The sequence below is a fragment of the Malus sylvestris genome, chromosome 13, assembly GCF_916048215.2.
Source record: "Malus sylvestris chromosome 13, drMalSylv7.2, whole genome shotgun sequence".
Taxonomy (NCBI): domain Eukaryota; kingdom Viridiplantae; phylum Streptophyta; class Magnoliopsida; order Rosales; family Rosaceae; genus Malus; species Malus sylvestris.
The window spans coordinates 6,873,791-7,157,175 of NC_062272.1; the positions used below are offsets into that span (position 1 = coordinate 6,873,791).

At 39.6% G+C, this 283,385-nt stretch overlaps 28 protein-coding genes, 2 long non-coding RNA genes and 2 pseudogenes across 45 annotated transcripts in view; 17 read left to right on the forward strand and 15 right to left on the reverse strand.

The window, feature by feature from the left end:
• LOC126597604 (protein DETOXIFICATION 29-like) overlaps positions 1-4,984 on the reverse strand; it is a 9,635-nt gene extending 4,651 nt beyond the window's left edge. Inside the window, exons 1-3 of the mRNA XM_050264400.1 lie at positions 4,513-4,984; positions 3,819-4,360; positions 952-1,038 (exon numbers count right to left, since the gene is read on the reverse strand). Of these exons, the coding sequence (XP_050120357.1) occupies positions 952-1,038; positions 3,819-4,360; positions 4,513-4,872 (989 nt within the window). The 5' untranslated portion in view covers positions 4,873-4,984. The remainder of the gene's footprint in view (positions 1-951; positions 1,039-3,818; positions 4,361-4,512) is intronic.
• Positions 4,985-34,663: 29,679 nt separating this feature from the next.
• On the reverse strand, positions 34,664-36,599 carry LOC126597631 (uncharacterized). 2 transcript variants are annotated; one of them, XR_007614291.1, is made up of 3 exons: positions 36,480-36,599; positions 36,203-36,373; positions 34,664-35,007 (listed from the first exon to the last, which is right to left on the reverse strand). It is a non-coding gene; the product is annotated as an uncharacterized LOC126597631 (long non-coding RNA). The 2 variants fall into 2 exon arrangements; XR_007614290.1 differs by having other exon boundaries at positions 36,203-36,330; positions 36,422-36,599.
• Positions 36,600-50,893: 14,294 nt separating this feature from the next.
• On the forward strand, positions 50,894-56,323 carry LOC126597606 (amine oxidase [copper-containing] zeta, peroxisomal-like). Of its 4 annotated transcripts, none has more exons than XM_050264402.1 (12): positions 50,894-51,347; positions 51,812-51,921; positions 52,055-52,360; positions 52,460-52,572; positions 52,661-53,009; positions 53,101-53,316; positions 53,404-53,640; positions 53,934-54,119; positions 54,838-54,978; positions 55,085-55,353; positions 55,596-55,677; positions 55,808-56,323. In XM_050264402.1, the coding sequence occupies exons 1-12, from the start codon at positions 51,134-51,136 to the stop codon at positions 55,940-55,942; spliced, it is 2,358 nt and encodes a 785-aa protein (XP_050120359.1). In that variant the 5' UTR covers positions 50,894-51,133; the 3' UTR covers positions 55,943-56,323. The 4 variants fall into 4 exon arrangements, with proteins under 4 accessions (XP_050120359.1, XP_050120360.1, XP_050120361.1 ...); XM_050264403.1 differs by having other exon boundaries at positions 50,895-51,347; positions 55,926-56,323; XM_050264404.1 differs by having other exon boundaries at positions 50,895-51,347; positions 52,679-53,009.
• Positions 56,324-58,333: 2,010 nt separating this feature from the next.
• On the forward strand, positions 58,334-60,822 carry LOC126597611 (uncharacterized). The gene has a single exon (XM_050264410.1). It carries the CDS (start codon positions 58,449-58,451, stop codon positions 60,324-60,326), a length of 1,878 nt encoding a protein of 625 aa, XP_050120367.1. The 5' UTR covers positions 58,334-58,448; the 3' UTR covers positions 60,327-60,822.
• Positions 60,823-64,328: 3,506 nt separating this feature from the next.
• Positions 64,329-66,370, reverse strand: LOC126597623 (F-box protein At1g70590). The gene is made up of 4 exons (XM_050264431.1): positions 65,785-66,370; positions 65,488-65,621; positions 65,143-65,325; positions 64,329-64,838 (listed from the first exon to the last, which is right to left on the reverse strand). Exons 1-4 carry the CDS (start codon positions 66,305-66,307, stop codon positions 64,671-64,673), a joined length of 1,008 nt encoding a protein of 335 aa, XP_050120388.1. The 5' UTR covers positions 66,308-66,370; the 3' UTR covers positions 64,329-64,670.
• Positions 66,371-72,209: 5,839 nt separating this feature from the next.
• On the reverse strand, positions 72,210-73,154 carry LOC126597627 (cyclin-dependent protein kinase inhibitor SMR6-like). The gene has a single exon (XM_050264436.1). The coding sequence runs from the start codon at positions 72,726-72,728 to the stop codon at positions 72,399-72,401; it is 330 nt and encodes a 109-aa protein (XP_050120393.1). The 5' UTR covers positions 72,729-73,154; the 3' UTR covers positions 72,210-72,398.
• A 3,232-nt stretch (positions 73,155-76,386) lies between these two features.
• LOC126597621 (glutamate--glyoxylate aminotransferase 2-like) lies at positions 76,387-82,100 on the reverse strand. Its single transcript, XM_050264428.1, has 14 exons — positions 81,776-82,100; positions 80,682-80,880; positions 80,407-80,472; positions 80,170-80,287; positions 79,503-79,584; positions 79,289-79,376; positions 79,011-79,169; positions 78,480-78,653; positions 78,250-78,381; positions 77,769-77,834; positions 77,601-77,665; positions 77,178-77,269; positions 76,915-77,071; positions 76,387-76,736 (listed from the first exon to the last, which is right to left on the reverse strand). The coding sequence occupies exons 2-14, from the start codon at positions 80,796-80,798 to the stop codon at positions 76,607-76,609; spliced, it is 1,446 nt and encodes a 481-aa protein (XP_050120385.1). The 5' UTR covers positions 80,799-80,880; positions 81,776-82,100; the 3' UTR covers positions 76,387-76,606.
• Positions 82,101-106,281: 24,181 nt separating this feature from the next.
• Positions 106,282-110,705, forward strand: LOC126597608 (coilin-like). 2 transcript variants are annotated; one of them, XM_050264407.1, is made up of 13 exons: positions 106,282-106,568; positions 106,651-106,715; positions 106,802-107,083; positions 107,414-107,650; positions 107,849-107,918; positions 108,027-108,104; positions 108,292-108,556; positions 108,688-108,728; positions 108,903-109,097; positions 109,394-109,465; positions 109,547-109,693; positions 109,932-110,073; positions 110,206-110,705. In XM_050264407.1, exons 1-13 carry the CDS (start codon positions 106,368-106,370, stop codon positions 110,379-110,381), a joined length of 1,971 nt encoding a protein of 656 aa, XP_050120364.1. In that variant the 5' UTR covers positions 106,282-106,367; the 3' UTR covers positions 110,382-110,705. The 2 variants fall into 2 exon arrangements, with proteins under 2 accessions (XP_050120364.1, XP_050120365.1); XM_050264408.1 differs by having other exon boundaries at positions 106,283-106,568; positions 108,307-108,556.
• LOC126596815 (coilin-like) lies at positions 106,368-110,381 on the forward strand. Its single transcript, XM_050263471.1, has 13 exons — positions 106,368-106,568; positions 106,651-106,715; positions 106,802-107,083; positions 107,414-107,650; positions 107,849-107,918; positions 108,027-108,104; positions 108,307-108,556; positions 108,688-108,728; positions 108,903-109,097; positions 109,394-109,465; positions 109,547-109,693; positions 109,932-110,073; positions 110,206-110,381. The coding sequence occupies exons 1-13, from the start codon at positions 106,368-106,370 to the stop codon at positions 110,379-110,381; spliced, it is 1,956 nt and encodes a 651-aa protein (XP_050119428.1).
• On the reverse strand, positions 110,659-114,151 carry LOC126597605 (protein-tyrosine-phosphatase MKP1-like). The gene is made up of 2 exons (XM_050264401.1): positions 111,151-114,151; positions 110,659-111,025 (listed from the first exon to the last, which is right to left on the reverse strand). Exons 1-2 carry the CDS (start codon positions 113,629-113,631, stop codon positions 110,954-110,956), a joined length of 2,553 nt encoding a protein of 850 aa, XP_050120358.1. The 5' UTR covers positions 113,632-114,151; the 3' UTR covers positions 110,659-110,953.
• A 2,670-nt stretch (positions 114,152-116,821) lies between these two features.
• LOC126597616 (pentatricopeptide repeat-containing protein At1g13040, mitochondrial-like) lies at positions 116,822-120,769 on the forward strand. 3 transcript variants are annotated; one of them, XM_050264420.1, is made up of 4 exons: positions 116,822-118,954; positions 119,186-119,703; positions 120,054-120,155; positions 120,267-120,769. In XM_050264420.1, the coding sequence occupies exon 1, from the start codon at positions 117,395-117,397 to the stop codon at positions 118,940-118,942; it is 1,548 nt and encodes a 515-aa protein (XP_050120377.1). In that variant the 5' UTR covers positions 116,822-117,394; the 3' UTR covers positions 118,943-118,954; positions 119,186-119,703; positions 120,054-120,155; positions 120,267-120,769. The 3 variants fall into 3 exon arrangements, with proteins under 3 accessions (XP_050120377.1, XP_050120376.1, XP_050120375.1); XM_050264419.1 differs by having other exon boundaries at positions 119,186-119,284; XM_050264418.1 differs by having other exon boundaries at positions 119,186-120,155.
• On the forward strand, positions 117,395-118,942 carry LOC126596833 (pentatricopeptide repeat-containing protein At1g13040, mitochondrial-like). The gene has a single exon (XM_050263488.1). It carries the CDS (start codon positions 117,395-117,397, stop codon positions 118,940-118,942), a length of 1,548 nt encoding a protein of 515 aa, XP_050119445.1.
• Positions 120,770-120,850: 81 nt separating the features above from the next.
• On the forward strand, positions 120,851-121,987 carry LOC126596835 (NDR1/HIN1-like protein 13). Its single transcript, XM_050263491.1, has one exon. The coding sequence runs from the start codon at positions 120,851-120,853 to the stop codon at positions 121,985-121,987; it is 1,137 nt and encodes a 378-aa protein (XP_050119448.1).
• Positions 121,988-122,116: 129 nt separating this feature from the next.
• LOC126597620 (serine/threonine-protein kinase AFC1-like) lies at positions 122,117-126,239 on the reverse strand. 5 transcript variants are annotated; one of them, XM_050264422.1, is made up of 12 exons: positions 125,898-126,239; positions 125,074-125,260; positions 124,605-124,631; positions 124,360-124,513; positions 124,215-124,263; positions 124,007-124,121; positions 123,669-123,760; positions 123,349-123,505; positions 123,181-123,245; positions 122,981-123,078; positions 122,764-122,866; positions 122,117-122,660 (listed from the first exon to the last, which is right to left on the reverse strand). In XM_050264422.1, exons 1-12 carry the CDS (start codon positions 126,222-126,224, stop codon positions 122,511-122,513), a joined length of 1,524 nt encoding a protein of 507 aa, XP_050120379.1. In that variant the 5' UTR covers positions 126,225-126,239; the 3' UTR covers positions 122,117-122,510. The 5 variants fall into 5 exon arrangements, with proteins under 5 accessions (XP_050120379.1, XP_050120380.1, XP_050120383.1 ...); XM_050264423.1 differs by lacking the exon at positions 125,074-125,260 and having other exon boundaries at positions 125,898-126,046; XM_050264426.1 differs by lacking the exons at positions 124,605-124,631; positions 125,074-125,260 and having other exon boundaries at positions 125,898-126,037.
• A 481-nt stretch (positions 126,240-126,720) lies between these two features.
• LOC126597625 (uncharacterized) lies at positions 126,721-130,913 on the reverse strand. 2 transcript variants are annotated; one of them, XM_050264435.1, is made up of 2 exons: positions 130,662-130,913; positions 126,721-130,226 (listed from the first exon to the last, which is right to left on the reverse strand). In XM_050264435.1, the coding sequence occupies exon 2, from the start codon at positions 129,477-129,479 to the stop codon at positions 128,805-128,807; it is 675 nt and encodes a 224-aa protein (XP_050120392.1). In that variant the 5' UTR covers positions 129,480-130,226; positions 130,662-130,913; the 3' UTR covers positions 126,721-128,804. The 2 variants fall into 2 exon arrangements, with proteins under 2 accessions (XP_050120392.1, XP_050120391.1); XM_050264434.1 differs by having other exon boundaries at positions 130,445-130,913.
• A 6,928-nt stretch (positions 130,914-137,841) lies between these two features.
• On the forward strand, positions 137,842-199,686 carry LOC126597614 (cytochrome P450 71B26-like). 2 transcript variants are annotated; one of them, XM_050264416.1, is made up of 3 exons: positions 137,842-138,822; positions 139,450-140,103; positions 199,520-199,686. In XM_050264416.1, exons 1-2 carry the CDS (start codon positions 137,893-137,895, stop codon positions 140,065-140,067), a joined length of 1,548 nt encoding a protein of 515 aa, XP_050120373.1. In that variant the 5' UTR covers positions 137,842-137,892; the 3' UTR covers positions 140,068-140,103; positions 199,520-199,686. The 2 variants fall into 2 exon arrangements, with proteins under 2 accessions (XP_050120373.1, XP_050120372.1); XM_050264415.1 differs by lacking the exon at positions 199,520-199,686 and having other exon boundaries at positions 139,450-140,284.
• On the forward strand, positions 137,893-140,067 carry LOC126596836 (cytochrome P450 71B26-like). Its single transcript, XM_050263492.1, has 2 exons — positions 137,893-138,822; positions 139,450-140,067. The coding sequence occupies exons 1-2, from the start codon at positions 137,893-137,895 to the stop codon at positions 140,065-140,067; spliced, it is 1,548 nt and encodes a 515-aa protein (XP_050119449.1).
• Positions 160,866-163,916, forward strand: LOC126597618 (cytochrome P450 71B26-like; annotated as a pseudogene).
• LOC126597628 (uncharacterized) lies at positions 161,338-162,018 on the reverse strand. The gene is made up of 2 exons (XM_050264437.1): positions 161,839-162,018; positions 161,338-161,540 (listed from the first exon to the last, which is right to left on the reverse strand). Exons 1-2 carry the CDS (start codon positions 161,939-161,941, stop codon positions 161,338-161,340), a joined length of 306 nt encoding a protein of 101 aa, XP_050120394.1. The 5' UTR covers positions 161,942-162,018.
• Positions 165,479-166,299, reverse strand: LOC126596837 (serine/threonine-protein kinase AFC1-like). Its single transcript, XM_050263493.1, has 4 exons — positions 166,296-166,299; positions 165,933-166,136; positions 165,765-165,829; positions 165,479-165,662 (listed from the first exon to the last, which is right to left on the reverse strand). The coding sequence occupies exons 1-4, from the start codon at positions 166,297-166,299 to the stop codon at positions 165,561-165,563; spliced, it is 375 nt and encodes a 124-aa protein (XP_050119450.1). The 3' UTR covers positions 165,479-165,560.
• LOC126597619 (cytochrome P450 71B26-like) lies at positions 197,267-199,686 on the forward strand. The gene is made up of 2 exons (XM_050264421.1): positions 197,267-198,255; positions 198,864-199,686. Exons 1-2 carry the CDS (start codon positions 197,329-197,331, stop codon positions 199,479-199,481), a joined length of 1,545 nt encoding a protein of 514 aa, XP_050120378.1. The 5' UTR covers positions 197,267-197,328; the 3' UTR covers positions 199,482-199,686.
• A 317-nt stretch (positions 199,687-200,003) lies between these two features.
• Positions 200,004-201,524, forward strand: LOC126597629 (uncharacterized). The gene has a single exon (XM_050264438.1). It carries the CDS (start codon positions 200,369-200,371, stop codon positions 200,987-200,989), a length of 621 nt encoding a protein of 206 aa, XP_050120395.1. The 5' UTR covers positions 200,004-200,368; the 3' UTR covers positions 200,990-201,524.
• Positions 201,525-207,856: 6,332 nt separating this feature from the next.
• LOC126597607 (uncharacterized) lies at positions 207,857-211,549 on the reverse strand. Its single transcript, XM_050264406.1, has 5 exons — positions 209,659-211,549; positions 209,482-209,558; positions 209,201-209,312; positions 208,985-209,101; positions 207,857-208,314 (listed from the first exon to the last, which is right to left on the reverse strand). The coding sequence occupies exons 1-5, from the start codon at positions 211,057-211,059 to the stop codon at positions 207,958-207,960; spliced, it is 2,064 nt and encodes a 687-aa protein (XP_050120363.1). The 5' UTR covers positions 211,060-211,549; the 3' UTR covers positions 207,857-207,957.
• A 646-nt stretch (positions 211,550-212,195) lies between these two features.
• Positions 212,196-212,926, forward strand: LOC126597632 (uncharacterized). The gene is made up of 3 exons (XR_007614292.1): positions 212,196-212,359; positions 212,631-212,693; positions 212,820-212,926. It is a non-coding gene; the product is annotated as an uncharacterized LOC126597632 (long non-coding RNA).
• A 4,522-nt stretch (positions 212,927-217,448) lies between these two features.
• Positions 217,449-220,996, forward strand: LOC126597622 (E3 ubiquitin-protein ligase RGLG5-like). 2 transcript variants are annotated; one of them, XM_050264430.1, is made up of 12 exons: positions 217,449-217,564; positions 217,908-218,262; positions 218,427-218,511; positions 218,620-218,760; positions 218,842-218,955; positions 219,053-219,150; positions 219,275-219,354; positions 219,445-219,550; positions 219,655-219,782; positions 219,871-220,096; positions 220,333-220,389; positions 220,511-220,996. In XM_050264430.1, exons 2-12 carry the CDS (start codon positions 218,005-218,007, stop codon positions 220,589-220,591), a joined length of 1,374 nt encoding a protein of 457 aa, XP_050120387.1. In that variant the 5' UTR covers positions 217,449-217,564; positions 217,908-218,004; the 3' UTR covers positions 220,592-220,996. The 2 variants fall into 2 exon arrangements, with proteins under 2 accessions (XP_050120387.1, XP_050120386.1); XM_050264429.1 differs by lacking the exon at positions 217,449-217,564 and adding an exon at positions 217,636-217,811.
• A 564-nt stretch (positions 220,997-221,560) lies between these two features.
• On the reverse strand, positions 221,561-235,928 carry LOC126597610 (mRNA export factor GLE1). Its single transcript, XM_050264409.1, has 15 exons — positions 235,685-235,928; positions 235,429-235,596; positions 235,158-235,322; positions 234,831-234,951; positions 234,401-234,549; positions 234,028-234,199; positions 225,047-225,263; positions 224,812-224,918; positions 224,335-224,405; positions 223,727-223,808; positions 223,367-223,441; positions 223,147-223,224; positions 222,300-222,431; positions 222,100-222,222; positions 221,561-222,014 (listed from the first exon to the last, which is right to left on the reverse strand). Coding segments are annotated over exons 1-15 (1,935 nt in total). The 5' UTR covers positions 235,687-235,928; the 3' UTR covers positions 221,561-221,741.
• Positions 232,785-233,681, reverse strand: LOC126597624 (uncharacterized). The gene has a single exon (XM_050264433.1). The coding sequence runs from the start codon at positions 233,573-233,575 to the stop codon at positions 232,868-232,870; it is 708 nt and encodes a 235-aa protein (XP_050120390.1). The 5' UTR covers positions 233,576-233,681; the 3' UTR covers positions 232,785-232,867.
• Positions 235,929-241,234: 5,306 nt separating the features above from the next.
• LOC126597612 (glycosyl hydrolase 5 family protein-like) lies at positions 241,235-245,485 on the forward strand. The gene is made up of 4 exons (XM_050264413.1): positions 241,235-241,691; positions 243,401-243,648; positions 243,938-244,458; positions 244,722-245,485. The coding sequence occupies exons 1-4, from the start codon at positions 241,287-241,289 to the stop codon at positions 245,204-245,206; spliced, it is 1,659 nt and encodes a 552-aa protein (XP_050120370.1). The 5' UTR covers positions 241,235-241,286; the 3' UTR covers positions 245,207-245,485.
• Positions 245,486-248,869: 3,384 nt separating this feature from the next.
• LOC126597626 (uncharacterized) lies at positions 248,870-249,569 on the reverse strand (annotated as a pseudogene).
• Positions 249,570-251,941: 2,372 nt separating this feature from the next.
• Positions 251,942-255,570, forward strand: LOC126597613 (glycosyl hydrolase 5 family protein-like). Its single transcript, XM_050264414.1, has 4 exons — positions 251,942-252,366; positions 253,766-254,013; positions 254,189-254,709; positions 254,975-255,570. Exons 1-4 carry the CDS (start codon positions 251,974-251,976, stop codon positions 255,448-255,450), a joined length of 1,638 nt encoding a protein of 545 aa, XP_050120371.1. The 5' UTR covers positions 251,942-251,973; the 3' UTR covers positions 255,451-255,570.
• Positions 255,571-256,087: 517 nt separating this feature from the next.
• Positions 256,088-257,868, reverse strand: LOC126597615 (cytochrome P450 86B1-like). The gene has a single exon (XM_050264417.1). The coding sequence runs from the start codon at positions 257,790-257,792 to the stop codon at positions 256,227-256,229; it is 1,566 nt and encodes a 521-aa protein (XP_050120374.1). The 5' UTR covers positions 257,793-257,868; the 3' UTR covers positions 256,088-256,226.
• Positions 257,869-265,027: 7,159 nt separating this feature from the next.
• Positions 265,028-269,085, forward strand: LOC126597760 (protein SIEVE ELEMENT OCCLUSION B-like). 2 transcript variants are annotated; one of them, XM_050264591.1, is made up of 8 exons: positions 265,028-265,392; positions 265,426-265,794; positions 265,932-266,057; positions 266,328-266,779; positions 266,912-267,012; positions 267,103-267,242; positions 267,573-268,064; positions 268,206-269,085. In XM_050264591.1, exons 1-8 carry the CDS (start codon positions 265,231-265,233, stop codon positions 268,860-268,862), a joined length of 2,499 nt encoding a protein of 832 aa, XP_050120548.1. In that variant the 5' UTR covers positions 265,028-265,230; the 3' UTR covers positions 268,863-269,085. The 2 variants fall into 2 exon arrangements, with proteins under 2 accessions (XP_050120548.1, XP_050120546.1); XM_050264589.1 differs by having other exon boundaries at positions 265,028-265,794.
• Positions 269,086-283,385: the final 14,300 nt, after the last annotated feature.

Below are 283,385 nucleotides of genomic sequence, written 5' to 3' on the forward strand. Positions count from 1 at the left end.
TTTTTTTTCAAAAAATGGAGACTTAGTGTAGGGCCCACTTTACATCAAATTTCAACGATCCGAACCGTCTAGTTTGTAAGTCTCGATTCATAGATTATTCTTGCAAAAATTCAATTCAATCCAAAATCATTTGTCTATTTAATTATCAAGATAAAATTTCATTGTTTCTTATATAATAAACTATTCGTTAATTTTGTCTTAAATATTTCCAATTTGGCTAATATTTGCAAGGATGATCTATAAGGTGCAACTTGAAAAATAGATGGTTCGGATTGTTAAAATTCGATGTCATGTGGACCTCACAACTAATCCCCATTTTTATGAAAAATGAAGGTTCCCTTCCCTTCCCTTAAAGGCTTCATATATATATATATATATATCTATTGTTATTAGTACTTCAAAAATCTCATCAGCCATTCCAAACTTTCTATAATTAAGGTGATGGTTTCATAATCATATCATTTCTTTGTTTAATTAATTTATAGATTTCATGTTTTTTTTTTTTTAACAAACGATATTATCTACATTAAAGGCGTGAGGGAACGGGCTAAACCTCATAATGGGTTAGCAATAATATGGTTCAAATTCGCCTTTGGCGATAATCAAACTTAAGACCTCTCACTTACCAGTGAAAAGAAATACCACTAGACCGTAGTACTGAGTGGCAAAATTCATGTTTAATATGAAGTGTGGTCTATGCTAAAAAAGAAAAAAAAAGTGTGGTCCAATTCCTTATTTGTTAGGTTAGATGTTAGATTAGGAAACCGGCGGAGTTCAAACTCATGCCGTGGTGCAAGAGCAATACTCTTCTCTATTACTGTGATAGAGGGCAGGTTGCTCCGTGAGACATTTTTTCACACGCTTAGAAGATGAATTAGGCTTGACAATGTCTCCAAAATATACCTACATATTAAAATGTAATCAGCAGAGATGAAGAGATTAAGTACTCACCATATGGATAGGCCATCCACAGAAACTTCTGCATTCTTGAGATACCCAGCAAAGAGAATCAGTGCCATGAAGTACCATACTTCCAAACTGCACAAGATTTATAAAATAAAATAAAATGAGCTTGTTCTGGAAATTCGTTTGATCATTTGGGTTCTCTATTAAACCAATAGATATAATATAAAATTCCAATTAAACAGAATCTATAATATTATAAATAGTTGTTATTCGCACTCCACAAAACTAATTTAGAACTTGTTTGATAATTTCTTTATTAAGTTTTTAAAATTTGACTTGATTTCAATTTTTCGTAGTTACCAATCTATAAAAGTTACCAAAAATAAAAAACTTTTTTTATTAGCACTCCACAAAATGTTGAATGCATCATACTTTAAAATTTAATATTAAATGACTTATGTACCTTATTATGTAATGACAATTTCGACTTTATTAGGGTTTTTTTTAAAATAAGAAATTTCTGAAAACACCCTAAATCACTTTTAATGTATTATTTACCTTTTTCAATTATCAAAACCCCTCACCCTCTATTGTTGAACAAAACCATAACCAAGCTATGTGCATTGTTTAAGCTATATGCGTTATTTATTCCCTGATTTTGATTTCAAAGGGAATTAGTCCCAAATATTTGCTTGTGATTTCCCAAGAAACTATACTACCCAAGCCTTATTATTGATTGATTTAAGCCTAATATTTATTTACAATTCCCCGAAAATCATATTACCTAAATGCTTCTCTCTCAGGAACTTCTCTAATAATATGCATTTTTTTTTCTTTGTGCTATCAAGTTTAACCTCTAACCATATAACAATCCTTCGGTCCTTTTAGTAATTGATGATTCACTATTTTCAATGGTGAATTACTGCAATATAACTCATTCAATTTAATGGTGAATTACTGCAATAACCCATTCCATTCAATTGGCGCCTCTCAAGTGTCTATTTTCTTCTCTCCACATCAAGCACGGGGGATGTTAGGGTTTTTCCCTTAAAAAAAAGATTTGAAGAATGTGGGATGTAGAGGAAATGTAAGATGTATGTTTAGAATGTGAGGTGTGAAGATATTGTGAGGAAGTATATGGGGTGTACTATGTTAATTTTTAATTAAAAAAATAAATATAGAATGTATTAAGTATGTAAAATTTATTTAACAATATACAAGTGTTAATGTAATAAGACAAATAAAATAGCTATTAAACGGCCACTAGTACTACGGTTTAGTGGTATTCCTCCTCACTGATTAGTGAGAGGTCTTATGTTCAACTCTCGCCAAAGGTGACACCCCCTCCCCTTAGTGTAGATAATATCGATTTGTTCAAAAAAAAAAAGCTATTAAACGAGCCTAAATTAGTTAAGTTTGCAAGTGTAGCGTGGCGTGAGCTACTTGTTAGCAAAAGCTAAAAAGCATAAGACTAGGTAGTATAAGGGCTGGTTTGGTATTGCTGTGCTTTGAAAAAAAGCTGTTGTGAGAATAAGCGGCTGTGCTGTGAAAATAAGCAGCTGTGAAATAAATCAGCAAAGTGTTTGGTAAACTTTTTTGTAAAAGTGCTTTTGGAAAAAAAAAAGCAGTCTGATAGTGGGTCTTTTCATTAAAGGAGCACTGTAGCTCCATGTGCTTTGAAAAAAAGCCATTTTTCCAAAGCTGCAAATAGCAGCTTCAACTTTTTCCTTTGATTTCAGCTTATTCTCACAGCAGCTTCCAAAATAAGCCTTTTTTTTCTGTTTACCAAACACCTAAAACCCTCACAGTTTTTTTTCATGGGTGCTTTTTTTTAAGCACCTCACTCCCAAACCACCCCTAAATCATATGTTAGGTAGCAAAAGGCAGATGATTAGAAGAAAAGGAATTATAAATCATATTAAAGAATAAAGGCACAAAGCTTTCCGCCGATCCGACCTATGTTTTTCTATATCTACAGATAAAGGCACGACTGTGCTTATTAGTTACTGTTATTTGTCAAGTTGTTTTTCTACTTGTATTGAAAGATGAGAGCATTTTGCTTGTTTAATATTCTAGTTTATAGGATGTTAGTTTTTTTTATCCATACATCATGAGTTATAAATTTTATCATAACTTAAATTATTGTAATAGTTTCAAACTTTAGTTATTCTTCTAATAATAGTAAATGTTAAATAAATAAATAAATAAAAGAAGAGATCATTTTCAGTATGTACTTTGATTTATCTTCGTGTCCCAATCTTTCATTTGTCATGACCTAAAGGTATAGTTGCATGTAAAAGTTGTAAAGTTGAATCCACTACTATAAATTTGACATGTGTACGAAGCAATGATATGTTTTTCGCTGTGGATTGTTTGGTAGAGCCATTTTTGGATATTTATAATATGGTATAATTTTCATTCACTCTTGTTATATCACGTAAAATAGTACATTATGTGTTTTGTGTTTCCAATACTTATAAACATTTTTTTGTGGTATTATCATTTTGTTCATGTTATTGTACTTTGTTTATTTACTAAGACTACCATAAGTTTGCAACACATTGGCTATATCATCCATATTATTGTAAGAATAATGCTAGGGAGATCAAAAATTTAAAATAAATTTACAAACCAAATGATATGTCACTAATAAGAAATAAACACGTTAATCAATATTTGAGTAATAATTCAATCATCATAAACCATATCATTTCATTTGTAAAATTTGGTATTAAAATTATTCTCCCTAATATTACTCATTAAGTAATTGAATTAGAAGTAATACGTGTCAATGTGACCACAGAAAGCTACTTATTGTAGCATTTACAAATTTTATTTAATTATTTCAATAAAAGAATTCAAAGGGATAGAAAAGAAAACAGATAAAGATGGGTGGAGGGGGTTTTAATTACCAGAGCATGACTGCGGAAGCGAGAGACAACTTAACAAAAGCCCAAAGATTCTGAAACGCCTTCCATGAGAATCCAACCCAAGCTTGACCACATGTCCCAGAAAATATATAACCCAGCTGAGCTAAAACAATGAGCCACCAGGACGCGTTGAGCACGACGGCGGCACCCACCAGTCCCCACCCGACCTTCAACATCAAAAGCCAGCTGAACAACGTATGCAGGACCAAAACCACCACTGATATCACCGCCATGACCATCATCTTGCTCTGCGACTGCAAGAACTTGGCTATAGGGAAATTCATGGCGTACGCGAACAACTGCGGTATCATCCATATCGCGAACACTCCTGCCGCCTTCGATATGTCGGCGGTCTGCCCTATCGCTTTGAGAAGTTGCTGAGCGAAGATGTAGAGAAAGGAGAGGAGTACGGCAGTGGAGTTGAGGATCACCCACGACCTCTGCATGTAGATTCCTAACATGTCCAGCTGCCCTGCTCCAACTGCTTGCCCACATAGCGTCTCGAGAGCACTCCCCATTCCAAGCTTCACACGTATCAATTACTATGTGAGATTCAAACTCAGGACATCTTTGTCACAGTTCTTGTATTGAGCGTACAGCGTGGAGCAGAGTCCACATATGGATATTCATATTTATATTTGACTGAAGGGTATGGGAGAGGAGGAGATATACGTACCATAACGCCGAAGGAGAAGCCGGCGATGACAGAGTTTTCAATGGAGACGGCAGCAAGGTCTAAGGTACCGAATTGGCCGGCGAAGACTTGAGTGATTGCGCCGAGGGAATACTGGCATAAGGAGGTGAAGATGGCGGGGCCGGCGAGAAACCATAGCTTTTTGGCTTCTTTGAAGAACTCGCGGAAGAAGTCGCGGACGCTGACGATGGGAGAGATGTCGTCGGCATCGGGAGTGAAGGAGGCGGTGGAAGTAAAAGAAGGGTGTGCCGGCGGAGGGAGGGACTCTAGGTGGTCGTGCAGGTGCTGACGATGATCAAACTCGTCTGTCGGCGGCAGAAGCGGCTGCTTGTTTTCCGCCATATATTAAAGAGAGGGAGAGAGTTTGCGATTGCGTTTGCGTAGGTGTCGAGAAATTTACAACTGAAACGTGCGTGTGGAAGCCAAGTGTGGAAAAGGCGTCTGCATCCAGTGGTACATATATGCTCAGCGGTCCATTTTGTAGTTTCATTTAGTACTATAATAATAAACAAAATGTTTTTGTCGTCGGGGAAAAAATACACTTGACGAGGTAAAGTCGCGTTTTGATTCCAAAGTTTGCACTGTAAATCGGCACCTAAATGTCAATGGCACACCTTAGTAATAATTTGTCAAATTAATTATAATTACTTATTGGCCATCTTTGTTTCTTCCTGCATTTAACGAGTTAAATAGGTATTAACAAAAGCTGGCTAATCATTAATTCTAATTCCAAACACAACCATATAACATTGCTATTTATTCAAATTATCACATATGTGCATGGCTTGTGTTCTAAAAAAAAATTATAAAATGAAGTGTTAGGGAGATCATTTTAGGCCATATTAGTAGAGCACATGATGGGGCGGTTGATGTTGATTTTCTTTTTTAGTGATTTAAAAAGAAGAAATATAACTATCAACTGGCACATTATGTGGTCATACATGATCTAAAAAGAAAATATCCCTAACATTACTCTATTAAAAAATTTCTGGCATTTAAGAATATCTTTTTAAAATGGAAAGTTCCATACGTAATTTATGACGAATCAGCCACAAGGAAACCTAGTTGAGCTGCATAAATGGGATGTCAACAAATGTATTCAGAACTCTATCCCAAGAACACAAACTAGATATTTTACTCATGTTTTTCATATCCATCTGATTAATACTTGCGTTGCGTCTCCCTATAAGTTATAAGTACAATGCGAACTTTCGGAAATATTGCAGGCTATGCCCAATCCAGGAGCATGGGTTCGCAACCAAACGGACAAATAGCATTATAAATGCGTGATCATAGTACGTGTATGGTTGTGATCATCATGCCCTTTGTTTGGTATACCTCACATTCTTCCTTTTTCTCAGTGAGGAAGGGAAGACACACTTCCAGTAAAAGATAAATTATTACAGTTCAGTCAAGTTTTCTATGTATTACCCATGCAGTAAAATAATTAGCATATTTGACCATAAATTAAGGAGATATAAAAAATGACCTTGTCGGAAGAATATTTGCTTGCACGAAGAAGTGATATACATAGATATTATTAATTTTGTTAGAGCTGACAACATGCGGCAGCAGTACTCGTATTGAAATCTACACCAATTTTGGCATTGCTGACTTCATTTTTTGGGATGTTCAGGCGATGATGATATATACGTCCAAGAAGATAAGTGTCGATCCACGTACATATATATTGTAGATGTAAATTTTCTTTTTTTTGATCTTGGACAAAATTGTACCTATAAAACAACTAACACTTTTGGTTAAGGCCAAAAGCCTCATATGCCCACGATGAATGGAGAGGCTTTGGCTGAAGAACCTCCAATGCCAAAGTTAGAATTTAGAGAGAAAAGTGTTTAGAGAGTTTTTAGGAGTTTTGCAAGAGTATTGGAACTAGGTTTTTAGAGAAAATGGGGCTCAATATATAGAGCATGGCTGGTCCCCTTTGGAGAAAAGGTGGCCGGCCCTTTGGGGTATTTTTGTGTGAGATGGGTGATTTAATTGGCAATTAATGGATTAATTAGGTAATAAATCCATTAATTAGCCAATTAACTCAATTTATATGGAATGTTTTGAAGGTTATGAAATAAATACCTTATGGAGAATATAGGATGAGGATGGATGAAATAATTTTGAATTTGTTAGCTATTTTGGGCACTTTTGGCTTGATTGAAGAATGATTGTCCACTGCTCGCACGTAAGAAATCTGATGTGCCTCGAGGGTAATTTTGTCCTTTTTACCAAATATCCACGTGTCGCCTTGTGATTATTTTTGGCTCCACAAATGCTTCCACACCTGCTGGGCTGCTTGCTTGTAGGAAAGGGCAGCAGGTGTAGAGATCTTCTTGTTCTAGGAAACTTAGGATTGCTTCCTATTTTGATATAGATTCTCTCTTTAATAGGAAATTAGATCCTTCTAGGAAAGGAAAATAAATTTCTCTCAAAGCCTATTTAAGTCCATCTTAAGTGGGTTATTAAATCAACTTTGGAGAGCGATTTATTCTACCCTACAAAAGAGAGAGAGAGCTTAGAGGATATTTGTTCCCCCTCCTCTAGCAATTTTCTACATCTTGCTCGTGCAAAGGATTGTCTTTCGTTACTTTCTTTGTCTTGCCGTACTGAGGTAAGAAAAGATTAATTTTCCTTGTCCTCTTCTTGGATAGTGCTGTTGCGGGGCAGCCGTCGGGGTGGTGTGGCATGTCGGCTGGCAGGGGCCACGAGTCGGCTCGACATGGGCTAATGAGGTGTTGTGGTAGGGATCATTGCTTGAGCTGCTTGGCTTGGCTAGAGCCAAAGGTAGCTTGCATGGTTGGGGTCGCAGATTGAGGCGCTGGGGCATAGTGCTAGGTGAGCCGCATGCCTTATGTCCTTTGGGTTCTTGGACCTGACAAAGGCCATGCCGGTGATTAAAAGAGATGTGGAGGTCGTGGGCCTCATGGGCTGCTAGAATGATGGGCATGCAGGCCTCCTGCCTACTGGTTTGAGAGAAAAAATGAGGGAAAAGCCAATATGGGTTGAGCTCCCCTGTTGAGTATCGTGAATTGTGTTAGCTGCTTAGTTCTTTTCGCTAGGAGAAAGGTGGGCTGCTCCCGAGAGAGAAGGTAAAGAGGATCGAGGCAGATGTATTAGCTCGTCTAAACGCTGTCGTGAAGCCTATTAAGAATGAAGGTGGAAAGAAGAAATCTTCCCCGCCTGCTGCCTAGAGTTCTGTGATTGACATGACTTCTTCCAATGGGAAAAAAAATGAGGGGCTGCTAGATCTGACCATGTGGCGCCTGCCATGTCGAGAATGGCATGTACGATTGTTGATAGTATTGCTCAGTGTAGAAGTCTTGTCATGTCCCCAGTGCCGAAGTCTATGCTAAGACGTCCGTTTGAAGCAAAGTCTGGTTCTTCTTCGGAAAGGTTTGTTATTATGAAGAGCAATAAGGTGGACTCTGCTACTAACGTGGTGCTAAGGCCCACTCATTCTGCTGCTGAGATTGATTCGCCTGTTGGGAATGAGGAGATTGCTCGCGTAGGCAGCTGTAAGAAATCCATTAAGCCTGCTTCTAAGGAGGCTCTGCTTAAAGACATGGATGCTTGTGCCAAGTTTGGTGATGGCATTTAGAAAGGTTTGTTTGCCCAAGTTCCTTTGCGAAGCATACGACCTAATATAAAACGACTGCGTTGTTTGCTTTAATGCAGATATAGCAAGGTTGCCAAGGAGGTGGCGAAGACTATGGCAGCTGAAGCTATTCCTCGACTGAAGAGATCAAGAGGTTGGATTCTGAGCTCGTTGTTTTAAAGGGGTCTAATATTTCTGCCTCCACTTCTCTGCAGCTTGAAACTGTTCGCCAAGATATTGTTGACTTGAAGACTAAGCTTGACGCGATCCAAGTTAAGTATGAAAGTGTAGAGAATGAGATTGGATGTTACATACCTCAGATTCAAGATCTTGAGTTTGCAGTTTCTGAGCTTCGTTTCACTGTTTATGCAAAGGATGAAGAGTTGATTGCTTCTTATAATCAAGTGATCCACTTCAAGAGAATCGTTGATAGGCTTGAAGCCAAAGTGTTGGAACTTTAAGGTGTACTGAAGATCAACGAAAGTCTGAAGAAGGAAGTGAATGAGTTGCAACGCGTCCGTGTTGGTCTGCTCGAGGAGGATGAGCAGCTGAAAGATGAGAAAGATGCGCTCGAGGTTTCGAGACCTTCTCTATTTCTCCGAAAGACTTGCTTGCTTTTACTTTTGAGGCTTCCATTGGTTAAGTAGTTGGAAAAGTTGGTGCCCAGGTTGGGGCAGCCGGGTGTGAAACGCTGGATGATGCCACTGCTAAGAGCGTCGTGGTTGCTGAAGGTGTGGCGACCGAGTAGTCGTAGGATGTTCAAGTTGCTGAAATGTAGTCTTCTATGTAGCCTTTAGGATTTTCTTTGTTTTTCCTTATAGCTCTTGTTTTGCTTGAACTCCTTCAGCCTTTGCTAGTTGTTTATAAGCATGCTCCATTCGCTTTTCTTCATCTTCATTTCTTTTGTTTATGCCTTAACCTCTAGACTTTATATACCAGTGGCAAACGTGCTACTTTTCTATAAGTAGACAGGCCCGCGTAGCCTATGCAGTCGTAGGTGTTGGTGTAGAACTTTGAAAAGTTGTTAGCCATAGGGTTGGCAGCCGGATGCCTTTACTTACAAAAGTAGACAAGTCTGTGTAACCACTAGGCAGTTAACCTTGGCTTTCTCCAATTCCGTAGGTTGCGTAACAAGTATCACAACACTTTAGGACTTGGTGTAGGTTGTTCTGCACTTGGCAGAGGTGAAGCTTATCGACTATGTAGCATGTTGGCAGTGGATAAAGCTTCGTATATGCACGCTAGCTTGTTTAACCTTTTACAAGAATGTGCGGTTGTATAAGTCTAGCATGGTTTTACTGCTCAAAGGGCAAGTCGTAGGTAGTTTTCCGGAAACCATAGGCTACCTTAGTGCACTTGATAGCAGCTTTAGGGTTCCAGGACAGCCGTATGTAGAGCATATTGCGTAATGTGCCCTCTCTGTCTCTAGGGCCCGGTTCCTCGCGGATTAGGCTAAGAGACCCAAAACCCTTCAATTAGCTAAGCCTTGAAAAAGACCATTATGGCTACTTCTAGGAATCTCTGTGCAAGCTATAGTGCATATAGTTATACTAGAGCAGCCAGGCTCATCCACGTCTGGATATTCGGATTGTAGAGTTTATCCACCCGTCTTGGAGAGCTGACCTATGTGGGTGTCGGAGAATTGGTTTACCCTCTCGCACTAGAGAGTAATTAGTTTACTTTTTCGCACTGGAGAGCAATTAGTTTACCATCTCGCACTAGAGAGCATGGTTGGTCCTTCGGGCGACGCAATTCCTGCGATGAGTCCCTAAGAATGGCACAATATTCTTTTGAAGTGCAAAAGTGATCAATTGTTGTAAACATGCAGCCGAGCCAAGTTGTGATTACTTCTAAATTCCTCATTGAAAAACGAGTTAAACGAATGAGAATTTAGTTGTAAGGTAGGAACTGCATAACAACTGGATAGTCCTTGGCTTGTGAGGTGGTGCCCGTCGAGCTGCTTGAGTTTTCAGGCTTTGATGTAGTGGAAGGTCATACATGGTACCTCCTCAGATTATAGGCTCTTCACTGCTTTTCGATCTTTTTATCGTTTCATGGTGGCGATGGTGTAATTACTCTTGCAGCCTACTCTACTAATCTTGTACAGATCTTCCCATATGAGATCCATCTTTTTGAAACCTTCTCTGTAGGTAATGATGAATGTTTTTCTTAAGACTAGATCTTCAGGTTGGAACTGCCGGATCTTAGCCCTTTTTTTATAGTTGGAAATGAGTTGTTGCAGGTAGACTACGATGCAGGTGATGGTCTGATCGCGCTTATCCTCTACCAGATCTAAGCTTGTGGCCATCTCCTTAGTGTTCTGCTCAATGCTTAGTAGTAGAGTGGTGATACTAGGCTTGATGACATTGGGATGAATAATTGCTTGAGCCAAATGCCAAAGAGAAATGAGTATCACCGGTTGCTCGTCTTTTAATGATGCGATATGCCCATAGAGATCTGGGGAGTTCGTCTAGCCATTTTCCCTTCTTGTTGGTGAGGGATTTCTTGAGGCAATTAAGGATCATCTTGTTGGATGTTTCGACCTGCCACTACCTTGAGGATATCTTGGCATAGATATGTGCTGCTTGATGTCATACTTTTGGAAAAACTTCGCCACATCTTGGCCCACCATTGCCTTGAGGATATTTTGTCGATGACGATGGACTGAGGGATGCCAAATTAACAAATGATGTTCCTCCATATGAAGTGCTCTATGTCCTTCTGAGTCATGGTCGTCTTGGGTTCTTCTTCTACCCAATTGGTGAAGTAGTCGATTACCACGATCATCATGCATCTACCCCTAGTAGCATGCGACATAGGTTCTACCAGGTTGATTGCCCATTGCATGAACGGCTAAGGACTCGTCTGCGGATGTAACTCGCTGGCAGACAGTGCTGGTATCGGCTTGTAGCGTTGGCAACAGTCGTACTTTTGTACTAGCTTCTTAGCGTCTTGGTACATGATAGGCCAATAGTAGCCTGCATTAAAAGCCTTCTGTGCTAAAGATCAACTTCCGGAGTGATTTCCATAAACGCATTCGTGGATTGAGCTTAAAACTTTTAAGTCATCGGGAGGCACTGGGTAGCGGAGATGTGGTCAAGTGTAGGATTTTCAGATGAGAATGCCGTTCCACATGTAGTAGCGTGTTGCCTTGATTTGGAGCTTCCTAGTCCAATCTTTTCGTGGGGAATGTGCCATTGACCAGGTAGTCTACGATGGAATCTTGTCAGTTTGGAGTTGTACTAACCTGTGACACATTGGCTGCTAGCTTCACCCCTATGCTTAGCTCGTATAGATACTCCATCGGAATAGAGCGTTTGAGCTGATGGTCAAGGGTGGAGCCTAGGCCGGCTGGTGCATCCACGCGAGCGTTGTCTGCTTGTGGAACTTGAGTGAATGTGTAAGTCTGAAACGCCTCAAGCAATTTGGCTAGTGATTAGCTGTGAATCAGAATGAATTGCGAGCTTTTTCACTGCCACGTCTTTTGCCATTCGAAAGCTTGCTAGTAAGGTCTCGTATTTTGATTCGTTGTTGGATACTTTGAAACCTAGGCATTGAACCGTCTGGATGACAAGGATTACGTCTACTCTTGAACCTTTATAATTGGATGCACTGTGGACATGCAAATGCCAGAAGTCTTCATCGGGTGGAGCATGCGTGGCTAGGGCACGCTCGGCTACCTCCGGGGAGTCGTTAGGCCACTCTGTTGCGTCATAAATGCATGGTAGAGAGCCATGGAGCTGGGGCCATGTTACACGCAGCAGGAGATGCTCAACTGCTGGTATTAAACCACTCTAGAGTTGAATTATGGAGCAAGGGTCGGCTGGGATCATGTGACACGTTGCAGGAAGTGGTGCTGAACTGCCGATACATGTTGCTCTATGTAGAATCTTTTGGGGCGACAAAGACAAAACTTACTTTCGAGTGTGTCCTTCCAATGTTTGTCTGCCCTTGGCGTGTCTTTTGGGCCGAGTTATTGCATTCGTCAGGGTCTTACGCCTTTATCATCGCGTGTCTGGATTGGGCAGAATAGTACGTCATGAGGATGACTACATACGTTTGAAGGCAAAACTTGAGCTTCCGGGTTATAACAATTATCGCCAAAGTTAGCTTTTTAATTTTTAATAGCATCGAGGAAAGCTTTTGAATTGTAGAATACAGGTAGTCGGGCCCTCAGCTCTTTTCGCATGATGGTAGAGCTTATTGATGCTTTAGATACCGTCAAACATGCGAATAAGTCATCCGCTGCTTCCAGTTTGGATAGTAAGAAGGTGATGTCGAGTACTTCTTCAAGTTCTTGAATGTGCATTGGCGAGCCTCGTCCCAAAGTGCATGCTTCCCTGCCAAAGCGAAAGAGTCTGCCAAAGTTAGATCTTCTTTCATGATCAATTTTCCGAATAACAGGTGGTTTGCTGAAAGTTCTTTTTAGAATGCTGCTCTAGCTATCGAGTCGTTGCATCCGACTATCTTTGCCTTCTCTGCTTTGAACCTCCTCACATAGTCGCAAAACGACTCATTTGGGTTCTTCTTGACGTTGAACAAATGGTCGGACTTCTTTTTTATTGAGCAATATGATGAATATTCTTTGGTGAAAACCAAAGAAAGTTCGTCGAAACTCTGGATGGATTGTGGCGACAGGGTGTATAACCAATATTACGTCTCGCCTTGTAGAGTAGTGGTGAATATCTTGCACATGAGATCATCGTTGTTTTGATAGAGGATCATTGTGCTTCGATAGTGCTTTAAGTGTCTCATCGGGTCTTCATCCCTTTTGAAAGATGTGAAATATGGCATGCTGAACTCCCGTGGAGACTCTGCATGCTCGATCTAGTCCGTGAAGGGTGATCTGCTTATGTTGGTCATGTTCCGTCATAGTGCCTCGTCGGTGACCTCATTGCGTTGGAAATTACGCAATCGCTTAGTCAAGAGTCTCTCTACTTCTTCCTTAATTTACCTTTGTTGGGTAGCAGAGCTCTCGGCTGCCCCTAGTCGTGACTTGCTGGTCTAGGCTGCTCTTTCATATGTTTGGCTCGTCTATGCGTGGATGTGGTGCGTGTGGTGTGTTCCTAGCAGTCGAGCGAGTTCTTCGCAGGCTGCCTGTTGAACTTAGGCTGGATTGAGTGACTGATTCTCTCCGTCTGTTGTGTTGCCTACTCCGATGTGAGGTGGATGATGCTCCTTACGGGCTTAGCCGCGAATGAACACTTCATCTGGAAGGTTACTCATGTTGACTATCAGAGCATGACCCCAACCATGAATGTATGCTCGTCCGTGGGCCTAGTCGATAGTGCACGCTCCTCTGCGCGTTAAGATAGGAGTATACTCTATCTCGGGGGCCCAATCGGGAGTGTACATTGCCCGAATGGTTGATCGAATGGCTGTTTGTCGGGACACTGCTGGAGAGGTTCTTTGTCTGCCATTGTCCTACTTCGGGACACATCGTCTAAGGCATGTTGCATCTTGGTGCACTGCAAGAACTAGTTCACTAAGGTCGTCTGTTGTGCGAGGGTACTTGTCAACTCTATGACTTGTCGAGACAAGTGTTGTTCTCCATTTGGGTTGGAATAGCTTGGAAGGAATGTATCTCCTTGAGCAGTGGAAGTGTGGTAGACTCCGGGTGCGAGATTTGAGTTGAAAAATGTCAAATCCGCAGAAAAATATGGTGAAAATGCTCTCGGTTCGATCAGCGGTCCGAAAATTTGAAGCCGGGACGATTGAACTAATCTTGGATCGATTTGGGATGCTTAGAAGGCCACAAGAGCAAGCTGGGCCACGAGAGTGGGCTGCTCAAAGTGTGATGCACAAAGGTACTCGGCTTGGGCTCGGCTTGGCAACGCGTTGAGTTCGCGTTGGTATTGGAGTGACATGACTTAGGTCGTAGCCTTGAATAGCACGGCTCGGGCCGTGGTGGTGACACCATGGACCTTACTGCGGATGGCTACCGTGGTGGCCATCGCGGTGGTTGCCATGGTGGAGCTTTGTGGTGGTGGTGCCACTCCACTTATTGTCACATTTAGCCTTGTGGATCGCCACGGTCCCATCTCTTCAATATTGGAATTTTCACTTGTTGAATTTTCTAAATTTCTAGCCATTGTACTTCTCTTTTACGTTTTATCAAATAATTTTTGGAAATAAAAAAAGTCTAAAAATAAAAACGTACGAAAAATCTACAAATGGATAAGAAAATAGAAAACCTTGGATGCAAGAGTCTTCTACAAGTGTAGGACTCAACTCTTAATGAAAGCACCAATTTGTGAATGCACATTTCTTCCTCCTTGATATTGGACAAAATTGCACCTACAAAACAATTAACAACTTTGGTTAAGGCCAAAAGCCTCACGCGCCTACGATGAATTTAGAAAGAAAAGTGTTTAGAGAGTTTTTAAGAGTTTTGCAAGAGTGTTGAAACTAGGTTTTTAGAGAAAATGGGGTTCAATATATAGAGCATGGCCGGTCCGCTTTGGAGAAAAGGTGGCCGGCCCTTTGGGGTATTTTTGTGTGAGATGGATGATTTAATTGGCAATTAATGGATTAATTAGGTAATAAATCCATTAATTAGCCAATTAACTCAATTTATATGGAATGTTTTAAAGGTTATGGAATAAATAGCTTACGGAGAATATATGATGAGGATGGATGAAATAATTATGAATTTGTTACCTATTTTGGGTACTTTTGGCTTGATTGAAGAATGATTGTCTACTGCTCGCGTGTAGGAAATCCGGTGTGCCTCGAGGGTAATTTTGTCTTTTTAACCAAAAATCCACATATTGCCTTATGATTATTTTTTGCTCCACATATATCAATATATGCATGAAGATCGCTGTTTTCTTGGGAGGTGGTGCATGTTGTCTTCTCCACGTTTTGTATGCAGTCCCACACCGTATGTATTTTTAGATGCTCTGCCTTTCTATTTAACTGTTATATCTTTTAAGACAATATTTGGACGAGGGACTTTAAAATCTTAAATATGAAGTCAAGTTAGTAATAAGAATTGAATTGCAAAATACAGATAGAATTTCACTATATATGAGTATTAAAAAGACATGCAAGAGAGAGTCATAGACCGTAATTGGAATAAATCTTTAACAAATCTCTTATACGTACATGTTTTTGTGTGTGATTATATAATGTATATCTAATTTATTTTCTAATATATTTCTTCTTCAGTTATTTGCCTGTACGAAAGAACTGAAATTCACTGTTTATATAAATATATATTTTCTTTCTTGTTTTTTATCCATATATTTTATCCATATACAATATGAAGTTTTTTTTTCTTTTGCATAGGATATGAGTTTGTGAAAAGATGTTAACAATAAAACTTTTGTTAGGTTTCAGATGCAATCCTCATTTTGGCACATGATTAAATACACAATTGTTTTCAATCTTTTAATTGTTTACATTAAACCTTTGTTAGGTTATTGTTTTTGTGGGTCCTCCCACACATAAATTCCCGGCTCCTCTCCTTCCTTGAACTTGAAAACTCTCGCTTAAATATAGCCCCGATGGTCACAGTAAGATAAAATCAACAACCACAATCAACTAGATTCAGTTAAGACTAAATTTTACATTGATAATAGAAGAGACTTTGCATATGCTTATAAGTAGTTGGACTATTTCTCATATTGCCAATTGGTTTTATGGTAGAATCTCAACTTCTTCAGATTCTAGTCAAGTCATGTACAAATTTTAATTTTAATTTTAATTTTTAATTTTTGAAACCAACGGCATCATTCATTAGAACTACAGGATTTGGAACAACAGGAAGTAGGATTTTTTTTTTAATTTTTTTTTTAACAAAACAGGATGTAGGATTTGGAACAAGAAGTTATCGCTAGATCGGCCAATGTGACAGACATGCATGCTGTATGCTGCTGGAGAATCACATCCTGTGTCAGTTCTATGTGCATTGAAAATAAACTGATTATATATTCAATTAAATAATTAGTTGTTCTCCTTATATACACACACACACACACGCGTACGGGACCATCTTCAAATGACTCCAAGATTGTATCATCAATTTATCAACCATTCTATATGCATTTGTGGAGCACTTAGTGCAGAAGGTCAGATGCTCTACTGAAAATGTATCAATGCCATGTGTTTTTTCAAACAAACAATCCATTTGTTTGTATGACCACCAAAAATTTCCCAACTTCCTCGATTTTCCTGCAGCCAATCAGAAGTATGAGATTGATAATATCCACCTGAATTATATGGTGCTTAACATTTTCCTTCAAATTAACCAACATTCATTCAATTAGTATCCAAAAGAACAAAATTATCAGTCGGAATGACACAGCTAATACTAAATATTATGAATGACTCGTTGTAGTATGTACGGTTTTGTCAAAACCTCCTGCCTATGAGTGTAAATATATTAGCATTATATTAAAAAAAAAAAAAAAAAAACTTAGCAACTAACGATTTCAATTTGTTAGTGCACCAAAACAAATAATTTTTATGAGAGTTGATCTTCAAACTCTTTTCTAACTTTACATACTTTTTATTTATTTAATAATTAGATTAAAATAATCAAGAATCAAAGTTGAGGAAGAGTATGCAGAAAATTAAAAAATCACTCCCCCATTTCGAAATTTCAGCTCTCAAAGACCGTTAGGTAATGTATTTTGACTGGTTAAAATATGAATGTGCCTGCAGTTGGTCTTTTTGTTTTTGTCCCAACAAACTAATTTAGAATTAAGTGAGTAAGACAACAAGGAGATAATTCAACAGCTTTCTATTCCTTTGGTTTAATTAATTTGGCTGCTTTCGAAAAGTGATTTAACTTGTAAAGCACTATCTGCCAGTTTCTTCATCGACAAATAAACTTTTTTCAACGGCACTTTCCCATGACCTACTATATTTGTTAGTCAATTAGAATATATTTCATCCACCGGTCAACCGGTATGTGGTTGCTCTCGGTACTTTTCAAGAACGGCAGTTGCCAATCTTATCTCAGAAGACTTGTTCGTCACCTCCTACGTCAAAAGTGAATTTCCTAAATGAAAAATGTTCATCGTGATTCATGGTGTTCTAATAGGAAGGGGAATGGTAAGGTCCGGATAGGAGGTTTCGCAAAACTACTTATTATTGTTCCAAACAACAAAACGAAAGCATCAAAGGCGGAGTCATGGGGTCACATAATTATCGTGCAAAATTCTCATTAAGTTATTGTGGGAGAAGGTTTCTGATTGATGAAAATAGATAGATATAAATTTTCTTTTCACATAATATTGTACTATTAGCTGTAAACTCATTCAATTTAAGTTAATTTTGTCGCGAATAGTGATATGGGAGGATTTTTATGATATGAGCACACCGATATTAAGACATCCGATTTTGAGAATATGATTGTATACATAAGATTTCTTTACATAACATTATATAATATATCGTAACTGTAACGATGTATCAGTAATATATAAACTCGTTTGGCAAATCAAAAGCCAAATTTGGTACGCATGTTGAAAGTAGTAAAGGCTAATTAGGCCAGTTTGTGACAAAACCTTCTGTTGAACCACTTCTTTGTTTGTTTGTTTTCACCATCCTTATGTGCGATCTCAATTGGACTCATGCACCATTGTGGGTGGATCGTCTCTCTTTTCATATCCATCCATATATCTATATATATACACACACACAAATAGAGCTTTACCTCCTTTTGCCTGTCCATTCTTTCTCGTCTTATTCCTCAAGGAGAATATCAGACCCACAGCTCTTTACCCCCAATCATTATCCGATTAAAAATTCAGAATAATATGCATACATAGATATACTACAAAACACATATATATTATAATAATTGCCCCCAAATGATTAACCTATTAAAATTCAGAATAATAAAATGTGATCATGATAGATTTATACATATTGCAAAGGGGGCGGCAATCCAGTAGTTAAGAGCAATTTCAGTGCGTAAAGGTTCCCCATCAATTGGCAATTGAATCCTTTTCACTGAATGATAACTGTCTTGAATGAACAGTAATTACATTTTACATCTCTACCTCTAAATAAATAATCATGGTAATAAGCAATCAATATTAATATTTTTTTATTTTATAAAATAATTAAAAAATAATTTTATTTAATTTCGGTTAAGATTTTTAACCGTCTCAATTACAAAACCTTCTGTTGAACCACTTCCTTGTTTGTTTGTTTTCACCATCCTTATGTGCGATCTCAATTGGATTCATGCACCATATACTTGTGGGTGGATCGTCTCTCTTTTCATATCCATCCATCTATATATATATATATATATATATATATATATATATATATATATATCCATACACAAAATGTGATCATGATAGATTTATACATATTGCAAAGGGAGCGGTAATCCAGTGCATAAGGGCTACCTATGACAATTGGCAATTGAATCCCTCTACTGAATAATAATTGCCTTTAATGAACAGTAATTGCATTTTGCATCTCCACACCAAATTGAATAGTCATGGCAATAGGCAATAAAATATTATATTTTTTATTTTATAAAATAATAAAAATAATTTTATTTAATTTTGGATAGGATTTTTAACCGGTCTCGTTACGTTACGTGTCATTATCCGAAAGTACAATTTTTGGTGGTAAATTTTGATAAGATTTTTATCCACTTTCGTCGCACCACGTATCGTTACCTTTTTTAAAATCATTAAGGATAGATTTCTGATAAGATTTTTAACTAATCTCGTCGCGCCACATGTCACAATCTATTTAGAATCTTTGATGACAGATTTCGATAAGATTTTTAACGAATTACGGCATGCCATGTGGCATTATCTATAACCTAATCCTTTTTTTTTCTCCATATAACCCACCATCCATCCTAAGAAATCACACACCAAAATCAAAATCTCACAAAATCTCTATCCTTATTCATAGTTTCTTCTTCCTTCTTACTATGTCTTCTTCAAGGATGTTGTGGGAAATTGATAAGCAAGAGAAAGAATTGTTTAAGTAAGGGGAAAAATGTTCAATATCCAAGAAGGAGAAAATGAGATAGAAGAGGATGAGGATGAGGATGAGGAGCGTAGAAGGATAGATAACGAAGCAAGCAGCCAAAGAGCCTCACATTCCCGTCGAGTCATCCAAGATGTGGCTTAGATCTCCAGTCATACGCGTTCTGCAAACATTGATAGAAGCAGACAACAACGAGGTAAGGATCTCTCTTGGACGATTATTTTGACCATAACAGTGCATTCCCTAATGCGTAATTTAGACGTCGTTTTAGAATACAACAACATTTGATCAATAAAATCATGATTGTTGTTTGCAACCATGATTCTTACTTTGTGCAAAAGAATGATGTTTTTGGTGTCATGGGTCTCATTCTTGAGCAAAAAATTAATGCCGCCTTGCAGATGCATGCATATAGAGCATCTGCGGACCAAGTGGATGAGATAACGAAGATGGGGAAATCAACCATTATTGAGTCCTTGATGAGGTTTTGCTCCGCAATTGAATCTGTCTACACCAAAAAGTACCTCCAGATACCTACGACAATGGACTTGAAAAGGCTTATGAATAAGGGTGAGATGCAAGGTTTTCGTGGCATGATTGGAAGCGTCGACTGTATGCTCTGGACCTGGAAAAATTGTCCAAGTGCATGGCAAGGAGCTTATCGGGACAGAAAATGAGCAATAAATATCATTTTGGAGGTGGTGTCATCATTTGATATATGGATTTAACATGCTTTTTTGGGTTTTCCAAGAGCTCAAAATGACCATAATGTCCTTGCCCAATCTTCAGTTTTCAACGAGGTGCTACAAGGAAAAACATCGAAAGTCATTTATTTGGTCAATGGACATAAGTACGACAGAACATACTACCTAGCAGACGACATTTACTCAAGGTGGACATCGTTTGTCAAAACAATACCATGTCCGTGAAGTGAAAAGGAAAAACACTTTGCAAGATGTGAAGAGGGGTGTATGAAGGATATGGAGCGTTGTTTCGGTATCCTCCAAGCTTGTTGGACGATTGTCAGGGGTGTTGCCAAATTGTTTGATTTAGAGTCGCTTCGATCCATCATGATGACGTGTATCATTCTTCACAACATGATTATTGAAGATAAGTATGATTATGATGCCATTGATGAATTTGAGCCAGACACGATGAACAATTCTAAAACACAAATATATTGTGCTCATGATGCCACCGAATAACTCGTGCAACCTGAGCCATTAGAAAGGGATGGAATTTACAATGAAAAGCTCATTCAACGATATACTTCACTCTAATCCTTATACTATCATAAAGCCCGGCAAAGTGACTTGATAGAGCACCTGTGGGGATTGAAACAAGCTCAAGAAAATTAAAACCAAGCTTGTGGTGGAAGAAGAATGCTCTTAGTTTGTTTGGTGTGTTTTTTAAGTTCATTTAATGTGTTTTTTTATTTGGTGTGTTTATGTTCTTTGAATAAAGATTCCCTTAGTTTAAATAAAGTACCAAATTAAATAAAGATACTCTTAGTTTAAATAAAGTATATAAAAACTTTGAGAGAAAGATTGGGATGTGGATGAAAGTATTTGAGAAAATATGAAAGTGTGGTGTAAGCTAGAAAAATAAAATAAAATTTTTAATTTTTTTTTAAAACATTCGGATTTTTATTAATTTGTAACATTTTTTCAAATTTTTATTAACTTAATTAATTTATACCGTTGGATTACAGAAAATTTGAAATTCAACCATCCAGATTGTGACAAGTGGCATAACGGTAACATATCATTTTTTTTCTTTTTTTTTTTTATAATTTTTAAAGCTGAAAAACGTGGATCGTTGAATTGGAATCGAACTACTCAAATTGTACCACGTCATCTAGCCATCAGGAGAGTTTTAAATTTTTTTTTACCGTTGGAAATTGCACGGTCCAGAAAAAAGAGTCGTTGAAATCCAACAGGCGAGAAGGTGCCACGTTGCACCCAACAGCGGCTACAGACAGCCTGTCCAGCGCAGGCCTTATCACCTACAAATTCTGTCAGTGATGCGCCCCCACGCACACTTGTTAGCCACGCGCCTGATGTAAATTTTTTTAGGGTAAATTACATAAAACTGCCTCAACTATTGAATCAGTCACAATTTCATACTCCATCTTTAAAAAATGTCAATGTCATACCTCATCTTACGAATTTGTGACAATTTCATACATTCCGTCAGTTTGTCTATCAATTCTTCCATTAAATAGTGATGTGGCTTAAAAAAATAAATTAAATATTAAAAACTAAAAAAATAAAATCTTTTTTTTTTGCATGGGGACCCATCCCTTATCCCCTCACCCTTTCCTCCTCCTCCCGTCTTCCCCCAACCCAAAACCAAAACCACCCCAAACCCAGATCCCACCCACCCCAACATCTCCTTCCCCCCACCACCGTCATTTGCTGCACCAGCTCCTACAACACCTGCTGCTGCACCCAAACTCACCACCCCTACTCGCCACCGCCACCAGCCATAAACCCACTTCTCCAAGCTCTCGTTATAGAGCTCTGCCTCAGCGCCTCGCTCGATCGGGTCTCCTCAATCCAACTTGTCGCGACCCACCCGTTTCGAACTCGTTCATGGTCGCCATCAAACGGTCACAAGCCAACGCATCAGTCCTCAATCTCTGCCATTAAAGTGGAGCTCCAGCACCTAATTCTATCGATTCTCGATGACACGGTCGTTAGTTGAGTCTTCACCTAAGCAGGTTTTCGAAGCTCCGAAATAAAGCTCACAATTTTGTGCATTTTTCCTCAAATTCTCAGATACCCACGCTCCAGAGGCCATCATCCTCTCTTTCTCTACAACTTAGCCGATTGCTCGGACACCGGTCGTCCGACCTGAATCATTTTCACTGACAAGGATGAAAATTCGAGGAGAATATGAGAGGTTCTTGGGAGAAACAAAGACGAAACTTATGGCGATGTTGGTGGTGACGGGTTAGGGTAGTGGGTTTGGGTGCTGCAGCAAGTGGTGGGGGGGAAGGACATGTTGGGGCGGGTGGGATCTGGGTTTGGGGTTGTTCTAGTTTTAGGTTGGGGAAGACGGGAAGGGGAAGAAGGGGTGGGTCCCCATGCAAAAAAAATTAAATAAATGATTTTATTTTTTTAGTTTTTAATATTTAATTACTTTTTTAATATTTTTTTAAGCTACGTCACTATTTAACGGAAGAATTGACAGACAAATTGACGAAAGGTATGAAATTGTCACAAATTCGTAAGATGAGATATAATATTGACATTTTTTAAAGATGAGGTATAAAACTGTGACTGACACAATAGTTGAGGTAGTTTTATGTAATTTACCTATTTTTTTATAATGTGGCTGACGTTAGCCTTGCATCACTTTCCCCTCAGGTGCTCGGGCCTTGGGTTTGTGCTTGAGCTATCCATCGGGTTCCCCATCAGCCCAATAGCCCGAATGGGCTGGAATCACTTTGGCAGACAATTAGGTCGCTGGAATAGCCTGTCTAAAGGGCTAATGCCCACGATGGAAGTGTTCTAAAAAAGCAATAATCTTTTCACAAGTGCATTATCCAACTCGATAGATGTATAGACAAACACACATGTAATGCTTCAATAACCTTCGTGGAATGTGGAATAAAATGGATGTCTTCGAGTTTAGGATTTAGGGTCAGTTTAGGATTGCTGTAGTTTTTTTTTTATAAAGGAAAATACTTATGTTGTGTTTTAAGAATAATCAGTTGCAAAATAAAGCAGTTGAGAGTTTGATAAACTGTATTTTTAAAAGTGTTGTGAGTATGAAAAATAGTGTAAAAGCGTTTGGTAAATTTTAATGCAAAAGTGATACAATTGTATATAATGACAAAAATGAACATGATAGTGTGGGTGATGATGACAACAAGGGCAATGGTTATGATGATGCTGGTGCCAATTAAGAAGTGTGGTGGTTGGGCTGCAAAGGTTACAATGGTGGTAAGGGTGGCAATGATGGTGGTTGTACGTAGTTGTGGTGATGGTTATGTTTATGGTAGTGGTGGTGGTGGCAACGATGGTAGTGGTAATTGTGGTTGTGGTGGTAGTGGTAGCAGGTGCGGTGGTGGTGGTGGTTGTAGTGGTGGTGTTGGTGGCACGATTGTAGTGTGATGTTGGTAATGGCAATGGTGGTATAAGAGGTTAATGTTTGTAGTGGTAGGTGTTGGTGATCACTTGGTTATCTAAGGATGTTGGTGATCACTTGGTTCTCCAAGGATAAAATGTGTCTAAAAAGATAAAGAATATCATTTTTAAAGAAAAATTGATGAGTGTATTACAAGAATTAAAATTATTCATTAAAGGCTCAACACTATTTTTTATTAAAACAGCTTTTAAAAACAAATTACATGCTGCTTTTAAAAACTGTTGTGACATGCCCCGATCCCGATATTCCCCGAATATCAGGATAGACACGTGCTGGCCGACACCCGAGGGTGACGAAAGCCATTTATTGAGTGCAAATGCTGAGAATAAGGAATAAATAAGACTTATAAATATAAGAGAATAAAGAATATGCATTTAAGGAACGTGTTCAGAGCATACAACTAACTAGAACACTAAAAGAGATAATATAAAATTTAATGAAACAAAGGATGGATCCTACACCGAGAAGACTCGAAGATGCCGATGCGGAAGTGCCTAGACGCTGAGATTTTATGCCTCGATTCTAAGTCCTGAAGGGGACGCAAAACAAACATGAGTGGACCAAGTTGCTATATATATAATAAAATAGTTATCAACATACTAACCCCCAGGTTTTATGAAAACACATATATAATGATAAACATAGATTTTCCGAAACCTACCATGCCGTGCAATGTCTCAAATCATAACTTGTATATATAATAATCACTAGTGAATTGTCCAATAACCCCCAGGCCCCATGCCGACTCCTCGTCTCTGAGTAAACAGTCAGAGGAAAATACACTTCAGGCCCCATGCCGGCTCCCCATCCCTATGCTAATAGCCAGAGGAAACACACTTCAGGCCATATACCAACACCAAACCGTCGCCCGGAATGGACCATAATCTATCCCTACGTCCCGTAGCGGAAAGGACCACTAGGTAAGTACAATACCACTGAACATATATATATATATTGAAAAGCAACTTCATAATATAAAGTCATCCATCATCTATACTATAAAGAGGTGTTCTAAACATGTTCTAAATATCATATCGTCATCCATCAAATATTCTATAAGAATACGGGTTATAGGAAAAATAGCAATAATTCAAACTAGCCCCAATAAGCATGTTATCTCAAAGCGTCTCATAAAACATAATTGTTAAATCATGTTTTTCATGTATGCATTTCTACTATCAAAACATGCATTTTAGAAGGGGTTCACTCACAGTACTTCGCCGCTAAAGAGCCACGCAATAGCGAAGATGGAAACGCCATAATTAATTGCCGTTAAGCACATAAAGGGTCCAATTAATAAAACTCTATTATAACAATTGAATTTGGGAAACGGACGTCGGAAACGGATTCAAGACGTCGAATTACCCTAATAAGGGTCCCGGATAAATTTCGTAAAAGTCAATAGAATATTTCTAGAATATTCCCTAATGGAATATTCCCCATAAAGGGTTTGAGCCGGTTAGGGTTTAAGGTTTGAAAGGTCAAAGGGTTTAGGCTTAGACTTTTAGATGGGTTGGGTTTAGGTTTTTAAACTAAAAGGGTTTAGGGCTTAAACATACCCCATGCCGGCTCCCCGTCTATGAGTAGACAGTCAGAGAAAAATACACTCAGACCCCATGTCGGCTCCCCATCCCTGTGCTAATAGCCAAAGGAAACACACTCCAAGCCATATGCCAACACCAAACAGTCGCCCAGGATAGACCGGAATCTATCCCTACGTCCCGTAGCGGAAAGGACTAATAGGTAAGTACAAAACCACTGAATATATATTGAAAAGCAACTTCATAGTATAAAGTCATCCATCATCTATACTATAAAGAGGTGTTCTAAACATATTCTAAATATCATATCGTCATCCATAAAATATTCTATAAGAATACGGGTTATAGGAAAAATAGTAATAATTCAAACTAGCCTCAATAAGCATGGGTTATAGGAAAAATAGTAATAATTCAAACTAGCCTCAATAAGCATGTTATCTCAAAGCATCTCATAAAATATAATTGTAAATCATGTTTTTTATGTATGCATTTCTACTATCAAAACATGCATTTTAGAAGGGGTCCACTCATAGTACTTCGCCGCCGAAAAGCCACTCAATAGCGAAGACGGAAACGCCATAATTAATTGCCCCTAAGCACATAAAGGGTCCAATTAATACAACTCTATTATAACAATTGAATTTGAGAAAACCGACGTCGAAAACGGATTTAGGACGTCGAATTACCCTAATAAGGGTCCCGGATAAATTTCGTAAAAGTCAATAGAATATTTCTAGAATATTCCCTTATAGAATATTCCCCATAAAGGGTTTGGGCCAGTTAGGGTTTAGGGTTTGAAAGTTCAAAGGGTTTAGGCTTAGACTTTTAGATGGGTTGGGTTTAGGTTTTTAAACTAAAAGGGTTTAGGGCTTAAACATACCCCATGCCGGCTCCCCGTCTCTGAGCAGACAATCAGAGGAAAATACATTTCACGCCCCATGCCGGCTCCTTGTCCCTGTGCTAATAGCCAGAGGAAACACACTCTGAGGCATATGCCAACACCAAACCGTCGCCCCCGGGACGGACCAGAATCTATCCATACGTCCTGTAGTGGAAAGGACCACTAGGTAAGTACAAAACCACTGAACATATATATATATATATTGAAAAGCAACTTCATAGTATAAAGTCATCCATCATCTATACTATAAAGAGGTGTTCTAAACATGTTCTAAATATCATATCGTCATCCATCAGATATTCTATAAGAACACGGGTTGTAGAAAAATAGTAATAATTCAAACTAGCCTCAATAAGCATGTTATCTCAAAGCGTCTAATAAAACATAATAGTTAAATCATGCTTTTCATGTATGCATTTCTACTATCAAAATATGCATTTTAGAAGGGGTCCACTCACAGTACTTCGCCGCTAAAAAGCCACACAATAGCAAAGACGGAAATGCCATAATTAATTGCCCCTAAGCACATAAAGGGTCCAATTAATAAAACTCTATTATAACAATTGAATTTGGGAAAATGAACGTCGGAAACGGATTCAGGACGTCGAATTACCTTAAGAAGGATCCCGGATAAATTTCATAAAAGTCAATAGAATATTTCTAGAATATTCCCTTACTGAATATTCTCTAATGGAATATTCCCCCAAAAAGGGTTTGGGCCGGTTAGGGTTTAGGGTTTGAAAGGTCAAAGGGTTTAGGCTTAGACTTTTAGATGGGTTGGATTTAGGTTTTTAAACTAAAATGGTTTAGGGCTTTAAACATATAAGGCCCAAATGCCTTTAAAATCAAAATAAATAAAACAGAAAAATAAAAAGGGGCTTGGGCTTAAAACAACGGGCCTAAAGCCCTGGGTTTGGCACGGCCTAAAGGGTCTGGTGGTTGCTGCTCGCCGGAGCTAAACGGAAGGGAAAGCCGAATTTCGGCCGGAAAGTTATACAAACTTTAAACGCTCATAACTTTGTCAATACTTAACGAAATTGAGTAATTCAAAAACGAAAATCATAGTTCTCGATGAGATAAAGAGAATGGTACCTCGTACAATATCTAACTTGTCGTGTTTTGGCCGGAAAATGCCTCGAAAACCACTTAGGTCGCCGGAAACTGGGTAAGATTCAAATGGATATAACTTCTTCAATACTCAACGAAATTGGGTGAAACAAAAAGGAAAGTTGTAGTACTCAGCAATACAAAGAGATTGATACCTTGCATGTTGGCCAACTCGTCGTGGTTTGGCCGGAAAAAGCCTCGAAAGTGACGGTGCTTGCTGGAAAATTTGGAAAAGCTACTCCGAGCTATTTTCTGTGATTCAATCGTATACATAACTTAAAACAAGCTTCGATCTAACCCTAAAACACATCCCAAGGGTTTTTAGAAGCTTACCAATGTTGGAAAATCATGAAACTCATCGGGGAAGAAGATGAACAGTACCGGCCGAATGGAAGAGAGGGGTTTGGAGTGTTCTTTGCTCGTTTTTTAGAACACAAAGGTGATGGTGATGGTGATGGTGATGGTGATGATGTTTTGTTGTTGTGGTGTTGATGATGAAGGAGATGAGGGTGTTGATGTGTGTGTGTGTGTTGATTCTTGGGAAGGAATGAGAGAGTTGCAGAGAAAGAGATAGAGAGGATTCACGGGTCCAAAGGAAAAGAGAAGAAAGAAAGGAGAAGGAAAGGGAATTGGGGACACAAATAAAGCGGTGGGCCTATTGGGCTCACCAATTAATACAAAAAAAAAAAAACCATTTTTTAATTATAAAACGGAGGTGGGTGTAACATGTTGTCTGGTGGTCATTAGTTTTAAATAAACAGAATAGTTTTTTTACCAAACACTTCTTTGTTGCTTACCTTTAAAGTGGGGCAGCTTTTGATGAAAAAAAAAATTACCAAACTAGATCTTAAACGTGTGCAAATTTCACTTCCCTATTGTTGAGATCTAAAAATGTCACGTGCAAACCCAGTAAAGTCTCAAAACCCAACTGTCATATAAGCCTTGAGTCAAGTGATGAGTAGATTTTATATTATATATTTTACCCTAATCTCAGTATATTTTGGTTAATATATTGGAAGAATTTTGATACTTTGAATTATATTTTCAATATAGGATTTTCGACTTCCTCTGGAGAAAAACAGGACCAAATGAACGATTTTTGGAGTAATTCCAGTTGGAGGACGTTCGTTAGTCACTTAGCTTGATCGTATAAAAATTTGGGATTTTTCCACCAAGTGGTTATTTTCTGACGATAAAATAAAGAAGCAGTACGCAGTGCTGAAAAATGACGTTTTTGGGCTTAAATTGCGTTTTTGGAGCCCAAGATGACCTCGAATGGGTTCGTGGCCTTCTGGAGAAGTGTTCAGAATATTTCAAACATCAAACCCAGCTATATTGGGCCAGTTTTGGAGCATCTTATGGGTCCAAAACGTGGCTGTTCAGATTTTAGGCGAATTTTACCATTTAATTTAGGGTGATGTTTCCTATTTTATTGGTTTTTTTATTAATTTTAGTTTCCGAGGGTTTGTGTGGGGGCTTAGCAGATATATTGTTTGGCCGTCTAAAGTTTTTGGGGTACGCTTTCTTTTATGCTATTTCGGAGACAGAGAGAATTGTTAGGGTTTTGGAGACTTTTTACTTGAAGGTGCTTTTAATCATTTTCTTGAATATATTTTCTATGATTTCAATTATGAATATGCGGAACTAATTCCTTTTGCTAGGGCGAAGCCTTGAGCCTTAGCATAAATATGTGATTTTTATTTAATCGCTTATGATTGATTGCATGTATACTTTGAATTGTTAATCACCGGGATAAAAACTATCTAATTGTCTTAATGCCTGATCACCATTAGGATTTTTAGAAAAGTAATTTGATGCACTTTTGGTCGGAAGGTTCCCTGAAATTGACGTTGGCTTCTTGTGATTAATAATTGTAATTTCACTTAGGATGAATATCACGTCTTAAGGATTGCATGGTTTTTCAAAGGATTTTCATAAAGCATAATGAGTCTTTCATGTTCAGATTTGATCCGAACGTCCGGACGGGTTGCATGTTAGATATACGTTCTATGTTGCAGGTTCCAAGTAGAATATGAATTACGAAAATCTAACCTTCAAAGTGGCGTGTGTAGATCATAAGTAATTGGTAAAAGTTCATAAGATTGCTAGGTGATGGTGAAACCCTAGTGCTTTCTTAATTTGATTCTCCCAAAACTGTTTTCTTTTTCCCCAGTTCTAATATTGCAGATTGTTTATTTTAATTCATTAATTTCGTTTTTATTTTAATTAGGTTATAAAATCAATCACCTAAACTTCTACTTTACAATAATTAAATGGAATCTGATTAGTTTCGAATTATTTAATAATCCATGTGGAGACGACCTTGCGAGATCCGTTTATACTACAATAACCTTGTGATGCTTGCAAGTAAAATAGGAGATTTAAGCCCGTTCACATGAGTAGTAAAAATCCTATCATCAAGCCCAAATACATGCAAATATGCAGAATTGAGAATGAGGTATGTTCGTAATCATGCCATGCTGCGTCAATCAAGCCACACATTTGTATAAATCACGCCATACTTGTGAGAACCTTTGCTTGATCAGGCCAAGTTTTATCACGCTAATAACTATTCATGATAAGATAAGCCCAAGTCATATGTCTGGGGCTTGTCAAGTGAATTGTGGTGTGGATGGTTACGAAAGTTCATTGGGCCAACGTAGAGTCAAAATTGTGGAAGACTTTAAGTTGCTTGGGAGCCCAAAAGTCCAAGCCCATAACCTTTATATTCCATATGCGTAAGTTTAAGAGAGAATCAGCCTGGTTTCCCCTAGTAACCTAACCAACTTAGTTAGGGAGGAACCAAGCCCTAAACGTTAAAGTCATATGAAAGCCCAACCATCATGCATTTAATAAAGAAATAAGCAAACTTTCCCTTCCTAACTCACGCAGAATTCCAACATATGAAAGCCATGAGGCACGCTACCAAAACTAGAGACTATGGAACATGTGGAAAGCTGACCCGAAAAACCGACGCCTCGGGGAAGAAAACACGATGCAGGTTTAGAGCCTAGCCTCCTTACACCAAAGTAGAGGGTATCAGGAAAACAAGGGAGAAATGGGAGGGAGAAGTAAACCCTAACTAGATCCTTGGGATAAATCATTCAACTATAATATAGGTCAAGAACCTTAAAGATAAGATCCCCAGCTATCCAGCATAACACAAAGAGCCAAAGAAACCTAAAAAGCATCATTCTACAACCTTAGTATTTTCCACCATGACCTCCCTCTGAGTATTCCAGTCATTGTAAGCCTTGCTACCACCTTAAGAAACCCATATTATCCAACAGAAAGCACCATACAATCACCCAAACTCTCTCTCAACATGCTAGACTAATGAATTTCTAGCTTCCACACCATGACTCACTTAAGCAAGCCATTATTTGCTTAATCATGCTATTTTCGAATCATTGATCCAACCAGGATATTTTCAAAAACGTGTTAATTCTTTCGAGATATTCCAAGACCTGGTACAAAACCGAACCAAGAGAGACAAGATGATGTTCTCAAAACCCAAATCTACCTTGACCTAAAGTTACCAACACCTTTTACAACCAAATCTTTTAAAATTGCAAAGTTGCAGCCCAAACTCAGCAAGGAGCAAAGCTTGGACTTCATCTTTAACTAACGTGTGCTCATGGGCCCGACCCGTTTAGTTCATTTATGAGAGGCCATTAGTAGGCTTGTCCTACAAATGTAACAAACTGACCTGATATAATTTTGTTGGGCCTTACCGATTCCATTTAGAAGGTCGCTTGGACATTTGGACGCATAATATCTTTCCATCTTCCCAAATGGGGCAAACAAGCCCCAGAAATTAGTTGAAATAGGCGTAGGATTCTCTCCTGATAGGAGCATATTTATGTGACTTAGTTAGCTTGTTCTTGTGCATTTATGTTGTTATTTCTTAGTCAATTATGTATTTTAAGCTATTTTCGTGTGTTTGTAGGTTCAAATAACAAAGTTAGCAACAAAGTGCTATTTGGAGCATTTTGGAGCATTTTTGGGCCAAGATTGGATAGTGCAAGCATGGAGACATGAGGATGGACGTTTTTGAAGATTTGAAGGCTAGAAATCAGCATGTATGTGTGCAAGTGTGTTGACCTACAACTCCGAATATCCATCCACTACACCCATTACATCCACTCATTACCAAACATCTATCCACTACACCCATTACATCCACTCATTACCAAACATCCACCCACTACACCCATTACATCCACTCATTACCAAACATCCATCCACTACACCCATTACATCCACTCATTACCAAACATCCATCCACTACACCCATTACATCCACTCATTACCACAACATACACCACTACCACCTTAATTAGATGGTGGTCCTCTCCCTAGCCTATAAATACATCAAAACTTCACCATAACAAGGGAGATGAGAAAAGATCCATCAAAAGACACTACATTCACAACTCCATACACTTACACTTTCATTCCTTGGCCGGGAGAACACAATTCACCCATCCACCCATCACCATAACTCACCTATATCCATCCACCACCATAATTTACCACTCATCCATCAAACCACACCTTGTGCTGCAACAAAGAGAAGAATGAGGACCTTTGGACGTGCTTGCCATTCAAGTTGGATTGTTGGAGCGTTTTTAGGTGTTTTCATTCTTTTGTTTTCAATGTCTAAATTTGTTTATCTTTGCTTTGTGAGTATGAGGAACTAAACCCCCCCTTAGCTAGGGGGAATTCGAAACCATGTTCACGCTTGCAATATGATTTGATTACTTCAATTGTGATTTCATAAGTTGTGAATTCAATTTGTTTAACTGCTTGATTGATAACTTATTCGTGTATGTTTATTAAGAGTGCACACTTAGTTTGCATGCATGAATATGTTGTTAGAGTATAAGGGAGTTTCACCTAATAGTTACAAACTTATATTCACAAGTAGTGGAGGTCGCTTATAAACGATCGCGTTAAATAAATTTTTGGCAGGAGTTTCATGCTCATCAGACTAACGAATGCCTCGTCAATACTTATAGTTTTCATAATGCTTAATGATCTTTGATTGTATCTTTATTGTGCTGTTCACATAAAAGAACTTTTGAAGAATGCTTGAATTGTTGTATGCGTTTTCCCATCCAATTCAATAACTTAAGGAGAACTTGAAGGTTAATTTAAGCGGACTTAATTAACCTGGGGTGTTGAGTTTCATGATTGATCGAAAGAACAACTGAAAATTGGTTTATGTGCAAGTATGTCATGTGTGGAGAATAACCTCCTAGCTAGCCTTCCATCCATTCAATTTACTCAAATTCGTGCAGATTTCATTAGTTCTTTAATTTACTTGTTTTGTTTTCAAATTCGTCAAAACCAAAACCCCCTTTACTTTAAAGTGTTTTATTAGTCAAAATCTGTTTTGATTTATGTTTTTAGGTGTCCCAAAAGTGTGTTAGAGTCCAAATTTGCCCAGTTTGTGTCTTTAAGCAGATTTGAGCATTTTTAGCTTGTTTTGAGTTCTTTGAGTTTGTTTTAAGTTCTTTGAGTCTAATTTAGTATTTTTAACTTTGTTTATATGTTTTTAAGTCAGTTTAGAGGTTTTAGCAAGCCCTCCTAATCCCCGATTTAGAATGATCCCTACTTGAATTTATACTACAATTTGACAACAAGAGGGTTTAATTTGTGTGTTAAGTTAATTTTCGCATCATCTCCCTCTTATTCTTTTTACTTTCTCTCCCTTTCTCTTACATTTTCTATTTTGCCTTTCGTTCTATATAAAAAAATTAATATAAAATTTTGACGTGTTTTAATTGTGACCATTCAAATATAAGGGGAAGGAAAGGGAGAGAAAAAAAAAGAGAATCCTATTCCGTTGAAATGATTCATTCTCAATCGGTAAAGTCATAAATTAACGATATATTAATTAAATACCAAAATTATCAGTAGAACTTAGATTTGAAATTCAATTTTGGGAAAATTATGCATGCAAAAATTGAAATTGTACCCCCATCTTTCTTATTTAATAGTTTAGACTTTGAAGTAAGATGAGATTCTACCGTAAAATAAATTTGTTGTAGGAGGTGTAGCTCAACACCTTACAAGACATGCAAAATTTCTAAATTTTCCTATGTGGGATTCACACTCGTAACACACCCCCATCAAGCATGGCACCGTTTAAGTTTAATACATGAGCAACACATTTTACGTGACGTGGGAACAAGCTTGTCGATGGATCCCGCGTTAATTCATAATAAAAAAATGTTGAAATTCATCTACAAAATCAATGAAATGTATGAAGAATAACTAAACACTTTATAAACACATGCAAATGCTCGTTATTTTTTCTATGTGTGATTCATACTTTCAACAAGCTATTAATTTATCCAAAAAGGAAAATATGGTAGTTGTGGACACTAGGTATATTACATACCATTTAGGATGAATACCAACCACTTGGATTTTAAAACTTATCAACCCAATAATACCAAATAAAGCAACCCTAACTACCTAATGCTTAATCTCAAGTAGTCATCTGTACAATTGACCTATTAACGTACGGGTGTGCCTATAAAGAAATGCTTGAATCTGAACGTTCATATGCGTGCACTGGGCACAAAGAGGGGGTGGGATCAAAATACAAGAAGTCTAGTGTTTTTGAACACATACACGAGGTCATGTCGTCCTCACCTAAAATTTGTCCAGTTTGTGAACGCGAAGTGCGTCTAAAAATCTAAATGTACAATAATTGTGACGTCTATAAATTTTGTGAGTCTGATAGTAATCAGGTTAAGCTGGAAATGCTCATGTCCTTGTAATAATTACAAACAATGACAAAATTAGATTAGGTAAATAAGAGCATCTCTAAAGGAGATGTCAAAATGTCTACATAAGGTATAACAGTAAAAAAAGACCACACTAATGTTCTTCAACCGAAATGTCAAATCATATATGACGATGACATGGATTGGCAGCAAGAGAGTTGCTGTCAAATTTGACAGCAGCTTCAAAATTAATTATTAATGCTTTTGATTAATTTTTTATTGGTTTAATCATCATTGCAATTAAGGTTGTTGTTGACCCGTTTCCATTTTGTTCAATTGAGGTAAGTGAACGGTCCCCTCTTGTTAAAAAGAAATGGAGAACAGTCCAGATTTCATAATTATTAAATGCTTTTTATTAAGTTTTTATTAATTTGATCATTTATTTTATAATATAATATAATAATAATTTAATTTAACATATTGGGTGGACAATGAAACTTTAAAAGATGTCAAAATGTCACATAGGCTATCAAATTTAAATTTTATGTTCAAATTTTGACATCTCCTTTGAAGATACTCTAAGAGAACAGACTATTCGTCACTTTCTCAATTATTTAGATTCATTCGAGCATTTAGCAAGGCACGCTAGTGAACGTAAAAATGGGCCCAGTCCAGATACTTCATCTAAAAAAGGCCAAAAGCCCATTTCACTATTCAGCTTAATCAAATCAAAATAACATAAAGCAACGGCAGCTCACCTTCATACCTATAATTTAATTTTGCCACTTTTATGTGTCAGAAGAGAAGAAGGATAGGTATATTGATTCTTTTTGGTCAATTATAAGTATATTGATTCGGTATACTCTAAAGACATCATGGGTATCACTATTGAAGTTCCCACTTAAATTTAATCTCAGTGAGTTTTTTGCGTTAGGTTCTTTTATCAAATGATTTGTTAGCTGATGACAAGAATGAGCTTTTGTCTTACTTGAACATGTCATCAATTAATAGGAAAATTAACGAGCAAGCTAATGGAAGTATGAAATGGGTAGAAAAAACCAATGTACAAAAATGGTAGAAAAAAACCAAAGTTTGAGTATAAAAGTGAGGCGAAAGGCACTATGATACAAAAAGTTGAAAATTAAAAATGACACACCCCGACCGGATTCGAGGCATGCTGGCCGTCACCCGAAGGTGACGTAACCAAAAGTGCAGGTGATGTAAAAATGTGAATAAATTAAAACCAAAACTAGAACTAATTTAAACTAATAAAGTGAGTGCGCAGTAGTGGGTAGAACCCATAAAATACAAATGTTCAGAGCATAGATAACATAAAAGTAAAGCAGTCGGGACTAGAAAAGTGCATACACAAACCGAAAAAGTTCCTACGTTAAATAAAGATATATCAGAATCGCTGGATATTCCTCGAATGCCACAGAGAATTCAGCTGACTAAGACCTGGAAGGGCGAAAAACAGAAGGGTGAGTGGACACAAAAATAAAGGTTTATAAAATTCATTTATTTTCTGAACATACTAACCACTCGCTGTAAAACTTGTATAGTTTCCAGAAAATCATATTACGTATGGGTATGAAATCAAATGCAAATCAGCAGTAAGTCCATAAGTATGCCAAATCACGATATCACGACAGTAGCATAAGTATAATCAATTGCTTAACAATCTATGCTAGTACACAAGTCGGAGTCGCTTAATGCGACCTGTATGACTGACCTAATTGCTCATCAATCTATGCTAACACACGAGTTAAAGTCGCCTAATGTGACATGTACGACAGGATTGGGTGTAATCATAATATACGCTCTAGTACTACGATCATGTGAAGACTGGCATTATGCGCGATTACCTACGAGTCAGAGTCGCCTAATGCGACTTGTACGACAGGACTGGCACCTACTTAGATCGAAGGCGAGTGTGCGGTGTGGAGGTGAACATACACGTGAAGGACTAGCCCTGGCCAGGGGCGAGCACTAACATCGAGGTGCAGCAATGATGAGCAGACTACATGAATATAAGCATGCCATGATGATTCAATAATTCCAATTAACATAATAAACTTACCTGAACTTACTTGCGCATCCCGTAGGATTATTTTAGCATTTAACAACAGTACAACATTGATGAGTAGGTAAAATGTATATGAATATGTCATAACCATATATAAATCTCAACCACATAACAACATTTTTAAAATTAAAATAAAATATGGCATAATATGCATAAATCAATTTAAAAGCATTTTTGGAAACTATAAAGTTTATATATATATATATATATGCACGAAAACAAAATGCCCACTCATTGATACGTCGATGGATCGTAGCCCCCTAACCTTGCTTGTCCTTGAACGTCCTCGGGTCAAGTCTCCCCTATATGCTAAACAACTAATAATAATTAATTAAATAACACATATACGAAAAAGTTAGGAAAAAATCCTCATAGCTTGCTCAAATGAAAGGTTTAAATATACGAAAATGTTCTACTCGACGTCACGGACCCCCACATGTCAAGCACTTGCCAGCCAGAGGCCGGACGCGCCCTCACACGCCAGCTAACCCACGGCCACACGCGCAGGCTAGTGACTGACAGAAGTTAGGAATATTCCGTTAGAATTGACGGAAGTAATGACGTTACCTGACGTCGTTAGAATATTCCGTCAACTTTGACGGAATATTCCTCGTCATCTCCGGTGATTCTCGACGTCCGCCATCGCTACTGTTGCTATCTGGTTTCGCCGGAAACTGGAAAAAAGTCGCTGGTTTCTGGAAAATTTCATAACTTCTTCATTTCTCCACCACTTTTTACCTATTTTATATGGAAATGAAGCTCTTGAGGAGAAGAACAAGATTATACCTTTAAAAGGCCAAAAAATAGACGGAAAATGGCTTTAAAAAGCCTTGAAAGTCTTGACCTAAAATCGACTCCTTGAAATCGTGCTTCTCGACGTTGTCTTCACTCCAAACTTAGCCTAGGGACTCTACGGAGTTGTGTGGAAGCTTCCCCACGTCCTAAAACCTTGTAACTCGGCCTGAAACTCTGATAGGAGCATATTTATGCCACTTAGTTAGCTTGTTCTTGTGCATTTACGTTGTATTTCCTTAGTTATTTTAGTGTTTAAAGTTATTTTTGTGTGTTTTCAGACTCTAAGTACAAAGTATGCAAGAAGATGCATTTTGGAGGCCTTTGGAGCATGTTTCGGGCTTGGAATGGATAGCAAATGCATGGGCCAAAGTGGATGGACGAATTTGAGAACTAAAGAGGCCAAGAATATGAAGAATTATGGTCCAAAAGATGAAGAAAACAGCCCAAAAATCTGTCACCCCAACTTGCATTCCTTGCCATGCAAACCACATAAAATTCCCTTTGGATTCCATGCCATGCTTGATCACTCTTGTCCCCTACATAATTTCTAATTTCATGCTTCAATTCATTTAATTATTACACTCAATTGCTTGATACCTCTTGTTCCCTTCACTCATTAGATTTTAGACAACATTTACATTCATTACATGCACCAATTGATGCTCCATCATTCACATTTGGAATCCAATGCCATGTGCAACACATGTTGTTGCACCTTTGACCCATTTGTTGACACATTTCACCTCCCTTTCCATCTCTATGCAATGTACACAATCATTCATGCTCCCTAGCTACAACACCACTCCATTTTACCCTTCACACTTTGCATCATTACTTCATTTTCACCCTTGGACCATTGCACACCACACACACAAATTGCCATGCATTTCATCCTTAACCTAACCTGATTTTCTAAGGTTTTTGGGGCCTATAAATACATGTTTACACCCCTTGGCCAAAGGACAATCCCCCATATTCATCATTTTATCACAAAAATTCGTCCATACACACCCTAGGAAGCAAAACACCCAAAAAACACCATTCTAGTGCCTAGAAAACATAACAGCCACTCCACCTTCTTCCACCCTCTTTGCCTAGTTCTCCACCACCCTCCAACCATCAAACACTCCTCCACACTCACCCTAAACCCTTCCATACCATTCCCCATCCATTCTACATCATAAAACTACCCAAAATCTATCCATAACCCAATCTGCCGCAAGCAAGGGAAAGGAGGAATCTTGGATGCACTTGCTACCAAGTTGGAGCATTTTAGGTGTTTTCTTTCCTTTGATTTTAATGTCTAATTTTATGTATCTTTGCTTTGTGAGTATGAGGAACTAAACCCCTCTTAGTTAGGGGGTGATTCGAAACTATGTTCATACTTGCAATATGATTTGATTACATCCAGTTGTGATTCATAAGTTGTGAATTCAATTTACTTATCCGTTCATATAAAAACTAATTTGTGTATGTTGGTTAAGAGTGCACGCTTAATTTTCATGCATGAATTTGACGCTAGAATATAAGGGAGTTTCACCTAATCGTTATAAACTTATATTCACAAGTAGTGAAGGTTGCTAGTCACAATCACGTTAAGTAAACTCTTGGCATAAGTTTCATGCAAATCATAGTAACGAGTGTCTCGTCAATGCTTATGTTTTTCATAGAACTTAATGATTCTTGCTTGTTTCTCTATTATGCAATTCATGTAGGGAACTTGTAGGGAATGTTTTGGGTTGTCGTATGCAATCATCCAACCTAATAACTTGTGGAAAAAACTGAGGGTTAATTAGTGCAATTCACGGTTAATTTGGGGCGTTGAGTATTCATAGCTTATCGAAAAGCAACTGGAAATCGTTTTGTATGCAAGTGTGACATATGTGGAGAAGAACCTCCTAGCTAATCTTCCATCCATAAGTTTCATTCAAATTCACTTACAATCTGTTTTGTTTTACAAAGTTTGTTTTGTTTTCAAATTCATTAAAACCAAAATCCCCCTTTTACTTTAGTGTTTCAAAGTGTTTAATTTCTGTTTTGGTTGTGTGTTAGAGTGTTTTGATTCACCCAAATTTGTCTAAGAATTTGTTTACTTTGTTCTTGTCTTAATTTAATTATTTTCGTCGAAAATCAACCCCATCTTATTTCTTTGAGTCATATTAATTAGAACTTGTCTTAGATTATGTTTTTAAGTGTTTTAGTTCATTAGAAAACCAAAATTTGTCCAAGTTTGTGTGAGAGTCCCAAAATTGCCCTGATTGTGTTTTTAAGGTAGTTTTGAGTGTTTAGTGGCTGTTTTGAGTCTTTTGGTTTGTTTTAGTGTTTTAAAGTATAGTTTTGCATTCTTTGAGTCTAGTTAGTGTTTTAAACTTTGTTTTCACGTTTTCAAGTCAGTTTCCAAGTGATTTAGCAATCCCTCCTAATCCCCGGCCTAGAACGATCCCTACTTACATACTTTACTACAATTGATAAAAAGAGGGTTTAATTTTGTGTGTTTAGTTATTGTGAACACGGAAAATTCCTGAAACGAAAGAGACAAGAACAACGCGCACAAACAAATATTTGTATTTGATGATTTTGGGTTACAATCTCTCTTTATTTTGATCCTCTGATTCGATCTCCGTAAGGTGTTGATTAGTGGATGTGCTATTGATCCAAGGGCCGTCGAGGCTTGATCTTGGATGAACGTTCTTTAAGGGTCGTGGGCTTGATCTTAAATAGTGGATTTGAGCGGATCTTCAAGGAGCCGTTGGGGCTTGATCTTGAGGATGAGTGTTTCTTCAAGGGCCGCTAAGGCTTGATCTTGAATAACGGTGATGAACGGATCTTCAAGGGTTTTTGGGCTTAATCTTGAAGAACGGTTTGGATGTGTGGATTTGTCGACGTTTGTTGATCCAAATGGCCGTTGGGGCTTGATCTTAGGATGAACGGATGAACGGATGAACGAAGAACAAAGAACACTTTCTTCAAAGGCCGTCGGGGCTTGATCTTGAATTAGTGGATGATTGTTGATCCAAAGGGTCGTTGGGGCTTGATCTTAAGGATAAGCGTTTCTTCAAGGGCTTTTGGGCTTGATCTTGAAGGTTGATGGATGAACGGATCTTCAAGGGCTTTTGGGCTTGATCTTGAAGAACGGTTGGATGTGTGGATTTGTTGATGTTGTTGATCCAAGGGCCGTCGGGGCTTGATCTTGGAAGAACGATGAACGAAGAACGAAGAAGGCTTTCTTGATTCTTCGGGAACTTGGATGCTTGAGAGCTTCGGAGTTTCAGAGCTTCAGAGCTTCCAGGTGTAATATGAATTCCCCTTTAAATGAATGAAATGGGCTTGTATTTATAGAATTTTCCAATGCCTAATTTTGAATATAACATCCCAGATGAAATAAGTCGTTTCTGCCAGGTGTTGACACGTGTCCTATTTGATGACTTTTCCAACTCATTTCAATTTTCGTTGAGTCACACGCTACATGTAAAATTTATGTAATACATGAGCGTTGACACTTTGATTTATCGGTCAACATTTATTTACGAAATTTCGATGTCTACAAATGCCCCCACTTCAAGACACGTCGTATACATGTGCTTGTCACGTGTAGGAGATGCGTTTTGAAGTCCCTTACTGTAGATGTCGATCCAAGGGCCGTCGAGGCTTGATCTTGAATTGGGCTGGAGATTTCTTCAAGGGCCGTTGAAGCTTGATCTTGAATTGGGCTTGAGATTTCTTCAAGGGCCGTTGAGGCTTGATCTTGAATTGTTGTTTGAAATTTCTTCAAGGGTCGTCGAGGCTTGATCTTGAAGGTTGAAATTGGACCACAAGGAGCTTCATGTGGTAGATGATCTTTGGCTTTGGTAGTGGGTGAATCGACACGTATTTTGTTGCGCTTTGTTGACTTTCCACAGCTTTGATCTTGAACTGGGTTGAAGGATTTTCTAGATTCCTCCAATTGTTGATTTTCCACAGCTTATTCTTGAACTAGGTTTTGATTCAAGGGTGGTAGACACTTAATCTTGAATCGGACTTGTGATTTCTTCCAGGGCCGTCGAACCTTGATTTTGAATTTGGCTGGAAGCTTCTTCAAGGGCCGTTGAGGCTTGATTCTTGAAGGCTGCCTCGAACACACGGCAAGCAGGCACGAGGTGAAGGTGACGACTTGTTGCTTTGTTCAATCTTTCTAATTCACACCTGAGTAGTTTGGTCAACGGTATGATCTTCGAGATTGATGGACTCCTCTTCCAATTGGTGACTTGGTCTTTAAAGATTTGATTCAAGGGTGGTGAATCGGCACGTGCAGCCCACAACGCCTAGTAAGTCGACCCAAGAATTTGAGGGTCAAAACGAGTTCACCGTCCTCTGGCAGATGCGGCATCTTCTCGAGTTCTTCATCTCAGACTCTTTCTGCTGAGTTGACTGTGCATGCTGCATTCTTCTCTGCTTGTTTCTTTAGGCAGATGTGGCAGCTTCTCGAGTTCCTCAGTTCGGACTCCTTCTGCTGAGTTGATAGTGCAGACCGCATTCTTCTCTGCTTGTTCCTTCTGCACCTTGTCTCCACATGCTGCAAGGTATCATTTTCACTTGCCTTATCTGTCCTCCAAGCAGATGTGGCAGCTTCTTTGAAAGTACAGCAGCAGTGGAAGGCGAGTACTCGAGAGCAGTGCTAGGTAGGCAATCAGGGAAGGGTTCCAAGCAGTCGGTTCCTTACCCGAGTTTGAGTGGAAGTTCCGGCATATTGTTTTCTTTATCCTTGTCTTTGTAGGTAGGAACAAGGACAAAGGAAAGGACAGGGAGAATGCATGATATGAGATACTCTTGCTTTCTACCCTGGTGATATGAGATACTTTTGCTTTGGAGTCATTGGCTTGCAGAGGTACTCCAAGGAATAAGGAACACTGAATGACTCGAGAGGTTTCGTTGGGAAAACATTTTTTTTGAGATGAAGAGAGGCTCTGTGTGTCTGCCTTGCTATGGAAGGTGAAGGTGGACAGTTATAGGAAATTCGTTAGTACCTGTAGAGGTACTATTCTTTTACTCGTGTCGGTAACCAATGCGTGATTGATCAGTATGGCTTCACGTGCTTTCTTCTTTATCAGAATTTTTCGACAAATTGTCCGTAATTTTCATCAAGCTGAGTGTGCGTGTGATAGGTGTTGACGAGGCTGAAAAAGACTGGCGCTTTTTCGATATCTGGGATCGGCGCTTCGACAAATTGCCCGTGATTTCCGCAAAGCTGAGTTTGCGCGTGACGGGTGCTGACGAGGCTGAAAAGACTGGCGCCTCTTCGATATCTGGGATTGGCGCTTCGACAAATTGCGCGTGATTTTCGCAAAGCTGAGTTTGCGTGTGATGGGTGCCGACGCGTCTGGAAAAGCAAGATGCTTCTCCGATTTCTGAGCTTGCCTCTTCGATTTTTGAATCGGCATTTTCGAACTCTGAGCTCACCTCTTCGATCTCTGAAATCCCGTCGAGTGCCGATTTTTTTTATAGAGGCACGCAGTTCGTTTCAAAGCACACTTGAATTTTCGCTTGTAGAAACTCCCTTCTTGCACTTCTAAGGTCTTGATTTGTCCGACCTCTTCTTTCTCCAACACCTTTGAAAATGTCTGGACCCTCCAATCGTCATTTTGATTTGAACCTTGATGAAGAGGTAGTCCCGTCTTCTCCAGATAACATATGGCGCCCATCCTTCATATCCCCTACTGGTCCTCTCACCATTGGGGATTCGGTGATGAAGAATGATATGACCGCTGCGGTGGTGGCCCGGAACCTTGTCACCCCCAAAGATAACATACTACTTTCCAGGCGGTCTGATGAGTTGGCTGTTAAGGAGTCTCTGGCTCTTAGTGTGCAGTGTGCGGGTTCTGTGTCCAACATGGCCCAACGCCTATTTGCTCGAACCCGTCAAGTTGAATCGTTGGCGGCTGAAGTGATGAGTCTCAAACAGGATATTAGGGGGCTCAAGCATGAGAATAAACAGTTGCACAAGCTCGCACACAACTATGCCACAAACATGAAGAGGAAAATTGACTAGATGCAGGAATCTGATTGTCAGATTTTACTTGATCATCGGAGGTTTGTGGGTTTGTTCCAGCAGCATTTACCTTCGTCTTCTGGGGCTGTACCGACTGCTGAGGCTTCAAACGGCCAACCTTCGACGCCTTCTCTTCCTGGAGCTTCGCCGAGTTGTGAGGCGGCACCTGATCGTCCTTGAATATCCCCTCTTGTAAATTTGATTTGATTTGATGATTTTTTTTTTTTTTAAATTTATGTATAATGCAAATTTATGTAAAATTCCCAGAAAAATAAATAAAATGGACCTTATATTTCTCTCTATGCATTTTTTTTTTTTTTTTTGGGTGCTGGATGCACCAAGTTCCATCGTTTTTTTTATTATTTTATTATTTTATTATTTTTTACAACAATTTTTTTTCTTTCTGCACATGGTGCCCATGCACCACCAGAAACTTTTGATCTGCCATGGGCTGTACCCCATCTTTGATCCACCATTCCTCTTTTTCACGTGGTGCCAGATGCACCACCACCTTTTTTTTTTTTTTTTTAATTGTATTTCTTTTTGTATAAATTTGGGTGGTGGGTAGAGGAATTTGCAGGGAGTGGACGAAGACGGACGGAGAGTTGAAGTTTGAGGAAGCGCTTCTCGGCCGGCTAGTCGTTTGACAGCGGTCTTTGAAGTTGTTTGGCAGCTGCGAGGCAAGAGACGGAGGAGGCCTTTGGGTGTGTGTTGACAAACTTTGTTTTTGTCAATCTCATTCAAAGGCGGCAACCATGGCGGAGGTGCAGAGGAAGAAGCTCCACCACTACCTTTACTGCCATATCCTTCTGACTGACCAATTTTGCTTATTGCGTATTACCTTAATTGAGGAAACCTGTCCAGTGTGCGCAAAGCATCCGTGTAGGTAAGTCTCGCCCATCCAATGATGAAGGTCGCCAACCCACATGTGCTTGCATGCATCCTGATCAATATCAGTCTCCCGCATGAACGCCTCTGCCGTTGACAGCTACACCTCCGCGCTAGCTGACGTGGCGAAGAATGTGAGGATCAAGACGGAGATTGATCCGAGCCTGGTGGCGGGGTTCACAGTAAGGTACGGGCAGAACATCACAGCTGGGAACGAATAATAACAACAGTACTGCACAAACGCCGTTTAGATTCCATCCCACAGCGGGAAATGGCGATCCAGTTTTGGCGTGGAAATTGAAGATCGGAGTGATGCAGCTAGTCAGATCTCGGCAGAAAGCGCAGACGGAGGGCGGAAACGAGGTCTCCAGAATGGAGAGGGAGTGGGCCTGGACGTTCCGAAGAAAAAGCTTGGACCTTTCTTGTTTGTTTCTTGTTGCTTCTGCACTTTGTGGTACTCGAACCCAAATTGCCCGCGTTGTTGCGAGGCTTGAGGTCCATCCTTGACAAGAGATTGAACCCGTGATACGTCAGGCTCATCACCATTTGTTGGCATCATGGATGAAGCTGTTGGGGAACTGCTCCGATGGAATTCAATTCCCTTGTTCGATTCCCAGATGCAGAAAAGGGCGATGCAGGAGATAAGCCTTTGCTCCAGCTAGATGGGGAACCAGACATCTCGTCAATCAAGCGTTGCTGCCTTCGACGATCTCTCTCCAGGCTAAGCATCTCGATCTCAAAATCCATATCTCTAGCACTCAGAGTAGATTTCAATCTGCTACCTGGAAGCTGCAAAGTGGGGGGTGCGAAGTTTGGAGTGTTCTGCCACATGTTTCCACCCATAGGAGAATAAGGTCCTGAAGCGGCAACTGCAAAGCTTCGAGCTTCGGGAAGCACATGTCGTTGAAGACGTCGCTGCGGCACCACCGGCACATGGGGTTGCGGGAGCACTGCAATTCCGACGACATGTCGTTGCAATTCTGGATCTAACTCTGATTGCCGCCGTTGTTCCTCCTTTGGCTGCCCAACAGCTTGCGACCCGGACGGATCTGAGACTGGTCTCCGTGGCACGAGCTGTACAGAGTAGCTAAGAGGACCAGGACCAGGATAAAGGTCGCGGCTTTAGAACTCGGACTGCGAGACTCAGTTGCCATAGATGGTGAGTCGCTGCCTCGGACTCTCGAATGGTACTTTCGCTGGAGCGACTTCGAAGGCTGAGACGGTCCAGGAGCGGGAGAGGAACTCCATGGGCTCGCGGGGAGTCTCTGGTGACCAGAACATTTCAGCCTGGCCCGGGTCCATTTGAGTTGGGGTGTGAGTTGCTGGTGACGAGAATGAAACGCTTGCGATTGGAGGAGGAGGCTATGATGGAGAGCTTTGGAAATAAGGGTCTTTTGGGCTGCTCATTTTCATGGATTTGGGCTCCGGATTTGTAGTTGGTGGACTTGGGTCTTCTTCTTCACGTTCTGGGTTTCCATGAATTCAGAAAGCTGCTTCATGTACCCAGGCCAATTTCTGCAGAAGCCCAGGCTGAAGGTGCGCCGGCGCGTCCCAATCTCGAGTTCTCTGGAGCATGTGAGTACTTTGGAAGCTTCATCTTCTTCCCGAGCTCCACCTGATCATCCATGAACATATTCAACCTCTGCAATTCTAGCTCATTGTCGAACTCCACTCTCTGCTTCTCCAGCTCCATCATCTGCTTCCTATTCGAAATCTCAATCCTCTCGTACATCTCCCCAAATCTCGAAATTACCCTTGCCAATTCCCTGCACGTCGCCCCACCTGATAACCCCGCCGCCTCATCACCACCGTCGTCGCGGCGAGACCCTTTGAGGGGATAAGGACTTGGGTCGGGGGATTTGCCAGTGAGAGCAAGGATTGGGGGTTTTGATTCGGTAGATACGGTGGCGTTTGAGGGAGTTGAAGGGCCCATATTTGGCCTTGAATTCGCGCATAATAAGCTCGGGTCAGGAGGACAGAGAGCATGAGCTGCTGGGCCGCGTTGTGGGCCGAGGAGAAATGGAGACGATTGGAGATAGCAGCTTTTGGAAAATGGGCCTGGGCCTGAACGGAACCTGGAGTCTTGGTGGTCAGCCTGAGCCTGTGAAATGAAGGAAGCCTGATTTGTAGCTGGGCCAAGACATACAAATATATATATATATATGTTTCTTTTTCTTTTCTTTCATTTTTTTTTTAATATATGTATTTATTATTATTTTTTTTTTTTTTTAAATACATAGTAATCACTTATGTATTCTTTTTTTCTTGTAATGAAATTGAATCTCATTAATAAAACATTTATTTTTATTTTGATGTGACTGAACTCGAAATTGAATATTCAAGCTGCCTACGTACCCTTCCAAAGAAGAGATCAAGTCTTAACGTAGTTCGAATACATACATATATTTTTTTTTGGTTTTTTTTTTTTTTTTTTGTGCCGTTTGCAGTTTCAGCTCATGCAGGCAAGGAGCGCTTAGTGCCGTTTGCAGTTTCAGCTCGTGCAGGCAAGGAGCATTTGGTTCGTGCAGTTTAGGCTCGTGCGGACAAGGAGCATTGGTGTTGCCTTTTATGCTCGTGCAGACCAGGAGCTTTGATGTTGCCTTTTATGCTCGTGCAGACTAGGAGCTTTGATGTTGCCTTTTATGCTCGTGCAGACCAGGAGCGTTGGTTCGTGCAGTTTAGGCTCGTGCGAACAAGGAGCATTGTGCCATGCAGTTTAGGCTCATGCGGGCGAGGAGAATTTGTGAATTTTGTCAAGCAATCCGGGAGAGGCGTTCCTCACAATTTTCATAGCAAGGAGCTTTGACCGCGTGATTGAAGAAGTCTTCGGGCAAGAAGTCGCGCATCGTGATGGGGACGGACGATCTTCGTGTCGAAGTTTCATCATCTTCAACACGTTCATGTTGCTTTGAAGGTTGACAAGAGCTGCTTTGCCCCCTTTCCGATTGGCGGACTTGTGGAGGAGACGTATGCTTCTTGTGCAATTTCTTAGGAGTGACTTGAGTCCATCCTTCAACTTTGCTTGTCTTGGAGGATGCCCCCAGCAGTTGAGGTGAAAACTTTGAGTCGAAAGAGCTAGAAGTGAAGGTGGTATAGTTTGACTTCGCCACATCGTCAAGATCTAGCTCGATGATTCCTTTCTGAGCCAACTTCATGATGAGATCTTTCAGCACGAAACATTTTTCTGTCGGATGACTGATGAAGCGGTGGAATTTACAGTACCTTGGACTGTCGGTGCGATTCATCTCTTATGGCCGTTTGCACTCAGGCAAACCAATCACCTTCTTTTCCAGCAAGTCTTCTAACATGGCAACCACATCAGAGTCGGGGAATGGATAAGTCTTCTCCTCAAGCTCCTTCAAAGTGCGTCTACGCATCTCTTGATCACGAAAAGTTTCGGTTTGAATCGCCTTGCCTCGTGTGGATATTTTGACGGGAGATGTGTTGACCGTCATCGCTTCCTTGGTGGGTTTCCATACAGCCTTTTCCACCTTTGTCCCAAGAACTTTGTCGTTCTTGTAGTCGGCGATCGGTTCTTTCTTCCCATGATGGGCGATGCTCAACTCCATGTCATGGGCGCGAGTGGCCAATTCCTCGAAAGTCCGTGGTTTAATGCCTTGAAGGATGTATTGCAAACCCCATTGCATGCCTTGGATGCACATCTCGATTGAAGAGGTTTCCGAGAGCCTGTCTTTACAGTCGAGGCTTAGAGTGCGCCATCTGTTGATGTAGTCAATAACTGGCTCATCATTCCACTGTTTTGTGCTCGTTAGCTCTAGCATGCTCACAGTGCGGCGGGTGCTATAGAAGCGGTTGAGGAATTCCCGCTCTAATTGCTCCCAACTGTTGATGGACTCAGGCTCCAGATCCGTGTACCACTCAAAGGCGTTTCCTTTCAGCGAGTGCACAAACTGCTTGGCGAGGTAATCCCCTTCGGTTCCTGCGTTGTTGCAGGTTTCAACGAAGTGGGCAACGTGCTGTTTTGGGTTTCCCTTTCCATCAAATTGCATGAACTTTGGTGGTTGATAACCCCTCGGCATCCTTAAGGCGTCGATCTTCTTTGAATACGGCTTTGAGTACAACCCGGAGGTATTTGAGCTCCCTTCGTACTGTGCCTTGATGGTGTTGGTGATCATCTCCTGCAGCTGTTGGATAGAAAGAGATCCCATGAGTGCCGCTACTTGGTCCGGCTCCGGCTTCCCATCGATTTTCTTCACCGGGGGTTCTTCGTCTCCGCCAGCTCCTCCCTTTAGTGGATCATCCTCTGGGTCGGGTTTATCGCCATCCTGCGTCTCCAGTCGGTTGACTAGTGCTGCAATTTGCAAGTCTTTTTCTTCCACAGTTCGGGTTAGCCTTGCGATTGCTTCATTCATTTGAGCCAGCTGCTCATCGATTGAAGTTGCTCCAATGGTCATGACTTGCATGGCTAAACTGTCGCTTGAATCGGCATCGGAGAGCATGGATTCGGAGTATTTCCTTGGGCTTTCCCCCCTTGGTGCCCTTAGTGAGGCTAAGGTGATCAAAGGCTCGTGCCTTGGGTGCTTTTGTTCCCTTGGCAGAGTTGATGCAGAGGTGAAAGAGGCGGCAGAAGTAGCTCTTGCCATGCTTCGAGTCGTGATGCCCAAAGTGACACCAGTTGCGACGAGGACGCTTTTGTTCTTTGCGCCGGTTGCGGGAACAGTTTGAGCCTTCCTTGATGCCATTAATTTTGGAAGTGCGCTTGAATTTCTTGAACGAAGAAAGAGATGAGAGGCAGAGATTGTCCCACTGGGCGTGCCAATTTGTGAACACGGAAAATTCCTGAAACGAAAGAGACAAGAACAACGCGCACAAACAAATATTTGTATTTGATGATTTTGGGTTACAATCTCTCTTTATTTTGATCCTCTGATTCGATCTCCGTAAGGTGTTGATTGGTGGATGTGCTATTGATCAAAGGGCCGTCGAGGCTTGATCTTGGATGAACGTTCTTTAAGGGTCGTGGGCTTGATCTTAAATAGTGGATTTGAGCGGATCTTCAAGGAGCCGTTGGGGCTTGATCTTGAGGATGAGTGTTTCTTCAAGGGCCGCTAAGGCTTGATCTTGAATAACAGTGATGAACGGATCTTCAAGGGCTTTTGGGCTTAATCTTGAAGAACGGTTTGGATGTGTGGATTTGTCGACGTTTGTTGATCCAAAGGGCCGTTGGGGCTTGATCTTAGGATGAACGGATGAACGGATGAACGAAGAACAAAGAACACTTTCTTCAAGGGTCGTCGGGGCTTGATCTTGAATTAGTGGATGATTGTTGATCCAAAGGGTCGTTGGGGCTTGATCTTAAGGATAAGCGTTTCTTCAAGGGCTTTTGGGCTTGATCTTGAAGGTTGATGGATGAACGGATCTTCAAGGGCTTTTGGGCTTGATCTTGAAGAACGGTTGGATGTGTGGATTTGTTGATGTTGTTGATCCAAGGGCCGTCGGGGCTTGATCTTGGAAGAACGATGAACGAAGAACGAAGAAGGCTTTCTTGATTCTTCGGGAACTTGGATGCTTGAGAGCTTCGGAGTTTCAGAGCTTCAGAGCTTCCAGGTGTAATATGAATTCCCCTTTAAATGAATGAAATGGGCTTGTATTTATAGAATTTTCCAATGCCTAATTTTGAATATAACATCCCAGATGAAATAAGTTGTTTCTGCCAGGTGTTGACACGTGTCCTATTTGATGACTTTTCCAACTCATTTCAATTTTCGTTGAGTCACACGCTACGTGTAAAATTTATGTAATACATGAGCGTTGACACTTTGATTTATCGGTCAACATTTATTTACGACATTTCGATGTCTACAGTTATTTTTCACATCAAACTCGTCTGAGGAAAACTCACCGAGTTGGATCCTCCAAGTTAACGGGTCAAAACTCGATCATTTGAGAATCAGTTAGTATGGCTGGGTTCATGAGGATGAGAATGTCACAATGGTGGTGTTTTTAAGTTCGATATGTGAGTGTTTGATGAAAGTCCTTGTAGTTGCAAAGAAGAGGGAGGTACGGGTGAGAGAGAGAGAGAGAGAGAGAGAGAGAGAGAGAGAGAGAGAGAGAAAGAAGATGAGAGAGAATGATAGCTTTTCTGATTAGTGGAAAAGTGAGGGAAATTGTGGTGAGAGAATTGAGGAGTGAAATTGATTGGTGGTAAGGGATTTCAGGGCATGGGTCCAATTTTAAAGAAGAAAAAAGATAGGGTTTGTACAATCGTAATCAGACGAAATCTAACATACCCTATCTAAAATAGTAGTTTCCAGTACTAAATAATTAACGCATGCGTGTACAACTATGCCCGTTGTTAACGTAACGTAACTTTTTCGTTACAAATCTGATTCGGGTCTAATTTGCGCTCACACGATCGTAACAACGAGTACAATTTAATTGTGATAGCGGGGAAAATAATTTAAACATGCATAATCACGTCCACGTCACTTTGCCAACAAGGGCATAAATGTTAATTTACACACTCGAAGAGAAATTACATAGAAAATTAGGGACGGATCATCATAAAAAAACTTAAAGATAATAATATGAAAATTGCCCTTTTTTGTTTTTGTTTTTATATACATACTTCCACTGCTTTATTCAAGGAAAATTTTTATTTTCTTTTTCTATCCATGTTAACAAAAAATAAAAGTTATGTAAAAGAATATGAAAGTCATTAAACACGCATTTAAATCTTTTCTCGAAAACAATTTAATCTTATGAATGATAAGTTGATAACAAAAACTTGTGCAGAAAATAAACCTAAAATTACAATAAGTCTTGTTAAAAAAAAAAAAAATACAATGTCATTTCTTATTAACCACAAATCATCTTAAAAATTAGAATATATAATAATTATTCACGTCATCAATATAATTTATAGGAAAACTAATGAAAAGGGCTTGAAAACTTTGAGTTTTAATGATAAGGACAAAATAAAGGGTAAAGTGAATAGTACCAGGATTGACTTTTTAGTGTAAAAATGTGATTTTTCGTTAAAGTGAACAATACCAGATGTTTTTCGTTAAAGTTCGCTATATTTATTGAATACGTGATAACTATCTAAGAAACAAATAATATATTATTTAATACATAATAATCATTCATGTCACCAAAAACAGTACATTAATTGCCAACTTGCAACTTGCAGAACTTCTCTCTCATGATGTTCTTGTTGATAATAGGTTCCAAATCAATCCACCCCTTTGATTAATTAAAGGAGAGAGAAAATGAAAATGATCACACAAGGGTATGTAACGTAATATTTAACTTTGATAGATTTTTCGATGAGACAAAAATACACTTCGATATATTAAATATCATAAAATAAATGGTATAAGCGGTAGGATACCAAACTATATCGGTCGCATTGAAAAATTTCTCATTTAATTTTAAGTGTTACCAAATTATATCGATCGTACTGAAAAATTTCTCAATTAATTTTGAGTGTTACAGAGTTGGACAGGAGGAGGAATGACGTGGCAGTAAAGGACCCCACCCCAGCCCACAGATTTGAGATATCAGCAGAACGACGTTTCTTACAAGTGCAACCTCCTATCGCTCCACTCCATACCCTTCTTTGTCCTTATTGTAACCTCTGTTCCCCTCCCCCACCGGCCTTTTATTTTCCCGGAAAAATCAACTGGCTGCGAGAAAGTTTCGTTTCGTTTCAATCTCTGTGCCTGTGGGGTTGCTGAGAGTGAGACGACGCAGTGCTGTATGTCAGTGGAATACTACTCCAGTGACTGTTACTACGGCGGATTCGGCGAGCTCGATAACCCTTCCCAATGGCCACAACTCAGGAAAAAGCGACGCCTCGTGACGCTGCATCCGCCGAATCCTCGGCTCTGCTCCGCAAGGCCGGCGAGCCGGTTCGAGATTGGACCGGTTCGGCCTCCGATCTGGACTCGGATCCGATCCGCACCAGAGCGTCCGTGCCGACCTTGATCCGGCCCATGGAGTCCCTTCCTGCTCCTTCTACTAACACCGCTGCCACCAAAGGTGCTCAGAAACTTACTCTTCTGTTTATTATTTACTGCTTGTATTTGCTGATCGTGATTTTGACTTTATAAGACAAGGAAGTGATTATTTTTGGTGTTTGGTTGCTGAGAATGTGAAGGAAAGTAAAAGAAAATGTTGAGCTGCTTTTGAGTTTCTACGTGTACTGGTTGGTCTAATGAATTTCACCTTTCCAGTCTTCTGGGGTCCAAAATCTTACACGCAGGAAAATTTTGTTTCCTTTTTTTTTTTTTTTTTTTTCAAAATGTTTCCTTTTCTTTTCCCAGCGCTTTAAAATAAAAAAGTTACCTTTAGATTTAACTGCTCTTTGCTTTCTCGAATTGCTGAAGAGGAAAAGGAAAAGCAAGAATTTTTCTTTCAGATTTTGAAAACTGAATGCTACCCATTTGGGCCGGAATAGGATCGGAGATAAGTTTCTTATGATTCTTGTTTATTTGTTGAAATAGGCATTCCAGTAATGTTGAGGGCTCAGAGCAGCCACCCTTTGGAGCCTTTATCTGCTGCTGAAATCTCAGTGGCAGTGGCCACTGTCAGGGCAGCTGGAGCAACTCCTGAGGTTAGTTACAATTCGATTATCGATTATGTTTTAGCTGAAAATATGGGTTGGATTCTGTTTACCCAGAATTCAGTTTGGATGATTGATTTGATCATTTAAGGATCATAGGAATTGATTTTATTGTTTTCTGCAGGTGAGAGATAGCATGCGCTTTGTTGAAGTGGCTTTGGTAGAACCAGATAAACGTGTCGTGGCACTCGCAGATGCGTATTTCTTCCCACCCTTCCAGCCGTCATTGCTTCCCAGAACCAAGGGTGGACCTATGATTCCTAGTAAACTTCCTCCAAGGCAAGCGAGACTTGTGGTTTATAATAAAAAATCAAATGAGACGAGCATCTGGATTGTTGAACTATCGGAGGTGCATGCGGCAACTCGAGGTGGTCACCATAGGGGTAAAGTCATTTCATCCGAAGTTGTTCCAGATGTTCAGCCCCCCATGGTATATAAACCCAGCTATGAATTGTAGTTTCTCAATTGTTTTTTATCTGTTTTCTATTAAATAAAAAAGAGAATTTCATCATTGTTACTGAAAATACAGGATGCTGTTGAATATGCTGAATGTGAAGCTGTTGTGAAGAACTTTCCTCCATTTAAGGAAGCAATGAAGAAGCGGGGTATTGAGGATATGGACCTTGTGATGGTGGATCCCTGGTAAGTTTCTAAATTTAGATTCTCTCAAATAAATACGCTGGGAGAAATGATTTCACTCTATGTTACTTATCTGTATAATGTTGCGGAGTGTGTCTCTTCTTATCAGGTGTACTGGATATCACAGTGGTGCTGATGCTCCTAGCCGCAGGCTTGCTAAACCTCTCATCTTCTGTCGAACTGAGAGTGACTGCCCTCTGGAAAATGGTTATGCTCGTCCAGTTGAAGGAATCCGTGTGCTAGTGGATATGCAAAATATGGTGGTTCTTGAGTTTGAAGACCGTAAACTTGTTCCCCTGCCTCCTGCTGATCCACTGAGAAATTATACTCCAGGTGAAACACGAGGAGGTGTTGATCGAAGTGATGTGAAACCCCTACAGATAATTCAGCCTGAAGGACCAAGTTTTCGTGTTAATGGGCACTTTGTTGAATGGCAGAAGGTTCTTGATTATTTTATGGAACTGTACGATTGGGTTGTCTCACTTCAGCATGTATTGATTCTTATTCTCTTTTTATTTTTCTGGTTGGCAGTGGAATTTCCGCATTGGTTTTACCTCCAAGGAAGGCTTGGTTATCTATTCTGTAGCATATATTGATGGTAGTCGAGGCCGGAGGCCTGTGGCTCATAGGTTAAGTTTTGTTGAGATGGTTGTTCCTTACGGAGATCCAAATGATCCACACTACAGGAAGAATGCATTTGATGCAGGGGAAGATGGGCTGGGTAAAAATGCGCATTCTCTTAAAAAGGTCGGGATACTTTCGTACCCTTTTCCACTTCATATCTCTTTGTTTTTTGTATTAAGTACACTTTTTGATGTGGTTTTGTTGTTGCAGGGTTGTGATTGTTTAGGCTATATCAAGTACTTTGATGCGAACTTTACAAATTTCACCGGGGGTGTTGAAACAATTGAAAATTGTGTTTGCTTGCATGAGGAGGATCATGGAATCTTATGGAAGCATCAGGATTGGAGGACAGGTTTAGCAGAAGTTAGACGATCTAGAAGGTTGACAGTGTCTTTTATTTGCACTGTCGCCAACTATGAGTACGGATTTCACTGGCATTTTTATCAGGCAAGCTGTCATCAGCCTTAATTTCACTGGGGGTTTAATTTTCTTGTGTTTCCTTGATAACAACCAGCTGCTCCATCATGTTCACCAATTACTTCTTACAAGTTACAAATGGCCAGTACTGTAATGGGGCAGGGCTACCATCTTGTTGGCATCATTTGAATTCACTTACCATAATATCTGTGTGCTTCTTATCCATTTGACCTACCCTGCTCCCTTTCTTTGGGGTATGATTTTGTTGTTTGAGGTGAGCAATTAAAGTGACGGTGACGCTTATCAACTTTCGCTTTTTGTAGGATGGGCATATTGAAGCTGAGGTGAAACTTACAGGAATACTAAGCTTAGGTGCACTGCAACCAGGAGAAACCCGAAAGTATGGTACAACTATTGCACCTGGACTATATGCACCTGTGCATCAGCACTTCTTTGTAGCTCGTATGGACATGGCAGTTGATAGTAAGCCTGGTGAAACTTTCAATCAGGTCATACCAGTGTTCTTGGGATCCTTTCTTTGATATACTACGGTAGTTTGTTATATTAGGTTTTAAAAATAAAAGTAACATCCAAGTTCATTTTCACAAGTCAAGTCTTTGTATCGATAGCCATTGCAAGTCATTTGAAGAACCAAGTAGCCTTGTCTTGCTGTGATTTGATGTCCAGTGTTTGTTCTCCTAAGACTTCTACGATTATGATTCATTATTCATGTCCTGTATTGGTTTGTTGTTCAAGTGTTTCATGGGTCAATTGATTTATTGACTCAATAAAGCTGAGCTTCCATTGGGTATTGATGTTGCCTTATCTAAGAAAACGTTAGCTTTGCCCCCTCCAAAAATCAATTGTGGGAAAAATCTACTCATGCATATGAAATCTGAAAGCTAGCCCAAACCCCAGTAATTAGGAGCCTATATGAACCCATATGAAGTTCTTGGGATAAACTTTTATGATGTTGATGCTATATGTGAGATTCTGAAGCTTGGTTTTCTGTTATCCCGTGGTTATTAGGTTCCTAGATTTTCTGAAATTGATGCCGGTGCTTTATGAAATGATGGGAAAATTAGTTTCGTGTCATTCATGATTTAAAATTTCAAGAGTAGAATTCTAATTCGCATTGGTTACCTCATTATTGCCTCTGAGTAGAATTCTAATTTCAAGGGTATAAACAGCCCTATTTATTTCCCTTTGTGTGCTGTTTTCCCTCAGGTGGTTGAAGTAAATGTCAAAGTTGATGAGCCAGGAAAGAATAATGTTCATAACAATGCATTTTATGCCGAGGAGAAATTGCTGAAATCAGAACTGCAAGCAATGCGCGATTGTAATCCTCTATCTGCTCGCCATTGGATTGTAAGACGACATTCCTTGATTGCTTCAGAAATGAGTTAATCATTTTCTTTACAACTGAAGTAAGTATGTTATTGCTTAAATGCCACATGCTATTTTGTTATTTTAGGTCAGAAACACCAGAAACGTCAACCGCACTGGGCAGCTGACAGGTTACAAGCTAGTACCTGGCTCAAATTGTTTACCATTAGCTGGTTCTGAGGCAAAATTTCTGAGAAGAGCTGCTTTTTTAAAGCATAATCTTTGGGTCACATCTTATGCACGTGATGAAATGTATCCTGGAGGAGAATTTCCTAATCAAAACCCACGTATTGGGGAGGGATTGGCCACTTGGGTTCAGAAAAATCGGTCGCTGGAAGAAGCTGACATTGTTCTTTGGTGAGTGGACTTGCATTATCTAATACACCAAGTTGTTACTGTGCGTGTGCGCAGTTGTGCACGTAGTCACATTAAAAATTGGATACATCCTAAACTCTGACCATTACTAGGCTGGGAACAGTAATCGTAATTTTTAGGGTACGATGTTAGAACTAGGAGGGTATAAATGGTCTCCGAAAACTAACTGTAAGTGAATACTGAATAAAGAGGTTCAAAATCTGATCGATGTCCGATTGTTACAGGTATGTATTTGGAGTGACACACATTCCTCGACTGGAAGACTGGCCGGTTATGCCTGTGGAACGTATTGGTTTTACGCTCATGGTACGCAACATATTGTTCAACTTCTTCGTAAATGTTCACTTGTCTATAAGATTTGTTAGGACAGTTATATTCAACCTGTGATGCTATCGACACGTGTAAAATTTGAAATCAGTACTTCATGTGATCATAGGCATATAGATTTACACGAACTTGCACCTCTGGTACCTGTGAGCTGCTACCTCCCAAGTGCACACAGAGATTTGATAAAAGCTTCATGATACTGATTCACCTTATTATTTGTAACGCAGCCGCACGGGTTCTTTAATTGCTCACCGGCGGTGGACGTCCCTCCGAGCACATGCGAGTTGGACCTCAAGGACAACGGGATGGCTGCAAAACCTATTCAGAGCGGGTTACTCGCCAAGCTCTGAAAGGATGACGTACCTACGTACGAATCACAGGGAGAGATTGTACGTACCCATCTGTATTTAAATAATGCGGCGTGCTTATGAGCTCCTAATTATTTTTAAAGGTAGACGATGAACTGCTAACCATGTTATAAAACATCTGGTGCTCAAACGTCTCTGTCGAGCCCTTTGAATACACAATGACAATGTGATGCTCCGAATGGGGGTGGCTTTATTTTATTTTATTTTTTAATTTATGATGTATTGTAAAATCTGAAATAAATGGACATCATTTTAAACATTGTTGTTAATATTTGTTATTATATAATTCTTCCGCCCACTATGGCTGTCTTAATCCTGGGTTCATTTGTTAATTAATAATATATATTTTATTAGGTTAAATTATAAACGTCAACTTTTGAAAACAAAGACAGTAATCACAGTAAGTAAACTCGGTTTTGTTCCCAGAGAAGCTGATAGTGTTGTGCATGGGAATAGGATAGGCTTTGCTCACTTTGCCTTTCTTTTGTTTTGTTAAGAGGTTTAATTAACAGAAAACTAGATTTTAATTCTTAACTAAGATCAAATTTAGATTAATGTACGTACAAGATTTTTTTTTTTTTTTTAAAACATTATTATTTACACTAATGAGAAGGGAGATGGGCTTAGATGAGTTTAGTTTCACAATAAGCTAGCAATATTGTGATTCAAATTATCCTTTGACGAGAATTGAACTTAAAATTTCTCACTTACAAGTGAAAAGTAATACCACAAAACCGTATTACTAAATAACAATGTACGTACAAGATTTAAAATTTTATTTCTTTCTTTTTTTGTGTAATTTCATGATTTTTTTTTTAAAATTTACACTAATTCATTATAATATTTTTTGGTACATTAACGTAGTTCGTTATAAATCGAAATTTTTAACCAAAAACAATTGTATTCTGAAAATGATGGTGTTAAACAGAGTACAATTATTTTTTGTTTAACACCACTATTTTCAGAATACAATTGGTCCTTTTGGCAAATTGAGAAATGGAAATTTCCGATCAACAGTTGGTCCTTTTGGCGACGAGCATATTTTGCTTGTGCACTAATTTCCAGGCAAGGACCAAGAAACAGAGTATTTATTTGTTTCAGAAAAATCGCCTCATCCACGCTCCAATTCCGAGTTTACTAAAAACTCCCACTCCAACTGGACCCCACTCCCTTCCTTAAAAACGTCGAAAAACGGTTACAGAGAAGACTAATTGGCTCGTCTCCCCACTAATTTCCGAGTAATTATAGTATAGTAATGTAGTACCACGTCAGCCGTGGTACTTCCTTTCAAAAATTTTATTCATGTGTCATTATTTTTATACAGCTGGAATTTAATATTATTTTTACTTTTTAAATAAATCTAAAAAATGAAAAAACAAAATGTAGGAGATCGTATTCCTTACCATGATTTCGATCTCTCTCTCTCCCTCCTATGTGTCTCTCAAAGACGCAAGAACAGAGTCATAGAGAACATCGTATTACTCCTCTGGATCTCTCAAAGATTGTGTCTTTCTGCACAACATGACCCAAACTTCAGTTTGGCAAACAATTATCCTCCTCTGGGCTTTCCCCTGACCTCTTTTCTTGCCCATAATTGGTAAAAAAAAAATAAAAAAAAACCACGTACCCCAATTCCAGAAACCACCTATCACAACAAAATAACTAAAAAAAAAAAAACAACCAACAATTTAAATTTCGTTATGATATAGAAAGTTGTTTATTTTGATTTATGAATAACTAGCCTCTTATCACACCGCTACGCTTTTGATAATCGATTATTTTTTATTGTTTTACTTTTTTTTAAATTTTGCTTATGTTAGATATATTGTTTTTTTTTATGGAAATAGATTTTGAAAAACAATGAACGTAATCACTCACACTTTCACTCCATGCGTATTATGAAAACAAAGGTGGTTACTGGTGGGTTTATCTTGTTTAAATTTCATTTCATTTGGGATAGGTGGTTTCTGGAATTGGGGTTGGAGTGGGATAGGTGGTTTCTGGAATTGGGAAAGGTTTTATTGGGTTTTCGCAATTTTTAAATTTTAATTATTTAAATTAAAAAAGTAAAACCAGTTCATTTCTAACCGTACAAAATAGAAGCACATGTCAGATTTTAAGTAGGAGTACGACAAGTGACGTGGTATTAGCGTACCACACTATAATTTATCCTAATTTCCAATCCACGCGCCCTTCCCGGGAGTGACTTTAAATTTTAGATTCCCCACCAGCCGTCACCTGACACCCACGCAAACATATGGACGAGTATTAAACTGAAAAAGTACCATTCCCTTGTTCTTCCCCCGCATTTTTAACTCGGCCGCTGACTCAATTGACTCGCCCTCTGCAAAACAAAACACACAGTAGAAATTCCAGCGGGCGATGGCTTCGGAGGATAGCCGAATAGAGGACGAACTGTCGCACCCGATTCTGCTGGCGGAGCGGGTCCGGACCGCCGTCGACGAGGCGGAGTCGTTCAAGCTGGAGTGCTCCGAGGTGGGGAAGCAGGTGGATCGTCTCTCGCAGAAGCTCCGAACCGTGGTCCGGTTGGCCACGGCGGCCCCGGTTCTGTACGAGCGCCCGATTCGGCGCATCGTCGCCGAGGTGTCGAAGAATCTGGAGCGGGCCCTGACCCTGGTCCGTAAGTGCAAGCGCCAGAGCATCCTACGACGTGTCGTAACCATCACGAGCGCCGCCGACTTCCGGAAGCTCTTCAACTTCCTCGAGTCCTCCGTCGGCGACATGAAGTGGCTGCTCAGCTTATTCGACCCGGACACCGCTGGCAATAACGGAATTGAACTCTCCCTCGCCCCGATTGCCAGTAACGACCCGATTCTCTCTTGGGTCTGGTCATTCATCGCCACCGTCCAAATGGGTCAGCTGCCGCATCGTATCGAGGCCGCCAATGAGCTCGCCTCACTGGCGCAGGACAACGACCGGAACAAGAAGATTATTGTCGACGAAGGCGGAGTCTCGCCGCTACTGAAATTGTTGAAGGAGGGCTCGTCGCCTGATGCCCAAATTGCGGCGGCGACGGCGCTCCATAATCTGGCGGGCGATCAGGAGAAGGTGAAGGCTATTGTGAATGAGGTTGGGGTGCCTATTATTGTGCAGGTTCTGGGCGACTCGCCGATGAGGGTTCAGAGCCATGTGGCGACCCTGGTGGCTCGGATGGCAGAGCATGACAGCATTTCCCAGGAGGATTTCGCCAGGGAGAATGTGATCAGGCCGCTGGTGACGCTACTGTCGTTCGAGATGTTTGGGGAGGATCAGAGTAATGATCAGTTGGGTAAGCAAAGCATTCACTCTCTGATTCAGATTAATAGGGAAATAGAGAAGAGCACATTAGCAAAACCGCAATCGAGAGGCAGTAGCAGTAGCAGCGACAGTATTTATAGACCTCATTCGAATACGTATTCAAGTTCTTCGTATTCTTATTATTCGGAGGGTAGTAGCCGAGGCGGGCATCATAGGAAGGAGAGGGAGAATGAGAAGCCTCATGTTAAGCTTCAGCTGAAAATTAGTTGCGCCGCGGCGTTGTGGATGCTTGCCAGGGGCAGTGTTTTGAATGGTAGGAGGATAACTGAGACCAAAGGTTTGCTTTGTTTGGCTAAGTTGGTGGAGAAGGAACAGGGTGAGTTGCAATTCAACTGTTTGATGACTATAATGGAGATAACGGCTGCGGCTGAATCCAATGCTGAACTTAGACGAGCCGCGTTTAAGACCAATTCTCCGGCTGCCAAGGCGGTTGTGGATCAGCTCTTGAGACTGATCAAAGAGGTGGACAGCCCGATACTGCAAATTCCTGCTGTAAAATCGATTGGCTCGCTTGCCAGGGCATTCCCTGCTAGAGAGACGCGGGTCATTGGTCCGCTAGTGACTCAACTTAGCCACAAAGATCTTGACATGGGAACTGAAGCGGCAATTGCACTGGGGAAGTTTGCCTGTCCGGATAATTTTCTCTGTATGGAGCATTCGAAGAGGATAATTGAGTCCAACGCTATACCGCCTCTGATGAAACTGCTAAGAGGAAACGAACACTCGTGGCTGCACGGATTGATTCTTCTTTGCTACCTTGCATTGCACTCTGGGAATACCAACTCTTTGGAACCGACCAGGGTGTTGACAGTCCTTGAAGGGGCTGACCGCAGTGCACTCCCCCAACATCCCGAGTTGAGAGACTTGGTGTCCAAGGCGATATATCACCTCAATCTGTACCACACTGGAGGTCATTCGCAAAGGATGGCATTTGTGCCGTGAATACAAATTCTCGAAGGTAGAAGATCGAAACGGTTTTGCGGGTACGATCGTGCTGTGCGGTAGTACTAGGATCATCAGTTTGATACTTTTTGAATGGAAGGAAACAGGGATCGTCGAAAGATAGTTGATTAATAAGATAAAAGTGCAAACAGTTGCATTTCGTTTTAATCTTTTGAGCTTTGGTCGTTGAAAACCCTGTGATTTGGTCGCGCGGCGCCCAAATCACAACTCCATGTTGATTTGGTCGTTGAAAACCCTGCAACTCGCGCCCGACTCCATGTTGATCACAGCAAGAGCAAGCATGAGAGTTGTCCTAGCCAAAGTCTCTCGTGAACAGTTGAATTGTTTGGTGGTAGGATTCCAAAATTAGTGAATCAGCAGAGGTCGGACCTACTCCAGTTGTAGAGGCTCTCTTGTGCACTCATTATCGGCCTCATGGCCTGTCGTCCCTGTAACAAACTAGCATGATAATCAAAGAACAACTATACATTGTTTACGATTTGTTCACGAAAACTAAAATCAACTTGCACGGGAAAGTTCGAAACTGAGAACAGTAACACCTGGATGCCATGCGTCCACCATGGCGAGCAATTATACAAGTTTTCTTATACAAACAAAAATCTCAACTAGCTGAGTTTCCAAAACATGCCTAAGTCACAGTAAAGACATCATAAAAAATCTCCCACAAACGGCGCCAAATTTTAATGCACAAAACCGGAGGATCTTAGAACAACGTAAATCCAACCGTGAATCTGCAAGAAAGTAAAGAACACAAGATGTATCGTGGTTCACCCCAATGTTTGGGCTACGTCCACACTGATGTTGATTGTATTTCTCTCTAATTGTATGTATGGGTTACAGAGGTGAGGGGGAGTCCCCTAGAGAAAGAGAGAGTTTGGGAGAGTTTGTGAGGGCATCGCCCTCTGTTGGGTTCACCGAGTCCGATTTGTGAAGGGGGGGAGGAGTCCCCTTTTATAGAATAAGGGGCTCCTCATTTTACATAATTATGGGTTGGGTGATGAAGCCTAAATGTTGAGGCCCAATGTGTCAAAGTCTGAGGCCCAATATGTGTGGTACCAACAGTAGTCCCCCAAGTCTTCAGTCAAGAGAGTCTTTTGGCTGGAGACTTCAAATCCAATCCATGTACGGGCCGAAGTGACTAAATGTCTTGAATCAGTACTCAACCCAAGGTAATGCTCAACATAAAGCAATACTCGGCTAGAGGTATCACACGTTACGAGACTGCTTGGCTAGATGCGATGCTCGTTGCGAGGCTGCTCGGCTAGAGACTATGCTTGCGGCGAGGCGTTTGCTCAGCTGGAGGCGATGCTTGTTGCGAGGCGGCTCGGTTAGAGGCTATGCTTGTTGCGAGGCGACTCGGCTCATGGTATTCCTCATTGCAAGTATCTACCTTATGTCGACATCCACTCAGTATGAGTTGATTCTCGACATGACTCGGGTTTGCTTGTCGGGTTCGCATATTGGGTCTATGTGTCAGATCCGCGGATCAGGTCCGCAAGTCGGGTCTTTGAGTCGAGGCCATACGTAGGGTCATCGAGTTGGGGCTATCTGTAGGGTCACCGAGTTAGGTCCAAGCACATAGGTGTCCCAATAAGCGAATGTCCGAGCAAGTGGGTGTCCGGTCAGACAAGAGATTATCATGAGCACGTGGTTCATCAGTCTATAAGTTGGTAGACTTTTTTAATTAGCAACAATGTTGATCAGTGGATCTAGTTGCTCAATAATTCCTGACAATAAATGACAGTATAAGTACGACCGTATAATGAATAAATCAAATTGACAAAGTTTGTCAAGGCAAAATATTGTATTGTGTGCCTTCTGTGAATAAATGATTTATTCTGTTGTGTGATAAATGACATGTTGCATAAATCAACAATATATATTAGGTATTGCCTAAATGTGTGTGTATATATATATATATAATCATGAATAAATGATTTATTCAGTTGTTTGATAAATGACATGCTGCATAAATCAACAATATATTAGGTATTGCCTAAATGTGTGTATATATATAATCATGAATAAATAATTTATTCAGTTGTTTGATAAATCATATGTATAAATCATGATAGTAATCATGTGATATCAGAAATAATATTATTTAATCATAAATCATCATGACATAAAAATAATAAAATTATTATTTTATAATTAGCCATCATGACAGAAATAATAAGATATTAAATAAACAATGATTTTAAAGCTCTTTTTCTTTTTCTTTTTCCTTTTGGCAGATGGCAAGAAATAATAATAGAATTGTTATGAGAAAAGAATCTTTATCTCCGCTTTTGCCGTGGTATTCACAGGAGATGGGGCACCATTTATAGAATAATTGAGGCAGATAAAAGAAAAGTAAAGCTGGGCACCATTTATAGAATAATTGGGAAATAGCATAAAGAAATATAAAGTCTTATCTTCTTCGATTGGGTTTTTTCAAACAGTGGGGATGGCAGTTCGAGTCTACAGTTGCCGTACCCCAGGAGCAGGTGATTTGCAAGTGCAGGTGCGGGAGCAGGTGACATAGATTTGCAGGTGCAGGTGCAGTTGTCGTACTCTGGGTAATACCACTGCACATGATTTGCAGGTGCAGGTGCGGGAGCAGGTGACATGGATCTCACTCTGCCACCGTTGGATCCTCATTGAGGAGGAGGGGTGGTGTTTGAAGTGAACCTGCAGAGTTGATATTCCTACCCAAGTCCATCAAGCTGTGCAACTAAAGCTGGAATCTACTGCACATCCGCATGAGCCCTCTGAAGATCCTGCCTGAGTTGTTGTACTTTGGCAATCAGTTCTTGCCTTGAAACAACCAAGGTCTAGGCCTCGGCTCGAGCCTTCTGTAGCTCTGCCTTAACAGGCTCGGCTGACTTTAGGTCAGCTTCCATCTTAGCTATACTATCCACAAGGCTCCTTATCTGGTGTTCTCTCTTAGACTTGATAGCTCCTATCTGGGCATGTAATATCTGCAAATTGGGCACCTGCCAGCTCTTGCCTCAGGCTTCCGTGGCCGCGAGCCTCTGATTTTCCACCACAAGCCTCTGCATCTCCACATGTTGTGCAACCAACTTTTGCTCCATAACTTGAGGAGGAGGCAACATATCAAACGGAGGATAGGCGCCATAGGGCGGCCGTATGCTCGGGCCAAACGGGTTGGGTCCAGGAAGTAGCCGACACATGTGAGAAGGCGGGATTCGACCTTTGCTTCCCATTTTTTCCCCAATTCACCCTAACTTCCCTAACAATATACAAACTTTTTTTTTATCAATGGTTGACAGAAAACTTGGTCTTCTGTGGCGAAATTTAAAGTGCCCTTCGTGCTCTAGTGCTCTGCCCTAATGAGAGAGTAGAGAGGGATGTTTTGGTTTCTTGGGTTCTTGCAGATTCACGGTGGAGTGTGGTGAGATCTCACGGTGGTGAGACGAAAAAATGAAAGAGAACCGACATAGATTTTCGTGTCGTTTCCCATAGACAACGCCAAATGTTGATGCACAAAACCGGAAGGTCTTAGAACAACGTAAATCCGACCGTGAACCTGCAAGAAAGTAAAGAACACAAGATGTATCGTGGTTCACCCCAATGTTTGGGCTACGTCCACACTGATGTTGATTGTATCTCTCTAACTGTATGGATGGGTTACAAATGTGAGGGGAAGTCCCCCAGAGAAAGAGAGAGTTTGAGAGAGTTTGTGAGGGTATCGCCCTCTGTTGGGTTCACCGAGTCCGATTTGTGAGGGGGGGGGGAAGGAGTCCCCTTTTATAGAATAAGGGGCTCCTCCCTTTACATAATTATGGGCTGGGTGATGAGGCCCAAATGTTGAGGCCCAATGTGTCAAAGTCTGAGGCCCAATATGTGTGGTACCAACATGTTCGATACGGGCAGTGGACTAAATATACCTGAGGGCCAATTCACCTGTCGCTTGCTCCCCCGCTCCTTCTGCAAGGCGAATCCTGATCAACCTCAACACGTCCTGGAACCGTGAGATTGATATTGTAAATTCACTTCATACAACATGGTTGGACATCAAAAATCCCTTTACGGATACAAGCAAATCCTCTCATGACATTCACAGAGATCCTAAGTTCACAGTTCGGATTTCTGTACAATAGCACTTACAAGCTAATGCTAAAGTAGAACTGGTATTTCAGCTACAGTATTACTTCTACATCAATCGGGCCACACTTATAGAAGAGTGCATGCACGAACCATTGTTGATAACAAAACTGTCCATATCCAATATAAGAAAGAAACTACCATCACTCATCAGAAGAGGATGACTACGCAACCTCAAATGGTCACAGGAACCAAAGGGGTATTTACAAACCGTCAAGAAGATGAGGACGAAGCACGCCAGTTGTCGACAATACGCATTGCATGATCACGCGAAGTTGCTGAAAGCTGTTGAAGAATTACATTCTTGACATGAGCTGCGGCACTTTCCCCAGCTCGGGTAGCAAGTTCCAAGTACACTACAGCTTTCATCTTTTCTTGTTTCTGCAGATATTACCATCAAAACTTCAATCAGTCATATACTACCACATACCATAACAAATTAAATACTTATCCGGAATACTTGGAGCTAACAGAAGACTTTGGAGCAAAACCGAACGCAATAGCGTTCTATGATTCACACAGCCGATCCCACTTAGTAAGGCTTTGTTGTTGCACTTAGTGGGATAAGGCTTTGTTGTTGTTGTATGACGAAAAAGATGAAAGCTGCTAGGCTATTTGGCCATACAATCAAACCAATGGATCCCGCTAAAACAATAATTTTATGAATGCAACACATGATACTTACAGAAAAAAGAGCGACCCCATACTCATATTGAGCTTTGCTGTGACCGCAATCAGCTGCCTGCTTCATCCACTTTCTCGCTTGGCTATAACTGCGAACCAAGCCTTCCCCAAATTTGTAACACAGCGATACATTATACATGGCACGCAAATAACCGCCTTCTGCAGCTTTCAAATACCATCTAGCCTGTATGAACAAAAGGAAACTTGTCAAATGTCTGAATAAGGAAGCACGTCGGGCAGACAGCGAAGCACACAGTGCCTAATGCTATCATCATACAAAAATGGCTGCAACTTAATAGCTGGAAATTAAATTGGAACTGCATTTGGTTAGGATATGATGGCGTACCGCCTCTTGTATGTTACGATCCACCCCGCGGCCTTGGTGCAGACAAAGTGCCAGTTGGTACTGAGCTCGGGTATGGCCGTCGTAAGACGCACAATATAACCATTTTACAGCTTCCTTTGGATTTGGAGGTTCAGCTGCATTTTTCATAAGCACAATTAATGCAGCACTGATTGAAAGCAGTACAATTGCACCCAGATAGAACGTACGAGTAAATTCCAATCCCACAAAAAATCAAATTCTATCACAAATTTTCATAATTTCAATACTAAAATAGTAGATAATTAGTATAATTAATACCTTGCAAATACGAAATCCCCAAATTGCACTGCCCAGCAGGGTCGCCCAATTCCGCAGCTTTCTGATACAAAGCGACGGCCTTCTCCTTGAGGCCCCTCTCCCAGTATATGAGCCCGGCGTCCACCATAGCCATGGGGGAACCACAAGCCGCACCCATCAGAAACGCGTCGAGCGCCTTGTCCGTATTCCGACTGACTCCTCCGCGGCCGTGCTTGAACCGCTTCCCCCACCGCATGTACATCATCGCCTGCCTCAGCTGCTGCAGCGCCTCGCACCACGCCTTGCACGCCAACGACGCCGCGCTCAGGCTCGGGTGGCTGAGCGTCAGCCCGATTTTCGTCACCAGTTCTACCGGCAGCGTCGAGTAATCACGACGGTCCGTTGATGATGATCTCCTAGCGGAGGTTCGACTGCCGTGCTTCGTCCGGTGAAGATCACTGTGATTTCCGCCCTTGGCGCTCCATAGCGGGAGCGCCTTGAAGCGGGAGCCGTCCGATCGACCAGGCCACGTCGTCTGCTTCATCTCCGTTTACCAGAGGATTTGCAGACTCACAGTCACTCTCGCGGACCGACCGACATTTCTGTTCATATGATTAAATATGGGCCAATCCGTAGTGTACCCTGATGATTGGTGGGTTGATGACTATTTGGGTTTGGGCTTTTACTCATGCAGGCCCGTTGGCCCACTTATCCCCCAGCCCAATCCTTCTTTTTTCAATTAGGTTTTTTTTTTTTTTTTTTTTTGTGGAACAATTTTCTTTTTGTATCATTGGAGCCTTTGGAGGAAGGGAAACTGAACTTGGAAATTCTTCTATAATTGTGAACATCACTGGCCCAAAAAATTCTTTGATTGAACAAGTTCAAAAGAAGAATAACAATTTGGGTTTTTTTTCCCTTCCCATTATGGCTCAGTGTCTCCACTAATTCGAGAGTTTAACGACACACTTAATGTGTTCGTTCGGAATGAGAATTACCAATGCACAATCTTCCTGTTTGAATAAGCTTTAAACTTCTCGCTTACACCATTCACTTTTTTTAGACAACGTTACTAAGAAAAATTTAAGTTATAAATTACAAAATAGATCAGCCATAATTAAATATTGAACTCCTTATTCATAAAAACAAATTTATATCCAATTAATACAAGTAAAAAATATATATTACTAAATCGTAATACTGATGCTAACACCTACAATCAGCCGCTTTAATTTCCTTTAGTAGAAGAGTAGGGTTAAAATATATGTCTCAAATATTACACGTGAGCTCCAACATAGTAACATTTATTGACTCATAATATTCAAACTAGGACCAAAGACTACATGGGGGAGTAGAGTCAAACTTGGCGGTGGAGGCACTGCCACGATCATTGCTTGCTTCGTATGGTGGTGCATGGTGGTGGCTCCCAAAACCCCACTACCAAGTCGTTGCTAACTTTTTGAAGCATGAAATTCCAACCTGTAAAATCCCCTCCACTGTCAGCAAAATGGACCCCCACATCCACTTGCCGCCCAATCACTGATCAGTTCTCTTTCTAAGTTTCTATATATAACGTAAAGGATGGATAATGCTACGGGGATCTTGTAATTAAATCCTATATATAATTATTGTAAATTATATAGGGTAATATTAAAAAGATTTTCTTAAAAGTGAGATTTTTTATAGATTTTACGTTGAAATATAAGGTGATTGGAAGTTCATGTAGAATCTTACTTTGACAGAGTCCCTTTAGCATTTCTCAATTATATAATATGATTGTTACTGATTGAATTATTTAAATATTAATTAACATGCTTATTTTTTTTTATTACAAGTATGATTTGAAATTTTAATTTATATAGCTTTACTCTGTATGTAAATGTTAAAATGTCGAATGTTAATCAAACTTCAGTCGTCACAAAACTAGTTGTAAATTTCGAGGAAAAAGATTGCTTGCACCATACACATGTTGCCTCCACAAGAAAATAAAACAAGATTTCGATCTTTCCAGTTCAGTGTTTATGGAGTGAAGGCCACCAGGACATACAGCAGCATATATAGAGAAGAATTTACATGAAATTGCAGAACTGTTGAAACATTAATGCATTGGTACTTTAATTACGAGATATTTTTTCCTGTTCTCATTTCATCACGTGTCAATTGTTATTAGGTGTACAATGTACTATTTGATGTGCCAACATTTGTTGAATAGTAATGTCATTACTACTAAATCTTGATTAATTATCTGAGAAAATTTCTCTTTAGTTCCAGTATTCAATCGTCATTCTATAAGTAAATTAAAACACATGACAGATAGCTTGATATAAGTTTAAGATAGCGTCACTTTGGTATTCGGATTGCATGTTAGTTTCACTGCTCGTCTACGAAACTTTTAATTGTTAAATAATTTGTCAATAAGTCAAAACTTGGTGAGGACGACGGGTGAAACTTTGATATGCAACTGGAGTGGTTAGTTGACTTGGATTTTGTATTCCTTGAAATCGTGATTAGTTGAGTGTATTAACAATTCTTAATCACTTTGTGGGTTAAGTAGTGGCACAAAGACTACATCCAAATCCGTATTTGGTGGTGATATGACATATTCTAGCATAATCACGGTTTAAAAATTCTTTCTTCCCTGGTCGTTTTCTAATAATGTGGTTTAGCAAAATAATATGCAATGTAATCCAATATGAAATATGAACCCTAGCAAATTAGTAATAGCATGCCACGGGATCCAATATCCTAGTGAATAAGTTGTTAAGTTTTTACACATGCTTTCCGAGTTCGAAACTCCCTATTTTCATAAACTATTGTAATAGTTTTGAATTCTCTTCACATTTCTAATAATAGTAAAATTAAAAAATAAAAATAGCCATAGCATGCCAAAAATCCTTTCTAAATACAAGAGATTTTTCAATGTGCTTAGAACACAAGTGGTACACCTAAGTGCGGATGGAAGTAAGGACCAAGGTTGTCTCAAGACCACCTGAGTCTGAAAAATACACATGTGAAGGTCTTTTGAGGACCCTCTGTTTGGTACAATCCCTTTTGTACTTACTAAATATTTGATGTAATGTATATCTCAACATGTTGCGTTGATAGCACTCGACAAGTTTTCTATATATCACTCATTAGATTGCTTCAGCGTATGCCATATTTGTCGACATATGCATAACAAGCCCACCAAGTAAATAAAATGATTTTTTTTTTTTGCACGCTTTGTGCTTTGTTTCTATCTAAGAAACGTGTATTTAACACTGGGACCCTCAAGGTTCAAAATATGGATCCGCTACTGGATACATCACATGTTATTATACAAATGATGAAAAATCTTATTTTTCAAGTGTCCCACCACTTATATAATAACACGTGATGTAACAACTCGTGTTCTAAGCACATAAAAATTTTATCGCAAAATACCATTTGCTTTCTCTGCCAAACGTTGTACGACAGATGCTCTGATCCCAACAACTGTGTTTACTGCAACACAAGAAATCTTGCGTTATTAGGTCGACTAACAGAACCATAAAAGCTCCCCTTCACTTATTGTTCTAACATACATTTATAGATTCTCTACGCAAGACTTATTGAAAGACTTATCAAGACGAGAACAAGTTCTATGAAATGGGTATATTATTATTGTGGTGTCTTGATTGGATAATGTAATGTTATGAAAAGAAAAAGTTATACGTTACATTATATTATTGAACAAAGAGGCTATGTTGATGGTGAATCCATGTTATGTAAGTCTTCTTTTGAAGACAAGATGTTAAAAGAAAAACTTAGTGCTACTAAGTTTTTGTAAACATTGATAGAGTATTTTTTTGTTTATTGATCGTTTGAGTATGTAAAGTATCGAATGGTCATTTAGAGCTTCGGTACTTGAAACTTAAAATTAAAGTGAGTAACAAGTAAGAACTAGAAACTTAGGATTCTCTTATCTCCTATTCCCCTCTCTTCCTCTCACGCTTTCATTTTTGTCTTTCTCTCTCTATCAAAAAATCAATACAAGATGTAAACATGTCTTAATCGTAACAGTTTAAATAGGAGGGGAGAGAGAATCATTCTCCTTAAACTCCAAGCTTTAAATGATTATACACCTGGCAACAATTTACATATTAATAAACCATTTCAAACATAAAGAAAAGGTAGTGATATCCACACATTTTTTTACCTCTCATACACCTCTGTTAATTTTTTGTCCATTGATATTCTTCAATTTATTATATCCAACAACCATAAATTGAGAGGGGTGTGAGAGGTCAAAAATGGGTATGTGGATAGCACTACAAAGAAAAATTGAACAAAAGTAAATTTTCTCAACACATCGTGCCTTTAAAAATGTAGGGTAATGCTATTCACACACCCCTCTTTACCTCTCATAAACTCTTGTTAATTTTTGTCCATTGATATTCTTTAATTCATTCGATTTAATGGTTAAAAATTTAGAGAGGTGTGTGAGAGCTAAATATGGCTGTGTAGATAGCACCAGCCAAAAACAATTGAACAAAAGTAAATCTTCTCAACACGTCATGCCTTTAAAAATTAGGGAACTTTAAAGCTCCCGGTGCTGTTCACTGTAACGAAAAATCATATTTTTCCACTAAAAAGTCAATCCTGGTACTATTCACTTTACCCTTTATTTTATCCTTATCATTAAAATTCAAAGTTTTCAAGCAATTTTTATTAGTTTTATCTAAAAATTATTGTTCAAAGTCAGATGACTTATAGGGTAGCACTATTCACGCACCCTTTTTAATTTCTATTCGTTGATCTTCTCTAATTTATCCGATCCGATGATCAAAAAATTAAAAAAATAATGTGAGAAGTAAAAATAAGTGTGCTGATAGCACTACCTTTGTAAATAATATACAAACCCTGCCATCAGCATAAAAACAATGGGGGTTTCAAGACCTTTCCATGAGCATTCCATATTCTATTGCAAAATGGAAACTTTAATCAAATTAAACTACAATTTGCAGAGATAAGTGGGATCCTCAATTATTGGTGTGCAAAAACTTAAAAGCTTGAAAGTGCAAAATAAGGGCCATTCAAACTCACATAGGATTCTAATCCTTCCCTCCCACCCCACATGTGATCTGTCCTTTTCAATTAGGGCATGACGTGAGCTATGACTCTATGACTATGTATCAATCTATCACAATTCAAAATAGCTGAATATGAGTCCGAGGTGGGTGAGTGGGGGGTCATCGCTCATGGCGTGTAGGACTCTATCACCAGACTCTTAAATCTTAACAGGACGATGATGGCAGAACTGCAAAGCTTTCTCAGCCACCAGGGTGCATGGTTCAAGTGTCACATCCAGACCCGGAGTCCACCACATCTCGGGCCCGCTCCATCACCGTAACACGATATTGTCCGTTTTGGACCACACCCTCGCGGTTTTGTTTCTGGGAACTCAGACAAGAACTTCTCAGTGGATCACCCATCATGGGAGTGCTCTCATGCGCTACTCGCTTAACTTCGAGTTCCGATGAACTCTGAAACAAGTGAGCTCCCAAAAAGCCTTGTATTAGGTAAGGATGAGAATATATATATATAAGGATCACTCCCCTAAACGACGTGGATCTTACATCAAGGGTTCTGTGGAGCTTCCTCAACCGGTCAAGACGCTAAGATGACGATGCTACGTACCAATTATATAATGCCATGCAACAAAGTTAAAACAATATGGGAATGCATGATAATTTTAGAACGTCAGCAGAAGATAAACGAGTTAAGATGATGACCAATTTATGAGTAAAAACACATAATAATTCGTGATAAGTTTAAGACGCTGTCATCTCATCTTTGCATCGCGTCTACTAATTCTCAATGCTACGGTCCTATGGAGGAACAGTCTCACCCTATCTTGTAACCCATTGAAAGGGATTTCTTACCCTATATACTCACAGTTTGACAACTTTTTTGGATGCTTACCAAGATTTGACTTGGATTTTGTCACTCTCCATGCCTACGCACGATCGTGAACAAGAACTCTTGAAGAAAAGCGATCACAATTGGACAATGAACTAGAAAAAATCATTTCCACGTGAGTTAGGTCGGTTGATAAGCCCTGCGTCCTTCCTTTTGAACTGAGTTTGATTCGGAGGTAAATTCTCTGCCCTCCCACTTCCTGTGTTCTTTTGTTTGTGTGGTCACGATTAAGCCACGTCAACATTTTATATTACTATTTCATTTTATCTTATTAGCTTTATAAAAAATACATATATAAAATATTTACGTGATTTAACTGTGATCACATAAAACAGGTCATAGAAAATGAGAGGGTAGAGAATCTGCCTACGTTTGATTCGGACAGATTAGAGTAATTTAAAACCTCGCCATGTTCAAAAAACCAAAAACCAGAAAAGGAGCAAGAGGCAAGAAATTTCAGCAATCTCACTGAACAGTGAGCAGAAACAGAGCAAAAATTCATGAAGCAATTAAGCTAAGATTTGGAATTTTATTTATTTATAATAATTACCATTTACATAATCATCTCCTAGCTACCTTCCCAATACGAAGATCCTAAAGATCATCATTTCAGACTTAAAAAAAAACGCAACATAAACTAAAAAAAAAGCAAAGAAATTGGAGCCAAAAGTGCATCTAAAAACCGAAACTTTCAAAAATCAATTGGCCCTCTCAACATGGCGTCGTATAAACACGGTTTCTAAATCTGGAGGAGTGAAGAACTCCCTAACACCATTAAATTTGCACTTCGAAGCAGCCCCCGCTTTTCGTTTTCTGGGAGCCGGCGGACACGTCAGACTCGCCGGAATCCTGGACTCTTCCGCCGTGGGAGTCGTCGAGCACTCTTCCCCGTCATCTTGCTCTACTGGGTTTGTATACAACGGCTTTAACGGCGCACGTAGTGGGATTCCGGCGACGACCCATGTTTTTTTAGGGTCGGAATCGAAACCCATGTGATCCAGCGGCTGAGATTTCCCGGAAAATCCCATTTCTCTCTGGGAAATTGCAGCGGAATCGGTGAGATAAATATAGCAGGGAATAAAGGGTGGAATAAAAAAAAGATGGGTTCTTTTTCCTTCCCCTTTTTGCGATGAAAACAGAGGAGGCAGGGAATAAATGGAAACTAGTGGGAAAGTGAGAGGGAAAAGATGAAAGGGATGAGAGGGAAAGAGATGGAAAGGTCGTTTGGATTTGGGTGGTCTGTTATCAGTGACAGGGAAAGGGGGGGAGGGAAGAGGGAGAGGGAAAGATTGCGCTTTAAATGTGGGAAGAGTTTTAAGAGTTAATGCTCCGTTTATACCAATCAGTCGGAGAGACTTCAGAGATGGGAGTCACAGAAACAGGGAGAGAGAGAGAAAGAGAACCCGAGGAAACTCTCGTGGCATAACTTAAGCAAAGTAAGAGATAAAATAAAGAGAGAGAGAGAGAGGGAAATAAATAATAGGAAAACTAATGAAAAGAGCTTGAAAACTTTGAGTTTTAATGATAAGGACAAAATAAAGGGTAAAATGAATAGTATCAGGATTGACTTTTTAGTGTAAAAATATGATTTTTCGTTGAAATGAACAATACCAGGAGCTTTTCGTTAAAGTCCCCATAAATAATAGTATAGGGTTGGGAGGGGTGCCCGGGGAAATAGCTGACCCGGTCCGCGGACGGACAAATGTTTCGGGGATGGTGTCAAATTGCTGAGAGTAACGTATATAAAAATTTATACATAAGATGATATTGTTGAATCGTGACGTCGTAGTGATGATAAATTTGATTTATATAAATTATTTTTGATACCGCTATGCGGTGTTACTTAAGAAGTTGATGTTGTACAGAAAATTAGTTGGTGTAATAGGAAAGGTAACTTAATTCATTTTAAGTTTTTACAAAAGTTTGTTTACAATTGACTTTTGGAATTGCTACATTTGTCTTCTAGAAACTCAAAGTTAGTCGACAAGTACAACAAATTTAAAAGTACTATTGGTTTATTGAAGCACTTTTTCAAGTGTTTGTATTAAATTACTTATAGTAAAAATGCTTATTAATCTAGATAAACAATCTCAAATTGTCTCTTAATTTGTCAATTTGAGACATTCTTTCATTCCTTTACTAATTTACATATTATCACTATAGTGGGATTGATACTTCGTGGACCTATGATAATTTTCATAAATAAACCCACATTCTATGACATGGGTGAATCAAGAATATTATGTACCTGTATAACAATTATACTATAAAAAATGTTCGGAAATGAACACAAACTCTTTTAGCCTCTTACACATTCTTATTTAATCTTGGTCGTTAATTTTGCTTAACTTAATAAATCTAATGGTTAGAAATCAAGATGAATGTGTGTGAAACTAAAAAGAGTGAAAATCACCCTCCAAAAGTTTTTTAGAGTGGTGAACCGCAACTCACATGTAACCTGGCAAACCGATCATTTGTTGTTTTCATGTCATACTCGTTATCTTAACGAGTCGTGTCGTGTTAAATCAGTTATCTTGACGGGTGACTCAATAACGAACCAATTCGTTAACGGGTCAAGTTGTTTCGTGTCGGATTACCATGTCATGTAAGAAATTGACATCCTAATGTCTAGATTTGGCAAACGATATCTTATTCATTTTTAACAAATGACCCGATAACGTCCTAATACATTAACTAGTTCTTAACGTGTTACCCAATAACGCCTCGACTCGTTAAACGGTTGATCTGAAACCCATTATTTTTGTGTCGAATTATCGAAACCTACTTACATGGGTGGGGGTCCACGGCAGGATTGCAGCCGAGAGCACCGTGGAACGGGGCCGGGGGATAATGTGCTCCAGAAGGGAGGGAGGGAGGGAGGAGGGAGATTGACTTGGATTTTGGCGCCAAGATTTGGGGCCTGGGGATCGGCAACAGTACTCAAATATTCCCCTCTCTTTACAGATGCCCGCCCTTTTTCCCATTTCTTTTTTTATCTTTGGTTGCGTCACTTTGCGTGCCCTTTTCCCTTTCCTTTTTTCTTCTTTAATTCCTGTGTCATATCTTTTATTTTCTCATATTTCTTTGATTGGGATCAAAGCAATACTATTATCATATCAAATTAAGCATTGTATAAAGAAAAACAAACAAATTAAACTACAATCGTCTTGATGTACTCGCAAATAAAATGAAACGTCAGAGCGATATTGGTTCTCAAATTTAGTGTCTTGAGTAACAAATCGTGTTTTTTTTTCTCTTGTTTGATAAAGTGCAAGAACGAACAATAATGTGGAGTTACACGAGGCATTTATATCCTATTAAAGGGTAAACACATCGTACTTTTGATCTACCATTCGATTCCCATCCATTATACTTACCCATGCAGAGCATTTTTTTTGTTAGAGGTGGGCACCAAATCGATCAAGCCGACCGATCCAAACTATATTAGTTGGTTTTGACCAAGGAAAAAAGTCAAACAATTTAAAAAATTGAACCGAACTGATCTACTTTTGGTTTGGTTCGGTTTTGATACTTTTGAAACCAAATTGAATCAAATTGATTAATAATACTTTGGTTTGGTTCGGTTTCAATGGTGGTATTGGTCAAAATCTAACCAAACCAAACCTTTGAATACTAGTTAATTCAGTTATATTTTTAATGTCAAACTAGATTAACCGATATGCGCTCACATTGGATTTTTATGATAATGAAAAGAAGTTTGAGCATCTAAGTGATTGTTTATAGGAAAAAGAAGAAAAGCAAAAAGAGGAGAAGAAACAAGTGCTTTGACATCCAAAATCAACCTTTTCCATGTTCCAAATTCGATGCTCTTTAGACTTGTTCATTAGGGTAGTAGGGACAGATCAAGTTCTGCGTAACCAGATCATGGAGATGTCAGAGCCTTCCCATTCCTCCATGCTTTTAACAGTCTGGCCACATTCCCGATTGATTTCTTCACACAAACACAAATCACCACTCACTCCCACACAAGAAAAGTGTAAAGCCATGTTTCTCAAAGTGGTATTACAACTTGGCAAGGCTTTCTCTCAAAATAGTGAGTCTTATATGTTATCGAAGATATATCGCATCATGCGACAAAATAATGCTTTGTTGCTTACATAATAAGTGAGATACAGTTATGCTAATAAGTGAAATAGGGTAATACGCTGATTAAACCTAGAAACAACGTGCATTGTGCCAAATTCCTATTAAGTATGGAAAGAAAACATACGAAGGTTTCGTTTGGAATACCTATGAAGAGAACTTATCTATTCCAGTCCTCGGATATTGTCGGATATCATCACCTTATAACTTATCCATTCAACTTCCCCCAAAATGAAAACCCCTTCACCTTCGCTTTCATTTCTTACTTCAATATTTCTAGAATCCTATGATTCAATCTAGTCCTATCCAATCCAATCTCAGGTACCAAATAAGTCCTTCCTAAAAGAGCAACTTGCATCAAACGGATTCACCCAACATGACATCCCGCGCAATAATCAAATATCATGTGAAGAAAAACTTACACATAACATAATGTTATTGAATTGAGACGTTACCGTAGTGGCAATCCATGTAAAGTTCTCTTTCCAAAGCTAAAAGAAAAGGGTAGGACAAAGTTAATGGACCAGAATGAGCAGTATAGTAAGGCTTTAATGAAGTCTCCCATCACTATTGGTCCCCATCTAGCTTAAAGTTGGAATTTAGTGCTCTGCAATTTTAAATCAGAGGCTGGAAAGCAGAATTATAAATACATACAATATTTAATACGTAAGAGGTGAAAGTAATTTTGGACAGAAGGAGGAAGTTTACAGTTTATACAGCCTAATGTGAAAAGTAGACAGGTTTGCAATACTAGCTTTGCATAAGCTGGAGGTGATAAGAAACCTTATGATTTTCCGGATCTTTACATCCTCGAATAGCCTCTCCGATCTTCGTATTGATCCATGAACTCATCGTTGAACTTCTTGAAGCTATCCATGATGGCCGGCATGTCTTCCTCAGCCGGTAAGATGGTTGTCCTCAAGTGGAAAACCCTACATGGAGAAGTAAAAATGAAACAATCAGAAACTGATGTTTGATAGTGCAGCTAGTGCAAACAGAATTTACGGTGTCCCTCTAATACTTCTGTGCAACTTATTACAGTAGACTCAGTAATGCGCATCCTAAGATTTGTGTCGCACGCTAGAACTGAAGATTGCTAAAAGTTATTACCCTTCTTTCTGTCCGAACCCTGATCCAGGGACGGTGGAAATGCCAGTGGCTTCCAAAAGCTTGAGACAGTAGAAAACGTCGGGAACTTTTCCAGCCCGTTTAGCAGCCTCTATCGCTCTTGGTGGCAAGCGTATTTGTGGGAATGAATACATTGCACCTAAAACCAATTTTCTTAACCGTTAACATAAACAGCCATTATTTCTATGAGGCAAACTTGAACGAGTTGTAAGGACCTGTAATACTTATTTAAAGCAACTTTTTACCTTCTGTGAAATTGCAAACGACATTTCTGCAGCTGTTAAATCCATCGGTCATAATATGTGCTCTTCTCCTCAAAGATTCAAGGACCCCCTTGCTGCAAATCAATAATTCAAATCCATCATTATTTGTCGCTTCAGGAAGGCATCTCTTGATACCACTCATTACCAACGTTCCAAATCTCATATCATATTGTGAATTTATTATTGTTAATTTCAGATAAACAAGAAATACCTATAGTTACCATTTTTGAAGGTTTTCATGTACATCAAACCGTTTACATGAAAAGATGGTAAAAGCAGTGTCAAAGTTGGACCTATCTAAGCAGCAACTTTGATGAACCATGGAAAAGCAGAACGGCTTTTGCCATCCAGTTTCCGTTTAATAATAGGAACAGAAACATTCACGTATACTTTTAGAGGGCATACCTTTCCCTAATAAACTGCTCATATGAAATGTCTCCAGGTTTCGGAGGGTTGACCATCAGCCCCATCTGCAAATAGACCAAGTAATTTCCTAATTTAGATAAAACAGTTTCGGACAGAAAGATGAGTTCTATATAGAATAGCACATCAATATATTTAGTTTTCACTCACAAATATTTGTGCAGGAACATTTGGACTGAGTGCTATTGATACAACCTTATATATCTCATCAACTGTCTGCAACATGATATCACGAAAACAAACACATCAATGAGCGTTGGAGCTTATATACTGAATTTAAGAATGCTTGAATTTATTCCATTCTACATTCTACATGAAGATGGCCTGATTAATTCAACATGCAAGCATCAAACACCAATTTATCAAGGTATGAAAAAAAAGCTTAACTTGTTCCAGTATTAGCTGACATGTAACATGAAAGTTAGGAGGCTTCTAGCTGATCAAATCTTAAACTTGTTTATAATCCCCTTCCTTTCATAAATTTTATAGCATTCTTGTATTTCTGTTAAATCTAAATCCTACATGCTTCTGGAGACATACTCTGCATATCCTCTTTTTGCAATAAAAATGTCAAGTGTGATGAAAACTCGAGTTATGCGATGCCAAAAGACAAAAGAATGGAGGCACAAACCTTTGGAGGGATGTTTGTCATCTCAAAGTATCCACCCCGCTGTCCACATTCACCCCAATATCCTTTGGAGACGGTGTGGAAAGAGACAAGCTGGACTTCCTTGCTTACAGGTAGCCCCATACCCATCAACACCTACAAGTATTATCAGAATTAAAGAATTACTTATCGACTGGAGCTGAAACTGCAAGGAAAGGCACATGCAGTTAACTCTGATAGCTAAAAGTATTTACCTTTCTAGCACTAATAAAGGGGCGCTCGTCCTGGTATATATTCTGCTGATAAACTTCGTCCCCAAGCAAGACTAGGCTTTCGCGGTAACAGAAGTTCAATATTTCTCTCAAATTAGCTTCACTAAGACACTGACCAGTGGGATTTCCAGGATTTATAATCACCATCGCTCTTACCTGATTGTATTGCACTAAATATTTAGTTGGTAATAAAAAAGCATGACAGAAAGCCAACACTGATTGCAACCACAAGAAGAAATTGACATTTAACACTATATTCAAAAGGAGTAGATATCAATCCAGGAGGCAAAGGGAGAACATTAGAGAGGAAATTTCTCCAAAGGCATGCGGAAACAACGCTATACTTTGTGAAATCCTTATATTGAAAATTAATCAGCCAACATATTAAAGTGTCTGCCAAATGTCAAATCGATTGCGGGCTGCTCCTATTCATCCATTCATCTAGTTCTCTCTTAGTTTGAAAACACTTATCCTGCAATCTTCCATAAACGAGCCAGAGAAAAAGATACTAACAGTGATTCCATTCGCGCGAGCCTGTGCAACTGACTGGCGAAGATTATTAACATCAAGACCCCAATTTGCTGTTTCCTCTAGGTAATATGGAACAAGAGAACCGCCAAACAGAGATATTGTAGCCGAATAGAGTGGGTACTGTGGGACTGGAACCAGAATCTGCCAGCATCCAAAATAGGATTATGTTTGGAGAGTATTGAGGTGTCCAAGAAGAAAGCCCGAAAAAGGAGAACATTTGTATAATCTGTTATCTATTGTCATTTAGGAAGATACATTACCCCATCCCCTTCACCACGGATAATAGCATTCAAGATCTGCATCACACCTTTGCTGGCACCATCGGTGAGATATATGAGCTCTGGGTCACTGTCATTGGGGCACACCAAAAAATTTACAAACACCTTAAATCACAACTTCAGAACCAAATTAACAACTTTATTGCCTCTGGGAAGAAAAAGTGAAGTAAAAGGATTGCTATCTAGCAACCATCACCTAGGATATCCATCACGTTTCTCAATGAACTCTGCCACTTCCTTCCTAACGCCTGGAATACCTCGAGAATCACTATAAGCACCTACACATACAACATGAAGGAAAATTGTTCATTTCAAGTTGATAAAAGGAGCTCTTAAACTTTAGTGGCCCCAGAAACAACTTCTCAGCTATGTTTATTGCAGATAATGGGGATCAAGCAATTTCATGTTTATAATAACCGGCAATAGCAAGTTAGAAGGCAGGAAGAAATTGTTGGAGATATAGCATAATAATTACACCAACTATTGACAAGATAAGATGTTTATCTAGCTTTTAAATACAAAATAAAAGTTCCAATTAACATGATTCAGTCACATACTGAGAAAATTTGATCATCACACCATGAACATGACATCAATTGGTGATCACTAGGGCAGATCATTGTGGAGAAACGAAAGGAAGATCTTAAAACATATGCTAAATTTTGAAATAAATTGAACACGGCTTTCAAAAAGTTAAGATTGGCAGCACCAGTTGAACTATTTAACAGTTGTGCGAGTGTGTGTAATGTAATAAGGTTTTGGGAGTTTAATACACAAAAAATAATTCTTTAGTGCATTGGATATAGTCAAGTTCTTTTATCATGATAACATCACACGAAAGGCAGGTAAGGGAAAGCTGATACCTAGACCACCCGAAGTAATTGAAAGATAATGTTTAGCTCTTGAAATTGCATCAGCAGGAAAGAGCAGCCCTACATTAGGGTCATCTAACAGAAATGGAGCTTGGCATAAAGCAACCACCTGCAGCAAAAGATTACTTGGTCAGAGCAAGTTCTACGGACAATTTAAGTTAGTAACTCAAACAATTCAAACTAAAAAAGTGAGTATTAGCTTAGCAACGAAAAGAACTATATGAGGACCTGGCGAGGGAAAGTCAGTGGCTTCTGTCCTAGAGCATGAGGATTCCCAACATTTGTGAAAATAATCTGCAGACAAGAAACCGAAATAATTGATAGAATTGTCATTGGGACTACTAATCCACATAAACTCTGTTCTTTGCCATATATATGTTAAGTTGATTGCAGTTAAGAAGACATGCAAGCCAATTTTACAATAGTGAAAGCCAAGAAAAACTGCATTGCCAAACAAAACTGCATTGCCAAACAAAACAAAACAAAAAAAGTGGCATCTGTACCTTCTTTCCTTCCTTCTGAAGCTCAGAAGCTCGAAGATACAGCTCGCCTCTAACAGCATACTGAACCTTCTTCACTTTCTCATTCAGTGACTCATAGTCCAATGCCTTAAGGGGCATGATGATAGTTTTACGTTCTTAAAAGTTTTACTCCAATGAAATGAGAAGGCAAAGCAGCCAATTTATGTACTCACTCCCTAACCTGCAGATTTTCAGAGTAAGTTATTATAGTAACAAGAACTAAAACAAAAACGATCATATGGAAAAATAAAAGGGTTCTTCACAAATAATCCCTTGAAAAGTCAAAACTCCATTCCATAGTCAATAACACTATTTTAAAGAAGAACGAACCCTGGACCGCACCGTTATTGCACCAGATTGTTATTGCACAACAGATGAGGGTTTTTTTTCCTATCAGTTCTCAGGAAGACTACACTCATTGAGTGAAACATAGCACGAAAGGCGAAAACAAATATATATGTTGTGAAGATGGCAGCTTGAATACCTACCCAGTCACCAGCCAACTTAAATCGCAGAATTCATTATTTATTCAACTAAATTCTGTATGGCCTGCAGTTTTTTCAGTGTCACCATGTAAGGTGACTATGACAGGGCAACTAAACCAAAAATTAAAATTTCACATTAATAATAAACTAATTCACTGAATGGACTAATCATCCTGATTAACAAACTAAAATTAAGAGAAAGCAAAACCACACGAGCATTAATAAGAGCAACCGCAACCACAACTATCGAACCGAAAGCCTAAACAATTATATCACAACAGATGAATCCTATAAAACTTGGAAAAGATGTAATATTTTGTTCAGAATCACCAAATAAAACACCCCAAATGCGGAAAACCAAAAAAGAAACGACTGGAGTTGGCAAATGGTAAAATTACAGATGAACCAATGAGGCACCGATTACATATCTTGACCAAAGACCAAAACTTTAAGTTAAACACCAACCAAAAAGTAAACCCATTCAGCAGAAACACAGACATAAATTAATAACCGAATTCACCAAAAAGCTCAAGAACAAAAAATAGAAAATAAAAACGAGAGAGAGAGAGAGAGGAAAATTCAGAAAGGTACCTGTGAACTTCTGGGTTAGCGGCGAAGTCTGTGGAAGTTGAGGGGAAAACCCAGGTGGGTAGTGCTCTTCTGGCAGGGGAGATGGGTGCACAAGTTCACAAGTGTGCTCTGACGTATAAAAAATGAAGGGTTTATTATTATTGTATGGGGGAAAGGATCAGAGAGAGAAAGGTACGAACATTATTATGTGGTACATGAAGTGAATGCAATGGCAGCAGCAGAGCCACTGAAAATATTTAAACGGATTATTGGTATAATTCGCCAAGGGAGAGGATAAATCTCTTGCGAGAAATGTGGTGCAGCTTTAACACTCTCTCGGTCCTCCTTCGGCAGATAACGAGAGCCTTTTGGCCTTCGTCTTCCGTTTTCACACTTTGTAATTGTGGTGCCATTGTCGCTTTCACCACCAGACTTATTCACCCAGGATAATGGAGTGGTTGATATTTTCCATCTCTCTCTCACTTCGGCAATTTTTTTTTTCTATTTATAATCAACTAGTAAACTCCGCCGTGTAAGTTTATCTTACATTGCCGGTCCCAAGCCCGGATAAAGGAGGAGGGGGAGGGCGTCAGGTAGTCGACAGCCGGCACTCCATGATCACGTCGAATCCTTATGAAAATGAATCCAGAACGAAATCGCGCTAAAGCTAGGGCGTCACCCGTAAGTGGCGCGCTGTGTGGCCTGAGCACAGTGATAAGTGAGCAAGGGTCGCTGTATCTCCATCGGCACCCGGATGCAGTGTTAAATGAGCAAGGGGGCTATAGAAACTTCTTTTCGAACGACTCCACTCAAAGTTGTTTGGGAGCATATGCTCCTATCAACTTTACACGGGACACACAAAAGAAGTACTTTGATCCTATTAGACGGGGAAGGGTGAAGAAGCTAGGACATAAGGGTAGAGTTCAAGAGAGCAAATTGCGTTTAGGAAGGTGGAATATAGGAACCTTGACGGGAAAATCTATGGAAGTAGTAGAAGTTATGGTGAGGAGAAGGATAAATATTATGTGCCTACAAGAAAATAAGTGGGTTGGTCGTAAGGCAAAGGATCTAGAAAACTCAGGGTTTAAACTATGGTATTCGGGCACAAATAGAACGAGAAACGGTGTTGGCATCATCGTGGACAAGACATTGACACAAGATGTTGTAGATGTCAAGAGGGTAGGAGATAGAATCATGGCAATCAAGATTGTAATAGGACAAGAACTTATCAATGTGATTAGTGCGTACGCACCTCAAGTAGGGTTGGATACGAGTTCGAAGGAGAAATTTTGGGAAGACCTTGGAGACTTGGTGCAAGGAATTGCTCAGACGGAGAAGTTATTTATAGGAGGAGATTTAAATGGACACGTGGGCAGGGAGACAGGCAACTATGGAGGTTTTCATGGTGGCCATGGTTTTGGGGAGAGAAACGAGGATGGGGAAGCTATCTTGGATTTTGCAATGGCATATGATCTCTTCTTAGCCAACACCTTCTTTAAGAAGAGAGAAGAACATGTGATCACCTACAAGAGTGGGTCGTCAAAAACACAAATAGATTTTCTTCTAATGAGGAAAGGTGATCGTATAACTTGTAAGGATTGCAAAGTTATACCAGGAGAGAGCGTGGCTAATCAACATCGCTTGTTGGTGATGGATGTACATATCAAAAGAGTGAGAAAAAAGAACAAGACTTGGAAGTGCCCAAGGACTAGATGGTGGAATCTAAAAGAAGAAAAACAAGCCATTTTCAAAGAGAAAGTAATCACCCAGTGTGTGTGGGATAGAGAGGGGGAAGCTAACCAAATGTGGGATTCCATGGCTAGTTGTATCCGAAAAGTAGCAAAAGAGGTATTAGGAGAGTCCAAGGGCTTTGCCCCACACCAAAAGGAATCTTGGTGGTGGAATGAGGAGGTACAAGCAAAGGTGAAGGCTAAGAAGGAATGTTGTAAAGCCTTATACAAGGATAGGACCGATGAAAATGGTGAAAGGTATAGAAAAGCGAAGCAAGAGGCGAAGAAAGCTGTGAGAGAAGCTAAGTTAGCGGCTTATGACGATATGTATAAGCGACTAGATACCAAAGAAGGAGAGTTAGATATCTATAAACTAGCTAGAGCAAGGGAAAAGAAGACAAGGGACCTAAACCAAGTGAGGTGCATCAAGGATGAGGATGGAAAGGTTCTTGCTACAGAGAACGCGGTTAAAGACAGATGGAAAGGTTATTTTCATAATCTTTTCAATGAAGGACATGAAAGGAGTGCTTCTTTAGGGGAGTTGAGTAACTCAGAAGAGTGTAGAAACTACTCTTTTTATCGTAGAATCCGGAAGGAAGAAGTGGGTGTAGCTTTGAAGAAGATGAAGCATAGAAAAGCAGTAGGCCCAGACGATATACCAATCGAAGTGTGGAAAGTTTTGGGAGAGACAGGTATAACATGGCTCACTGACCTTTTCAATAGGATTTTGAAAACGAAGAAGATGCCGAATGAGTGGCGAATGAGCACTTTAGTGCCTATCTACAAGAATAAAGGCGATGTACAAAATTGCATGAACTATAGGGGTATTAAGCTAATGAGTCATACAATGAAGCTCTGGGAGAGAGTCATTGAGCATAGATTGAGGCAAGAGACACGGGTTTCGGACAACCAATTCGGGTTCATGCCAGGGCGCTCAACCATGGAGGCAATCTATCTCTTACGAAGATTGATGGAAAGATATAGAGATGGGAAAAAGGATTTACACATGGTCTTTATAGATTTGGAAAAAGCGTATGATAGGGTCCCAAGAGACATTCTTTGGAGGATTTTAGAGAAGAAAGGAGTACGAGTAGCATATATTCAAGCTATACAGGATATGTATGAAGGAGCAAAGACTGCCGTAAGAACTCATGAAGGACAAACCGAAAGCTTTCCCATAACTGTAGGATTACATCAAGGCTCATCCTTAAGTCCTTACCTTTTTGCGTTGGTAATGGATGAGTTAACAGGACATATTCAAGATAATATTCCTTGGTGTATGCTTTTCGCAGACGACATAGTGTTGATAGATGAAACTCAGGAAGGGGTAAATGCAAAGCTTAACCTTTGGAGAGAAGTGTTGGAATCTAAAGGTCTTCGCCTAAGCCGATCAAAGACAGAATATATGGAGTGCAAGTTCAGTGCAAATGGAGGCCAAAACGAGTTAGGGGTGAGGATCGGAGATCAAGAAATACCAAAGAGCGACCGTTTTCGCTACCTAGGATCTATCTTGCAAAAGAATGGAGAATTAGATGGAGATCTCAACCATAGAATACAAGCTGGATGGATGAAGTGGAAGAGTGCATCCGGCATGTTGTGTGACCGCCGTATGCCACTGAAGCTCAAGGGAAAATTTTATAGGACGGCAATAAGGCCGGCGATGCTGTATGGCACAGAATGTTGGGCGGTGAAGCATCAACACGTACACAAAATGGGTGTAGCGGAGATGAGGATGCTTCGTTGGATGTGTGGGCACACGAGAAAGGATAAGATTAGGAATGAGGATATCCGGGGTAAAGTAGGAGTAGCCGAAATTGAAGGAAAGATGAGAGAAAATCGGTTACGGTGGTTTGGACATGTGCAAAGAAGGCCTACTGACGCTCCGATTAGAAGATGTGACTATGGGACAGAGGTTCAGGGCCGAAGGGGCAGAGGAAGACCTAGGAAAACTTTGGAAGAGACCCTAAGAAAAGACTTAGAGTACTTGGATCTAACGGAGGACATGACACATGATAGAACACAATGGCGTTCTAAGATTCATATAGCCGATCCCACTCAGTGACTTGGATTTTCCAAGTCTCCAACCGAGAAGTTTTCCTCACTCGGGAAATTAAGGGAACACTATCTCAACCTATATGCTCCACTCACAAAGCTTCAACATACAAGCTTCAACAAAAGAAAATTCAAAGAACTTAGCGAAGAAGGCTTTGGTGTATTTAACACAATACGTTGAAATGAAGGAAAGCTTATTTATTGATATCCCCGATAAGTTACAAATATGTACATATACTTGAGTCAAAATAAACAAACAAGAGGGAGCCTTCACAAAGGTTGCTTAGGAGAAGTCTCAGCAGTCGGTAGAGCCCCAGAAAGAGAAGGCACCGGAGGGGGATCATTCGGAACCTCAGTACTGGACAAAACCCTAGAAGGAGGAGGCATCAGAGGTTGATCATTTAGAGCTTCATTACGCGGTACAGCCCCAGAAGACGAAGGCAATAAATGCCTTTAGAACAAACCCACAAATCTCTGATGATCAAGTAAAACCTGACCATCAGATTCCTTCATCTGGTCAAGCTTCCTCTTCATGTTTGTAGCATAGTCATGTGCGAGCCGGTGCAACTGTTTATTCTCATGCTTGAGCCCTCTAATCTCCTGTTTGAGACTCATCACTTCAGCCGCCAATGATTCAACTTGGCGGGTTCGAGCAAATAGGCGTTGGGCCATATTAGACACAAAACCTGCACACTGAACACTGAGAGCCAGAGAATCCTTAACAGCCAACTCATCAGACCGTTTGGAAAGTAGTCTGTTATCTTTGGGAGTGAGAAGGTTCCTGGCCACTACCGCAGCGGTCATATCATTATTCATCACGGAATCCCCAACGGTAAGAGGACCAGTAGGGGAGACGAAGGATGGGCGCCATATGTTGTCTGGAGAATGCGGGGCTGCCTCTTCAACAAGGTTCAAGTCAAAACGACGGTCGGAGGGGCCAGACATTTTCAAAGGGTTGAAGAGAGAAGAGGTCGGACAAATCAAGATCTTAGAAGTGCAAGAATTGAGCTTCTACTGGTGGATATTCAAGTGTGCTTTGGAACTTAATGTCAGCCTCTATAAAAATCTGCACTAGACGAAGCTTCGGAAATCGAAGAGGCGCCTGCTCAGAAATCAAAGAGGCGTTTGCTTTCTCAAAAGCTGGGCTGTTCAGAGACCACGAGGGTCGATCTCAGAAATCGAAGAGGCGTTTGCTTTCTCAAAAGTTGGGCTGCTCAAAGACCACGAAGGCCGATCTTAGAAATCGAAGAGGCTTGCTTTCTCAAAAGCTGGGCTGCTCAGAGACCACGAGGGCCGATCTCAGAAATCGAAGAGGCACCTACTTTTCCAGCCTTGTCAGCACCTGTCACACGCACACTCAGCTTTGCGGAAATTATGGGCATTCTGTCGAAGATTTCTGGCGAAGAGAAAGCACATGAATCGTACTGTTCAATCACCCACTTCCCACACGCAACAGTAGCTCATGGGTACCACATATAACTTTGCCAAAGTTCTCTGACAAAGTTGAGACACGTGAAGCTTGTAGCTCCCACTACATCGCTCTGACCAAGAAGGGTAAAAGAATTGCAAAGAAACAACACTAACAAAGTTTAGACACATAAATTTTGAAGGTCTAGCTACCATATTATTACCCACAAGGGTAAAGGAACAATACCACTGCTAGATAATTGGAAAGTCCCGGTATGTCAACCTCTGTGCTTCGTGGCAAGGTAGACTAGCAAACATGCCTAACCTTTACTCACATTCGAGAAAACACTCCCAACAAGATTGCTTGCTCCAAAATCGAAGAGGCACCGCCCTCCGAATCTCGAGAGCCAGACTCCCAACATGATTACTTTCTCAAAAATCGAAAAGATGGTAAAGGAACAGTACCACTGCTGGATAATTGGAAAGTCCCTGTGTGTCAACATTTGTGCTTCGTGGCAAGGTAGACTAGCAAACATGCCCAACCTTTACTCACATTCGAGAAAACACTCCCAACAAGATTGCTTGCTCCAAAATCGAAGAGGCACCGCCTTCCGAATCTCAAGAGCCAGACTCCCAACATGATTACTTTCTCAAAAATCGAAAAGAGGGTAAAGGAACAGTACCACTGCTGGATAATTGGAAAGTCCCTGTGTGTCAACCTCTGTGCTTCGTGGCAAGGTAGACTAGCAAACATGCCCAACCTTTACTCACATTCGAGAAAACACTCCCAACAAGATTGCTTGCTCCAAAATCGAAGAGGCACCGTCATCCGAATCTCGAGAGCCAGACTCCCAACATGATTACTTTCTAAAAAATCGAAGAGACTACGCTATCCGAATCTCGAGAGCCAGACCCCCAGCAGGATTGCTTTCTAAAAAATCGAAGAGGCATCGTTCTCCGAATCTCGAGAGCCAGATCCCCGACAGGATTGCTTGTTCGAAAACCGAAGAGGCACCACTTTCCCAACTTCAAGAGCTGGATCTCTTTGGATAAAGCTTGTCTATAATCTTCACACGCAACATCAGCTTTCCAGATACCACAGACCACTTTTTCAAAGTGCTCTGACAGAGTTAAAACGTGTGAAGCTGGCAGCTCCCACTACCGTGCTATAACCAAGCAGGGTAAAGGAATAGCATTATTACTTGATGTTAGGGAGACTCCTATATATGTCGACCTCTATCCCTAACGGACAGGCAGACCTGCAAAAATGCTCAACCCTTTCTCTTATCTAAGAGGGCACTCCCAACGAAGCCTTTCGAAATATTCAGCTTTCTTTCCCCCCGATAATACCTCTGTAAACAAGCTATACTAGAGCAAGAATATCTCATATCATCAGGGTTAAAAGCAAGAGTATCCCATATCATGCTTTTTCCCTGTCTTTTCCTTTGGCCTTGTTCTTACCTGCAAGACAAGGAGAAATAGAGCAATCAGTCAGCACTTGGAATCAAGCTTCCAGCCAGGAACTGACTGCCTGGAACCCCTTACCTGATTACTTACCTGGCATTGCTCTCGAGTACTCATCTTCAACATCTTATGCTTCCAGGGAAGATACCGCATCTGCCTGAGGAACAGATAGGGCAAGTGAGAAGGATACAAGGAAGCATGTGGAGACAAGCGTAACAGCACACGTACCGATACATCCACTACTCTGTCAAAAGCAAAAGTATCCCATATCAGCAGGGTCGAACGTACTCTAGATTTGATGGACTTGTTTTGACCCTCAAATTCTTCAGTCGGCCTTATACTCTGGAGGAAACCAGAAAACCCTCCAGCCCAGTTCAATAATAAGCCTGTGGAAAGTTACTTCTTCAAAAGCAAAAGTATCCCATATCATCTCTCCTCATTTTTCTTCTCTTTATCCTTCATGCTGCCTGCAAGATAGGGAGAATGTGAACAATCAGCCGGAGCTCTGATTGCTTACCTTGTCTGTCACCTCTTTCAGCAGATCCCCTAGCTCGGCGACTTGGGGGACTCCTACTACATGGTTTGTATCGCGCTTGACCAAGCATGAAACTACAAGTAAGCTTCAAGTGAAATTGATACATTACCTTGTGCATCTCCACCAGTTACAGATACCACCCCTGGATGGAGGAAGAGTACTTCCAGAGAAGATGCCACATCTACCTATGAGACAGATAAGGCAAGTCAAGACGATACCACACTCCGGTACTTAGAAGTTTCGTGGCTACGAGATCATTCTCCCACAATATTTCATAATGTCATTTGTACTAAATCATTCACTTGTACTCACTAAAGGAGAGCTTGAACCTATGTACTTATGTAAACCCTTCACAATTAATGAGAATTCCTCTATTCCGTGGACGTAGCCAATCTGGGTGAACCACGTACATCTTGTGTTTGCTTTCCTATCTCTATCCATTTATATACTTATCCACACTAATGACCGGAGCAATCTAGCGAAGATCACAAAAAGTGACCGTTTTCGCTACCTAGGATCTATCTTGCAAGAGAACGGAGAATTAGATGGAGATCTCAACCATAGAATACAAGCTGGATGGATGAAGTGTAAGAGTGCATCCGGCGTGTTGTGTGACCGTCGTAGGCCACTGAAGCTCAAGGGAAAATTTTATAGGACGACAATAAGGCCAACAATGTTGTATGGCACAGAATGTTGGGCGGTGAAGCATCAACGTACACAAAATGGGTGTAGCGGAGATGAGGATGCTTCGTGGGATGTATGGGCACACGAGAAAGGATAAGATTGGGAATGAGGATATCCGAGGTAAAGTAGGAGTAGCCAAAATTGAAGGAAATATGAGAGAAAATCGGTTCCGGTGGTTTGGACATGTGCAAAGAAGGCCTACTGACGCTCCGGTTCGAAAATGTGACTACGGGACAGATGTTCAGGGCCGAAGGGGTAGAGGAAGACCTAGGAAAACTTTGGAAGAGACCCTAAGAAAAGACTTGAGTACTTGGATCTAACGGAGGACATGACACAAAACCGAGCGCAATGGCGTTCTAGGATTCATATAGCCGACCCCACTTAGTGGGAAAAGGCTTTGTTGTTGTTGTTGTATTTATAATCAACTAGTAATAATGCAGTTCAAATTCATTTTTAATAAAAATCAAATATAAGACATCTCACTTATAATTAAACAAGAATATCAATAAACGATATTACTTGTTAGGCCAAGTCGTGGTATAGCTGCAATCAACACCACTTGAAGTGTTTGAGTTGATTTGTAACTCCATTTTTTTATCCAATATTTGTAACTCTTATCTTTACAGAAGTTGGCTAAGTGTAGGACTTGTTTCAGATATTTGTTGTATGGTCAAAAGTTTGTAAGACCATTTTCGAAAAAGATGTCAAATTCTAAATGAAATGTCATTGTGAACACGAAAATTTCCTGAAAGAAAAGAGACAAGAACAACGTGCACAAAATAATATTTGTATTTGATGATTTTGGGTTACAATCTCTCTCAATTTTGATCCTTTGATTCGATCTCCGTAAGGTGTTGATTTGTGGATGTTTCGTTGATCCAAGGGCCGTCGAGACTTGATTTTGGATGAACTGTTGGAAGTTTCTTCAAGGGCCGTGGGCTTGATCTTTGAAGGTGGATTTGAGCGAATCTTCAAGGAGCCGTTGGGGCTTGATCTTGAGGATGATTGTTGATCCAATGACCGTCGGGGCTTGATCTTGGAAGAACGATGAACGAAGAACACTTTCTTCAAGGGCTGTCGGGGCTTGATCTTGAATTTGTGGATGATTGTTGATCCAAAGGGCTTGATCTTGGAAGAACGATGAACGAAGAACACTTTCTTCAAGGGCCGTCAGGGCTTGATCTTGAAAGAACGATGAACGAAGAAACGAATAAGGCTTTCTTAATTCTTCGGGAACCTGGATGCTTGAGAGCTTCGGAGTTTCAAAGCTTCAGAGCTTCAAGGTGTAATATGAATTCCTCCCCCAAATGAAATGAAATTGGCTTCTATTTATAGAATTTTCCAAGGCCTAATTTTGAATATAATATTCCAGATGAAATAAGTCGTTTCTGCCATGTGTTGACACGTGTCCTGTTTGATGACTTTTCCGACTCATTTCAATTTTTCGTCGAGTCATATGCTACGTGTAAAATTTATGTAATATATGAGCGTTGAAACTTTGATTTATCGGTCAACATTTATTTACCAAAATTTTGATGTCTACAAATGCCCCCACTTCAAGGCGCGTCGTAAACATGTGCTTGTCACGTGTAGGAGATGCGTTTTGAAGTTCCTTAATGTAAATGTCAATCCAAGGGCCGTTGGGGCTTGATCTTGAATTGGGCTGGAAATTTCTTCAAGGGCCGTTGAGGCTTGTTCTTGGACTTTGTTTGAAATTTCTTCAAGGGTCGTCGAGGCTTGATCTTGAAGGTTAAAATTGGACCACAAAGAGCTTCATGTGGTAGATGATCTTTGGCTTTGGTAGTGGAGTAATCGGCACGTATTTGTTTTTGCGCTTTGTTGACTTTCCACAGCTTTGATCTTGAACTGGGTTGGAGGATTTTCTGGATTCCTCCAATTGTTGATTTTCCACAGCTTATTCTTGAACTGGATTTGATTCAAATATGGTGGACGCTTAATCTTGAATCGGACTTGTGATTTCCTCAAGGGCCGTCGATGCTTGATCTTGAATTTGGCTGGAAGCTTCTTCAAGGGCCGTTAAGGCTTGATTCTTGAAGGTTGACTAGAACACATGGCAAGCAGGCACAAGGTGAAGGTGACGACTTGTTGCTTTGTTCAATCTTTCTAATTCACACCTGAGCAGTTTGGTCAACGGTATGATCTTCAAGATTGATGGGTACTTCTTCCAGTTGGTGACTTGATCTTTAAGGATTTGATTCAAGGGTGGTGAATCGGCACGTGCAGCTCACAACGCCTAGCGAGTCGACCCAAGAATTTGAGGGTCAAAACGAGTCCTCCACCCATAGTGATTACAACCTTGATGATATGAGATACTTTTGATTTTGAAGAAGTAGCGGATGAATCGACACGTGCTTTGTTGTGCTTGTCTCCACATGCTTCAATGTATCATTTTCCCTTACCTTATCTGTTCTTCTAGCAGATGTGGTACCTTCTCTGGAAGCATAAAATGTTGAGATAATGGGTACCTCGAGAGCAGTGCTCGATAAGCAATTAGGGAAGGGTTCCAAGCAGTCGGTTCCAGATCGGAAGATTGATACCAAGTGCTGGCTGATTGCTTTCTTTCTCCTTGTCCCGCAGGTAAGAACAAGGACAAAGAAAAGGACAGGGAGAAAGCATGATATGAAATACTCTTGCTTTCGAAGAAATGGTGACGATTTGACAGCGTTGCACAGTGAAGCTTTGCTCTTCGGCGATGGTGCTATCAATATGTTGTTAAAGCTTCTCGAGCTCTTGGATTCAACTTAGACCCCTTATTCTCTCTAATTCTTCAACTCGGACTCATTCTGCTGAGTTGATTGTGCATGCCGTATTTCTTTATTTGTTCTCCAAGCAGATGTGGCAGCTTTTTGAGTTCCTTAACTTAGACTCGTTCTGCTGAGTTGACTGTGCAAGCTGCATTCTTCTCTGCTTGTTTCTTCTGCACGTTGTCTCCACATGCTGCAAGGTATCATTTTCACTTGCCTTATCTATTCTCCAGGCAAATGTGGCATCTTCTTTGGAAGTACATCAGCATCTGACGATAAGTACTAGATAGCAATGCCAGGTAAGCAACCAGGCAAAGGTTCCAAGTAATCGATTCCTTACCCGAGTTTGAGTGGAGGTTCCGGCATATTGTTTTCTTTATCCTTGTCTTTGTAGGTAAGAACAAGGACAAAGGAAAGGATAGGGAGAAAGCATGATATGAGATACTCTTGCTTTCTACCCTGGTGATATGAGATACTTTTGCTTTGGTGTCATTTGCTTGCAGAGGTACCCCAAGGAATAAGGAACACTGAGTGACTCAAGAGGCTTCGTTGGGAAGGCATTCTCGGAGATGAAGAAAGGTTATGTATATCTGCCTTGCTATGGAGGGTGAAGGTGGACAGTTATAGGAAGTTCTTTAATACCTGTAGAGGTACTATTCTTTCACTTGTGTCGGCAACCATTGAGTGATTGATCAGTATGGCTTCACGTGCTTTCTTCTTTATCAGAAATCTTCGACAAATTGTCTGTAATTTCCGCCAAGCTGAGTGTGCATGTGACAGGTGTTGACGAGGCTGAAAAAGACTGGTGCCTCTTCGATATCTGGGATCGGCGCTTCGACAAATTACCCGTGATTTCCGCAAAGCTGAGTTTGCGTGTGATGGGTGCTGACGCCTCTGGAAAAGCAAGATGCCTCTCCGATTTCTGAGCTTGCCTCTTCGATTTTTGAATTGGCCTCTTCGATTTCTGAACTCCATCGAGTGCAGAGGTTGCATGTGACAAGTGTGGACAAGTCTGGAAAGGAAGATTGGCCCGTGGTTTCCGAGCAAGCCCAACTTTTGAGAAAGCTAGCACCTCTTCGATTTTTGAATTGGCCTCTTCGAATTCTGAGCTCGCCTCTTCGATCTCTGAAATCCCGTTGAGTGCTGATTTTTTATAGAGGCACGTAGTTCGTTTCAAAGCACACTTGAATTTTCGCTTGTAGAAACTCCTTTCTTGCACTTCTAAGATCTTGATTTGTCCGATCTTCTTCTTTCTTTCAACACTTTTGAAAATGTCTGGCCCCTCCGACCGTCGTCTTAACTTGAACCTTGGTGAAGAGGCAGTCCCGCCTTCTCCAGACAACATATGGCGCCCATCCTTTATATCCCCTACTGGTCCTCTTACCGTTAGGGATTCGGTGATGAAGAATGATATGACCGCTGCGGTGGTGGCCAGGAACCTTATCACTTCCAAAGATAACAGACTACTTTCCAAACGATCTGATGAGTTGGCTGTTAAGGATTCTCTGGCTCTCAGTGTGCAGTGTGCAAGTTCTGTGTCTAATATGGCCCAACGTCTATTTGCTCGAACCCGTCAAGTTGAATCATTGGCGGCTGAAGTGATGAGTCTCAAACAGGAGATTAGAGGGATCAAGCATGAGAATAAACAGTTGCACAGGCTCGCACATAACTATGCTACAAACATGAAGAGAAAGATTGACCAGATGCAGGAATCTGATGGTCAGATTTTACTTGATCATCAGAGGTTTGTGGGTTTGTTCCAACAGCATTTGCTTTCGTCTTCTGAGGCTGTACCGCATAATGAAGCTCCGCATGATCAACCTCCGGCTCCTTTTCTTCCTAGAGTTCCGCCGAGTGGTGAGGCGCCACCTGATCGTCCTTGAAGATCCTCTCTTGTAAATTTGATTTGATTTTTTTTTTTTTAGGTATGTATAATGCAAATTTATGTAAAATTTCCAGAAAAAATAAATAAAATGGACTTTATTTCTCCAATGCATTTGTGTTTTTTTTTTTGCTATATACATACATATATATATATATATATTTTTTTTTTCTTTTTTTTTTATATCGTCGGACGATACCTGATGCACCATCCCTCCCTCTTTTATATATATATATTAATTCTTATGGTGCGTGGAGCACCTAAAAAAAACTTTTATTATTTATTATTATTTTTAAGGTGGTGCCTGATGCACCATTCCAATTGGCCTTATATATATATATATATGGTGCCTGATGCACCATTCTAATTGCCCTTATATATTTTTTTATTATTTTTTTTTATCCTTATGGTGCGTGAAGCACCAAAAGACCTTTCACTTTTTTTTTCTCTTTTTTTTATTATTTTTTTAAGATGGTGCTATGCACCAAAGACCTCATACATATATTTTTTTTCTATGGTGCCGTGCACCATTATACTTTTATAATTTTTTTATTCTTTTTTTTATTCCTACGAACTCAGGAGCATGAATGCTTGCCTTTTGCGGCTTTATAAAAGGATTACTGCCTTCTCCTATTTCATCGCATTGCAGCGGAGCCGTAACTTTCAACCAGATCGACAGTAGAGAGGAAGAAGAAGGTGCATCGAACCAGGTTGCTCAGGTTCTGCTGTCCTTGCTGCACTACCGTCGCTGCACTATCTGCCGTCTTTGCTGCACTGTCCGCTGCCGTCCTTGCTGCATTGCAGTCGCTGATTTATTTATTTTTTTCGAGGTCATGGTATTTTTTAAGTGCTTTAAGAGTAGCACCATCACCATTCTTGCGAAGGCAGGTGATTCGCAAGACAGAGGAACGACGTTGAAGCTTTACGAGCCACTGACTGGTTCTAAGGCGCTTGCTCTTCCCGCAAAAGATAACTCCACGCATATTAAGTCGTGGTCTTCCGAAGTATCTTGGGAGGTGGTAGATTCTTCATTTTTTTTTTTTGGTTCTTTTTGTAAATGTTAGGAATATTTAATTTTGAGAAGATAGAGCATGGTGCCAGGACCTCATGAAACTTCCAGAGATGTGATTGTTGGTGGCGGAGTAAGCAGGTTGCCTAGTGCTTGTGCCAGAGACTGCAACGGGGTTTCGCTGTGTAGTGCCTTTTGATCACAGTTTTCCTTCGGTGGTGCGCTGTCGTGTGGTGCTGTGCAAGAAACTGCAATGGGGCTTCGCTGTGTAATGCCTTTTGGTCACAATTTTCCCTTGGTGGTGATGTCGCCGTGTGGTGCTGTGCAAGAGACTGCAGTGGGGATTTGCTGTGTAGTGCCTTTGATCACAGTTTTCCCTCGGTGGTGCATTTGCCGTGTGGTGCTGTGATAGAGACTGCAGCGGGGATTTACTGTGTAGTGCCTTTGATCACAGTTTTCCCTCGATGGTGCCTTTGTCGTGTGGTGCTGTGATAGAGACTGCAGTGGGGCTTCGCTGTGTAGTGCCTTTGATCACAGTTTCCACTCGGTGGTGCCTTTGCCGTGTGGTGTTGTGATAGAGACTGTAGCGGGGATTTGCTGTGTAGTGCCTTTGATCACAGTTTTCCCTCGATGGTGCCTTTGCCGTGTGGTGCTGTGATAGAGACTGCAGTGGGGCTTCGCTGTGTAGTGCCTTTGATCACAGTTTTCCCTCGGTGGTGCCTTTGCCGTGTGGTGCTGTGATAGAGACTGCATCGGGGATTTGCTGTGTAGTGCCTTTGATCACAGTTTTCCCTCGGTGGTGCCTTTACCGTGCACACCGACCATGTCGCTTGCCAACTCATCCCTTTAAAGAAATAAAGTATTCGTATTTTGAATTTGCTCTTTATTCTTCAAAGCGTTTTTGATGTGACTGTACTTGAAGTTTTGAAGTTTCAAGTTGCCTACGTACCTTTCCAAAGAAGAGATCAAGTCATAACGTAGTTCAAATGGGTGATGGATTGCTTTTGGCGGTTTTGATGGTGGTTTTGATGATGGTTTTGATGATGGTTTTGATGATGATTTTAACGATGATTTCAATGATGATTTTGATGATGATTTCACCGTACACAGTTTATGCTCTTGCGGGTCAGGAGCTTTGGTTCGTGCAGTTTAGGCTCGTGCGAACAAAGAGCAAAAATTGTTACTTTTTTTAGGTGTAGTAGCGCTTCAAGAATCTGCCATTGATAGGGCCGATCTTCAAGCCATCTTCCGCCATGATTAAGTAGGCGCCATTGGTGTAGACTTCTTGTATTACGTATGGTTCATCCCACTGTGACGTGAACTTGCTCTTTGTCTTGTGAGTTGTGATGATAGGCCTACGCAATGAAAGGACGAGATCTCCCATTTGAAAAGAACGAGGGAGAACTTTCTTGTTGAAGGCCTTGGAGAGTCGTGCTTGATAACACTCCAAGTGTTGCTGGGTTTCGAGTATTTTCTCATCCAGCGCTTCCAGCTCTTGAAGGCGCAACTTTGCATTCTCTTCGTCAGTCAAGTCTTCTTGTATAGCCATTCTTAGCGAGGGGATTTGACTTTCGAGCGGTAGAACAGCTTCCACGCCATATACGAGAGAATAAGGTGTAGCTTCGGTAGGCGTTCTATATGTCGTCTTGTATGCCCAAAGTGCTTCGCTTATTCTTTCATGCCAGTCTTTCTTTGTTCTGCCAATTACCTTCTTTAGGAGGTTGCACAATGTCTTGTTGAATGCTTCTGCAAGACCATTGGCCGGAGCATGGTACATGAAGGATTTGTGCTGCTTGAACTTGTATTTCTCGAAGAGCTCGTCCACAAGTCGGTTGGATAACTGTTTTCTGTTGTCAGTGACAATGTAGCGAGGCACACCATATCGGTGGATGATATGTTCCTTGATGAAACGGACGACAGTTTCCTTCTTGACTTCATTCAGGGGTATGGCTTCAGCCCACTTGGAGAAGTAATCTGTTGCAGCCAGGATGTAAGCTTATCCTGCAGATGACTTTGGCGCAATTGGTCCTACGACGTCCAATCCCCATGCATCGAATGGCCATGAAGTAGCTGTGGGATGTAATGGTTCAGGCGGTTGATGTATGAAGTTGGCGTGAAATTGGCAGGCTTGGCACCTTTTGGTGTGTTCTAGGCAGTCTTTTACCATGATTGGCCAGTAGTAACCCATTCTTTTGAGCTGGAAATGAAGCTTCGGTCCGGACTGATGCGCTCCACATATTCTTGAGTGTGCTTCTTCCATGGCTTGATTGGCTTCTTCCTTGCCTAGGCATCTCAGAAGTACTCATTCAAAAGATCGCCGGTAGAGTGTCCTTTTGTAATAGAGGAAGCGATGTGCTCGTCGACGTACTTCAGAGCGGTGTTTTGGATCATCTGGAAGTATTCCATGCTCCAAGTAGCTGATCAGAGGTTGTCTCCATTCTTCAACGTTGATTGGAAATATTGAAATAACGTTTGTATCATTTAGTACCATTTCAGTAACAAGCGGGATTACCCATCTTTGGCAGATTGGCACGTTTGCAGCTTCGTCTTCTCCTAATGTCATGCTCGAGGCTAGGTTGGCGAGAGCGTCTGCCATTTGATTCTCTTTTCTTGGCACGTGTTCTAGTGTTACGGCCTCAAACCTTTGTAGCAGTTGCGTTGCCAGCTGGAAGTATGGGACGGGATCATCTTTCCTCACCTCATATTCAGTCAGAAGTTGATCGATTATGAGCTTGGAGTCACCATATATCTCAAGGGCTGGGATTTCCATGTTGATTGCCATTTGGAGCCCGATGATCAGTGCTTGGTACTCAGCGACGTTGTTGGAGCATAATTCGCTTAGTTGGAATGAATAAGGTAGTATTTACCTTTGTGGCGATATGAATACTACTCCTGCCCCCGCTCCGTCTGCTCGTGCAGATCCGTCGAAGAACATCGTCCATGTCGGGAATATGTTGATGTAGAACACCTCCTCATCAGGCAAGTCGTCTGAGATTTTCCAATCGGCTGAGATTGGATGGTCGGCAAGGAAGTCTGCTAGCGTTTGTCCTTTGACGGCTTTAGCTGGGACATAGATGATCTCGTATTGATTAAGAAGTAATGCCCATTTAGCTAGTCGCCCTGTCAAAACTGGCTTAGACATGACGTATTTGATCGGGTCAGCTTTAGCAACCAAGTGGATGGTGTAAGCATGCATGTAATGTCTCAGCTTCTGGATGGCAAACATCAAGGCAAGACACATTTTTTCTATTGGGGAGTAGTTCAACTCAGCACCGGTGAGCGTTCGACTGAGGTAGTAGAGCGCTCATTCTTTCTGGGATTCGTTTTCCTGTGCCAAGAGTGCTCCAACTGAACTTTCCTGAGTAGCAATGTACAATATGAACGGTTTCCCTGGTACAGGTGCCCCCAGGACAGGTGGACTTGATAAATACTTCTTTATGCTTTCAAAAGCATTGTTGCATGCTTTGTCCCATACGAACGAAACATCTTTCTTCATGAGTCGACTGAACGGTTGACAACGCCCTGCAAGGTTGGAGATGAAGCGTATGATGAAGGCTAGCCGTCCTTGTAGACTTTTCAACTCGTGCAGGTTTCTTGGCTTGGGCATGCTTTGAATGGCCTTGATCTTTGATTGGTCCACTTTAATGCCACGATGCTTGACAATGAAGCCAAGGAACTTTCCAGATGTGACGCCAAATGCACACTTTAACGGGTTCATCTTGAGGTTGTATTTTCGCAACCTTTCGAACACTACTTGTAAATCCTTTAAGTGATTTAATCTTTTCTTTGTCTTGACCACTACATCGTCTACATAGCATTCTACGTTCTTGTGTAGCATGTCATTGAAGATCTTCTGCATTGCGCGTTGATATGTAGCTCCAGCATTCTTCAGACCAAAGGGCATCACCTTGTAGCAGTAGATACCTTTTGGAGTGCGGAAGGCTGTTAGTTCCTCATCTTCAAGAGCCATACGAATTTGATTGTATCCAGAAGAGCCGTCCATGAATGATAGTGCCTCATGGCCAGTGGTTGCGTCCACCATGATTTCAATGATTGGCAAGGGGAAGTCATCATTTGGGCAAGCATCATTGAGGTCTCGGAAGTCTACGCAAACACGTATTTGTCTAGATTTCTTAAGGACTATGACGATGTTGGAGATCCACTTGGGGTATTGCACCTCTCGAATGAAGCCTGCTTCGATCAACTTGTCAATCTCGGCCTCGATTTGTGGGATGAGCTCGGATCGATAGCGTCTTTGAGTTTGCTTTATTGGTCGCGTTCCAGGCTTGACTGCAAGATGATGCATAACAATGATAGGGTCGAGGCCGGGCATTTCCTTGTAGGTCCAAGCAAATACGTCCTTGTACTCTAATAACAGTTGGTAATACTTCTCTATCTCGTCTGCACTTAGTAATGCACTCACGAAGATAGGCTTCGGTTCCTCACTTGTGCCTAAGTTGAGTTCTTTGAGATCATCAACTGTGGCTTGCCCCCCATCTTCGAGTTGTGACGGTGCTGCAATGACATCTTCCTTGAGAATTTCATCTTCTTCACCTTCTTAGATTGTGATGTGGAAGACGTCTTGGGCCTCTTCTTCGGTGTTGACCTCTCGAGCTTGTTGGCATGAAGATTGTCCAGTGTGGATGATGGTGCGCCTTTTCACTTTCAGTGATCCAACTGTGTTAACCTCCAAAATTGCTTGATGCTTCATTCTTGAAGGAATGGAACTTCGAACGTCATCCTTTTCTGCCAGACGATCGATCTTTTCTACTTCTGGTGTTGTCTTTATTCTTTTGGAAGGCTCTTTGGCTTCTCCAAGTCTTTCCATAACTGACTGTCGTGGAGGAAAGCTAGTCGTATTGCTTTGCGTCTTAGGTTTCGATAACCTTTTGAAAACAGAGCTTCGAGATACTGACGTGTTAAGCCTTTTGAAGACGGAAGTTCTGTTTTGACCGCCAATGAGTTTAGGTGCCGAAACTCTGGTCCTTGAACGATTCATTCTATCGAATACTGACGTCTGGGGGGCAGGTCGAGGCTCATCTTTATCTTGTATAATGCTCACGCTGATGTGTTGAGCGCTAGCATTTTTTGGCTTGCTGGAGATCTTCACCGATGCATTTGGTGTGAAGCCAAGTCCAGCTTTGTTGTTGTTGACCCCGTAACCATGCTCCTCCAACTTCTTCTAAGTTTTAGTAAGATCACGTTCGTTGTCTTTGACGGTGTTCAAATCCTTCTTTCCCAAATTTACAGAGGAGGTGAAGTTGTACCCAGCTTTCGACATGAGTTTGTAGGCGTTTGGATCAAAACCTTCTTCGGTTCTCTTGGTTGGGAGAAAGCTTGGTTCTACCCCCTTTGGCAGGCCTTTTATGAAACCTTGTGATGGTCTTGCAACCTTAATGTCGCCTAGCTGTGTCAGAGGAAAAATTGCATTCGTTTTGAGCAACTTTACATTATCCATGTGCCGCTGTGCATCGGCTTTGCTTGCTGCAGTTTCAAACGGGGATTGACCATTCTTTCTTCTCGACGTTGGGATGTATCGGAAAACGGGTATGTTTGGTCCATTTGAGGGTGTCCTATTCCCTCTGGTTGTTGCAGGTTTAGCAAGCTCATCGTCGTTTTTGCTTGAAGATGGCATAGCTTCTTCTTTTTGCTTCTTGGGCACGGCTTGCCACTCCTGTTTTTTAGGTGTTGCTTTGCCCATGGATTTGATCTCTTTTGGAAGAGTTTCGGGCACCATGTCTTCATCCATGTAGAACTTGGCGTCTGCGAAATGTGATTCGGCTTCGGTGAATGGCTTGGTGTCGCCATAGATCACCTTCACTCATTCTCGGTAAAATTTTAAGCATTGGTGAAGGGTCGACGGTACTACTCTATTCGCATGGATCCAAGGCCTTCTTAAGAGTAAACTGTAGGAAGTTCTTGCGTCAATCACGTGGAATATTGTGCTTGACTTGAGTTCACCAATGGTCATCTCTACTCGGATCATGCCCATCGCTCTTTTTCCTCCTTGGTTAAAACCTTGGATTAGTAGACGGCTTAGGGATAGTTCATCCACCTTGATGCCGATTGTGGTCATTGTTGACTTTGGCATGATATTTATGGCTGATCTGCCATCCACAAGCATGCGGCTGACTTTGTGCTCTTTTACATAACCAGAGATGAAGAGAGGTCGGTTGTGAGTCTTGGATCCTAGCAGCAAGTCTTCGTCGGTGAAGTGGATTGCGTCTTCGGCGGCACAGCATGTGGCACATTCATGTGGTCGAAGCTTCAAGCTTTCGTTCTTGCTTTCTTGCACTTCATGGTCGTCGGAACTTGCCAAGACCGCTGCCAGTGCTTTTCGCATCTTTTTTGGCAACCAGAGCGCTCCCTCAATGCTAAAGTGTGTTGGCAGACCTTCTTCAGTTGTAAGAGTCTTTTCCCCCTCAGTGGTGACAATTTTGCCTTTTGAGGGTTCTTCCATTTCTACTTCGACCATGTGACATGCAATGATAGTGCACTGTTGGAAGAAGTCCTCCGGGAAGTATTCGTGCAAGGAGACGGGAATATGTGGCTCTTGCTCCATATGTTCCCCAGCATATGTTGGCTTAGCAGCTCTTATGCTTCTTTTAGGCTTCCTATTGTTGCGGCGGCGGTGTTTTCTCGCTTGCTCCCTTTTTGGCTTTATAGCTTGTGGTTTTGGCTTCCTCGTCTTCTTATAGGTCACCAATGTCCACCCTTTTTCATCATCGATAGGTGCATCCTAGTCGTTTGCCCCCAATGATGGTTGTTCAGAAGGTGCCATGTAGCTTGTGCATTGATAGGAATGGTCAGGTATTTCTTGAATAGGCACCGGATCAAAGGATCCGAACACGATCGTAGTGGTATGCGTTGCGGCTGTGTCTTCTAGGTCGAGCTCAATCCGCCCTTGCTGTGCCAACTTCATGATGAGTTCTTTTAGGATGAAACACTTGCCCACATGATGACCCACGATACGATGGTACTTGCAATACTTGGGATCGTTAATGCGATTCATCTCTTCAGGGCGTTTGCATTCAGGCAACTCAATCACATTCTTCTCCAGTAGGTCGTCTAGCATGGCGTCCATGTCGGAATCCAGAAAAAGGTATACCTTCTGCTCCAGTTCCCTCAAGGTGTTTTTGTACCTATTTTGGGTGTGGGAAGGCTCACTTCTTTTTATCTCTTTTGCTTTGCTATTAAAGGAGATTTTGACGGGTGCGGACGAGGTCTTGATAGGGGTGGTATTGGTGGTAAAAGCTTCCTTGGCGGGCTTTTTCCCATGATTGTCTGCTTTTGAAGTAAACACTTTATCCCTTTTGAAATCGGTGATTGGCTCCTTCTTTCCATGGTGGGCGATGCTCAACTCCATGTCGTGGGCACGGGTGGCTAATTCTTCAAAAGTTCGTGGTTTGATACCTTGAAGGATGTATTGTAAACCTCATTGCATGCCCTGGATGCACATCTCGATTGAAGAAATCTCAGAGAGTCTGTCCTTACAGTCGAGGCTTAGATTACGCCATCGGTTGATGTAGTCCATGACTGGTTCTTCCTTCCATTGCTTCGTGCTCGTCAGCTCTAGCATGCTCACAGTGCGGCGGGTACTGTAGAAGTGGTTGAGGAATTCCCTTTCCAACTGTTCACAACTGTTGATGGATTCAGGCTCCAGGTCCGTGTACCACTCAAAGGCGTTTCCTTTTAATGAGCGTACAAACTGCTTGGCGAGGTAATCTCCATCCGTCCCTGCATTGTTACAGGTTTCGACGAAATGTGCGACATGTTGCTTTGGGTTTCCTTTTCCGTCAAATTGCATGAACTTCGGCGGTTGATAGCCCATCGGCATCCTTAAGGAGTCGATCTTCTTGGAGTAAGGCTTCGAGTACAATGTGAAGGCATAAGAGCTCTCTTCGTACTGTGCCTTGATGGTGTTGGTGATCATCTCTTGCAACTGCTGGATAGAAAGAGATCCCATGAGTGTCGCTGCTTGGTCTAGCTCCGGCTTCACATCGATTTTCTTCACCGGAAGCTCCTCTTCTCCGCCAGCTCCTCCTTTTAGTGGATCATCCTCTGGGTCGGGTTTCTCGCTGTCATGCGCCTCCAATCAGTTGACTAATGCTGCAATTTGCAAGTCTTTTTCTTCCACAGTTCGGGTTAGCCTTGCGATTGCTTCATTCATCTGAGCCAGCTGCTCATCGATTGAAGTTGCTCCAGTGGTCATGACTTGCATGGCCGAACTGCCGCTTGAATCGGCATCGGAGAGCATGGATTCAGAGTATTTCCTTGGGCTTTCCCCCCTTAGTGCCCTTAGTGAGGCTAAGGTGATCATAGGCTCATGCCTTGGGTGCTCTTGTTCCCTTGGCAGAGTTGATACAGAGGTGAAAGAGGCGGCAGAAGTAGCTCTTGTCTTGCTTCGAGTCGTGATGCCCAAAGTGACACCACTTGCGACGAGGACGCTCTTGTTCTTTGCGTCGATTGCGAGAACAGTTTGAGCCTTCCTTGATGCCATTAATTTTGGAAGTGTGCTTAAATTTCTTGAACGGAGAAAGAGATGAGAGGTAAAGATGGTCCCACTGGGCGTGCCAAATTTGTGAACACGAAAATTTCCTGAAAGGAAAGAGACAAGAACAACGTGCACAAAATAATATTTGTATTTGATGATTTTGGGTTACAATCTCTCTCAATTTTGAACCTCTGATTCGATCTCCGTAAGATGTTGATTTGTAGATGTTTCGTTGATCCAAGGGCCGTCGAGGCTTGATTTTGGATGAACTGTTGAAAGTTTCTTCAAGGGCCGTGGGCTTGATCTTTGAAGGTGGATTTGAGCAAATCTTCAAGGAGCCGTTGGGGCTTGATCTTAAGGATGATTGTTGATCCAAGGGCCGTCGGGGCTTGATCTTGGAAGAACGATGAACGAAGAACGAAGAACACTTTCTTCAAGGGCCGTTGGGGCTTGATCTTGAATTTGTGGATGATTGTTGATCCAAAGGGCCGTTGGGGCTTGATCTTGGAAGAACGATGAACGAATAACACTTTCTTCAAGGGCCGTCGGGGCTTGATCTTGAATTTGTGGATGATTGTTGATCCAAATGGCCGTTGGGGCTTGATCTTGGAAGAACGATGAACGAAGAACGAAGAACACTTTCTTCAAGGGCCGTCGGGGCTTGATCTTGAAAGAACGATGAACGAAGAAACGAATAAGGCTTTCTTGATTCTTCGGGAACCTGGATGCTTGAGAGCTTCGGAGTTTCAGAGCTTCAGAGCTTCAATGTGTAATATGAATTCCTCCCCCAAATGAAATGAAATTGGCTTCTATTTATAGAATTTTCCAAGGCCTAATTTTGAATATAATATTCCAGATGCAATAAGTCGTTTCTGCCATGTGTTGACACGTGTCCTGTTTGATGACTTTTCCGACTCATTTCAATTTTTCGTCGAGTCATATGCTACGTGTAAAATTTATGTAATATATGAGCGTTGAAATTTTGATTTATCGGTCAACATTTATTTACCAAAATTTCGATGTCTACAGTCATGTAATCAAATTTGAAGGTATGAACAAGCTTCAACTGATATGTCAATTTTATGTGAATTGACATATGATTTTCAAATGTTAATTATGTCAAATTTGATATATGAGAAAATGTGATGTCAAATAATTTTTAATTATTTTATTGTGCAAGTTCCATTAATGCACAAATTATAGATCTTGAAAATTTATAATTAATTGATTTCTTTTTAAAATGAGTCATATAAATATCATTTATAACAAAAAAAACATATTGGTTGGAAAAAGAGAAAATCTAATATTACCACATTAACTATCAAATTAATATTTGACATTTATCTTTTGACATCTCATTTGAAGATGCTTTAACTAATTTAGCCCTTCTGTTTGTATTTTAAACGATACTATATTTGTATGATAAGATGTCGTATTAAATGGCATGTCCAACGATTTGCGTCTCGAGAAGCATGAGAAAAAGACTTGAGTCACATTAGGGGAATCTCATTGATTTATGTACGACATACTTAAGTAATAAAATTAGGAATTTGGCCGTATTACAGTTTAGTGGTATGCCTTTGGTAAGTAATAAGTTTTAGGTTTGATTCTAATCAAAGACAAATATAAACCACGTTATTGCTAACTCATTATGAGACTTAGCTTACCCCTTCCCCTTTAGTATAGATAATATCGTTTGTTAAAAAAAAAATTCTGAAATTTGAACCATAGTATTGCTAGACAATTATGAGGCTTAGCCCGCTCATCCACCCCCTTAATGTATATAATATGTTAAAAAAAAGGAATTAACTTGGTTTCTTAATGTATAAATAGGAGTTCCTCCTTAATTCACTACGTGGCTAATTTACAGATTATGCTTATGATCAGAATAATTCATATTATAAAATACTTTGTAAAGATCATCCTTACAAAAAATTCAATAAAATATGAGATCGTTTAGTCATTGAATTGTATAGAAACAAATGGACGGATTCGCTGAAAGCATTAAGAATTGTCTATCTATTTGCTACAATTGATTGAATAAATAACCTTATTTGTAATTGTCTTATAACCCGATCATGCCACATCAGTCAACTTAACATATGTTTTACGGAATTGACGGAACGTGAAAAAGTTGAGTAATGCTACATTTACCACATAATTGTACCGTCATTTGTATCATATTTTTAATAGAGGTAGCGCCTACCAACACATGTGAGTCCCACTTATATTAGATAGATGACACAAATATATGATAAGAGTAAAATTTTTGAAAAAAATGATACTAAATTTGAGTTTCAGACTCAAAGTGACACAACTTGAGTTATATGGAGCAAAGTAGGTTAAAGTAGAGTTTCAAGCAATAAAGGAAAAAAGAAGCCCGGAATTCTATCGTGAGAGTCCTTTCCAAGCCCAAAAGGCCCATTAACTATAGTAGTCGATGGTCCAGCGGCCTAAGCCCAGGCCCATACTCGGTTAACACTAGCAGAACAACTGTCACTATCAGCTCACAACATAGAGAGCTCTGAAAACCCCACCGAGGGTTTAAGAAGTTCGAGTGGTTCCTTCCGCTCTCTTCCTCTCATCTTCCGATGACGACGACGACGGAGACCGTGAGGCTTCGGGTGGCATTCAAGGAGCGCCACATTCTGAGCAAGTCGCAGAGGACACAAGGACTCCGGCGGAGCTGGATTCTACTCAAGCCTCACCTCCGCATCATCTCCGACCTTGCGGCCCATCTCCTACACGCTTTCGGCCTCCACCGTTCTTGTCCCGATGGCCTCCTCATCTCTGTAAGCATCCCCTCCCCATAACCTAATTCCCCAAAGAAATTTGAAATTTTAATACGCAATTTTGATTTTTTTTTTTTCGCAGATGGATGGGTTTGTGCTTCCGCCTTTTGAGTCGACCTCCATTTTCAAGGATAAAGATATTATCAGGTCAGTTTATGCTTGTATTATCGGAAAATGTGGGGTTTTTTTTTTATTGGGTATGTATTTTGATTTGTGATTTGTGATTTGAACAGTGTGAAAAGGAAAGAGGGCGCATTGTCTGAAATTGCATTGATTGATGATGGAACAAACGCTATTGAGGTGGAGGAAATTGTGGAGAGGCAACCAATTAATGGAGGCATGAAGCTTCTGGCTAATGAGGAATTCGAAAAGGAGACCGGAGGATATGATAGTGATTCGGAAGAGGGTGAACCTGACCAAGTGGAGGATATACTTCCTGTTGAAAATGCACCCGATACCGGTTCAAACAGACGGTCCAAGAAAAGGAAGCTTTCAGACAAACCTCAGAGCTCTAAGTATGTCTTTTACTCGATTTTCTGGTTATTTGCGACGGCATGCAACAAATGTATCATTTGTTCAGCTGATAGAATATTAGTGTGCTATGGTTGGCATACACGTTTATTCCGGGGCAAACTTTAATTGGAACTAAAATGAAATAGTTATTTCTTCCTCATCCAGTCGAGGTTTCTTAAAATAAAGAAGTAGTTATATATTTCCTTACCACATCTATCAGCGATACTTTGGCATTCTAACTGCATTCCTGTATATTATTATGTAAGCGTTTAAGGTGTTTATGATATCATGCACGTTTACTGAGGCACCTGACTTGCATTTATATATTTCAGGAGGAAGAGAATTAAATCTGCTGCTACCGCAGAATGTTCAGGTTTACCTGAAGACCTTCAGAATGATGTCCGTACGGAGAAGAAAGAAAGTTCTCCTCAGTCTCATGTTCTTACCAAAAAGAGTCGTTCCAAGAAGGAAAAGTCGTTTAGTGTAGAGGATGGACCGGATCATTCAAGCACTCCTAAAACTGACAAAAGAACCAATGGAATAGGTCAATCACTGCTCAATGGAAAGAGGTAGCTTTCTGGCCTTTTTATATATGATGATGATGATGAAATGCAAAAAGTTTTGTTCCCATAGTCACCATTTTTGCTAGCTAAACCCTATAGAGCTAGGTTTTTAGAATTTTATGTCACCAAATTTCTGTAAGACTGTAAACATCTAGTACTCACCATTTTTGCCCATTTTTTCTTTTCCCCAATTTTGTTTGATAGGTCCTGTCAGCTTCAAGAGAATGAAATAAAGGGTGTGGTTTCATCTGATATGCCTGATGAAATTAAAAAGGTAGTAGTTATCACTATAATCTGAGATGTACGTGCTGTTTGTCATACATTTTTTTATATCTGTTATAAGTTTAAATTTGTCAACTCTTTTTATCTTTTTTTGTCCTAGATTCCTAGTAGAAGTGCTCGACGTAAAAAGGCCAAAAGGCAATGGTTGAGGGAAAAAATGAAAGCTGAGAAGGAAGAGGTAATGCGGTGTTTAAGATGATAAATAGATAAAGATTCCTCTTTCACACACATACACCCACAAGTGCACATGTGTACACACATGTGGGAGTATTTGGTCCTTCAGCTTAAGTTGATTTTCTGAAGTAAATTTATCTGCTTTTTACAAGAGGGACTACTTTTTTCTCCTGAAATAAAGTTGTATATAGCTTTCCAATTTGCAGTTACATCAGACGCAATTGCTCAAAACAAATAATCAGCAATCAACTGGTAAAGATAAACGTCAACAACCAAACACAAACAGTGAAGGAGAGGATGAACAATCAGACACAGATAGTGACGGAGAGGATAAGCGAATGAAAACAGATAACAATGAAGTGAATGAGCAACATAACACGGATAAGGATAAGGAGGAGGATATTGTTCCTGTAGTAATTAGGCCAGGACATATTCGCTTTGAACCCCTCGGAAAAGGTATGTATGGGTCATATCTTTGGATAGATAATTACTTATGGCATTTGAGTTCACCAATATTTTTTACGATTTCATACTTGAATTATGGATAATTTGTTACTCCAATTATCTGATGTGTATACTTGTTCCAGTGGACGGAGATCAGCCTATTCAGCAGAATAGAAATCCAGTGGTATGTTTCTCTTCTTTAGATCATTATAGACTTTTCTCTTCTATATGGGCTACTGAAACTACTCAAAAAAAATTATTTCTTGAAAAGTAAGATATAGGGTCTTGGAAGCTTGAAATTGGCTTAATCTATTGAGATATGTGATTTCTTCATAATTGTATGTCCTGCCTGCTTCAGGAAAATTTTCGGTGGAATGGAATAACCAGCAAGAAGAGGGGTCAAAAATGGGGTATGGAGAAAACAACACATTCAAGAAGTGACCACGAAGATCTGAATCAAGAGTCGCCTGAAATACTGGGTATCGAAAAAGAGATTCCTGTAAATGACCACATGGACTTCGATAAGCTTGAGCTCTGTACCTCTTTACCTAAGGTTTGTAGCTTTCCTGCTTTCCGTTTTGTTTGCATGGATATTTGTTTCCCTCATCTAAGAAAAGATGTTAGAAAGAGTTACTGGCAGTTGGCGTTGTACAATCGCACCTTTTAGCTGCTTGAACCTTTCTTCTGTCTTTTGCACATTTAGCTAATGCTCTGGACCACTTTTAAATTGATATAAAGCGAGATGATACTGTAAAATGTTTTCCATATCAAAGTCACTCTTGTCCTTTATATTCCATTTGTTTTAGTATTAAGGAAATAAGTATTAATTTGCATTTTAATGTGTTGCAGGAAGGTGATCAAATTGCATATCGCTTGATTGAATTAACATCATGCTGGACTCCTGAAGTTTCCTCATACCGAGTATGACTCTTTCTTCTCTTAAATATCTATTGACTGTTATGAACATAAATCTTTACCATCAAAGATTTACTTGTCCTGTAGGTTGGAGAAGTGTCACGGTACGACCCTCAATCAAATAAGATTATGCTAGTACAGGTTCCAGAATATTCCATTGTTTTTGCGGAGACAGATGAGGCATCTGATGTGGTACCAGATACATCCCTTTACAGGGAAGATCGCTCTTTAGAGGTATTTGAACTACCACTTCCATTGTGTTGCAAAGTGTGATACATTCATTTACTGTTGTACTACCCTTTTTTGATGATAAATATTTGTATGATCGAGTTATAGTGATGACCAGTACCGTCATCCTATGACCCTTTTTGTACTTATATGCACTCATCTTTTATTTGCCTGTCAGTGGCTGTGATTTACTGCTTCATAGTCTTTGATTGCTAGAATCTGACAAGTATTGATCCTTTTGCAGGTAGATTATTCTTCCCTTATTGATGTCCGCATTGTTAAGCATGGCAACCTCAACACAGCCAAAGCAGTCCATGGAGATAAAAATGTAGCATCAGGTTCCAGGCAGCTCGACAAAGACAAGGAAACTCGTGCTGCTGCAAAAGGTACTAATTGGATTTCCCCATTTCGTATCTGTTTCTGCGTACCGGATGTGAAGGCTCATTTGAAGCGTTACACATATGAAGAATCTGAATATGATTTGTGATTGTTGTTTACATATGTTGAAAATGGAAAAGCAAGTGCATGGGATGAAATCAGCAAGGCATTGAACGCAAAGAAGGCAGAACTGTCGCAGGAGGAGAACGGTTGGAGTAAAAACGATGGTTCAGTTAGGAGCTCGTGGTCGTATAGGGGCTTGAGAGGTAGCGCATTAGGTCCAACAGTGGCTCGTTTGAGAGCTCAAGGGCTATGAAGACCTAATAGTGGGGACATTGCCTCCGAGGTAACTGCAGTCCTTAGTTTTGTGAACTTTCACAGAAGAAATAGAATACGACTTTCGCCTTAAAATTGGTACTTCCGGGGTATGTAATGTGCAGTCGTTGGTGCAATTCACGGCCATTTTGTTGTATAGTGTGTTGTAACTTACATTGGAATGTTTTGAATGGTCCAACGCTAAGCAAGAACAGAAACTATTACCGTATCAAGCTTGTTCTCTCGATCTTGCCGGAACCGAAAGTTGCGAGCAGAACTTGAGGAGCAATTCGAAATATGAGTTTGATTATCATTTCAACTGAAATGGCAACACCTTCGGTGCTTTACAGGGGAAAAATATATTCCGGATTCACTTATTTGAATTGATACTATTTATCTGCCGTATAAACAGAACTTATAATTTCTATCAGCGTAACGCCGACTTGTTCTCTATACATGTTTCTGTACCACTCCAGACATCACTCAAGCCGGTAAGAGGCCCGGGATGCCAACTCCCCTCTCATGATCTGCAACCTTCATAAAACCCGATTCTTCCAATTCTTCAAGTCGCGATTATGTTTTCTGTATGGATATACGGCTCAGATGGATCAGGAACTCTTCCGGCTCCTCACCTTCTCTTATTATCTGCATAAATAGGCATTCAGAGGCAAAGATTAGATATGCTAATGTGCATTAATCAGACATTGATTAGAAATTACAGAAGCAATTAAGCAATAATGAAAAACAGAGAAACAATGTATGGTAATTACCTGTACAGGGGAATTCATAGGCAAACCCATGCGATCGAGCAAGTTGTGTCCTATGGCCTCCCAGTGAAGATGTCTATCCTCACATGTCGGACTTTGCCCTTCCTCCTGCAATACTTCGAGTCCCAACCAGACAAATAAGATACCAGGATTACTTGTGCCTGCACTCGTATCTGGAGCTGGCAAAAGATACGCTGATCCAGTATGAAGTTCGTGAGACTGATGCGCCTCCACTTTATTCAAAGAAGGCCACTGGTACAAAACAGGGTTGATCACTTTCGCTGCTTTCGTGATCCTTTCAGATTTCAATTCGTTTCCATGGTGACTAACGTTCACATCTAACATTAGGTCTTCTCTGTGGCTCACAGTTTCAGATTGGTTGCAATCAGTGTCCATTGCATCATCAGCCATGTCAGGTAAGGAGAAGGACCGTGAGCGTACCAGATTCCTCGGAACTTTTGGTGTTTCATCAACCAAAGGTACCAACATTCGAGGTGGAGGATTACTCCCTCTACGCTCCGCAATAGAGGGGGAAATCCCCTTACATGGCAAACCTGTATTTGCCATTTCCAAGGTAGAATCAGGAGAAAATGCTTCCGTAGGCGACGGGGGAGATTTTTTGAAAAGCAAGCTTGAGTTATCTGCCAAAGAGATATTCTTAACATTAAATGGATCTGTGGAATCCAAGCCAGAAGGTGAAGGCTGTCGAGAAGACAAATATGACAAGTCCGACCAATTGGAAGATGAGGGTGAAAAGGTAAATGAACTGGAGTTTTCAGAGGTTGAAGGGGAGAGTGTTGGGGATTTGGAGCTGAACTTGGGACTTCTGTCAGGAAAACAAGAAAATGAATCAGGTGAACCACAAAGAGTTGTAGGTAACAGTAACTTATCGGTCAGAGGAGCAAAGCGTTCTACCTCTCTAACAGTATCTGTTACCCTACGTGGGCTTTTATTTGGATAACATTCAAAGGAATCTGGTGAACGACAAAAGTGACGTGATGCTGATAATGGCGACGAAGGCTCGATTGGGGAAACGGAGTCTTCTGCTTCTTTATGAGTTTCCACAACCATATCCGATTCATCACCGGACGGGGTAGGGCTTCGGTTCACCTCAGAAGATGTGACCAATCCTTTCATAATTCCGCTTGCAAACTTTTGCCGCAATCTACCCCATCCATTTTCTCTGGCTGGAAGGCAAGTTTCTGATTCGGTATTTGATACTGAAAAAGGTGGAACAACCCCACCTGCAAGTACCTTATGAAAAATTTCGAAATCCAAATTATATTCGGCAACCTTCCTTTCACCAACCTGACCACACATCGCTGCAGAAACCTTATCACCTGCGGAAGAAAAAGTTTCTACCTTTTTGGCATCTGTCTTGCTGGAATCTTCTGCTAAGAGTCCGTTGGAAAGAGCATCCCAGAACTCCAACGGTTCTTCACCTTCATTGATGTCCACAATCGGGCCCTTTGCCCTCTCATACTGGATGACCTGAAAGGCAGCTGCCTTTGCATTATCTGACATCATTGTGTTGCAATCCTTTCCAATCCAGACGTATATAGCAGATGGAACATGCACAATGAACGCCCCACGAGAGTCGAGTCCTTGTGGACCTGGGTGTCCCAACGTCTTTGGCACCAGATGAAGAGGATCATACGATGAATGCGGGGCCATCCGATACATCCTTAACATGGAATTTGGGCTTGCAGGCACAGCATGTACCCTCTTCTGGCACTGAAGGAGTTGACAAGCAAAACCCATATTCGGGTTAGTCACCCCTCTCGCTGCCTTCACATACTGGAACGCATCTTCAAAGCTGTGGCCCTCCCTCCACATTAGGTATGCAATGACCAGAGAGGTGGACCGAGACACTCCCTGACAACAATGCACGAAAACTCGCCCGCCTTGCTTTCGAACATCTTCAAAATAATCAAACACATCATAGAGTATACTCGTAATGTCCTCCGATGGGCTATCTCGCAACCAAAGTGTCTTGTACACAAGATCATTTCTGAAATACTCGGGAGAAACAAACCCAACACAGTTCAGCACATGAGTGATCCCATTCTGCCTCAAAATCTCGCGGTTCTTAGCCACGGCATCACTTCCTAAGAATATATGATCAGCAATTCTCGAGCATTCTTTGTTGAAAAACGCAAGTTTATCCTTCTTAAACTCAAACTCTCTCCCAGGTTCTTCTGGGTTCGAATTCAGAAGCGGTTTAGCCGAACCTCTCGGGGTCTGCGGTTGAGGCCAGACCCCGAGATCATCAGACCCCGCCCGCGGCCACTCCTTAACGGTATTTCTGGCTATTGAAAGGGGCTGAAGTGGAGGGAGGCAGGACCTCGCTTTACTAACCAGCTGTGGCCTCGGATATGGATTGTTATGCTTAGAGGGTGACCGGTCAGACCACGAAACCGACCGCAAGTAGGTTTTCCGGGAAGTACTTCCGGCGAGCCGGTTTTTCTCTTCTTCCCCTAACATCTCAAAGTTTTTGACAAAAATTCTAAAAACTAATCGATACCCATTGAAGGATACTTCCAGGAAATAACATAGAACCCATCAAGTTGAAAATTTTGGCATAAATAGTTGGTATTGAAATTTCAAAACCTCTTCTCTCTCTGCTCCTTTTCTCACCTAAAACCCTTGACCCTCTCTCTCTCCTCACTTTCTCTCTCTAAAGATTATAGCTTTTCAATCTAGGCAGTTGATTAAGAAGCAATATTCAAACACGAAAACGACTGAGTAAAACCCTAAACCAATAGAGACAAGCAGAAAGTTGGAAAGAAGGAAAAAGTCAGGTATTTTTTAAGAGAGACTCACTTGGAAATTGGAAAAATGGGCAACCATCTTTCCAGCTGAAGAATCGCTTGGTATGTGTGACGGACTTTGAAATCCGGAGGAGAAGAAGGGAGAAGAAGTGAGAAGAAGGGGAGGAGGCTGAGTTTTGGGAGAACGAGTTGGACTGAGTCACTTGGGGTTTGGAGGGTTGTTAACTTCTTGTTGGTAATGGTTATGGTGGGTTGGTTTTAGACTGGCGGGGGCATGGGTCAAACTGCCACGTCGTCCATGATCTAACAAGCAATGCATGTCGAGTCTTGTGATGTCATTTACACATGTATAGTTCGGACCACCGAGAGAATCTTGTGGAGGAATACACTCAAGTTACGTGATTCGTAAGACAGTTTTCATCATTTTTTTTTAAAGGGAATGACTAAAGGTTTTGTCATGACAATTTATGACTTGCCGTGTGGTTTATTAGCGTGTGATTCATCAGCGATAAAAAACGAATCCATAATTTGCCCTGTGAAATAGAGTTTAAATTCGTCCTCAACCACTAAACCATCATGTTGTAGTTTCGTACAATTTTTTTAAAGGTACAAGATTTTATGTATTTGATAATTTAATGTGGATTTCATTTTTGAGATTTGAGAGATATTAGTTAGACAACTTGTTGAAGAGTTTTTTTTTCCTTAATCGAGATTTTTTGATGCATAAATTAACTTGTACATTGGGGAGGGGAGTATCTCCTTATGGCAAAGTATATCATGTTATATTTATCTCTCTTATTACATGACCCAAGTTGAGCTAAAGTTGTTTCGAGAAGGACATAGGAAATGGGCAAACATGTGTTCTCAATTTCAAAGCAAGTAAAAGATCAAATTTTGAACTATAGTGAGGGTCAAGTTCTACACACTACCATCGTGATGTAAAATAAATGGACAAGGATTGTCTGCTCTTCTTGTTCATGTGCCATCTCATGCCCTCCTGTTTGTGTGGTCACAGTTAAGCCACATCAACATTTTATATTACTATTTATTTTTGTCTTATTATCTCTATAAAAAAAATAATATAAAATGTTGACGTGGCTTAACCGTGACCACACAAAACAGGAAGGCACGGGAACAAGGAGGGCAAACAATCATTGTCCAAAATAAATAATGTATTTTACTAGTTTTGTGAATGAGGGACACCAAAACGTAAGCACCAAACCAATATTATATTATATCAACCCTAATTTGTGGTCATGCGTTCTGGTAAATTTGATCAGTGTTTGGGAAAGGAATCCTCTAATCCACCTAGTTTGGGATTCGGGTCGTTGAAATTTGATCCAACGGCTACAAATATGGTGCCTCTTTAAAAATGATAATAACTGTAGCCGTTTGATCAAATTCCAACGATCCAAATCTCGGACTATGTGGATTTGGTGGAAAAGGGATCCGCAGTGTTTGAACCTCCTAGTAAAGAATGTCAGAAACTAAACATGGCTCGTTGATCTTTGAGGAAATGTTTTCTTGGTCATGCCATTTCTGGAAGGCCTCAAACTGTTCAAAGTTTTGAAACCCTAATACTTAACGAGGAAGACAAACTGTCACACGACCAGAACGGCAGTGACAATTGAGTCCAACATTCTACTTTCCGGTTTATTTTACCAATTAGAATCGAGCAACCAACAAGCATAACACCTCCAAAACTCCATTAATCCAAGTTGAATGGAGGTGCAAAAGTGGTAATTATTAATGTTCTAAAAAACGATAGGCGCTAATTAGGCAGCTAGTTGGGGGCATAAGCGAACTAGACGGATTTAAGTAAATTAATTATATATTGTATAGATAAGTGCCTATTTATACTTAAAAAACGTATAATTGTATTGGCATACATAAATTGTAAAATAAAATGTTATATAGATTATAAAGTATTATAACATATTGAAAATATGGGGAATAAACATTTAATGAGTGTTCATCTAAGTATTTAGCAAGTCTCTTACATTTTATTGGCAAAATAAAATGCAAAAAGAAAGTTATTGATTTTATGTCTAAGTGAGAGTCGCGACGTAAGCGGGTGCTAAGGTGGGTTTAGGCGGGCTATATGGAAACCTAAGCAGGTCTACGCGCACTTTCTTAATTTTCAAATGCATAGAAACTAATCGGAGCGGTAGCCAACAACTTAGCGCTTAAGCGGTGCTAGACGGGACTTAGACAGCACTAGGCGGGGATTTTTAGAACCATGGTAATTATTATGACAATTGGTATTGCAAATCATAGCTCCAATTAAACAACAAGTGACAAGAAAAAAAACAAAAATGTGTGACCAGGAATTGACAAAATTGCCTTGTTGTTCAAGGACGATTTGTTCAAACTTCCAAACTGATGGGATGGATAAGCGGTTGATATTTGACCAACAAATACAGAATAACTTGCATGCATAATCCATGCTTAGATTTTATGCACTAATAAGTTAAGGCAAAATTACATTTTAAATTTACAAATTTCGCCCACAGAATAAGTCCCTTCACTATAACATGAAGTTATATTATATGTTTGTTTATTTCATTTAAAATGGTATAAATGGTCGATTTTTTTTTTTTTGGAATTAAATTTGTAAATTAAATTGATAAACTATATAATGTTGTCAATAAAAAATAAGCATGTTAATCAACACTTAATTAATAATTTAATCATCAACTTTCAGTCATTATTGTTACGCTAAACCTTTTTAGTGTAGTCCACATGAGTTGCACCAAAAGAAAAGAAGAAAATAAATTATCATAGCAGAAATAGAAAATATTGGTCAAGAAAGGTGGCCAAGAAAGAAAGAATCAAATTGCCATTTTTATCCGGTCCCCTACCCAACACAAACTTGTCTTATATTGCATGTCATACTTGCTTTTATTTTTTTATTTTTGTTATTTTTTAACTGAGCGATAGTATTAGTAAATTAGAAGTTAATTGTTCATGAAGATCAAACCCGCACCAAAATGCATAGGCTTAATATTTTCCACCACTGTGATAAGACGGTGTCATACTTGTTTATTATTAGCAAGTCCGGATGCAAATGAGATTGGGCCAACACAAGCTGTCTTCAAAACTCAAAGCCCAACTCAAACCCAAAAGAAAAATACTTAACTTCCAATTCAGGCCAGCCCAAATACACAGCCCAACAGAAAATCTTGAAACCCAACAAACCCAAACCCAAACCCAAATCCACCCACCCTCCCCTGCCCCGCGCCGCATTGAGTCCATCACCACCATTGTTGAAACCAGGTAGCCTTGGCAGCTGCTGCAGCTATACCTCCTATCGAATGGCTTCGGGAACCGACGTCGTTTCACCTGCAGCTAAACCCGCTCTTCCCTCCGCCGTCTCCATTTCCGGGGCTGTAGTCCCCCGTTTTCCTCTCCGCCGGATGCCATACACTCCGACGCATTAAGCTCCTTGACTGTCTCTGCTATGCATTCACTCTGATATGTATCGTAGTCTTGGCGTTCACCGCCTCATATACCGGAGCCGCATAGTGTACTACGTGAAAACTGGCCTCATCGATCAAGCACTACAGGTGTTCGACGAAATGACCCACTCGGACTGCCGGGTCTTCAGCGTCGACTACAACCGCTTCATCGGCGTACTCGTCAAGCACTCGCGGTACGATCTCGCCGAGCACTACTACTACGAAATGGTGCCGAAGGGGTTCTCATTGGACCCCTTTACTTACTCAAGGTTCATTTCTGGCTTGTGCAAGATTAGAAATTTCACCCTCATTGAGAAGCTTCTTCGAGACATGGATAGGATTGGGGCATTGCCTGACATCTGGGCTTTCAATATATATTTGAATCTTCTGTGCCAAGAAGACAGGATGGATTTCGCTTTGGAATTGCTTCATAGGATGGTTGACAAAGGAAGAGAGCCGGATGGTGTATCGTATACTATAATTATTGATGGGTTGTGTAAAGCTGGACAATTTGATACGGCAGTTGATATTTGGAATGGTATGATTAAGAAAGGGTTCAGGCCTAATAACATTGCGTGCACGGCGCTGGTTGTTGGGTTGTGCAAGGGTCGGAAGGTTGATTTGGCTTATGACCTTGTCATTGATGAAATGAAGGGTAGTGTTAATTTTAGTAGTTTGATTTATAATGCGTTGATTAGTGGGTTTTGTCGTGCCGGTAGGATTGATAAGGCACAAGCAATCAAGTCATTTATGAAGAGAAATGGTTGCGAGCCGGATTTGGTTACTCACAATGTGTTGTTGAATTATTGTTGTAATCAGTTCATGTTGGAGGAGGCTGAGAAGTTGATGAAGAAAATGGAGAGGGGTGGGATGGAACCTGATGTGTATAGTTATAATCAGCTTCTCATGGGCCTTTGTAAAGTTAATAGACCGGATAAGGCGTATTTGTTGATGAGAACTAGGATGGAGCCAAAAGGGTTGTGTAATGTTGTGTCGTACAATACCATCATTACAGCATTTTGCAAGGCAAGCCGTACCCGAAGTGCTTACAAATTGTTTGAGGAAATGCGTCACAAGGGCACTGTGCCAGATTTGGTTACATTCACTATTCTTATAAATGCCTTTTTAAGAGAAGGTAGTTCAGAGATAGCCAAGAAGCTTCTTGATCAGACAACAGCAATGGGTCTGTTGCTTGACTGTATATTTTACACTACAATAGTTGATCACCTATGTAAGAATGGGAAGATTGAAATGGCTTATAGTGTTTTCAGTGAAATGTTTGAGAAGGGAATCACCCCTGATGTGATTTCATATAATGCTCTCATTAACGGGCTGCTCAAGGCTTATAAAGTGAGTGACGCTATGCATCTCTACGAGGAAATGCAGACTAGAGGGTGTAGTGCTGACGGGGTAACTTTTAAATTGATAATTGGAGGTCTCATAAGGGAGAATAAGCTGTCAGTCGCTTGTAGGGTATGGGATCAGATGATGGAAAAGGGCTTTACTCTTGATGGAGCTTTCTCCAAGACTCTGGTTAATGCCATCAATTCAAAAGATGCTACATGAAAATGCTAAACGGTTAGTATATTATAGGAACCCTTGTAGTTTTTATGTTCATGTACCAATATATGTCACTACAGTTATACTGATTTTTGTAGTTGACGTTCAGTTGTATAAATTTTTTTGGTAACAAGTTGTGTAAGTTTTGGTGCTTATTATGGAACCTGTGATGCTACTGACCTGTTTTTATGTTAGATATGGTTTAGTGGTTCTAATGATTATGCTATCGTATTGTCTGGTCTATCACAGAGTCAATAGTAAGAGGCACTTGTTAGAGAGGATTTCACCTCATCAAGCCTGGTCTTGTTACCACCTTGTGCTCTTTCTGGCAAGCTACAAACAACTCAGGTACGAGCTTGTAGGATTGATTTATGTACATATATTGCCTTTTGATATGAAGATAAGTACGGGTATTCTGCTGTTTGTGAGTGTCGTCAAACAATATGCATGGGTGTGAATGAGGACGTGGGGGGAAGATAGACAAGGGAGCCATGGATGTTTAGCCTTTACATTGTGTGCTGAATAAGTATAAAGATATCCTGGATATATTCCAGTGTTTATGAGAATATATTTCACCGTCATTAAAAATTGACAGTGGCACTATCATAGTAGAAGGATGTGTCCATGTATGATTTGCCTCCCTAACTTGATGCATGCATTCCGCTAAAAATGCCAAAAGGTACTTCAACCTACTTTGTTCTTTTCTTTGTCCTGAGGGACAATAGATATAATGCAAGCGGGCTTTGCAAGAACCAGACTACTTCAAGGTAATTGCTTACCTTTCCTCTCATTCTAGTTTTATCACTCCCAATTTGTCCAAGGAAGGTCAACTAAGGGGATGCCTAATGAAGATTTCAGAACTACATATTGATTCGGTATCCTTATTAATTTCTGGACTGATGAAGTCAACCTTTAATTATGGCTGAGTTCTTGGTCTTGATTACATGCCTAGCCTTAAGTGTTATTTACCAATATAGTTCTGAAGCAATCTAGAGTTTTGATTCTCGTTTTCATTTTTGAAGTAAGATGAGATGATGTAAGCAATCTAGAGTTCAGATTCTCGTTCCCTTTGTTCTTTATTTTCTTAGGGTGCACCGTGACCCTCTTGTGCCTATAGATGACATGCAGAGGCTGCAGATCATTTTTACGAATGCTAATGTGAGAGCACTATTAGTTTGGGCGTAAAAATGCTGAAGTACGGCTTCTTATTCGAAATGCAGTGAGTGTCGGACCTTCTGCCACTTATCCTTCCCTCTTTTTCTTACTTGGGTTGGATGTTATTCTAGAAGATTTAAGAATGATGGCATTTGTACTTTTCCTTCGCATGTAGGGACTAGCAGAGAGAACAACCAAAAATTTCGGCCGTGTCCTCATGAAGAAAAGCGGATTAAAGAAGCTTGGGCATCCTTGCCTTGCTGGAGTCTTGAGGATGGAAGAAAGCAACGAGAACTTCCAAGGAATCACTACTAGTTTTCACAGTTACAACACACCTGCTGACCGGGACTCCGAGTCACATCACAACATCATTCGGTAACGATTAAAGATGTTCTCTGTTCATGAACAAGTTAGTGTTGAGTGGTATAATTGGCAGAGAGAGTGTTTATATCCAGTTGAAGTTTGTATCTTCTGTAGCATTTAGCTTTAGGCAAGCTGGGTATCAGGGGTAAATATGTAAATTGGATGCCACCCTAAAATACTCAGAGCTCGGAAGCACATACAGAAAAAGTTGTCACGGAAGATGACTTGCGTCCCACGCTTAGCTACATTTTGATTCTTTGCCTTTTCAAAAAAAAAAAAAAAATCCTTGAAGTTTTCTTCAAGTCATTCTCTTAACACCAGCTCCTTCCTTACTATTTTATTCTGCATCCACTCTATCCTTCACTTGTTCATTTCTCAGTACTACTCTGTGCCGCCATGTCTCGCCGTGGAGACACCAACCCCCATTTTGTCCGGCCATATCCGTCACAATATCCAGAACAACTTCCCCAAACATCCCCACACAGTTCATCGGTGCCACTCCCACATCACCCTGGGCAGCATCCTGAGCAGCCCAACCTCAGACCACAATGGCCTGGACCGCATCCCCCCGAACAACAAGTTGAGCCAGGAACAAGACAATTACAGCCACCCCGCCGGCCCCGGTCTAAGCATCCGTCGGGTCATTTGGTGTCATTTCATCCAGTCCTTGAAGAACATCCTCCTCGGACAGACCAGCAAACCCCCCACCTTGATCATGAAGACCAACAGCCTCGGACAAAATATCCAGGCCAGAAAACCCATGTGGCAGCCCCATACGATGATCATGAAGGAGAACAGCGTCCTCTGAAAAAGCATCAAGGCCAGAAAACCCCCCCTATAGTTCCAATGGTGCCAGCCCCGCATCATGGTCGTGAAGACGAGCAACATCGTCGGCCATACCCACAAGGGCAGCCGCATGGCCGGCATACTCGCCAACAGGGCTTGCACGCACCACGGCCTAAAAAAACCAATGTCCTCGCATGGTCAGGAGCCATTTGCTGTGCAATATTTTGGGTTCTCGTTATCTTAACCGGCCTAGTGGTTCTCATAGTCTATCTTGTTTTTCGTCCCCGGACTCCGAAATTCGACGTCTCTTCCGCCACACTAAACGCAGCGTATCTTGACATGGGATATCTTCTCAATGCCGACGTTACAGTGCTGGCAAACTTCACCAACCCAAACAAGAAGGTCAGCGTTGACTTTAGCAACCTGATCATTGATCTTTATTACGGAAATACCCGCGTTGCTACGCAGTACATAGAACCCTTCTCTGCACAGAGGCGTCAGTCCATGTTCGCAAATGTTCATATGGTGGCTAGCCAGGTTCGTCTCGGAGTGCTGGAAAGCATAAGGCTCAAGAAGGAGATGGAGACCGATCGGGCCAGATTTGAGGTCAAGGGGTATTTCCGAGCACGAGCTAACTTCGGAAACATCCTCCGGTACTCCTACTGGTTGCACGGGGACTGCCAAGTTGTGCTCACTAGACCTCCTGATGGAGTTCTGGTCGCCAGAAAATGCAAGACAAAACAGTAGGTCATTGTTTGCTTCTTTTTTTTCTTGGATTGTGTTTCAAGCATCGAATTTTCGTAAATTACTTCCCAACTACTGCACTGTAATTTCTCAAGCAGCAGAAAATAAAAGCAGACCAGCTTTTTGACAATGTACAAGACAAGAAGAATGATATTTATTGCAATACGTGAAACATGTTACAGAGTGATAGTATACTGAGAAAACATAAACAAACAAATACACAGGGCGAACGCCAAACTTGTTCAGAAAGCGCATCACACCTTATTGTATCGAAAACTTGTTACATTTCATCTTCATGGTACAAAATCGAACAAGGAGAAACTGGTGAGAACAGGATATTTACATTAGCTTTCGTGCAGATGTGAAAGTACAGAAATCCAGGGTTCCCGGCGAGCCCCTTCATGTTTGTGTATGCCAAGAAATGACAATCAGGAAAGCAAGAAAACCCCGCTCTTCAATAAGCCACTACTCCGTAATGCACTCCAAGCAAACCTACTAACAATGCAAGAATGGATTTTCCAACTGGCTAAAACCTCCGGTAATGATCCCTGGTAAAGAAGGGATGCCTAAGGGCTTCTGGAGCTGTTAGCCTGTTGGAGGGATCAAATCTAAGGAGACCTTGCAGGAGGTCGATGAGATCACCAGCTGAATGATCGACATGCTGCATCACTATATTCTGCCAAAAATTATATAAATTGATTAACCTTAAAGGTTTTATTTGAATAACTTGTCTGGACGTGTTCCAAAGCAAGTGTGTAAAAGTGCAAGATTCTATATACCTGGAGCCGATGTAGCTTTAAAACAGCTTTAATACTTTCTCGAGAAGTTGCACCTTCTGGCCAGTCCAATCTACCCCGTCTGACATACTTCTCAGCATGACGGCTGAACCAAGAATACAGAAGTAGCAAAGGAGACAGTGGTGAATATAGGCTAACTGATGTGATCTGAACCTTAAGATATGAAAATTACGACGAAATTCCTCAAGAAACCACATACTCCACTCTTTTCAACATGTGATGTGGCATTGGACCTAAAACCCTCTCCATCATAGCCAGGTGTTCCAAGTTCTCGTGTGTCTGAAACAAAGCTTCTCCCTGTAAAGAAATTCATTCTTTTTTTCTCAGAAGTTCTATACATTTTTTTCTAATCCAGAAATCTGGCGGAGACTGATGGACCATTATAATTCAGAGACATACCGAACACAACTCTACCAAGATGCAACCAACACTCCATATGTCACATGGATAACTCCATCCAAGTCCTGTAAATATTAACAATCTTATGAATGTTAAGATATAAATTGATAGCAAATATTCAAAATGCAAATGATTCGCAAGATAACAGAAGGCATAGTAATAGCATACCCAGAATAACCTCAGGTGCCCGGTAGTGCCTTGTCGACACAATGTAATTGTGCTCTTGATGCTCATAGGCTGTGCTGCCAAAATCAATAACCTTGATAGCACTAGACTTTGGCAACCTTCTATAACTGGTTCCATCTTTTGGTGGCCGGGATGAAAACTGTGACAGCAAAGAAATAAAAGCAAATGACAATTTTCAATAAGTGAACTGGATTCAGATAAGAGGTACAAACAATAAGCGAACCGTGTCATCTGAAGGGGCAAAAAGGAATAAGAAAACACTAACTGCAGAACAATATAATTATGATCACAAGAAGAAATACCTTATTGTCGGGTACTTTAATGTATTCTGAAGAAACAAATAGTATGTTCTCAGGCTTCATGTCGGTATGGATGAGACGCATATCATGCATGACTGCAAAAGTTACACGCCACAGGAAGCATAAAAACTAGTAGTGTTGCAATTTAAATTCATTTTCCAGTCCAATAAAAGATGCTCACAAGGTATTCATACATGTCATGGAAGTAAGCTTTACTAAAAAGAAAAAAGCAGAAACTACGGGTAAATTTTAAAGAAAGAAAGGTAAAAACTTATGGAATACTACAACTGCTGCTGTAAACTTAGAGAGATAAGAGAAACAACAGAGGTCCAACTACACACATGCTACACATTCCAACAGTTGCCTGCCAAGTTCACGGACAAGATCAACCGGAAATGCATGATAATTATTTTTCCGGAGGAAATCGTATAAGCTTGGCCCAAGCATCTCAAATACCTGTTAAGACCATTTAAATTCAAAAATGTCTTAACCCCCAAAATATTGGTGAAGTTGGGGAATCATTTTATAAAAAATCAAGCATATACTTACGATACATATATGGTTACGATAGTCAAACCAGTTCCGTATTTGAACACAACTGCAAAGAATAAAGCCACTTAACAATTGACCCAAATTTCATTTTACAACTGCTAAGAAGCAAAAGAAATAACCATGACAGGATAAGTATACTCACCGACTTCCATTTCTGTCATACTTCCCAAGCAACTGTAGCACATCAACTTCAATCATTGCTGCTTCACGGTATTTCTTGATACTCCTGACAACTTTTATAGCTACCATTTCTTTTGTTTCCCTATCCCAGCATTCCAAAACCTGACCAAAAGTTCCTACACGATACAAAGAGCAGAAATATGAGAAGACAGATCAAAGGTACATGAACCCATCCAGACATAGGTCTAAATCCAGTTAAAACCTAACCTTCACCAATTTTTCGGTGGATCTTATCTGCAAGTACAGAAACAATAGTTTAACCAGAGAACTACAAATATTTTACAAACCAAAAATATTGACAAAAAACAATGTGTCTGTGTGTGTGTGTTAAATGAAACAAATATTCTATACTACTCGGGCTAAATTATTTTGGCACGCACACAGTAAGGAAAAGAATAAACCATAAGGAAAGATTCAACACTTTAGATATATACATATATTTTCAAATTCTAGAGCAACCCTAAAGTCCAAAGTAAAGGTCCTAGAACTTTTTACTTGTAAGTAGATTTTCTATGTGAATAATTTTATTGGAAATACACCGTTGAGTAAAAAAATGAAAAAGTTGGAAGTACATCAGTGTGATTTATTAGGTTATGAAAGTTTAAAATACAGCATAAAAAAGACACATGAAGAATGTAAAAGAAAAAACTCTTCAATGGTGATTGAACGTAATTACAGCGAGATGTTAAATTTTCTCCAAGCGCAAACATGTAATGTCCATCTTTGTCATCATCTCGCCGCGGGGGAGAGCCTTTTTGAGTCAACCCCTTTACAAAAACACTAGGATGGTCTGGGAGTACTCCCGTAGGTCCAAAGCTTGTCCCATTTCCAACATCTTGCTCATAATATATTCCTGACTGAGCCTACACACAGCCATTTATTCATACTCCACTATACAAACATTAATACAAAAACTTCACCCCTTACCCATCTATCATTCATTTCTAACATTTTCCCTCATCTTTTCTAATCAACCAAACAGAAAATCAATGTATGCAAATTATAACACCCGAATAACAAAAATTTCGAGCTTCGTCATGAAAATACTAACAATTCAGTAATTCAATTCCAAATTATTTACTTATAAAATTAAATTTCCTCAAACAATATTAATTCATGTCTGAGGCAATATTTTTACCCCACTTAGTGGGAAAAGGCTTTGTTGTTGTTGTTGTTGTTGTTTGTCTGAGGCAATATTTTAGATAAGATCAAAATTATCCAAGAAAACTAAGAGATCATGAAATTTGGAAAATGGAATCATTAAAATTATCCAAGAAAGCTAAGAGATCTGAAGTTTGGAAAATGGAATCATTTCTATCTTCTACCCTCAAATTATTTCCTAACCAGTCGAATTTACCACACAAACGAAGAAAAATTGGGATGAATTCAAAATTGAAAAGCTAATTGAATGAATAAAATAAACAAATTAAAGCCTAAATAAACGGAAAAAAAAAACCACAATTTTGAGAAATTTGATGAAATAAAGGGTGAAAAGTGTACCTTTGGGTGAGGCTGAGGGGGGTCCCAAGCAAACCTGGGGCGCTTTCTTGGACGCCGATCAATGTGTGAAAGAGGGAACTCCGACACGTAATCCATCTCCATACAATTCAAAACCCTAACCCTAAATTCACCGATCTGATTAAACGAATAGATCACGAGAGACGGAGAAAACGCCCTAACCCCTGTTCTTTGTGATCTACCGCAAGCCGTCGGATGTGATTGGGAGGAATAATCTGGACTGTTGGTTGGTACGTGGAGCTGTTGTGCGGCTGGATTTGAACCCTGGTTGAGTTTGGTGTTTGGAGCATTCTTAAGAGGCTTGAGCATTTTATGTTGGGTTATGGGCCGGAATTATACTTGGATTTTTGCTCATCAGTCCAACTTGAAGCAAAAGTGGGCCGTAGTTGGGCTTGGGCCGGTTTGGAATTTAAGCAAATTTGAAATGATGCGCAAGTAGGATAATGTCGTGTTAACAACTCACAGGTTGACTGCGGTTGGGCCGGTTTGGAATTTAAGCAAATTTGAAAGGATTCGCACACACCTTTCTCGTCCGCGGCGGTACGCAGGTTTGATTCCAACAAAAATGACTTTCACACTTTCTTCCTTTGCAACTCTCAGTTTCGTTGTTTTTATCCATCGACTCACTTTTTGATTTGTTCAATTCAAAAGTAGTAACAAAAGAAGGAAGTGCATAAATCATTAGCATTAAATAATTGATCCTTAAAAAACATTACTTTTGGACTAAAATCTTAACTGAGATAGAAAAATTAATTCAGTCATTTGATTTGTGTCCAACTCAGATTTAAGTTTCTTATGTGATAGGACCGATGAAAATGGTGAAAGGTATAGAAAAGTGAAGCAAGAGGCGAAGAAAGCTGTGAGAGAAGCTAAGTTAGCGGCTTATGACGATATGTATAAGCGACTAGATACCAAAGAAGGAGAGGTGGATATCTATAAACTAGCTAGAGCAAGGGAAAAGGAGACAAAGGACCTAAACCAAGTGAGGTGCATCAAGGATGAGGATGGAAAGGTTCTTGCTACAGAGAACGCGGTTAAAGACAGATGGAAAGGTTATTTTCATAATCTTTTCAATGAAGGACATGAAAGGAGTGCTTCTTTAGGGGAGTTGAGTAACTCAGAAGAGTGTAGAAACTACTCTTTTTATCGTAGAATCCGGAAGGAAGAAGTGGGTGTAGCTTTGAAGAAGATGAAGCATAGAAAAGCAGTAGGCCCAGACGATATACCAATCGAAGTGTGGAAAGTTTTGGGAGAGACAGGTATAACATGGCTCACTGACCTTTTCAATAGGATTTTGAAAACGAAGAAGATGCCGAATGAGTGGCGAATGAGCACTTTGGTGCCTATCTACAAGAATAAGGGCGATGTACAAAATTGCATGAACTATATGGGAATTAAGCTAATGAGTCATACAATGAAGCTCTGGGAGAGAGTCATTGAGCATAGATTGAGGCAAGAGACACGGGTTTCGGACAACCAATTCGGGTTCATGCCAGGGCGCTCAACCATGGAGGCAATCTATCTCTTACGAAGATTGATGGAAAGATATAGAGATGGGAAAAAGGATTTACACATGGTCTTTATAGATTTGGAAAAAGCGTATGATAGGGTCCCAAGAGACATTCTTTGGAGGATTTTAGAGAAGAAAGGAGTACGAGTAGCATATATCCAAGCTATACAAGATATGTATGAAGGAGCAAAGACTGCCGTAAGAACTCATGAAGGACAAACTGAAAGCTTTCCCATAACTGTAGGATTACATCAAGGCTCATCCTTAAGTCCATACCTTTTTGCGTTGGTAATGGATGAGTTAACAGGACGTATTCAAGGTGATATTCCTTGGTGTATGCTTTTCGCAGACGATATAGTGTTGATAGATGAAACTCAGGAAGGGGTAAATGCAAAGCTTAACCTTTGGAGAGAAGTGTTGGAATCTAAAGGTCTTCGCCTAAGCCGATCAAAGACATAATATATGGAGTGCAAGTTCAGTACAAATGGAGGCCAAAACGAGTTAGGGGTGAGGATAGGAGATCAAGAAATACCAAAGAGCGACCGTTTTCGTTACCTAGGATCTATCTTGCAAAAGAACGGAGAATTAGATGGAGATCTCAACCATAGAATACAAGCTGGATGGATGAAGTGGAAGAGTGCATCCGGCGTGTTGTGTGACCGCCGTATGCCACTGAAGCTCAAGGGAAAATTTTATAGGACGGCAATAAGGCCGGCGATGCTGTATGGCACAAAATGTTGGGCGGTGAAGCATCAACACGTACACAAAATGGGTGTAGCGGAGATGAGGATGCTTCGTTGGATGTGTGGGCACACGAGAAAGGATAAGATTAGGAATGAGGATATCCGGGGTAAAGTAGGAGTAGCCGAAATTGAAGGAAAGATGAGAGAAAATCGGTTACGGTGGTTTGGACATGTGCAAAGAAGGCCTACTGACGCTCCGATTAGAAGATGCGACTATGGGACAGAGGTTCAGGGCCGAAGGGGCAGAGGAAGACCTAGGAAAACTTTGGAAGAGACCCTAAGAAAAGACTTAGAGTACTTGGATCTAACGGAGGACATGACACAGGACAGAACACAATGGCGTTCTAAGATTCATATAGCCGATCCCACTCAGTGACTTGGATTTTCCAAGTCTCCAACCGAGAAGTTTTCCTCACTCGGGAAATTAAGGGAACACTACCTCAACCTATATGCTCCACTCACAAAGCTTCAACATACAAGCTTCAACAAAAGAAAATTCAAAGAACTTAGCGAAGAAGGCTTTGGTGTATTTAACACAATACGTTGAAATGAAGGAAAGCTTATTTATTGATATCCCCGATAAGTTACAAATATGTACATATACTTGAGTCAAAATAAACAAACAAGAGGGAGTCTTCACAAAGGTTGCTTAGGAGAAGTCTCAGCAGTCGGTAGAGCCTCAGAAAGAGAAGGCACCGGAGGGGGATCATTCGGAGCCTCAGTACTAGACAAAACCCTAGAAGGAGGAGGCATCAGAGATTGATCATTTGGAGCCTCATTACGCGGTACAGCCCCAGAAGACGAAGGCAATAAATGCCTTTGGAACAAACCCACAAATCTCTGATGATCAAGTAAAACCTGACCATCAGATTCCTTCATCTGGTCAAGCTTCCTCTTCATGTTTGTAGCATAGTCATGTGCGAGCCGGTGCAACTGTTTATTCTCATGCTTGAGCCCTCTAATCTCCTGTTTGAGACTCATCACTTCAGCCGCCAATGATTCAACTTGGCGGGTTCGAGCAAATAGGCGTTGGGCCATATTAGACACATAACCTGCACACTGAACACTGAGAGCCAGAGAATCCTTAACAGACAACTCATCAGACCGTTTGGAAAGTAGTCTGTTATCTTTGGGAGTGAGAAGGTTCCTGGCCACTACCGCAACGGTCATATCATTCTTCATCACGGAATCCCCAACGGTAAGAGGACCAGTAGGGGAGACGAAGGATGGGCGCCATATGTTGTCTGGAGAAGGCGGGGCTGCCTCTTCAACAAGGTTCAAGTCAAAACGACGGTCGGAGGGGCCAGACATTTTCAAAGGTGTTGAAGAAAGAAGAGGTCGGACAAATCAAGATCTTAGAAGTGCAAGAATGGAGCTTCTACTGGTGGATATTCAAGTGTGCTTTGGAACTTAATGTCAGCCCCTATAAAAATCTGCACTCGACGAAGCTTCAGAAATCGAAGAGGCGCCTACTCAGAAATCGAAGAGGCGTTTGCTTTCTCAAAAGTTGGGCTGCTCAGAGACCACGAGGGTCGATCTCAGAAATCGAAGAGGTGTTTGCTTTCTCAAAAGCTGGGCTGCTCAAAGACCACAAAGGCCGATCTCAGAAATCGAAGAGGCTTGCTTTCTCAAAAGCTGGGCTGCTCAGAGACCACGAGGGCCGATTTCAGAAATCGAAGAGGCACCTACTTTTCCAGCCTTGTCAGCACCTGTCACACGCACACTCAGCTTTGCGGAAATTATGGGCATTCTGTCGAAGATTTCTGGCGAAGTAGAAAGCACATGAATCGTACTGTTCAATCACCCACTTCCCACACGTAACAGTAGCTCATGGGTACCACAGATAACTTTGCCAAAGTTCTCTGACAAAGTTGAGACACGTGAAGCTTGCAGCTCCCACTACATCGCTCTGACCAAGAAGGGTAAAAGAATTGCAAAGAAACAACACTAACAAAGTTTAGACACATAAATTTTGAAGGTCTAGCTACCATATTATTACCCACAAGGGTAAAGGAACAGTACCACTGCTGGATAATTGGAAAGTCCCGGTGTGTCAACCTCTGTGCTTCGTGGCAGGGTAGACTAGCAAACATGCCCAACCTTTACTCACATTCGAGAAAACACTCCTAACAAGATTGCTTGCTCCAAAATTGACGAGGCACCGCCTTCCGAATCTCGAGAGCCAGACTCCCAACATGATTACTTTCTCAAAAATCGAAGAGAGGGTAAAGGAACAGTACCACTGCTGGATAATTGGAAAGTCCCTGTGTGTCAACCTTTGTGCTTCGTGGCAAGGTAGACTAGCAAACATGCCCAACCTTTACTCACATTCGAGAAAACACTCCCAACAAGATTGCTTGCTCCAAAATCGAAGAGGCACCGCCCTCCGAATCTCGAGAGCCAGACTCCCAACATGATTACTTTCTCAAAATCGAAGAGAGGGTAAAGGAACAGTACCACTGCTGGATAATTGGAAAGTCCCTGTGTGTCAACCTCTGTGCTTCGTGGTAAGGTAGACTAGCAAACATGCCCAACCTTTACTCACATTCGAGAAAACACTCCCAACAAGATTGCTTGCTCCAAAATCGAAGAGGCACGGCCCTCCGAATCTCGAGAGCCAGACTCCCAACATGATTACTTTCTCAAAAATCGAAGAGACACCGCTCTCCGAATCTCGAGAGCCAGACCCCCAGCAGGATTGCTTTCTCAAAAATCGAAGAGGCATCGTTCTCCGAATCTCGAGAGCCAGACCCCCCGACAGGTCTGTAATCTTCACACGCAACATCAGCTTTCCAGATACCACAAACCACTTTTTCAAAGGGCTCTGACAGAGTTAAAACATGTGAAGCTGGCAGCTCCCACTACCGTGCTATAACCAAGCAGGGTAAATGAATAGCATTATTACTTGATGTTAGGGAGACTCCTATATATGTCGACTTCCATCCCTAACGGACAGGCAGACCTGTAAAAATGCTCAACCCTTTCTCTTATCTGAGAGGGCACTCCCAACAAAGCCTTTCGAAATATTCAGCTTTCTTTCCCCCCGATAATACCTCTGTAAACAAGCTATACTAGAGCAAGAATATCTCATATCATCAGGGTTAAAAGCAAGAGTATCCCATATCATGCTTTTTCCCTGTCTTTTCCTTTGGCCTTGTTCTTACCTGCAAGACAAGGAGAAAGAGAGCAATCAGTCAGCACTTGGAATCAAGCTTCCAGCCAGGAACTGACTGCCTGGAACCCCTTACCTGATTACTTACCTGGCATTGCTCTCGAGTACTCATCTTCAACATACTCTAGATTTGATGGACTTGTTTTGACCCTCAAATTCTTCAGTCGGCCTTATACTCTGGAGGAAACCAGAAAACCCTCCAGCCCAGTTCAAGAATAAGCCTGTGGAAAGTTACTTCTTCAAAAGCAAAAGTATCCCATATCATCTCTCCTCATTTTTCTTCTCTTTATCCTTCATGCTGCCTGCAAGATAGGGAGAATGTGAACAATCAGCCGGAGCTCTGATTTCTTACCTTGTCTGTCACCTCTTTCAGCAGATCCCCCAGCTCGGCGACTTAGGGGACTCCTACTACATGGTTTGTATCTCGCTTGACCAAGCATGAAACTACAAGTAAGCTTCAAGTGAAATTGATACATTACCTTGTGCATCTCCACCAGTTACAGATACAGATAAGGCAAGTCAAGACGATACCACACTCCGGTACTTAGAAGTTTCGTGGCTACGAGATCATTCTCCCACAATATTTCCTAATGTCATTTGTACTAAATCATTCACTTGTACTCACTAAAGGAGAGCTTGAACCTATGTACTTGTGTAAACCCTTCACAATTAATGAGAACTCCTCTATTCCGTGGACGTAGCCAATCTGGGTGAACCAGGTACATCTTGTGTTTGCTTTCCTATCTCTATCCATTTATATACTTATCCACACTAATGACCGGAGCAATCTAGCGAAGATCACAAAAAGTGACCGTTTTCGCTACCTAGGATCTATCTTGCAAGAGAACGGAGAATTAGATGGAGATCTCAACCATAGAATACAAGCTGGATGGATGAAGTGTAAGAGTGCATCCGGCGTGTTGTGTGACCGTCGTAGGCCACTGAAGCTCAAGGGAAAATTTTATAGGACGACAATAAGGCCAGCGATGTTGTATGGCACAGAATGTTGGGCGGTGAAGCATCAACGTACACAAAATGGGTGTAGCGGAGATGAGGATGCTTCGTGGGATGTATGGGCACACGAGAAAGGATAAGATTGGGAATTAGGATATCCGAGGTAAAGTAGGAGTAGCCAAAATTGAAGGAAATATGAGAGAAAATCGGTTCCGGTGGTTTGGACATGTGCAAAGAAGGCCTACTGACGCTCCGGTTCGAAAATGTGACTACGGGACAGAGGTTCAGGGCCGAAGGAGTAGAGGAAGACCTAGGAAAACTTTGGAAGAGACCCTAAGAAAAGACTTGAGTACTTGGATCTAACGGAGGACATGACACAAATGAGCGCAATGGCGTTCTAGGATTCATATAGCCGACCCCACTTAGTGGGAAAAGGCTTTGTTGTTGTTGTTGATGTGATTTGTACTAATATTTTTCTGCATAATATTGCTTTATGTGAATTGTAATGCTCATAATTTATTTATCATTGGCAAAAAAAAAAAAAAAATTTAACCTCTCATATTTAATTTAGGGCTCATATGGGAAGGGTATTAAATGATTGAAATCATTTTTAGTGAAAATGTTTATGAAACCAATCATTAGTAAAAAAACAAGTTAAACCAATCATTAGTAAAAAAACAAGTTAATCTTGGAAAACTACACGGTTTTCTGCAAGAAGTACTAGCTATGTGTTTCTTGCATGAAACACTTTTGAGTAGTTTTGAAACCCAAAAACAATTTTTCTAAAATTACCTTCCTCATCCCTTCCCCATCCCAAAGGCCATTTTCACATATTCATCCAATCCCCAATTTCCCAATTTCCAAAACCCTAAAATTCTAAAAACCCATCCAATCTCATATTTTGATTTTACTCCAATGTCATACCTTAATTTGTTTCAAATTTCCCACACCACCACCATTTGGTTCAAAATTCGACTGAAGGACTATCCTCCTAATATTCAAGATGAGTTCTGAAGAGCATATTTGCAAATGGGACCTTGTAGGCCTACAAAACATTGTTGAGCGACACTTAGTTGTTTACGTTGAGAGATATGTTTTTTCATATATTGGTAGTGAAGCTATCATGGAACATTTTCAGACTATGAAACCTCGTCGTGGAAGCAAATTAGAATTTATAGCTTATAATGTTGTTATATTTATAATTTATGAATGAAATGTATTATAATTTAACTTTTAAATTTATTTTTATCTATAATTTTTTTGACTTTTATTATTGGGACCCCTCGAGTTTAAAATCGTGAAATCGTTGTTGCTTACACTAGAACACTTACGATAGCTAGACCCACCAGGAACACATTTATTATCGGACATGGCATCTTAATGCGTTGCAATCTAGACATTTTTTACAAAGAAAATTTTATTAATAGATAATATAGATACATAACAACTAATAATCATGCACGCTCCATTTTATATTTGTTTAGATAAGAAAAGGCTATAAAATGCCACTTATTACAGTTTAGTGATATTTCTCTTCACTTGTAAGTGATTGGTCTTATGTTCGATTCTCGCCAAAGACGAATTTAAACCACATTATTGCTAGCTCATCCCCCTCCTCCTTAATGAAGATAATATCGGTTGTTAAAAATAAAATAAAATAAAGCTATAAAATGTAAGAAGAAAGCGGTAAATTGACTTTGTTTTTTAATGAAAATCAGACTTGATGACCTTTGGTCTAGCTTAATTAGCACGAAAAGGTTAACAAGTCTCTGGATTTTTCTGTGGTATGCATGTTTGACTTGAGTGTCCAACTTACGTGCATATATACTCTTCCTAGAATTTTTCTACTCGACCAATATCGGAGTCTATGGCTTCAAGTTTCATCACCGGAATTGATATCTTTGACTACCTAGCGTGATCTAGAAAACAATTAATGAAAAAGACAAGCAAGGCCGGATCATGATCGTTGATCATGTTCTTGGCAGGAACGTTTCGGTTAAAAAATACCAAGTATTATCCTATCAAATATATACAAACACCCTAATTGTACCATTTCGCCACCTCCAAATAAGAGCAAGTCTATCCATTTGAAAAAGGCAAGGAAAAATCAAGGATTGCCCCTACCATTTCTCTAAATAGTAATTATCTTTGTGCAAATTCACATATTTGAAAAGTGGAAGGGCAAGGGTGATGACGATTACTATTCATAAATATATATTTTTTAGGGTAATTCTCTGTTTACTACTCTCATGTTTCGCGGTTTTCAACATTTAGTACATTAAGTTTTTTTTCGTCCCAGAATCATACTTAAAGTGTAAAATTTGGGACAGTCTCATACATTCGTTAGTCAAATTGTTAAGTCTCCCGTTAACTGTGACGTAACGCTCATGTGGACAATGACTGGACGACACATGGGTCCACATGGATTTTTTTTAATTTTTTTATAATTTTTAGAGAAGGCCGAGTGTGCCTGCTTGGCGGGCCCCAATTTTTTTTTTTTTTTTTTGTCGGGCCACTTGCCTTCCTCCTTCCACAAGCAATAAGGTATCATTTGGTACGCAGATGAGATGAGAAGAAACGGGACAGAACGGGACGGGACAGGACATGACGGAACAGAGAGGGAGTAAAGATGCCCTCAGATGGAAACAAGGAGGAAGAAGAAGGAGACAGAGATGTTATAATTTTGTGTTCCACGGATGTGGAACGAGTCGTTCCAGGAGGGTGAGGCGGAACGAAAATTCACCTAAAACTCGTCCCGTGGAACAGCGCGTTCCATCCGTTTTAGGTGCACCAAACGTGGGACGGAATGTCTTGTCCTACTCCATTCCGTCCCGTCCCACGTACCAAACGGTACCTAATGGAATAACCCGCCAGTGGATTCATAATTTTATTGGCCGACCTAATTACTAACTTTATAAAACTCCAAATCTCTCTTTTGTATTATCTGTGACATGTTACATTAATTGGAACCGTTGCAGCTGACACTGGCATGAAGTTTTTGATTGAATGCTCATATATGATGGATAGGTTTCAACTTTCATTCCATGAAAGCACAGGGAGTTCTGTTAGCTGCTTGATAAGTTGGTTGGTAGATATTTGCCGGATTTTTCTTCCTGGCCGCGCATGTATAATCCTTATCCATAGACATATTAATAAGAGTACTATTATGAGTTTGTTAAAACAGAATTGATTCAGGGAATTGGAGACACAAAATCGAAAGTTGTTTGTGCCCATTAGCATGCATAATGCTTAACCATCAATCAATCCTTGAGAGTACTATCATGAGCTTGTCAAAATAAAATCTAGCATACTACATACATAAATAGAAAGTTGTTTGCCCCAACTGTATGCATAATGCTTATCCATTAACCGATTAAGATATTATTTTGAGTTTGTCAAAACATGATTCAGTGGAATGGAGACATAAATAAAAAATTGTTTGCGCCATCAGCACGCATAATGCTTATCCATCAACCCATCAATATATAGGAATACTATCATGAGTTTGTCAAAACAAGATTCAATAGACTACAAATATAAATAAAAAGTTGTTTGCGCTAGTAACATGCATAATGCTTATCTATTAACCGATCAATATATAAGAGCACTATCATGAGTTTGTCAAAACAAGATTCACTGGACTACAAACATATATAGAAAGTTGTTTGCGCCAGTAGCATGCATAATGTTTATCCATTAACCGATCAATATGAATGCTATCATGAGTTTGTCAAAACAAGATCTAGTAGACTACATACATAAATAAAATGTAGTTTGCGCCCATATGAAACAATATGGTTGAGAGAGAGGAAGAGAGATGTATCTTGCATCTGTTGTGAGTTTTTTTTTTTTTTTTTTTTTTTGTTTTTTGTTTTTGAGATTTCTCCACATGAATCTAATTAATTGAAGGATATGAATTGCTATCCATCGACCGATCAATATCGGTACTATCATAAGTTAGTCAAAATAAAATCTAGAGGGCTAGAGACATAACTAAAAAGTTGTTTGCGCTTATATATAACAATAGAATGAGAGAGATGAGAAAAAGATAGATGTGTCACCCATATGTGTTTTCTTATTTCTAGAGATTTTTCCACATAAATTTAATTAATCGAAGGATTTGGTTTGGTATTGATGTATTTTGAAAAAAAAACTGTTTTTGCTGTGTTGTGAGAATAAGCTCATTTTTGCTGCTTCATGTTTTCAGTTTTTTTTCACCCAAAACTATGAAAATAAGTTGTTTTTAAGTGTTTACCAAATACCTTTTTGAGCTCAACTTTTTTTTATACCCACTTTTTATAAAAGTTCCTTAATACCAAACCAGTACTTAAACTGCTAAATTAAACCAGTACCAAACCGTCCTTTCATGATAACGAAGGCCATTTATTATCTTTGCAAATTAAGGTTGTTTCAAATGAAACTATGACTACTCATGATGTTCAATATCAGAGGATTTGTGATAGACATAAAAGTTTTATCACTTGTTTCTTTCTTTTCGTATTTTTTGTTTTGTCAAACGATAAATTTGGTTAGATTAAATGTTAGATTAGTCATTCACGGGATTTAAACCCACACTATCATGCAAAGACTTAACACATTTTCACCATTATGGTAAAAGTCCACTTGTCTTTCCGTATTTAGTTAGCTCAGTAGAAGATGATTTATAAACACTCAGTACTACGGTCTAATCGTATTCCTCTTTACTTGTAAGTGAGAGGTCTTAGGTTTGATTCTCATCAAAGGTGAATTTGAACCATATTATTGCTAGCCCACTATCAAGCTAAGCCCCTCTCCCGCTTTTCTTAGTGTAGATAATATTGTTTGTTTAAAAAAATTAAAAAAAATAATTGTCATCTAAAACTAAACAAATTAAAAAGGGCATTGAACTTTAAGGCCCTTACAAATTGTTACCCACGACCACTGTTCAAAAAATCCCCACCTAGCGTCGCCTAGGCCCCGCCTAGGCGTTAGGCGGCTGGCCACCGCCCTGATTAATATCTAGGCTTTCGAAAGTTAAGAAAGGGCGCCTAGACCTACTGAGGCGCCCATCTAGATCGCCTAGCTCGCCAGACCCACCTAGGTTGTGACTCACTTAGACAGAAAATAGATAACTTTCATTTTGCATTTTATTTTTTTTCAATAAATTGTAAGAGATTTGCTGAATACTTAAATGAACACGCATTATATGCTTGTTCCCTATGTTTTCATTATGTTCCAATAGCTCATAATATATTTGTCATTCTATTTTATAGGTTATGATGAAATTATATATATTTTAAGTATAAACAAACACTTATTTACACGAAATATAATAAATTTAATTAAATCTACCTAGTCCGCCTAGGTGCCCGCCAAGACCTTATCTAGCCGTCTAAGTGCTAGACCCCAGCCCACCGTCTGACTAGCGCCTAGTGTCTTTTAGAACTTTGCCTACGACAATTTACATGAGTGAAATTTTCATCGATGTTGAAATACTACTTCGTCGTTTGTTTCCAAAGTCGGTTATAGCTAGATATTAAGATCACCAGAGCTTTATATATGATGGACAAAATCTCCACAAAAAAAAAAAAAAAAAAAAAATCATTGATAGAACCTCCAATGGCTATCATCACCTCCTTGCTCATATGCCTTCCATTTCTCCTTCTTCTCCCTCTATTTCTTCTACTCCAAAAGAGGAAAAATGTCCATAAGAACCCACAGCAAAAGACCCTTCCACCAAGCCCCCCCAAGCTCCCCCTCATAGGCAACTTGCATCAACTCGGCACCCCACCTCACCAATCTCTCCACCAACTCTCCATAAAGTACGGACCAGTCATGCTCCTCCACCTCGGCCGTGTCCCGACCCTCGTCATCTCTTCCGCCGAAGCAGCCAAAGATGCTTTAAAAACCAACGACCTCCACTGCTGCAGCAGACCCTCCTCGGCCGGAGCCCGCAGGCTCACGTACAACTATCTTGACATGGCCTTTTCTCCCTATGGCGATTACTGGAGAGAGATAAGAAAAATATGCGTGCTCGAGCTTTTCAGCGCGAAGAGGGTCCAGTCATACAGGTCAATCAGGGAAGAAGAAGTAGATGAAATGGTCAATTCAATCTCTGCCTCTTCATCTTCTGGTGCTCCTGTTGATCTCACGGAAAAGTTGTTTGCTCTCACGGCTAGTATTATTTTTAGGATTGCGTACGGGACAAGTTTCCAAGGGAGTAAATTTGAGCATGCTAAAAATATTGATGAGTTGATTCAGGATACTGAGGCCATGCTCGGAGGGATGTCCGGGGCTGACTGCTTTCCGTCTTGGATGGGGTGGGTTATCGATAAGGTTTCCGGTGTGCACAAGGAGTTCGATAGGATTTCCAAGGAGTTGGATGGTTTTTTCCAGCAGGTGATTGATGATCATCTGAAACCTGGGAGGAGAGTTGACGACGAACAAGCTCATGAAGATATAGTTGACGTTCTGCTTAAGATAGTGAAGGAGCAAAGTGAGTTTGGAGCTTCTCATCTTGGCCACAACAACATCAAGGCAGTCCTCTTGGTAATTAATCTCTTAAAAGAACCTCTTGTGGTTATTAATTTTGTGTTAATTTGTTATTTGTTTGAGAATTATTTTATATGCAGACAAAAGTTTGAACCCTTTCCCCTTGGTGCCTTTTTATTTTTTTGAACGAACCATATTATCTACAAGGAAGTGAGGGAGTAGGCCGAGCCTAACAATAGACTAGCAATTATATGGTTCAAATTTGGCGTTCGCGAGAATTGAACCTAAGACTTCTCACATACAAGTGAAGAAAAATACCATTAAACTTTAGTGCTAAGTGACTCCTTAATTAGTGCCCATTTAGAAAACAGTAAAAGTTATTCTTTTATAACCCCAAAAAATTATTTGTCCAGTTTTGTGAAAAAAGGAAAGGAAAAAATTTAGTTCATGTCCCATTCTGTTGAGGGGTGTGATTTCCTTTTTTTTTTTTTTTGACTTGTACACTATTTTTTTCTTTCTGATAGTTGAGTTGAAGAAATCAAATAAGAATAAAGGAACAAAAGTAAACATGGTATGCACACAGAGAAAAGTAGTGCAAAATTCATCAATTAGTTTTTTATGCATCATTTTTCTACTTCGTTTTTCAATTATTTTTCTGACTATGATGTTGCAATTGTGAATCAGAATCTATTTTTAGGTGGAATAGACACAGGTGCAATAACAATGGTGTGGGCGATGGCAGAGCTAGCTAAGAACCCTAAATTGATGAAGAAAGCACAAGAAGAAGTCAGAAAATGCATTGGAAACAAAGGAAAAATCACAGAAACTGATACAGATCAGCTTCAATACCTCAAGATGGTAATCAAAGAAACCCTAAGACTGCATCCTCCAGCTCCAATGCTCCTTCCAAGAGAAACCATCTCCCATTGCAAAATCCAAGGTTATAATATTGAACCAAAAACAACAATTTATATCAATGACTGGGCAATCGCACGCGACCCTGAGGTTTGGAGGGACCCCGGAAAATTTATCCCAGAACGGTTTGACGGAAGCTCTGTCGATTACAAAGGACAACATTTTGAGTTTTTGCCGTTTGGAGCTGGTCGAAGAGTTTGCCCTGGAATCTATATGGGAACGACAACAGTGGAGCTTGGACTTGCAAATCTTCTCTACTGGTTCGATTGGAAATTGCCTGATGGAATGAAGGAGGAAGATCTTGACATGGAAGAAGCCAGTGGCTCCCTTTCCCTCACCGTTGCTAAGAGAACTCCTCTCAACCTTGTCCCCATGAAATTTTCTTAAAATTAAGAAAAAAATTAACGGAGGATTGGGGAAGACCTGTTTCTTGTTATGGTTTAAGATTGGGTAGAATTCAGTTGATATGTTTCTTGTTCTTATGGTGTAGTTAATTAATAATGTGGCACTTGTACTGTATATTGTATATCCTTGTGTGAATGTGTACTATTACTCTGTTCTCGTCTTAAATTGAATAAAACACTACAAATCACAGGTTGACATATATTCTAAAGTGATTCGTTTGTAATGTCGAAGTGTTCTTTACAAGTAGAGTATTAATTAGTTAAATCTTTTCTAACAAAACAGAAATGATTATGTTTTTAATTAACATTTGTTATAAGTTGGAACACCACTTAAGCCTCTGATGTTTGAGGTCACTGAACTCGTTTTCAAAGCAACTGGATATGCATGTTAGCCCTTTTCTTTTCTTTGGGGTTCTTCACATGGAAACTGCTCAGAGAGTGTTGAGATATGTGCAAAGGACACTTGACTATGGAATCAAGTATGAAATGGGGAAATCAACTATCCTAATAGGATTTTGTGATAGTGACTAGGGTGGCAGTGAAGATGATTGCAGAAGCACATCAGGTTATGCATTCACTTTTGGTTCAGGGGTTTTCTCTTGGGCATCAGTGAAACAACAAAGTGTTGCACTGTCCACAGCTGAGGCAGAGTATGTGAGTGCCTCAGAGGCAACATCTCAAGCCATATGGCTAAGATTCATACTCAAAGACTTTGGGGAATTGCAGGTTGATGCCACACCACTTCTGTGTGACACCTCATCAATCACCATGACTAAAAATCCAGTTTTTCATCAAAGAACAAAGCACAGAAAGTGGAGATATCATTTCATCAGAGAAGCATTACAAGAGAATACAATCAAGCTACACTACTGTAAGACAGAAGATCAAATCGCAAACATTTTCACAAAAGCTCTTCCAAAGGAAAGATTCAATTACTTGAGGGAGATTGCTTGGCATGACAACCATAACCAATTTGGAGGGGAGTGTTGGAACCTAAATTGCTTATGGTTCCAAGGATCGAAGATAGCAAGTGAAGCTCCAAGTAATGAGTTGCTGCATAATCGAAGAAGAAGAACAAAGGTTTTTACTCGAACGGCCAGTTTTGTTTAAAGCTTTTGTTTGTGTAAATGAGTGACACATGTACACTCCAGATTAGATCATTTAAACCCCCAATGAAGGGCTAGGATTAAATTTGGAGAAGGGTAAGTGTAATTCATAGTACATGTTTGTCTCCTAGCACATTTAGAGATAAGTTTGTTAGTTGGCAATGTACCAAAGCCCTACAAACATTCTCTATATAAATCAAAATATGGCTGATGCATTTGCATTAAATAAGGAAAGCATTAAATAATTGATCCTTAAAAAAGAAGGAAAGTATTAAATAATTGATCCTTAAAAAACATCACTTGTGGGCTAAAATCTTAACCGAGATAGAAAAATTAATTCAGTCATTTGATTTGTGTCCAACTCAGATTTAAGTTTCTTATGTGATTTGTACTAATATTTTTCTGCATAATATTGCTTTATGTGAATTGTAATGCTCATAATTTATTTATCATTGGCAAAAAAAAATAAAAAATAAAAATTTGTAACCTCTCATATTTAATTTAGGGCTCATATGTGAAGGGTATTATATGATTGAAATCATTTTTAGTGAAAATGTTTCTGAAACCAATCATTGGTAAAAAAACAAGTTAATCCTGAAAAGCTACACGGTTTCCTGCAAGAAGTACTGGCTATGTGTTTCTTGCATGAAACACTTTAAGTACTTTTGAAACCCAAAAACAATTTTTCTAAAATTACCTTCCTCATCCCTTCCCCATCCCAAAGGCCATTTTCACATATTCATCCAATCCCCAATTTCCTAATTTCCAAAACCCTAAAATTCTAAAAACCCATTCAATCTCATATTTTGATTTTACTCCAATATCATACCTTAATTTGTTTTAAATTTCCCACACCACCACCATTTGGTTCAAAATTCGAATGAAAGACTATCCTCTTAATATTCAAGATGAGTTCCGAAGAGCATATTTGTAAATGGGACCTTGTAGGCCTACAAAACATTGTTGAGCGACACTTAGTTGTTTACGTTGAGAGATATATTTTTTCATGTATTGGTAGTGAAGCTATCATGGAACATTTTCAGACTATGAAACCTCGTCGTGGAAGCAAATTAGGATTTATAGCTTGTAATGTTGTTATGCGTATGATTTATGAATGAAATGTATTATAATTTAACTTTTAAATTTATTTTTATCTATAAAATTTTTAACCTTTATTATTGGGACCCCTCTAGTTTAAAATCCTGAAACCGCCCTTGCTTACTCTAGAACACTTACAATAGCTAGACGACCCACTAAGAACACATTTATTATTGGAAATGGCATCTTAATGCGTTGCAATCTAGACATTTTTTACAAAGAAAATTTTATTAATAGATAATATAGATACATAACAACTAATAATCATGCATGCTCCATTTTATATTTGTTTAGATAGGAAAAGGCTATAAAATGCCACTTATTACGGTCTAGTGATATTTCTCTTCACTTGTAAGTGATTGGTCTTACATTCGATTTTCTCTAAAGACGAATTTAAACCACATTATTACTAGGTCATCCCCCTCATTTTTAGTGGAGATAATATCAGTGGTTAAAAATAAAATTAAAAAAAAGCTATAAAATGTAAGAAGAAAAGCAGTAAATTGACTTTGTATTTTAATGAAAAAAGCTATAATTAAATAATCATATGCACCAGATTGTGTGATTCAGTGGACTGGAAACATAAAGAAAGTTGTTTGCGTCTAGCAACATGCGTGATGCTTATCCATCAACCCATCAATAAGAGTATTATCATGAATTTGTCAAAATAATATTCAATGTAATGAAGACATAAATAAAAAATTGTTTGCATCCATACGTGGCAATAGAGACAAGAGAGAGACATGATGACAATATGGATGCGATTAATTAATTAATTTGTTGCTTATTTGAGAGTTATGGCATATAAGGCAATATCTTAATTGATTGGAGCAATTGCCTAGACATGATGACAATATGGATGCGATTAATTAATTAATTTGTTGTTTATTTGAGAGTTATGGCATATAAGGCAATATCTTAATTGATTGGAGCAATTGCCTAGACATGATGACAATATGGATGCGATTAATTAATTGATGCGATTAATTAATTAAGTTGTTATTTATTTGAGAGTTATGGCATATAAGGCAATATCTTAATTGATTGGAGCAATTGCCTAGACATGATGACAATATGGATGCGATTAATTAATTAATTTGTTGTTTATTTGAGAGTTATGGCATATAAGGCAATATCTTAATTGATTGGAGCAATTGCCTAGACATGATGACAATATGGATGCAATTAATTAATTAATTTGTTGTTTATTTGAGAGTTTTGGCATATAAGGCAATATCTTAATTGATTGGAGCAATTGCCTATGGCATATTAGACATATGCGGTATTTTTATTTCTCATATATTTCACAAGAATAAATGTGTGGTTGATGCCTTAGTTAATATTGATGCAGATCATGCTGCATATTACTGGTGGTTTGACGATCCTTTATGTGCAGTTTTTACTTATATTCATGATTTTTCTGTTCCTATCAACTATCTTTTAAGATGATTTTTTACAATATGTTTTCTTTGTACATGGGGTTGATTTTTTGTTCCCCTACCGTATTACTTGCTCTATTTTTTTTTTCTCAACGAGATTTGACTTTAGGTCCCCCTCGTTTGCATTTCTCTCTTTATTCTAATAATATCTAGGGAGCTGAACAGTGAACACTATCACCCCATTTTTTTAATTATTAAAAAAGAGATTTCTTTTATGCAGAACCAAGTTTAAATCCACTTTTTAGTAGTGCTTATTTAGAAAAGTTCTTTTATAACTGCAAAATAAAATTTGTACGTAGTTTTGCGAAAAAACGGAAAGAAAGAAATTTGTCGTGTGTGTGATTTTCACAACTTTTATTTTCTAGACTCACCCTTCTTTTTTTTCGGTCTTTAAGTTATATTTAAATTGAACGATTATAAAAAGACAAAGTAAATTACATGAGTGTGCCGTGTTCACAAAGAGAAAACTGGTTTGCGAAATTTATTAATTATTTTTTCATGCATCAATTTTCTATTTTGTTTTCAATGCAGTTTTCTGATTATGATGTTACAATTGTGAAACAAAATTTATTTTTAAGTGGAACAGATACGGGCGCAATTACAATGGTGTGGCGATGGCATAATTTCTTAAGAAACCAAAGGAAGATTTTGCAGGGCAAATTGACTAGGGTTTGAGTAATAGAAAATTGGGTTAATGATTTTCTTCAAATTGCATAATTCTTTCTATACAAGGTATTATATACAAATATTACAATTAAGCGCATAGCCGCTATTACGGCATGTAAGCCGTGATCCACAATTTGTGGCATTTGACTTATGCTAGAAGAGGTAAATTATAATGATTATAATATTATAATAACTATGATAACATTTTCCTAATTCAGGAAGATATTATCATAATCACAATAATTATTTCGAATAGAATTAGCTAAGAACCCTAAACTGATGAAGAAAGCACAAGCAGAAGAAAAAAATGCATCGGAAACAAAAGAAAAGTCACAGAAATTGATACAAATCAGCTCCAATACCTCAATATGGTAATAAAAGAAACCCTAAGACTGCATCCTCCAGCTCCATTGATCTTCCCAAGGAAACCATGTCCCATTGCAAAATCCAGGGTTATGACATTGACCTCAAAACCCTAGTTCTTGTTATGAGTGGGCAATCTCACAGGACCAGGCCCGGCCCAGGCTCGGTGCCACAGGGGCAACTGTCCAGGGCCAAAATTGAAGGGGGCAAAAAAAAAATGTAACCCAAATAACTAGGTATAAAAAAATAAAAATAAAAAGTCCAGAGCCCAAATAGGGCAAGAGCCCAGGAAAGATGAAAAACAGCCTAGGTTTTGGGCGTTACAAAAAAAATAAAAAAAATAAAGGACATTAGAGGGGCCACTCGGTGGTCTAGGTTTTGGGCATTATAATCAACAAAAAAAAAAGAACAAAACGACATTAAAGGGACCACTCGGTCCCCACTAACCCTAACTCCCATATCCCCACCCCCCTTTGTTCCCCATTTCCCCAACTTCTCCTTGCCGTCCTGACCCCCTGACTCCCTTTCACCAGCAAGCTGTTGCAGCACAGGAGGTCCCTGTCCGGCTGTCCCTCCTCCTCAGCTCAGCGCCAAGCCCATTGGTCGTTGCAAGTGCAAGAGCACTCACTCACCACCAACCCTTCCTTTTGAGTTTTGAGGTAAACTAATTTTTAAATTTTGAATTATCAATTCATAATTTCATATAAAATTTTGCAAGTAGCATAGAATTATATGACAATTGATGTATAGAATTGTTGTTGTTGATGAATTGAATTCTTGACTTATTGAATTATTTGATTTCATTTCAAACCCAATTTTTAGGTTCAATTTTTATAATATGTTAAACTATATGTTAGTGTTTTTATAATATATAATATGTGTTGGAATGATAATTTTGATAGGAAATTTTTGTTATATCATGTGTAGGTAATTTTTGCAAACAAAGTATCGAAGCCATGTCTTTTAGGAAACAACTCTCTAATAATATGAAAAGGAAAAAAAGGCAAAGGATAATGAAATTTCAAGGAGCTTCACTAGGAATGGTTGTATATGATTGTATTTTTGATTGTTGGGGTTTAGGTACTATGTCCCCTCCCCCGGTTGTATATTTTCTTAAGTAATATAATTTGAACGTGAGGGCCTAGCGGCCCCCCCCACCCCCAGCTTCGACTGGGTTCGAACCCTTGTTATGGTTACGATTGAATACAACTGATTGTCCCCGTGAACTAATAGCGTTGCAATTTAAATTCATTGTCCAGTCTAATAAAAGATGCTCAGAGTGTCATGGAAATAAGCTTTGCTATAAAGACAAAAGCAGAAACTACCGGTAAATTTTTAAGAAAGAAAGGTAAAAACCTAAAGAATACTACAACTGCTGCTATAAACTTTGAATGAAATAAGAGAAACAACAGAAGTCCAACTACACACATGCCACACATTCCAACAGTTGCCTGCCAAGTTCGCGGACAAGGTCAACCAGAAATGCGCGATAATTAGTTTTCTGGAGGAAATTGTATAAGCTGGGCACAAGCATCTCAAATACCAGTTAAGACCATTTAAATTAAAAAATGTCTTAACCCCCAAAAATATTGGTGAAGTTGGGGAATCATTTTATCAAAAATCAAGCATATTGATATACTTACTATACATATATGGTTACGATAGTCAAACCAGTTCCGTGTTTGAACACAAACTGCAAAGAATAAAGCCACTTAACTAACAACTGACCCAAATTTCATTTTACAGCTGCTAAGAAGCAAAAGAAATAACCATAATTTCTGTTTGAAAACAACTGCAAAGAATAAAGCCACTTTACCAACAATGGACCCAAATTTCATTTTACAACTGCTAAGAAGCAAAAGAAATAATTAGAAATAATAAAAATGACTTGAAAACTTTGAGTTTTAATCAAAATGATAAAGAGATGTTGTTGTGAATAGTATCATGTGTGAATTTTTAGAGTAAAAATATCATTTTCGTTAAAAGTGAACAATACTAAAAATGTTTCATTAAAACTTCCAAAGAAATAATCATGATAGGAAAAGCATACTCACCGACTTCCATTCCCATCATACTTCCCACGCAAGGACAAAGATTGTTTGCCCTCTACTTCCGATGCCTTTTCTGTGCCTTCCTGTTTTGTGTGGTCACGGTTAAGTCACATTAATATTTTATATTTTTTTTATGGATATAATAAGACAAATTGAATAGTAATATAAAATGTTGACGTGATTTAATCATGACTACACAAACATAAAGACATAAAAAATGAAGGGCAGACAATCCTTGTCCCCCACGCAAATGTAGCACATCAACTTCAATACGGTATTTCTTGATAGTCCTGACAACTTTTATAGCTACCATTTCTTTTGCTTCCCTATCCCATCATTCCAAAACCTGACCAAAAGTTCCTAGACGACGCAAAGAGCAGAAATATGAGAAGACAGACCAAGGGTACAGGAACCCATCTAGACATTGGTCTAAATCCAGTGAAACACCAATTTTTCTATGAATCTTATCTGCAAGTACAGAAACAATAGTTTAAGCGAGAACTACAAATATTTTACAAACAAAAAATAACAACAAACAACTATGTCTATGTGTGTGTGTTAAATGAAAACAAATATTCTATACTACTCACTCAGGCTAAATTATTTTGGCACGCACACAGTTAGGAAAAAGAATGAATAAAAGGAAAAATTTCAACACTTTAGATATATATATTATCTAAAGGGAATTGTTATTGACACTTCAAAAATTTCATTTGACATTTCAAGTTTTTTATAATTAGAAAGAAAAATACATTTGAGAAGTGTAGAATGAGATTTATGAATGCATGTTATGTATGGAGATTAATAAAATGAATTATGTGAATTCTTTTTCTACAATCAATATAAAAGTTTCAATCCTTCTAATTTTGTGGATTACAACAACTACACTAATATTTGCATCATGCGTTTTAAGTGTTTTTGAAATTTAAAAATATTTTTTCTAAATACGTTTTCGGTCATTTAAAAACATTTTCCAAATGAATACTTATTCAACACCATTTTATTCTTATTATCAAAATTCTTATAATGATCAATTTGACTTAAAAAGCCCATATTTGAAAAATAATCTTTTGCTTTTATGGATGAAATTGTCTATTTGCACTCGAGTGATGTGATATGTTTTTTTTTAAATAATTAATGATATGTTAATATTTAATTAGATTAGTGATATTCACACACTTATTTTTATCTTGGGTAAAAGACTGTTTACTACCCTCATGTTTCGTGGTTTTCAACATTTAGTACATCATGTTTTTTTCGTCTCAGAGTCATACCTAAAGTGTAAATTTTGGGACAGTCTCATACATCCGTTAGTCAAACTGTTAAGTTTTTCGTTAACTGTGACGTGGCGCACTGAGTGGGCGCCACGTGTCATCCACGTTTTTTTTTAATTTTTTTTAATTTTTTAATTTTTTAAAAATTTTTTTTTCTTTTTTTTTTCTTTTCTTTTCTTCTTCTTCCTTCTTCTTCTTCTTCTTCCTCCGACTGCAACTTTCTGTTTTTTTTTTTTTTTTTTCTTCTTCCTTTTGCTTCTTCCTTCCTTCCTCCTTCTTTCCCTTTCTTCCCCTTCTTCCTTCTTCTTCCTCCGAAATCTGGGGAATGTTTTTTTTTTTTTCTTTCTTTCTTCTTCTTCCTCCTTCTTCCTTCCCCTTCTTCCTTCTTCTTCCTTCTCCTTCTTCTTCTTCTTCTTCTTCCTCCGAAATCTGGGGAAGTTTGTTTTTTTTTTTCTTTCTTTCTTCTTCTTCCTCCTTCTTCTTCTTCTTCTTCCTCAAAAAAAAAAAAAAAAAAAACACTTTTATCTTTTCTTCTTCTTCTTCTTCTTCTTCTTCTTTCTCTTTCCTCCTTCCTTCTTCTTCTTCTTCTTCTTCTTCTTCTTTTTCCTCCGAATCTGCCCAGATTCAATTTTTTTTTGTTCTTCCTCCTTCTTCTCCTTCTTCCTTCCCCTTCTTCGTTCTTCTTCTTCTTCCTCCGAATTTGGGGGAAGATGAAAGTGTTTTTTTTTTTTTTGAGGAAGAAGATGAAGAAGAAGAAGAAAGAACAACAACAACAACAACAAAGCCTTTTCCCACTAAGTGGGGTCGGCTATATGAATCCTAGAACGCCATTGCGTTCGGTTTTGTGTCATGTCCTCCGTTAGATCCAAAATCAAGTCTTTTCTTAAGGTCTCTTCCAAAGTTTTCCTAGGTCTTCCTCTACCCCTTCGGCCCTGAACCTCTGTCCCGTAGTCACATTTTCGAACCGGAGCGTAAGTAGGCCTTCTTTGCACATGTCCAAACCTCGGATATCCTCATTCCCAATCTTAACCTTTCTCGTGTGCCCATACATCCCACGAAGCATCCTCATCTCCGCTACACCCATTTTGTGTACGTGTTGATGCTTCACCGCCCAACATTCTGTGCCATACAACATCGCTGGCCTTATTGCCGTCCTATAAAATTTTCCCTTGAGCTTCAGTGGCCTACGACGGTCACACAACACGCCGGATGCACTCTTACACTTCATCCATCCAGCTTGTATTCTATGGTTGAGATCTCCATCTAATTCTCCGTTCTCTTGCAAGATAGATCCTAGGTAGCGAAAACGGTCACTTTTTGTGATCTTCGCTAGATTGCTCCGGTCATTAGTGTGGATAAGTATATAAATGGATAGAGATAGGAAAGCAAACACAAGATGTACGTGGTTCACCCAGATTGGCTACGTCCACGGAATAGAGGAGTTCTCATTAATTGTGAAGGGTTTACACAAGTACATAGGTTCAAGCTCTCCTTTAGTGAGTACAAGTGAATGATTTAGTACAAATGACATTAGGAAATATTGTGGGAGAATGATCTCGTAACCATGAAACTTCTTAGTACTGGAGTGTGGTATCATCTTGACTTTCCTTATCTGTCTCATAGGTAGATGTGGCATCTTCTCTGGAAGTACTCTTCTCCATCCAGGGGTGGTATCTGTAACTGATGGAGATGCACAAGGTAATGTATCAATGTCACTTGAAGCTTACTTGTAGTTTCAGGCTTGGTCAAGCGCGATACAAACCATGTAGTAGGAGTCCCCCAAGTCGCCGAGCTAGGGGATCTGCTGAAAGAGGTGACAGACAAGGTAAGCAATCAGAGCTCCGGCTGATTGTTCACATTCTCCCTATCTTGCAGGCAGCATGAAGGATAAAGAGAAGAAAAATGAGAAGAGATGATATGGGATACTTTTGCTTTTGAAGAAGTAACTTTCCACAGGCTTATTCTTGAACTGGGCTGGAGGGTTTTCTGGTTTCCTCCAGAGATAAGGCCGACTGAAGAATTTGAAGGTCAAAACAAGTCCATCAAATCTAGAGTACGTTCGACCCTGCTGATATGGGATACTTTTGCTTTTGACAGAGTAATGGATGTATCGGCACGTGTGCTGTTACGCTTGTCTCCACATGCTTCCTTGTATCATTCTCACTTGCCCTATCTGTTCCTCAGGCAGATGCGGGATCTTCCCTGGAAGCATAAGGTGTTGAAGATGAGTACTCGAGAGCAATGCTAGGTAAGTAATCAGGTAAGGGGTTCCAGGCAGTCAGTTCCTGGCTGGAAGCTTGATTCCAAGTGCTGACTGATTGCTCTATTTCTCCTTGTCTTGCAGGTAAGAACAAGGCCAAAAGAAAAGACAGGGAAAAAGCATGATATGGGATACTCTTGCTTTTAACCCTGATGATATGAGATATTCTTGCTCTAGTATAGCTTGTTTACAGAGGTATTATCGGGGGGAAAGAAAGCTGAATATTTCGAAAGGCTTCGTTGGGAGTGCCCTCTCAGATAAGAGGAAGGGTTGAGCATTTTTGCAGGTCTGCCGGTCCGTTGGGGATGGAGGTCGACATATATAGGAGTCTCCCTAACATCAAGTAATAATGCTATTCCTTTACCCTGCTTGGTCATAGCACGGTAGTGGGAGCTGCCAGCTTCACAAGTTTTAACTCTGTCAGAGCACTTTGAAAAAGTGGTCTGTGGTATCTGGAAAGCTAATGTTGCGTGTGAAGATTACAGACAAGCTTTATCCAAGGAGATCCAGCTCTTGAAGTTGGGAAAGTGGTGTCTCTTCGGTTTTCGAACAAGCAATCCTGTCGGGGATCTGGCTCTCGAGATTCGGAGAACGATGCCTTTTCGATTTTTGAGAAAGCAATCCTACTGGGGGTCTGGCTCTCGAGATTCGGAGAGCGGTGTCTTCGATTTTTGAGAAAGTAATCATGTTGAGAGTCTGGCTCTCGAGATTCGGAGGGCGGTGATGCCTCTTCGATTTTTGAGAAAGCAATCCTACTGGGGGTCTGGCTCTCGAGATTCGGAGAACGATGCCTCTTCGATTTTTGAGAAAGCAATCCTACTGGGGGTCTGGCTCTCGAGATTCGGAGAGCGGTGTCTTCGATTTTTGAGAAAGTAATCATGTTGGGAGTCTGGCTCTCGAGATTCGGAGGGCGGTGCCTCTTCGATTTTGGAGCAAACAATCTTGTTGGGAGTGTTTTCTCGAATGTGAGTAAAGGTTGGGCATGTTTGCTAGTCTACCTTGCCACGAAGCACAGAGGTTGACACACAGGGACTTTCCAATTATCCAGCAGTGGTACTGTTCCTTTACCCTCTCTTCGATTTTTGAGGAAGTAATCATGTTAGGAGTCTGGCTCTCGAGATTTGGAGGGCGGTGCCTCTTCGATTTTAGAGCAAGCAATCTTGTTGGGAGTGTTTTCTCGAATGTGAGTAAAGGTTGGGCATGTTTGCTAGTCTACCTTGCCACGAAGCACAGAGGTTGACACACAGGGACTTTCCGATTATCCAGCCGTGGTACTGTTCCTTTACCCTCTCTTCGATTTTTGAGAAAGTAATCATGTTGGGAGTCTGGCTCTCGAGATTCGGAGGGCGGTGCCTCTTCGATTTTGGAGCAAGCAATCTTGTTGGGAGTGTTTTCTCGAATGTGAGTAAAGGTTGGGCATGTTTGCTAGTCTACCTTGCCACGAAGCACAGAGGTTGACACACCGGGACTTTCCAATTATCCAACAGTGGTACTGTTCCTTTACCCTTGTGGGTAATAATATGGTAGCTAGACCTTCAAAATTTATGTGTCTAAACTTTGTTAGTGTTGTTTCTTTGCTAATCTTTTACCCTTCTTGGTCAGAGCGATGTAGTGGGAGCTGCAAGCTTCACGTGTCTCAACTTTGTCAGAGAACTTTGGCAAAGTTATATGTGGTACCCATGAGCTACTGTTGCGTGTGGGAAGTGGGTGATTGAACAGTACGATTCATGTGCTTTCTACTTCGCCAGAAATCTTCGACAGAATGCCCATAATTTCCGCAAAGCTGAGTGTGCGTGTGACAGGTGCTGACAGGGCTGGAAAAGTAGGTGCCTCTTCGATTTCTGAGATCGGCCCTCGTGGTCTCTGAGCAGCCCAGCTTTTGAGAAAGCAAGCCTCTTCGATTTCTGAGATCGGCCTTCGTGGTCTTTGAGCAGCCCAGCTTTTGAGAAAGCAAACGCCTCTTCGATTTCTGAGATCGACCCTCGTGGTCTCTGAGCAGCCCAGCTTTTGAGAAAGCAAACGCCTCTTCGATTTCTGAGCAGGCGCCTCTTCGATTTCTGAAGCTTCATCGAGTGCAGATTTTTATAGGGGCAGACATTGAGTTCCAAAGCACACTTGAATATCCACCAGTAGAAGCTTCATTCTTGCACTTCTAAGATCTTGATTTGTCCGACCTCTTCTCTCTTCAACACCTTTGAAAATGTCTGGCCCCTCCGACCGTCGTTTTGACTTGAACCTTGTTGAAGAGGCAGCCCCGCCTTCTCCAGACAACATATGGCGCCCATCCTTCGTCTCCCCTACTGGTCCTCTTACCGTTGGGGATTCCGTGATGAAGAATGATATGACCGCTGCGGTAGTGGCCAGGAACCTTCTCACTCCCAAAGATAACAGACTACTTTCCAAACGGTCTGATGAGTTGGCTGTTAAGGATTCTCTGGCTCTTAATGTTCAGTGTGCAGGTTCTGTGTCTAATATGGCCCAACGCCTATTTGCTCGAACCCGCCAAGTTGAATCATTGGCGGCTGAAGTGATGAGTCTCAAACAAGAGATTAGAGGGCTCAAGCATGAGAATAAACAGTTGCACCGGCTCGCACATGACTATGCTACAAACATAAAGAGGAAGCTTGACCAGATGAAGGAATCTGATGGTCAGGTTTTACTTGATCATCAGAGATTTGTGGGTTTGTTCCAAAGACATTTATTGCCTTCGTCTTCTGGGGCTGTACCGCGTAATGAAGCTCCAAATGATCAACCTCTGATGCCTCCTCCTTCTAGGGTTCTGTCCAGTACTGAGGCTCCGAATCATCCCCCTCCGGTGCCTTCTCTTTCTGGGGCTCTACCGACTGCTGAGACTTCTCCTAAGCAACCTTTGTGAAGGCTCCCTCTTGTTTGTTTATTTTGACTCAAGTATATGTACATATTTGTAATTTATCGGGGATATCAATAAATAAGCTTTCCTTCATTTCAACGTATTGTGTTAAATACACCAAAGCCTTCTTCACTAAGTTCTTTGAATTTTCTTTTGTTGAAGCTTGTATGTTGAAGCTTTGTGAGTGGAGCATATAGGTTGAGGTAGTGTTCCCTTAATTTCCCGAGTGAGGAAAACTTCTCGGTTGGAGACTTGGAAAATCCAAGTCACTGAGTGGGATCGGCTATATGAATCATAGAACGCCATTGTGTTCTGTCCTGTGTCATGTCCTCTGTTAGATCCAAGTACTCTAAGTCTTTTCTTAGGGTCTCTTCCAAAGTTTTCCTAGGTCTTCCTCTACCCCTTCGGCCCTAAACCTCTGTCCCATAGTCGCATCTTCTAATCGGAGCGTCAGTAGGCCTTCTTTGCACATGTCCAAACCACCGTAACCGATTTTCTCTCATCTTTCCTTCAATTTCGGCTACTCCTACTTTACCCCGGATATCCTCATTCCTAATCTTATCATTTCTCGTGTGCCCACACATCCAACGAAGCATCCTCATCTCCGCTACACCCATTTTGTGTACGTGTTGATGCTTCACCGCCCAACATTCTGTGCCATACAGCATCGCCGGCCTTATTGCCGTCCTATAAAATTTTCCCTTGAGGTTCAGTGGCATACGGCGGTCACACAACACGCCGGATGCACTCTTCCACTTCATCCATCCAGCTTGTATTCTATGGTTGAGATCTCCATCTAATTCTCCGTTCTTTTGCAAGATAGATCCTAGGTAACGAAAACGGTCGCTATTTGGTATTTCTTGATCTCCGATCCTCACCCCTAACTCGTTTTGGCCTCCATTTGCACTGAACTTGCACTCCATATATTCTGTCTTTGATCGGCTTAGGCGAAGACCTTTAGATTCCAACACTTCTCTCCAAAGGTTAAGCTTTGCATTTACCCCTTCCTGAGTTTCATCTATCAACACTATATCGTCTGCGAAAAGCATACACCAAGGAATATCATCTTCCAAATTTCGGAGGAAGAAGAAGGAAGAAGAAGGAAGAAGGGGAAGAAAGGGAAAGGAAGGAGGAAGGAAGGAAGAAGCAAAAGGAAGAAGCAAAAAAAAAAAAAAAAAAAAAAGCAGAAAGTTGCAGTCGGAGGAAGAAGAAGAAGAAGGAAGAAGAAGAAAAGAAAAGAAAGAAAAAAAAAAAAACGTGGATGACACGTGGCGCCCACTCAGTGCGTCACATCACAGTTAACGAAAAACTTAACAGTTTGACTAACGGATGTATGAGACTGTCCCAAAATTTACACTTTAGGTATGATTCTGAGACGAAAAAAACTTGATGTACTAAATATTGAAAACCACGAAACATTAGGGTAGTAAACAGTCTTTTACCCTTTTATCTTTTACACACTCATTACAATTTTTGGTTGTGTGATCAAATGAACTGAAAAAGATAAATGAACAAAAATTAACAAGAGAATGTGAAAAACATTATCCTTTGACTAGTCTAAATCCACACACTGTATGTGAGAGCTGTTTTTTTTTTTTTTTTCTTTTTGCACGGGTTTGTGCAGTTAAGAAGAGAGACGTGAGGTAAGGATAAAGTGAAATTTATTTTAATGCCCATGTGAGGAAAGATAAAAAATAAAATAAAACTCTTTTTTGTTTGAAATTTATTTTAATGCCCATGTGTTTTCTTTTAGTTTTATTAAATTGTGAATAAAAGATCAAATTGTTTTTTTTTTAATTTTTTTTATGATAAAAGAGAGTTTTGTTAATAAATACTAATATATATGCCCACATATAAAGTCCGTGTAAATTTTTTTACTTTTGTTTTAAATTTGAAGGAGAGAAGAAGAGAGTGAGAGAGAACGTTGGAGTGGGGAGAGTGGGAGAGAAGTTAGTTTTTTTTTTTTTTTTTTTTTAAATTTTTTTATTAAATTAGATATGATAAGATCATATGTAGATAAGGCTTAAAGTTAAACAAAAAATAACAAAATTTTTATTTGTGAAATTATGTTGTTATCTTTAACTTTTTTGTTGTGACAAAAGACAAAAATGTCTTTTCACTCTCTTTTGATTAACAAAAAAGATTTCATTAATATGTATTTTAATAATACACATGACACCTAATAATCATACATGCTCCATTTTATATTAGTTTAGATAAGAAAAAAAAGAATTTTAAAGAAAAGCTTTTGATACTGTTCATTTTAATGAAAAATCACATTTTTACACTAAAAAGTTAATCATAGTATTATTCACTTTACCATTTATTTTGTCCTTATCGTTAAAACTCAAAGTTTTCAAGCCATTTTCATTAGTTTTCCTTAAGAAAAAGCTATAAAATGTAAGAAGAAAATGGGTGATTGTCGTTGTTTTTTAATGAAATCAAACTTGAAGATGATAAATTTTTCAGTACGTCCATAATAGAAGGTGTTACATTATATGTCATTATAAAATTAATGAATTTTTTTTTAAGGTGTCCTACTGATTATATTTAATAATATGGGGCGTACTGTGCTCAGAGTACATTAAAAATGTTCTCCTTGATTACATTTGGTATGCTTATTTAGCACGAAAAGGTTAGAACTTTGTGGAATTTTCTGTGGTATTCTGCACGTGTTTAGGACTACGACAAAAACCATTTTTGTCTTGAGTCCACCGTTTCAACTTTCGTGCATAATTTTCTTCGACATTTTCTACTCCACTAGGCACTTGTCGGAGTTGCTGGCTTCAATTCATCACTTTGACCATCTAGCGCGATATAGATAAATAGAGAATTTGTAGTGTGCTAAGAACACGGTTCAACATATTAAATGTTGTAATATAAAATGTTGGATACTTAAATTTTTTTTATGAGGCCATCTCTAACCGATGGCTGGCCAGAGGGCTCGTTTTAGCCCTCTGGCCCTCCAAGATTCTCCAAGATATTAATATTTTAATGAACAGTACATGGTCATATTTGCCTCCGTCTCCAACCGAGGGCCAGAGGGCCAGAGGACTCGTTTTAGCCCTGTCACAAAAAACCGTCTCCAACCGAGGGCCAAACATAATTTATTATTTAAAAACTACAACTTAATTTTATTTAAAAATCATGTTGGTTAGTGTTGTATAATTTTTATGTTGGTTAATGTTATTTAATGTTGTTTCATATTGTTTAATGTTGTTTCATGTTACTTAATTTAATTTAATGTTGTATAATGGCTTAGGAAGTTATAGGAAAAAAAATAGAATTTAAAAAAAATATGAAACAAATTTTGTGAAATAGAAATTATAGGAAAAAAATGGAATTTAAAAAAAAAATATGAAACAAATTTTGTAAAATAGAAGTTATATGAAAAAAATATGAACCAAATTTTGTAAAATATAAGTTATAGGAAAAAAATAGAATTAAAAAAAAATTGAAACAAATTTTGTAAAATAGAAGTTATAGGAAGTTATAGAAAAAAATAAGAAAAAAAAAGGTTTAAATTCATAAAAAAAAAAAAAAAGGATTTACAACGGCTAGTGGCACTAGCCGTTGGAAGTTTGAATTCAAATTGTTATTTTTGTCGTTTGTAACAGACAGAAATGAGAAACATTAAAAAAAAAAAATAGCCAGCCCGGGGCTGGCTGGCTGGCCGAAAGCAGCCAGCCCTCCAGCCCTCTCCGATCCCGTGGGGCCCTCCCAGATTCCCGAGCCCTTTGGCCTAGCCCTCGGTTGAAGACGGTTTTAGGGCTATTTTCGGCCCTCTGGACCCTTCGGTTGGAGATGGCCTGAGAGTTAATATAGCGAGCTGCTTCTTGGCACACTCCCTAGATAACATTTTCGCAAGGTTCTAAAAGACGCTAGGTGCTAGTTGGATGGCGGACTGGGACCTAGCGCCTAGGTGACTAGACGAAGCTTAGGCGGACTATGTGCATTTAAGTAAATCTATTGTATTTCGGATAAATAAGTGTCTGTTTATACTTAAAATATATATAATTTCATCATAAACTAGAAAATAGAATGATATATATATATATATATATATATATTATAAAGTAATGAAACATAATGAAAACATGAGGAGCAAACATATAATGTATGTTTATTTAAGTGTCCAATAAGTCTCTTACAATTTATTGGAAACAATAAAATGCAAAAGAAAAGTTATCTATTTTCTATCTAAGTGAGTTGCAACCTAGGTAGGTGTCTAGACAGGTCTGGGAGGGCTAGGCGGGTGCATAGGTAGTCTAGGCGGGCGCCTCAGCAGGTCTAGACACCATTTCTTAATTTTTAAACGCCTATGCATTAATCGGGGTGGTGGACAACCACCTAACCGGCACTAGATGGAGATTTTTAGAACAATGATTTTTGTAAAGAAAAGGTAAGCAAGGACGTCATGATCATTGATCATGTTCTCGGCAAGAACGTTTCTTTATCGAGAACTGCTAAGGAAACTCTCTCAAAGTGGGCTCTCTATAGATTCTCTGTCACCTTACCGTTTAACGACAATTCTCGCAAACATTATAGAATATTGTAACAAAAACATGAAATGGCAGAGAGTTTATGGAGAGTCTTCAGAGAATCTTCTTAACATTTCTCTTAGTTATTAGCTTGCTTAGAGTTAGAAAGCAATGAGAGCCTTTAGCTAGGCGAACCTATAAGAGCACTTCCACCCCTACCAAATTTCCCAAGTAATTACTGTATGGGCTACTAAGCAAGGCAATTACTGTCTTTAGTGAATAGTAAATGCCCAAGTGTACCTCTTTCCCAAAACTGAATAGCAAGGCTTATGGGTACTAACATATATATTATTATATGTTTATATAAAATAATAAAAGATAATCTTATTTTTAATTTTAGATATGATTTTTAACCAATCTCGTCACATCACGTGTCATTAAGCGGAAGTACAATTTTTGTGGATAAATTTTCGAGTAGACTTTTAACCAATTCTATAGCTCCACGAGTCATGATTCTGTAAGAATTTTATGGATAAACTTTCGAACGATTTGTGAATAAATATGAAATATGATGTAAGGTGGAAGAGCATGGTTAGGTTATATTTATTTTTGTATTTTTTAATAATTTTTATTAACTTAATTAATAACGGACCGTCGGATTACAAAAAATTGTAATCCAACAACCTAGTTTTGACACTTATGCCAACGGTAACATTTGAAAATTTTCTGAATTTTTAAGCCTAAATGTTGATCTGAAAAACCAACCGTCCAAATTTTGACACCTTACCTAACCTTTCGGAAAGGCTGAGTGTGCCTGCCCGGCGGGCCCCAACTCTTTTCTTTTTGTCGGGCCACTTGCCTTCCTCCTGCGTGTAATTCACACGCCTGCCTAAATAAATATAAAAAAGTGGCTGACGTCAACCACCTGCGGTGATGAGCTAGGTGAGTCGAGTTCGTGTTGTCTGTCGGGCTCCCTTGGAACCCAGTTAAGTGAGTTGGGCTGGAGTGATTTTGACGAGGGGGGATTGGATTGCCCAATAGCCCAGGATATATTCATGGGATGGAAGTGCTCTAAAAGAAGTCTTCGTAATTTTATTGGCCGACCTAATTACTAACACTATAAAACTCCAAATCTCTCTTTTGTATCATCTGCATGTCTTGCCATGCGACTACAGCTGACACTGGCACGAAGTTTTTGGTTGAATGCTCATATATGATGGATAGGTTTCAACTTTCATCCCATGAAAGCACATGGAGTTCTGTTAGCTGCCTGACAAGTTGGCTGGTAGATATTTGCGGGATTTTGCTTCCTGGCCGCGCATGTATAATCCTTATCCATAGTAGACATATTAATAGTAGTAATATTATGAGTTCGTTAAAACAGAATTGATTCAGGGAATTGGAGACACAAAATAGAAAGTTGTTTGTGCCCATTAGCATGCAGAATGCTTAACCATCAATTAATCGTTAAGAGTACTATCATGAGCCTGTCAAAATAGAATTTAGTAGACTACAAACATAAATAGAAAGTTGTTTGCCCCAACAGTATGCATAATGTTTATCCATTAACCGATTAAGATTGTTTGTACCATACTTGACCAATCCCGAAACTACCAAGCACCGGTCAACGTTATAGCGTCAAGGACTCAGAAGAGTTTCTCTCCAACCAGGATGCCAATCACACTGCAACACGTGTCAACATCAAAGGCCAATCACAGCATGACAAGTGTCAATGACAGAACAAAGCTATAAACTCTCTTCTATAAAAGGAGATTATTCTCCCACAATAATCCCCAATATCATTTGTACTAAATCATTCACTAGTACTCACTAAATGAGAGCTTGAACCTATGTACTTGTGTAAGCCCTTCACAATTAATGAGAACTCCTCTACTCCGTAGACGTAGCAAATATGGGTGAACCACGTACATCTTGTGTTTGCTTCCCTGTCTCTATCCATTTGCATACTTATCCACACTAGTGACCGGAGCAATCTAGCGAAGGTCACAAACTTGACATTTTTTATTGTACCAAAGTCCTCGCTGATTTTGTGCATCAACAAAGATATTATTTGAGTTTGTCAAAACATGATTCAGTGGAATGGAGACATAAATAAAAAATTGGCGCCAGCAGCACGCATAATGCTTATCCATCAACCCATCAATATGTAGGAGTACTATCATGGTTTGTCAAAACAAGATTCAATAGAATACAAACATAAATAAAAAGTTGTTTGCGCTAATAACATGCATAATGCTTATCTATTAACCGATAAATTTATAGGAGTACTATCATGAGTTTGTCAAAACAAGATTCACTATACTACAAACATAAATAGAAAGTTGTTTGTGCCAGCAGCATGTATAATGCTTATCCATTAACCGATCAATATAAATGCTATCATGAGTTCGTCAAAATAAAATCCAGTAGACTACATATATAAATAAAAAGTTGTTTGCGCCCATATGAAACAATATGGTTGAGAAAGAGGAAAAGAGATGTATCTTGCATCTGTTGTGTTTTTTTTTTTAATTTTTTTTTTGTTTTGAGATTTCTCCACATGAATCTAATTAATTGAAGGATATGGATTGCTATCCATCCACCGATCGGTACTATCATAAGTTATCCAAAATAAATCCAGAGGGCTAGAGACATAACTAAAAAGTTGTTAAGAAAGGGCGCCTAAACCTACTGAGGCGCCCATCTAGACTGTCTAGGCACCCATCTAACCCGCCAGACCCGCCTAGGTTATGACTCACTTAGACAAAAAATAGATAACTTTCATTTTGCATTTTATTTTTTTCAATAAATTGTAAGAGACTTGCTGAATACTTAAATGAACACACATTATATGTTTGTTCCCCATGTTTTCATTATGTTCCAATAGCTCATAATATATTTGTCATTCTATTTTGTAGGTTATGATGAAATTATATATATTTTAAGTATAAACAGACACTTATGTACACGAAATATAATAGATTTAATTAAATCCGTCTAGTCTGTCTAGGCGCTAGGCCCCAGCCCGCTTCCCGACTAGCACCTAGCGTCTTTTAGAACCTTGCCTACGACAATTTACATGAGTGATAATTTTCATCGACGTTTCTGTCGTTTGTTCCCAAAGTCAGCCATATATAGCTAGATATTTGGATCACCAGAGCTTATATATGATGGACAAAATCTCCAGAAAAATAATAACATATCATTGATAGAACCTCCAATGGCTATCATCACCTCCTTGCTCATATGCCTTCCATTTCTCCTTCTTCTCCCTCTATTTCTTCTACTCCAAAAGCGGAAAAATGTCTATAAGAACCCACAGCAAAAGACCTTTCCACCAAGCCCCCCCAAGCTCCCCCTCATAGGCAACTTGCACCAACTCGGCACCCCACCTCACAAATCTCTCCACCAACTCTCCATAAAGTACGGACCAGTCATGCTCCTCCACCTCGGCCGTGTCCCACCCTCGTCATCTCTTCCGCCGAAGCAACCAAAGACGCATTAAAAACCAACGACCTCCACTGCAGCAGCAGACCCTCCTCGGCCGGAGCCCGCAGGCTCACGTACAACTATCTTGACATGGCCTTTTCTCCCTATGGCGGCGATTACTGGAGAGAGATAAGAAAAATATGCGTGCTCGAGCTTTTCAGCGTGAAGAGGGTCCAGTCATACAGGCAGTGGCGGATCCAGGAAATAATGTTTGGGAGGTCATTAAGGATAGCGCGCGCAGCGCGAAATTTTTTTTTAACAGAAACGGCATGCATATCGTCATTTCATCGGGTCTTGGTAGGATAGAGCGACCAGCTACTCCAAAATTCTTGTTCAAAATCCTACATTCCAGCTCTACATCTGCAAAGAACAATGAAAAAATAAAATAAAAAGCAGAGCCTTTCGGTTCCACTAGCAAAGGCACAAAAATAAGGCTCCGTGCAAAATAAGGTCGAAAGGACACGCTTGGTATTTTTGTTTTTGTTCAGACCTGCCCAGGACACGCTGGGCATTTTTTTTTTGTTTAAACCTGGCCCAAAACGACGTCGTTTTGGCCAGGTCATTTAAAAACAATTCCTGGGCCAAAACGACGTCGTTTTGCCTAGTTTTTTTTAAAAAACAAACTGGCGCCACAGCGCCTTCGTCTTTTTCATCCAACCTGCCCAGACCGACGACCTTTCGTCGAACAGTTGGTGTGCAGCGAACGGGGTCGCACCAGGGGTCGCACCACCAGTCCAAGGGGTCTCTAAGGTTGCTTCCATGGCTTCCAAGGGGTCGCGCGACCCCAATGACCCCACTGTGGATCCGCCACTGCATACAGGTCAATCAGGGAAGAAGAAGTAGATGAAATGGTCAATTCAATCTCTGCCTCTTCATCTTCTGGTGCTCCTGTTAATCTTATCGAAAAGTTGGTTGCTCTCATGGCTAGTATTATTTTTAGGATTGCTTACGGGACAACTTTCCAAGGGAGTAAATTTGAGCATAAAAATATTGATGAGTTCATTCAGGATACTGAGGTCATGCTCGGAGGGATGCCCGGGGCTGACTACTTTCTGTCTTGGATGGGGTGGGTTATCGATATGGCTTCCGGTTTGCACAAGGAGTTCGATAGGATTTCCAAGGAGTTGGATGGTTTTTTCCAGCAGGTGATTGATGATCATCTGAAACCTGGGAGGAGAGTTGACGACGAACAAGCTCATGAAGATATAGTTGACGTTCTGCTAAAGATAGTGAAGGAGCAAAGTGAGTTTGGAGCCTCTCATCTTGGTCACAACAACATCAAGGCAGTTCTCTTGGTAATTAATCTCTTAAAATAACCTCTTGTGGTTATTAATTTTGTGTTAATTTGTTATTTGTTTGAGAATTATTTTATATGCAGACAAAAGTTTGAACCCCTTTCCCCTTGGTGCCTTTTTATTTTTTTGAAGCAACCATATTATCTACAAGGAAGGAAGCGAGGAAGTAGGCCGAGCCTCACAATAGACTAGTAATTATTTGATTCAAATTTGGCGTTGGCGATAATTGAATCTAAGACTTCTCATATACAGGTGAAAAATAATACAACTAGACTTTAGTGTTAAGTGACTCCTTAATTAGTGCCCATTTAGAAAACAGTAAAAGTTATTCTTTTATAACCCCAAAAAATTATTTGTCCAGTTTTGTGAAAAAAGGAAAGGAAAAAATTTAGTTCATGTCCCATTTTGTTGCAAGAATAAAAGAACAAAAGTAAACATGGTATGTTTTCCAATAAAAAAAATAATTAAAAAAAATTAAAAAAAAAAAAAGTAAACATGGTATGCACACAGAGAAAAGTATGATGTTGCAATTATTTTTTTATGCATCATTTTTCTACTTTATTTTTCAATTATTTTTCTTACTATGATGTTGCAATTGTGAATCAGAATCTATTTTTAGGTGGAATAGACACAGGTACAATAACAATGGTGTGGGCGATGGTAGAGCTAGCTAAGAACCCTAAATTGATGAAGAAAGCACAAGAAGAAGTCAGAAAATGCATCGGAAACAAAGGAAAAATCACAGAAACTGATACAGATCAGCTTCAATACCTCAAGATGGTAATCAAAGAAACCCTAAGACTGCATCCTCCAGCTCCAATGCTCCTTCCAAGAGAAACCATCTCCCATTGCAAAATCCAAGGTTATAATATTGAACCAAAAACAACAATTTATATCAATGACTGGGCAATCGCACGCGACCCTGAGGTTTGGAGGGACCCCGAAAAATTTATTCCAGAACGGTTTGAGGGAAGCTCTGTCGATTTCAAAGGACAACATTTTGAGTTTTTGCCGTTTGGAGCTGGTCGAAGAGTTTGCCCTGGAATCTATATGGGAACGACAACAGTGGAGCTTGGACTAGCAAATCTTCTCTACTGGTTCGATTGGAAATTGCCTGATGGAATGAAGGAGGAAGATCTTGACATGGAAGAAGCCAGTGGCTCCCTTTCCCTCACCGTTGCTAAGAGAACTCCTCTCAACCTTGTCCCCATGAAATTTTCTTAAAATTAAGAAAAAAATTAACGGAGGATTGGGGAAGACCTGTTTCTTGTTATGGTTTAAGATTGGGTAGAATTCAGTTGATATGTTTCTTGTTCTTATGGTGTAGTTAATTAATAATGTGGCACTTGTACTGTATATTGTATATCCTTGTGTGAATGTGTACTATTACTCTGTTCTCGTCTTAAATTGAATAAAACACTACAAATCACAGGTTGACATATATTCTAAAGTGATTCGTTTGTAATGTCGAAGTGTTCTTTACAAGTAGAGTATTAATTAGTTAAATCTTTTCTAACAAAACAGAAATGATCATGTTTTTAATTAACATTTGTTATAAGTTGGAACACCACTTAAGCCTCTGATGTTTGAGGTCACTGAACTCGTTTTCAAAGCAACTGGATATGCATGTTAGCCCTTTTCTTTTCTTTGGGGTTCTTCACATGGGAAATGCTAAGAGAGTGTTGAGATATGTGCAAAGGACACTTGACTATGGAATCAAGTATGAAATGGGGAAATCAACTATCCTAATAGGATTTTGTGATAGTGATTAGGGTGGCAGTGAAGATGATTGCAGAAGCACATCAGGTTATGCATTCACTGTTGGTTCAGGGGTTTTCTCTTGGGCATCAGTGAAACAACAAAGTGTTGCACTGTCCACAGCTGAGGCAGAGTATGTGAGTGCCTCAGAGGCAACATCTCAAGCCATCTGGCTAAGATTCATACTCAAAGACGTTGGGGAATTGCAGGTTGATGCCACACCACTTCTGTGTGACACCTCATCAATCACCATGACTAAAAATCCAGTTTTTCATCAAAGAACAAAGCACATAAAGAGGAGATATCATTTCATCAGAGAAGCATTACAAGAGAATACAATCAAGCTACACTACTGTAAGACAGAAGATCAAATCGGAAACATTTTCACAAAAGCTCTTCCAAAGGAAAGATTCAGTTACTTGAGGGGGATTGCTTGGCATGACAACCATAACCAATTTGGAGGGGAGTGTTGGAACCTAAATTGCTTATGGTTCCAAGGATCGAAGATAGCAAGTGAAGCTCCAAGTAATGAGTTGCTGCATAATCGAAGAAGAAGAACAAAGGTTTTTACTCGAACGGCTAGTTTTGTTTAAAGCTTTTGTTTGTGTAAATGAGTGACACGTGTACACTCCAGATTAGATCATTTAAACCCCCAATGAAGGGCTAGGATTAAATTTGGAGAAGGGTAAGTGTAATTCATAGTACATGTTTGTCTCCTAGCACATTTAGAGATAAGTTTGTTAGTTGGCAATGTACCAAAGCCCTACAAACATTCTCTATATAAATCAAAATATGGCTGATGCATTTGCATAGCCATGTAGCCGTCACAAACCTGCAACATTCCTTATTTCTCTTGTTCATTTCAGATCCCTAGAAAACTAATCAAACAGTGAATCAAAACATACAAAAGACACAAACTTTATCAATCTCACGGGACCCCGAGTTTCTGCCATTTGGAGCTGGTCGAAGAGTTTGTCCCAAAGGTTTGATTGGAATCTCAGTTCGACAACATTTTAAAAACATTTTGAGTTTCAGCTGTTTGAGGTTGGTCGAAGATCCTGAGATGTACATTGCAACAAAAACGGTAGACCTTGGACTTGCAAAATCTTCTCTACTGGTTCGATTGGAAATTTCCTTATGGAATGAAGGACAAAGATATCGACATGGAAGACACAAGTGAATCCCTTTCCCTCACCATCTCTAAGAGAACCTTGTCCCAATGAAATTTTCTCAAAATTAAGAAAATAAAGAAGACATGTTTTCTTGTTATGATTACGATTGAATACAACTGATTTAATTTATCTGCTTTCATGTTCTTATGGTATAATTAATTAATCAAGTGACACTTGTGTGGTCCGGTATGACACTCGAGAAGTTGCATCATAGCTAGGTGTTCCAAGTTCTCGTGTGTCTGAAACAAAGCTTCTCCCTGTAAAGAAATTCGTTCTTTTTTTCTCAGAAATTCTATACATTTTGTTCTAATCCAGAAATCTGGCGGAGACTGATGGACCAATATAATTCAGAGACATACCGAACACAACTCTACCAAGATGCAACCAACACTCCATATGTCACATGGATAACTCCATCCAAGTCCTGTAAATATTAACAATCTTATGAATGTTAAGAGATAAATTGATAGCAAATATTCAAAATGCAAATGATTCGCAAGATAACAGAAAGCATAGTAATAGCATACCCAGAATAACCTCAGGTGCCCGGTAGTGCCTTGTCGACACAATGTATTTGTGCTCTTGATGCTCATAGGCTGTGCTGCCAAAATCAATAACCTTGATAGCACTAGACTTTGGCAACCTTTTATAACTGGTTCCATCTTTTGGTGCCCGGATGTAAAATGTGACAGCAAAGCAATAAAAGCAAATGACAATTTTCAATAAGTGAACTAGATTCAGATAAGAGGTACAAACAATAAGTGAACCGTGTCATCTGAAGGGGCAAAAATGAATAAGAAAACACTAACTGCAGAACAATTGTCAAACCTTAGCCAATATTGGTTCTTCCTCCATGCTAGTGGGTGAGGGGATTGTTTGTGACGCCATACCCATATTTCACTCTGAGTTCATAGCGGACCATTTAGAAAATAACTTATTAGATACCGAAAAGCAGCTTGAGGCCCTAAGGCGATCATGTAGTATCCCCCGTAGTGTAGGAATACGTTTGGTGCGTTGTGAAGAATTGCCTTCTGAACCGACCAAGGGTCATGTTATGTTCTATACCCAGACATTAGTGACCTTGGGGGTAAATTTACCTTTGCATCTGTGGTTGCAACGGATGCTGTCTTTTATTGGTTATGCACCTGGGCAACTCAACCCTGGTTTCTGGGATACCTTGATCGGGTTTTATATTATTTGGATGGAGTGTGGATTAGGTAAGCCTTCCTACCATCAGTGGCGCTACTATTATAAGATGCGCCCGGTGAAAGCATGTACTGGTTATGCCGAATGTGCATGTCGGAGCGAGAGAGAGTGTGTTGTCTTTGATAAGAGAAAGGCGTACTGCACATGGAAGAAACGTTGGTGCTTTCTTTATAATGATTGGGAGCATGCTAAGGGTGTCACGCCTGAGTGACGTGTTCCTATTCACTTCCAGACTGTAGGTTGTAATGTATCCATTTTCTCATTATTTGCTATTGTTGTGATTTTCTCTTGCTTCTAAGATTTTTCTTCATGCAGTGACATGAGGCACCATCAAACTCAAGATTTTCTTCATGTAGTGACACGAGGCACCATCAAACTCTGTGGACATGAGCTAGCTGATGTAGAGAAAGTGCTGAGGGTGCCCAAAGAAGATAGACACTTGGATAAGCTACGACCCTTGTTTCCAAAGTACGGTTTCCAGCCCTTAGTTTCCGAGTGCCAGAGACGAGCGAGTAAGTTGTATCCTTCACTTGATCCTTGTTCTTCACTTTTTTTTAATTTTTTTTATAGATATATAATGTGGTATTCTTTACTTTGATTTTTCTTGTTGAGTGGAGAAGGTGGGCAAGAAAGTGGAGACTAGCACCAAGAAAAGGAGAGTGCCCATGTTAGTTCCTTCAGAAGACATCTTGTTTCATAAGGAAGCTCGCAAGCATCGAGTGAGACCAATCATTAAAACTAAGTCTCGAGAAGAAGTCCTCAAGGTTGCTGCCTCGAAGAAAGCTAAAGCTGAGGCCATTGGATATGCTGCTGCCATAGTTACCGGGGAAGATAGGCGATTGCTGCCTCCTCTTCCTACTATTAATCCCATCTTTCCTCCAGTTAGGGAGCACATTGGGCAGAAAGGTGATCCTAGTTCTAGCAGCGAAGGTAAAGATAAGGAAGAGGTTGGCAGTGTCCCTTGGAAGGATTTGAAGGTTGCCATGCGGCCAAAGGACTTTGGGTATATCAACAATTGCCTGGCAGGGCGTCGATTCACTTTCGATGAGCTTAGAGAGCCCTTAGCTAAAGATGAATCAGATTGCGACCGGATGTTGAAGCTGTCTTCATATATGAGTGTTACTTTGTCATTTCCTTGTTTTCTCCTCTTTATTAGCATTATTTTAGTAGTGATGATCATCTTGTCATGCAGGTCATGGCTAAGTATCACGACAGACTGCGAGAGGCTGAGCGGTGCAAGGTGAAATTGAAAGAGAATAAGCAGCTTGTGAATGATGCCAGGAAGAGGAGCAAAGCTTTGGCTGAGGCCATCCAAGTCAAGGATCAACATTTTGAGAGTTTAAAGAGGCGGAATGGTGAGAACTTGAGACTCAAGGTACAGTTTGAGGCGACTAAGAAACAGTTGAAGACAACTATGCTCGAGGTTTCCAAGGTTAAAGAGGAGTTGGGTAGTGCCTTGGTTGAGGTTTCTGAGCTGAAGAGTAGTATCCCGACTGAGAAGGAAGCTGCTGTGAAGGAGTTCTTGGGTTCCCATGCCTTTCTCCATGTTCTTAGACCTCACTGTACCCGGGAAGTTCACTTTGAAAAAAGGAAGTGGATGGCTGTCCTTGATCGTTATGATGATGGAAGCGTTCTTTGAAAATACCGTGAAGAAATAGATGAGCATTATCGAAAAGGTGAAACCTTCGACCTTGCAGTTTATTCTAGCAGTGCAGATGAGTCTGGCGATGAGGCTAGTGCTGATGAGCAGAGTCATCAGGGTGATGATGAGTTTGGAAATGCAGAAAATGGCGGTAGGACTCAGAGTGATATGATCAGGGGTTCAACCTCAGATGAGGATGACTAGAAGTGCTTTCACTTTATGCATGTACTCTACCTGCACTAGTTTGTTGTTTGTATGGCATGTGCCATGTTATAAGCCTGAGAGTTATTTTTTTTTTGCATGTTTATGAGTGTTTGCATTATCAAGCAAGTGTTTGTATTATCAAGCTTCAAGTGTTTGCCCTATCATTGATGAATGTTTGGCTATGTTTGCATAGATCATTTGTATAGTCTTGTTGACACATACTTAGATTTTATTTTGTATTGGAAACATTTGCGTTGAAGCTTCAACACTTGAGTGTTTCATTGCTCAAAATGTAAAAGAGTTTAGGGCCGAGTTGGCTAAATCACCTATTTATTGAATTCATACCAAATGGTCTTTGTTACATAGGATGCCGAACGGCTGTAGCTTAACACTTGTACAATGTGAGTCTATTTGTAATAGTACTTCAAGTGGTCAGCATTCCATGGATGGCCAAGGGTCTTGCCGTTGGAGCTTCTGAGCTTGTAGGAGCCAGGACGGCTGATGCCGACGACCTCGAACGGTCCGTCCCAGTTAGGACTGAGTGTTCATTCACTCGGGACCCTATCACAGAGTAATCTTTTCTTCAGTACCCAGTCTCTCACTTTGAAAGAGCAAGGTTTGACCCTTAAGTCGTAGTAGTTGGAAATGCGCTGCTTGTAGGCGACATTCCTCAGGTGAGCCTGATTTCTGTGTTCCTCGACTAGATCCAGGTTGAGGGTGAGTTGTTTGTCGTTCTCACTCTGCATGTAGTTCTGGATTCGGTATGTTGCTTGCTCAAGCTCAACCGGGACAACTGCTTCTGTACCAAAAGCAAGTGAGAATGGAGTTTCTCCTGTGGAAGTCCGATATGAAGTGCGGTATGACCAAAGAACTTGGGGTACGAATTCTGGCCAACAACCTTTAGCTTTGTCCAAGCTAGTTTTCAGAGTGCGCTTGGTTATTTTGTTAACAGCCTCGACTTGTCCATTAGATTGGGGATGGGCTGGAGAGGCAAAACATAAGTTGATGTTGAACTTAGAGCAGAACATCATGAACTTCTTGTTGTTGAACTGCCGCTCATTGTCCGTGACTATCGCATTGGGAATGCCGAATCTGCAGAGGATGTTCTTCCATACGAAGTCTTCTATTTTTGCCTCAGTAATGGTTGTCAAGGGTTCTACTTCAGCCCACTTTGTGAAGTAGTCAACTGCAACGATTGCATAGCGGACCTTGCCCTTCCCTGCAGGCATTGGGCCGATCAAATCAAGTCCCCATTGGGCGAAGGACCAAGGGCTGATCATAGGAGTGAGCAGCTCGGGAGGGGAGTGAGGGATAGTTGCGTAGCGTTGACACTTATCGCATGAGCGAGATATTCTGATGGCATCTTGGTAGAGTGTTGGCCAATAGTATCCTTGGAAAAAAGTCTTGTGTGCTAGGGATCGATACCCAGCATGATCTCCGTAGACTCCTTCATGTATTTCCCTAAGGACAATTTCCGCCTCCGCAGGTGTAAGGCATCTTAGGTATGGCAGGGTAAAACTGCGCTTGTAGAGTTGGTCATTAATGATCAGGTAGCGGGCAGACTTGTATCAAATCTGCTTAGCTTGGACTTTGTCATTTGGGAGGATGCCATGAGTAAGGAATTTATAAATTGGGGTGATCCAACTATCTCCTTGTTGTAAATTGCACACTTCCGCAACCATGGTGTTTGGTGCTGCCAACAATTCGACATGAATTTTTCTCCCAATTTTGTCTTCCACTGCTGAGGTGAGGCGAGCCAAAGCGTTTGCATGACTGTTTGCCGCTCGAGGAACTTAGGTGATCTGGTAGTGGAAATGCTTGAGCAAAAGTCGTGTTTGCGCAAGATATGCTGCCATGGAGCTATCCTTAGCATCAAAGTTGTTCGTGACTTGGTTGACCACTAATTAGGAGTCACTGAAGATATCAATTTGTTTAACCCCAAGGTGTTTGGCCAAATGTAAGCCTGCTAGAAGGGCTTCGTATTCAGCCTCGTTGTTCGACGCCTTGAATTTGAAACGAATAGCGTATTCTATCGCCACTTTGTCGGGGGTAGTGACGACTAATCTTGCTCCGTAACCCTGTTGGTTGGATGAGTCATCAACATACAGACTCCATGCTGGGGTTGTTGATTCTATCTTCTGAGCTTCCGATGGTAATGAAGCTACTGCTTCAGGTGTAGAAGTAATGTCAACAGGATATGTGAAGTCGGCGATGAAATATGCTACTGCTTGACCCTTTTCGGCCGGTTTTGGTTGGTAGAAGATGTCAAACTCACCCAATGCTATCGCCCATTTGATCATTCGCCCAAACGTGTCAAGACTCTGGAGTATCTGTCGAAGAGGGTGATTGGTAAGCACGATGATGGCTTGTGCTTGGAAATAAGGGCAAAGTTTTCGAGCAGACATGACCAATGCTAAAGCTAATTTCTCAATGTTGGAGTATTGTGTCTCCCCATCTTGTAGGGCCTTGCTAGCGTAGTAGACGGGCCGTTCGACACCACTGTCCTTTCGAATAAGAACAGAACTGACTGCTGAAGCCGAAACCGATAGATAGATAATGAGAGTGTCACAAACTTCTGGTTTGGAGAGCAGAGGGGCTTTACTCATGTACTATTTGAGGTTCCTGAATGCCTTGGCACATTCCTCCGTCCATGATATGTACTTCTTATTTCCCTTGAGTGCTTTGAAGAAATGAGCACATCTGTCTGCGGCCTTAGAGATGAATCTGGTTAAGGCTGCCACCTTGCCAGTAAGGCTTTGGATGTCTTTTGAAGTTACTGGCACTTTCATATCGAAGATTGCTTTGATCTTTTCGGGGTTAGCTTCAATGCCTCGTTGGCTAATCATGAAGCCTAAGAATTTGCCAGAGCCCACGCCGAAGGCACATTTGTTGGGGTTCAACCTCATTTGATACCTCTTTAGAATGGTGAAAGTTTCATATAGGTTGGTGATGTGTTGGTCAGCATGTTTGCTCTTGACTAGCATATCATCAACGTAAACTTCCATGCTCTTCCCAATCTGTTCGACGAACATTGAATTAACCAGTCTCTGATAAGTTACTCCTGCATTCTTTAAGCCGAAAGGCATAACTTTATAGCAATATAGTCCCCTGTCAGTAGTGAAGGCCGTGTGTTCTTGGTCTGAGGGGTTCATGAGGATTTGGTTGTATCCTGAATAAGCGTCCATAAAGCTCAAGAGCTCACACCCTGCGGTAGAGTCTATAAGTCTATCAATGAGAGGAAGAGGGAAACTATCCTTCGGGTATCCTTTGTTTAGGTCGGTGTAGTCGACACACATACTACACAAGACCTTTTGAAGCAGGAGACTTTCCTTGGTCGGATTTTTCTTAACAATGACAACATTTGCTACCCATGTTAGGTAATTGACTTCACGGACGAAGCTTATGTCCTTGAGTTTTTCAACTTCTGCTTTCATCGCCTCGTATCGTTCAACATCATAAGATCTTCGTTTCTGTTTTACTGGTTTGGTCTTAGGATCAATACTTAAGTGGTGACAGATGATATCGGGAGAAATGCTCGGCATATCTTTATATGACCAAGTGAAGACCTCGGTGTTCTCTTGCAAAAAGGAGATCAGCGACAACCGAAGGGGTGGTGACAAAGTGGTGCCAATCTTCACCATGCGATTTGGATGGTCTTTGGAGATAGAGACATTTTCTAACTCTTCAGCGGGTTGTGCTTGCTGGGTGAAGGAGTCATCTCGAGGGTCGTCGGGTTGACTGTTGCCATCATGAAGATCCGAGTTGGCTTCATCTGGACTGGTCTTTACTACTTGGTTATGTATAGAGAGGGTCTCCTTGGGGACAGGCAGGTGTTGTTGCTTAACTGAAGTGTTGTAACATGATCGAGCACTAAGTTGATCTCCCCTGATGTATCCATTGCCGAAAGGGGTCGGAAACTTCATCAACAACATATGTGTGGATACCATGGCCTTGAGGTCATTGATGCATGTGCGCCCAAAGATGACATTGTATGCCGTCGGGCAATTGACCACTAGGAAGTTAGTGGTAAAAATAGCTGTGTAGGGGCCTGTACCAATGGTGAGGGGTAAATGTATACTCCCTAAATGTTGTACGATATCGCTAGAGAAGCTTATCAGAGGAGAAATCGAGCGATTAAGCAAGTGTTCAGCTACATTAAATGCCTTGAAAGCTTCAGCAAACATGATATTGACTGAAGCACCTGTGTCTATCAGGATTCGTTTCACATCAAAATTTGCTATGTGAGCCTTTACGATCAGCGGGTCGTTATGAGGGTAGATGATACCTCTTTCTTCCTCAGGGTAGAAACATATTGGATCCCAGTTAGGTTTTTGATACTTGCCTCCCCTGATGTCTTCCACGTGAAACACTTGATGGCCATGTCTCAAAGTTCGTTCACTGTTTTTCATGGCCCTATTTGAAGATTCAGACATGGGTGTGCTGCCGCTTATGGAGTATATCACATTCACCTGGCGTTGGTTACGGTTATCCCTTGGATGGTGAAGGAGGAACTGATCAATTTTTCCTTCACGTGCCAAAGCTTCAATATGATCACGGAGGATGATGCACTTCTCACCATCATGGCCATTATACTCGTGGTAGCAACAAAACACGCCCGTGTTCTTCGTGGACTTGTAATCTGGTTGTCTTGTCTTTGGCTTTGGTATCAGGTGAGCTATACTGGGGTAGATGGCCGCGCATGTAGCGTTCAAAGGTGTGTATGTCTTATACCTCGGGGTAGGGCCTGTCTTGACACGTGATTGGCCTACCGCATTGATTGCCTGGAGACGGGCGTTATTGTGATGATATCCTGAGTTATCGCGATAGTGCCCCTTATTCTTTTTATTAAAATAAGATTGGTGATGATGGAAATCTTTCCTTTTGCCCTGGGATTGATATGTCTGCTGACTTGGCGAAGTATTAAATGAGGCAGGGGGTGTGCTGCTACCATCTAGAAGGTTGAGGTCTTTTCATTCGGTTGGATCTGGCCCCCACTCCCTACTTGCTGATAAGGGGTGACTGTAGGGGGTTTCCCTTGATATGTCTTTGCCTCGACGGAGGCATGGTTGTAAGCTTGTGCCATAACCTCAGAGTAAGTCTTTCAAGTGTTGACGTTGATCATGTACTTGAATAAACAATCATGTAAGCTTGCCGTGAAGGCCTTGAGGACGGTCTTGTCATCTGCCTCAGCGCAGCGAGAATACTCATGGCTGAAGCGGTCAGCATACTTTTGTAATGACTCGTCCGGCTTCTGGCGAATAATGTACAAGTCATCTACGGAATGCAAGCGATCAGTCTGGAAGATGTGTTGAGAGACAAACAGCTTCCTCAACTCTTCAAATGAGTCTACCGTCTCGGGTGGAAGATGGCTATACCAGTTTAAAGCTCCGCCAGAGAGGGTATAGGGGAAGAGAAGGCATCGTTCTTCATCGGTGTGTCTCCGGTATACCATGGTGGACTCAAAGAGGTTAAGGTGTTCAATCGGGTCTTCCTTTCCAGTATCGAGTTGTAAGCCAAGCTTCTGCTTTGTCTTTGCTTGGATGGGGTGTTGAGGATCCTTCTTATGAGGGGGCCAGGCCTGGGTTGGTTCCAGTCAAGTATCTCGGCTTGACGTTCAACCTTCAACTTGTTTACTTCCTCCAGGAGCTGTAAGACAAGGGGGTCCTGAGTGAAGTCGTGCACCACTGAAGTTTTCTTCTGTAAGTCCCCATCGCCTCTTGTAAGTAGGAAAGTTTGATCAAGATAGCGTGATTTTTCCTTGGACTCGCCACACTGACTCCTAGAGTGAGTATGTCGGAATATTTCCGAGTCCTCTGTACCTTCATGTTCTTCTGGGACTTGTTGCCCATTCCCTAGATTGGTTGCTGGCCTGGGTCGTGGAAGAGGACTGAGTCTTTCAGAAAATCTTGGGTCATTGATCTTCGAGCTTATGTGGATGAGATTCTCTCGACGTTGCTTTAGGAAGTCTCGACAATCGCGATAGACGGCTTTTGATCCTTCCACTCCCTCTGTGAAGAGGTGTTTTCCTTTACTTCTTCTGTTTCGGGTTGAAACAGCTGGGTTGAGAGAAGTCTCATGTTGATTATCACACTGATGTGTAACTCAATCTCTATCAGGGATGTCCGTGTTGGATATCGGTGACCCTCCGTGTTGGGGGCATTCAGATGATTGTTGACCTCAACAGGGGCGACAAGCTTGTGTGTTTGAGCATGCCTAGCCCCGTGAAGCATCTCGAAAAGTTTTTCATATTGTTCCTGGAGGACCTCATTCTTCATTGCTATCTTGTTATTCTGAACCTCTAGCTCATCGACTTTAGCTTGAAGAGTAACTCTATTTCCTTCCTGCCTTTGTTGCTTCATACTAGGTCCAAGGCGGGTGTCATTCTGTGTGTTATGGCTTCTTTCGCTCCCCATGTCGAAGAGAGATGCTTGGCCAAAAGAAAGTGTATAAGCGGTGGAAACCAGCTTGATAAAGCTGAAGAGAGTGGGAATAAATGTCGTTTCCCACAGACGGCGCCAAATGTTGATGCATAAAATCAGCGAGGACTTTGGTACAACAGAAAGTGTCAGGTTTGTGACCTTCGCTTGGTTGCTTCGATCACTAGTGAAGATAAGTACGTAAATGAATAGGGACAGGGAAACAAACACAAGATGTATATGGTTCACCCAGATTGTCTACGTCCACGGAGTAGATGAGTTCTCATTGATTGTGAAGGGTTTACACAAATACATAAGTTCAAGCTCTCCTTTTGTGAGTTCTAGTGAATAGTTTAGTACAAAATGACATTAAAGATTATTATGGGAGAATGATCCCTATTTATAGAAGAGAGTTTCTAGTTTTGTTCTGACATTGACACGTGTCATGTTGTGATTGGCTTCTGATGTTGACACGTGTCGCACTGTGATTGGCCTCCTGGTTGAAGGGAAACTCTTCTGGGTCCTTGACAGTATAACGTTGACCGGTGCTCAGTAGTTTCGGGATTGGTCAAGTATGGTACAAACAAAGTGTATCACCCTTCGTGATCATATTGAAGCTTTGACATGTGAAGGAAAAATTGATCAATTCCTCCTTCACCCTCCAAGAGGGTAACCGTAACCAACGCTAGGTAAATGTGATATATTCCATAAATGGTGGCACACCCATATCTAAATCTTCCAACTGGGCCATGAAAAATAGTGAACAAGCTTTAAGGTTTGGCCACCAAGTTTTTCATATGGAAGACATCAGGGGAGGTAAGCATCAAAAGCTTAACGGGGATCCAATATGTTTCTACCCTGAGGAAGAAAGAGGTATCATCTACCCTCACAACGACCAACTGATCGTGGAAGCTCACATAGCCAACTTTGAAGTACGACGAATTCTGGTAGACATGGGGGTTTCGGTCAATATCATGTTTGTTGAAGCTTTCAGGGTATTTAATGTAGCTGAACATTTGCTCGACCACTTGATTTCCCCTCTGATAAGCTTATCAGGTGATATCGTGCAACCTTTAGGGAGCATACACTTACCTTTCACTATTGGTACAGCCCTTACACAGCTACTATTACCACTAACTTCCTGGTGGTTGATTGCCCAACGACATACAATGTCATCTTCAGACGCACAGGCATCAATGATCTCAAGGCCATGGTATCCACACATATGTTGATGAAATTTCCAATCCCCTATGGCAATGGTTACATCAGAGGATATCAACTTAGTGCACGATCATGTTACAACACTTTAGTCAAGCAACAACACCTGCATGTGCCCAAGGAAACCCTTTCTATACATGACCAAGTCATAAATACCAGCCCAGACGAAGCCAACTTGGATCTTCACGGTGGCAACAGTCAACCCGACGATCCTCGAGATGACTCTTTCACCTAGCAAGCACAACCCGCTGAAAAGTTGGAGAAAGTCTCTATCTCAAAAGATTATCTGGATCGCATGGTGAAGATTGGTACCATCTTGTCACCACCTATTCGGTTGGCATTGATCTCTTTTTTGCAAGAGAACACTGAGGTCTTCGCCTAGTCATACGAGGACATGCCAGGCATCTCTCCTGATATAATATGTCATCGCTTAATTATTGACCCTAAGACCAAGCCAGTGAGATAGAAGCGAAGATCCTATGACGCCGAACGGTACGAGGCAATGAAATTAGAAGTTGAAAAACTCGAAGGTAGCAAATGTTGTCCTTGTTAAGAAGAATCCGACCAATGAAAGTCTTATGCTCCAAAAGGTCTTGTGGACAATGTGTGTCGATTACATCGACCTAAACAAAGGATGCCTGAAGGATAGCTTTCCTCTTCTTCTCATAGACAGACTTATAGACTCTACAGCAGGGTGTGAACTCCTGAGCTTCATGGATGCTTACTCAGGATACAACCAAATCCTCATGAACCCTCCGGACCAAGAACACATGGCCTTCACTACTGACAGGGGACTATATTGCTATAAAGTCATGCCCTTTGGCCTAAAGAATGTAGGAGCGACTTATCAGAGATTGGTCAATTCAATGTTCGCCGAACATATTGGGAAGAGCATGGAAGTTTACGTTGATGATATGCTAGTCAAGAGCAAACATACTGACCAACACATCACCAACCTATCTGAAACTTTCACCATTATAAAGAGGTATCGAATGAGGTTGAACCCCAACAAATGTGCCTTCAGCGTAGGCTCTGGCAAATTCTTAGGCTTCATGATAAGCCAACGAGGCATTGAGGCTAATCCCGAGAAGATCAAAGCAATCCTCGACATGAAGGAACCGGTAATTTCAAAAAACATCCAAAGCCTTACTGGCAAGGTGGCAGCCTTAACTAAGTTCATCTCTAAGGCCACAGACAGATGTGTTCATTTCTTCAAAGCACTTAAGGGAAGTAAGAAGTACATTAAATGGACTGATGAATGTGATGAGGCATTCAAGAACCTCAAAGACTACATGAGTAAAGCCCTTTTGCTCTCCAAACCTGAGGTTGGTGACACTCTCATTATCTATCTGTCGGTATCGGCTTCAACAGTAAGTTCCGTTCTCATTCGAAAAGGATGGTAATGTCGAACGGCATGTCTACTACGCTAGCAAGGCCTTACAAGATGTGGAGACACGATACTCCAACATTGAGAAATTGGCTCTAGCATTGGTCATGTCTACTCGAAAACTTCGCCCTTACTTCCAAGCACACTCCATCATCGTGCTTACCAATCATCCTATTCGACAGATACTCCAAAGTCCTAACACTTCCGGGCGAATGATCAAATGGGCGATATCATTAGGTGAGTTTGACATCTCCTACCATCCAAAGCCAGCTGAGAAGGGTCAAACAGTGGCAGACTTCATCGCCGATTTCACATATCCTGTTGACATTGTTTATACGCCTAAAGAAGTGGTTTCATTACCCTCGGAATCTCAGAAAATAGAATTAACAGCCCCAGCATGGAGTTTATATGTTGATGGCTCGTCCAACCAACAGGGTTGTGGAGCATGACTAGTCCTTACGACCCTTGACAAAGTGGCGATGGAGTATGCTCTTCGTTTCAAATTGAAGGCGTCGAACAATGAGGTAGAATATGAAGCCCTTCTAGCAGACTTACGTTTGGCCAAACACCTTGGGGTTAAACGAATTGATATCTTTAGTGACTCCCAATTGGTGGTTAACTAGGTCACCAACAACTTTGACGCTAAGGATCACTCCATGGTAGCCTATCTGGCACAAACACAATTGTTGCTCAAGCATTTTCACTACCAGATCACCCAAATTCCTCGAGTGGTAAACAGTCATGTAGATGCTTTGGCTCGCCTCGCCTCAGCGGTGGAAGACAAGATTGGGAGAAAAATTCAGGTCGAATTGTTAGTAGCACCAAGCACCATGGCTGCGGAGATCATGCTGGATCTTGATTCCTAGCACACAAGGTTTTTCGCCAAGGATATTACTGGCCAACATTCCACCAAGATGCCATCAAAATATCCCGCCCATGTGATAAGTGTCAAGGCTACGCAACTATTCCTCACTCCTCTCCCGAGCCGCTCACTCCTATGATCAGCCCTTGGCCCTTCGCCCAATGGGAACTTGATTTGATCGACCCAATGCCTGCAGGGAAAGGCAAGGTCCGCTATACAATCGTTGCAGTTGACTACTTCACAAAATGGGCCGAAGTAGAACCCTTAGCAACCATTACTGAGGCAAAAATATAAGACTTCGTATGGAACAACATCTTTTGCATATTCGACATTCCCAATGCGATAGTCATTGACAAAGGGCGACATTTCGACAATAATAAGTTCAGGATGTTCTGTTCTAAGTTCAACATCAACTTATGTTTTGCCTTCCCAGCTCATCCTAGCTCATCCCCAGTCTAATGGACAAGTTGAAGCCATCAACAAAATAATCAAGCGAACTTTGAAAACCAGCTTGGACAAGGCTAAAGGTTGTTGGCCAAAATTTGTACCTCAAGTTCTTTGGTCATACCGCACTTCGTATCGGATATCAACAGGAGAAACCATATTCTCACTTGCCTTTGGTACAGAGGCAGTCGTCCCAGTTGAGCTTGAGCAAGCAACGTTTCGAGTCCAGAACTACGTGCAAAGCGAAAATGACAAACAACTTACCCTCAACCTAGATCTAGTCGAGGAACACAGAAACCAGGCTCACTTGAGGAATGTCGCCTACAAGCAGCGCATGTCAAACTACTATGTCTCAAGGGTCAAACGTCGTTCTTTCAAAGTGGGGGACTGTGTATTTAAGAAAAGATTACTCTGCGACTGAGTCCCGAGTGAAGGAACACTTAGTCTAAACTGGGATGGACCGTTTGAAGTTGTTGGCATTAGTCGCCCTGGCTCCTACAAGCTTAGAAGCGCCGATGGCAAGACCCTTGGCCATCCATGGAACGCTGATCACTTGAAGTACTATTACAAGTAAACTCACATTGTACAAGTGTTAAGCTTCAGCCGTTCGGCATCCTATGTAACGAAGACTATTTGGCATGAATTCAATGAAGAGGTGATTTAGACAACTCAATCATAATCTTCTTACATTCCTAGCAATGAAACATTCGGGTTCAAAGCTTCAACATGAATGCTTCCAACAGGAAATTAAGTCTAAATATATGTCAACAAGACTATACAAATAAACAAACAGTACTGGACAGAACCAGTACATCCAAGTTATGGCTTATATCTAAACAAATGATTTGCTCAAACATAGCCAGGCATTCATCAATGATAGTGCAAATACTTGGTAATTAACAACAAACTAGTACATCCAGAGTACATGACACATGCCAGACAAACAACAAACTAGTACATCCAGAGTACATGGCACAAGCCACACAAACAACAAACTAGTACATCCAGAGTACATGGCACATGCCACATAAACAACAAACTCGTACATCCAGAGTACATGCAGAAAAATAGGGCACTACGAGTCATCCTCATTTGAGGTCGAACCCCTGACAATATCACTCTACGTTTCAACCACATCGCCATCACCACCTTCATCAACATCTCTAGGACCATCCTCACTCTCATGAGGCTGCTCACTGATACTAGCCTCATTATCAGAGTCATCATCACTACTAGGATCAACTGCGATGACAAAGGCTTCACCCTATTATCGGTACTCATCCATCTCATCACGGTACTTTCAGATAATACTTCCATTGTCGTAACGCTCAATGACGGCCATCAATTTCTTTTTCTCAAAATTAGCCGCTCGGATGCAGTGAGGTCTAAAAGCATCGTGAAAAGCCTGGGAACCTAAGAACTCCTGCACAGCAGCATCCCTCTCAGTTGGGATACTCCTCTTCAGCCCAGAAACCTCAACCAAGGCACTATCAAACTCCCCTTTAACCTTGGAAACCTCAAGGATGGTTGTCTCCAACTGTTCCTTAGTCGCTTCCAATTGTTTCTTGAGCCTCACATTCTCACCATTCTGCATCTTCAAACTCTCAAAGTTTTCATCCTTAAGGCGGATGGCATCAACCAAAGCTTTGCTTGTTTTTCTGGCGTCATTCACAAACTGCTTATTCTCTTTAAACTTTGCCTTGTATCGCTCGACTTCTTGTAATCTGTCAACGTATTCGGTCATGACCTACATGACAAGATAATCGTCACTACCAGGAAAAAGAAGGGAGAAAGCAAAGAAATGACAAAGTAACACTTACATAAGAAGATAGCCTCATCATCCGGTCACGATCTGATTTGTTCTCATCTAACGGCTCACCAAGCTCATCAACAGTGGATTTACGTCCTGCCAGGCAATTATTGACATACCTAAAACTACTTGGCTGCATGGCAACCTTCAAGTCCTTCCAATGAATGCTACCAACATCTTCCTTATACTTTCTCTTACGGCTACAGCTAGGGACACTTTCTTGGTCAGTAGACTCCATGGTTGGAGGAAATATGGGATTGATGGTAGGAAGATGAGGCAATAGTCGTCTATCCTCCCCTGCAACTATGGCAGCAGCACGCCCAAAGGCCTCAGCTTCAACTTTCTTTGAGGTAGCAATCTTGAGGACCTCCTTTTGCGACCTAGGTTTAGGGGTTGGCCTCACCCGGTGCTTACGAGCTCCCTTTTGAAACAAAATGTCGTCTACGGGAACTAACATGGGTGATTTCCCTTTCTTGGCGTTAGTCTCCCCTTTCTTGCCCACTTTCTCCACTGAACAAGAAAAATCAAAGTAAGGAATGTAACTTTGTAAAAGAAAGAGGGGGCGAAATGAAAGACACAACTTACTTTCTCGTCTCTGGCACTCCGACACTAGGGGCTGAAAACCGTATTTTCGAAATAAGGGTCGTAGCTTGCCTAAATGTTTATCCTCTTTGGGCACCCTTAACACCTTCTCTACGTCAGCTAGCTCCCATCCAGACAGCTTGATCGTCCCTCGCGTCACTACACGAAGGAAAAATGTTAGAAGCAAGAGAAAATCACAACAAATATCAAATAATGCAAACAATGGATACATTACAACCTACAGTCTGGAAGTGAGTAGGAACACGTCGCTCAGGCGTGACACCATTAACATACTCCCAATCATTATAAAGAAAGCACCAACGGTTTTTCCAAGTGCAGTACGCATTTTTCTTACCAAAGACAATACACTCTCTCTCAATACTACATGCACACTCGGCATACCTAGCGCATGCTTTCACTAGGCGCATCTTATAACAGTAGCGCCATTGATGAAATGAAGGCTCACCTAACCCACATTTCATCCAAATAATATAAAACTCGATCAAGGTATCCCAAAAACCAGGGTAGAGTTGCCCAGGCGCATATCCAATGAAAGACAACATCCGTTACAACCACGGGTGCAAAGGCAGCTTCATCCCTAAAGTCAACAACATCTGGGTATAGAACATAACATGACCCTTGGGTGGTTCAGAGAACAATTCTTCATGATGCACCAAACGCATTCCTACACTACGGGGGATACTACATAACTGCATTAGGGCTTCAAGTTGTTTTTCGCTATTTAACAAGTTTTGCACTAAATGGTCTGCTGTGAACTCAGAGCGAAATATGGGTATGGCGTCACAAACAACCCCCTCATCCACTGACATGAAGGAGGAAGAACCAATATTGGCTCAGGCTTGGCAATTGCGAAGATCACCCAATCTTGAATTTTTTGTACAAGACTCCAACAAAGGCCCTGAAGACTCCAACATTGCAAGCTCAAACCTAGAGTTAGAGTTAAGGGAGCCCCCATCACTAGGACTTCCAAATTCTGACATCTACAACAAACAGAAACAAACTCTATCACCACATGAAAGATCGAAACATAAGGAAGTTCCTAGGGCGTGGAGAAAAGCTCAATCATTTCATTATATTCTCAACCAAATACATGAACACTCAAACAATTCAACAAGAATGAAAGCATGTGATCTAGTGGAGAAGACTACCAACTTGAAGATGGTGCAAAGCAATGCTAGAATCCCTCTCAACTATAAGAGCACTCTATCTCCAAAAATCATTACAAAATGAGCAAATGAAAACAATGAAAAAAGTGGCAACTTCTGATTCTTATAGGGTTTAACATGGCCAAAGAAATTCAAAATTCAAAATTTTCAAACCATGAGAAAACCCCACATGGAAAGTCTTTAAACTTCCACACAAGCTAGGGAGTTTTCAAATTTCAAACTTGCAGCATCCCCAAAAAAAAAATCAGAAAAAAAGGGAGGAGGTGAACACATTAGCTTCATCAATTTATGGTACCAACAAGAGCTTCATTAATGGAGGGCAACCACGATTTTGAAAAGCTTCACACTCTTGATCAAGACAGTGTGAAGCAAAACCAATTTATGGTGCCAACAAGAAATTCATCAATGGAGGGCAACCACGATTCTCAAAAGTTTCACACTCTTGATCAAGACAGTGTGAAGCAAAACCAATTTATGGTGCCAACAAGACAGTGTGAAAAGCTTCATCAATTTATGGTACCAACAAGAGCTTCATCAATGGAGGGCAACCACGATTTTGAAAAGCTTCACACTCTTGATCAAGACAGTGTGAAGCAAAACCAATTTATGGTGCCAACAAGAAATTCATCAATGGAGGGCAACCACGATTCTCAAAAGTTTCACACTCTTGATCAAGACAGTGTGAAGCAAAACCAATTTATGATGCCAACAAGAGCTTCATCAAAGGAGTTCAACTACAAATTCTAAAAAGCTTCACACTATCTTGATCAAGATAGTGTGAAGCAAAATCAATTCATGGTACCCAACAAAAGCTTCAACTCCAAAATTTCACCTACAAAGCTTCAACTCCAAAGCTTCACCTACAAAAACTTCAACACAAAAACTTCACCCACAAAAGCTTCAACACAAAAGCTTCAACACAAAAGCTTCATCAACACAAAAGCTTCATCAATGGAGGACAACTACAAATTCTCAAAAGTTTCACACTATCTTGATCAAGATAGTGTGAAGCAAAATCAATTTATGGTACCCAACAAAAACTTCAACTCCAAAGCTTCACCTACAAAAGCTTCAACACAAAAGCTTCACACTATCTTGATCAAGATAGTGTGAAGCAAAATCAATTCATGGTGCCCACAAAAGCTTGACCCATAAAAGTTTCACCTACAAAACTCAACACAAAAGCTTCACTTACAAAACTTCAACACAAAAACTTCACCTACAAAAGCTTCACACTATCTTGATCAAGATAGTGTAAAGCAAAATCAATTCATGGTGTCCAACAAAGCTTCAACCTTAAAGTTTCACCTACAAAGTTTCAACACCAAAACTTCACCTACAAAACTTTAAAAATATATATATATATTTATTTTTTCGGAAATTCGAAAATTCAAAAATTCGGAAATTCAAAAATTCGAAATTTCGAAAAGAAAAAAAAATTGCATAGGCCTCCTCTTCTTTAGGCCTAACAACTTTCATAACAAATATATATGAAGAAGGAGTTTTAAGTTACCACTTAGAAAGGAAATGTCTTATTCGTCAACTCCCTCGACCGAAGACTTGGGGGACTCCTACCATATGCTACTGCACCTTGATACTCGGAAGTCTCACGATTACTCAGTGACTTGGATTTTTCAAGTCTCCAAACGAGAAGTTTTCCTCACTCGAGAAATTAAGGGAGCACTACCTCAACCTACATGCTTCACTCACAAAGCTTCAACATACAAGTTTCAACAAAAGGAAAAATTCAAAGAACTTAGTGAAGAAGGCCTTGGTGTATTTAATACAATACATTGAAATGAAGCAAAACTTGTTTATTGATATTTCTGATAAGTTACAAATATGTACATATACATTAATCAAAATAAAAAAATAAGAGGGAGCCTTTACAAAAGTTGCTCAGGAGAAGTCTCAGCAGTCGGTAGAACCCCAGAAAGAGGAGGCACCAGAGGGTGATTATTCGGAGCCTCAATACTAGGCAGAACCCCAGAAGGAGAAGGTTGATCATTTTGAGCTTCATTACGCGGTACAGCCCCAGAAGATGAAGGCAATAAATGCCTTTGGAACAAACCCCACAAACCTCTAATGATCAAGTAAAATCTGACCATTAGATTCCTGCAGCTAGTCGAGCTTCCTCTTCATATTTGTAGCATAGTCATGTGCGAGTCTGCGCAACTGTTTATTCTCATGCTTAAGCCCTCTGATCTCCTATTTGAGACTTATCACTTCAGCCGCCAATGATTCAACTTGGCAGGTTCGAGCAAATAGGCGTACTTGGCGGGTTCGAGCAAATAGGCGTTAGGCCATATTAGACACAGAACCTACACACTGAACACTGAGAGCCAGAGAATCCTTAATAGCCAACTCATCAGACCGTTTGGAAAGTAGTATGTTATCTTTGGGAGTGAGAAGGTTCCTGACCACCACCGCAGCGGTCATATCATTCTTCATCACAGAGTCCCTAACGGTAAGAGGACCAGTAGGGGATAAGAAAGATGGGCGCCATATGTTGTCTTGAGAAGGCATGACTCCCTCTTCACCAAAGTTCAAGTCAAAACGATGGTCGGATGGGCCAGACATTCTCATAAATGATGAAGGAGAAATGAGGTGCAATAAATCTCTGAAGTAAGGGGAAAATTCCTACAAGCAATAACTCTCTGAATGTACTCCTTGCACAAAATTAGTGCCCTTATAAAAGAAATGACAACAGGGTCGTTGGTTCAAAAATCAAAGAGGCACCACTCTCCGAATTCTGAAGATGCACCACTTTTCACACGCAACATCAGCTTCTCGGGTACCACAGATAACTTTGCTAAAGATCTTTGACAAAGGTTAGACACATAAATTTTGAAGGTTCAGCTACCCTACTATTACCCACAAGGGTAAAGGAACAACACCACTGCTTGATAACTAGAAAGTCCCAATGTGTGTCAACCTCCGTGCTCTGTGGCAAGGCAGACTAGCAAAAATATCCAACCTTGACTCACATTCGAGAAAACACTCCCAACAAGATTGCTAGCTCAAAAATCGAAGAGACACCGCTCTCTGAATCTCGAGAGCCAGACTCCCAACAGGACTACGTGCTTAAAAATCGAAGAGGCACCGCCCTTCAAATCTCGAGAGCCAGACTCCCAACAGGATTACTTTCTAAAAAATCGAAAAGACACTACCCTCCAAATCTCGAGAGCCAGACTCTCAACATGATTACTTTCTCAAAAATCGAAGAGACACTGCTCTCCGAATCTCAAGAGTCAGACTCCCAACAGGATTGCTTTCTCAAAAATCGAAGAGGCACCGTTCTCTGAATCTCGAGAGCCATATCCCGGACAAGATTGCTTGTTCGAAAACCGAAAAGGCACCGCTCTCCGAACTTCAAGAGCTAGATTTCCTTGGATAAAGCTCGTTTGCAATCTTCACATGCAAAATTAGCTTTCCAGATACCACATACCATTTTTTTAAGGTGTTCTGACAAAGTTAAAACACGTGAAGCTTGCAGCTTCTACTACATTGCTATGACCAAGAAGGGTAAAGGAATAGCACTACTACTTGTTGTTAGGGAGACTCCTATATATGTTGACCTCCATCCTCCACAGCCAGGCAGACCTGCAAATAAAAAAAATACTCAACTTTTCTTCACATCCGATAGGGCACTCTCAGCAGAGTCTCTCGAAATACTCAACTTATTTTCCTCCCGATAATACCTCTGCAAACAAGCCACACTAGAGCAAGAGTATCTCATATCATCAGGGTTAAAAGTAAGAGTATCCTATATCATGCTTTTTCCCTGTCTTTTCATTTGGCTTTGTTCTTATCTACAAGACAAGGAGAAAGAGAGCAATCAATCAGCACTTGGAATCAAGCTTCCAATCAGGAATTGACTGCCTGGAATCCCTTCCCTGATTACTTACCTGGCATTGCTCTCGAGTACTCATCTTCAACATCTTATGCTTTCAGAGAAGATACCACATATGCCTGAGGAACAGATAGGACAAGTGAGAATGATACAAGAAAGCATGTGGAGACAAGTGTAACAGAACACGTGCCGATACATCCACTACTTTGTCAACAACAAAAGTATCCCACATCATTAAGGTCGAACGTACTCTAGATTTGATAGACTTGTTTTGACCCTCAAATTCTTGAGTCGGCCTTATACTCTGGAAGAAACCAAAAAACCCTCCAGCCCAGTTCAAGAATAAGCCTGTGGAAAGTTACTTCTTCAAAAGAAAAAGTATCTCATATCATCTCTTCTCCATTTGCTTCTCCTTATCCTTGTTGCTGTTTACGACACGAGGAGAAGGAGAACAATCAACCGGAAGCCGAAGTCGAACCTCCGATCCAGGTTGCTTGCTTGGAAGTCTGATTGTTTACCTTGTCTGTTACCTCATTCGTCAAATCTCCTAGCTCGGCGACTTGGGGGACTCTTACTATAGGGTTTGTATCGCACTTGACCAAGCCTGAAACTACAAGTAAAGCTTCAAGTGAAATTGATACATTACCTTGTGCATCTTCATCGGTTAAAGATACCACCCATGGATAGAGGAAAAGTACTTCCAGAGTAGATGTCACATCTACATATGAGACATATAAGGCAAGTAAAAACGATACCACACTTCGGTACTTAGAAGTTTCGTGATTACTCAATGGCTTGAATCTTAGAAGTCCCCAACCGAGGAGCTTCCTTCACTCGGGAATTTAGGGGAGCACTGTTTGTACCATACTTGACCAATCCCAAAACTACTGAGCATCGGTCAACGTTATACCGTCAAGGACCCAGAAGAGTTTCCCTCCAACCAGGAGGCCAATCACAGCACGACACATGTCGACATCAGAAGCCAATCACAACACGACACGTGTCAATGTCAGAATGAAACTAGAAACTATCTTTTATAAATAGAGATCATTCTCTCACAATATTTCCTAATGTCATTTGTACTAAATCATTCACTAGTACTCACTAAAGTAGAGCTTGAACCTATGTACTTGTGTAAACCCTTCATAATTAATGAGAACTCCTCTACTCCGTGGATGTAGCCAATCTGGGTGAACCACGTACATCTTGCGTTTGCTTCCCTGTCCCTATCCATTTACATACTTATCCACACTAGTGACCGGAGCAATCTAGCGAAGGTCACAAACTTAACATTTTCTGTTGTACCAAAGTCTTCACTGATTTTGTGCATCAACAAAGAACAAATTTTTAAGTTAAATTTGGCAAATCAAAAGGAAGTGGTTGTTGATAATTAGATTATTACTTAATTACTGATTAACGTGTTTATTTCCTATTGATAACACATCAGTTAATTTACAAATTCAATTTAAAAATCGATCTGTTTAACATTATCCTTTTCATTCATAAACTTTCTTCGCATGATCGTGCAACAGTCTACACATTTGGTCAATTCATTGGTTGCCATAATAAAGATAATTATAAGAAAATTGACTTGATTTGCAGTAGTAAAGTCCTCTCTCAATTTCATGTCTTTTCATATAATTTATCCGTGTATGTGATACAGACAAATTAGCACTTATCTACATGAATTATTGTGATAAAATCAATGTTCTAAAAGATGTTAGGCGCTAGTTGGATGGCGGGTTAGGGCCTAGTGCCTAGGCGGCTAGGCAGGCACCTAGGCGGATTTAAGTAAATCTATTATATTTCATGTAAATAAGTGTCTATTTATACTTAAAATATATATAATTTCATCATATACTACAAAATAGAATGACATATATATTATGAAATATTTGAACATAATTAAAACATGAGAAATAAGCCTATAATATGTGTGTTCATTTAAGTATTCAACAAGGCTCTTACAATTTATTGAAAAAAATAAAATTGAAAATGAAAGTTATCTATTTTCTATTTAAGTGAGTTGCAACATAAGTGGGTCTAGGCGAGTGCCTTAGCAGGTTTAGGCGCCCTTTTTTAATTTTCAAACGCCTAGGCATTAATTAGAGCGATGACCAGCCGCCTAGCTTCTAGGTGAGGATTTTTAGAACAATGGATAAAATTCATGCACAAGGAAGTCTAAGCATTGTTTTTTTTTAATCTATAAAAAGGCGGACAATTGGTGGCAAGCCATGGTTATCCACTCCTTATGGGCTCAAAGAGGCCAGAAATTTCATCGTGCATGTGGCTAGTCAAGCAGACTCACCAGCTCGGAACATCGAACCCAGAACCTCCTACACTTTTTGTTTATTGGGGAGCAGCAGTCCGCACTCTTACCACTGGACCACTGGCTGTGATTAAGTTTAAGCATTGTATTAGAAATTATAATTTTTTCCTTAATAATATTTCATGTATTAAGAGCACCTAAGAATCATCATAAGTATTTGGTTTTGGGCTCATTGTATGGGATAAATTCGGTTCGTGCATCATATTAATTTGTGCGAAGAGTTCAATGTATGTAATGGGTATCAAGCCTACAAAACACTTGCAAGCCTAGATTTCTCAAGGTGTTTTTGGTGAGAATTTCATTTGTTTTTAATCTGGCTATTCTTAGAATCAATAAACTTTTGAGTCATGTTTATTTGTAACAAGTTGGCATACAATCTACTTTTGTGTCATGTTTATTTGTGCCTATATCTCTTTTTATTTAAATATCTACTTGTACTTTTGTCTGCCACATATAATGGTGGATCAATTATGTTTTTCAGTTTTGAGGACGATATGAAGTCAGCACATTAATTTACTAATTTGCCCTTAGTTCCCAACCAAATGAACTTCATTGAGTTTTGTGAAACATTTTAATTTTCCTCTATCAACAATGTTACAAAAATTAAAAATTAAAAAATTAAAAAATTAAAAATTAAAGACATACTTAACAATCTTATTTGTAGCAATTTAGTTAAGTGGTACAATTGCCTACTCTCACTAATTTTAAAAGTCAATCATATCCAATCTTTTATTATATTTTTTTTCTTTCTTAAAATTGATGTGTTTCTTTTACATGTTAAGCTCAAACAAGCTGAAACCAAGTTGAATGCAATAATTATTAGAGTTTGTCAAGATGATTAAAGACACATCGAATGAAATTTACGTATGATATGAAATATTATATGACCCGATGTTGAACATATGAGTCTCACATTGTAGAATAAAAAACATACAATGCATATATGCTTACTACTTTCCATGTATATTGAAAATAGGTTTTATAGTATAATCTTAACTTCTTATAGTATCAAAGTAAATTGATCTACGTGTAAAGCCTAACAGCCAGACATGTTTACGCCATCCAATATGTCTTAAATTTCCAAAATATCAAAAGACAATCGACAAATAGTTACCAAGTGCTAGGTAGAGTAAAATTTCTTTAGAGTTAGTTTTTAGTCATATTCTTGGTATGGTTGACTATTATTTAGGGTCCGTTTGATGACAATTTTATTTTAATTTTCTTTTGTTTTTGCTAGAGAAGAGGGGAAAATGCACATGGTATACGAAGTGAAAATAATAAATAGCAAATGAAACCTATTTAAAATTGTTTTCAATTTTTCGTTTTAGTTTTAGATGTGTGTATCATTTTATGTTCATTCCTTCCATATCTTGCCACCATCGTTTTTCTTTTCTTATTTTACCGTCATTTCTTTCGTGTATTTTCTTTTTTAATTCTAACAACAATTAAAACGAAACGATTATCAAATGAGCCATAAAATATGAAATCACTTTTTAAAGTTCATATTCTAAGGTTTAGTTCTAATGTTTCAACTTTCGAGCAAAGTCGAAACCTAAGACATAAACCCTAAGCGATCAATGGACATCCATCAATTGACAAGTAAGGGAGAACAAAGATTATAACATCCCAGAGTCTGATATATAGATTAAATGGCATTAGAATGTTGTTTGCTCAGTAGCGAGGCGAGATGTGCTCATAAAAGAAAATGTTTGAGAAATATGTTTTTAGATTATATTTTGTAAATTATGTTATACGGCAGTTGATAGTTTGATTATTTCTATTAATGGTTTAAAAAAATTTAACCATCAACTATCACATTACTTAATGTACAAATATAATTCAAGTAAATGATTTCACTTGTATCACTCCGCTCATAAAGTTACACAAAAGTAAAAAGTTGGTGAGTATGAAAAACGGGAGAGAGGGATGACTTACTTATCTACAAATCATACTTGTTCTCCTGATAAGAAACAACATAGACAAACTAAAAAAGTGATGGCGATGGCATCTCTTCAAGTTGTTTTTGTATGGATTGGGAATAAGCACGCGTTGTTCCCTATTTGAGGCGCAAGCCGTAATATAGTGGGCCCTTTGCTCTTACTTCCAATACCCCCCTTGTACTTACTATACATATATGGTTACGATAGTCAAACCAGTTCCGTGTTTGACCACAAACTGCAAAGAATAAAGCCACTTAACTAACAATAGGGGTGGGCATGGTTTGGTTCGGTGCGGTTTTGAGTGAAACCGAAACCGAAACCGAAATTGTTTGCGGTTCGGTGCGGTGCGGTTTTAAAGTCAAAACCAAAATGAAACCAAACCGTTTGGTTCGGTTCGGTGCGGTTTCAAACGGTTTCGGTTTGGTTTTTAAGAAAAAATGTACAATTTGCAATTTAACATATTAATAAGCATTTCCCAATAGTAATAGGAAAAAAAAACATTTGTTATGTAAACAATTAGCATGTTGCATGTAGTTGTGATGTTAAAACATGTTTGTGCAACAAAAGGGTGTCCCTTACAATGTTTATCATAAAACAAGTTGAATAAATTTGAATTCATTAAACGTGAGTGAAACTTTGATACTAGAATATGTGATATCATGCTTCAAATGAGTAGACTTCATTAGATCATTGTTTGAATCTTGATAACAAGATCAATCCACCCTTGTACATGTATGTGTGTGTGATGGTATAAAATAACAAAGGTCCTTCAAGTTAATGAACAAAAGAAAGTGATGAATGATGATATTCTTGGTTGAGTCCTATACTAAGTGTATGGATTCTAACAAACAACCAATTAAAACATGAAATATAATATGGACATTTAATTAAATGTTTATTAATATTTGCGGCGCGGTTCGGTTTCGGTGCGGTTTTCAAAAGCCAAAACCGAAACCAAACCGTTTTCTATGTTGCGGTTTGGTTTCAAAATCGAAACCGTTTCAAAACCGCAAAACCAAACCATTCGGTGCGATTCGATTTGGTTCGTGTTTCGGTTTCGGTTTTTGGTTCTAAGTGCCCACCCCTAACTAACAACTGACCCAAATTTCATTTTACAACTGCTAAGAAGCAAAAGAAATAATGAAAATAACTTGAAAACTTTGAGTTTTAATCAAAATGATAAAAATATTTTGTAAGTGAATAGTATCATGAGTGATTTTTTAGAGTAAAAATATCAGTTTCGTTAAAAATAACAATACTAGGAATGTTTCGTTAAAACTTCCAAAGAAATAACCATGACAGGAAAAACATACTCACCGACTTCCATTTATGTCATACTTCCCACGCAATTGTAGCACATCAACTTCAATACGGTATTTCTTGATACGGTATTTCTTGATAGTCATGACAACTTTTATAGCTACCATTTCTTTTGCTTCCCTATCCCAGCATTCCAAAACCTGACCAGAAGTTCCTAGACGACGCAAAGAGCAGAAATATGAGAAGACAGATCAAGGGTACAGGAACCCATCTAGACATTGGTCTAAATCCAGTGAAACATCAATTTTTCTGTGGATCTTATCTGCAAGTACAGAAACAATAGTTTAAGCGAGAACTACAAATATTTTACAAACAAAAAATAACAACAAACAACTATGTCTATGTGTGTGTGTTAAATGAAAACAAATATTCTATACTACACAAGCTAAATTATTTTGGCACGCACACTGTTAGGAAAAAAAATGAATAAAAGGAAAAAATTCAACACTTTAGATATATATATTATCTAAAGGGAATTGTTATTGACACTTTAAAAATCTTATTTAACACTTCAAATTTTTTATAATTCGAAAGAAAAATACATTTGAGAAGTGTAGAATAAGATTTATGAATGCATGTTCATGGAGAATAATAAAATGAATTCTGTGAATTCTTTTTCTACAATCAATATAAAAGTCTGAATCCTTCTAATTTTGTGGATTACAACAACTACACTAATATTTGCATCATGCGTTTTAAGTGTTTTTTAAATTTAAAAATATTTTTTTCTAAAAACATTTTCCAAATAAATACTTATTCAACACCATTTTATTCTTATTATCAAAATTCTTATAATGATCAATTTGACTTAAAGAGCCCATATTTGAAAAATAATCATTTACTTTTATGGATGAAATTGTCCATTTGCATTCGAGTGATGTGATATGTTTTTATTAAATAATTAATGATATGTTAAGATTTAATTAGAATAGTGATATTTACACACTTATTTTTATCTTTTACACACCCATCATAATTTTTGGTTATTTGATCAAATGAACTGCAGAAGATAAATGAACAAAAATTAACAAGAAGATGTGAAAAACACTATCCTTTAACTAGTCTAAATCCACACACTGTATGTGAGAGCTGTTTTTTTTTTTTTTTTTTTTGCATGGGTTTGTGCAGTTAAGAAGAGAGACGTGAGGTAAAGATAGAGTGAAATTTATTTTAATGCCCATGTGAGGAAAGATAAAAAATAAAAATAAAACTCCTTTTTGTTTGAAATTTATTTTAATGCCCATGTGTTTTTTTTTTTATAGTTTTGTTAAATTGTGAATAAAAGATCAAATTGTTTTTTTTATTTTTTTATGATAAAGAGAGTTTTGTTAATAAATACTAATTTATATGCCCACATATAAAGTACGTGTAAATTTTTTTACTTTTGTTTTAAAATTGAAGGAGATAAGAAGAGATTGAGAGAGAGCGTGGGAGTGGGGAGAGTGGGAGAGAAGTTAGTTTTTTTTATTTTAATTTTTTATTAAATTAGATATGATAAAATCATATGTAGATGAGACTTAAAGTTAAACAAAAAATAGTAAAATTTTTATTTATGAAATTACTGTTTTTAACTTTTTTGTTATGATAGAAGACAAAAATGTATTTTCATTCTCTTTTGATTAACAAAAAAGATTTCATTAATATGTATTTTAAATAGGGGTGTGATATTCACACACCCTATTTTATTTCTCACATATCTTTTTAATTTTCGGTCGTCGGATCGGATGAATTAAAGAAGATCAACAGACAAAAATTATCAAGAGGTGTGTGAGAAGTAAAATAAGGTGTGTGGATAGCACACCCCTTTAAATAATATACATGACAACTAATAATCATACATACTCCATTTTATATTAGTTTAGATAAGAAAAAAAAGAACTTTAACGAAAAATTCCTGGTACTGTTCATTTTAACGAAATCAAACTTGATGATGATAAATTTTTCAGTACGTCCAGAATAGGAGGTGATACGTTATATGTCATTATAAAATTAGAGAATTTTTTTTTTAGGTGTCCTACTGATTATATTTAATAATATGGGGCGTACTGTGCTCAGAGTACATTAAAAATGTTAAAAATGTTCTCCTTGATTACATTTGGTCTGCTTATTTAGCACGAAAAGGATAGAACTTTGTGGAATTTTCTGTGGTATGCTACACGTGTTTAGGACTACGACAAAAACCATTTTTGACGTGAGTCCACCGTTTCAACTTTCTTGCATAATTTTCTTCGACATTTTCTACTCCACTAGGCACTGGTCGGAGTTTTTGGCTTCAAGTTTCATCACTCTGACCATCTAGCGCGATCTAGATAAATAGAGAATTTGTAGTGTGCTAAGAATACGGTTCAACGTATTAAATATTGTAATATAAATAGTTGGATATTTAAATTTTTTTCTTCTAACTATTTGTATTATGAGAGTTAATAATATAGCGAGCTGCTTCTTGGCACACTTCCTAGATAACATTTTCGCAAGGTTTTAAAAGACGCTAGGTGCTAGTCGGGCCACGGACTGGGGCCTAGCGCCTAGGTGGCTAGACGGAGCTTAGGTAAGTGCCTAGGTGGACTATGTGCATTTAAGTAAATCTATTGTATTTCAGGTAAATAAGTGTCTGTTTATACTTAAAATATATATAATTTCATCATAAACTAGAAAATAGAATGACATATATATTATGAAGTAATGGAACATAATGAAAACATGAGGAGCAAACATATAATGTGTGTTTATTTAAGTGTTCATTAAGTCTCTTACAATTTATTGGAAACAATAAAAAAGAAAAGTTATCTATTTTTTATCTAAGTGAGTTGCAACCTAGACAGATGTCTAGACGGGTCTGGGAGGGCTAGGCGGGTGCATAGGTAGTTTAGGAGGGCGCCTCAGCAGGTTTAGACATCATTTCTTAATTTTTAAACGCATATGCATTAATCAAGGTGGTGACCAGCCACCTAGCCGACACTAGACGGGAATTTTTAGAATAGTAATTTTCGTAAAGAAAAGGTAAGCAAGGACGTCACGGTGGAACATGACCTGACATCATTTCAACAAAGAGTTTGATGGCTTCCTCATCACCCTTTCCGCTCTGCACATATCCATTGATAATTGCAGTCCATGACATAACATTATGGTTTGGCATCCGACCAAATACCTTCCTTGCATCATTCATCGATCCATCAGCTGCACACTTGGCATACATGTCCACCAAACAACACCCGACACAATGACCTAAAGCCAATCCAGACCGTATAACCCACGAATGCAATTGCTGGCCCAGTGAAAGTGATTCCAACTTTGTACACGCCGATATAACACCACTTAGTGCAAACTGGTCAGGCATGAACCCACTCAACAACATATCCACATACAAACCAATAGCCTCTCTGGGGAAACCCATCTGTGCAAACCTAGTAATCATCAAAGTCCACGTCACCGCATCCGTCTCAGGCATTTCCTCAAACACCTTATACGCTTCACCCAAATCTCCACCACCCTTCGCAAACATATCGATCAATGAACACCCAACACACACATCAGACCCAAGAAACCCACCCTTGATCACCGACCAAAAATTATCTTCCCAATCCCAATATTCCGGGCATTCGAACACGCCCGAATCACAGATGCAAAGCAATACTCATTCGGGTAAAACCCATGTTCGAGCATGTCAAGAAACGTCGAGATCATGTTCTCGGCAAGAACGTTTCTTTATCGAGAACTGCTAAGGAAACTCTATCATATAAGTTAGTTGAAGCTTAGCAGACTTTCCGCAAGCAATAATGGAATAACCCGCCAGTGGGTTCATAATTTTATTGGCCGACCTAATTACTAACACTATAAAACTCCAAATCTCTCTTTTGTATTATCTGCATGTCACATCTTACATTAATTGGAACCGTTGGATTATAATGTAACTGCCATAATACTGCAGCTGGCACTGGCATGAAGTTTTTGGTTGAATGCTCATATATGATGGATGGGTTTCAACTTTCATTCCATGAAAGCAAAAGGAGTTCTGTTAGCTGCCTGATAAGTTGGCTGGAGATATTTGCGGGAATTTTGCTTCCTGGCCGCGCATGTATAATCCTTATCCATAGTAAACATATTAATAAGAGTAATATTATGAGTTCGTTAAAACAGAATTGATTCAGGGAATTGGAGACACAAAATAGAAAGTTGTTTGTGCCCATTAGCATGCATAATGCTTAACCATCAATTAATCGTTAACAGTACTATCATGAGCTTGTCAAAACAGAATTCTAGTAGACTACAGACATAAATAAATAGTTGTTTGCCCCAGCAGTATGCATAATGCTTATCTATTAACCGATTAAGATATTATTTTGAGTTTGTCAAAAAATGATTGAGTGGAATGGAGACATAAATAAAAAATTGTTTGCGCCAGCAGCACGCTTATCCATCAACCCCTCAATATATAGGAGTATTATCATGAGTTTGTCATAACAAGATTCAATAGAATACAAACATAAATAAAAGGTTGTTTGCACTAGTAACATGCATAATGCATATCTATTAACCGATCAATTTATAAGAGTACTATCATGAGTTTGTCAAAACAAGATTCACTAGACTACAAACATAAATAGAAAGTTGTTTGCACCAGCAGCATGCATAATGCTTATCCATTAACCGATCAATATGAATGCTATCATGAGTTTGTCAAAACAAGATCCAGTAGACTACATACATAAATAAAAAGTTGTTTGCGTCCATATAAAACAATATGGTTGAGAAAGAGGAAGAGAGATGTATCTTGCATCTGTTGTGATCTATTTTTTTAATTTTTTTTTTTGAGATTTCTCCACATGAATCTAATTAATTGAAGGATATGGATTGCTATCCATCCACCGATCGGTACTATCATAAGTTATCCAAAATAAATCTAGAGGGCTACAGACATAACTAAAAAGTTGTTAAGAAATGGCGCCTAGACCTACTAAGGCTCCTATCTAGACTGACTAGGCACCCACCTAGCCCGTCAGACCCGCCTAAGTTGTTACTCACTTAAACAGAAAATAATAACTTTCATTTTGCATTTTATTTTTTCCAATAAATTGTAAGAGACTTGTTGAATACTTAAATGAACACACATTATATGTTTGTTCCCCATGTTTTCATTATGTTCCGATAGCTCATAATATATTTGTCATTCTATTTTGTAGGTTATGATGAAATTATATATTTTTTAAGTATAAACAGACACTTACTTACACGAAATATAATATATTTAATTAAACCCGTCTAGTTAGCTTAGGCGCCCGCCTAGGCCCTGCCTAGCCATCTAGGCGCTAGGCCCCAGCCCGTCGCCCAACTAGCGCCTAACATCCTTTAGAACCTTGCCTACGACAATCTACATGAGTGATAATTTTCATCGACGTTGAAATACTACTTTGTCGTTTGTTTCCAAAGTTAGCCATATATAGCTAGATATTTAGATCACCAGAGCTTATATATGGTGGACAAAAGCTCCAGAAAAATAATAACATATCATTGATAGAACCTCCAATGGCTATCATCACCTCCTTGTTCATATGCCTTCCATTTCTCCTTCTTCTCCCTCTATTTCTTCTACTCCAAAAGCGGAAAAATGTCTATAAGAACCCACAGCAAAAGACCTTTCCACCAAGCCCCCCCAAGCTCCCCCTCATAGGCAACTTGCACCAACTCGGCACCCCACGTCACAAATCTCTCCACCAACTCTCCATAAAGTACGGACCAGTCATGCTCCTCCACCTCGGCCGTGTCCCCACCCTAGTCATCTCTTCCGCCGAAGCGGCCAAAGACGCATTAAAAACCAACGACCTCCACTGCTGCAGCAGACCCTCCTCGGCCGGAACCCGCAGGCTCACGTACAACTATCTTGACATGGCCTTTTCTCCCTATGGCGATTACTGGAGAGAGATAAGAAAAATATGCGTGCTCGAGCTTTTCAGCGTGAAGAGGGTCCAGTCATATAAATCAATCAGGGAAGAAGAAGTAGATGAAATGGTCAATTCAATCTCTGCCTCTTCATCTTCTGGTGCTCCTGTTAATCTTACGGAAAAGTTGCTTGCTCTCACGGCTAGTATTATTTTTAGGATTGGTTACGGGACAAGTTTCCGAGGGAGTAAATTTGAGCATAAAAATATTGATGAGTTCATTCAGGATACTGAGGTCATGCTCGGAGGGGTGTCCGGGGCTGACTGCTTTCCGTCTTGGATGGGGTGGGTTATCGATATGGTTTCCGGTGTGCACAAGGAGTTCGATAGGATTTCCAAGGAGTTGGATGGTTTTTTCCAGCAGGTGATTGATGATCATCTGAAACCTGGGAGGAGAGTTGACGACGAACGAGCTCATGAAGATATAGTTGACGTTCTGCTTAAGATAGTGAAGGAGCAAAGTGAGTTTGGAGCCTCTCATCTTGGTCACAACAACATCAAGGCAGTCCTCTTGGTAATTATTCTCTTAAAAGAACCTCTTGTGGTTATTAATTTTGTGTTAATTTGTTATTTGTTTGAGAATTATTTTATATGCAGACAAAAGTTTGAACCCCTTTCCCCTTGGTGCCTTTCTATTTTTTGGAACCAACCATATTATCTATAAGGAAGCGAGGAAGTAGGCCGAGTCTCACAATAGACTAGTAATTATTTGATTCAAATTCGGCGTTGGCGATAATTGAATCTAAGACTTTTCATATACAAGTGAAAAAGAATATAACTAGACTTTAGTGTTAAGTGACTCCTTAATTAGTGCCCATTTAGAAAACAGTAAAAGTTATTCTTTTATAACCCCAAAAAATTATTTGTCCAGTTTTGTGAAAAAAGGAAAGGAAAAAATTTAGTTCATGTCCCATTTTGTCGCAAGAATAAAAGAACAAAAGTAAACATGGTATGTTTTCCAATAAAAAATAATAATATAAAAAAAATAAAAAATAAAAAAGTAAACATGGTATGCACACAGAGAAAAGTAGTGCGAAATTCATCAATTATTTTTTTATGCATCATTTTTCTACTTTATTTTTCAATTATTTTTCTTACTATGATGTTGCAATTGTGAATCAGAATCTATTTTTAGGTGGAATAGACACAGGTACAATAACAATGGGGTGGGCGATGGCAGAGCTAGCTAAGAACCCTAAATTGATGAAGAAAGCACAAGAAGAAGTTAGAAAATGCATCGGAAACAAAGGAAAAATCACAGAAACTGATACAGATCAGCTTCAATACCTCAAGATGGTAATCAAAGAAACCCTAAGACTGCATCCTCCAGCTCCAATGCTCCTTCCAAGAGAAACTATCTCCCATTGCAAAATCCAAGGTTATAATATTGAACCAAAAACAACAATTTATATCAATGACTGGGCAATCGCACGCGACCCTGAGGTTTGGAGGGACCCCGAAAAATTTATTCCAGAACGGTTTGAGGGAAGCTCCGTCGATTACAAAGGACAACATTTTGAGTTTTTGCCGTTTGGAACTGGTCGAAGAGTTTGCCCTGGAATATATATGGGAACGACAACAGTGGAGCTTGGACTAGCAAATCTTCTCTACTGGTTCGATTGGAAATTGCCTGATGGAATGAAGGAGGAAGATCTTGACATGGAAGAAGCCAGCGGCTCCCATTCCCTCACCGTTGCTAAGAGAACTCCTCTCAACCTTGTCCCCGTGAAATTTTCTTAAAATTAAGAAAAAAATTAACGGAGGATTGGGGAAGACACCTGTTTCTTGTTCTTATGGTGTAGTTAATTAATAATGTGGCACTTGTATTGTATGTTGTATATCCTTGTGTGAATGTGTACTATTACTCTGTTCTCGTCTTAAATTGAATAAAACACTACAAATCACAAGTTGACATATATTCTAAAGTGATTCGTTTGGTTTGTAATGTCCAAGTGTTCTTTACAAGTAGAGTATTAATTAGTTAAATCTTTTCTAACAAAACAGAAATGATTATGTTTTTAATTAAGATTTGTTATAAGTTGGAACACCACTTAAGTCTCTAACAAAACAGAGTGAGGTTTGGGTGGATTGTTCATATTCTTGTGTTTTTGGATGTTCTTGCATAATACAACTCAAGAGAAACTAAAACAGGATACGAGTAAAGGAAAACATGAACCAACATGGTAAAGAAAGCATGATACTGCAACAGATATATAATCTCCAACTAATTTTCCTTTTTTATTTGAACTTGAGTCGAACTCCGCCGATGTAAGTTTATCTTACATTGCCGGTCCCAAGCCCGGATAAAGGAGGAGGGGGAGGGCGTTAGGTAGTCGACAGCCGGCACTCCACAGTTACGTCGAATCCTTATGACAATGAATCCAGAACGAAATCGCGCTAAAGCTAGGACGTCACCTGTAAGTGGCGCGCTGTGTGGCCCGAGCACAGTGATAAGTGAGTAAGGGTCGCTGTATCTCCATCGGCACCCGGATGCAGTGTTAAATGAGCAAGGGGGCCATAGAAACTTCTTTTCGAACGACTCCACTCAAAGTTGTTTGGGAGCATATGCTCCTATCAACTTTACACAAGACACACAAAAGAAGTACTTTGATCCTATTAGACGGGGGATGGTGAAGAAGCTAGGACAGAAGGGTAGAGTTCAAGAGAGTAGAATGCGTTTAGGAATGTGGAATATAGGAACCTTAACGGGAAAATCTATGGAAGTAGTGGAAGTTATGGTGAGGAGAAGGATAAATATTATGTGCCTACAAGAAACTAAGTGGGTTGGTCTTAAGGCAAAGGATCTAGAAAACTCAGGGTTTAAGCTTTGGTATTCGGGCACAAATAGAACGAGAAACGGTGTTGGCATCATTGTGGACAAGACCTTGACACAAGATGTTGTAGATGTCAAGAGGGTAGGAGATAGAATCATGGCAATCAAGATTGTAATAGGACAAGAACTCATCAATGTGATTAGTGCGTACGCACCTCAAGTAGGGTTGGATACGAGTTTGAAAGAGAAATTTTGGGAAAACCTTGGAGACTTGGTGCAAGGAATTGCTCAGACGGAGAAGTTATTTATAGGAGGAGATTTAAATGGACACGTGGGCAGGGAGACAGGCAACTATGGAGGTTTTCATGGTGGCCATGGTTTTGGGGAGAGAAATGAGGATGGGGAAGCTATCTTGGATTTTGCAATGGCATATGATCTCTTCTTAGCCAACACCTTCTTTAAGAAGAGAGAATAACATGTGATCACCTACAAGAGTGGGTCGTCAAAAACACAAATAGATTTTCCTCTAATGAGGAAAGGGGATCGTATAACTTGTAAGGATTGCAAAGTTATACCGGGGGAGAGCTTGGCTAATCAACATCGCTTGTTGGTGATGGATGTACATATCAAAAGAGTGAGAAAAAAGAACAAGACTTGGAAGTGCCCAAAGACTAGATGGTGGAATCTAAAAGGAGAAAAACAAGTCATTTTCAAAGAGCAAGTAATCACCCAGTGTGTGTGGGATAGAGAGGGGGAAGCTAGCCAAATGTGGGATTTCATGGCTAGCTGTATCCTAAAAGTAGCAAAAGAGGTATTAGGAGAGTCCAAGGGCTTTGCTCCACACCAAAAGGAATCTTGGTGGTGGAATGAGGAGGTACAAACAAAGGTGAAGGCTAAGAAGGAATGTTGTAAAGCCTTATACAAGGATAGGACCGATGAAAATGGTGAAAGGTATAGAAGAGCGAAGCAAGAGGCGAAGAAAGCTGTGAGAGAAGCTAAGTTAGCGGCTTATGACGATATGTATAAGCGACTTGATACCAAAGAATGAGAGTTGGATATCTATAAACTAGCTAGAGCAAGGGAAAAGAAGACAAGGGACCTAAACCAAGTGAGGTGCATCAAGGATGAGGATGGAAAGGTTCTTGCTACAGAGAACGCGGTCAAAGACAGATGGAAATGTTATTTTCATAATCTTTTCAATGAAGGACATGAAAGGAGTACTCCTTTAGGGGAGTTGAGTAACTCAGAAGAGTATAGAAACTACTCCTTTTATCGTCGAATCAGGAAGGAAGAAGTGGTTGTAGCTTTGAAGAAGATGAAGCATAGAAAAGCAGTGGGCCCGGACGATATACCGATTAAAGTGTGGAAAGCCTTGGGAGAGACAGGTATAGCATGGCTCACTGACCTTTTCAATAGGATTTTGAAAACGAAGAAGATGCCAAACGAGTGGCGAAAGAGCACCTTGGTGCCTATTTACAAGAATAAGGGCGACGTACAAAATTGCATGAACTATAGGGGTATTAAGCTAATGAGTCATACAATGAAGCTCTGGGAGAGAGTCATTGAGCATAGATTAAGACAAGAGACACGGGTTTCGGACAACCAATTCGGGTTCATGCCAGGGCGCTCAACCATGGAGGCAATCTATCTCTTACGAAGATTGATGGAAAGATATAGAGATGGGAAAAAGGATTTACACATGGTCTTTATAGATTTGGAAAAAAACGTATGATAGGGTCCCAAGAGACATTCTTTGGAGGATTTTAGAGAAGAAAGGAGTACGAGTAGCATATATCCAAGCTATAAAGGATATGTATGAAGGAGCAAAGACTGTCGTAAGAACTCATGAAGGACAAACCGAAAGCTTCCCCATAACTGTAGGATTACATCAAGGCTCATCCTTAAGTCCTTACCTTTTTGCGTTGGTAATGGATGAGTTAACAGGACATATTCAAGATGATATTCCTTGGTGTATGCTTTTCGCAGACGATATAGTGTTGATAGATGAAACTCAGGAAGGGGTAAATGCGAAGCTTAACCTTTGGAGAGAAGTGTTGGAATCTAAAGGTCTTCGCCTAAGCCGATCAAAGACAGAATATATGGAGTGCAAGTTCAGTGAAAATAGAGGCCAAAATGAGTTAGGGGTGAGAATCGGAGATCAGGAAATACCAAAGAGCGACCGTTTTCGCTACCTAGGATCTATCTTGCAAAAGAACGGAGAATTAGATGGAAATCTCAACCATAGAATACAAGCTGGATGGATGAAGTGGAAGAGTGCATCCGGCGTGTTGTGTGATCGTCGTATGCCACTGAAACTTAAGGAAAAATTTTATAGGACGGCAATAAGGCCGGCGATGCTGTATGGCACAGAATGTTGGGCGGTGAAGCACCAACACGTACACAAAATGGGTGTAGCGGAGATGAGGATGCTTCGTTGGATGTGTGGGCACACGAGAAAGGATAAGATTAGGAATGAGGATATCCGAGGTAAAGTAGGAGTAGCCGAAATTGAAGGAAAACTGAGAGAAAATCGGTTACGGTGGTTTGGACATGTGCAAAGAAGGCCTACTGACGCTCCGGTTAGAAGATGCGACTACGGGACAGAGGTTCAGGGCCGAAGGGGTAGAGGAAGACCTAGGAAAACTTTGGAAGAGACTCTAAGAAAAGACTTAGAGTACTTGGATCTAACGGAGGACATGACACAGGATCGAGCACAATGGCGTTCTAAGATTCATATAGCCGACCCGACTCAGTGACTTGGATTTTTCAAGTCTCCAATCGAGAAGTTTTCCCCACTCGGGAAATTAAGGGAACACTACCTCAACCTACATGCTCCACTCACAAAGCTTCAACATACAAGCTTCAACAAAAGAAAAATTCAAAGAACTTAGTGAAGAAGACTTTGGTGTATTTAACACAATACGTTGAAATGAAACAAAGCTTATTTATTGATATCTCTAAGAAGTTACAAATATGTACATATACACGAGTCAAAATAAAAAAACAAGAGGAAGCCTTCACAAAGGTTGCTTAGGAGAAGTCTCAGCAGTCGGCAGAGCCCCAGAAAGAGAAGGCACCGGAGGGGGATCATTCGGAGCCTCAGTACTGGACAGCACCCTAGAAGGAGGAGGCATCGAAGGTTGATCATTTGGAGCTTCATTACGCGGTACAGCCTCAGAAGACGAAGGCAATAAATGCCCTTGGAACAAACCCACAAACCTCTGATGATCATGTAAAATCTGACCATCAGATTCCTTCATCTGGTCAAGCTTCCTCTTCATGTTTGTAGCATAGTCATGAGCGAGCCGGTGCAACTGTTTATTCTCATGCTTGAGCCCTCTAATCTCCTGTTTGAGACTCATCACTTCAGCCGCCAATAATTCAACTTGGCGGGTTCGAGCAAATAGGCGTTGGGCCATATTAGACACAGAACCTGCACACTGAACACTGAGAGCCAGAGAATCCTTAACAGCCAACTCATCAGACCGTTTGGAAAGTAGTCTGTTATCTTTGGGAGTGAGAAGGTTCCTGGCCACCACCGCAGCGGTCATATCATTCTTCATCACGGAATCCCCAACGGTAAGAGGACCAGTAGGGGATAAGAAGGATGGGCGCCATATGTTGTCTGGAGAAGGTGTGGCTGCCTCTTCAACAAGGTTCAAGTCAAAACGACGGTTGGAGGGGCCAGACATTTTCAAAGGTGTTGAAGAGAAAAGAGGTCGGACAAATCAAGATCTTAGAAATGCAAGAAGGGAGCTTCTACTGGTGGAGATTCAAGTGTGCTTTGGAACTTAATACCAGCCTCTATAAAAATCCGCACTCGATGGAGCTTCAGAAATCGAAGAGGCGCCTGCTCAGAAATCGAAAAGACGTTTGCTTTCTCAAAAGCTGGGCTGCTCAGAGACCACGAGGGCCGATCTCAGGAATCGAAGAGGCGTTTGCTTTCTCAAAAGCTGGGCTGCTCAAAGACCACGAAGGTCGATCGCAGAAATCGAAGAGGCGCTTGCTTTCTCAAAAGCTGGGCTGCTCAGAGACCACGAGGGCCGATCTCAGAAATCGAAGAGGCACCTGCTTTTTCAGCCTTGTCAGAACCTGTCACATGCACACTCAACTTTGCGGAAATTACGGGCATTCTGTCGAAGATTTCTAGTGAAGTAGAAAGCACGTGAATGTTACTGTTCAATCATTCACTTTCCACACGCAACATCAGCTCACGGGTACCACATATAACTTTGCCAAAAATCTCTGACAAAGTTTAGACACGTGAAGCTTGTAGCTCCCATTACATCGCTATAACCAAGAAGGGTAAAAGAATAGCAAAGAAACAGCACTAACAAAGTTTAGACACATAAATTTTGAAGGTCTAGCTACCATATTATTACCCACAAGGGTAAAGGAACAGGACCATTGCTGGATAATTGGAAAGTCCCTGTGGGTCAACCTCTGTGCTCCGTGGCAAGGTAGACTAGCAAATAGGCCTAACCTTTACTCACATTCGAGAAAACACTCCCAATAAGATTGTTTGCTTCAAGATCGAAGAGGCACCGTCCTCCGAATCTCGAGAGCCAGACTCCCAACATGATTACTTTCTCAAAAAGCGACGAGACACCGCTCTCCGAATCTCGAGAGCCAGACTCCTAGCAGGATTGCTTTCTCAAAAATCGAAGAGGCACCGTTCTCCGAATCTCGAGAGACAGATCCCCGACAGGATTGCTTGTTCGAAAACCGAAGAGCACCGCTTTCTCAACTTCGAGAGCCCCTTAGATAAAGCTTGTCTGTAATCCTCACACCGCTTTCTCAACTTCGAGAGCCAAATCTCCTTGGATAAAGCTTGTCTGTAATCTTCACACGTAACATCAGCTTTCCAGATACCACAGACCACTTTTTCAAAGTGCTCTGACAGAGTTAAAACACGTGAAGCTGGCAGCTCCCACTACCGTGCTATGACCAAGCAGGGTAAAAGAATAGTATTACTCCTTGTTAGGGAGACTCCTATATATGTCGACCTCCATCCTCAACGGACAGGCAGACCTGCAAAAATGCTCAACCCTTCCTCATATCTGAGAGGGCACTCCCAACGAAGCCTCTCGAAATACTCAGCTTTCTTTCCCCCCGAGAATACCTCTGCAAACAAGCTACACTAGAGCAAGAATATCTCATATCATCAGGGTTAAAAGCAAGAGTATCCCATATCATGCTTTTTCCCTGTCTTTTCCTTTGGCCTTGTTCTTACCTGCAAGACAAGGAGAAAGAGAGCAATCAGTCAGCACTTGGAATCAAGCTTCCAGTCCGGAACCGACTGCCTGGAACCCCATTGCTCTCGAGTACTCATCTTCAACATCTTATGCTTCCCGAGAAGATACCACATCTGCTTGAGGAACAAATAGGGCAAGTGAGAAGGATACAAGGAAGCATGTGGAGACAAGCGCAACAGAACATGTGCCGATACATCCACTACTTTGTCAACAGCAAAAGTATCCCATATCAGCAGGGTCGAACGTACTCTAGATTTGATGGACTTGTTTTGACCCTCAAATTCTTCAGTCGGCCTTATACTCTGGCGGAAACAAGAAAACCCTCCAGCCCAGTTCAAGAATAAGCCTGTGGAAAGTTACTTCTTCAAAAGCAAAAGTATCTCATATCCCCTTTTCTCCTTTTCTTCTCTTTATCCTTCATTCTACCTGCAAGATAAGGAAAAGGATAACAATCAGCCGGAACTCGAAATCAAACTTCTAATCTGGGACTGATTGCTTGGAGCTCTGATTGCTTACCTTGTCTGTCACCTCTTTCAGCAGATCCCCTAGCTCGGCGACTTGGGGGACTCCTACTACATGGTTTGTATCGCGCTTGACCAAGCCTGAAACTACAAGTAAACGTCAAGTGAAATTGATACATTACCTTGTGCATCTCCACCAGTTAAAGATACCACCCCTGGAGGGAGGAAGAGTACTTCCAAAGAAGATGTCACATCTACCTATGAGACAGATAAGGCAAGTGAAGACGATACCACACTTCGGTACTTAAAAGTTTCGTGATTACGAGATCATTCTTCCACAATATTTCCTAATGTCATTTGTACTAAATCATTCACTTGTACTCACTAAAGGAGAGATTGAACCTATATCATGTGTAAACCCTTCACAATTAATGAGAACTCCTTTACTCCGTGGACGTAGCCAATCTGGGTGAACCACGTACATCTTATGTTTGCTTCCTGTCTCTATCCATTTACATACTTATCCACACTAATGACCGGAGCAATCTAGCGAAAATCACAAACTTAATATTTAAGATGATATTCTTTGGTGTATGCTTTTCGCAAACGATATAGTGTTGATAGATGAAACGTAGGAAGGGGTAAACGCGAAGCTTAACCTTTGGAGAGAAGTGTTGGAATCTAAAGGTCCTCGCCTAAGCTGACCAAAGACAGAATATATGGAGTGCAAGTTCAGTGCAAACGGAGGCCAAAATGAGTTAGGGGTGAGGATCGGAGATCAGGAAATACCAAAGAGCGACCGTTTTCGCTACCTAGGATCTATCTTGCAAAAGAACGGAGAATTTGATGGAGATCTCACCCATAGAATACAAGCTGGATGGATGAAGTGGAAGAGTGCATCCGGCGTGTTGTGTGACCGTCGTAGGCCACTGAAGCTCAAGAGAAAATTTTATAGGACGGCAATAAGGTCGGCAATGCTGTATGGTATAGAATGTTGGGCGGTGAAGCATCAACACGTAGGTGTAGTGGAGATGAGGATGCTTCGTTGGATGTGTGGGCACACAAGAAAGGATAAGATTAGGAATGAGGATATCCGAGGTAAAGTAGGAGTAGCCGAAATTGAAGGAAAGAGGAGAGAAAATCGGTTAGAGTGGTTTGGACATGTGCAAAGAAGGCCTACTGACGCTCCGGTTCGAAGATGTGACCACGGGACAGAGGTTCAGGGCCGAAGGGGTAGAGGAAGACCTAGGAAAACTTTGGAAGAGACCCTAAGAAAAGACTTAGAGTACTTGGATCTAACGGAGGACATGACACAAAACCAAGCGCAATGACGTTCTAGGATTCATATAGCCGACCCCACTTAGTGGGAAAAGGCTTTGTTGTTGTTGTTGTTGTTGTATTTGAACTTGAGTCGCCTTGGTATGAATAATGTAAGTTAGCAGGGATACATAAAGAAAAGAAAAGAAAATTTTCAACTGGAAACTACATCACGGTGAGAAAATTATAGAAACCTCCCCCCAAAGAAGCATGAATACGAAAGGTTACCTTGCGTCTTAAGTAGCTACTTTGCGAAAACAAGCAATTACATGTCCACTGCAAATAAGAGGGCATTGAAGAGGTAGAGAGTTAAAAGAAGCCATTTTTTTACTGTTCTAATTTTGAAATATCACAATAAATACACAAAATAAAACTATAAAGAAAAGGGAAAAGAAAAAAAAAGGTGTGAATCATAGAAGAGGTTCAGAGAGCTCCATTTCATTTGAACTACTCTCTTGTTGTGTGTCGGTGCGACTGACACCTACAAAGTCCAGCCCAAGCCACTGCCACGGCCAGCATACATATCTAGGTCCACCCAGTCCCCTTCTCGTGTCTTCCCGATTTTCAATTTCTTCAAGCTGACGTGTAAGCTCCTCTAATCTATCCCGGAGCCTGGTTGCCCTCAAGTCAGCCAATTTCAATGATTTCTCAGCAGCATCTCTAGCTGCCATGGCAGCATCAGCTGTCTCTTCTTTGAACTTGAGTTTCTTCTCTGATTCCGCAATAGCCTGCTTTGCCTCTTCAAGTTCCTGCTTAAGCGTCGACAACTGCAGGTTCCAACCAGAGTCATTATGAACATGCTAGTTGAACAATGAAGATGGAATATGTAAATACGAAATGAACTTCGTTAACCTTTTTCTGCAAACTATCAAGCCCTGATTGTTACAATAAAACTTTGGGTCCATTTGGAGTGTGAGATTTCAAACTTACGAACTTTAGTTAAAACCCAATGCTTTGTAGCGATCTTGAATGGATATTACCGAAACATAAGTCTTTGTTTGTATGGGAAGAAAGAGAAGAATATATGGATTCCAAATGTTTTGTTATAATACGAAAAATTCCAGGCCACTTTAGGTGTTTGAATCAGTTAAATATTGAAATGATTGTAGTTTGAAGATTATGAATTGTAATGATATTGGTAACTAGATACTTTATCCTGTCACAAGTATCTGTTCCTTTACGATATGGTCCTATATTTCCCTTCACAATCAGGACGCAGCTAGACATGGTAACAATTTGGACCTATAACTCAGCAAAATGCCACCACACTCCCTTTACTCCTGAAAAGAACTGTGGGACAAATCTATCTGCTTTATACAATTATATCAGCTCAGGCCCTAAATATTTATTTCTTCCACTGAGATATATATCATTTGAATGCAAACAACTGGGTAACCAAGCGAAGAAAATGATATCATGCCAAACTTGCAAGATTACCTGTGCCACAAATTCTTGTTCTACACCTGTGCCTGCAGCAGCTTCTTGCTCTGCTGCCGCTTTCCATCTTGCAATTTCTTCTTCAGCAGCAGCAATGTCCATCATTAGCCCTTCAACCTACATGCAGAATGGTTTTACATGAGTCCTCCAATTGGATCATGAAAAGTAAGTGCTGCAATAGATCACTGAAATGTAAATAGAACACAAATAACATACGCTTTCATTTGCTACCCTCTCCTTCTCTTCAAGTTCCCCAATTCTATGCATTCTGTGGTCGAGCTCCTTAGCTTGAGCCTCCACATGCTGTTTGAGTAAACTCAACTCTGCCCTTAATACGGCAAACAGTAAATGTAACATCACAATACCATGTCAGGACAAAGTTAACAGTATAAAAGCAAAAGTATTTCATTAGTACAAACGAAACTTCAAGTTAAGGTGCATATGGCAAACATCAAAATTGATTTGAAGTTTAAATAATTTTGGGCACAAAAGTGTACCTTAATTCTTCCGCAGAATGCTGCAGGTCAATGATTTCAAGCTGAGCTGCCTTAACAATGTTCTCCAAAGCCCCAGCCTGTATATGATATGCCAATTATATCAGCAATGAAAATTGGGTTTGAAACCAAATCGAATTCAAAACAACTCATCACAGATTAACAGTAAGGGTTACTTACTAATTCGTATATTTCATCTTCCTCCGACTCAATATCCACATTTCCATTCCCAGCATGCTTACTAAACTTGAAATCTATTCCTGCCTCTCTTAAACCATTTTCTGCAACTTGAAACAATTCATTTGTCTTAGAAGATGGACTGGATGTGATCCGCTTTGACAATGCGCTCCTCAGTAACGATCCAATTTGTTCTTTCTCGTTAACTAACCGATTCACTGTTTCATCCAAACTCTTAATCTCACGATTCTTTTCCTCAGACAAATCCCTTGTCTTCTCAACAACAACCCTGGTTAATTCATAAATGGATTCCATCCCAGCCAGAGTTGCACGTATGTTCTCCTCCATGTCCGTTTCTTGAGGGACGAACAGGGACTCTGAAAACTCTGACTGATCCAAATTATTGGCATCAACGATTTTGATAATATTATATAGCCGGTCATGAATCTTCGAAACCAAATTCAACTGATCAAAAAGTAAACCCCTCTGTGCTTCTGTTTTCGAGTCCAAATCCGTCAACTTATCATCATACTCTCCAACTAACTGCTTCAACTGTGAAACCTCACTCTCAGCCTTACTCAACTTATCCTCCATCTCCCTCTCAATATCCGACACTTTCCCACTCTTTTCTGCAATGCTCTTCTCCAAATTCTCAACTGCAGATGTCTTCTTCGCTACTTCTTCTCTCAAACTGCCAATCGTGGCTTCCAGCTGAGAAATTTCAATTGCAATTTCATAATTTCTCTGATCCATCTGCTCTCTCGTTTCGTTCCTAGACTTCACCGTAGTATCAATCTGCCTCACAAGCTCTTCCACGATCTCATTCGCCCGCTTAATCACTCCATAGGCAACCACGGGCAATCCCGTGTACTTGCGCGACCTTGGCAATCCCCCGCCTCCAAAATTCTTGAAATTGCTAACTTTCCCCGATATCTTGTCCATTCCAGACATGAGCATATGAGTCGAATTCCCAATCTCAGCCCTCAAACCGTCCCTCTCCTTCACCGCCTCCTCCAACTGTTTCCCAATCTCCTCCCTCTGCTGCAACGCCTCCTCTCTGGCCCTATTCGACTCCGCCAGCTCCGCCGTGACCTTCTCGTTGGTTTTACAAGCTTCTTCCTTTTCACGCAACGCCTCGTCCCTCTGCCTCCCCCACTCGTCCCGCTTCTTTATAGCCTCGTGCGCCAGAGCCTTCAGCCGATTGAACTGAGCCTGCAAATCCGACTTCGAATTCTCCACCGCCTCCCGAGCTTGCCGCTCGCGATCCAGCTCGGCGATCAGCTCGCGAAACCGCTCGGGGGAAATTTCGTCCGACGACGGAGTCTTGATCACGATCGGCACGGGATCGTCGCCCTCCACGTCACTGAGCACCGCATCGTTGTCCTCGTCGCCGGTGCTTGCCATTTAATATATACGCCAATCGCCGAACTCTAGCTATCGCCGATTGTGCAAGGAAAGTATCATTCCGAGTACGATCAAATCGCCGAATGTCACAACAATTCGTAATTCATAAAAAGGAAAAATTTGAAATCCTAGGGATTTGGAAGCCGAATTGGAAAAGGAATTGGAGAGTTTGTGTGATTGGAAAGGTGGGAAATTTGGGCGGTAACTTTGTTGAAGACCGATTACGAAAGTGGGAATTTGCAATTAATTTAATTTAAAGAGATGGATTTGGGAAAGGGATTTCGTAGCTATAAACGAGATGGAGGAAGAGGAGGAGCAGGAGGAGGAGACAGAGAGGGAGAGTGCCAGCGACGGTGCGTAGCAGTGACGACAACGATTACTACCAACCAGTCTCCCTCTGTTTTTTTCCTAAATATTTTTTTAATCTGATGTCGTTTCGTCCGCCCTCCGCCGCAGGTGTACTGTGTATATATGTTGTAACCTTTCGCCTGATTTTTTTTAAATGCTATATTTTTAAACACTAGAGCAATGAATCACTTATAACGTCTCACTTGTTATGTTGTGTCAATTAAATATCACTAAATTGTAACGTTATTAAGTTAACATTGAAAAATAAAATCGTAAATCATTGGAATTTGAGATATGATCATAATTTTATCACGGTTACGGATAATTAGTATTCTCAACTATTATTTAATTTATGGCATGAAAGTTCTTTTTTTTTTTTTTTTTTTTTTGAACAAACAATGGTATCTATACTGAGAGGATGTGGGAGTGGGTTAAGGCTTACAATGAGTTTGCCCCATAATTATGTGGTTCTACTTCGCCTTTGGCAAAAATCGAGCATCTCACTTACAAGTAAAGAGGAATACTACTAGACCTCTGACTATTGGTGAGTTCAAATCTTGTCTCTCTTATTTAATGTAGATTAATATAGAATGTCGATTTTATTAAAAAAAAAGGCTAAATTGGATTAATGGTCCCCGTGGTGAGAGGGTAATCGAAAGATAGCCCATGTGGTGAAAAATTCGGATTTAAACCCTTATGGTGAATTCCATTAGAATTTAAGCCCAAAATTAACATATTCCTTATCTGTCTGTTAACCCATTCAACCTTCATAACCAAAAGAGAAAAAAACTCATTCATCCAGGGCTATGAATTCGTTGATCCATGCTTCGATTCCATTCAAAGATCTTTTGTCCATTAATCAATGAAATCCCTAAATATGCCCATTTGAGAAAAAAAATGATTGGCTAAAAAGACAAAATCAGAGAATCGCACGTCGGCCGGCAACGGAAAGGTACAACCTTTCAACAACAAAAAAAACCCCATAAGTTCACCTGCGTCATTGCATGCTACTCTCTTTCTCTTTCTCTCTCTCTCTCTCTCTCTCTCTCTCTCTCTCTCTCTCTCTCTCTCCACAACTCACACCCTCTACATGCTCTTCTCTCTCTCTCTCTTCTCTCTCTCTCTCTCTCTCTCTCGCACTCTCTCTTTGCCATTTCTGCAAAGCAGAACAATTTTCGTCTCTCTTTTTACCAAATGGGTTCTGGTTTTCTACAAATGTATAGAGGAAAGAGAAGCTCGGAGAACAAATCACAGCACTACAGTAGCTCGTTTCACCCTACGGCAAGGTGGAATTGCAAAAACTCAAATCAAGCCACCCAGTTAATTATTTTTTGACAATATTTTTGCAAATTCATCAAAAATATCTGATTTTTTTCTTCTTCTGGGAACTTGGAAAATTGGGTGTGTTGCAGACGGACACGGCATCAGTGTTTCACGAAGCGATGGGATACATCAGATTTCTGCAGGAGCAGGTTCAGGTGTTGTGCTCGCCTTACCTTCAACAACTGGAGTCTCCTTCATTAGCTTTACCTGTAATCCGTGCTTCGATTCCATTCAAAGATTTTTTGTCCATTAATCAGTAATATGCCCATTCAAAGATCTTTTCTTCAATCTCCATAGACGCATCCAATAGAAGAAACCCATTTCCCTGTAAATGAATACCACTACGTATTTTGGATTTTCATCGCCAATTTTCTCCTCCTATTGTTTATAATTGTAATATTCATTTTCGTTTTGTTTTTTGCGAGCAGAGAATCACAATCCTTCTGTAAACTGACAACTGAATGATCTTCTTTGAATTCATTTTTTCTCAAATGGGCATATTTAGGGAATTCACTGATTAATGGACAAAAGATCTTTGAATGGAATCGAAGCATGGATCAACGAATTCATAGCCTTGGATGAATAAGTTTTTTTCTCTTTTAGTTATGAAGGTTGAATGGGTTAATAGATAGATGAGGAAGATGTTAATTTTAGGCTTAAATCCTAACAGAGTTCACCACGGAGGTTTAAATCCAAATTTTTTCACCACGAGGACCATTAATCCAATTTAGCCTTAAAAAAAGTGTAAAATTCTATAGATTTTTTTTTTTAACAAACGATATTATCTACATTAAGGGGGAGGGGGTGGGCTTAGCCTCACAATGAGCTAACAATAATGTGGTTCAAATTTGCCTTTTACGAGAATTGAACCTAAAACCTCTAACTTATAAGTGAAGAAAAATACCATTAGACTATAGTACTGAGTAGCCTATACAATCTACTTAAATGCTTATGGATGAAGATAATCTACCCAAACGAGTGCATATTTGAATTTGTTGGTTAGGTTATGCTATAATGTACGGCTTAAGACGGACCAATTTGATCATGATGTTAACATTGAACTGGTTATTAAGGTGGGCATTGGGTGGTTTAGTTGGGTTGAACTTCAATTTGTTGGCGAACCTAGTAGGTTGGTGTTGGCATTATTAAAACACATTTTCACAAAAATGGGCAAACCCAACCCACCCAAACCATTCTAAGGCGGATTGGGTTGGGCAATTTGCAAGGTCGAGATTATTTACTTTTTTAATTATTCCTAAATGAATATGAGCGACGAGTAATGCAAAATATATGTCATATTAGGCTTAAATCATGTGAGTTTGGCGTTGTAAAATCACTATTTGTTAATTAATATTTAAATTTCGTTAACAGATGTGTTTAATAACTAATAGGCTTTATGTATATGTCTATATAATATACATGTACGTTTAAGAATTATTAATATTCAAACATATCAGTTTTTGTCAGCTAATAATACTTCAATTCAACTCAACCCACCTATTAAACAAGTGGTCAATTTTTTACCTGAAAATAAACTTGGGTTTTTATCACAAATGATTCCTGAAATTGACCATCACCATCAAGATGGTCCCTGAAATTGAAAATCAATAAATGTGGTCCTTGAAAATAAGCATCGCAAATAAATATGGTCATTCTATTACAATTATGCTAAAAATTATGTTAAGTGCTGATGTGACACATAATTGGGTCCCATAAGTCCTTTTTTCACTCACAAATGGTCATTGAAATTGACTCACGATATCAAAATTGGCTCTGAAATTGACCTGCGACATCAAAATGATCCCTGAAATTGAAAATTGATCAATGTAGTCATTCCGTCATAATTCTGTCAAAATTTTTGTCATGTGCTGATGTGACACATAAATGGGTCACACAAGTTTAATTAAATTTAAAAAATTACAAATAGGCTTAATACGTTAATAGTTAATACAAAAATTGTCAACCCAAAAACCCAGTCTTGCAATCACCTCCGATCCCAGTCCACATTTCTCTACCTCATTCGCTCTCTATTCTCTAAAAAAAAAAAAATTACCAATACACACATCTTTACACACTTCGACACCCTTCACCGAATTGAACTTGGATCAAGATCACCTTTGGTGATGGCTTGGCCCATTGGCAACGACTTCTATGACATCACCGTTAACATTTAGGCGATCAACATCCTCACAACCTTAATCTTAGGGAGCTTGTTCGGCGATTCCCTAGTAGTTTGGTGGTGCAAAGAACGACGATGTTTGTCTTAAGAAAATGTGGTTATAACCGAGGTGCGTCTATTGTTGGTTGAAAAATATTTCCACACCCCCTCTTAGGCTTTGGTTAAACCTTGTGCATTTGAGAATTTATGGAATGAATCTCTCTTCGGATTATGCCCTACTATAAGAAAAAAAAAATTCCATAGTGCAAAAAGGTATTTAGACAATTTTTTAATTAATTATTAAACTCACATCAGCACATAACAAATTTTTTTATATAATAGTGGCGGAAGGATCATATTGATATGCGATACCTGTTTTTGATGACTATATTGATTGATTTTTAATTTCAGGGACCATATTGATAGTGTGGGTTAATTTCAGGGATCACTTTGATGGTGTTGGTCAATTTCAGGAATCATTCGTGATAAAAATCCGTAAATCTTGTGGAGCCTTATGTGCCACATCAGCACTTAACAAAATTTTTAACATAATTGTGATAGAAGGATCACATTGATTTGCGACACCTATTTTCAAGGACTACATTGATTGATTTTTAATTTCAGAGACCATCTTGATGGTGAGAGTCAATTTCATAGACCAATTATGATAAAAACTCAATCAACTAGCAACGGGTTGTTCTTGAGACCCAAAATCAAACCAAATATAAACATTAGGCTTAAACAGGGCCTACATATTGGGCCAGCGTGAGTGAGAGTTTCAGTGTAAATGGGCTCAGCAATTACAAGGTCCATATTTCTTGGTCTCTTTTGATTAGGCCCAATATATTCTGTATATAAACATAGTCAGACCAAGTATTTGTTTGATATTGAGGTGTTTTTATAAAAAATGGATGTAAAAAAAGTTGAGCTCAAAAAGATGTTTGATAAACACTTAAAAACAACTTATTTTCACAGTTTTAGGTGAAAAAAAGTTGAAAATGTGAAACAGCAAAAATAAGCTTATTTTCACAGCACAATAAAAACTGTTTTTTTTTCAAAATTACATCAATATCAAACCAGCTCCAAGTCTTTTAAAAAAGAGTTGAATTCGTACCCACGTTTTTTAAGCAGGACCAAGTTTTTCGGCCTTATTGTTTTATTTTATTAAATTTTGAAAGGGAATGGTTGTGACGTGTGAGAAATCTATCAATTTTCAAAACCCTAGTGACCGGAATCCCCAAGTTAATAGAGTTATAAAGGAGTTTGACCCCACGCTTCAACAAACTTCGGACCCCTACAGCCTAACCCTTCACTTGTTCAGATCCCAACTTCATGTTCCCACACTGTTAACTTTTATCTACAACAATAATAATAAATATTTGTACGTTTAGGGTTTAGACCTTCGGACCCCTACAGCCTAACCCTTCACTCGTACAGTATCATTAAATGATTGTCACATCGTCATATAATATATTTAGTTTACGTAATATAATATAAATAAATAGCATAACTGTATATGTACATTTAGTAATAATAATATCACGTAAAAGTGTAATAACCGTAAAATTACGTGTTTGTTTCGTGTCCTCCTTCCTAAGAAAAAACAAAAAATTTAATGTAAATGCCCTTTCACACAAGAGAATAAGGCCGCCACATTGCGTGCTAGAATCAATCAGTCTTTTATTTTATTTATTGTGTCAATGTGGTAGAATCAAATTATCAATCATAACCTGAAGAAACACATTCTGATTCGTTATACAATTACACAAGGTTTAGAATTCATCATCCAAATTAGGTTTAGGTGAAACTGATTAGTTCCAGTAAATTTTCTAATACAATGGTATGACTGGAAACATATTTGATTTCCAAAAGCACTTGCATTTTTATTAAGTATTGGTTACAAAAATATTTTTATCAAAAGCATTTTCAGCTATTCTAGAAGCATTTCCAAACAATCTCTATATTAGATTAATTACAGTATCCAACCACCATACACAGTAGCAAATTTGAATAAGTTAGAATATCACTTTGTCTAACCAAAGAAAAAAAGTTATGCATGATTGTTTTCTGCGAAGCGCCATTTGCATTGGATTGAAGGGTGGTTTAGGAGTGAGGTGCTTAAAAAAAAAACACCCATGAAAAAAAGCTGTGAGGGTTTTAGGTGTTTGGTAAACTGAAAAAAAAAAAGCTTATTTTGGAAGCTGCTGTGAGAATAAGCTGTAATCAAAGGAAAAAGCTGAAGCTGCTATTTGTAGCTTTGGAAAACTGACTTTTTTTCAAAGCACATGGAGCTACAGTGCTCCTTTAATGAAAATACCAACTATCAGACTGTTTTTTTTTTTCAAAAGCACTTTTACAAAAAAGTTTACCAAACACTCTGCTGATTTTTTTCACAGCCGCTTATTCTCACAACAGTTGTTTTTCAAAGCACAGCAATACCAAACCAGCCCTCATCGGGACTCTAATTATATATATAGATTTATATATATATATATATATATATATAGAGAGAGAGAGAGAGAGAGAGAGAGAGAGAGAGAGAGAGAGAGAGAGAGAGAGTTTATCTATCAGAAGTCAGAACCTTGGTTTTCATTTAAACTTCCATCAATTGCCTCGGAGTTTCTTGATGTGCTTGCTGCAGCTAACTTGACTCTAAGTTTTGGTGGAAAATTAAAAGTAAACGAGGATGCTTCTTTCAATTAATTTTTTGTTTGAATAAGTCCTCCCCTTCCGTTGCCTAAATGTTCTTGGTCTTTATTTATTTTTTATGACTATTTTCCACGGGGATTTTCGCGCTACATTCTCGTCCTTATTTATAGTTGATAATATTGTGGAGTTTTAAGTAATACTCAGTTTTCAGAAAAAAAACAAAAAAACAAAAAAAAATAGAAGAGAGGAATAGCAGCTTTACATATGATTTTTGGTGAAATAGCAGCCTTTATTATTATTTTTTAATGAAACTATAATATTGATGTGAAGGTCCGCAAGGTGTTTTATTCATATAGCTATATATATGCAGGTTGACATTTGAACTGCTTCAGCTTTGGAGCAAGAAAGAAGAACACAGCGTTTTGCTGCATTATTCAGAAGGGTTCGTCTGCAGATTCTACTTCCTGATGGGAGGAAAAAGCTCGAAAGATTCAAGTGTGAGACAGTGTTCGCACAGAGGATCAACTGCAACCTCTTCATGGAATCAGCATGGCTACTCTGAGCCATCACACCCTCCACACAACCCGTATTATACACCGCAGCATCGCTACACTCCTTCGCCATCTTTTAACCGTGTGTCTCAGCCAGTTACAGCTCCCCAGCATCGAAGGACTTTGCATAAAAGTTACTCAAGGATTGCTGATAATTATCGTTCTTTGGATGAGGTCAGAACTTTATATATATACATGTAGCATGTTTTTGTTCTGCCCTGCTTTAAGCACATGTTGTATATAAACTACGGTTTAGTATCCCTTCAGTTATGTTTTTTATTAAAACTTTGTAACCAGTTCTATTTGCTGTTAATTTCCCGAATATTAATTGACCACAGGTTACTACTGCTCTTGCACAAGCTGGCCTAGAGTCGTCTAATCTGATAGTTGGTATTGATTTCACAAAGAGCAATGAGTGGACAGGTTTAGTCTTATCTTAATTCTAAGAATTTCTTTGGTCACAGAATGTCATTTGAAGGAATAATGCAATATGCTTGAGCTTTGTTTCCACTTTTCCTTCGGGTTGAACAGGTTCGAGGTCATTTCACCGGAAAAGCTTGCATCACATTGGAAATGCTCAAAATCCTTATGAACAAGCGATCTCAATTATCGGGAAAACAATATCTGTCTTTGATGAAGATAACCTGATTCCGTGCTTTGGATTTGGAGATGGTAAACAAAGCTTTGTCTTCTGCATTATTTCTACTACTATTTGGATCATGTGAATCACAACTTTCATGTGTATTCTTGTAGCATCTACACATGACCAAGACGTCTTCAGTTTCTACGAGGACGACATACACTGTAATGGGTTCGAGGAAGTATTGACGCGATATAGAGAGATCGTTCCCCATCTTCGACTTGCAGGTGCAGCCTCCAGTCATTACACTAAGGTTGACAAAATGTTACTATTGCTACATAATCAATATTTGGTTAATCTGTAATTTTTCGTCCCTTGTTGCAGGACCTACATCTTTTGCACCCATTATTGAGATGGCCATGACTATTGTCGAGGAAAGCGGAGGCCAGTACCATGTCTTACTGATCATTGCCGATGGGCAGGTAATTCGATTTTAACCTACTTTATTTCAACATGAATCACCCAAAAATTTGAGCAAGATGATCTGAAGCAACAATCTGCAGCATCTTTCTTTGTTCAAGTATTGAATTGGTTTTTCAATCCTAGGTGACAAGAAGTGTTGATACGCATCATGGTCATCTCAGCTCACAAGAACAAAAGACAGTTGATGCAATTGTAAAAGCAAGGTAAACTTTCACAGAAACACATTATTTTACATGCTTACAGCGAATATTTTGTAGTTTGGTTTTTTCGGTTTCTGACCTGTTTGTTTGCAGCGAGTACCCATTGTCTATAGTCTTAGTGGGAATCGGAGATGGCCCTTGGGACATGATGAGGGAATTCGACGACAATATTCCTGCTCGAGCATTTGATAATTTTCAGGTGATTAGACACATTCTAACATCAATTAGTTCTCAAAAACATGGTTGACTCCTAGAAGTTTGCTTACTTGATTCTGAAGGAACCGTTGTTCTTTGTCTACGCAGTTTGTGAATTTTACCGAAATCATGTCAAGGAATGTGGATCTATCCAGGAAACGGACAGAGTTTGCTCTTGCAGCCTTGATGGAAATACCTTCTCAGTACAAAGCAACCCTAGAGCTTGGAATATTGGGGTAAAAACTTGCAGCTTAATATATAAACTTTTACCAGTTTTATGCGAGCATGTTAACAACATGAAAATGATTTGCCTTGAAAAACCAGAGCGCGCAACGGGAATTGTCCAAACAAGGTTCCCCTCCCTCCACCCCATGACGGTGCAGTCTCAGCAGGCAGCAACTCAAGACGGTTCAGCTCGAGCGATAGTTTTCAGCAGAGATCAGCTCCTTATGCTGGATATAACTCAGGAGCCAGCACACCTTCTCATCCAGGATATGCTGGATATAATGCAGGAGCCAGCGCACCATCTTATACGGATTATGATAGTCAGGTATTCAAATATTTACGTGAAATCAAGTTCGAGTTTGGTAATGTATATGTAGGAAACACTACTGCTCATAAGCCGTTCTATTGGGAGTTTTTTTGTTAAAGGCACGACAAAACTTTTGTTGAAAATTCAAGTGCTTTCTGAGCGCTTTCCGAAAAAGCACCGACTCTTTAACTTCTGCAATTTGTTTACTTTCTCCTCTATATGCATTCAACTTGATCTCATTTTTGTTTATACAGGTTTGCCCTATTTGTCTTACTAATCCAAAAGACATGGCCTTTGGATGTGGGCACCAGGTATACCATTTTCTTTGCGAAAGAGAAATCTTTTCATAACCTCTGATTTATGCAAGCAAGTTACAAGTAAAGAGCTTTTTTCTCCTTTGTCCTAAGATGTGCCTTCGTTTTTGTGTGGCAGACTTGTTGCGACTGCGGAGAAGACCTTCAATCGTGCCCGATTTGCCGGAGCGGAATCCAAACTAGAATAAGACTCTACTAGTCATGTGTGTTTTATGCACATCTTTAAAAAAATTTGCCATGAAAGCTGGATAAAATGGTTTACAATGCTGTATAGACTCGGGCCGCGGAAAGGTCATCCATCAAAGAGTTTTTGTAATGTGTATATTTGCTTAGAACTGGAAACTTATGTGACGTGCAGGAGCAGACGATCTTAGTTGGTGCGTGTTCTTGCACTTTGGAAGCCTCTGTCTCAAGTATGAACCGCCTGATTCGTCGTGCTTGATGACCTTGTTTATCAATTTATGTAAGGAATTTCAGGTTTTCTAGTGTGACAGTAGTTTTGAGATTCGAAAGAGAGTGAGTTTTTGATACTTGATGTTGAATCAGTGCAATTTTTTTCCTAATTAATGATTAAATGACAGTGGTGAGATACCATTCATGTTCAGAGACGGTTTTCTAGTATGTATTGGTGTATAGTACAACCGGGATGCTTTGATATTATTGTGCTTTGAAAAAAAACTGCTTCTGCTGTGTTGTAAGAATAAGTAGCTGTGAAATAAAGCAACATAGTGTTTGATAAACATTTTTGTAAAAGTGCTTTTGAAAAAAAAAATCAATATTATAGTGTTTGATAAACCTTTATGTAAAACAGATGTGAAAAATAGCTGGTTTTTCAAAGCTGGGTTTTGCAGCTTTGTGTTTTTGGCTTTTATTCATCCAAAACTGTGGAAAAAAACTGAAGCTGAATGTTTACCAGCTTTTTTGATAGCCACTTTTTTCAGAACTCGGTACCAAACCAGGACTTGGTCACACACCCAACCCCCGTGCATTCACGCAACTGGGTTGCTCTTTTAGTGCAGGCATGAAATGCTATGGTCAGCATCATCCTGGCATTTCCGGGATGTGGAGAAGGCTGGCTTGGCTTATTTGTTCTTGGCTCAGAACAAGATGGGGATGCCATCAGTACAGAATCAATTCGGAAACACCCTAATTCAAATCCCTGATCGGATTCCTGTTCAAAATTCGCAGAATGTTGCGGCAGATTATGCTTTCCTTCATCAAAATTCACGTATCCTTACAATGTTCGTAACTACCAAGAATACAAATTGCTTGACTAACAATAACGGCAAAACATTCTTCACCAGATCCTCCGGGAATCGCAGAAGACAGTATAGTACATACAAATACAATCAGTAGCGGTACCCGCCATACGAATACTGATTTGAATGTTGGTAATCAACTTCAGGAACATAGGCATCTGATTCCAAAGAGCCCAACAGGGTCCTTCCCTCAGGCTCACGATGGAATTCGTTGTCCTTTATGAACGCCTCGATTTCTGCAATGACCGAGTTCAGATTTGAATCTCGTCGTTCCTTTAGTGCCTTCAGGAAGTTGTCTGAGATGATATTCAGCATCTTCCTGAATTGGGATTTGTACTTTTTGAAGAGAGAGTACCCTGCCGTCTGTTAAAGCATTGAGCCATTTAGCATAAGCATATTTGTCCTATTTTTTCTCTACGAAGAATATTTAACTTGTGTAACAACTTACATATAGGAATGCTTTAAGCGCAACAGCAGTGTATCTGTTGGCAGGGAGAGCATTTAAAAACCTCGCCATCCATGCCCAACCTTCTCTCAGGCCATGTGCATTTTCGACCCTAGAAATTTCCGTCTGCAAAAAAATACCGAGTAACTTAAAGATGCCAAGAAAACATTAAAAATCCAAGCAGCAAGATCGTAGAGTCAAACCTGAACCAGTGCCCCATACAGTTTCATATAGGACTCCAATCGTGCCAAATAATTGTCAACATTTTCAATCTTTCCTTCGTCTTCTTTGAATCCAATTGCTTTATAATAGGCCTCTTGTGATTGGAATGCTGACTGTAGTAAAAGAAATGTCAAGAGATGCATTTCCAGAAAAATTAATTTCCCACCTAGATAAAGAAAAACAGACATGACATCCTAAGAGTTGTAGGGTTGTAGGGTTGTAGGGTGTGGGGTGGGGGTGGGGTTTAGGGGTTAGGGAGGGGTTTTGGAGTTTTGGGGGTTGGGGTTTGTGGTTTTGGGATTTTGGAGTTGGGGTTTTGGGGGTTGGGGGTTGGGTTTGGGTCAAATCCGGTTTGGCTTGACCCGGTTCTGCCCGACCCTGCTCAGTCAGCCCAGTTCAACCCAATCCAATTTGGTCGGACCGGTTTGGTCCGGCCGGTTTGGTTTGACCCAATTCGTTCGATCCAGTTTTATTTGACCCGGTTCAGTTGGACCCAGTTCACTTAACCGGAATCAGATAGTCCAGTTTCCAGGGCCCAATAGACTCCAAACCCCATCTCCCGCACGATTTGATCTCTCTCCCATTTCCTGAGAGGAGGCTGTGAGCCCGATTATTTTAAAAAGATTGAAAACTGCCGGATCTCCTCTTTAAATGGACAAAGACAAGGGTGAAAATTTAATTTTGATTATACAGAAAATCATAGAAACTGGAGAGAAGGCAAACTTCTGCTATTCTGATCCAGATGGGGTAAGGATCATTCAGGAACCACCCCACACCCTTTTTCTCCCCTTCTTAAAAGAAAGGAATGAGACTTAAGATTTGAATCACCTGCGAGTAGTGTTTTGGAACTGTATAGATGCAAGCTCTGTGTAACTCGGCAAGGATAAGATCCATCACCTGCGGAACCTGATTCAAATGTACAAAAATATCATACTAAAGAAAAGAAAAAGACGATTCATTCTGGGACATGAAACTGATGCATACTACGAAAGGAAATGGAAGTATCTTTCATTAACCCCCCCCCCCCCGCCCTATCATCGTGCTGTACCTTTGAAGTAACAAGAACAATGACATAACCACATGCAAAAGCAGCATTACGCGGGGTTTCACAATTGGAGACAACCTGTAATTAATTTCCAAATAAGCAAACCATTGAGCATAAACATTAGTGTCAGTTCCATAAGAGGAAATATATTGTTAAAAAAACATAAAGGATGCAGTCCACATGTAAAATGACTAAGAATAAAATATTTGTAGAATGATAGAGCTTCTCAAAATTGGCTCCACCTGGTCTCCAAGAAATACCCTAGAAAAAAGAAATTCTGAAGCTTTCCATCATATAGAGAATTCTGATATTCTAGATAGTAAACTCTACATTTTGTCACTGAACTCAAAAAGGTGACATTACCTTCTTTGCAAACGCTGCGATGCTGATAGATTGGGGGCAACGAGCATCATTAAAGATATTGAATAGTTCATCTGCTTTTTGTCTGAAAAAGGTACATCTTAGAATGTAAAAAATCTCATTGCATTATGAGCAGAATTTCAACAATAATCAATTAAAGTACCTCGACATATAAAAAATCTCAGTTTTACAACAACACTACTTCAGTTATAGTTATTTTTTGAAAGAAAAGAAGATAATTGGGAAAGTTACAATAGCATGTGAACTGGATGAAGCTATTGCTCCAGATAGTACATATGCAAGACTAGGGTTTAGCAGCTGATCCCGCATAGGCTCAGTTGTCACCATGGGAGAAGAGAAAACATATGAAGGAAGAATGGTTCATTTGCCTATAAATATCCCAACTTGTAGCAAACATCAAGCCAGAACAGATTTTAATGAGCCTTATGGAGAAATTTCACAAGCATAATGTACATTCCAAGTCCTCTACCAGTGAAAGTAGCTACCTCATGTGCAGCAATGCTCAATACAGTACAGCAGAATAAATATAAGATCAAAAAAATGTAAACAAGCCATGTTATATAATTGAAGGCATCCCTCATCCACCTTACCTGACACTATCTTTTGTTCCCGTAATTTGGCGTATCAACTTAGAAATTTGCCTCTCAATCTTCGCAAAATCCTAACAAAAAGAAAAGACATGACATGACAAACTAGCATAATGGACCCATAGGAACGTATAAAAAATAAAGTTCAAATAACATGGCTTTATCCAAACATTGGATGCAATACAATCATAAAGACAAAAAAGTAACACAGCAATAATCATTGTTGATAATAGGTAATATTACAAGAGTAACAATATAAACAAGAGAATGATATATTAAGGAACAAGGGAATAGAATAAATGGAAATATACATTAACATTGATCTCCACAAGTCAAGGTTCAAACAAAACATATTATAATTATATAAATTCTATTCGATGTCAGTAAGCGGTAGACAAATAGCAAATACAGAAGCAAAAATAATTGGTTCACGAAAAAAAAAATAGAATAGACTTCAAAGCTCAATGTGTGCCAGCAGACCTGGTTGGAACGTAATGTCAATGCCTGGTTTTCTTCTTCTAACTGTTTAAGCATTTGTAGTCTTTGCTGCTCTAACTTTAGAGCACTTTCTGCTGCCTTTATCTTACCTGCCATGACGTAGCCCAGTTAATGCATCATATGAAGGAAGATTCTTGAAAGAACCAATTGAAAGGGCAATAGACAAAACATGGGTGTCACAAAGTTTTTTCTTTCCAATCAATGTACATCATAATACCTGCTGCTGATAGTTTTCCACTGGACTGAGCAGTTAAAGGTCCCAAATTGGCATTTATTTGAGGCCTGTTAGTTTCTTCTTGTGCCGCTCCAGAATCAGCCTTCTTCGAGATTTCAGAAGCTTCTCTTTCTGCAGCTTCTTTAGCTGCTCTGCTCTGAGCTTCCAAAGCAGCTCTTTTAGCATCCTCGTCTCTTTTTGCTTGCTCCACTCTTTTTGCCTGTAGTGAGAACATTATCTTATTATGAACTTAGTATAAATATACCTACAGAGTGCTGCCTAGAGAAATTAGAGAATGCATAGAGGCAACAACAACAACAACAACAACAACAAAGCCTTTTCCCACTAAGTGGGGTCGGCTATATGAATCCTAGAACGCCATTGCGCTCGGTTTTGTGTCATGTCCTCCGTTAGATCCAAGTACTCTACGTCTTTTCTTAGAGTCTCTTCCAAAGTTGTCCTAGGTCTTCCTCTACCCCTTCGGCCCTGAACCTCTGTCCCGTAGTCACATCTTCGAACCGGAGCGTCAGTCGGCCTTCTTTGCACATGTTCAAAATCACCGGAGCCGATTTTCTCTCATATTTCCTACAATTTCGGCTACTCCTACTTTACCTCGGATATCCTCATTCCCAATCTTATCCTTTCTCGTGTGCCCACACATCCCACGAAGCATCCTCATCTCCGCTACACCCATTTTGTGTACGTGTTGATGTTTCACCACCCAACATTCTGTGCCATACAACATCGCTAGCCTTATTGCCGTCCTATAAAATTTTCCCTTGAGCTTCAGTGGCCTACGACGGTCACACAACACGCCGGATGCACTCTTTCCATCCAGCTCGTATTCTATGGTTGAGATCTCCATCTAATTCTCCGTTCTCTTGCAAGATAGATCCTAGGTAGCGAAAACGATCGCTTTTTGTGAGCTTCGCTAGATTGCTCCGGTCATTAGTGTGGATAAGTATATAAATGGATAGAGATAGGAAAGCAAACACAAGATGTACGTGGTTCACCCAGATTGGCTACGTCCACGGAATAGAAGAGTTCTCATTAATTGTGAAGGGTTTACACAAGTACATAGGTTCAAGCTCTCATTTAGTGAGTACAAGTGAATGATTTAGTACAAATGACATTAGGAAATATTGTGGGAGAATGATCTCGTAATCACGAAACTTCTAAGTATCGGAGTGTGGTGTCGTCTTGACTTGCCTTATCTGTCTCATAGGTAGATGTGGCATCTTCTCTGGAAGTACTCTTCCTCCATCCAGGGGTGGTATCTTTAACTGGTGGAGATGCACAAGGTAATGTATCAATTTCACTTGAAGCTTACTTGTAGTTTCAGGCTTGGTCAAGCGCGATACAAACCATGTAGTAGGAGTCCCCCAAGTCGCCGAGCTAGGGGGTCTGCTGAAAGAGGTGACAGACAAGGTAAGCAATCAGAGCTCCGACTGATTGTTCACCTTCTCCCCATCTTGCAGCAGCATGAAGGATAAAGAGAAGAAAAATGAGAAGAGATGATATGAGATACTTTTGCTTTTGAAGAAGTAACTTTCCACAGGCTTATTCTTGAACTGAGCTGGAGGGTTTTCTGGTTTCCTCCAGAGTATAAGGCCGACTGAAGAATTTGAGGGTCAAAACAAGTCCATCAAATCTAGAGTACGTTCCACCCTGCTGATATGGGATACTTTTGCTTTTGACAGAGTAATGAATGTATCGGCACGTGTGCTGTTACACTTGTCTCCACATGCTTCCTTGTATCCTTCGCACTTGCCCTATCTGTTCCTCAAGCAGATGCGGAATCTTCCCTGGAAACATAAGATGTTGAAGATGAGTACTCGAGAGCAATGCCAGGTAAGTAATCAGGTAAGGGGTTCCAGGCAGTCAGTTCCTGGCTGGAAGCTTGATTCCAAGTGCTGACTGATTGCTCTCTTTCTCCTTGTCTTGCAGGTAAAAACAAGGCCAAAAGAAAAGACAGGGAAAAAGCATGATATGGGATACTCTTGCTTTTAACCCTGATGATATGAGATATTCTTGCTCTAGTATAGCTTGTTTGCAGAGGTATTATCGGGGGGAAAGAAAGCTGAATATTTCGAAAGGCTTCGTTGGGAGTGCCCTCTCAGATATGATGAAGGGTTGAGCATTTTTGCAGGTCTGCCTGTCCGTTGGGGATGGAGGTCGACATATATAGGAGTCTCCCTAACAACAAGTAGTAATGCTATTCCTTTACCCTGCTTGGTCATAGCACGGTAGTGGGAGCTGCCAGTTTCACATGTTTTAACTCTGTCAGAGCACTTTGAAAAAGTGGTCTGTGGTATCTGGCTCTCGAGATTCGGAGAACGATGCCTCTTCGATTTTTGAGAAAGCAATCATGCTGGGGGTATGACTCTCGAGATTCGGAGAGCAGTGTCTCTTCGATTTTTGAGGAAGTAATCATGTTGGGAGTCTGGCTCTCGAGATTCGGAGGGCGGTGCCTCTTCGATTTTGGAGCAAGCAATCTTGTTGGGAGTGTTGTCTCGAATGTGAGTAAAGGTTGGGCATGTTTGCTAGTCTACCTTGCCACGAAGCACAAAGGTTGACACACAGGGACTTTCCAATTATCCAGCAATGGTACTGTTCCTTTACCCTCTCTTCGATTTTGAGAAAGTAGTCATGTTGGGAGTCTGGCTCTCGAGATTCGGAGGACGGTGCCTCTTCGATTTTGGAGCAAGCAATCTTATTGGGAGTGTTTTCTCGAATGTGAGTAAAGGTTGGGCATGTTTGCTAGTCTACCTTGCCACGAAGCACAGAGGTTGACACACAGGGACTTTCCAATTATCCAGCAGTGGTACTGTTCCTTTACAGTTGTGGGTAATAATATGGTAGCTAGACCTTCAAAATTTATGTGTCTAAACTTTTGTTAGTGCTGTTTCTTTGCTATTCTTTTACCTTTCTTGGTCAGAGCGATGTAGTGGGAGCTGCAAGCTTCACGTGCTCAACTTTGGCAGAGAACTTTGGCAAAGTTATTTGTGGTACCCATGAGCTATTGTTGCGTGTGGGAAGTGGGTGATTGAACAGTAAGATTCATGTGCTTTCTACTTCACCAGAAGTCTTCGACAGAATGCCCATAATTTCTGCAAAGCTGAGTGTGCGTGTGACAGGTGCTGACAAGGCTAGAAAAGTAGGTGCCTCTTCGATTTCTGAGATCGGCCCTCGTGGTCTCTGAGCAGCCCATCTTTTGAGAAAGCGAGCGCCTCTTCGATTGATTCGGAGAACGATGCCTCATCGATTTTTGAGAAAGCAATCATGCTGGGGGTCTGGCTCTCGAGATTCGGGGAGCAGTGTCTCTTCGATTTTTGAGAAAGTAATCATGTTGGGAGTCTGGCTCTCGAGATTCGGAGGGCGGTGCCTCTTCGATTTTGGAGCAAGCAATCTTGTTGGGAGTGTTTTCTCGAATGTGAGTAAAGGTTTGGCATGTTTGCTAGTCTACCTTGGCACGAAGCACAGAGGTTGACACACAGGGACTTTCCAATTATCCAGCAATGGTACTGTTCCTTTACCCTCTCTTCGATTTTTAAGAAAGTAGTCATGTTGGGAGTCTGGCTCTCGAGATTCGGAGGACGGTGCCTCTTCGATTTTGGAGCAAGCAATCTTATTGGGAGTGTTTTCTCGAATGTGAGTAAAGGTTGGGCATGTTTGCTAGTCTACCTTGCCACGAAGCACAGAGGTTGACACACAGGGACTTTCCAATTATCCAGCAGTGGTACTGTTCCTTTACCCTTGTGGGTAATAATATGGTAGCTAGACCTTCAAAATTTATGGGTCTAAACTTTGTTAGTGCTGTTTCTTTGCTATTCTTTTACCCTTCTTGGTCAGAGCGATGTAGTGGGAGCTGCAAGCTTCACGTGCTCAACTTTGGCAGAGAACTTTGGCAAAGTTATCTGTGGTACCCATGAGCTATTGTTGCGTGTGAGAAGTGGGTGATTGAACAGTAAGATTCATGTGTTTTCTACTTCCCCAGAAGTCTTTGACAGAATGCCCATAATTTCCGCAAAACTGAGTGCGTGTGACAGGTGCTGACAAGGCTGGAAAAGGCTGGAAAAGTAGGTGCCTCTTCGATTTCTGAGATCGGCCCTCGTGGTCTCTGGGGAGCCCAGCTTTTGAGAAAGCGAGCGCCTCTTCGATTTTTGAGATCGGCCTTCGTGGTCTTTGAGCAGCCCAACTTTTGAGAAAGCAAACGCCTCTTCGATTTCTGAGATCAACCCTCGTGATCTCTAAGCAGCCCAGCTTTTGAGAAAGCAAACGCCTCTTCGATTTCTGAGCAGGCGCCTCTTCGATTTCTGAAGCTTCGTCGAGTGCAGATTTTTATAGGGGCTGGCATTAAGTTCCAAAGCACACTTGAATCTCCACCAGTAGAAGCTTCATTCTTGCACTTCTAAGATCTTGATTTGTCCGACCTCTTCTCTCTTCAACACCTTTGAAAATGTCTGGCCCCTCCGACCGTCGTTTTGACTTGAACCTTGTTGAAGAGGCAGCCCCGCCTTCTCCAGACAACATATGGCGCCCATCCTTCGTCTCCCCTACTGGTCCTCTTACCGTTGGGGATTCCGTGATGAAGAATGATATGACCGCTGCGGTGGTGGCCAGGAACCTTCTCACTCCCAAAGATAACAGACTACTTTCCAAACGGTCTGATGAGTTAGCTGTTAAGGATTCGCTGGCTCTCAGTGTTCAGTGTGCAGGTTCTGTGTCTAATATGGCCCAACGCCTATTTGCTCGAACCCGCCAAGTTGAATCATTGGCGGCTGAAGTGATGAGTCTCAAACAGGAGATTAGAGGGCTCAAGCATGAGAATAAACAGTTGCACCGGCTCGCACATGACTATGCTACAAACATGAAGAGGAAGCTTGACCAGATGAAGGAAACTGATGGTCAGGTTTTACTTGATCATCAGAGATTTGTGGGTTTGTTCCAAAGGCATTTATTGCCTTCGTCTTCTGGGGCTGTACCGCGTAATGAAGCTCCAAATGATCAACCTCTGATGCCTCCTCCTTCTAGGGTTCTGTCCAGTACTGAGGCTCCAAATGATCCCCCTCCGGTGCCTTCTCTTTCTGGGGCTCTACCGACTGCTGAGACTTCTCCTAAGCAACCTTTGTGAAGGCTCCCTCTTGTGTGCTTATTTTGACTCATGTATATGTACATATTTGTAGCTTATCGGGGATATCAATAAATAAGCTTTCCTTCATTTCAACGTATTGTGTTAAATACACCAAAGCCTTCTTCGCTAAGTTCTTTGAATTTTCTTTTGTTAAAGCTTGTATGTTGAAGCTTTCTGAGTGGAGCATGTAGGTTGGGGTAGTGTTCCCTTAATTTCCCGAGTGAGGAAAACTTCTCGGTTGGAGACTTGGAAAATCCAAGTCACTGAGTGGGATCGGCTATATAAATCTTAGAACGCCATTGTGCTCGATCCTGTGTCATGTCCTTCGTTAGATCTAAGTACTCTAAGTCTTTTCTTAAGAGTCTCTTCCAAAGTTTTCCTAGGTCTTCCTCTACCCCTTCGGCCCTGAACCTCTGTCCCATAGTCGCATCTTCTAATCGGAACGTCAGTAGGCCTTCTTTGCACATGTCCAAACCACCGTAACCGATTTTCTCTCATCTTTCCTTCAATTTCGGCTACTCCTACTTTACCCCGGATATCCTCATTCCTAATCTTATCATTTCTCGTGTGCCCACACATCCAACGAAGCATCCTCATCTCCGCTACACCCATTTTGTGTACGTGTTGATGTTTCACCGCCCAACATTCTGTGCCATACAGCATCGCCGGCCTTATTGCCGTCCTATAAAATTTTCCCTTGAGCTTCAGTGGCATACGGCGGTCACACAACACGCCGGATGCACTCTTCCACTTCATCCATCCAGCTTGTATTCTATGGTTGAGATCTCCATCTAATTCTCCGTTCTTTTGCAAGATAGATCCTAGGTAACGAAAACGGTCGCTCTTTGGTATTTCTTGATCTCCGATCCTCACCCCTAACTCGTTTTGGCCTCCATTTGCACTGAACTTGCACTCCATATATTCTGTCTTTGATCGGCTTAGGCGAAGACCTTTAGATTCCAACACTTCTCTCCAAAGGTTAAGCTTTGCATTTACCCCTTCCTGAGTTTCATCTATCAACACTATATCGTCTGCGAAAAGCATACACCAAGGAATATCATCTTGAATATGTCATGTTAACTCATCCATTACCAACGCAAAAAGGTAAGGACTTAAGGATGAGCCTTGATGTAATCCTACAGTTATGGGAAAGCTTTCGGTTTGTCCTTCATGAGTTCTTACGGCAGTCTTTGCTCCTTCATACATATCCTTTATAGCTTGGATATATGCTACTCGTACTCCTTTCTTCTCTAAAATCCTCCAAAGAATGTCTCTTGGGACCCTATCATACGCTTTTTCCAAATCTATAAAGACCATGTGTAAATCCTTTTTCCCATCTCTATATCTTTCCATCAATCTTCGTAAGAGATAGATTGCCTCCATGGTTGAGCGCCCTGGCATGAACCCGAATTGGTTGTCCGAAACCCGTGTCTCTTGCCTCAATCTATGCTCAATGACTCTCTCCCAGAGCTTCATTGTATGACTCATTAGCTTAATACCCCTATAGTTCATGCAATTTTGTACGTCGCCCTTATTCTTGTAGATAGGCACCAAAGTGCTCATTCGCCACTCATTTGGCATCTTCTTCGTTTTCAAAATCCTATTGAAAAGGTCAGTGAGCCATGTTATACCTGTCTCTCCCAAAAGTTTCCACACTTCGATTGGTATATCGTCTGGGCCTATTGCTTTTTTATGCTTCATCTTCTTCAAAGCTACAACCACTTCTTCCTTCCGGATTCGACGATAAAAAGAGTAGTTTCTACACTCTTCTGAGTTACTCAACTCCCCTAAAGAAGCACTCATTTCATGTCCTTCATTGAAAAGATTATGAAAATAACCTCTCCATCTGTCTTTAACCGCGTTCTCTGTAGCAAGAACATTTCCATCCTCATCCTTGATGCACCTCACTTGGTTTAGGTCCCTTGTCTTCTTTTCCCTTGCTCTAGATAGTTTATAGATATCCAACTCTCCTTTGGTATCTAGTCGTTTATACATATCGTCGTAAGCCGCTAACTTAGCTTCTCTGACAGCTTTCTTCGCCTCTTGCTTCGCTTTTCTATACCTTTCACCATTTTCATCAGTCCTCTCCTTGTATAAGGCTTTACAACATTCCTTCTTAGCCTTCACCTTTGTTTGTACCTCCTCATTCCACCACCAAGATTCCTTTTGGTGTGGGGCAAAGCCCTTGGACTCTCCTAATACCTCTTTTGCTACTTTTCGGATACAACTAGCCATGGAATCCCACATTTGGCTAGCTTCCCCCTCTCTATCCCACACACATTGGGTGATTACCTTCTCTTTGAAAATGGCTTGTTTTTCTTCTTTTAGATTCCATCATCTAGTCCTTGGGCACTTCCAAGTCTTGTTCTTTTGTCTTACTCTTTTGATATGTACATCCATCACCAACAAGCGATGTTGATTAGCCACGCTCTCTCCTGGTATAACTTTGCAATCCTTACAAGTTATACGATCCCCTTTCCTCATTAGAAGAAAATCTATTTGTGTTTTTGACGACCCACTCTTGTAGGTGATCACATGTTCTTCTCTCTTCTTAAAGAAGGTGTTGGCTAAGAAGAGATCATATGCCATTGCAAAATCCAAGATAGCTTCCCCATCCTCGTTTCTCTCCCCAAAACCATGGCCACCATGAAAACCTCCATAGTTGCCTGTCTCCCTGCCCACGTGTCCATTTAAATCTCCGTCTGAGCAATTCCTTGCACCAAGTCTCCAAGATCTTCCCAAAATTTCTCCTTCGAACTCGTATCCAACCCTACTTGAGGTGCGTACGCACTAATCACATTGATAAGTTCTTGTCCTATTACAATCTTGATTGCCATGATTCTATCTCCTACCCTCTTGACATTTACAACATCTTGTACCAAGGTCTTGTCCACGATGATGCCAACACCGTTTCTCGTTCTATTTGTGCCCGAATACCAAAGTTTAAACCCTGAGTTTTCTAGATCCTTTGCCTTACTACCAACCCACTTAGTTTCTTGTAGGCACATAATATTTATCCTTCTCCTCACCATAACTTCCACTACTTCCATAGATTTTCCCGTTAAGGTTCCTATATTCCACGTTCCTAAATGCATTTTGCTCTCTTGAACTCTACCCTTCTGTCCTAGCTTCTTCACCCTCCCCCGTCTAATAGGATCAAAGTACTTCTTTTGTGTGTCCCGGGTAAAGTTGATAGGAGCATATGCTCCCAAACAACTTTGAGTGGAGTCGTTCGAAAAGAAGTTTCTATGGCCCCCTTGCTCATTTAACACTGCATCCGGGTGCCGATGGAGATACAGCGACCCTTGCTCACTTATCACTGTGCTCAGGCCACACAGCGCGCCACTTACGGGTGACGCCCTAGCTTTAGCGCGATTTTGTTCTGGATTCATTTTCATAAGGATTCGACGTGATCATGGAGTGCCGGCTGTCGACTACCTGACGCCCTCCCCCTCCTCCTTTATCCGGGCTTGGGACCGGCCATGTAAGACATAGGCGGAGTTAGAGAATGCATAGAGGCAAAGAAAAAAAAATAACATTGCAGATGAGTGGTATTAGCGAACCAAGATTGACTAAGATAGCTTAGCTCAGTTAATAGTTGTACATGCAAGATAATGTTCTTATACAAAAAGCATGGTGAGCCAGTTAGCGTGGAACTCTAGCTTTGAACCAATTTCCCTAAAGTTCACTGAAACGGTTCTTACATGAAATGAAAACCTAAAATAAGTGACATAATCTCAACGCATCAAAATAAAAATGGTTATGTAATGCAGTAACATAATGGGGCCATTGTTTACACAAATTAACCAGCAAAACCATAAGGATATAAAAAAGGCGAAATAAAAAAAACCTCAGCTTCAGCTTTAGCTCGTTCTTGTCTAAGTTTTTCTTCTTGGAGAGCCTTTTCCTTTCTTTTAGCTTCTTCATAAGCTGCATCATTTCTTATTTTTCTTTCTTCTATTTGAGATTTGATTTCAAGGTCCCGCTGGATAGCATTCAAGTGATTATCAAGTGCTTCTGCTCTACAGATGATCATAGTAAACTGTTAAAAATGATATATTGTGGCTAATACCAAAAAGAAATGAATAACACTTTTAATAACAATACAAACACACACACACATATATATCTCGACCAAGACTAGCAGAATAGATGGTCCATGAACAGAAATTTTGGAGTACCATATTAAGACGCGCTTAAAAAAATGAAATGTGCAAGCTTACATCTGGCGTTGATTTTGAGTATCAAGATTTCTTTCCATTTCCCATCGGTCTTCTCTGTACTTTTGAACCCGAAGAAGTGCAGAAATAGACTTTTCCTTTTCTGTTTTCAGATCTGCCTCTAGTGCTGATATTTGGTTTCTAATAACTTCCTGTAAATTAATGAATTACAATTCTCAGCTGTAACACAAAACTTAAATCACATTATACCTTCTTCCATAAGTTTTATTAATCAAAACTGTTTGGAGACAAGGGGAAGTGGCGTTAGAAATGAGGGGCAACCATTTTAAAATCACAATGGACGCACAAATTTGTCGATTACACTCGAGAGCCACATATCTCAATCTATTGAGTAGACAATAATTTTCAAAAACTAGAATAAATCAAACATAAGTGAAACAACACAGACATCACCAGCTACATAGCTACAGACCTTCACTCTGAACTGATGTTCACGGGATAGCTCGAACAAACTACTTTCCCCCGGTTCAACCTTCTCCATCAGGTAAGGTTGGGCTTCAAGAGAAGACTCGTCCCTAGAGTCATCGCTATCACTGGAAGATAAAGCGAAACCACATATCAGCCTATCGTTTAATATGGGAGATGAGAATGTAATATCACTATACGACATTTGAGGCAAAAGCTTCAATAGAAATCCACAAAGACGGGAAAATAACAGGATATCTTCACAATAGAGAAGCGAAACAATGAAATATAGGCATTGTATGAAAGAATACAAATGGGTAATTTAATTGCGTACCTGAGATAGAGGTCATCGAAATTAAACCGTTTGGCACCAACAGAATTTCGATCGTTAACCTCCTCATCTTCATCATCGTCAGTGCTGTCCATCTCATCCTCGAGGACGCGCATAACAAACGGGCTAGCAGAAGTTCTCCCATTACTCTTCGAGTTCGAGAAATCTCTAAACAAGGGCGCAGACCCCAAGAAAAAAATCTCAGACCAAGCGAATAACACCGCCATTCGCGGCGGACGAATCACAGAAACACTCAAATTAAATGCGCACTCACCGCGGTTTTTCCTTCGTAAATGACCCCGAAACCTTGGAAGAGCTACTGATCTTTTGTTCCAATGCGTCTAGCTCCGACAGAAGAGATTCGAAGCTCCAATCAGGCTTAGGATCAACTGAAATTCCATCGACTGTCTGGGGACAACGAAGCTCCAGCTTCAAAGCTCCCCTAAATTCATATATACCCACAAAAATTCGTAAAAAAATAAAAATAAAAACATATATTCAAAAGATTAAAAGAAATGAACAGAACTTACATCGTCTAATACTCCAATTCAGAGCTTCGACGGCGAAAAACCCTAATCGGCGATATATGTGGAAATTTGAACTGAACCGCCTATTGGAGAAATCGGAACCGGTGGGTCCGAGATTTCGGGGAAGGGGTTAGAAACCGCGAATTGAACTTTCGGATTTGGGATTTACAGAGTCGGCCCCTTCGCCTTTGGGTTAGGAATCGGACCGTTGGCGAGAGAATGGACGAACGACCGATTTTTCACACTGCAGTTAATATTGACCCCTTGACTTAGAGCAAGTCCACCCTAAGGACTTTGCGCCAGCACCCAGCGCATTTATTTGGTGTGTTTTTTTTTTTTAAGTTTATTTCGGATAAGATTTTTAACCAATTTCGGATAAAATTTCAAATAAACTTAAAAAAAATACACTCTAAAATAAAATTACATACTCATCAAATAAACTTTAAAAAAGCACACTAAAATAAAATTACATAAACTCATCAAATAAATTAAGGATGAGCTTTTTGGTATTTTTTTTCACACAAAAAGTATATGAAAGCTTTGGTAGAAGGTCTAGAAAATATTGAAATGTGGTGTAAGGTGGAAGATGAGGGTTAGGTATTTATAGAAAAAAAATAATAACTTTTTTTTAAATTTTACTGTATTTTAAAAAAAAATCTGTATTTTTTTATATTTTTAATTAATTTTAATGTAGTTAATTAATCTGGACCGTTGGATTTGAAAAATATTCAAATCCAATAGCCCAGGATCGGCCACGTGGCCAACGCCAGCAAATGGCCCAGCTTCTTGGTCAGCCTGTTTTGTGCTGGCCCAGAGACCAGCTTGGGCTGGGTGCCAGTCTGTTTTGTGGGCTGGAGTGAATGGACAGGATCCCAGCCTATTTTTTGTGCTGAGTGCTGGCCTAATCCACCACCGGTGGACTTGCTCTTACACGAAAATATCAATTGAGAAATTTTATTGAGTAAATTGTACAAATGGTCCCTCAATTTTAATCAAATTGGAGCAATGGTCCCTCAACTAAAAATCCATTACCATTGGTCCCTTAACTTATCAAAATGTGTAGCTATAGTCCTTTTCATCAATTTTGTCAAAATTTTGTCCAAATAAGCTATATTGGAATGACCATTTATATAATTAGGGTCCCTTAACTCATCAAAGTATATTATTATGGTTCTTTTCGTCAACTATGTCAAAAAATTTGTCAAAACGAGTTATATTGGAAGGACCATTGTTACAATTGAGTTAAAGTTAAAGGACCATTTCTCCACTTGAATTAAAGTTCAGGGACCAATGGTAATGGATTTTTAGTTGAGGGACCATAACTGCACGTTTTGATAAGTTGAGGGACCAAAGGTAATGGATTTTTAGTTGAGGGACCATTGCTCCAATTTGATTAAAGTTGAGGGACCATTTGTACAATTTACTCAATTTTATTTGAATCCATGTAATCTCTTTCTACACTTAATTTATTCTCTACACCCATATTATTTGCAATTAAATAATTAATATATCTTTAAACCTAAATTTATTACTTAAACTATCATTCCAAACCCAATTCAAATGTAAAATTATCTTTACATCCATTTATAAAATAAAATCTCAAATTAAATTGGATCTAACAGAAGAAGAAAAAACCCCTTATAGCTAACTAGCTTGAATTTGGGTACATACAAAAATGTTCCATATACTATTGGCTTATTGAATGTTAATAATTTGAAAAACTAATCAGTTTTTCACTTGAACTGTTCCAAAATTTTTATTGAAAGTTCCCTTCCCCACAATTAGAAGCTCCAGAGGCCGGATCAAATTGCTTCTCCTCGAGATCACAGAGCCATGATCCAAAAATGTTGCATCCATTTCTCTACAACATTCACTAAGAACTCTCTCTTCAACTTCTCCTTTGATCTCCCTGTACAATTTGTAGTGGCCTGGTTTTGGGACATCAAATCTGCATGGCTCTCGATCAGCTCGGCTTTCGACTTGCTCAATAGTTCAGATCCTTTATGGACCACCATTTGAAGGTTCTTTTCAGTGTTTTTGTCTATGTTTACTGTCAATATTGATAGTGTTTTGTAAAAATGGTGATAGGGTTTGATCATTAGGGGTGGGTTTATTGATAAATTTTAGTTTTAATGTTAATTTCATCTTGTACTTGATGGTAATTATGCAATACGGTAAAAAAAGATATTTTTCATTTATAATTTAAATTAGGTGTAGAAAGAGGTTATGTGGGTTCGAATAAAATTTCTCATGTCAATTTCTCCCGTATATTTTAATGCTTCTGCAATGCACCCCAGCTCTATGGGCCTATAACTGGGCCGTTGGTGTAATTACATTTGGTGTTATAGGGTCTGATCCGTACGATATTTGTGGGCTTGACTATTGTCTGTCTATGCAAACACCTAACATCCCACATCTTGTAGTAAATACAGATTGTTTATCTCATACATTAACAACTCAGTAACATTTTTGTATCCTTATCGCTCGTTACTTCTCGCATTCCAAGCAAGTGAGTATGGCTGAATAAACAATAATGCATTTGTACAACATTTCACTTATAGCATTGCATACCATTCAGTGGCGGATTCAGGATTCGAATCTTGGGTAGTCCTAGTTTTAAATGTTAAGTTTTTTAAATAGAAACAAAACGCAACCAAAAAAAAAAAATCGTCAAACCCTTGATGAGTGATTTTGAGAGAATTTGTCGAGTTTTGTCTACACAACCTGTTGAAATATGCCTAGTAGGTATTATATCAAACATGTTGTAGATACAAAGGGACTTATACAAAACACTCAGATGATATTCGAAAGACCTTCACATATACATTTTATAAAACTTCGAGTGGTCATGGGACCACCTAAGTCTCAATGTGCATCCGCTTCTAATACCACTCCCAAATAGGATAAAAACTATAGTGTGAACACCAAGACAACATGGTTTGTCTGAATGTCGCCCACTCGTTATATCATGTTCACACCCTTTCACTTGTGATTCGTATCCTTTGTGTTTGATGTCGCATCCTCGTTGAATACTTATTTTTATAATAGAGATAGACCCCACCCATGCACGTAGAATTCATTTATATTTAAAGTTGACGAATGTAGTAGTGAACGGTAAATGTGATTTGAGCGTTTAGTTGGCCAAAATAATATGTTCGTATATTTGCACGTGAATTGAAATACAATGGCGGAGTTATAAATTTTTCATCAGGTGAGCTAGCTTAAAGATGAAATCTTTACAAATAAGAAACGTGATACTGTATTTTCACAGTATCAGGTAGCTTAAGAAAATTTTCACAAGGTGAGCTAAGAATTTTTGTTATTCAAACTTGTACATGTACATGAAGTGATGAGAGAAAATATGTGAGAAAAAGAGATGATTTGTAAATTGTATTATATGTAATTAAACCGAGAAAATTCGAATAAATGACTAAATATATGATGGGCTACATTCGAAAATTGGTAAAAATTACATGTAAAATTTATTTTCTACCGAAAGCTACCTGGGCTATATTCTAGGGTAACCCTTAACGTGGCTTAGCCAATGCTAAAATAGTTAGAATGCCATGTGAAGAAAATGACATGAACAAGAAATTCCAAGATAATTCATTCGAGAATTTGATATCTTGAAGGGAAAGGAATATTTAAGCATTATGTGGGGAATGCCTTTCAAGTGTCTCAAAGACCAAAAAGTCCAAGAACCATTTGATACTCGTCATTCCATAAGTTAAAGGGTTTGTTGGTCTTGTTACATGTTCTTGGCGTTGCTTTTGCTTCGTTAATACTTGCTCGTACGTGAACACTTCCTATGACTTGCCGTGTTTCCAATTCCAACATCAACGGAGCCCATAACGCATCAAACGTTATCTCCTTATGGCAAATAACATATTTATAACATGAATAAATTTTATATTATTAACATATTAATCACAATTTTTCTTCAAATATAACATGAATAAATTTTATATATTAACTTGTTAACCACAATTTTTCTTCAATTATACTTGGCATAATAAAATATATGAGGCCTTTTAGACCTATCCCAACTCTTGTAGTAAAACTCAACTTTTAGATTTTAAACTCACTCAAACTTATTCCAATCCTTGGGCCAAATATGAGTTTCAACTAAAAACTTATTTTTGGGACAAATTTCAGCCAAGATACCACACTGAATTAGTGAGCTGGCCCACCACCTGCGAATGGACGTGCCTATCTGAAAGCCAGATGGGGAACTTCAAGCGCCCCAACACCATTGCTAGCACAAGACCCACCCACGTGGGCTTGTCGACCACAGTAATGAGCCCAACGACTCTTGGGTTTAATCGGACGACACATATTCAAATAGACATTTGGTCACATTCAAATTTATTTAATTTTTAGTTTTATATTTATAAATTCATTAAATTCAATGGCTGAGATCTAATATGATCAAATTTAATGGTAAAAAAAGATCCAATGACCCAAAATTAAATCCAATGGCTAAAACAATTTAAAATTTTGTTTCATATTCTTTCATAATGTTCCATAAGTTTTATGGTCTCAGTTTAGTGATTTTTCAATATTAATTGAAATCTAAATATTTTTAAGTTAAAATGTTCATAAGATAAATTAAGATAGTCTACATAACTTTTTTTTTTATTTTAAAATAAGTTACTTTTAAAAAATAACCTAAATTTATTATTTAATAATCTTGAGCTAAAAATTTAACCCAGAAGGGTTGGAGCAGAAAAATGTTTATGGGTTAAATTTTTTTAACCAATGGTTGAAGATGGTTTAAGGGACGAAATCTCATTATTATTATTTTTAAATAGGGATTAGTTGTGGTTGTAGGGCACATATCACATCGAAATTTAACAATCCGAATCATTTATTTTTCAAGTTGAACCTCACATATTGTTCTTGTAAAATATTAGCTAAATTGGAAATATTTGAAACGTTAAATTGAGTTTAAAGAAACCGACGAACGTTTTGTTCTATAAGCAACAATGAAATTTTATCATGATAATTAAATAAGCAAATGGTTTAGATTAAATTTTTATAAAAAATAATCTATGAATCGAAAGTTATAAAATAAATAGTTCGGATCGTTGAAATTCGATGTGAAATGACCTCAACTAATCCCTATTTTTGAATAAAATGAGATTCTTTCCCTTATAAGTCCTGAAATGACCTCAACTAATCCCTATTTTTGAATAAAATGAGATTCTTTCCCTTATAAGTCCTGATAATATATATATACACACACACATATTGCTTAAAAAGAGGGATTCCTATTTTTTCAAAAAAATTGGAACACGCTCCCCACCGTTATATTGGTTTTAATAAAATTGTGTGGTTGAGATTAACACACAGACCACATAATCTCAACCACATAATTTTATTAAAATTAAATTTATCGGTAAGAAGCGTGTTCCAATATTTTTAGAAAAATAGGAAACCCTCACCTTAAGCAATATATATATATATATAAAGTCTTGTAATAATTGATTATCTTTCTTAAATTTGTACTACATGAGTTTGGTGGGCCTTTGAATATCATCATAGTATATAAATTGAAGATTGAGTTCCCATATATTCTCAACAATCCTCCTTCCAAGTTCCAACCATGGCAAAGCCAGTCATCTCACTCTTCTCCTTCCTCTCTATCATTTCCCTTCTCACACTCGCGCCTGCAGCCTCGGCTCTCCCACTCTCCACCTCCTCCCGATGGATCGTCGACGAGAGCGGGCAGCGCGTGAAGCTGGCGTGCGTGAACTGGGTGTCGCATCTCGACGCCGTCGTCGCCGAAGGCCTCAGCAAGCAGCCGGTGGATGCAATCGCCAAGCGAATCGCGTCGCTGGGATTCAACTGCGTCAGGCTGACGTGGCCGCTTCTCCTGGCCACGAATGAAACGCTGGCAGCTGTCACTGTTCGGCAGTCGTTTCAGAGCCTCGGCCTTCTCGAATCCATTTCCGGTATCCAGTCCAACAATCCCGCCCTCGTCGATCTCCCCCTCTTGAAAGCTTACCAGGTACGCTGTGATTTTCCCGGGAAACAAACAGAAAAAAAAAAAGGGAAAAGAAAACATGCTGGTTATTTTATTTGCTTAATTATGATATTCTGCATGGACCCCACAACCATGCGTAGGATTAGGTTTTCTCTAAGTTAATTTCATGGATTGGTTTAAAGCTAAAGCCACGAGGATAACTTTCCAGTGAAGACACGTGAATCATGATCATCATATAATGAATTTTTTTGTCAACATGATCGACGGCTTATATTGTTTACACGTAAGAGTATCGTGTGATAAATATTTGGTGTGTATGGAATACCTATCGATGTCAGTCCGTCCCTACCCAGGTACCAAATTTTCAACTCTGGTTTCAATTATTATTGTTTTAGTCCATGGCGGCAATATCAAGAGTGATTTTTGTTTTACTAAATCAAATTAAATTACACAGTAATTTGGTTGATAGTGACCCTAATTATACACCGCCATTGCACCTGCCATTTAGTGAATGCATAATTCAATTTTGTTTTTGCTGGAGCTCAACAGAGGATTCCCCGGAGATTTTTTTTTGTTTAACTATCGACATTTTATTACGTGAGGTTACTAATTAATGTGTAAAATATTATATTTTAGAATATACTTAATACAACTAAAGTATGATTTTATGTCCTTTTAGTTTGGGATAAGATGCACTTTAGTAAAGGAGAAAATTTCTCTCATTATATATCACATATGCTAATTTTGTCAAATAAGGGATGGATGTGTTTTTAAAATAACTGAAACTGTTTTTGATAAAAATGTTTTTAGAACCAATTTTTAATAAAGATGTAAATAAATTCTGGAGAAGCACTTAAAGTTCTAGCACATAACAGGTGCTTCTTGCAGAAAGCATTATAAGTGTTTTTGAAGTTCAAAAATATTTTCTCTAAAAACTCTTTCGGTTACTTGAAAAGCACATCTAAACGAGTCCTAAATTGGCAATTAAGTTGTTGTCCTTAAATTGCAAGAATTGATACACCACAAAGACTTCAGTCGTGAAAATTGAAATTACAAGGACTAAAGTGGAGTTCTTCCTAAATTACAAGCATGAAAACCATGCCGGCATGTTATGAACCGAAATTTTTCTCAGCCATGCGAAATACGATTAGGTCCCATGGTGGGCTGGATAGAATTGGGCGATAGAGACAACATTGGATTGGTAGATGTTGCGGGTTATATATTAGTTAAAGTGTAAATAGTAGTTTATTGTCCCACATTGGTGAAGTACATATGTAATACCAATTGTAACTCCTACATATACTCTACTTTGGAGATTAATGAATATATAAGAAATTCCCAAATATTATCATATATATTTTTGGTATTTACCATGTTTAGTTTAATATTAGTATTTACCATGTTTAGTTTAATATGTCATCAGAGCAGTTCGCTCTTGGTGACTTGGAAGACATAACTTGTAACTCATGTATGAGGATAGGTTACTGTATTATGGATTCATAACCCATCATGTGCACTCTTGTCCTTCTTACATTTTGGCACAACAAACACAGACTGGACTCAAAGTCTATTTTAATTGATCACAACCTACCTCATCCAGCACACTACACGGGGCCTTAGGTTTTAGATGACATGGTTTTATAAGTTTTTAGAGTGACAATAAGGACTCCCTCATAATTTACTATTTCTAATATTCACAAAAGATAATGACTGGTTTATTTTCATATGTTTAGGCAGTGGTTTCTAGTCTTGGGAGCAACAATGTGATGGTTATACTTGATAATCACTTAAGCACTCCTGGGTGGTGTTGCAACAACAACGACGACAATGGTTTCTTTGGTGACAAGTATTTCAACCCGGACCTTTGGATCACTGGCCTAACTCGAATGGCCACATTGTTCAAAGGCGTCAGTAATGTGGTGGGCATGAGCTTGAGGAATGAGCTGCGAGGCCCCAAACAGAATGTTGACGACTGGTACAAGTAAGTGCGTCATTTCATTTCCAGCTGAAAATGAATTCATGTATTATAACATAAGTGATTCAGTTATCCCACATGGTTCACAAGGCATTTTTGTAACATCAATACATAACCTAGGGCTATATCTATCTTACCTGGATTATTTTGGCTAACCTATTTGGTTTATATTTAATAGTGTAGATAGTGGGTTTTTCGTTGTACAGCATAATTGATGTCTTTCTTTATGCATACGACTGATCAAAACGAATTAATGGTAATTACTTGTAACTTGTATGAAATATCCGTTGTATAGGTACATGCAAAGAGGAGCTGAGGCGGTGCACTCGGCAAACGCAGATGTGCTTGTCATTCTCTCTGGCTTGAGTTTTGACACGGACTTATCTTTCCTCGCCAAACGACCCGTGAGCCTCACATTTGCCGGGAAAACAGTATTTGAAGTGCACTGGTATGGATTTTCAGATGGGCAGGCGTGGAAGAACGGCAATCCCAACCAAGTGTGCGGCCAAGTATACAATAACGTGAAGAGAAAGTCAGGATTTTTGCTTGACAATGGGTTGCCATTGTTTGTGAGTGAGTTTGGGGTGGACCACAGGGGCACCAATGTAAATGACAACAGGTACTTAAACTGCTTCATGGCTGCTGCAGCTGAATTTGATGTGGATTTTGCTCTCTGGACCCTGGTTGGGAGTTATTATTTAAGGCAAGGGGTGGTGGGTATGGAAGAGTATTATGGAATCTTGAACTGGGATTGGAGCGATATCAGGAATTCAAGCCTAACGCAGAGGCTCTCTGTCCTCCAATCTCCTTTGCAAGGTAACACCGTGTTTCATTTTCATCGATTAATGTTGCTAGGGTCAGACGCTTCCGCTTGCAAGTGATTTATGACGGTTAATTAGATGTGGACCTTGCTCGCCCACATAGGCCACTGGTGCAGCACATAATCTTTGTTTCATTGAAGAGATTTGAATCATATATTTCATTTTTTGGAGGGTTGACGCTAATTTGCTTGTGGCAAACATGGGTGTAGAATATCGCTTGTGTCAGAAAGGTTTATTATGTGTTTGTGTTGTTTGCAGGGCCAGGCTTAGCTCAATCCAGGATGCATAAAATCATTTTCCATCCAGCCACAGGCCTCTGCCTCCTAAAAGTCGGATTCCTTGGCCCTTTGAAGTTAGGTCCATGCTCCCAGTCTGGAGCCTGGGCCTATTCATCGAGGAAGGTCCTAACGCTGAAAGGAACGTATTTCTGCATACAAGCTGACAAACTGAATAAGCCGGCAGCAGTGGGGATACTTTGCACGACCAGGAATTCGCAATGGGATATCATTTCGGATTCTAAGTTGCACCTCCAATCTAAGACCATGGATGGTACCGAAGTTTGCCTTGACGTAGACTCCAGCAATACCGTTGTCACAAATTCCTGCAACTGCTTGAGCAGAGATAGTTCGTGCGACCCGGGAAGCCAGTGGTTCAAACTTGTCGACAGCACAATAAATTCGTCGCCTAAAAGCCCCATGCTCGAGCTCAACTCAGTCGTGCATATGATTGAGGCAACTATCTAATGGCTGAAGGTACTGTACAAGGGACTGGAAATCATGGGAAAGAAAGTGTAGGCTCCTTAATATTTCTATACAATATCAAATGACGCAAATATATATATGTATGTGTGTGTAAAGAAATAACTATTTGGTCATGGCAGGTTAAGAAATTAAGTACATAGTAGGGTTGATCAAGTAATTAAGGCTGCTTTGTAAAATTATGTGATCCATTATTAGTTGATGTAAAATCATGATTGGAAAGTGATGTAATTCTAAAGTCAGGGTTTGCTTTTGGATATCAAAGATCATGCTTGCTAGAGAAGTAAGAAGTAAAATATATAACGATGATTGTAATTTGTTTTGTCAATTTTACGACGTGAGATTGTCAAAGTATAGATAATATTTGCATTCACTCCGTGTGTGGAGCAACATGTCCACCCTTTTTGAATAAGGTATTTTCAATGTAAACTTTCATAAATCAAAATCATTGAATTTCTTAAGCATCGTTTAAAAATCATTGCTATAAAAATCATTCAAATCAGATTTTTTTTGGTCGTCTAACAGAAATTGTTCATGGAATAATTACAAGCTAGGGTTTGATCATGTAAAATTGGTGATTTGAAAGTAATTAGAAAAAATCATTTTCCAACTGCAATTCATGCTTTATTAGGACGAGCAGTTGAGAATAAAATTCTAATAATCATGCTTTATTTTGTCTTTCTCAATTGTGTAACAATCACGCTCTAATACTATATTTGCTACAGAAGTGGTCACCTAAAGTCCAAATACAGACAAATGCGGATTTAACCTATTTAACCTATAATTCATGTCTCTTAGTGACGAATTGGGCCTGCTTTTTTGGCCTAGAATCTGCTTTTTGAAAAGTTTTAGGTTGCTAGATTGTTTGGTAAAATTCCCACTTTTTACTTATTTTGAAAGTTAGCGGTGGTAAAAAGCAAACTTAACACTTACGCTTGAAGAGCAGCTGCTTTTCTTCCAACTTTTGCAACTTTTGCTCAAATCCAATTTGGAAGATGTAGAAATTGTGTTTGGCTCAACTTATTTTTCATTCATCCTTAAATGTACAGTATATAGTAAATACAAGTACATTAAAAATGAAAACCTAATAAGAGGCCTAATAATGATATTTTATTCTTTGTATAAAGAGAAATTCTTTAGTCCGACCGTTGTACCACATATCCGAATTAATGCTAAGAGCCGTGGTGCAAACGTTCTCGAAAGTAAACTGAAGAAGCACTTCTAGGAGATCAACACCGCTACGAGATCAACACCGGCATGTTTAGAATTCACCAATTCTTAATCAACTTCGACTCCTAGAAGCTCCATTCTCCAAATCATCATTATCCAGATCTACGTAGCTACTCAAATCACTGAGGCAACTAACTTAATGACCCTTGTATAAAAACTTCTGCTACAAAGCTAAATTATATGACTATAGTTGTATTAATAACGACTATTTAGAATAAAGTAGGCATAACCTAACCAAACCAAAATCATAAAAGTCTGCTTTTGCATATGGATGTCATGTTTCTCTTATTCAGAACCTAGAAATTTTCCGAGTACGAAGTTTTTTACCACAAACCAAGTTAATAGATACGTTTATGATATCATATTTTCAGGGGACCAGCTCCTTAATATGTCTTGCACAATATCAAATGACACAAACATGTAGTTGCAAAGAAATTACCGGCTATTTGGTCATGGCAGATTAAGAAATTAGTTACATACTAGGGTTGATCAAGTAAGGTTGCTCTGTAAAATTATGTAACTCATTAGTTGATGTAAAATTGGTGATTTGGAAATTAATTCAAGGTTCGTTTTACATACTAAAGATCATGTTTGTTAATCATCATTTAAAGATACTTTTTGAATTCAAATGATAGATTTTTAGTCATTTAATTGTATCAAATACTTGGACAGTTTATCATAAATATGTTATTTGGTACATACATTGTCAACTTGCTTCATACATTTGGATGACTAAACGATCTTTTGATTCTAATGATATTTTAGAGGGATCATCCTCAAATAAAAAATAAGAAATTAAACAATTCCGTTTATGATATTTGTACAATAATAATATGTTTTTTTTTTTGCAAGAGTTGAATATATACATCAAAGTTAGGTGCAAAGTATTATTCATAAATGTATATTGATGAGATTTTTACCACCTAAAAAAGTAGGGATAAAAATACCTAAAATACTTACAAGAGTAACAAGGTTATCGCAGTATAGTCGGCTCAAGTAAGGTCGTTCTCCACAGAATTCTTAAAACAATTTCTATTTAAAACCAATTGTTAATTAATTATTTAAAACAAAGTTTCGAAAAAATTGATGTTATGTCTTAAAATTATAAAAATGAATTTAATAAAAATAATTTAAAAGGTTTGGCAAGAGGAAAATAACTAAAAGAAAACAGTTTTGAAAATCAATTTAAAAATACACTAGGGTTCCGCCGTCACATTAATAATTCTATGCAGTTCCTCCCAATTACTTATGCATTACCCATCTATATTTTGAAGGTTAGGTTTTCCTAAAGTAAGCTCTACTTAGACCTCCAATCTATAATGTATATCAAACATGCAATCCGTCTGGAGATTCGAATGAAATGTGAACATGAAAGACTTATTAAGCTTTATGACAACCCTTTGAAAAACCATGCAACCTTGAAGACATGGTGTTCACCCGAACACTATGACACACCCCGTCCCGAAAGAGGGCATGCTGGCCGTCACATGAGAGTGACGTAACCATTTACACAGTTCGGAAGCTTTTAAAATACAATTATTAAAATGGAAACCCTCGAGGGTGAGTCCTACTTTTGTGATTTCTGTCAGAATACGGTTGGATTCCTCGTGGCCACCAAAACTCTGCTATCAAGAACCTGGAGGGGCGAAAAACAAAATTGAGTGGGTCAGTAAAACCAAGCTTTTCAAAAACATTTCGCCAAAAATAATTCTAACCCCTCACTGTAAAACATGGCATACTTTCGGGTTTTAAAGAAAAATTGATGATTCGAGATTTATGAAAAGTATTATGTTATTATACTATTTTCGCGAGGGTTTCCATTTTAATAATTGTATTTTAAAAGCTTCCGAACTGTGTAAATGGTTACGTCACTCTCATGTGACGGCCAGCATGCTCTCCTTCGGGACGGGGTGTGTCACACTATGTTTGGATGAAGAATTTCTAAATTATCACTGAATTTTAAATGATGGGAATTACAAATGATAGTAATTAAATTCTCGTTAATTGAAATTTCATCGTTTGGATGTTGGATACATAGAAATTACAAAATGACAGGAATTCCAAATTTCATTGTTTGGATATTCTCTAGAATTTGTATTATATAGAGGAATACAAATTTGAATAAAAACGTTAAACTGGTTATAAATCATCAGGGTTAAAGTCATCAAACAAAAATGAGACATTAGTTATAAAATCATCAGTTTGATTCAAAATGATAGATTAGCAACACATTGGTTAGTTAAAACCAAATTTTCAACAATTAACAGCTGCAATAATATGATAAAGTTGATTGAAGTAGGAAAAATCCCAGTAAAGCACACTTGCAAATGTCAATGAACTTTCATGACATGCAAAGCTTTTATTTTAACTAATATCTTACTGAAAAAAACTAAAATGGGAAATATAATGAAAACAATCCTATGCGCCTCGTGAAGTAAACAATAATACCATTTTTTTTTTCTTCTCAACTGGAAGTGTCTTCAACATGAGAAATTGCTTGTCATTTTTTATCAACCAAGCACATGTTTTGATTTGTTCTTCACTGAGATTTGGTATTGCATTTACTTCATCATATACCTCTGTTGGATCAAGCTTCTTTGTGTTTGCACAAATATAGTCTTGAAAGGATGATGCCATCCATCTTGGCAGGTGAATCTGCAATCATATCTTTAGGGGTGGTTGGTTTTCTCTTTGTATGAGGCACATCAACGAAATTTGTTGGCTTTCTCTTGCTTTGAGTCTTCTGACCATTGGCTGAAATAGTATCATTAATGATTTCAATATATTCTAAACCTTGCGTATCACCATCCAAATCAATACGATTATGTTAATTATGCTTAGGAGTCATAATCTTAACAGCTTCCACACTTGTTTCAGCACCCTCACCCGTGACTCTATCTTTGCCACACAAATCCACTATATCATCCCAATTTGGAATGACCTTCCAACAAAAACTTTCAACACCACTATGTGACTACCAATCAAAATATAAAAATAAAAAAGCAAACCATAAGTATAAGAAGAGTTAAAAGAATATCACACACACAAAAGAAAAACAATGAATTTGTCATACCTTCACGTACTTTTGCTAGACAGAGTCTTAATCTACACTTATCATCTTTTTGGTTGCATCCCAATTAAATCCACTTTGACTTAGTATATCACTCACTATTGAGAAGAACACTCCAACTATACCAATGCATGACAATGACAATAACATATATAATTGTACCGACAATAATTTTTTTTTCTTCCTATTTTCCTCTTCATTTATAGCACGCTTTCGCTTTAACCTCGTTAGCATGTCTACATCATTAGTATTTTCTATACTTGTTTGAATATATGAACAAAGATATATTGTGATATGCAACAATAGTTATGGGATATGCAACTTTCTGTTTTAACCAAAAGTTGTAGATATACATGTAGTAGACGCACAAGGTTTTTGAGGCAAGAAATTAAGAGTGAGGCTATGCAATCAAAAAACAAATGAGGCAAAAGTGAACAAAAAAGAATGAGTAGCCATGCAAGTTACATTCAAATCAACAATTGGTTCGTAAAGATAGAACAATCTAGCATTAGTATCATGAGAGTAATTCATTCTTTCAATTACTGCTTCGGTGGCTTAACAAAATCATCATATTCAATCTTGGCTATTGTTAACCTTTAAAAGAACATCTGTAACAAGGAACTTCTGAACTAATACCAAAGGCCATCAAAAACTAAAAATGGAGGACTGCTAGACTATGTTTTTTTTTTCTTCTAGTGAAGGAAACAATTCAAGGGAAGAGTCAATAATGTGTATCCCCCTACCCACCACTACCAAAAACCTTCCCTTTTTCCCAGACAACGTTACATACCCAAAAACATTCCCCCTTTCCCAGATAAGGTTACATACCCAATACACAATTTAATCGGGGAAAAAAACCTAATAAGCACACCAAGAGTATGACTAGCAGCAAAATTTACAATTGCTATAAAGAGAATACCCAAAAAGCTTAAAATAATTCAAGAAAGAAGAGAGAAGAGGTTGACCTAGAACGAAGGAAAAAGATGAAGCACGAGCGAGAATCCCTTCGAAGATTGGAGAGTTAACAGAGTGAAGATGCAACCCTTTTATTGTGAACTTTGGCGCTAATCATCCCAGTTTGGCGTCCTAATCATGATATTTCAAATTTGGTGGTGCAAGATTTCTAGCCGATGAATTTGGGATTCTCGTTGTTGTTGGAATTGTGAAATTCCACCTATTTAGACGGAAATTAAACTCGAAAATCTTCATCCCCAATTTCCCTTTTTTTTTCCCGTAGAAATTGGCTATTCTCGCGCTACAAGTTCCCAAATGAGGGAAAATTGCTTTCCCATCCCAAATTTTGTATTTTAAATGAAATTATGTTTTATTTTACTGTATCCAAACAGAGTGTAAGTGAACTTACAATTATTAACCACAAGAAACCATAGCCAATTTTAAAGAACCTTCCGACCAAAATTGCATCAAAGTATTTTTTTAAACATCCTAATGGTGGCCAATCATCATGACTATTAGATAGTTTCAAACACGGAGATTAATAATTCAAAACATACATGCATAATATCATAAGTAAATTGAAAAGAAACTATATATTTTTGCAAAGCTCGTGGCCTCGCTCTAGCAAAAGGAATTAGTTACGCATAATCATAATTAAAAAGCAAAATATCATAAAGAAGAAAAGGATTGAAGACACCTTGTAAAATAAAGTTGAATGGTCAAATAGCTCTCTAAGCTGAATTCTCCAAAGTGGTGCTTAGAGGACCATAATGGCCGAATAAGCCTTATTTATAGTACTATAAAGCCTTCCTATGGAAGGTCTTCAAAAAACTAGGAACAAAATAATAAAACGATAACTTAAAATCACAATCTAAATCAAGGTAGGAAATATGGCCAACCGAAAAATTCCCACGTTTCTGGACCATCATGACCAAAACATGTCCAAAATGACTTGAAGTAAAGCTTAGGATGTCCTCTTCAAGTTTGTAGAAGAACCCAAGTCCAAGTACCACATCTTGAAGCCCAAATCTCGCAAATGAGCCTTGCATCTCAATCTGCCAACACTGCATGTTGTACCAAAATTAATTTGCCGCAATCAAATACTTCGGGATAAAATTCAGAAATTTTGACACAACCTTCTTGACAAACTTACGAACCCGATCCAGTTGGAATTATTAAAAAATTCCACTGATTGATCATTTTATACCATAAATAAGTTTGCATGTCCTACATTAAGTATATCAAAAATACATAATAAAACATCAAAAATATATAAATAAAGTCGCCTCATCGTGTATTTAGTAAAAAACCTTGTAATAATTTACACAATCCGAAGCATAATAAATGTGTACCGGGTAAAAAGCCTTGTAAATTGCAAATTATTTTATCTTATTGTTTTCTCAAGTGCATGGAGTGAACTGCATGGAGTGTGGTGGGCCTATCAATCAGCAGTATATAGATTAAGAGCTCCCATAAATCCTCAACTAACTTCCTAGCCATGTCAAGGTCGATCATCTCACTCTTCTCCTTTCTCTCCATCCTTTCTCTCATCGCAGTCTCAGCCCTCCCACTCTCCACCCACAAGCGGTGGATCGTCGACGAGAATGGGAGGCGCGTGAAGCTGGCCTGCGTGAATTGGGTGTCGCATCTCGACACCGTCCTCGCCGAAGGCCTCAGCAAGCAGCCGGTGAACGCAATCATCAAGCGCATCACGTCGCTGGGGTTCAACTGCGTCAGGCTGACGTGGCCGCTTTTCTTGGCCACCAATTCGACGCTGGCAGAAGTCACTGTTCGGCAGTCGTTTCAGAGCCTTGGGCTGCTCGGTTCCATTTCTGGTCTCCAGTCCAACAATCCCGGCTTCCTCGATCTCTCCCTTATAAAAGCTTTCCAGGTACAAGTTCTCTGATTTTCACAGGAAAAATAATGTAGGTACTTTTTTGGGGGTTGCTAATGTGATTAAAATTGAAGACTAAATTTGTAAACTAAATGATGCGTTATCAATAAGAATAAACACGTTTATCAATGTTTAAGTAATAAACCAATCATCAATTTCCATGTCATTTAGTTTTCAAAACTTTGTCTACAAACTTAATCTTCCTTGCATTACTCGTTGCTATATTATTGCTTCAAAAAAGTTATTTTACGTGTCAAATATTGAGTGATATAAGATTTTATTTTCGTTTGCTTAACTATGAGACTCTACATGGACCCCACAAGCATTTGTATGAGATATTTTTCAATGTACTGAGAATACGGTTCGCTGCACTAAGTGTTATGGTATGCGTGGGGAGTAATTTTTTTTTTTCAAATGTCCATCTACAGTACTATTGTGATATTAATGTTCCAGGTCACGTTTCTACACTGAAAAATCTCTGTCGGTAAGATTAGTCTTTCTCCAAGAGACCGTATGCTAACTGAATACTTATTTGGTAAAGTTCTTTAATTTCGTAAATTGAAAGCCAAAGTTTGAAAATTCATAAAAGTGACTTTCCGATTAGTTTTCATTACCAAACAAGTCAAGGACAACTTCAAATGAAGAGCTACAATCTTACAAAATCCAGAACAGACTGGCTCATAGCATGAAACGAATGAATCCAATGACTAAAGATAATCGTTATGTATGTCGGTCCATGCTATCATGATATTTACAAATCTCTTTTCTATAAATCCGTAGCTGACAATGTTAGCACTTGCATCATGCAGAATAAATAACCGAATAAATTTTTGTGCACCATCGGACATTAACACTGCAACCTGGTATTACTAATCCATTATTGTACCATTGATAAATGGCAGGTTCTATTATACACGTGTTTTAACACGAGTGTAAATTAAAAAATTTCTTGATCATAAGAAATAAAAGTTCGGGGTTATTTGATAACCATTTCGTTTTTAGTTTTTATTTTTTTGAAAACTGAAAATTTTTTTGGTAACTTCTTTTAGTTTTGAAAACTAAAAACCAAAATGTGAACATCCAAGGCCAATTCTTGAAAACTCAAGAAAGTAATTTTCAGTTTTTTGGCAAAAAAAAATTGAAAGTAATTATCAAACAAGATTTCAATTTTCAGATTAAAAAATAAAAAATAAAAAATAAAAACAAAAAGTGAAAAGTAAAAACCAATTGGTATTAAACGGCCAGTTCATATGACATGGTTTTAAATTGAGGGGTAGCTGATTACCTGCAGAACAGACCAGAGAGGTGAAGATCGAGAGTCTACATGTTCCAATTTTACTTTACAGGTTTATTAGTTTAAGCAAGGTTAATAACTGATTATTATGTTCACATGTAGGCGGTGGTTTCTAGCCTTGGGAAAAACAATGTGATGGTTGTACTGGACAATCACTTAAGCAAGCCTGGGTGGTGTTGCAGCAACACTGACGGCAATGGTTTCTTCGGCGACGAGTATTTCAACCCTGACAATTGGATCGTTGGCCTAACTCGAATGGCAGCGTTGTTCCATGGTGTGCGCAATGTGGTGGGCATGAGCTTGAGGAATGAGCTGCGAGGCCCCAAACAGAATGTTAACGATTGGTACACGTAAGTGCGTCATTTCATTTCAAGCGAACTCACGTATTATAACATAAGTGAATTGGTTATCCCAAGTGGCGATATCTAAGTACATCACAATGATTTCTTTGTGATATGCATATACCACTGATAAAAACGAATTAATGGTAATTAACTATACTATTATGAACTATGCATGGTATAGGTACATGCAAAGAGGAGCTGAGGCAGTCCACAAGGCAAACCCAGTTGTGCTTGTCATTCTCTCTGGCCTGAAGTTTGACACAGACTTGTCTTTCCTCGCCAATCGACCAGTGAAGCTCACATTTTCTGGGAAAACGGTATATGAGGTTCACTGGTATGGATTTACAGACGGGCAGGAGTGGAAGAGCGGCAACTCCAATCAAGTGTGCGGTCATGTGTACAATAACGTGAAGGGAAGGTCAGGTTTTTTGCTTGACAGAGGATTTCCGTTGTTTGTGAGCGAGTTTGGTGTGGACCAGAGGGGCACCAATGTAATTGACAACAGGTACTTAAACTGCTTCATGGCTGCTGCTGTTGAACTTGATGTGGATTTTGCGCAGTGGAGCCTGGTTGGGAGTTATTATCTCAGGCAAGGGGTGAAGGGTATGAAAGAGTATTATGGAATCTTGAACTCGGATTGGAGTGGTATTAGGAATTCAAGCCTAACTCAAAAAATATCTGTCCTCCAAACTTCTATCAAAGGTATAGTGTGTTCGATTTCTTGGTTCGATTTTTCTAAGGTCAGTCTCCCAGACATGCATGCTAGTGATTTTTTACTCAAAAATTCCTGCACGTTCATGGGAGACTGATACAGCCAATATGTTATTTTAAACTAATATAAATTGTTGGGATGGAAATTTAAACTCGGGTTGATAGGGGAGACCACATCCGCTCTAGCTAATGTGTGCCACGCCCACGTCCGCTCAAATTTACATACTTAAGATTAATGTACTTGTGGTGTTTGCAGGGGCAGGTTTACATACACCCAGGTTGCATAAAATCATATTCCATCCAGCCACAGGCCTCTGCCTCCTAAAGGTTGGAACCCGTGGCCCTTTGAAGTTAGGTCCATGCTCTCAGACTCAAGGCTGGACCTATTCATCCACAAAGGTCCTATTGCTGAATGAAAAAGAATTCTGCATACAAGCTGATCAACTGAATAAGCCGGCAGTATTGGGAATACCGTGCACCACCCCAAATTCGCGGTGGGAGACCATTTCGGATTCCCAAATGCACCTTCAATCTAAGACCACGGATGGTACTGAAGTTTGCCTGGATGTAGACTCAGACAAAACCATTGTCACAAATGCCTGCAAATGCTTAAGCGGAGACAGTTCGTGCGACCCCGCAAGCCAGTGGTTCAAAGTCGTGGACAGCTTGATAAATTCGACGCCATCGAAGGACGGTTTGGTGAGCGTAAGAAATAAAAAATTAGGCAACTAATGACCGAAGCTACCAAAGGAGGGTCTTGTACTTTATGTCTAAAGACGCAAATATGTGCTTGTACAATAAAAATGTGGTCACGGCAGATTGAGATGGAAAGTAATTCAGGTTCGCTTTGCATATCAATGATCTTTTTTTTTTTTTTTTTTTGTTAAAAGCCTATATACCGAAGTGGTTGCCTAAAGGAGTAGAAAAAAATTCGAACTGTAATTCATGTCTCTTAAGACGAGCAAACAAGAATGAAATCCTAATTATTATGTTTTATTCTGTCTTCACATTTGCCAAATAATCATGCTCTGATACCATGTAAGAAGTAGTAGAATCAGAATTGCATATAACCAATATAATTAATGGTCAAGACTTCATATAAACTAGAGACTTGCACACGAATCAGAAAATCATATTTGAGTATTTACTTTCCAATATTAGGCTTGGAGGCGATAGATGACCGATTGGTGCACTACTGATTGTATAGTGTTATCGTTATCACCACGTCTTTTGTTTGGCCACACTCAAATAGAGTGGGTCCAATGCAGATGAATCCCGCTCTTTGTGAGTGTGGCTGGAAAGACGTGGTCCACTGCCAGATCCATTAACTGCCAATATGTCACATTATTCTAATTTCTAGCTGCTAGGATAACAAAGAAAGCTTGTACTGCCTGTGGTTTTACCATATCAAGTTTATTCCATGGACCAGTTGCCCAAGAAGAACATAGAACAGCAGCCTAGGACTGCCATAAATAGTTAAAAAATAACTGCTCGACAATTCCTCACACTCACACAGTTGTAAGAAACCTAGGCTTGAGAGTCACAAGCAACCCATTCTGCATGTATAGTGTGGTCGTCAACTTTGGAACAACATTATGTTCTTCAACAACTTTAACCTCATACCTCAACAGAATGGCAGCAGCCACCATTTTCATCTGCATGTAGGCAAACTTCTTCCCCAAGCACAACCTCGGACCAGCGTTAAACACCGGATACTTGAACTGATTCTCGCTCACAAACGCCCCGTCTTTAATCCATCTTTCAGGCTTAAACTCCAAGCAATCTCGTCCCCATATGGACTCGATTCGCGCCATGGAGAAAATCGAGTACAGAACCCGGCCTCCCTTTTTCACCATGATGCCGTCAGGGAATACATCGTCTTCAACAACCTCTTTGATGTCAATTGGCACTGCTGGGTAAAGCCTCAGTGATTCTGACAATGCTGCTTGTAGATACACCATTTTCTTTAGTTCTTCCACTGTAAAAATTGGATTTTTCTGACCGTATTCGCGTCCGCCTAAAATGTCGTTGACTTCTTTGAGGATTTTGTTTTCCACTTTTGGGTTTTTTTGCACCAACCAAAAGAACCATGCTAAGGCCACAGAGCTTGTGTCCCTCCCAGCTAAAATAAAACTTATGCAGAAATCTATTAGGAACTTATCCGAAAAGCGCTTCTGTTTTCCTTGTCCTTGTGGGTTTTGATCAGTGTACTCCATAAGCCTAGACAGGAGATCAGACCGATCTTTTAAACCGCTGAGCTTAATTAATTCGTTCCTTCGTTCTGCCACTACCTTCCCGGCAAAGTCATGCACAATTCCAATTGATTCTTTGAGCCTTCTCTCGTACCCCATTTCGAAGAACTTCATCACCTTCCACACAAAAGGTGGAACCATGAACCTGAAGAGAGTCAGTTCAGTGGCTTCTTCGAAAGCTTTCGCGAAAGGAATTTCAGGCAAGTCAAAAGCCAAGCAACCTGGATCAATACCAAGAGCCGTGGTGCAAATGTTGTCGAAAGTAAACCGAAGAAGCACTTCTTGGAGATCAACAACACCATTTTTAGAACTCACCACATTCTCCATCAACTTCAATAGCTTGTCGTGCACCAAAACTTGCATGGAAAGAAACGAGTGGTCCGAAAACCGGCTCGAATGCATCTCCGAAGTTGCAATTCTTCTCTGTTCCTTCCACATTTCGCTGTCCGCATTAAAAATCCCATCCCCGAGCAAATCACGAAACCTCTCCCTGTAGTACTGGCCTTTTGGGAAGTTGATAAATCTTGTTTTGAGCATGTACTCGATTTTCGAAGGATCAATGGTCACAATCCCGTGGGCCCCGCCGAACCACATTCCCCTGAAGCGAAAGGTTCCTCCGGCCCTGATCAGAGCTGGGGTTGCCCAATCGTAGATGTTGGATATGTTGAGAAAAAGTGAGGGTGTGATCCCCACTACTGGCCATAGCATTGGACCCTTGTTGGTAAAATTTTCTAGCAAGCAAGTGAATATGAAAAGACCAAACAGGGCAAGAGCTGCATCCCAGAAACCTACCAAGTTTATAATTTCGGAGAGAAAAAACATGTTTGTCAATTATTCTTTTGTGAGCTTAGTACTTGAGAAATGAAGTTTTTAAGGTTGCTAGTTTCATATGAAATGTGCCACCTGCTTTTTTGACCCAAGTAGAGGATAAATTTTTCATTGGGCTCAAAATAGGGATGGTACACCACGTGTCATTGAATAAGCGGAGGGAAATTTTATTTTTCAAGTTGTTAATTTTTTAACATAAGTATCTCATCACTTGCTTTACAAAAAAATATCATCACTTGTATAGTGACACGTGATGTTCTACTCTATGTTCGGGCACAGTGAAATATCCCTCCACATGGAGGGATTAAATTAGAGATTCTTTGGCCGCATGAGGAATTTTTCTAAATGTCATGTAGTCAAGGGGGTATTCCACGTGTCATAAAATAAGTGAAGAGATGAGAAAAAATATATCATTTTTCACTTGTATTATGACATATATGTAGAGAACCGCTTGAATACTCGGCACTTGGAAAAATCTCTCCGGGCATATACTATGTATTGAGAGATTTTTCAGTGTAATTCTTGTTGAGAATAGATCCTCATTTGATGGGAGGAGCGTCCTTAATTACGCTTTCATTATGGTCGTACAAAACAACAATGACTTAAAATACGTTCGTATCACCTCAAGGGTTTATAGGTCGGCTCCATAATGGCAGTTAATTCTATAGTGTATCCCCAATTTTCTTTAACTCTCTCCACATACATTATGACAGGTAATGTATTGGCTTGTGTTTTGCGTATATGAAAAAATCTCTCATACTTTACTGTGCTTATTTCGTTTTGAATAAAGCATGTTCTCCGAGGAAAGAGAATCAAATTAGCGAGAGAATAAAGTGGGAAGGAGTTGAAGTAATAAAGGAGATCAATAAGTTGGGTGGCAATTAAGTAGATGTGGTTAGCATGTTAATCCGTCGAACTAGATGTGTTTAAAATGTTAACGTAAATATCAAAAGCTATGCTTGACCAACTTTAATTATAAACTTCTCAACTGTAATTTTTTGCTTAAGTAAACATTTTTGGAAATCCCTTAAATAAAAGCGATACAGGAGAAAAGGAAAGACAACTACTCGTTTATCAAGCAATGGTAGTAGTTGGGCATTAACCTTAAACAACGCAACAGAAAACGAAGAGTAATGCTAGGGAGTCAAAATTTATAAACTAAATTTTGTAAACCAAATGATGTGGACGTTGATTATTGAACTATTACTTAAGTATTGATTAATATGTTTATTTCTTATTGGTGAAACATCATTTGGTTTAAAAATTTGGTCTCCCTAACATTACTCGGAAAAAAACACAACTACTCATTTATCATTTCGAATAGCTAAATAAAAATCCTATAAAGGCAATTAGAATCAAATTCAATTGACGATGGATGAAGAACCTCATTATATGCTACATTATCATTTTAAATAATCAAAGTTTAATTGTCTAATAAATTATGATAGTTGTTATTCGCTCTCTAAAAATGTTATATACACTCTAAATATATAACTCACAAATAAAAGTTTGTATAGCTAAAAAGAGTGTACGATGACAATCTTTTTTTAAACCAAATTGTAAACCAAACGATGTGTTACCGATAAAAAACAAGCACGTTAATCGATATTTAATTAATAATTAATTATCTACAACCACATCATTTGATCTTTGCAAATTTAGTTTAAAATATTTCATCTCCCTATCATTCCACTATTTTTAATTATTAATAACATAACCCCAAATTTTTTATCTAATTCTACCGGGGATATCCTTCTACCAGACTGCCATTTAACAATTCGCATCTCCAAATTAATTTGTATTTTGCCGAAGAGATAGGATGCATCGTTTTGGGGGGTAATCTAAAGTTGTAATGACCTAGGGATAATCTCATACTCTCCTTATAAAAAAGGGTATCTCAGACTCTCACTTAAGTTTCTGAAGGCATATTAAAATATAATTTCTCTGCAAGAAGGGTATTCTGTATGAAAATGTATGTTACTGATCCAAATGTGTTGAGGTTGCACTTAAGAACAAAATTTAACAAGAAATTATATTACTATAACGTTTAGTCGTAGACGTGGATACAGATCATTATATACTTTGTTGTACTCAACTTTAAATTGACGCTCCATATGTTTGTTGATTAAAAGAAAAAAAAGGACGACATCTTTGTAAGATGACACAAATGAGCCCCATCAAAGAGTTTTATTTCAAAGACTGGGAACAAAATCTCTTCATTAGATTTGTGTGATGGGTAAAACGGCCTCCAGCATTGGATATCAGGATTCCACGAGTTTCGGTCCCCAGTTCAACCTGAAAATCAATACTAATCTGCCATAATACATGATCTAAGCTCCAAGGTAATGAAAATCAAATTAAGTGCATTCAATCGCATATTGGTCGAAGTCAAGAAATATTCTCCAACTTTGCCTCTATAAAATGGCAACTTCTATTCCGTTTAAAAGGTTAACTATCATTACTACTTAAATACTATATTAACGCTAAATTCGTCCTCGTGGCGCCTTCAACATACTTTGTTAACTTAAGCATCAGAGGCTCTTAGGCTGCTACCACACCGTTTTCTTTCGATGCTTATTCTATCTTCCTTGCATGTTGCTTCGTTTGCCCACCCTTGATCGGAGCGCACTCGCGAAGGTCTCCACACACTTTACGTTGACTCAAGGTCCACTAAATTTCGTACATCAGCAGAGTGTGTGAGATGCTAAAAAAGTGTATGTATATCATTTCTCATTATCAAACTTCACTTTTATATGCATCTTTCAAGATACGCATAAACAAAAAAAAACCCAGCAACCAACCAAATATTATAAAGTTGTGGTAAAAACTGCTTCGAAAAAAATATTGTCCCAAAAAATTGAGACAAAAGGAACGAGAAGAATAGTGTCAAACTGAGCAGCTAGCGAAAGCCACCCATGCTATGCAAACTCATAGCCAAAGCTAAAGTCAAGGCCACTCCACTGGTGATTGGGCTATATTTAAAGTTTGAGTCGAGCCGGATAAGCAAAGAAAGATAACACGAGCGGGCATGTACTTGGTTCTTTCTCTTCAAATATAGAGTTTGTTAGTTTAGTGGTTGCAGAAATATTAGTTTTCATTGAGGCGGTTCGTATTGTTTGGATTCGAGATTGAAAGCTTATTTGGATTGAAACTGATTCTACATTGGTTATTCATTATCTTTATAGTTCTCCTAAATCAGTTCCTTGGTTTCTCTTGGTTGATTAGAACAATTGTTTATGGTGAGTATTTTTTGTACAAACATTTATCGGGAGGGTAATCAAGTTGCTGATGCCTTGGCTTCTCTTAATTAGCATGGTTGGTAGTGCTTATTATTGGTGGTCCACTGTTCCAAATTCTGCCGTTGCCTCCCATGCTCGTAACCTTGAGTTTTGTTATGTTTTTCGTTTTTGTTGGTGTTTTCTTTGTTTTTCTCTTCTCAAGTTTTGGTTCCATCCCCCGCTTCTGTTCTTTTATTTTCACTTTTCTTTATTTAATAAATTTCGAAGATAGGGGGCGGAGGGGCCATTCTATCAAGGAGATCCCTTTCTAATCGCTCTGAGAGGGAAGAAATTTGCCTACTTGTAGTTGATGGCTAATCCTAGGGTCTTGGTTCTTTCTTTCCGCCTTGTGCGGGTTTAGAGAGTAAGATTTCTATTATTATAATCCGACGACCAAGCCTTCTGTGTAGCTCACCTAATGCATTATCATCCTTTAAGAAAAATATATATAAATTAAGCATATTGCTGATTTTATGTACTGGTTTGGTATTGAGGTGTTTTTATAAAAAGTGGGTATCAAAAAAAGCTGAGCTCAAAAAGGTGATTGGTAAACACTCAAAAACAGCTTATTTTCACAGTTTTGGGTTAAAAAAGCTGAAAACGCGAAGTAGCAAAAATGAGCTTATTCTCATAGCACAACAGAAGCAGTTTTTTTTTTCTTTTTCAAAGCACAGTAATACCAAACCAGCCCTACATGTCCACATTTTAAAACTAAAACTTTCACTCAAGGAATACCATAAGAAATTTAATCAAAGGAGAAATTAGGTTCTCATTATTCTTTTTTCTTTTCTATTGATCAAAACCTTATTTCTTTGTAATTTATTAGGCCTAATTTGATAAATGGTCCATGTGGTAATACGATAGTTAGAAGGTAGCCCTCGTGATAAAAAAATTCGGATTTAAGCCCTCGTGTTGAAGTCCGTTAGAAATTAAACCCAAAAACAATATTTCCGTTAATTCTCTGTTATCGTAAGAACCAGCCCATCCTGCAACTGGTATAACTTTCCTTCCGTTCTTCCATGCCTTCTTTTACATGACGTAGAGGTAGTCAATTTATTGTAGACTGATTGAACAGTTTCTGCTATTTCACTTTTCATGCCATCACTTAACCCATCAGATATGGGGCTCATTACTTGGTCCCCAACCTCCTGATAAATGTCATCGGAAAGATGTCTGGGTTTCATATTCTCAGCCCCTTCACGATTAAGCGTGGCCGATTGCTTCACAAAAGAAGTAACAACCAAGCTATCTGGGTTGCCTCCATGTCTTGCACTTGGGATGCTAACGGCTGGAGGGAAACACATGATGAAAAGAATTCATCGGAAAGATGTCTGGGTTTCATACTCTCATATAGGATTGTTGGATTCGAGCTTGTTCTTAGTTAGATTGAGCTAGTAAGTTTTTGGAACAACATTGATGAAAAATTTGTCGAAGAGGTTGCATTATCTAACCCATCTATTTAAAAAAAAAAAACAAAGAAAAAAAAAAAAAAAGAAGCAGCAAAAGAGAAGCTTACCGGAGAAACTAACCAAAATTTCGATTGTGGGTTTAAATCCTAACGGACTTCATCACAAAGGTTTAAATCCAAATTTTTTTACCACAAGGGCTATTTTCCGAATACCCTATCACCACGAGGACAATTTATCCAATTATGCCTTTTTTATCAAGATCTTTAGGTTTTAATAAATGTCATTATTTCAATATACAACATAATTACATTACATTTGTAAAATATTCATTTAGTGTGAGAAAAATTATTTATAATGTATTAATTTGCAACATAATTACATTAATTTGCAACCCTTTTTTTTCAAATTTGTACTATTTTCTTTCTAGTTTTAATTTGCACCCATGTATTAATTTATTTTTGTGCCCATATTTTTTAAAATTTCATTTGTACTCATAACTTTTTAATCTTTTATTTATACCCTAATTTATTTATAATGTACTCATTCTTCTTTATTAATGTACCACTTTGTTATGTGTAAAATGTACTAATTTTTTAACACTATGGATACATTCTTTTGTCATTTATTATTTCATATTGTTACATAGCTTTAATCCATTTAATCAATCAAAATGTTTGATTTATTTTTTATTGTAGCCGTTTTTAGTAGTATTATTTGAGGGATTTTAAATTTGTAAGATTATAAATCTCATAAGATATTAAACAATTAATGTCAAGACTATAGAAATATAAACATTAATAGTAATATAATGAGATGTACAAAGTCAAGAAACTTTGATCAAACTTCGAATACCATTAAGATTTTAATAAAAAAAAATATTAGAGACTAAAGACCGTATTTAAAGTATCCCTTTATCAAAACTTGTATCTGAAGATCAATTTTATGGGTGGGTGATGTGTATAATGTTTTCTAATTTGTGTGGGTTACGCGCCCAACTTGCTTGACCTTTGGCTCTTCTGAGTATCGAAATACTGTGGCCCCTATTAGAGATCTTGAACAATAGTAATATTCCCCTTTTACCTTGGATTTCTTGAGGCTTTTCCCTGTTTCTTTCATATTTTTGTCTTTTCCAGCTGATAAAAACAAAAGATTTATATTTATCCTTTCCGAGCATATTAGGCGAGATTTTTTTTTTCAAGTAAAGCGGTATGCTATGTGTCTTAATACAAAGGAACAATTCGATAGTAAGCATGTGTTGGTGAGTCAATTGATTTGGAGTCTTATGAATGAAATCCAAGCTACTCAACAAAATGATATATTTTCTCTTATTCTTCCATTTATTATATGACACGTGAAGTACCTGATTAAGTACCGGACACTTTAAAAAAAAAATTCTCGCATATTAGGCTATTTTATGTTCGTATCTTGTCATATATATCGACACTTACTCCCTTTTGTTTCCTACTTCCTACCATATGTCAAGCAATCCCCTGGTCCCTCATGACCATGGCCAAAGTTTTGGAATCTTATCTATATAAAAGAAAAGAAAAGCAATGTTAGGACGCATCCCAAACGCATATAGGTATATTCGTTTTCTTTTCCTTCCAATGTTCTATTATTCAGTTGGCCGCTAGCTTAAATTTATATGCTTTTCTCGATTGGTGAAAGATTTCAATAGCTTATTATACTTTGAGTACAAAAGGCACCAAACAATTTGAGTGAAGCATCAAATTATTGGTGGGATGAAGAAGGCAATGAACTTTCTAATTGATTTTTCTTGGTTCCGTACGTTATACTGTCTCCTTGGTTCCTCACTTTCGCTTCTGGGAAAAGTAAAAAAAAGCCAGTGATACTAGCTGGAGTATTAAGACTGAATTAACAAAATTATTATATGATAGTACCTCGTATTATATTTATACAGACTGGAAAATTCTAGACCTATAATATTATGAAATTGTTACACCAGTTTGATAGAATTGCAAGACCCTCTTGGTTTTGCATGCTAGTCTAGATGATTTAAAGCAGAAGGAAAACTTACTTGCAACTTAAATGATAAATTGACAAAGCTCAAACTTATTACGGACTCTCGAGTGTTTTAATTTTCTTACATAACTTTGCATAATTCGTTTTGATAATATTACCATATTGGCGTCCTAGTTGCAAAGTAACTTATTCTCCTAAAAGTACCAATCATGTACGAGTACGTATGATTCTATATGAATACTGAACGTCTAAACACAAAGAAAGTCATGAATATAATAATTCTAATACTCATTTAAGTAAACTTATTTGATGTATGCATGAAATTAATTAGTAATAAAGATAATCAAGTTATAATAAACAAACACTATATAACATGCATGAATCATGTCTCAGGGCAAACTATGCATGAATAACAAATATTCCTAGAGTAAGAATATCAAGATAGCTAGGTAACCCTTCGTGAAGAAGGATTTCGAATGCAACCAGATACATGAATAGACCCTTGTCTCTAAAGAGTAAAAATATCAAATATTATAATCTCTACTCTCTCTCCTGGCACTTTTTGGAGCAAACCCTAATGGAAGCAAGGTAGCTGCTACCACATATTGTTTTTGCACTTCTTTTTCTCTCCATTTTAATTGCATGCATCAACTATATAAACCCTAGCTAGCTAGCTGGAACTGAAACCAACAAACATCGAAGCCATTTCTCTCTTCTCTCCCATCCCCTCACAGCCAAGCTAACAGCCTCAACCTTTCGAAAATGGCCCTTGTTCCTCAGAATTTCCCTAAGGCCCCTGCACCTGCTCAGAATTATAATAACCCCCCTCTACCGGCTGCTCAGAATTATAACAACCCCCCTGCTGCACCTGCTGCTCGGAATTATGATCAGGCCCCTGTACCAGCTGCTCAGAATTATACCCAGGCCCCTGTACCAGGTGCTCAGAATTATACCCAGACCCCCATCCCAGCTGCTCAGAATTACAATCCGGTTCTTGTACCGGCTGCTCAGAATTATACTGCACCGGATGCCCCAGGTGCTCAGAATTACAATGCGCCCCGTGCACCAGCTGGTCAGTATTACAATAATCCCACCACCGGAGGACGCAGAGGCGGAGACCACTACAACCGCCCTCTGCTCAAAACTGGGCGTCGCCAATCTTCAATAACTTCTGATGACAGTATGCTGACCAACCAAATTCTGGCTAGTGACAAGTCTCATGCCCGTCCCTATGATGTCACTCTTCTTTCTTTGAAACACATTCTTCAAACCGTCGACGTCATCCTGTCCCACGTTACCCAACCTGACATCCACGGCATTTTCACTGTAAGTTTGGTTCTAACGAGATAAAGACGATAAAATCACAATCGCATAAAAAATCACTACGTTGAAATTTTATAAATGATTTAGTTTATTTATGATACTTTGTTGCTCATAATGTGACATTGTTTGTGTATAATTAGGGAGCACCAGTGCCAGGTGCACATGACGATGCTTTGGAGCATGATAAGGCTCTTTATGCTACCATGAGTGGCGTCCATGACAACTACGATGTTCCAACCAGCCTGTTTAATGAAATTTCCTGCGAGGTTTATGACATACATACTATAGTTTATAACTAGTTGTGGCGTTCATGTGATAGATACATAAATGTGAACGTGTATCACACGTTCAAACAATAATTAATTTGATTAATGGTCTAGATTCACAGTCGGTAACATAAAAAAAATCCTTTCTTACTATAGATAATTAGCACTATTGCAAAACAATCAGCATTATGATTAATTTGTCCCTTTAATTAAATTTACAAAATAAGTGCCCTATTAATTGTCTTGGCACTCTATATATGTGTGTGACAGATGTTCTGCAAGTGGCAGTCCGGGGAAGATGCCAACAAGATAACCATGGACATATTAGACATTGTGCAACACTATGACTGGGATGAGAAGGTTGTTCTTGCTTTGGGAGCTTTTGCTGTGAAAGATGGTGAATATTGGCTTGTGGCTCAACTTTACACCACCAACCCTCTTGCAAAAGCGGTTGGGCAGCTTAAGCAAGTGCAAGAGATACTGGAACGTGCCGGAACTAGCTTGAAGACCAAGTTTGACGCCTACAACAATCTGGTTAGGGCCGTGCTCAACGTGACCAAGTGCATTGTTCAGCTACATGACCTCCACCGCGATCCCCACTTGACAACTGAAGCAAAGTCAGCGGCTAACACTGCTCTTATCCCCACAGCTGTTTACTGGACGGTTCGGAGTATTGTAGTTGCTGGATCACAACTTTTGGGGATCACTGGCATGGGTCCTGAGTAAGTACTCGTTCTTCTGGATGCATGTGTGTGGTTTATATTCAGTCTGACAACATTAATTAACATTTTTTGACAAGCAAGAAAACGCTATGTTAAAGTTATTATGTTTTCCGTTTATTTGGCTTTTATTAGGTATGTGACAGAGACATGGGAACTATCATCCTTGGCCCATAAGCTCGAAAACATACACAGCCACCTCAAGGACAATCTCGACAGATTACAAGATATCATCCGTGAGTAACGAGTAGAGCTAGCTTATAATTAATTACCCTATATGTCTATGCAAATGCCTATCTAGAGACTAATGGTCTGATGGGATGCAGAGAGGAAGAAGGATGATGAAGCCTTAGCTGCAATTGCTTACATCTTGGAAACACCACACATTGATAACACCAAGCCTTTGAGGGTCTTGTTTTACAAGGACGATCTGCCTGCACTCTATGATTGCTACACCAAGAAGAGGGTTCGCTCTGAAATCTCACTTCTCTTCTATCCCCACAATATATATAATCAAATAGAATTGATCAACCAAGATCATTTTCAATATCATCAGGTCAACTAACCTTGATTGAAAAAATTAATAAGGAAATAGAAGTGCTGAATGATTTCATCAAGTACTTAATTATTTTTAATCAAGTGAATTCTAACAAGCTCTAATAGATGATCTTTAATTAAGCCTTGCATTTAACTTGCATTAAACACATACTTGGAAGGAAAATTAATGTTAGAGTTATGATTTCAATGTTTAATTAACCAATTTAACGCCCTCATACCCAATGGATATATCAAACAGGTTGACATTGATGTGCTGAAGAGGAAGGTTGTGATACTGTTCCTTTCGGACCTAGACGTTGTCCACGAAAACGAGTACATGATTGTGCAACAAATGTACATGGAAAAACGGCATAACCCAACTAGGCCAGAGAGCCAGTACGAGGTTGTGTGGGTTCCTATTGTGGACATGTGGACCGACGCCAAGTACCAGCAGTTTGAGGAAGTTAGAAGGAACATGGAATGGTTCACAGTGTTCCACCCTTCGGTTGTCTCTCCGACTGTCATCAGGTACATCAGGAAGCAGGATAAATGGAACTACGTCAAGAAGCCTCTGCTTGTGGTGATGGACCCTCAAGGAAAAATAGTGCACACCAATGCGGTTCACATGATGTGTGTTTTTGGAAGCGCTGCCTTCCCTTTCACTAGCAACAGAGAGAAGTTGCTCTGGGACGAGGAGACATGGAGGATGGAGCTTTTGGCAGACTCCCTCGATCAAAACCTAATTACCTGGGTACATCCATATATATTCACTTTATGATATTTAGCATGCTATGTTGTCAGACTGTTAATTAGTGTCCGGAATATTACAGTTTGATAGCATAACATGTCACTTAATGTAACAAATACTAATTCTTGAAATGACCGATTTCAGATCACAGAAGGGAAATACATTTGCTTGTATGGTGGGGAAGACATAGATTGGATCAGAAACTTCACAAAGTCAGCAAAAAAAATGGCTCAAGAAGCTGGGATCCAGTTGGAATTGCTTTATGTGGGGAGGAGCAAGCCTAAGGAGAAAGTGGTCCGGAACATCATGAACGTCATCCAAGCTGAGAAGCTAAGCCACACTCTTGAGTGGAACCTCATCTGGTTCTTCTGGTTGCGTCTCGAGAGCATGTGGCAGTCCAAGGGACAACAGATTCAGTCCGAGGCTTTTCGGTCAGGTCAATTTAGGACCGACAACATAAAGAATGATGCAGTGATGCAGGGGATCATATCGATGCTGAGCTTTGGTTCAAGTGACCGCGGGTGGGCTGTGATTGGCGCCGGTTCATCAGATATGTCTAAGGCTAATGGGGAGCACATGCATAGAAGTTTGAGGGAGTTTAACTTGTGGAATAGAAGGGTGAGTGAGATAGGGTTTGTGCCCGCACTGAATGAGTACCTGGCTGGGGTTTATAAAGAAGCTCCACATCACTGCACCAGTCTCATATTGCCTGCCACCGGACTCATGCCAGAGACTGTGGCCTGCGCTGAATGCGGCCGCCTCATGGAGCGGTTCACCATGTTCCGCTGCTGCACTGATTGATGAGCTTATGTTGCACCAGACCACAAGTGTGATTTTTATGATACGTTGAGTTTCCCTTGCTGATTACAGGCTTCTGCTGCTTTTCACTACTCGAAGTTTGCTATATTATGTATGACAATAAATGTGACATCTAAATTATGCTGGTGCATTAGGTGCCGCCTACAGTGTGTTTTCATATTATGATCCAATATTATCGCTATCAATAAATTTCAATTATTTTTAATATGGGTTCATTTTAGTACGTTATTAGAGTACTAGCTATTCGCATATCAAACTCTTTCACCAAATGATGCGGTAGTATTTGATTGGTTAAACTTGGATCCACTTTGAATATTATTAGTTATTAACAGATAAGATAATTACACACACTCTAACACATTATTTGGCAAACAAAATAGTAAATAAATTTTGTGAATTTAACATTATTCATGTTACCGTTGTCATTTTCGTCTCCTAATTTGTTAACATTGCCTCTGATGGCATGCGTGGCTGCATGTTAAGATTAATATATACAGAGATGATGAAATATAGTTAATGAACTAAAGTAGTTCGTTTATTAAAGGGTAAATCACATAATACCTTCTCAGGTTTGAAGTCTATTACAACCCTATACAACATCTTTAAAACATTTCACTTTCATACATCTCATTACCATTTTATTTCAAAATAATACCTCTGTTAGATTTTCCATCCATTGGTTTGTTAAATACTGACGTGGCATTAGTGGATCCTGTTACACGTCAGCCCACTCCCTCCAAAACTTGCACACGTGGAATTTTATAGTCCACGTCGAACCATGTGGACTGACAACATGGCAAATTTAAAATTAAAATGTTTCTTGAATCTCTAACCCACTATTCCCATCCCAGTAACCAACACAACCCCACTATCATCGAGCACACCACCATTCCCAAACCCAAAATCGAGAAGGATGAAGTTCTAGTAACCCTAGCCCCGACAGTGAAACCTTACTTCCGTTGCAAAACCTTATTTTCATCACTCTCTACCCGTCGATTTCCTATCGGCGTCGTACCCACTACCCATAATAGCCCTTAACTTGTGACTTGCAACCCACAATCCACAACCCAGAACCAGCTCCCAAATGCAACGATAAGCAAGTGCTTCAAAGTGAAGGATTCAAAGTCGAAGGCTGAAAATGACTTGGGAAAGGAGGGATGATCCGTTAGATCCATTCCCAACATACGGTTAGTGCTTTTTGGTTTCTTTATTTTGTGTTGTTCAATAATGCTTGGACTGTTCGAAAATGGTTGAAGTATTCAAAAATGTTGGGGATCTGAAATTGTGTGTACTTTGTAATTTTGGATCTATATTTCCTAATTTTAAATTGCTTTGTTCGAAAATGGTGGGGAACTAAAAATTGTTTGGTGTTGTCGGTTAATGGAGGACTTTTGTCCTTGTTTAATCATGTTGGAAAAAAGCTTGTGGGTTATGTATGTTTGGCAGTGCTTTGTTTATACCTTTATTTGGGCCTTGTGTGTATGATGCTTTATTTATGCTTTTATCTATGCCTTTAGTTGTGCCTTTATTTGGGACGCCACATTGTCATTTATGGTGTGTCTTTATCTGTGAATTGTTTTGTGGTCCTGGGTCTTGAATTTTAGGTTTCATCACTTTCAAATAGGAATTTTTATGCAGAAATTGGGGTTTCATTAGTTTATAATAGGGTTTTTTATGTTGCAATTTCAGGGAACAATGAACTATTCACAATCAAAATGTATCACGGTTGACAACCCAGTGAAGACTTCTATGTTGGAAGGAAGGTGGATTTCTTTGACTAATGTGACAAAGATTTCATGTCATTGCTCGAGGTTGACAATATGGTTGAGGAATTGGGATATGGGAATGTCTTCATGAGTTACCAGTATAGGATCCCAATGATGGAAATTTGAAATAGGTTGAAGCCTTTAATGATAGATTCAGATGTTATCAACATGTGCAAATTTGTGCCAAACCACACTCTAATTGATGTGTATATTGAGAAGATAACACCCGAAAAATGTGTCTCTCAAGAGATGAAGTTTATGAAGTCATTTGAACCAGTTGCTCAGAGTAGGGTGATTACTGAAGAACTTGATGGTGGTAAGGATGACCAGTGCAATTTGATAGAGGAAATGCCAATGCAAGTGAATAGAGGAAAGGCCAAGCTAGCCATAGAATATCCAATCAGTGGCCTTAGTGGTGAATGTAGTGTGCCTTCCCAATGTGTAACTCAAGCTGTTGAAGAAGTGCCTGATGAAATGGGTGATAGAGTAGTTGGTGATGGAGTAATGGGTGAATGAGTGCCTGATGAAAGGGTAGCTGATGAAGGAGTGGCTGATGAAGGGGTGAAGGATGAAGGAGTGGCCGATGAAGGGGTGAAGGATGAAGGAGTGGCCGATGAATGGGTTAAGGATGAAGGAGTGGCTGAAGTGGGTGATGAAGAATTGGAAGAATAATATGATGAATGACAGTGACTCCATAGAAGAAGAATTTCCTACTGATGAAGATCATTTACAGTTTATGAAGTTTGTAGATGATCATGTGGATGCACAGGATGATGCAGTGTTGGCTAGCATTAGGGAACAAAATAAACCACAATGTGGGAGGGATCTCGGCAACAAAGGGAAAAATTTGAAGAAGAAATTGATGTAGATCTTGTTGGTGAGCCGGATTACAATTCGGATGGCCTTCACAGTGTGCATGAAGATAAAGACGGTGGTCTAAGCAACATTGAGCATTATCCTGAGTTTAATGAGAAGACTGACATGAAGAACCCACACTTGTCCTTAGGGTTGATATTTAGGGATGTCGCACAGTTCAAAAAGGCAGTAGTTATGCACTTTATCATAAATGGGTATGGGGATGCCAATTTTCCACGAAATGAGAAGTTCAAGGTTGATGCAGCATGAAAAGAAGGTTGTCTGTGGCTTATCAAGTGCGGGAAGATGTGCAATTCAAACAACATGCAAATAAAGAAGATTTTGGATCACCACATATGTGGTAGATTATGGATGAATATGAATATGAAATAGTCTTAGCTTACTGAGCAATACTTGGAAATGATCTAACTTAATCCAACATGGTCTGTTGAGTCTTTTATGGATACCCTTGAAGCTAAATGGAAATACGGTTGCTCTAAGATGAAAGCTTATAGGGCTATGGTTGTTGTTATGAAGATTATAGAGCGTAAACATCTACACAAGATTGTGAGATTTTGCCGAGGAAATTAAAAAGACAAACCCGGGGAGCACTATGAAGATAAAGTTGGATGAATGAAGGTTTCAAATGATGTATGTGTGTTTGGGTGCATGCAAGGAAGGTTTCAAGCATGGTTGCAGACCCTTGATTGGTTTAGATGGTTGTCATTTGAAGTCTCAGCATGGGGGTCAATTGTTAGTTGTTGTGGGGATAGATCCCAATGATGAAAATTGGGTGATAGCTTATGCAGTTGTTGAGATGGAGAACAAAGATTCCGGGATTTGGTTCTTGGAGATTCTAGCCGAGGATATTGGGATTATAAATCAGCATCGTTGGACATTCATTAATGATAAGCAGAAGGGTTTAATTCTTACATTCTTAGCGGTTCTTCCTGATTTTCACCACAGGTTTTGTGTGCGGCATTTGTACACAAACTATAGAGAACAGTTTAAGGTAAGGCGTTGAAAGATGCTTTATGGGTTGTTGCCAAGACCACTACAATTCTACACTTTAGAAGATCCATGAATGAGCTTAGATTATTGAGTTAAGATGCATATGATTGGCTCATGAAGAGACCTGCCATTCACTGGAGTAGGTCCCATTTTCAAACGTATACCAAGTGTGAAATGTTGCTGAACAACTTGTGTGAAAGTTTCAATGTAGTGATAGTGAAGGCAAGGTCGAAACCAATTGTTACCATGCTTCAGATTATTCATACCATGTTGATGAGAAGGATTCAAATGAGAAGAGACATTATGCCGAGACAACCTAGAGATTTGTGCCTTAAGATTAAGAAGAAGTTGGAGGTTGCAAAAATAGAGAGTGGTCAATGCATTGCTCAATAGTCTGGTGGGATTAAATTCCAAGTAGATGCTGGAGGAGGTGACCAATTTGTTGTTGACTTGACTGAACGTACATGTTCATGTCGGGGATTTAACCTCACTAGTCTTCCATGCAGCCATGCCATTGCTGCCATTAATTACAAGAAGGATAAGCCAGAATACTATGTGGTTGTTTGTTATTCCAAGGTCATGTACTTGGAAATATATGGACACTTGATCCAACCAATGAATGGGATGTCAATGTGGGAGGTCACTGAAAATCCACCTATCTAACCTCCTCTATATACTAAACAACCTGGAAGACCTAAGAAGAAGAGAAACAAAGAGGCTGCAGAAAATGAGAAATAAGCTAATCCTACACAAAATGAGGCCACTAACAGAAGTGGAGATATTCCACAGCCACAACATCTCTCAAGGAAAGGTCAATGGACCGTCAAATGTGGAATATGTAAAAAAAAAGGCCACAATACCAGGACTCATCACATGCATCTTCCTACAAGACAATAGGTGACATATAACCTTGTACAAAGTTATATGATTTCTAAGTTGATTTAAGACTTTATTAATCCTTGTTAGTACCATATTATATTGGACCTCGTTACTTGGGCTTCCAGACATTGAGCCCATGATCTATATAAAAGGGGAGGAGCCCTTAGTTTATAAAAAGGACTCCTCACCCTCACAATCCTCAAGCCTCACATCCCCAAGCAGAGACTTTCATATTCAGAGCAAAGCTCTCTCAAACTCTCTCTTTCTGTGGGGGACTCTCCCTCACACTTGTAATCCATACATACAGTTACAGAGAAATACAATCAACATCAGTGTGGACGTAGCCCAAACATTGGGGTGAACCACGATACATCTTGTGTTCTTTACTTTCTTGCAGATTCACAATCGGATTTACGTTGTTCCAAGACCTCCCGGTTTTGTGCATCAACATTTGGCGCCGTCTGTGGGAATCGACACGAAAAGCTATGTCGACTCTCTTTCATTTTTTCATCTCACCACCGTGAGATCTTACCACACTCCACTGTGAATCTGCAGAAACCAAATAACCAAACACCTGCACAGTCACTACAAGACCCACGTTTCCCGCTCCAGCTCCCGGTCACGGCGGCAGCGATGGAAACACAATCATAGCCTCTCTCTCTCTCTCTTACTCCATGCTTATGTAGTGCGGGTGGTCTCTCATTACAAAATGACTACCAGGAAGAACAGACAATGATGTCAAAAACTACTGGAACACCAAGCTCAAAAAGAAGATTTCCAAGATGGGAACTGACCCTGTCACCCACAAACTCTACTCTCAGGTCCTCTCTGACTACGGAAACATCAGACCCTGTAGAGCTGAACCTCGTAGTAATAAACGCAGAACAGAGATAGAGAGAGTTGAATCTCGTCCAGAGTCCAAACTCTTCTGACCATATCTGAGTCACTGAGTCGACTCAGAATAGGGCAGACGCAGACCCTCTTCGACTACAGAAACATCAGACCATGTAGAGTTGAACCTCGTAGAAATTAACGTAGAACAGAGACAGAGAGAGCTGAACCTCGTCCCGAGTCCAGACTCTTCTGACCATGTTCGAGTCGCTGAGTCGACTCAGAATAGGGCGGACGCAAACCCTGTAGAGCCTTTTGTAGCCGCCGAGGGCAACGATGACGGGTTTCACGGATGGAAGAAGGGGGAGATGAGACGTGGCGGAAGTATAGATGCTCCTAGAGGGAGTCGTTGCGGGCTATGGTGGCCTGATCACCAAGCTTCTTCGACTTTCATGTGTTCGTCGTCGAACCCATCCACGCCTTCTGATTATAACAGCATCAATGACGATGAGAAAGAAACGCAACAGATTAATAAGCAGCAACATATCAATAAGCAGCTAAAGAATGAATCTGAAGAGGGGGAAAACCAATGCGAACTACGAACCACATTTAATGGTAGGAAAATTGATCCCAAAAGAGTCAAGAGATGATGCTTCACTTTCTCCAAAAAGCAACGGGAAAAGCCACGGAGAACTGGCTTGCAAAAAATCCACGAGCATCCGGAGCTCGCTTTCGAGGAGTTCGAGAGCATAGGAAATGGCTTTTCTGAAAAAAGCCAAGAAGATAAGAGTCCCACAGCATCACTACTATTGCAAAACGTTTGATTTTCTAACAGTAACGTGGAGCTTGCTGTTTTCAGTATTCAAAAAATGAAAAGTATCAAAGTGTGCCAGAAGATGCCCATCAACAATGAAACTTTCATCATGAAAAGGCTTTTCTGAAAAAGCCACGGGAACAATAACAAGATAAGATTCTTTCTTTTATTATTTTATTACTTTATTATTATTTTGATAAGATATTTTTGCTTTACATCTGTGTGTATATTTTTTAACAGAAGGCCACATCATTTCTATCACATTTATATTTTAGTGCACATTTAGCTATATATTATTTGCTTTCATGATATGTGTGCATATAATGCGGCACCTCACGATAAATATATGTATATACATACATACATACATACATACATACATACATACATACATATATACATACATACATACATACATACATATATATATATATATATATATGATCTGATAGTGCGGTGATGAAACCTTCATCATGAAGGGACAAAAGGAAAAAGAAAAAGAAAAAGAGTTTTACTTTTCACATCATTATGTTTTTGTTGTAAAGGTGAATGGATGGCTGGCCACTAACCCATTCATTTGCCTTTCACTATGCTGCTTGTGACTTGCTTCTATAAAAGCAAACCTTATGAAACACAACAAAGAGATAGAAAAATGTGAGAGGTTCACGGGAAAGAAAGGAAGGAAAAGAAAGAGAGAAATGAGAGGAAGAGGATAGGAGATAATAGAGAGAGTTATCTTTGTACTCCTATTATTTCAAATTATAATGAAAGCACCACTGCTGCCCCGAGGACGTACTCCAGTCACACTGACTGTAGAGGAACCTCGTAAATTTTGTGTCTTGTTTCATTTATTCCACTGCACCCACAGTCGATTTTACAACACGTTATCAGCACGAGAAGCTCTCGTGTCAGTGAAAAACACTTGGTTTCTCAAGTCTCACCCACCTTTCTCTCACTATGATTTCTGAGCCGAGCTTGGGTGCTTCACGGGACATACGGTGATGTCCAGATGAACAGGCGACAAGGCTATCAGACTGGAGGAGCAGCCAACGCAGCCATTGTAGGGAACCCAAGCAGCAACACTGCTAGTGTCAACAGCCATGGAAGCCCAAACCACAACAGTTCCGCCGCTGCTCACGACGACGGGTCCAGCGTCGTCACTGACCTGCAATTTGACAGCCGATGGTCCCCGCCAACCATGCTAAGTTGACGACCTGGCTCGCGTTGTAAAGGATCTCCAATCTCTCCGTGCTGTTGTTTGTATCAGTGCAACAACCAGCTTTATGGGCGGAGAGCTTCTTCTGCCAAGAGGAAGGAGCACAAAGAGATTCACAGCAAGGAAGATGGTACAAAACTTTTCTTTGACCTTCCGTGGCTTTAGCTTTTGTTTCTCTATTTTTGCAGAAGTTACAGATGCATGCTGGCGCGAAAATGGAGATGGGAAGCTTGTCTGACAACCACACCAGAGCCTACACCACCATCTGAAAAGATAAATAAAATAAAGAAAAGGTTTTTGGTGCTTTGGCACCATGTGGAAGAAATAATAAACAAAGGAAAAAATGGAAATGAAGACACAGGTGCATAGCACCATGTGGAAAGTAAGAAATAATAATAATAACAAAAAGACAAAGAGGAATAATGCATCATCAGGTGATAAGAAAAATGATGAGCTTGAAAAAGGTAAAAAGCAAAGGAATTGTGCAGCATGTGAGAAAATGTTTTGGAGCTTGGTGCCGACAGAAAGAAGAAAATATATATATTTATGTGAATGGTGTTGGCTTAAAACACTTTCACAATTTATTTATCATGGACGGTTTTACCGCCTACTGCTTTAAGTTTTGATTTATGTGAATGGTGCTGAATTAAAGCCCTTGTCACAAACTTTATTTACTTAAATGCAATTTATTTACTATGGCTGGAATTACCGCCTATTGTTTTAATTTATTTATTGTACTTATCTTTTGTTACGATGAGTATAACAAGGACCCAGAGTTCCTTGATTAGATCAAAACCTGCAGTTTCTTGATCCTCATCACATAAAATGATAGGACCCGAAGTTCTATCATACAAAAAGATCAGGCATGAAGTCCTTTGATCCTGAAGATCAGGACATGAAATTCCTTGATGAGTACCGTAAGTTTGAAGTGCCACAGTGCCTCAACTTAATTATAATAAAGGTCATAAAAGTCTCAGTCCATAGACTATTTAATAAGGACCAGAAGTTCCTTATGTCCATACTTAAAATGGTTTAGCAGAAGCATTTATTAAGCAGATGAAATTGATTACCCGTGCTCTGCTCATGAAAACGAAATTACCAGTTTTCTACATGGGGACATGTCATTTTACATGACGCATTATTAAGTTCAGATGAGACCAGTTTCCAACCATCAATACTACTCAGTACAACTTGTGTTTGGGCACAAGCCAAACATTATACAGTTATGAGTTTTTGGTTGTGTTATCAATGTGCCTATTGCACTGCCACAACATACTAAAATAAGGCATCAACGCAAAACTGGAAATTTATGTTGGATTTGATTCATCTTCTATCATTCAATATTTAGAACCCTTGACTGTGGATATATTTACCGCTTGGTTTGCGGACTGTCATTTTGATAAGACAATTTTCCTGACATTAGGGGGAGAAAATAATATCGTTCCAGAAGAACGATGAGAAAATATCATTCCAAAAGAATGATGAGAAAAGACCGTTCCAGAAGAACGAAGAGAATTTGTCTTATTTTGATTCACGAAGCAATCAATAAGAAAATGAAATATGAATAATTGAATGATGCAACGAAAGTAATGAAATCATATATACTTACTGCAAATGTGCCTACAAGAATTGATGTCTCTGTTGGATAAAATAATGAGACAGTAAATGATTTATCTGTTGCACGCCTGAAGCGTGACAGATTTTTAGACTCAAAAGGTTCAGTTATTCGAAAGAAGAATAATATGGCACTACTGAACTATTGCATTCCCGAAGCATAACTGTTGCATGCCAGAAGCATGACAGTCGCCGCATGGATACACGTCCCAGATAGGACAATCCACAGACATGGGAATGTTGATGTCTCATACATGGAGCATAATAGACATATAGGTTCCAATGACTCAACTCCCGGAAGTGGAGATTAAAATCCAAGCTCTATAACGCTCAAGAGGAGGTTATGATCCACATTCTCTAAATTATGACTATCCTGGAAGAGATATCGTCATGCCCTTGAAGAGGCAATGGATATCCAAAGAAATGAAAAGCTTTTATGCATGCGCATGCACATGAGAATATGGGATCACGGATTGATGATAACCAATGGTAATTTTGGTTTTTACAAGTAGCTACTAAATTCATCAATGAGCTGTGTTGATATTGAGTCCCGTTCTTTTTCCGTCAACGAAAAGAAAATTATTGGCCAAAATGGAGAAAGGCAATTCCATTACAATTTTGTAAGAACGTGGAAAAATGGACCTATATATGTGTATATAATACAAATAGCCAAAAGATATTAAACCAAGGAGGTTACATATGGGCATTTGTAATACAGTGAAAATACACTCACATGATATGACACAAGGTTACTAATTGAAACCTGAAATTATACTCCTGTAAACGAGTTCATATGAATGGAGAATTATATATGAAAGGTTTATGAGTCGCTCACATCATATCTCCATAAGTAAATCCCTCAATTATACATGGGAGCAAGTTGCTCTGTATAAATTCCAAAGGAAAATATGTCATGAAGTGTAGAAAATCTCTGAATAATTCAAATTGCTTGAAGTAAGCCCCCAAAGGGTAAAGCATAAAATATGTACTCAATACCAATGAATGGTATAAATTGCCTTAGTGAGTACTATTATTATGATATTGTTGCAACATACTAAAATCTCTTGCAAGAGTCAATGACATTAAATTATAACTCTTGAAGAGTTGATAATATTAAATTGGGACTCCTGAAGAGTCTGAAAAAAAATTATAAAGTGTTGAAGGAATTATTGTCTCGAGCTGCAGATCGAACAATCTACCAACACGAATATTATCCATGATGTTTATGATATTAAAAGAACCATATGGATTGAAGATTATGAGTTGAATACTCATATGATGAAGACACTAAGAATAATCATTTATCTTCGTGAGGGTAAAGATAAATTAATATTTGGTCCAGAAGTACCACATCTTAGTGAAGTATATGCTTTATTGTATTTGGCACAATACATTGAATGAAATAAAGCTTATTTATTAATATCTCCAAGAAATTACAGATATATACATACACATGAGTTAAAACAAACAAACAGGATGGAGCCTTCACAAAGGTTGCTCATGTGAAGCCTCAGTACTCGGAAGTACCCCAGAAGGGGGATGCACTGGAGATTGATCATGTAGCACCCCAGTACTTAGCAAAACACCAGAAGGGGAAGGCATCAGTTGCTTTCGGAATCTAGCAACGAACCTCTGGTGATCACTTTGAATCCGACTTTCGGATTCCTGCAGTTGGACGAGCTTTCTTTTCATGCTCGTAGAGTAACTATTTGCAAGCACGTGTAACACCCTATTCTCGTGCTTGAGCCCTCTGATCTCTTGTTTAAGACTTGCCACCTCCGCCATCAATGATTCAACTTGGCGAGTTTGAGCAAGTAGGCGTTGGCCCATATTGGACACAGAGCCAGCACACTGAACACTGAGAGCCAAGGAGTCTTGAACGGCCGACTCTTCAGACCGTTCTGAAAGGATCTTGTTATCCCTTGGAGTGAGAAGATTCCTAGCTACCACAGTAGCGGTTATGTTATTCTTCATCACAGAGTCCCCAACCGTAAGAGGACCATTAAAAGATAAGAAGGATGGGCGCCATATATTATCATGACGCTGCTCGTCTATATCACTCCTAAGACTCAAATCTAAGCAAATGTTAGATGGGCAAGTCATTTTTCAGAAATGATGAAGGAAAAACAGAGGTCAAATAAAATTTCAGAAGTGCAAGATAGAGGAAATTTCTACAGGCAGCAACTTTCTGAGCATACTCTTGAACACAATTGATGTCTCTATAAAAGAAGAGGCAGCAAAGCCACTCATTCAAAGATCGAAGAGGCACCGCTCTCCGAATTTCAAAAGCCAGATTTTCCTGAATAAAGTTCGTTGGCATTTTTCAGACGTAATCTCAGCTTTTCAGATATCGCGTGCAACTTTGTCAAAGATCTCTGACAAAGTTGAAAACGCGTAAATCTTACTGTTATATTTACACCACAGTTGCTGACAAGAGTAAAAGCACAGCACCACCACTTGCTATTGAGAAATCTCTATATATGTCGACCTCTGTTCTCCATAACAAGGCAAACCCGCAACACTGCAAGAATACCTAACTCTTCCTCATCTCCGAGAATGCATCTTCAACATAGCATCTCGAAATACTCAGTTTTCTTCCTCTCCGAGAATACCTCTTCAAACATGTTACACCAGAGCAAGATTATCACATATCTTCAGGGACCAGAGCAAGATTATCTCATATCATGCAATCTCCCTGTCCTTTCCTTTGTCCATGTTCTTGCCTGCAAAGACAAGGATAAAGAAGCAATATGTCGGAACCTCCACTCAAACTCCCGGTAAGGAACCGACTGCCTGGAACCTTTCCTGATTGCTTACCTAGTATTGCTCTCGAGTAGTCATCTTCAACGGTTGGAGCTGGGCCTCCAGTCACCAAGAAGTGACTAACCATCCAAAAGCAAGGGTTGCATTCCACTCCTGCATCAGAAGGCAAATACTGCAGGAGAAGATGCCACACATGCATAGGAGAAAACCAAGGAAAATACTACTTAAGCAAGGGGAGCAAGTAAGGCAAGTGAAAATGATACATTGGAGCATGTGGAGACAAGCGCAACAAACATGTGCTGATTCATCCCCGACAAAGCCGAAGATCACTTGCCACATGAAGCTCCTCATGGTCCAATTTCATTCAAGATCAAGCCTCGAAGGTCCTTGAAGAAATCACAAGTCTGATTCAAGATCAAGTGTCCACCACTTTTGAATCAAATCTGCTCCAGATCAAATGAGTAAATTCAGACCTTTGGATGCAAGTCTAGCAGAAAGTCCTCTAGCCCAGTTCAAGAACAAGCCTGTGGAAAGTTAACAACAAGTAAAGCACCTTTTTCGACAACTCTTTTCTCTAAAGAGATTGAAGCAGAATGATCAACGATCAGCCTAAATGGTTTGAAATCAGGGGGAGATACTCATCAGGGGGAGCATTCAAAACAGATCAAGATTTTAACGAGTCAATTGAAGACTTGTGGCCATCCAAGGGGGAGTGTTGTAAAGGTGAATGGATGGCTGGCCACTAACCCATTCATTTGCCTTTCACTATGCTGCTTGTGACTTGCTTCTATAAAAGCAAGCCTTATGAAACACAACAAAGAGATAGAAAAATGTGAGAGGTTCACGGGAAAGAAATGAAGGAAAAGAAATAGAGAAATGAGAGGAAGAGGATAGGAGATAATAGAGAGAGTTATCTTTGTACTCCTATTATTTCAAATTATAATGAAAGCACCACTGCTGCCCCGAGGACGTACTCCAGTCACACTGACTGTAGAGGAACCTCGTAAATTTTGTGTCTTGTTTCATTTATTCCACTGCACCCACAGTCGATTTTACAACAGTTTTCTCAATATCATTGTTTATTTAATATCTTATTATTTTATTTGTGTGATGATGATTAATTATAAAATAAAAATTTTATTATTTTTATGTCATGATGACTTATGATTAAATAATATAATTATTATTTCTGATATCACATGATTATTACCACGTTATTGATTTATACAACATGTGTTTTATCAAACAACTGAATAAATCATTTATTCATGATTACATATATGTACACACACATTTAGGCAATACCTAATATATTGTTAATTTATGCAACATGTCATTTATCACACAACAAAATAAATCATTTATTCACAAAAGGCACATAATACAATATTTTACCTTGACAAAGTTTGTCAATTTGATTTATTCATTATACGGTCTACTCATACTGTCATTTATTGTCAGAAATTATTGAGCAACTAGATTCATTGATCAACATTGTTGCTGATTAAAGAAGTTTACCAACTTATAGAATGATAAGCCACATGCTCATGGTGATCTCTTGTCTGACCAGACACTCACTTGCTTATCACCAACCAGGTGATCAAAAGTACGTCCAGTACTCCAAATTTATTCGGCACCCTGCCGCTATTATCACCAACCAGGTGATCAAAAGTACATCCAGTACTAAAAAATTATTCAGCATCCTACCGCTATTATCACCAACCAGGTGATCAAAAGTACGTCCAGTACTCTAAAATTATTCGGCATCCTGCCTCTATTATCACCAACCATGTGATCAAAAGTACGTCCAGTACTCCAAAATTATTTGGCAGCCTGTCGCTATTATCACCAACTAGGTGATCAAAAGTACGTCCAGTACTCCAAAATTATACATGAGCATCACTCATGTCAATCATACATAAACATTCATGAGCATCACTCATGTCAATCATACATAAACATTCATAAACATTCATGAGCATCACTCATGTCAACATTCATGAGCATCACTCATGTCAACATTCATGAGCATCACTCATGTCAACATCCATAAGCATCACTCATGTCAATCAACATAAACATTCATGAGCATCACTCATGTCAATCAGCTTCGAAAGCTTCATTTACAGAGTTCCAGCTTCGAAAGCTTCATTTACAGAGATCCAGCTTCGAAAGCTTCATTTACAAGAGCTCCAACTTCGAAAACTTCATTTACAAAGCTCCGACTTCAAAAGCTTCATTTACAAAAGCTCTAGCTTCAAAGCTTCACCTACAAAGCTTCAGTGCATGGTATACAAAGACCGTCTCTGAACAACCGTCACTTCGGCCCATACATGGATTGAATTTGAAGTCTCCAGCCAACAGACTCTATTGACTGAAGACTTGGGGGACTACACTATGTACCATATATTGGGCTTCCGCAACTGGGCCTCATGAAAGTTACTTGGGGGACTTAGCCCATTATTTATGTATTAAGGAACGAACCCTTATTCTATAAAAGGGACTCCCTCACTCATTAAAGAGCACCCATTATTCATGTATTGAGGAGCGAACCCTTATTTTATAAAAGGGACTCTTTCACCTTCATTAGAGAGCATCGCTGCTAGCTGAGTAACCGCATCGCCGCGAGCATCACTCCTAACCCATCACTTATGTATTGAGGAGCGAGCCCTTATTATATAAAAGGGACTCTCTCGCCATCATTAGAGAGCACCCATTATTCATGTATTGAGTAGCGAACCCTTATTTTATAAAAG

Coding starts and splice junctions, on each gene's coding strand:
- LOC126597629 (XM_050264438.1), top strand. CDS start 200,369: ATGGTGAAGAAGCTAGGACAGAAGGGTAGAGTTCAAGAGAGTAGAATG.
- LOC126597619 (XM_050264421.1), top strand. CDS start 197,329: ATGGCTATCATCACCTCCTTGTTCATATGCCTTCCATTTCTCCTTCTT. Junction 198,256..198,863: donor ACATCAAGGCAGTCCTCTTG/GTAATTATTCTC, acceptor ATTGTGAATCAG/AATCTATTTTTAGGTGGAAT.
- LOC126597620 (XM_050264422.1), bottom strand. CDS start 126,224: ATGCTCAAGCCTCTTAAGAATGCTCCAAACACCAAACTCAACCAGGGT. Junction 124,632..125,073: donor AGAAAATTTAACATCTCGCT/GTAATTACGTTC, acceptor CTGTACTTGCAG/ATAAGATCCACCGAAAAATT. Junction 122,661..122,763: donor TAAAGCTACATCGGCTCCAG/GTATATAGAATC, acceptor AATTTTTGGCAG/AATATAGTGATGCAGCATGT.
- LOC126597624 (XM_050264433.1), bottom strand. CDS start 233,575: ATGAAAATGAATCCAGAACAAAATCGCGCTAAAGCTAGGGCGTCACCC.
- LOC126597611 (XM_050264410.1), top strand. CDS start 58,449: ATGGCTTCGGAGGATAGCCGAATAGAGGACGAACTGTCGCACCCGATT.
- LOC126596833 (XM_050263488.1), top strand. CDS start 117,395: ATGTATCGTAGTCTTGGCGTTCACCGCCTCATATACCGGAGCCGCATA.
- LOC126597605 (XM_050264401.1), bottom strand. CDS start 113,631: ATGTTAGGGGAAGAAGAGAAAAACCGGCTCGCCGGAAGTACTTCCCGG. Junction 111,026..111,150: donor CTATGAATTCCCCTGTACAG/GTAATTACCATA, acceptor CTATTTATGCAG/ATAATAAGAGAAGGTGAGGA.
- LOC126597616 (XM_050264418.1), top strand. CDS start 117,395: ATGTATCGTAGTCTTGGCGTTCACCGCCTCATATACCGGAGCCGCATA.
- LOC126596815 (XM_050263471.1), top strand. CDS start 106,368: ATGACGACGACGACGGAGACCGTGAGGCTTCGGGTGGCATTCAAGGAG. Junction 109,098..109,393: donor TCTGTACCTCTTTACCTAAG/GTTTGTAGCTTT, acceptor AATGTGTTGCAG/GAAGGTGATCAAATTGCATA. Junction 109,466..109,546: donor CTGAAGTTTCCTCATACCGA/GTATGACTCTTT, acceptor CTTGTCCTGTAG/GTTGGAGAAGTGTCACGGTA.
- LOC126596835 (XM_050263491.1), top strand. CDS start 120,851: ATGTCTCGCCGTGGAGACACCAACCCCCATTTTGTCCGGCCATATCCG.
- LOC126597607 (XM_050264406.1), bottom strand. CDS start 211,059: ATGGCAAGCACCGGCGACGAGGACAACGATGCGGTGCTCAGTGACGTG. Junction 209,313..209,481: donor CATTCTGCGGAAGAATTAAG/GTACACTTTTGT, acceptor TGCCGTATTAAG/GGCAGAGTTGAGTTTACTCA. Junction 208,315..208,984: donor AACAAGAATTTGTGGCACAG/GTAATCTTGCAA, acceptor TGGAACCTGCAG/TTGTCGACGCTTAAGCAGGA.
- LOC126597760 (XM_050264589.1), top strand. CDS start 265,231: ATGGCCCTTGTTCCTCAGAATTTCCCTAAGGCCCCTGCACCTGCTCAG. Junction 265,795..265,931: donor ACATCCACGGCATTTTCACT/GTAAGTTTGGTT, acceptor GTGTATAATTAG/GGAGCACCAGTGCCAGGTGC. Junction 267,243..267,572: donor ATTGCTACACCAAGAAGAGG/GTTCGCTCTGAA, acceptor TATATCAAACAG/GTTGACATTGATGTGCTGAA.
- LOC126597628 (XM_050264437.1), bottom strand. CDS start 161,941: ATGGAAGCAACCTTAGAGACCCCTTGGACTGGTGGTGCGACCCCTGGT. Junction 161,541..161,838: donor AAGGTCGTCGGTCTGGGCAG/GTTGGATGAAAA, acceptor TGTTCTTTGCAG/ATGTAGAGCTGGAATGTAGG.
- LOC126597614 (XM_050264416.1), top strand. CDS start 137,893: ATGGCTATCATCACCTCCTTGCTCATATGCCTTCCATTTCTCCTTCTT. Junction 138,823..139,449: donor ACATCAAGGCAGTCCTCTTG/GTAATTAATCTC, acceptor ATTGTGAATCAG/AATCTATTTTTAGGTGGAAT.
- LOC126597627 (XM_050264436.1), bottom strand. CDS start 72,728: ATGGGATTTTCCGGGAAATCTCAGCCGCTGGATCACATGGGTTTCGAT.
- LOC126597608 (XM_050264407.1), top strand. CDS start 106,368: ATGACGACGACGACGGAGACCGTGAGGCTTCGGGTGGCATTCAAGGAG. Junction 106,716..106,801: donor AAGGATAAAGATATTATCAG/GTCAGTTTATGC, acceptor TGATTTGAACAG/TGTGAAAAGGAAAGAGGGCG. Junction 107,084..107,413: donor GACAAACCTCAGAGCTCTAA/GTATGTCTTTTA, acceptor TATATATTTCAG/GAGGAAGAGAATTAAATCTG.
- LOC126597613 (XM_050264414.1), top strand. CDS start 251,974: ATGTCAAGGTCGATCATCTCACTCTTCTCCTTTCTCTCCATCCTTTCT. Junction 252,367..253,765: donor CCCTTATAAAAGCTTTCCAG/GTACAAGTTCTC, acceptor GTTCACATGTAG/GCGGTGGTTTCTAGCCTTGG. Junction 254,710..254,974: donor CCTCCAAACTTCTATCAAAG/GTATAGTGTGTT, acceptor TGGTGTTTGCAG/GGGCAGGTTTACATACACCC.
- LOC126597610 (XM_050264409.1), bottom strand. Junction 225,264..234,027: donor GAGCTAAAGCTGAAGCTGAG/GTTTTTTTTATT, acceptor TTCTCACTACAG/GCAAAAAGAGTGGAGCAAGC. Junction 222,432..223,146: donor TTCCAAAACACTACTCGCAG/GTGATTCAAATC, acceptor CTTTTACTACAG/TCAGCATTCCAATCACAAGA.
- LOC126597623 (XM_050264431.1), bottom strand. CDS start 66,307: ATGAAGCAGACGACGTGGCCTGGTCGATCGGACGGCTCCCGCTTCAAG. Junction 65,622..65,784: donor GGGGATTTCGTATTTGCAAG/GTATTAATTATA, acceptor TGAAAAATGCAG/CTGAACCTCCAAATCCAAAG. Junction 64,839..65,142: donor ATGGGGTCGCTCTTTTTTCT/GTAAGTATCATG, acceptor TAATATCTGCAG/AAACAAGAAAAGATGAAAGC.
- LOC126597612 (XM_050264413.1), top strand. CDS start 241,287: ATGGCAAAGCCAGTCATCTCACTCTTCTCCTTCCTCTCTATCATTTCC. Junction 243,649..243,937: donor AATGTTGACGACTGGTACAA/GTAAGTGCGTCA, acceptor TCCGTTGTATAG/GTACATGCAAAGAGGAGCTG. Junction 244,459..244,721: donor CCTCCAATCTCCTTTGCAAG/GTAACACCGTGT, acceptor TGTTGTTTGCAG/GGCCAGGCTTAGCTCAATCC.
- LOC126597621 (XM_050264428.1), bottom strand. CDS start 80,798: ATGCCCCTTAAGGCATTGGACTATGAGTCACTGAATGAGAAAGTGAAG. Junction 80,288..80,406: donor CACTGACTTTCCCTCGCCAG/GTCCTCATATAG, acceptor CTTTTGCTGCAG/GTGGTTGCTTTATGCCAAGC. Junction 77,270..77,600: donor GAGCAGTTTATTAGGGAAAG/GTATGCCCTCTA, acceptor ATTGATTTGCAG/CAAGGGGGTCCTTGAATCTT.
- LOC126597615 (XM_050264417.1), bottom strand. CDS start 257,792: ATGTTTTTTCTCTCCGAAATTATAAACTTGGTAGGTTTCTGGGATGCA.
- LOC126597606 (XM_050264402.1), top strand. CDS start 51,134: ATGGCCACAACTCAGGAAAAAGCGACGCCTCGTGACGCTGCATCCGCC. Junction 53,317..53,403: donor ATGCGCATTCTCTTAAAAAG/GTCGGGATACTT, acceptor TTGTTGTTGCAG/GGTTGTGATTGTTTAGGCTA. Junction 54,979..55,084: donor TATCTGCTCGCCATTGGATT/GTAAGACGACAT, acceptor TTGTTATTTTAG/GTCAGAAACACCAGAAACGT.
- LOC126596837 (XM_050263493.1), bottom strand. Junction 165,830..165,932: donor GGCACCTGAGGTTATTCTGG/GTATGCTATTAC, acceptor TAATATTTACAG/GACTTGGATGGAGTTATCCA. Junction 165,663..165,764: donor TCTTGGTAGAGTTGTGTTCG/GTATGTCTCTGA, acceptor ATTTCTTTACAG/GGAGAAGCTTTGTTTCAGAC.
- LOC126597625 (XM_050264435.1), bottom strand. CDS start 129,479: ATGTCTGGCCCCTCCGACCGTCGTTTTGACTTGAACCTTGTTGAAGAG.
- LOC126597622 (XM_050264430.1), top strand. CDS start 218,005: ATGGGAGGAAAAAGCTCGAAAGATTCAAGTGTGAGACAGTGTTCGCAC. Junction 219,783..219,870: donor CTAGAGCTTGGAATATTGGG/GTAAAAACTTGC, acceptor TTGAAAAACCAG/AGCGCGCAACGGGAATTGTC. Junction 220,390..220,510: donor CCTTTGGATGTGGGCACCAG/GTATACCATTTT, acceptor TTTGTGTGGCAG/ACTTGTTGCGACTGCGGAGA.
- LOC126596836 (XM_050263492.1), top strand. CDS start 137,893: ATGGCTATCATCACCTCCTTGCTCATATGCCTTCCATTTCTCCTTCTT. Junction 138,823..139,449: donor ACATCAAGGCAGTCCTCTTG/GTAATTAATCTC, acceptor ATTGTGAATCAG/AATCTATTTTTAGGTGGAAT.